The sequence below is a fragment of the Acartia tonsa genome, chromosome 3, assembly GCF_053477335.1.
Source record: "Acartia tonsa isolate MP-2025a chromosome 3, ASM5347733v1, whole genome shotgun sequence".
Lineage (NCBI taxonomy): Eukaryota > Metazoa > Arthropoda > Copepoda > Calanoida > Acartiidae > Acartia > Acartia tonsa.
Window position 1 is genome coordinate 49,204,324 of NC_137262.1, and position 288,358 is coordinate 49,492,681.

The 288,358-nt window shown below is 31.2% G+C and overlaps 3 protein-coding genes across 4 annotated transcripts; 1 reads left to right on the plus strand and 2 right to left on the minus strand.

Moving 5' to 3' along the window:
• Nucleotides 1-36,157: 36,157 nt before the first annotated feature.
• On the plus strand, nucleotides 36,158-38,198 carry LOC145314486 (uncharacterized). Of its 2 annotated transcripts, XM_080154404.1 has the most exons (3): nucleotides 36,158-36,711; nucleotides 37,219-37,312; nucleotides 37,604-38,198. In XM_080154404.1, the coding sequence occupies exons 1-3, from the start codon at nucleotides 36,586-36,588 to the stop codon at nucleotides 37,879-37,881; spliced, it is 498 nt and encodes a 165-aa protein (XP_080010530.1). In that variant the 5' UTR covers nucleotides 36,158-36,585; the 3' UTR covers nucleotides 37,882-38,198. The 2 variants fall into 2 exon arrangements, with proteins under 2 accessions (XP_080010530.1, XP_080010529.1); XM_080154403.1 differs by having other exon boundaries at nucleotides 36,158-37,312; nucleotides 37,604-38,197.
• A 29,265-nt stretch (nucleotides 38,199-67,463) lies between these two features.
• On the minus strand, nucleotides 67,464-70,911 carry LOC145314487 (uncharacterized). The gene is made up of 4 exons (XM_080154405.1): nucleotides 70,015-70,911; nucleotides 68,665-69,870; nucleotides 68,139-68,302; nucleotides 67,464-67,809 (listed from the first exon to the last, which is right to left on the minus strand). Exons 1-4 carry the CDS (start codon nucleotides 70,367-70,369, stop codon nucleotides 67,606-67,608), a joined length of 1,929 nt encoding a protein of 642 aa, XP_080010531.1. The 5' UTR covers nucleotides 70,370-70,911; the 3' UTR covers nucleotides 67,464-67,605.
• Nucleotides 70,912-72,766: 1,855 nt separating this feature from the next.
• Nucleotides 72,767-185,602, minus strand: LOC145314931 (uncharacterized). The gene is made up of 4 exons (XM_080155007.1): nucleotides 185,342-185,602; nucleotides 73,859-74,074; nucleotides 73,362-73,545; nucleotides 72,767-73,134 (listed from the first exon to the last, which is right to left on the minus strand). Exons 1-4 carry the CDS (start codon nucleotides 185,390-185,392, stop codon nucleotides 72,767-72,769), a joined length of 819 nt encoding a protein of 272 aa, XP_080011133.1. The 5' UTR covers nucleotides 185,393-185,602.
• Between the last annotated feature and the right edge of the window lie 102,756 nt (nucleotides 185,603-288,358).

A 288,358-nucleotide genomic window follows, 5' to 3' on the forward strand; every position in this document is an offset into this window, starting at 1 on the left:
TAGTTTCATTGTATAGACACCTTTTAAAGGAGGGGGCAACTATTTTTAATGTTAAAATTGTGAGATAATTGTGTTGGCACCAATTATGCAGTAAATCATTACAATACCAGGGAAGATAAGAACAATGCTAAACAGCTCAATCTACACCCCTTACGGCATCCTTAATATTTCAGCCTGCAAAAGACATCATTTTTCATATATACGGATTTTGGGGGAAATTAATATTTATCTTCCATTCTCCTATCCCTGTATTTCTATTAAAACGATCATTACTTAAGTCTCCACATCCCAACTATTAATGGATGTTTAATAAACGTGGATATTGTGACAGGGGAAATACTGTCGTACATTTTTGGTTGTTATTTCCACTGTTAATCATTGGGAAATTCATTAATTTAGTAGAAGAGGGGATGGGTATTGTTATTTGTAGTCTGGTGTAAGATCCAAGTAATAATAAATCCATTCAACTATTACTGTATTTTAATAAGATTTTTTTTTGTAGTGAGGATAAAGTTTGAACAAGTGCAACCAAAGGTTATATAGTCCGGCTGTATTTTTTCGTAAAAATCAGCTGCCAACTTATTGCAGCAGCAGATTGTCTATAGCGCAACCCTCAAAAGATTGAGTACTGTGAAACTTTTCAGTAAATACTTTGTAGAAAATTGTCCAGAACTGAGAGGGCAACTGAAGCTTCTAGAAAGTACGACAGCTTAGAAAAACATAAACCTTACGTAAAATAAAAACTTTTAAACAGACATATATAAATCATTAAAATAAAACTTAGTAATAAGCCTTTTCTGCCCTGCATATGTATAAAAAGTTATATAATTCAGATTCATAAAATTACACAAATTCACAAAAGTATGGCTTGATTAAATAAATATGGGTTCAATAATAGATTTATTACAACTAGATCTTAACTCGTATTATCATGTACTCTAATAAAGTGAAACTGGTAGCTGGTTAAACAAACAATACCCCCATCCCCTCCCCTCTCACTGGATGAACGAACTGACAAATAAATGATGTCAATGAGCAACCTAAATTGACGACATTGTTTCCCTGTAATATTACACTCGTATATATTATATCCACTGGTTCAATGGTTCAGGGTAAAAAGTACAAACTTAAATATGATATGACATTTAGCAAAGAGTTAAAAACAACTTTTTGTTTGTTTTAATCTTTAAAATCTGAAAAGTAAGCAATTTAAAATCCACATAAGTATAGCTATAAGCATAGTTGCAATTCTATTTTTCTGGTTACATTTTTTCTAGTAGCGCAAATACTCTATAAAATTGACGATATTTCTTATTGATTTGCGAACATTTAAATCTTTAGGTGTTTTTTTTATTTAAGCATATATCTAATATTTGGAATTTGGATCCTGCGGTTACTCACGTTCCTAAGGAAATGTGGCCTCCCAGCAGCCCGATCTTAATTCAATGGACTTTTTGGCCTGGGGCTATTTTGAAGCATGCACCAATAGACGTGCCCATACCACAAAGACCTCCCTCATTGCCACTATCAAGGAGAACTATGCCAGCTTGGACAGGTACATTTTGAACTGGACCTGCCGGCGGTTGAAGAGGCAGGTAGAGGCGGTGATTAAGGCTGGCAGCGATTTTATTGAATAATCTAATAGTCATATACCTATTTTGCTTGCCGATTTGACGATTTATTGACGATTTTATGTTCATTTGTTTAGAAGTTAAAATTTGTCCGGTCTTATTTGCCCCACCCTGTATATGTCAGGGTTTCCTTGATGTCTATGTAAGGATCAGAAATCCTAACTCAGGATAGCCTAAGAACTTTTACAGGTTTTAGTCTAATATTGTTGAATTATTATTGCTGATTTACTTCAATTATAATTGTCCTTAATTAAAATTAAAATCAGCTCAAATAGTTAGGAACTAGCATAGAACTAAAGCTTGGAATGCAGCAAGTTCTGACATAATATAAATATTTATTTTCTGTACATTTTAACTTCAGTATGATAAAGAAATAGGTTCTTTTAAAATATCAAATGGTATTTCATTAGCCTAGGTACAAACAATAACTATTCGCGAACCACCAGTTTATGGGAATTTACAAAAGATAAAAAAATAATATACAATTCAAAAAATGAATTTTGATTGGAAATTTATTTTCAGGTATTAAATGTTGAAATCTGTTTCTATTTAAATTCATATTTAAAAAGTAAAAACATAAATACGATATAACAAAAGTAACAAAAAGGATGGTTTTCAGTCTTTGCATATGTTCATGATGTAAGATGTGCTGAAAATGGATTGCCTTTTTTTTTCCTAATTTCCAAAGTTGTACAGCAGATAACCCAATTATTGCAAACGTTATTTTCAGCTACTCAGGTTAAAGGGTAAAGCGGTATTATGTATAAACGATTTATACATTATACATTCAAAATTTATGTTTTTCAAATTTAGATTTTTCTTATGGAAGTTTGAAGCTTTTTTAGCTTGTAGTAAATATTGAGATAGGACGCGACACCTAGGTACACTTTCGGAAACTAATATTCAGTACATCTGATGTAAATATGTAAAAGTTATTGCAAAGATTAATTTACAAAATATATCCTTGTTTTACTTCAGAATAGACATTCAAAGTAGTAAGAACTCTATCTGTCATTTTATTCTTTTTTTTCCTAAGAGTAAAGATGTATTCAAATATTTTTCTTAGAACTATTTTCTCCAGATAGAAAAGTTGTAAGTTTAACAACTCTAGTATCAAGAAAGTAAAAGTTATAAATGCTGTACAAATAATACAACATATTTTCGGCAGTCAAAGAAAAATGCAAGTTGTCTTGTAATTCATATGCTTCTATTGTCCAACTAGAGGTTTTCAAAATGTTCATATGATGTAATTAAGGACAATTAAATACAAATGTAACAAAGCTACATAATAAATTAGAAAACTTAACACTAATCTTGAGTTCGGTCAGCAATTTAGTTTTTTTATGGTGATACTTTTAGCTAAATCTGAACTAAAAATAAATTACCGTTTAACAAGAACACGTTGAATAGGCGTTGGTGTGTGCACGAAAAAAAGTGCACTTGACATTAATTATTACGTGGATTTTTAATGCTATATTCTTAAAATCTAAAAGATTTAAAAGTTTGATAAGTTATGAAATTGCGACTGCTGGAAAAAAAATGGCAGTTCGTTTTGAGTATGAGTTTTGTTGAAAATTTTTTATTTTATGTAGACAGGCAACAGCTTCCGATTCTCAAAAAAATCTACTAAAAATAAGGAACACACAGCTGTTATATCCAACTTAACATTGTATAAAAAAAAATACAAATTACTTTTAGGACATTTTATGAATAGTGCCAGCCTTACATATGTGAAAAGTCCTGCATTAAAACAGAAAAAAATGCATATAAAGTACAATGTGTAGGTGATAAAATAATATTAAAGCACCTCTAAACAATAGAACAACAATAATTATTTTCCTATAACAGTTTTACAAAACAAAACAATACTAAAAAATGCATTATATTAAAAGTTATTGCAAATGTATTTTTTAATTAATATTTAGAATTTTAAAGCAAAGCTACTTTATTGCATACCTATTACTTGTATGTTTTAACTTATTTCTCTCCAAAAAAAGAAAATAGATGTTCAAAATTAACAAATTTACTTGGCGTTATCCTCTTAGAATTTTTTTTTCAATTTTTTTCAATTTTGTACCCCCCCCCCCCCCCCCCCCCCCGACTACCGACGAACAACTATTTTAGGTTAGGTTAGGTTTTAGGCTAGGGAGCCGAGCGCTGCGGCTAGGCAGGCAAGGGGGCCGAGCGCTGCGGCTAGGCAGGCTAGGGAGCCGAGCGCTGCGGCCAGAGTTCATAGTTCGCTGTCGGGGGGGAGGGGGGGGGGGTGGGGTAGTCAAATTTTCAATATTGAAAAAAAAAATTCTAAGAGGATAATACCCATTTTTTTATGTGATTTTCAGCAAAATTTGTTAATTAACAAGACAAAAAATCATTTTTTTAAGTTTTCACATTTTACAATGTAGTCAACGAAGTCCCTTCGAAACTGTATTATGAATTATGAAGTAGCTGGCTTCTAAACGTAATCATTTACTAAATTATTTTTTTAATTTGTCATTTTATAGCAACAATGTTAAGTTTTCTATAAAAGTAAAATAGGAGAATATAAACAGGTATGATAACATACATTAAAGTGCGTAGCTGACTTATAATTTACACCAGAACAAATAAAATAGATAAGATTATATAAAATATTTTAATCTAACAATTATTTTCAGAATAAAACTCCCTCCCAAGTCGCATATGTTGGATTGAATTATTAATACAATTCAAGCCTCACGATTCTGAATTTTAAGAGACAATATTTGAAACTAAGGACTTCAGGACATAAATACATTTGAACACACAAAGACACATGCAGACATAAAATATACAATCAAAAACAGGATATTTGTATTCGATGATTTTTTTTCATATACTAGTTGTGTACCATTACAGATTGCATATTATTCTAAAAATTTTAATTTAGTCCACTTTTACAAAATTTTATATATGTAATATATAGTAAACAATCACCATTTAAAATCAATCAGCAAATAAAACATGATCCCACATCAAATGCTTTAGTCAGAAGAAAAGATGCCATAGTGACTTAAGACTTTAACGTGAACATAAAAGGTATCGTAGCTTAATAGATATAAGATATATGTAAGTGGATATATTGAGAGTGGAAATTTTTTCGTCAATTTAGCTTATCTTTTATTGGTCAGTTCGCTCATACAGTAGGAGAGGAGGGGATGGGATAAGGGTGGATGGGATATGGGTGGTGGATGGGGGTTTTCGTTATTTCTGCCAGTTGCGAGCATCACTTTAAAACTGGTGTAACATCCAAGTAACAATATATCGACTTGTAGATTGAATCTCATATAAATATTATATTTATCAAAGTAACTGAATATATGTTCCCTGTTCGTGGATTTTTGTCTAGTAAGATCTCAGAAACTTAAAGCCTGATATGTCTACAGTGTAAGTGAGGATATTTTGTGAAATAGGTTGGCAGATAACAGAATTTCTTTTTCATTTTGAAATAAAGCTTACCTTAATCTCTATTTTACCTTTCAGCCATTTTTCTTCTTAGAATTTTCAGGGAATATTGATTAGACAGACTACTAAGCAGCTACTGATGCAAAATTTTACGCTTTTTATATGAATAATTTAAAATATGACCTAATAGCACTTTTTAAACTTTGTTGTCCATTAAAGCTAAACACTTGTACCTTTTGCCCCCTTGGTAGTTTAAGAAGCACAACTATTCTTTAAAGAAAAGCATATTTGTCCGTACAAATTAAATATTTGCTGAGTGGTTTTATAATTAATTTGTACTGTGCATAATCATATTCTGAAAAAATGAGATTTTCTCAAATTTTACTAACATTTTTAGCAAAGTAATTTAATATATTTATATTCTTAACTTTAAATATAAATCAAACATTTAAAGACAGTATGTATTAAGTTATTTTTTTGTACTTTTGAAATTAAGTACATTCTTGGTTTACATGGAGTATGTCATTGTCTATTTGATTTGATTTTATCTAAGTTTCTCATTTTTTTGTCATCTAAACACCCTTTATTTGTACAGTTGCTGTGCAGCGTATGTACAAAACTTATCCTTGTCTTAAATCATAATTACAAGTACTAAACAGCTATTGTCTTTAAATTTTCCATATAATAATAATAAGACAAATAAACAGCTAAGATACTTAGTGTGCCATTACTAATTATGGAAGCAGGTTATGGTGTCTCCAAAAACATTTTTTTACTTTTTTGGAGACACCATAGATTGCTTCGTGTTTCATATGTTTGGTAATGCGTCCATACGGCTGTTAAGTAACATCCATCAGATAACCAATCCTTACCTGTAAATTACCTGTTACCGCTTTTAAAATGCCAAGGCATTTCCGCTACTCTTTGTATTGATGTTACGCATCTAACATAGCAGCAGTATGTACCATATTTACGCATCTAGAATGACTCGTCGCGGTACAAACTCAAACCTGACACCCCTCGGACAGTCAGCAAACAAGTTATCAATTATACTGAAGCCACGGAAAGGGGAAGTAATTGCACACCATGTTACTTATCTAAGATTTCTAATTTGACCTATGTTGTGGGTTTTTTGGCCCCACATAAAGGCCTGCATTGTTCTTACTGGATTATTAAACTTATTAATGTCTTATGCAAACCTGCTAAAAAATCTTTCATTAACCTGCATGTCCTAAACTGTCAGAAAAATATAATTTCCAGGTTTCAATAGCGTAGCTTTTGATATGTTAGTGTATGTATGTACGTTCCTATGTTTTAAGACAAATTGCTAGAATTTTAAAAGTTTCTGTGATTTGTTTACAATAACTTAATTAAATTTTTCTATATAACCATTAAATGTAAATCTACAGAATTGGCTATTTTAAATGGAAGTTTTGTCGGTTTTGCAAGGACGTGTACTTATTAGTATCCATCATAGCACCCTGGGAGTCTCATTGTTATTTAATTGATACCAATTAAAAGATTACAGCAACATTTTTTACCACAGCTCAGGTTTAAATATGATATGTTCATATTATAAACTTGGCCCATTTTTTCTCTATCAGCATCAATGTTTTTATCTAGGGACAATAAGCTATAAAAGTTGGAAAGAATATTAATGCATATTTTAGTTCTGAAATCAACATATATTTTTAAGATTTTCTAGTTAATACAATTTTTATAAAATTATTTATTTTACGTCGATAAACGACAAATTACCAGGCTTAATTTTTTATAAGCGTTTATTAAAAGCTAATATACAATGTCGTCTTCGTCAAATGTGATTGGTTGTAGAAATAATTTCTGGGCTCTGATTGGTTGAGACGTATTGTATTCGTCTGCTAGCCATATGTAAACAAACAAATAATTAATCCTTATTACATAAAAACAAGGTTTTTTTAAATGTCCGTTCAGATCCCGCTAACCACTTAACAGATTTTTCCATTTAAAATATAGTTTATATGGAAGTATGTATTGAAAGGTATCTTTTGCCGTTGATATAACAAAATAACAAGATTTAATCTATCAATTAATTAGAAACTTCCTTTTAGTAGTAGCAAAGCTATTACATGTATGTTCGTCCGTTTATACTAAACAATTGTTTTTCGATACTTCTATAATTATATTCTGTAATTATTCTCTAATTTGTGTACGTCCTTCTGATCTGTCAATTAACATTTGGCCAGCTTATTATATATAATTCTGTTAATAAACTTCTTTTATTAGTAGTGAAGCTATACTATAACTAGCTTATGTCTGTCTGACTTATCAACTCTGTAGAAACTTCTTTTAAGTCGTAGCGAGGATATAATGTAATTAGTATGTGTATGTATGTCTGTCTGACCTTCTATGTGCGTCAGTCTGATGTAACAAATTTTTAGAATATACCTTTCAGTATAAGCGAAGCTATTCTTTTATTAGCTTATGTCTTTGCATCCATCTGATCTATCAATTTAAAGTTGGCCAACATATTATTTATTATTGTGCTTGGAAACTTCCTTTTAGTAGAAGCAAAGCTATTCTATAACTAGCCTCTGTCTGTATGTCCGTCTGACTTATCAACTATGTAGAAACTTCATTAAAGTCGTAGCAAAGCTATTATATAATTAGTTTATTTATGTACGTCCGTCTGACCTACTATGCAAGCCTTATTAGCCTAAACGCTAATTTGGTATGGTTCTCCTTTACACAGTGAAGCTTCTTACAAGTCCAAGAAAGGTTTATAACCATTTTGAGGAGAGTACCTCCACCTTCCCAGAAGATATCACCCTTAAAAATGAGTACTCCCCTTCAAAAAAAATCTTTTCTTTTAAAACTAAAAGTGTGTCTAGGAACTTATCTCTTGGGAGGGTAGGGGTAGGATGTAGGTAGGGTGTGGGATCAGGTCTTTTAAGATTAGATTTTGTTAAGATTATTTGAAATAAATTTTTGCTGATGATATCCACAAAATTGTATAATTTTAACATAACCTAAGTTAACTTAAATTAAATTTTGTATTGTGTCAGATTAGGTCTTAGTCATTTAGGTATTTAGGTCTTTGGTAGGGTTAGGTCTTTTAATTTGAAGGTATTTTGAAATTAAGTAGCAACAATAGATGTCAACCTTTGTGTCTATCTGTCTGTGTGTACCAATAACCGCCAAACCAAAATGGTTTTACTTTACAGTAATGCTTTCACAGGGGGTCAGGGGGTTAACTGTTTTAATTCTTATTTCTATTAAGTCTTGTGATGGTTTTAAGCTATTTTTTAGCAATCTCCATCCCCTTTCAAATAAAGAGCTCTTAATTGCTTGGGGCTAGGCACCGCCACTAGTTTAAAATGAATTTCTGTTTTTTATGTGTCAATAATATATTCCCTTTGCTATAGAGTTCGGTTGTCTGACAGTCTTATTTTTTGAGCTCTCTTTTCTGATATTATGTTCTTGTTAAAAGCAAGTAAGGTGTGTAAAGTTATTTTTTTTTGGGGGGGGCGTGATAGGATCCTCCCCACCAAAATCTTCCTGTTTGGCCAAACCCCCATTAACCATCTTCTACCGCCCCTAATTATAATGAATGTAACTTTATTTTAATTTTTAAAAAAAATCAGTGGGGGGAATGGGGGGTATAGGTCCCCCACAAAAAAAATCGCTGTAATACCCTGAATGCATGCGCCTGGATGCAATTTTAAATCTATTGTACAGCAAAGTTAATATTTCTTTTAAATACTAAAAAAATAAATCTTCAAATTAGTATAAAAACTAGCCATTTTTACTTAATTTTGTATACAATATATGAATGCATTTGCGCCCGCCGAAAAAATAAAAAGGTGCCTAAAAGATGTATGATGCATTCACCTAATATATGTTGATTAAGAATCCACTATATGCACATTAAAAATACGATTTTAGTGAAATTTTTTTATAGCTTAAGGGACAAGTAAGAAAATAAAAAAAGACAATAATAGTTATTTCTCGCATCGTATTATAAACAGCTTTCCGCGGATGTAGAATGTACAATTATAAGATTAAAACCAGTATTTTTAGCCGCAAGGTCCCGAAGGCACGAGCTAAAAAAAAACTGGTTTTAATCTTATGTTTGTACATTTTTATATTCGTAGAAAGCTGGATATAATACGATACTAGACATAGTTTTTTCGTATGGATGAGAACCGGTTCCTATCCACGAGAATTTATAATATGATTAATATGTCATGAACATTTTTTTAGGACATGAAGGGGGATGGGACATTGGAATGTGAATTATACTGGTACCCAAATTTTTACAATTGTTCGTTTTTTATTTAATAACTAAAAAACTAAACTGTGCGTTCAAAACACATTTTTAACCAATAATTTTAATCCGATAAAGAAGTAATATAATTATTAAGGATATAAGTCAAAATATCGTCCATTGTCTTATCCCTTAAGATCCTTAAGATAAAAAGGAAGATTTAAACAGCAGATGAAAGTAAAGATTTTGGTAAATGATACTATACTATAGTTTGAATGGATTTATGATAAAGCAGAAAGGTGTTTCTTACATAATATAAAAAAACATTCACCTATAAAAAAAAAATAAGGATGACAACATCCATAAAGCGAAGCTCTGAAACGGTAATACAATCGAACATTAATACTTGAAGAGTATCAGAACCGAATAATCAGAATATAAGTGTATATTGTATAAAAGTAGAAACAAAATTGTAAGTAAATTTGTTGAAAAACTACGTAAATACAGGATATGCTTTAAGGACATACTTACATTTTGAGGACTTGATTAAAGAGATGCTTCGCTTATATATAGGTACTTTGTTGTCCTAGGAATCAGTATTGCAAAAATCAGATCAATCGGATAATTTTATCACATAATTATTTGTTATTAAAAAGGTTAAAAATCAACATGTTTTAAATGGACGTACGGACATTCTTGTAACGGTTATAGAGTTGCTACACTTTCTAAATCGTACCTAACTCCTACAGGAATCACCATGCAAAGTTTGAAATCGATAGGACAATTTTAACATGCCTAAATTATCGAAAAAAGCTATCCGTTACGGACGGACTGACGGACGAAGCGCAGTAATAACATTTAAAAACATTATGTCTGTGCTTTCCCACAAGTGACCGGTTGAGCTCTGAAACCCCATCCTCACTCCTCAATATGACCTAACCTAACCTGAACTAAAGTGATGAACAAACAAACGAAAAACTATTTTAAAATGAGAAGGAAGGGGGTATCAGTGTTCGATCAAGAGGGGTCATTAAGTGCAGTACTCTTTTTTTTACTATTGTTTTATTACTTTATTCTTATGTATTAAGAAAGATAATTATATTTCTCGTATTCATTCGAATCCGGTGGATAGGAACCGGTTCTCATCCATACGAAAAAACTATGTCTAGCATCGTATTATATCCAGCTTTCTACGAATATAAAAATGTACAATCAAAAGATTAAAACCAGTTTTTTAGCCGGTGCCTCCGGCACCTCAAGGCTAAAAAAAACTAGTTTTAAACTTTTAATTGTACATTCTATATCCACGGAAAGCCGTTTATAATACGATGCGAGAAATAACTATTATCTGTCATTTAGTAGTATATAGTGAGTAGCCGTGCTACAAATAATAAAAATTTTTGCAAAAATGCGGGAAGTATATTTTCTGTTTTGTATGAACCTAATGAGGGTACTTAACCTAATCAGTGTTTAAATCCATCAATATTTAAATCATAAACTTTCACGTGTGTCCTCAAAATGGATATATAATATACGTGGATATATTGACAGGGGAAAATTTGTCGTCAATTTAGCTTGTTTATGAAACATTATTTATTTGTCAGTTTGTTCATCAAGTATGATGGGTTAAAATGGAGGTATATGTGGGGTATCCATATTTTAGCCAGCTGTGAGCATCAATTTCTTAGAGTACATGAAAATCTGGTGCAACCTCCAAGTAATAATATTTCGTATGTGCTCAATATTAGTCAAGGATGAAGAGATATGTCAATACATTATACAAGACTTAACCTTTTCTCATTTTAATTTTAAAAAAATTATATATCATAAACAAAATTAAAAAGCACAAAAAAGTCAGAGTTTTAAAAGAAAGATTTTTTGGATCTACTGCAGTTCACGGTAAAATATTGCTGGTAACAAATATAGCCAAAAACTTATGAATTTTAAAAGCTGCTAGCTGCTAAACAGCTGAACGTACAGATCATACTCGCACACCATTTTAAGCGGTATAAGAAAGCCTACAAATAATCTGTAATAGCCAAGATCCAATGATGCACAGGGAAAGCTTCACTGAAGAAAAAACGCCTAAAATAGGCCCTTTTCGCGCATTTCTCTGCACTGCAAGATAATTATGCATTATTGATTTATGGCTATTCCAGATTTTTTGTAGGCCTTCTTATGCCGCTTAAAACAGTGCGCGGGCATGATCTGTACGTTCAGCCGTTTGGCAGCTAGCGGCCTTTAAAATTCATAGATTTTTGGCAATATTCGTTACCAGCAATATTTTACTGTGAACTGCAGTAGATCCTATTATTAAATTTTGCTATTGCCATTTGAATTAGGAATCTTAAATCATGATTTTAAAATTAACCTTAACATTGTTAAATCTTTAAAAACTAATAGAAATTCAATAAATTAAAAAAAAACTTTTTGATAAAACCTTATTTTTATTTCTTTTTTTTTAAATATTCAATTTTGTAACAAAGTCACATAAAGTGTTTGAATGAATGCATGTATAGAATAACTTGTGTACAATGTGTATAGCTTGGGTAATTTAAGAATAATTAAATGATTTCATTATGTTGACTCAATGGATATACTTAGAATTTATTATAATGAACAATCTATAATTAAACTCTCTGTCCTAAGACAAGGTAATTCAGGGATCAAAATAACAGTAAACTGTTAAGCAAAAAAAACTTTTAAAAAACTAGGTAAAACAGCATTATTAACGACATTAAAGGACGTCGGAAGGACCAAAATGTTCCGTTTATAATTTTACAGTGGTTTAAGACTTTAATAAATAAATATAGCATAAAAAAGAAAGCTTTAAAACTTATCATACTAGCGGCTACGCCCATAGAGGCCTCTAGGGGCACTTGAGGAGGGAAGAGTCGAATTTGATAAACCAATTTCTTATTTTAGATTTTAAAAGAAAAAGTAAAAACATTTTTTTTTAAGGGGGGGGGGGGATTTTTCATTTTTTAGGGGGGGTTGGGGGTGTCCCATCCCCCAAGAAAATAGTTATGAACCTTCCCGGGACCTATGAGAAGCTACCCTGTTAAGGAGAACCCGATCGGTTCAGCGGTTAGTGAGATCATTAGGTACAAACAAACACACAAACATCATGTTACTTTAGTATAAGGATAATTTCTTCATTAAGTCCAAAACTTATGAATTATATAGAGTATTAATGTATTATAGTATTAATGTACTTATCATTAAAGTCAAAGTGTTATTACCTTACCTCTGACTCAATACTAGCATAACTTTATCTAGATCATTAATCAAACAGTTTGATACTTATTATTTGGTTCCATTTGAATATCAATATTTATTCATTTTATAAATATTATACATAGATATATGTAAAATGTCCTGAACCCAAGAATCAGTTACTGAGGAATTAATCTGCCCCCAAATCCATTATTTTTAAAACTTTCTCTTGAAAATTGCTTTACAGTTACTGAGGAATTAATCTGCCCCCAAATCCATTATTTTTAAAACTTTCTCTTGAAAATTGCTTTATTCTTAAAAAAAATGAAAAAAAAACATGTACAGTGATATGCCAATTGACGTTAAATTATTCTTCATTACAATAAACAATTCTGCTTTTCTTATCCCATATTTATTAGATGGCATTACGGGGTGTATATTAATTAATCTTCTACCTTATCCTAATATTACCTTATCTATTGCTTTACTGATTTTAAAATACACATAAAAACATACAGACAAATGCTTTTGTTATTTAGATCATTAGAACTTGAATAAAATAACATTAACATATTTAACTTTTTCTAAAACGTTATCCTGGAAACAATTTTGACATTTTAAAAAGAATCTTAAAAAAACATAAAAAATGTCATGTAATCGGATACTTTATGACTTATGTTTTTAAGCTATTATCAAAAGGATAACTAAAAATGCAACAAAAAATCAAAATTAGCAAACTGACAATTCAAAAGCAAAACATATTTCAATCCCATGTATTTATTTTTCATTTTAAACTAACCTAACATAATTTGGAAATCAAATTAATTAAAAACAATTTAAGCAGCAACAACAGATCTCTTATTATCTTATAAATCAATTTAAAAAATAAAGTTTAAAAGAAATTTTGTAAACCCTGTATCAAAAAGTATATTTAAATGAGTGCACAGATTTTCTGGTAGAAAATTGATTCTTTAACGAGCTTGAGACAAAATACTCTCTTTGTTTGAAATCATTTGGATAATTCTAAATTTCTAACTTTTAAAGTAATGTTATTTAAGCTTAAATAGATGGACATACCCTCTATAAAAATTTGTTTGACATATTAAAGTATGTTTAAGTATGTATAAATGAGCCCTTATCCCTAGGATTAAGATAAACCAGGGAAGGGAGGATAATGATAATCAATACATTTTCCCCAAAAATTTGAAACTAAAATTCTCAGGGAGGGAGGAGATGTTTGTCTTTTTATTACACTAGTCCCTAAAGGTTTTAAATGACGTTTTCTTATTCTTATTCATCAAATTTTGGAACTTCAATTGAATTATATTGGTTGTTAAGTCCAAACATTTCAATCAATAATTGTAATCTAAATAAGGGGTAATTTTATGTATTTTCATTGTGGATTTATATAGATTTATCGCTATTGTCTTATCCCTTCAGATCCCAGAAAATTCTTCTTTTGGTAGATAATTCGAAATAAGTTTGTAAAAGAATATAGTTATTTTTATCCAAACATTTGAATATAATATTTACAAGGTACTAAAGACAGAAATTCCTTTCTATTATTAGGAGAAGATTAATTTAACGTCTGATGTCCTCTCCCTGTTATCCCTGGATAAGCTCAGATGTAACTTGGAAACTAGAAACCAATGGGAATGGTCAAATAAACTTTTTTGTGTATTTTTTCGGTATTTTCCTTCAAAACATTTGTAGTTTAATAATCTTTCTTAAACAAAAATGTTCAGCAATTACAAAACGAACCTGTTTGGTTGTAATTTTCGTGGAAGTTTCATATTAATATCTATAATACAAAGTAGAATGATGTCTGTCCGTCCGTCTGTCCGTCCGTCCGTCTGAAGCTTAAGATCTCGGTAACCATTGAACCGATTGGATTCTACTCTTCAGGGTATATACCTACTGGTCCTGTGGTGGTTTTAGGCTATTTTCTTGGAGGGTGGGACACCCCCAACCCCCCCAAAAAACAAAAAATCCCCCCCTATTTTTTTTTTTTTTTTTTTTGCAGAAGATTTCCTAGGTCCTTTAATTTTTTGCAGAAGATTTCCTAGGTCCTTTTTTTTTGCAGAAGATTTCCTTGGTCCTTTACGAATTTCACCTTAATTTTTTTTTGATCACCTCTTGGGGCAAAGCCCCTAGAGGCTAGGGGCGAAGCCGCTAGTATTTTTATACAGTTACAATCTTGTTTCATATAAGCCATTTTGCATCAAGTTTAAAATAAAAAGGACCTATGCTATAAAAAAGATTTATAAAACAAAACCTTTTTACAGTAGGGGCTACAGAATTTAATCCTAGTTAATGGTAAAATCGTCTAAAAGTATTTTAATTTATGTCCTACTTTTAGGTCATTAGATAATTTTGAATGTTTTTATAATGAGAAATATACATTAATATGCTCGGGTTAAACCTATTAAAGTCATTAAATAAACATTTTTAAGGGATGAAAAGTATTCTAAAACATGGACAATTATATCCACAATAGCATAGCAAAAACAATAAATTATAATTATAATCTAAAGTAGCAAGGATTTCAAAAAAATATATCCCTGAAATGACTAGTTAAATTGGGTTGTGTTTTTCAAAGACATTTGTTGTAAGTAAATGTCGTTTTATAGGCTGTATGTATATTTCTTAAAAACTAGGGGTGGAGAGACTGGTTGAAAATAACACACAAATGAAGGACACGAAAAGGGATTGATATTGAGTTGTAATGCTTTTTAAAACAATTTGGCCTAATTCTTTTTTTCAGATTATTCCTCCCTCTCCAAAGGAAGGTTAATTTTTTTTCATCTTGACCTTACATTTTTTAATTTTGTGTGAATAGCTCTGTGAGATAAATCAAAAGTTATTACTTAAATATTTGTTTTTATAAGAATTTTAAAAGCATAGCATTTATGCAATATCCCTAAATAAATCTGATTTTAAAAACTAAACACATTTTAAAATATATATGTAAATTATAATTTTTTATATGATAATTTTCTAGATCATATCAACGTTTTTTTTTATGTCTATTTTATATTAGGTTAAAGAATATATTTGAAAAAGGTCCTTCTTTTCTTTCCTATTTAACATTTAAGTTGTTAATTTTTAGAGTTAATTGTGTACCATTAAATTATAAACAAACATATATTATTTACTGGTCTTAATTGATAATTGAGAAAACAAGGATTACAACATTAATAAAGTTAAGCAAAACTAACCAAAAGGTTAGAAAAACGAACAAATTTAATATTCAACATTATTTAGAAAGTCTCACTGAAAAAATGTAATGATCTAGGTATTGTATACCTATATAACTTATATACAGTATGCTTGATATGATATCAATAGGACAATTCTAAACATGACTAAATTAACAATAAAAGTGTCAAAGACTGACTGACGAACGTACGAACCAAATCTAAATTTAGAAAACCTTAGGTTTAAAAGTAAGACATATGTAATGTGATGTACATTTAATACATATTTAGAATATCTGTTGGAGGTAAAGAGCAAATAAAAAGATATTACTTTTAGTCTAATAGACTGATTTTAGAGTTTCTTGAAACAGTTATGACTTTTATCCTATTCTATCGGTATTAACTTAAGGTTTTTATGCACGGTTGTAAGTCAAAAAATGTCTTTGATTGTATTGTTTTTTTTTTAAAATATTAAAGTTTCATATATTCGCTGAAAAATATATTGTCAACTAGTTATTTTTAAACCATGTAGAAACATATTTTAATTTGATTTTGTTTGTATTTCAACTGACAGACCAAAAATATACTTTGCTACTAAAATATCAGTGATCTCTCTTTAATTATTATATCTATTGGTAACCCTCCCCAAAGCAAAAAAATGTTCTAAACAAAATTAGTGGTTAAACGCCGATGAATGAACCAATAAAACAACTTTACAATTGCCTTTCATTTTGACTGGGGAACAGTATTTAAATATTTTTTATTCGAAAGTGTGGATTTTAATATTCAAACTATTCAATGTAGGTCTACCCTATTTACATATGTTCTTTTTAACAGCTTTTATATTATAACTATTATAATTTCTCTTTTTTTTAACTTTGCTAAAACTTACTGTTTTAGATTTTTGATGTGTTTCTTGTATTCCAAAGGGGAGAGAGAGCAAAAAATAGCCTGAAACAATATTAAAAGTAAAATCTAAAAATTATATACATATTAGGTATTTAAAGCTTCCCAAAAATAAAGAACTCAAACGGTTCGGTGGTTAGCAAAATCTTACCGGCTAAATATAAACACTTTTGTACTTTATACAATAGAATTTATTTTAAAAATATCTTTAAAACTGATCTTAAGTATGGCATGCTTTTTTATTGTGGGTAGCTAATATTTTATTTTTTTAGTCAATTTTGTTTTTTAAATGGTCCATAACATTATTAGTTAATACCGATTGAATCTTTTTGTTGCACAGATACTCTATATGTTAAATTTGCCTGTTGTTTGTCTGGTGTGTAGGTCCAAAAAAGAAACTTAATTAAACTTACTGCTTTTTTTCTTAGCTTATTTCTATTTCATTTCAATTATATTACATAATACTGACTCTTTAGAAAGAGTATTATAGTTACTTAAAAACTCAATTTTTGCTTACTGTTCTTTAAATTTTTGCGCTACTTATTCATAAATTTCCTTGTTTGTTAATAACGTTTATTTATTTTTAGATTGAATCTAAATTTATTTAATAACAAATTGAAAGGTCTGTCAGTCTGAAAGGCTCAATTGTCTAGGAGCGCAGCTACTTTATAACACGGTTAATTACGATAGTCCGTCAATACGTTCATGGCAGTATTTTTAATGTGCTGATGTAACTCTAAATTAATCTTTACTAGACAAAGTTTATTAATATTATATTCATTTTTTTAAACATAAACAAAAATAGTATTTTCATTATATTTTGGTTTTCCTCGAATGATTTTTAAACACAATAGCAAATAAAGAATATGGAAATATAAAACAGAAGCCTCAAGGAAAAATGTTAAGATTTGGGTATAATGCATTAATTTGTTAGTGTAGTACCCACAATCCCCCCCCCCCCTCCATATATAACATTAACCCTTAACGGTTGAACGCCCCCCCCCCCTCACTCCGGTTTTTTCTATCTCATATTCTGTGTGTGAAAGATAAAGAGCCCAAACTGCTTAACTTTTTATTGTGGGTATGACACATAACTGAGAGTTGGAATTTTATAAATATCTCCATCCTGGCGGGCACAGAATGCCCGCAAACCTGGCAGGGTCATCCAGGTAAAGAGCAAAAATATTTTTTTTTACTTAAACAAAGCATTTTATCTTACCAAAATACTAAAATATCCTCTAGTAGTACATCCTCATGATGCTGCAGGTCCTGATCCTCCGGGTCTCCAGAAATCTTTAAAAAGGCTCCTGTGGCTTTTTGACTTAGAGACTTCAAATTTTAAACTTAAGCTTTTCTTACCTGTCTACATAATGTATTAAATTTCATAAAGATTCGCCGCCGTTTTCCCGCCTACCGACGACTGCGGCGGCTGGCAGCTGCCAAGTACAGCTGTTGCCGCTGAAATTTATATTTTGATATTTCACATATAAAATTTACATAAAGATAAACATTTTCTGCAAAAAAATATTTCATAAATAATGAATAGAACAAGTACAATAGTATCCAAAAGTAGCTCCGCAACAACAGATTTTATTTATTTTAATTATAAAAATTTAGCATAAAAAATATCAGAACAACATCCATAATGCAAAATAAAACTATGCCTATCTGTCATCTGACCGTCCGTTTGTCTGTCAGTCAGTCTGTCTGTCTTTCTGTCTGTCTTTCTGTCTGTCCGTCGGTCTTTCTGTCTGTTTGTTTGTCTGTCCGTCTGTCTGTCTTTATGAAGCTAAATATTTTAATAACTGCTGAACCGATTGAAATCCCTTATTCAGGAAAATTTAAATGACGAATTTTCAAGTTGATGGAGTTAGATATGTGTGTTATAGAGTATATGCACTATTAACCAGAGCGTATAAATCTTAACCTAGTTTTATATTTAAATTCAGACCATCTTAAACTTTCAGCTATGCATTGTCTGGGTAATTAATGCAATTAAAATCTAAATAAATAACATTAACTTTAAACAATTAAAATATCAATTTCCATCCAAGCACCATTAGACCCTCCTCGCACTCACCCTGATTTTGCCTTCCCCAAGATTTTATTATAGCTAAACATTTGGGTTGAGACTTTAAGGTTTATAATGTTAAACAAGAATGGCAACATCCATAAAGATGAAGCTCTGAAACGGTAGGGCAAACTTGTAGAGTGTCATAACTGAATAATCAGAATATAAATGTATAAAAGTCTAAACAAAATTGAAAGTAAATTTGATGAAAAACTGCTTAAATACAGGATTATTACATAAAAATTTAATGTTAAAAAAGTTAAATATCAACATGTTTAAAATGGACATGGACGTTCGGGCTTTCTGGTAACGATTATAGAGTGGCTACGCTTTCTAACTGTTATTATAGGAAGTTTGAAATCGATAGGACAATTCTAACATGCCTAAACTACCGAAAAAAAGATATCCGTTCCAGACGGACGTACGGACCGACCCTAATTATATAAAAAGCTTTGCTTTAAAATTAAGCTGTATGGTGGGGAGGAGGTTATGTGTGGTCAACTAATACTTGAAAGGATTTTGTTATTAAAACTGCAAAGTTGCAATACTGCTAGGTCTAGCCTATAATATATAAAACCTTTTAATCCGCCCCCAAAAACAAAGAACAACTTTTAGGGGGTAATTTACCAATTATTAACAGCTAAGCTTTTCTTTAATTTGTGTCTGTACACCTTTCAAAATGAATATTACTTTTCATGGTCTATTTGAAATCTATAATACAAAGTAACAAGTTTTTTTTGCTTAAAAGATATCGATAATTGCTGGTCAGAAATTGTAGTACTTTGTGGAAGCTGTATAAATATCTTGGGGTGGTTTTAAGCAATTTTCTTGACATCCCGAGTCCAGCATTTAGAGGCTAGGGGCGAAGCAACCTAAAGTACATTAGGCAAATAAAAGATAAACAAATTTTTTTTTAATAATAATTTTTAATGATTAGATAATAAAGTTTTTTTTAAAAATATTTTGTATAATTATGGATAACGCTATTCTTGTTACTTGGAGTATTTAAACAGACAACGTCGCTTTTTCCGCCATGAGTTTTATTTTTCAGTAATGACGGGGTAATGAAGGAATAAAACAATAAAGTATTTATATAATAAAAAGAAAATTTACAATTGTATTATTTTTGGGTCCGTCGGTCGGTCAGTTTATTGGTCTACTTTTTCTTCTAATTCTTCGATCATGATTATGAAAAAAAGGAGCGACTACAAGGCTTTGCAAAGGGGTGTTCTCTAGGAGGCCAGGAAAATAGCCTAAAACCATCCAATAAACGTATAAGGCTTTTCTGATAAGTGCAATCAATTCGGACCACCATTTTCTGTATTCTTTAGGTTCAGACAAAAAAAACTTATTTACTTTATGTTATAGGTTAATGTAGGTAAAATTTTGACTTTATATTTTTAAAAAATCAGTTAAAATTTTTTAGATTATACCTCCTCAATTCTGGTATGTTAAAATTAGTTTTTTTGGTATTAAAACTCTCAAATTTTAGGTTTTGGTCAGTGTTTTTTTTAGAATACCCCTCCTTAATTCTGCTATGTCTAATAACGTGATTCATAGTTTCCGTTTTTCAATGAAAATTAGTTTTGTTTGCGTCATTGTTTTTTTTTTTTTTAAAGAAAACTATAGATTATTTAATCACCCTGGGTAAATACAACTTCAAGGGGCAAAGGTTTAAATTAATGAAAATCATTCTTTATGTTTCGAAACGCAATCCTAGCCGTTCTCGAAATCTTAATCTCAAGCCCTCCGAATGACCAACATGTGAAGTTTACAAATGTGTATTTATTACCATGAAAACAGTGAGTCTAAAACAAAAATATAAGAATTAATATCATAAAATTAATGGTTATTATTTTTGTAACATCGAGGTTGCGTGATTTCAATTTAATGAAAAATATGAAATTTATAAAAACTTTAAATTGGCACGAATCATATTAAATAGCATCAGAAATTGATAATTTTAGAATAAAATGATCAATAATATAAAGGAAAATATTCGTATGTCAAAACTTAGCAGTTAAATGGTCTATTTATTGAAAAATTAATGTTTTAAAATTTCTTCATAAAATCATACCATTTTACATTTAATTTCAAGAATTAAAGATAAATTCTTACCACATATGATGTCAAACTAAGCAGGAAGGCTTATTTGAGATATTCCACACATCAGAGCACATGTATATTAAAGCAATACATTATTTTTATTCACTTAGCTCCTCACGTGGGACTAATCAAAGGAAAAGTGCGCGTTTCTTTTGTCCGTTTACAAGCCACGCGCCGCGCGGAGATAGTTAGGAATGCCGCGTAACACACTCATTCTCTAGGAAATTTGGTGTAAGGAAACAGGGATTAATGGGTTCGAACTTGCCAGGGAATACAAGAAAAACATACCGAAACACACCCGTCTATTCACTGGGAATCGAACACAATACCTCATCTTTGCAATATGCGTGCAGACAGTGTCCACGAAATCACAATCTCACAACACATAAACCACAAGAGTTTAAAATGTTATGGCCATAAGGCCTAAAATTGATTATGGTAACTCGCGAATACCACAATAACTCAAACCGAGTCCACTACCACATAAGGATAGGAATAAGGAATGGGAAAAGCATTCAACATTCATGAATTGCACATTTACCACTCACACATCTCATTATATCATGGCCTCATAATCTCAATTAAAATTAGAATTACAGACCATGTAATTGCGAATACATGAATTAATAATCAATAGTACCTAAACTTTGATTAGGTATCTACATAATAATAGGCAAATGATTTTTATATTAAAATCGCATCAAAAATTAAATAATCAACTCAAACTTTTAATCAAAAGAAAGAAAGATTAAATAATGACATCTTTTCTACTAAATCTTTTTGCTAGAAAAGAAAAGTAAAATTTCATAAAAAACTTCTCAATAATTGGCATTTTTTCCAGCGGAAAAATACTCGGGCTTACATCTAAACATTTTTAAGATAAGATAGGTAAGATCCTTAAATCTAAACATGTTTTAATAAAATAGATACTTAAATCTAAATAAATATGACTGTAAAAATCATCAAACATCGGAAAATTAAAATTTCATAATTTTAAATCTTCGTGAATCAAAATTGCGTAAAATTAAAAATGCAATTAAGTATGCAAATTAAATTACCAAAATAAAACAAAAGCTCAATATAAGAAAAGAACTTCTCTAAATGCTGAGTTTGCAATTTCTCTCTGTTTTGAAAAGAAGGCAACTTATACGTATTCAAACAGTCATAATTAAGGCAATTTGGGGCCTCAGTTAGAATGAATCCCTCAAGATACAAACTAACAAATCCATCAAATATAAATAATTGCCATGTTCCAGCTATCCTGTCGGACGTTATGTCTTTCCATCACAACTTTTGATACTGCATAATTTCCAACAGGATTTCTGGCGCAGGGCTACATCAACTGAAAATAAACATAATTAGTGATGTTTAAATCAAATCAAAATAAAGAATCATGAATAATTCAAAGAAACTTTTAAAATCATCAATCAAAGCAATCGAAATTAATAATTTATCTTATGCTTTAGTTTTGCCGTTCTGCGGTATGTCTGGCCGAGGAAACAGAGCTAAGATACACCGTAGAGCGGTCTTATTAAGCTTAAATCTTCGAACTCAAAGAATCTACTTAATTCAAGGCGAAAAAAATCTGCATTTTTTCTTTAGGTGCATCGGTTAAAAGGTAAATAGTAATAATTTTAATATGCATGTAATATTAAATTATTTATGTGATTATAATAAATCTTAAAGAAATATTTGTATGATGTAAAAAATCTCATTGTGTTAATTTCTTATCATATTAAATTTCAATCCAACAAGGATAAAAATGTTTATATCTGCGCAGGTACCTAGGAAATTTTCCCTGGTCCCGGAAAGACTTAAATCATTGAAAAAACTTACGTAAACGTATAAAAAACTTAAGTTTGCATTTCAAATAAAAAAAATCTTGCATCGATTTGAAAATTTAAACGAAATTGTATCAAAATTTGCGTTACTTATAAATCTTAAGAAATGGTTAATTTCTTTTTACAAAAATAAATACATTGAAGCAGTATTTTAATATATGCGATAAAAATGAAGGTAGAGTTAATTTAAAATATGCATAGTTTATCTTAAATTAATTCTGTGACATTCAGATAAAATATTAATCAATATTTTAATAATATCATACATCGTGTTCATTATTATAAATGCTTAAACATGAACGAAAATATATATACCTAGGAAAATAATTGCTAAAAGTATTTTCTCAAGGTTTAAAATTATCCGAAATCGCTAGGTACGTATATTACTACGAATCTCTGCTCTCGGAATGAAGAAAAAAAATCTTAACGCGTGGATTAATAGGAATCCCAGCTCCCGGAGTGAAAGAAAACTTTTGTACATGAATTGTTAAGAATCTCTGCCTCCGGAATGAAAGAAAATCTTTGATTTGCTTACAAATTTAAACAAATATCTTGATTTTTTGCGATAATCTTTTAAATAATAATGAGGAATATTTTTAAACATTATCATAATAATATTACATGTTGTGTTCTTTACTTTAATGCATTATTTCATATGAGAATCTGAGAAATAACATTTTTTAAGTAAACGTGAACAATAAAAAAAACTAGAAAAATAATTTGTAAAATCTATTTTTCTCAATTTAAAATCTGCAAATCATTTGGTATTTGATACACACAAACCTTTGCTTTTCAAATCATACTTAGAGAAACAAAATCTTTTTAAATCTGCTTTAAAAGTCTAAACAGTTTTGTAGAATTTTTGTGCTTAGGTATGAACAATAAAATTAGTTGAATAATGAATACTTATTCTTTACAGAACCCATTTTGGTTCCCTTCACAAGCCTAATATATAACTTGTAATATTTTTTCTTTAAAGATCATTTTCACATAATAGTTTATGTTGTAGATTAGATATGTGTGGTTTGAATATTTTCAATGACTTTCTGACGGCAACACCCGCCATATTTCCAACCGCCATTGGCAGGCCTCTTACCCTGCGTCGGGCGGCCAGCTTGGCAGCAACCAAGTCGATTCTTGATTCATAACACCACCAGGGCAAGTAATAAAAGTGTGGTTGTCATAAAACTTAGAATCATCTACCGGCCTTTGTCCGGCCGGAACCGAAACTCCCGTCGGCTCTTGTCCGGCCGAGACCGAATATCTTATCGGCTCTTGCCCAGCTGGAACCGAAACTCCCGTCGGCTCTTGTCCAGCTGGAACTGAAACTCTGATCGGCTTTTGTCCAACCGGAACCGAAACTCCCGTCGGCTCTTGTCCGGCTGGACCCGAATCATTCAGCGGCTCAACACCCGCCGTAACAATGTTATCAACGGCAACAGTATCGTCACCAATATCATCAGGAATAATTGTAGCACAACTAACATCATTATCAGTAATAGCCACGGCAACAACCGCCGTAGCCAGGTTGTCAACGGCTGCAGCACTAGCAGAACTAAAAGGTTCATCAGCAGCATTACAAGCAGAACCAACAGGTTCAATAATAGCGTCACAAGCAGCACCAACAGTCGGCTGCGGCTGAACATCTGAGCTTTCTGGTTTTAAAAACCCTATAGCTTCACTTTCCAACTCGAAATCTGAGCAGACAACATACCTACTCTTTGCTAAACCATTAGCACTAACAGCAAAATATCCAGATCCAAACAGGCTGGAGTAAAGCATGGTTTCTCCTACTGAACGTTCAGAGTAGGGAAACATCGATGGGTGCAGGTGCCCTACGAGCAAATCAACCTGCCCATTAACCAAAGTAAAATCTTCAGGTTTCATATCAAACAAAACAGCTGCCTCCACAGGATTTATGGAGCAGATCGCCTCTTGAGGACCAATGAGAGGCACTACCACAGGTTCTAACATGTGATAATTCTTGTGTCGATCAACTAAACCTAGCTTGACCGTCGGGAGACATTTAACTTCACCGTCAGCTAGAGAAATTCTTGCTGAACGTCCAGTAAAAGGTAACTGAAGTTTATTAACAAGTGACTGGGTTACCATTGTGGTAGTTAAACCAGTGTCCCACATGGCGTTCACTGGGACCTTCTGGCGATTAATGTCAACGACGTCTAATTGTTGTAACATTAACATTAGGTTCGCCTCAGGGGAAGTATGTACTTCATAGACGGCGGCAGCCATATCAACACTCTCATGCAAAAGGTTGTTATGGGCCTGGCCACAATTGTCCACTTTGCAGCCGCCTATTACATCTGCCTTCGGGCAATCCACAGATTTATGCCCTTTCTGCAAACAAGTCCAACAGCATCCAGCACTCTCCACAATACTCTTCCTGTCTGACACTGACAGGTCATGAAATTTTGGGCACTTGTAAAGTAAGTGCATATCATTACAGCCATTTACAAAACATGACTGCTTCATCTTAGATTTACCAGGTTTACCTACGGCGGTAGCGGCTGTCGCAGGGTTACCTTTCTTCTTAGAGGGGGTGTCCATATCAGTCGAACACCTCATTAAAATGGCGCCACGCTGTTCTTCAATAATCTTTAACAGCTTTGGGACGTTTGGGACATCCATCGAGCCCAATGATAAATTGAGCTTATCTTGAAAATCACGTGGCAACTTCTTGGATAACATCTCAAGAAGTATCACAGTTAACCACTGGCTTGTGGTAACTTCATCATCATCATCATCTTTAGTCAGCTGCTCGAGCTGGCTAACTGCACCACCAAACTCAGCTAAGACTGTCACAATCTGGTTGGAGTCCGACGGTTTAGACTTCTTCTCCCATTGGTTGAAAAGGCAGAGCATCTGACGTGTTTTGGACTTAAAACGTGCGTCAAGGTAGGCCCACTGAGATTCATGCGATTGAATCTGAATTAACTGGAGTCTCAGCTCTTTATTTTTACAGACCTTTTCACTGCTTAACAATAACTGTAAATACGACGGGTCTTGTCCTACAGTAAGCTTTTTAAAAGTGTCTTTAAAACTTACGTAGGATGCTTCCAGGCCGTCGAAAGATGGAAGAAGACGTTCGTCGACACGATTCATATATCCTGGCGTGAACATAGAACCGGCGGCGAACTGTGGTGTGCCAAACGGTGACACAAATGGCGATGCTGTCGAGGCACCCGCCGTCGTCGTGGGTGGCTTCACAGGTTCAAGCTTAACCTCAGCCAGCCGTTTCATTAAAGCAGACAAAGTGTTTATAATTGCATCAGGTAAGGGAAAATATGGCCCTTTAATAACTTTCACAATCTTCAAACATCGATCATAAAGTTCAGCCTGATGGTTAGGCAAATTATCACCAACAACATCAACAACACTTTGAATGTCACTAAGCTCTTCTATAGCATCAAGAGCATCTTTCAAGGCACTATAGTCTTTTTGTACAGTAACTATATCAGAATAAATGTCACTAAACTCATCAAGCTCTTGGATTCTCAAACCAAGTTTGCTAAAACCGACCATGATGCTGTCAAATGTCTCGAACTTGTCATGGACAAGGATTGATTCCTTAGTGAGATGTCTAACATTAAGTTCTGAAGTATCACTGACCAACTTCATCACTCTATTTAGCTCACTGGTTAGGGCATCAACGGCTGGACGCAGCCGCTTACTCAATTGTTCACCTTTATTCTTTTTAGGACCCATGATTGTCACTAAAGTTAACTGTACTGATTATGACTATAATAATAATGTGTGGTAAGGTATCACAACCAACACATTTACAAAACTTCACAGAATGTTCTTAGCAACATCTGTTTCTGTCTTGTTTTCATTGTTTCGAAACGCAATCCTAGCCGTTCTCGAAATCTTAATCTCAAGCCCTCCGAATGACCAACATGTGAAGTTTACAAATGTGTATTTATTACCATGAAAACAGTGAGTCTAAAACAAAAATATAAGAATTAATATCATAAAATTAATGGTTATTATTTTTGTAACATCGAGGTTGCGTGATTTCAATTTAATGAAAAATATGAAATTTATAAAAACTTTAAATTGGCACGAATCATATTAAATAGCATCAGAAATTGATAATTTTAGAATAAAATGATCAATAATATAAAGGAAAATATTCGTATGTCAAAACTTAGCAGTTAAATGGTCTATTTATTGAAAAATTAATGTTTTAAAATTTCTTCATAAAATCATACCATTTTACATTTAATTTCAAGAATTAAAGATAAATTCTTACCACATATGATGTCAAACTAAGCAGGAAGGCTTATTTGAGATATTCCACACATCAGAGCACATGTATATTAAAGCAATACATTATTTTTATTCACTTAGCTCCTCACGTGGGACTAATCAAAGGAAAAGTGCGCGTTTCTTTTGTCCGTTTACAAGCCACGCGCCGCGCGGAGATAGTTAGGAATGCCGCGTAACACACTCATTCTCTAGGAAATTTGGTGTAAGGAAACAGGGATTAATGGGTTCGAACTTGCCAGGGAATACAAGAAAAACATACCGAAACACTTTAAAATTTGGATTGTAGTACAGTAATATACATAAAACAGAAAAGCTGGAGAAGAGTTGGAAGTCAAGATATTCCAAAAAGGACTATTTATACTATTTATTGATGTTTTTAATGGTGATGAACAAATTACCCCTTCTGTGTAGATATTAGTATACTTTGGACATTGCTAGTTTAAATCAAGAAAAAATTAGTCCCCAATGTTTTGAAGTCTATATTATAAAACTTTAGGTAACAGTATGATTTACAGTCCAAGGTCCTCTTCAATCCTGTTCTTTTCTTTGGGGGCATTCAGATTATCCCATAATAATTTAATAACTTTGAAATGCAACAATTTAAAAGTTTTTTTTTAATAAAAACCTTTTGCAGCCTTACTTTTAATACAGTTGTCTGTACTGTTTTCTTACATTAATAAGAAATGGCATTACCTTATTACCTATGAAACAAGATTAAGAAGTATGTTATCAATAGATTATACAGCGGGAGTCGATTAAATTTAAATCAATATATATAGGAAAATGAATAATTTTGATTTAATAAAAAATTGTGTGATAACAACTAGACGTCTGATTAGTGTTCAAAAAATCAGACAAAAAGACCTGAATTGGTTCATTTTTATCCTAAGTTTGCGTGTATGCTTATGTGAAGTCTCAACAAATATAGTAATTTTTAAATGAGCGTTATTTAAAAGGATGAAAATCTTCATTATAATAACGTATTTTTTATTACTTAGATCTTACACCAGATTTTCATTTACTCTAATAAAGTGAATCTTGTAGCTGGATAAAATAAAAAAAAACCTCTAACCCATCCCCTCAACTTTTAATATATGAAAAAACTAACCAATCAATAATGTGCATGTTAGCAACCTAAATTGACAACGATTTTCACCCGTTCATAATATCTATGTATATTCTATTTATCCATTGTTATAATGCAGACGCAGATACCAGTCATCAACATAGCTCTAAATACTACAAGTCAACTATGACAAATCTTATTGAATGTAAAATTGTCCATATATAACATCATTGTATTAAAAATCTATACAATAGTTCCTCAATGCTTGACAGCATGTGTTCTAGTTTATATAAAGATTTGTTTTTTTTATGGCTAAAAGAATGATTTTGACTTGAATGAATGAACTCCTGTCTGGGGAGTCTAGGTCAATCAATAAATTTGATATCCCAGGAAAATCAAAGATAATTCAAATGAGACAAATAATTAGTGTCCACAAAAAAACATCAACAAAAAATTAGCTTTATATCCTTATAAAAAGTAAAAGGATATTTGTCTGTCTGTGTATATCGATGGATCTAGCTAAACTTTACAGTGTAGCTTATCATAAATCCTGGACATTTGTATAACCAATTTTTGGGAGGGTAACACCACCCTACAAAGATAAATCGCCAAAAAATCCCTCCAAAAAATTAACTATTTTTTTCTGTAATATCTTACTTTAATTAAATGTCTTCTTAGTCATAGTTATAGTGTTATCTCTCATTATTTTTTAATAAATACTTTTTAACATTTAATATTTTAATGTATTGACACCAAATTATAAAAATGATAAGACCAAATTGAATAAAAGATTAAAATTCATGGCCGCCATTTTAAGATAACTCTTGGGAAAATTTTATTAAAATACTATGAAACTTGATATTTTTAGAGTTTCAGATGCAAAGCTTTTCTTTGAATCCGATATGTATGACATATCATTGAGTTGCAAGGCTAGTTTAACAATCTTATATTTGATCTCATAAAAAATAAAGCAATTTATTGAAGGAGCTTGGTGGGGGGTAGGTATAAAAATAAACTCTTGGCTTCCTAATGAACGCACAAACATCTCATTATTACAAAAAAGAAAGATCTACAGTAAATAAGATTCAAATCATATGTTAGTGTGAATTTCTTCCTTGAGTCTTTTTTTATTTTGAGCGGTTCAACAACTACATATTATTATATATAGTTTGCTTTCATGAATGTTATCATTCTAGTTAAGATAAAAAGTTCCAAATGATGCCAATGGACTTTTAGATTTTAGGATTTAGGTCAGTAATATGTTCTTTTTATCACTAAAAATTGAAACTTTATATCGTAAAACTAAAGATAAAGTCGAAGAACGACTTTTTAAGCGCTTATAAGGATTTTAAGAAACATTACATATATATATCATAGAATTTGATTTTAAGTACTTTAAAATGGTAAAAATGTACCTTATTCTGCTTTTAAGGATGCCAAATGCCAATTCTTTTGGTTCTAGACTTAATCAATAACTTCCAGTTTAATCAAAGTGAGGGTAATGTTTGTTTTTAAAATATATTTTTTTTATTTTCCAAAAAAACTACAGCTTAAAATTCCTAAATCATAAAATTGTAAATTAAAGACTACAACATGGGTAATCTATACTTTACAATTTTCATATTTGCAAAAGAGTTTAGGAATTTTTCAAAAGCTCCTGTAAATGCATTGATTATTACTTGGATCTTACACCAGATTTCCATGTATTCTAATAAAGTGAAACTTGTAGCTAGCTAAAATAACGATATCCCCATTCATCCTCTTTTATCCTATCCATTCCCCTGTTACTGAATGAACGAACTTACCGATTAATGATGTCAGTGTTAGCAACCTAAATTGACGACAACTTTTCTGTCATCTATTCTATTATATCCATTCTCCTGTGTAAACAAAGTTTAAGGGATTGTTAAATTTCTTTTTATCTAAATCGCAAAATTAAATAATACTTTTAAACCCCAACTAAAAGAGTTTGACCCTGCATGATTTTACCTTAACAAAGCCTAACCTATTAAGGTAGCTGATATGAGTATGTGATTGTTATGTTGGACTGAGTTATTCTGTTTTTAAATAGCTTTAATAATACTTAGGTAGAGGTGCATAAATTGGTTTTGATTGGTCTATAAACGTGTGTTATTTCTTTATACAATAGAGTTACATAACAGCCTCTTGGCTGTTATTCTATCAGCATATGTCTAGATTATTATTGGTATTATACAAATGGCATATAACAGATACCTATTTGTTGTTCATAATGCCTTCGTAAATATCAGGGAAATTCTAAACTCATCCAACCCTGATTAATAAAGTAATTAGACCTAAAGTACACGAAACAAAAAAAAAATTGATTGTTCTATAACGCTTAACTCTAATAAATCCATAAATCTTGAAATCAAGCAGTTTTACGATATTTATAAAAGTGTAACTGCACTGATTTCGAACACATTTTTTGAAAATCAGCAATTTTACAGCATAACGGGTTTCTTATTTTTAGGTTTAGAGATATTTGGACTGGTAAAACTTGAATTGGCTTATTTAATCATTAACGTCTATTATCTATACGAAAACAAGAATAATCCTATTATATAAAGTAGTAAGGATTCTTTGTCTGAAGATTAAGATTTCAATAATTACTAAACCGAATGAGTTTTCCCATTTAGGGAAGCTTTAGGGTCAGGCTGATTTTAGGGTGTTTTCTTTTTAATTTTTAGATTTAAGTCTTTAGATTTTATGCTATTTTCTGCCACTTCCATCCCCTACTAATAAAGGACCTTTTAGATGCTAGGGTCACATTCGCAAATTGTATGTATATAAACTATTAAAATCAGTCAATAATCAACTTTATTCAATTTAATCACCAAATTCAAATATAAAGTAAGACTATTAAACTTAAATACTCTTAATCAAAAACAAATGAAAGTCCTCATGTTTTCTCTATTGTCATTTCCCTGTCTGATATAAGATTGGTAAGATTGAATTAGATCTGCTACTAATTTTATATCTCAGCATGGGGTGTAACATAATTAAAAGCAAGTATTTTCCATAATTAAAGTCTGTACTTAATAATGAGCTGTTCTATATTTCGAACCCTGAGAGCTTAAAGAATAAGATTATGGACGGTAACTCATTACAAATCCCCAAGATTTTAAACAAATTTAAACCATCCAATCAAGATTTAATAAAACTACCCAAAGTTTTTAAGCTAACAAATAAAATTTTGTACGTATGTATTTTTCCATTCTTGTTTAATTAGTTACTGTATTTATAGTTGATTGTTCTGAACTATAGGTCCAGCTTTCTGTAAAAACAAGGACAAGTATTTTCAAAACAAGATAGGTAAGTTCATTGGATAATAGATAAAAATTAGTAAAATAATCAAAGCCTATTTACAAAAGAAAACAATTTTTTTCTCAACTAACAAAAATATCATATTTTTTATTATGGTTTATGTTTTTGAACTTTTTCTTCAGTAAACCTGTCCCTTCCTGGCTTCTACTTGGATAGTTGGATGGTGCATAATATACCCCAGATTATTTACTATTATAATTGAGTAAAATTAGAGGGTAAGGTGTTTATTTTTTAAATCTACTCTTAACTTTTTTCCATATTCCTTAATTTTTCTGGGGAGGGGTTGGTGGTAATTTTTCGGACCACTTATTTTACTTTAGACTGGGGCCAGTCCAGTATGGATGAATCTAAATATTGGTCAAATAACAAGTTAAAAAACAATATCAAAACTAATTTATTATCTCAGCTCCGTAAATATATTTTTTTCCATCCTCATTCTATATAGTATATTAAAGGCTACGCCCCTAGAGGCCTCTAGCGGCACCTAAAATGTTTTCTTTAAAATATCTTGGTTTGAAAAATAATTTAATAATGTTAAAATCAACTGCTTTATTGATGTTTTATAAACCTTCCTAAGACCTATGATAAGATACATTGTAAAGGAGAACCATATCGTTTCAGCAGTTAGCGAGATCCTTCAGTACAGACAGACACACAGAGACATACCCTGTTACTTTTTATATAAGGATAAACAACCTAGCAATCAAAAATGTATTTATGATTACTCTACTTTGTTTTTGTTTAATACCTACTTAAATAGAACTGGACTTAACTAGGCCAATAAAATATGGAATAACAGTTGGGGATAACAAACTTATTTTGGGTCAATAATTTAGATTTAATATTTCTTATTTCTCAATTATAAGTTATATCATGGATTCAGAAAATACAGGGTGGGCCACATAAATCCAGACTTTTTTCAAACGGCCATAGCACCAAAACTACTTGACCAATCAGGACGTTCAACCACACTTTAAAAAGCTTAGGTAATTACCTTTTTGCCCATAAAAATTTTTGGACGATGGAGGACGTGTACTCCGAGCTGGCAGCGCTTATGTTCAACATGGCAGATTCAAAATGAGCTCTAGTTTACCCTAGATTCTCAACTTGGGCCCACTAAATCTGATCTCAGCTCATTTGTAGCTGAGTTAGACTTATGAAACTTACTGGAGATACTGTTAGATACTTAATGAAGACACCAGAAAAGACTAGAGCTCTCTATCACATCTGGTTTGACCATGGTACTCCGGCAAAGTGAAACAGGGCAGATTTTAAGGTGTCAAAAATGTCAAAAATCTCGAAAATTTCTCGGTTTTCGACTACATGGGCCCATTTGGAACCTTAAAAATCGCTTTAGACTATGTGTTGTTATGATAACCCTATCTTAATCTTCATGCCATTTCCAAAAAGGTAAAAAACGTTGTTCTAGCTTAACTGTGGCCAAAATGATAGCCGCCGTATCGAAGGGTAGCTTGATAGATGGGTATATTTGGATCCTGCGGTTACTGACGTCTCTAAGGAGATGTGGCCTCCCAGCAGCCCCGATCTCCATCCAATTGACTTATGGGCCTGGAGCGCCATTAAAACAAGAACCAATAGACGCGCCCATACCACAAAGACCTCCCTCATTGCCACTATCAAGGAGAAATTCGCCATCTTAGACAGGGACATGGTGACCAGGGGCGGGGGTCGGTTTAGGGGGCGGGTAAAGGCAGTGATTGAGGCTGGAAGCGATTTTATTGAATAATCTAATAGTCATATACCTAGTTTGCTTCCCAGTTTTTTAAATTCAATAAAATCTTTAAAATTGACGATTTTATGTTCATTTGTCTGAAAATAAGAAAAAGTCCGGATTTATCTGGCCCACCCTGTACAACAAATTGTCAATATTGCTATTGTTCAAGCCACCTTGGTGCTACAGTGTATGGCAATGAGTTGCACCTGTATTGAGCTAAAGAATTAACTCTACCCTAACTATGAATGTCGCAAATCTGACATAGCAGCAGTAGGAACCATTTTTCAAGTCATTAGTTTTGACACGGTTTTTAGCCAAGACTCAATTCCATCACTTTCCCTAAAACGTGCGTGTTAATCCAAAGTCGCTTGATCAGCTACTATATATTATTGTTTACTGTGCTGTGGATTGGTTTCTTTTTCTAGTTTTCTCATTCCCCCAACTGTAAAATAATATGATATTAATATCCGAAGGATAAAAGTGCATTATTTATTGGACAGATCAAACAAATTGTGCGCCTGGCCAAATATAATTATTGATTCTCTTGTGCTTTAATGCAAACCAAAATTATGCAACTCCAAGCTAGGAACATAGACTGAGAATCTTGAAAGTCAAAGACGATTACTTAAACTAGCATAAAACGGAAAGAAATAGCTTAAAACCTCCCAGTAACCAATGAAAAAAATGGAATTTGTGGATTTTTCAGGCAAATGATTTTTGAGATTTTACAGGACGTACATACAATCACTAAGCAACCTTAGTAAATAAAATGGTACAGAGGCAATCCATATTTGGCATTTCAAAAATAAATATATTGACAAATAAACATTTTTTTGTTTTTAAGATTAGTTTTTTTTCTTTCCTTGAATGCAATTATAGATAAAGGTACACAATTCTATTTACTTTAGTTTTTCTTATAGATCTATCTTTATGTATATTAACTAATTTTACAGTACGAATACAACACTACACTTGCCATTTTTATTGCAATTCAAGATTTTTAATATCGTGACAAAGTTTCTTTAAAAAAGACATATTTTACTGTCTTTTTTACTTAGGGATCTTCAGCTAAATAAAGAAAATTAAGAAGAAATTTTTAAGTAAATAGTTGCTTCGTCTGTAGCAACTAAAGGCTTTTACATCCTTTTTTGTGATGAAAATTTATAGGTGGGTTATTTTTTTCTGTCATGTCTCTAAGGGGGTGATATTTTCTTCAATGAAAAAGCTTCAATCCATCCCTAGACCAATACTCAGCTTCCCTGAAAATTATAAAACGATCGGTCCAAACGTTTCCGAGAACTGAATGTACACACAATTACGACTTTTAAACAGCATATAACTTTAGTATTGAGGTTTATAAGTGTATCTTTAAATGTGCCTAGATATTTATATTATGACATAATTCTTCCTTATTACCGCGACCTTTCCTAATACATAATATTTCTATAGAACTTATTGTTATCATTCTTTGGATAAATGCTTACTTGTTTTATGATTATCATTTGAGCGGTAAATACACGTGCAAGAAAACTCATAAAATTTGATGATCTTATTTTAACAAGGACAATAATGTCTGACAGATGCGCAGCGGCAAAAAAATAAGATAAAACAAGTTTAGAATTGGTTAGACAATTAATAAATGTAACCTTACTTTACTCTAAGTTAAGGTAACGTTTAAATGCAGGGAAGGAGGGTACTTTGAGCTTTTTTTACACTAGTCCTCAAAGTCTTATGATAAGTTTTCTTATTTGTTGGCTAATCAACCTTGGGGACTTTGAAATTTATTTGGTTGGTTTATTTAGTTCCAAACGTTTGTACCACTAATTGTAATCTACTTAAAGGGCGAATATAGGTTTGATATAATATGAGCTTATTTCAAAGGTGCCATTATATAGATTATAAATAACTTAAGGATATTGACATATCTAATTGTATAAGTCTGTTTATAGCTTAAAACCTTTCTAACTCAAGATAATATTATATAATAAGTGTGGTTCCCTAAGAACTCAATTACCCTAGCATCACACAAGGCTTCGTAGCAAGGTTGAATTAAAAAGCTTTCGTTAAAGGATAGTCGTAATAATGTGGAAACCAATTAATCAGGGGTAAATATACCCATCTTCTACCTTAATACAAATTATATAAAGTAAAATATTTAAAAGTTAAAAAAACATCAAATAATGTAAAAAGTAAAAAAAAAATAATTGATAAAATTTTCTTGGAGGAAGAATGATTTCAAATCCCTGTTTTTTTAAGGTTTGTGTGTGTGTGTGTTAAAATTGCGTACATCAGGGTTTTTATATTTTCCAGAATTAACCAATGATCTTTGTACAGAAAATAAACTTTAAGACATATTATTTACCCTAGTCAAAACTTTTACGCAAATTATTTCTACGCTTTTTAAAAATTGAATTAAAGAGTATATAATCTAAAATAATAAACATTTAAATTATCATTTAAGATGCGTGCCATTGTAATAGTCAATCAAACTTAAGCAAAATAGTCAAAAAAATGTCTTGTAAAGGGCTAAAATAAACCGTTTGTCGTCAATCTCATTTATCATATGTTCAATTGAAACAGAAAATTGCAAAATCTACTTAAGGATTTTTTTGAATTTTTAAATTTGGCATAGATATTCTAAAAGTATGAAATGGCACCTTTCATATAAGCTCATATCATATCGAACCTATATTCGCCCTTTAAGGGGTAACTTTGTGTTGCATCACTGGAGAAGTATATCAATTTATCGGCCATTGTTTAGAGGACATGCAGACATAATCTACAGAAAAACTTCGCTTTTAAAAATCAACAGTTAAGTTTGGAACCGATGTTATCTTTAAAAATTCATAATACTATACTCATTACCTAATATTAGGCTAGTTCATTGGATAATCTATAAATTTTATATGAAAACTGTTTCTTTTCTTTCTATCTCATTTTTGTTATTATTTTCTTAGTTTTTAAATATTTTTACCTCAACCTTATCTAGGTATTCTAATAAGCAATATTGCACTAGTTATTAGGGCTCGGCAGCTGCGCATAAACTGTAAGTCTAATCCTGTTTTTTATGTTTTTATATAAAGTCTTTAGTCTTTAGTCTTTAGTCTTTAGTCTACCCTCCAGCTATCAACATCTATGGTAGCCACTGAGTAGACACTCTACCCTTTTTGACTCCCCCCAAGGATACCCCATCCCCCAGTCATCATACCCTCATCTACACACACTCGCAAGGCGCACACCAACCCCTCTCCCTCAGCTGTCCTACCCCCACACACACTCTCTCTAGGCAGGCTATCAGCTGACACAAAGTGCCGGTAACGAAGCCCTCTCATTGGAGGAATTAGTTCCTACCGACAGATAAGAGATCTGATTGGTCCAACGCACTCTCATTCGGTCACATGACTTCAGGCTATTGGCTAATCTAGATTGATTAGTGTAACACGCGGGTTTTTACACCAGTTTTTATCTGACCACGCTCGAATATACATCTCAATTATATAGTGTTGCTGCTTTATAAAATGGCAAAGAAATTGCTAACGCAGGATGCCTTAGCTCAAGTAAGGTCATTTTTACAAAATGACATAAAGGATGCCATCAGTCAAGCCGTAACCGAGAGCGTACAAGCATACGAGAAACTTCAAAAGGTGAGCAGCGACACTCTTAGTAAAACTTTTTTATCTGAGATTCGTAGTTTGCGTGATTCAATTGAAACTTTAAATGTTAAACACCGCGACGAAATGAATGAACTTCGTACGTTAATGGAAGGTGGTGAACTTTCATCGGAACAGCAAATTGCTGTACGAGTGGTGTCATTAACAAAAAACTTTGAGAACTTTGTCGTTAATGCAAACGCGCGTGAAAAATGCCAATCCACACTCAATGATTATGTCTTGTCCCAACTTGCTCACAGGGAGCAAAGGGACAGACTGTGGAGCATTCGTGTTAATAATGTCCAGTGCCCATGGCTTGATAAAACGCCGACAAGTCGCGAGGTTTTTGACATTGTCATCAGGCCTGTCTTGGTCGAACAGGACCCCGACGCAAACATCAATTACTCTAATACCATAGAGTATTCTCATCCCCTAAGCCAGAGGGTTAAAGGCCCCAGAAATTATATCTTAAGGTTTTACTCTCGCCATATGCTTTTTCAGTTCATGCTCAACAAGAAGAAGCATTTACAACTGTTGGACAAGAAGGCTCGCGACAAGACAGGTTGGACCAGCGCCGCTGCAGTATCCTTCGACGGTAAGAGTTTTCTTAAGTGTGCCCACGATCTTGCGGACACAAATAGAAGCTTGATGACCTACCTACACAGCGCAGGAATCGCGTCTAGGACTAAACTGTCGGGCACCAGTGTCGCCTTCCAACCAAAAGATGGCCCCCCTAAGTGGATAAAAGTGCAGAATCCTATGGCTCGAAGCCACATCGGGCTGATTTCCCCACTGCCTCCCCTACAGGAAATATTAAGCACTGATAATTTGATTGTAAAATTCATGCGTGAAAATGGCCAATCTAATCGTAACCTTTTCTTTCAAGGTTTCGAAACAGAGATAAAGAGCCTACTGCAGGACCTGAAGGACAACAAGCTGCGTGGAGCCCAGACAGAGCAGGACCATGAGGATCAACATTCTCCAAATCATAGTGTCACTGTTGATGCTATCTCCACAGCCGAATTTCCTGCCATTGAGAATACTGGTGCCGCAATTCCCGCCAAGACAGGCTCGGCCCCAGGTACTACACCAGGCTCTACAACCACAGGTACTAACGCAACATCATCCTCAGTATCGACAAGGTCAGCAGCTGCCAAACCATGAACAATGCCACGAGCATTCCTCTATGGATATCGGGTCAAAATTAAGCCTTGAAAAGGTTATCGTCATATTAGTAGTGTACATTTTGTACAAATTTCACTTTAATTGAGCAATTACTAGGTACTATTAGGTACACATCAATATCAAAGCTCAAACTTATTACGCTTAGCCGTTTTTATAACTATCATTATTATTATAATCTGTATAATCTGTCAATAATCGTAAAATAATCAAATTCAATGAATTAGACTGATTAATGATAATTGTGTGTAAACATATACTGGTAATTGGTAATTAGTAATTAGCAAATTAATTTTGAAATTAACTTTATTTACTGAATTATTCTTCTTACTGATTTTTTTTACTGAATTTATCAAATCATTATACTCGTTGGATGCGGGTAAGGGGGGGGGGGAAAATAGTAGAGATTTTTTACCATGTTTATTATATATGTTATTATTTTAGTGGAACACCTGCCGATAACTTCTGCCTGCATAGCTGAACCGGAAGCAGAACCTGCATCTCCAGATCCATGGCCTCCAGACACATCCTTAGACAGCTGGTTCTAGTCAGGTAGATGATATTTTGTGTCTAAATGAAAATGTGAACTATGACATCACTAGCATTCTCTATGACGATACGTTTAGAGAATACTCGAGCGACTATAACATTAAGTGTGACTATATAGATATAGATTCTCTTTTTAATAAATTTAAAAATACAAATGAGCAACTTTTTAAAATTTTTTCAATTAATATTCAAAGTCTCAATAGTAAAATCCAACAGTTAAGAAATCTAATTGAAACGGCCTCTCTGGAGGGAGTTGGTCCATCGGTCATCGCCGTCCAGGAGACCTGGTTGTCACAGGACTCAAACACAGATAGTTTAAGTTTAATAAATTACAACTTTATCTCCACCCCCCGACCAGAAGGGAGGGGCGGGGGAGTAGGGCTGTTTATTCATAGCAAATATCAAACAAAAGTTTTATTTCCAAATTTTTTTGTGCCACATATTTTTGAAACTATGTGTGTTAAAGTCACATTAGGGAGCTTTAAGGCATTGATAGTTAACGTTTATAGACCTCCACACAGAAACCCCGAGGACCTTGAATCATTTTTTAACATACTTGGTGACTTTTTGGATGTGATTGATGATAGCAACCTCCCTGTATTCATTGTGGGAGACTACAACTTAAATCTCTTCACGACTTATGACGTCTTGGGTCCTGCATCTCGTTTTTTTAATTTAATGGTAAGTAATGGGTATCTATCCTTAACGTTAAGAGCAACCAGAGTACATAATTTTTCGTACTCATTGATTGATTCAATTTTTTGCAAGGATTTCCTGGACAATTTTGTTGACTCACATGTAATTGTCACTGACCTATCAGACCATTTTGTATTGTCTAGTTCCTTTTCACATATCATTCCAAAACCCCCAAAAAAACCACAATATTTTGAAAAAAGATTTTTGGAAGAAGCAAATATTGATAACCTCAATTATGAACTATCAATACAAAATTGGGATGAGGTCTTAAGCACAGAGGATGTTGATTTAGCCTATGCGAAATTTTTTTCAATTTTCTTTAATCTTTACAACTCATGTTGTCCCAAAGACAAAATTCGCAATAATCGCAGGACCATGCCGCAGTCGCCATGGATGTCTAATCACCTTCTGCTGTGCAATAGATTTAGGGACAAGTTGTATAGGAAATCCTTGAGTTACCCAACAGAAGATAATAAGGATAGGTACTCAACTTACCGTAATAATTACCAGAGAGCTTGCAGGGAGAGAAAGAGAATATACTATCAATCTGAGCTTGAAAAAGCGGGCAAAGATGGCCGCAAAGTATGGCAAGTATTAAGGGAGGTAATGGGTAAATCCAAGTATTCAAGTGATCTTAAATACCTGGAAATTAATGGAGCAAAAATTGAGAACAAAAAGGAAATAGCCAACGCCTTTAATTCCCACTTTGCAAAATTGGGTGAGAACCTTACCCCTGAAATTCCTCAAACATCAAAAGATTTTAGGGATTATTTACCCCCCCCCATTAATGATAGTATATTCATTCCTCCCCTGGATGAACTCCAGGTATTTAACATAATAACGAGCTGCAGGCCCAAGACGGCCAAGGACGTGAACGATGTAAGTTGTAAACTCTTAATTCAATGTGCCGCTAACCTGGTGCGGCCATTGACGCACATATATAATCTTAGTTTTTCACAAGGAATTTTTCCCTCAGGGATGAAAGTGAGCAAGAATGTAGTCGTTTATAAATCAGGGCCGTTGACCAGCTTAGATAGCTGGAGGGGTGTTTCTATCATCAACACATTCTCGAAGCCACTCGAGAAGATCATGTACAAATCACTATATGAATTTTTAGATGAAAGATCCTTTTTCTTCACGCGACAGTTCGGATTCCGTCCGGGCCTCTCCACGGCACATAATGTTCTTGATCTTGTCAATCGTATCACGGCGGCACTTTCCGAAAAGAAAGTGTGCGCCGGGATATTAATTGATATCAAGAAGTGTTTCGATCTTGTGGATCGAAACATCTTGTTGAAATAACTCGAGCATTATGGCTGCCGTGGAGTGGTCCTGAGGTGGTTCGAAAGCTACTTTGAAGGACGGTCACAACAGGTTGCGTTTGGGGGAGAATTTTCTGATGTACTATCTATCCTTATCGGTGTTCTCCAGGGAAGTACACTCGGTGTACTTCTCTTTCTTATCGTAGTTAATGATCTAGACTCTGCCACTAGAGACGCATTGCTGTCTCTTTTTGCAGATGACACATTTTGTCTTTTAACAGCTGACAACATTAGGGATCTGTTTATTAAGATTGAAAATACTCTTCCTCAAATTACTGAATGGTACAACAGTAATAAACTTATTATAAATAGCAAAAAAACCAAGGTTATTTTGTTTCAATCGCCAAGGCAAAATTTCACGGAAGAGGAAAAAAATCTTATAAAACAGTTTCCAGTTTTTATCAATTCTAACCATGAAGGAGAGAACCTTCCAGAAAAAATCCAGAAACTAGATCATATAACTTTTTCGAATAGTAACCCTGGAGAACAAGCCGCAAGGCACCTGGGTATTCAAATCGATGAGAAATTGTCTTTCAAAGTCCATTTTAATTTAATGCACAAAAGAATTTTAAAAATCGTATACTCATTACGTCAAATGCGTCATATACTTGACTCGCAACATCTTAAATTGCTCTATTTTGCCTACATAAAGTCTGTTCTCAACTATTGTTTAATTGTATTCACTGCTGTTCCAAACACCTTATTGGAGCCAATCTTAAAGCTCCAAAAGGAGTGCTGCCGCTTAATAGCAAAAAAACCACGCCGTTTTCCATCAAATATTTTATTTAAACAATTGGAAATTTTACCAATCAGGAAACAAATGGAATACGAAGTGTTTTTATTTATGTACAAATATAAAAACAATATGCAGCCAAGAGTTTTTGATGGTGTCTGGAACACACGTGATACAATTCACGATTACGAAACCAGATTTAGAAATAATTTCATAGTAGATCAAGCCAATAGAAATTTTATATTCAATTCACCATTACATTTTTTCCCAAGACTTTGGAACACATTACCTGAAAATTTAAAAACAATACCTACATTCCTGGAGTTCAAACCGAAAGCTTTTTACTTTGTATTAAACTCAATATAATGGTTTCATTCTTTATTTTTCATTCTTTATTTTTCAGTCTTAATCTTCTTACATTTTTATCCTTATTTTTAACTTATCAATAGTTTATTTTTACACTTTATGCAGGCAACAATATATCATAACATCATACTCATACTCATAATCACCAGAGCAATTTAAGTTGGATTCAAGTATCCTTCTTTTTTGATTTTTTGATTTTTTGGAATCTTTATCCCTATCATATTTAAAATGAGTATACGATTAAAAGGTTTTTTTGTACATTTCTCAAATATTTCACGCATCGGTTTGACATACTTAATTATAGCATCGGATCATTCTGTCCTAAATTTCAACCAAAATTTTGATGCCTTCAAGCAATGTTTTTTCTCTTTCCTTCTTTTCATTCATTGGGGTTGTACATGGTCGTCTCAGGGACTAAGGGATTCATTGGAAATTTAGCGAGGGTTGAAACTTAGTTCAGGAACGTCGGAGTTTTTTGTAAACGGCCGGGAAACGTTAAATACAAATTAGCTACCTAGGACTTAATACACATAGAAATTCTTCTTTAATCTTAACTTTTCAAATTCAAATTTAATTTCGATTCATTTTTCAACTTAATTTTATTTTTCAATTTTATTTTTCAATTAATTTATCTAATTTATTTTAGACTACCTTGTCCCGGTCTATACAACCAGGAGCTCCTGGAAGGCGTACATTGTGTCCTTCGAGTCCGACCTAAATACCTACATCCCCGTCGTCGAGTTGTCGTTCAAAATAGAGTTCTTACTAGATGTTAACCCCTGTAATTAAATTAAATTCATTCAACAAATTTTTTACATTACAGCTTTTTATCAATCTTTTAGCAACTCCTTTCCAATATTTTCTTTCCAACAATTTTTTCAACATGTTTCTTTATAACAATATTTAAATTTAAATTTACAATTTTTCTTTCTTTTCAACTTACTTTTACGGGGGAGCGCATCTAGAAACCTGTGGAGATTCTCACAAAATTTATTAAATTTTATTAAATTCTAAACAAATTCCTATTTTTTAATCAAAATTCCTTTTTTTCGTAATTTTATAGTTCTTTCCTTCTAAATTTTCTTAAATTTTCTTTGGTCACACGAAATGTCTATATGTCATGATTAGGTTGGTTCATATTTACATGTTGGGCACAGGATCCATCTATCTGTCTAATCGCTAGCCGGTCAACTCGTTGACCGGTCACGTACTAACATTGCTGTACAGGTTGACATATGGAAGTTATGGAGAAGGGGTTGCAGGCAAAGCTGATGTGAAGGCGAGCTCGTAGATGTTAAAGCGGTGGAACCACGAGCGGATAACTTTCTGATCCGCATTTATATGGCGGTCACCGGCCGGCGAAAGTGGTACCGACACCAACCACAGTCCAGCCCGAAGTAGGCTCAGCCGCACCTGGCCCGCCAAGAGAAATCACCTAGTTTATCAAATTCCGCAATTATGTTTACCAGTAACAATAAAAACATATAATTATTATCGTTATATTATGAAATATTAACATGTAATTTCAATATAATAATTAATTGTCTATGTGATTTACTCATAACAGGATTGAAGAGTTATTGAATAAAAGTTCTTATTATTATTATTATTATATAATTCTACCTTTCTATCACTTTAATGTCTAAATTTATCCTATTATTCGACTCTTTTATTTTTTTTTCTGTCTTTTTAGCAAATATTTTATAAAACAACGTGTTTGTATTTGTTAAAAATTCCTAATGAACCTTGTATCACATGTAAACTGGCTGTTAATAAAAAATTAGAATATTTGCATAGAAACATTATTTAACAACATAACTGGCAATATACCTCAAGGCATCACTGAACCACATTCACCCTCTTATTCTTAAAATAATATTAATATTTTTTTAGTAGAGGTTTCAACTTTAGGTTAGCTCACATTAGGTTTTGTTCAATGCTAAAGAATTATCATTATTTGGATCTTACACCAGGTTATCATGTACTCTAATAAAAAGAAACTCGTTGCTGGCTAAAATAACGACACTCCTCATCACCTCATTTACCCAATTCTCACCCCTCCTACTGGATTAATGAACTGACCAATAAATGGTGTCCATGTTAGCAAAACAAATTGGACGACAATTTCTTCCGGCAGGGTTTAAATAACTAACACAATTCCTTTCAAAATATATTCTAAAAAAGTTTGAAAGGGAGGGGGGGAGTATGAACCACTTAAAATTGAAATGATTATAACAACATATCTTGCATAATCAACTATTAAATATATTTTTAAAATATAGTCATTACAATCTTTGTCCACTTTATGTCAGGATCTTTTATTCTTCATATCTTTAAAAATCTAAATCACTCAAACTAGAGGTGTACTTTTATTACTTAACAGTTACTACATGATTACCTTAGAAGTTTGAGAAGCGCATCAACTGTATAATTAATTTATACAATTTGCATATCTAATTTAATAATAATTTTCTGATTGTCTTGTTTTTGAATTTGAGACAATAAATAAATCTATAAGTAAAGCCAAGAATCCATATTGCGTATTTTATGTTTTGTGTATTATCATCCTTGTTGAATAAGAATTGATAAAACATTCACTTTTTGATATTTTAAGCTAATAACAATACATTTTTATTGCTTACCATAATTACAAATATTGGATTTTTCTGCAATTTAAATTTTTTTTATTTTTATTTGTTTTATTTTAATGATTGTCACAAAATATGGTTTATTGTAACTTTAATTTTCTTTAAACTATAACATTGAAAATCATGTGTAAAGCACCAATGAATAGTAAATAGCCAAGGTAAATCACAAATACTCATTTTGTCCATGCTTATAAATTTTAAGTAATAGGGCGTGTGACTCTTTTCTTATGAAAAACGAAATTCATCACATAAAATGTGTCCTATCACACAAAGGACCTTGTTAAGCACCGATAACCAACCCTCCTCTTAAATTCAAGATTTTAAATTTAAAGCGGGGTAGTTTTTCGGGGTTTTTTTGATTATCATCTTAGATCAGGTCAGTTCAGTTTATATTAGGTACTAGTTAACCCCGCGGAGGGTTAATGTACAGAAAATAAAGTCCACGTAGGGCATCTGCAAGGGTTAGGGAAAAAAAAATACCATAACCTTATTTCCAAGGTTTTTCGTCCTTGTTTTGTAGGTAAAATCTGTGACATAGTCAGTTTGTTAACTGGTGGGTAAAAGTATGAAAATAGCATCCAGATTGCCGGATACCATGAAACCATGAATTGAATACAGTAACATTACTTTTCCATCGGAGCAAAACCATTTTCTATAAATTATATTAAGAAATTGCCCGACTTTTTAAACAAATATTCCTGGTACAATCATAAAAGACTTTGGTGAAATCAGGGACAAGGTACTTGGATTCTGCTGGGTAAAATTTCCACACAACCAACTTCTTCCCCCCCCCCCCCATCCTTTTTATCCACTTCCTTTTAGTTAAAGAACAAAACTAGCATTGCGCCTTCATTACGCCACTTACATTTCCAAATTGTCAGACCCCTTGTTAAAAAATTAAACCTTTCACCAATCAAGAAAAATAATAGAATTTTAAGCTGAGTTAAAGTTTATTATAAAAAAAATGCAACGGAAATCGCTTACAAAGTAAATTGTAGAGTAGCTTGAATAAGTAAACAAGAAATAAGCAGCAACAGCAAATTGTTGGAGCAAGACAAAATGAAATAACCATTTGTTTAATGATTATTGTCTCTTTATTTGTCTATAGTCTATGCTCAAAGTGTTAATACCATATCGGCAAAAATATGGAAAGTTTTGCGGCCCTATGTTTTATTTGCTCTGAATAAGTTCACCTAAAATGACCAAATTTCTCTCTACGTCTTTTATATCCTGTTTTGCTTTTCTAGGCGAAGCTATAAATATGGTCTGTACGTTCGTCCGTCCGGGCATCAGAATTGGTTAGATTTTTTTCGGTAATCTATGCATGTTATAATTGTTCTATCTATTTCAAACTTTAGATTATTATTTCTTTAACACGATTTAGGAAGCGAAGCAACTATGTACTCGTTTAGAGAAAGTCCGTACATTCAATTGTTGATTTTTAACTTTTTAACGACCCTTTTTTGTATGATGTAACCATCCAAATCATCTGATTTTTGGAACATTGATTCCAAGGACAAAAATGTACCTGGAATGGATTATTTCAAATAAAGACTAATAATTTGAAAGACTGCCAGCTGACAAACGAAGAATGTATTTACATTTTTGTCCGTTAACAACCTTTAAAATTCTTAATATTTTTAGATAATCGATTCAAGCAATATTTTAAAGTCAATCTCCCTAGATCCAGTTGGTCTAGCAGCATATATTTTTAATAATGTGTAAACATATTTGCTTAGGGCTGTCACACTGATTCATTACTATATCACATTCTTTACAGAGCACATTCAAACCAGTCACATGGAAATGGCACCAGCAGAAAAAAAATCTTTTCAAAAACTTTTCTGTCAAATTTAGGTCCTTACTTTATGTAAATTTTATTTCATTTGCTGTAATACTGAATATTTCAAATCTATATCTAGATCATTTAAAATTTATGATAATCATTTTTGATATTATTTCACTATTTCTTATAAATTAAGCTAAAGTTTTTAATATATGCAGAAAAATTAAAAATCAAATATTTGAAGAAAGAAACATATTTTACAAGCAAAACAGGTTTCCTAAAAAATGTGTTGATTTTTAAACTTCTAAAGCACACGATGATTCTTTTACTTTTTTATTAGGTGTTAATTTTTAAGGAACTATTTTTTTTATTGCATAAGAAGTTTAAGATTTTATGTACTTTGCATTTTCTTATGTTACAAGAAAACTTTTCTAAAATTGTTTGTGTCTGTCTGTAAGATCAACTATAGGATTTGATCATAAATTAAGCATGTTAGAACCGTCTTATCGATTTTAGAGCTGTGTTTATCTTTCCCTATTATTAAAGTGTTATCTAGAAAACTTAAATGTTCTAGATTAATATCAGAGTGTATGTTTGTAATTTTAAAAATAAATATGATGAAGTTAAAACCAAATATTAACTTAATGAAATAATACTATAAAAATAAAAAAATAATAATCCAATTAAGCATTTTAAATCTTAAACAAACCCAAAGTTAATATGAAACCAATTTTTTCTGCAAATTTTCCCGTTACTGGATAGCTAAACACTGTAGGATCGATGAATCTTCGCTCATAAGAGTGTTATCATCCTTGTTTGAGATTCCCAGTGTAAAAATATTTACAAACAAAATAACTGAAAAGGAAGAAATAAAAATTCTACCACGTAATACCTAAAGAATATTTTGCTTTTGGTAAATTTTATTTATTTTGCATTTAAGCGATGCCTTTTTGTCCGTGCGTTAAGCTTTCTTTCAGAGGTGTGCCGAAGGGGAGGGGGGAAGGGTTGACAATACACTAAAAACTCAAAAGAAACTACCTTCTGATATATCCAAAGGGGATATCAATTTTAAAAATTCAACCCTACTTAAAACTAATTATAATGTGAAAATTTACGAATACAATTATCTTAAGTTTTTCTTTCTTAAAACTGTATTCCCAGAGATCACATAACCCTTTCCCCTTATTTTTAAAATAATTTGGAAATTAAATGGGGGTATTTAAGCATAATATCTTACGCCTCCGTGGGTCCTAAGCTGTGGAGTCTATACTTGCAGTGTCCTAATCCTACGGGGCTATCAAGTTCTTATAATGTAACTAAACCAGATCTAAAGTAAAGTTAATATATGCTCGACTAGGTAAAACAAATGAAACCGCCAAAAAATATGTTTATATTTCTACTTTTCTTTTGCTTTACAAAAAAAATAGTTTTTTTTTCAATTGACATGTTGACAGCTAATACATTAGTACTATGATTTACTCAGGAATAAATTAATAGACAGTGAAATAAAAGATAAAAAAAATAGTCGCATGAAAACTTTGCAAAATTAGTTGACTCTACTCTGCCCAACCGATTTTGCATTCAGCTGATATCTATACATATAAACACAGGTTTCCCTGTTAATATATTTTGTATTGACCTATCCCTTCAGCCCTGGAGAGTCAACCAGTTAGCACAAAAATTAATAATCATTCTCCCACAACATGTTGATACAAAAGTGCAGTTTTTTATGTAAGTTATTTATCGCATCATTTTATATACATCTTTCCGCGGATACAAAATTATAAGATTGGACCAGTTTTTTTAGCCAAGGAGGGGAGGAACTAACAGTGCCAGTGCTAACAAATCTGGCATTAATTTATTTAGGATTTTTATTTTATTATACAATGGAAATTGTCTGTAATACGATGCAATACATGATTTTCCAGTAAGGCTGTGAACCGGTTCTAATCCAGTTGACAACAATCGTTTTCGGAACCATACAGGAAAATATTTTCATTTTCCATTGGTTATTTAATATTTTTATAAAAGAGCAGAACATTCGTTAGCCTAAAAGCATTCGGGTAGGGTTGATTCTTGTGATTTGATGCTAAAAAATAACAAGTAACAGTTTCTAATCTTTTTTTCCTAGTTGAGAGCTTATTATTTTGGGTATTAATTTGGATTTTCTATTTTGGGGGGGGGGGGTAAATACCCCCTCCTAAATGGTTGGGGGTGCCTACGGCACCCCCAGGGTAGGGGTAAATTTAAATGGGGGGGGGGGGGTAATCGCCCCATTACCCCCCCCCTTGGACACCTATGCTCTCCCATCAATCCCTAATTATTGAACCTATTGTTGCGCTACAAATTGTTGAACCTATATTCGAACTACACTTTATTTAGTAGCAACACTTCAAATGATTGAAACAAATTAAATATTTTACTGTAAAAAAAATTCTAATAAATCTTGATTTTATAAAACAATTTAAATTTCTTAATCCTTGCTTATGGTATCTCTAAGTATTTCTTTAAAAAGAAATTAGTGTATACTAAAACAATTACAATATTTCTAACTTTTCCAAGACAAAACTACACTATATTTTTTTAATTAAAATCTTTTTTTAAAGTCATTTAAATGTCTTTAAAAATTTTAAACTTTTTTTAGAGTTGATTGAGTACTTGTTAGTTTAGTATATATACATTAATTGTTCTGTACTTAATTCTTTTTAATGCGAACCTTATCTACAATTATAGTATGTTCGCCCATTCGACATTTCGAGTAGTTCTGATAATATTAGAGTTCAGACATTTTATCTTTGTCCTATCTAATTCAAACATAACAAAATAAAGTATAACATTTAAGGCGAAGCAACTCTGTAATCATTATGAGGAGGTCAGTAAGTATCTATTGTTCATTGTTTACTATTTGGCTTCAGATATTATTTCTAACCAAAAAGGTAAGTATATCAACCTTGAAAGATTTTTTTTCAAAGTTAAAACACTGCCTGTTTCAGTTCGGTTGTATCTTTTTCTATTTCTCTATGCTTTGCTTTTACATTTTATGTATATCAAGTTACTTGTTTAATTGTTGTGTACTTAATTTTTTCACTAAATCAATTTTAATTAATTAGTTGTTATTAAAAACCTGTTGATTATATTTTTTAATTGCAGTTTAAATAGTTATGATATTTTAGTAACGGAGCTTCTTTAAATGTTTATTTGTAAAGCTACTCTATAATAGTTTAGTTATTATAAAAAAGGAAGAGAAAAAAGTACATTGAGAATATATTAGGAATGAAAAAAAATCACGAAACTTTCATTCAATAGATATTTATACACATGTTTTCAGTTGCATGAGCCATTGACTGGCAGACAAAGTGAGTTGAATAAAATGGAACCTTCACAAAAATATATCAGGAATCTTTCTAGCAGCACAGAAAATCAAGGACATGTTAAAATCGAAAATAAAGCTACTTGTACCTTGATATAGAAATGATCAAAAATATCCCTTGAAACGGGAAATTTAATTTTGGTACTAATACCCACCAAAAAATTAACATCTGACCAAAAATACCAAGCATGTGTGCAAATCGGATAAAAGCGGGTAAAAAGCTGCTTTAAAGCATTCGGACTGCTTTGGATATTATACCTTAATATGTCCCATAATGATGGGAAAAAATTAGAGGTCTAGCTTTAATATCAGGTGAGTAAATACAATTTTTCACATAGCGTTACGGACGGACTGACATACGGACAGAAAAGGTAAATTTTTAAAAAGCTCCACTGGTAACAATTATATTAAATACAGTATTGTTGAAAGAAAATAGTCCCGTTTATTTTGAAATGTATTACCTATTATTTGAGAAAATATTTACAGAAAGAACGCATGCTTTTTCTGGGCTTTCAACAACATATTGGATTTAGTTCTATATGGATAAATAATTCAAAATACACTTACTCTTTTTTATTTAAGATTAATTCCAGTTTTGTTGGCCCCTAGGGGTAGAAGGAACAGGCCAACGGACTGCCATTGATTTTATAATTTTTATAGTTTAACTATTAGTGGAAAATTGTATCCCGTAATATAAGATAAATAATTTTTTAGTATGGCTTATAACTGGTTTTTATTTAACGTTTAAAACAGATTTCTAGCTAACTGAAAAAAATATCGTATCAATAAAAACTGAATTTGTTGGATGAATCCATGATTTATCATATCCTTATGTTTGATTTAAAAAGACCAAGGCCTTTCTATCATAATGTGTCAGAAAACAGAAAGTGAGCTCGAGCTCACACAACAGTTTTGGTAAAAATATATATATTCCAATTTGGAGTAGGTTTGTAGCGATTTTTCTGAGAAGTTTGGCTTGTATGGTAACAAAATTGACGGCAAACATTTTTGAGGGGAGGGGGAGTAAGATTTTTTTTTTTTTTTGGGGGGGGGTCTGTTTACTCCTCTTAAAATCCTAATCGATCCTATAACCTAGCCCTTCACCCTCTAATTTTCTATACAGTAAATGATAAAGATTTCGATATAAACTTACAGAGATAGAAAGAGTAACATAGAGAAATAAATAGATTAATAGGAGTAGCTAAAGGAAATAAACTATCTTAAATTGAAGAATTACAATATTTCTGTTTATCCCTAAACCTATTTAGGTTTGAAGTGTGTAGGGAATAACAATGGCCATATATCATCACTTTGACACCAAATGATCACAAATATTTAGACAATATATATGGATACAGGGTGATGTTATAAAAACACGGAGTGACTGGACAAAGTGTATCAAAATCAGCCATGTGATGTCATAAAAATGAGTGATTATCCACCTCTTTTTAAATTTTTTTCCCCACTTCTCCTCTCATCTCCCCCATTATTATGACGTCACAGACTCACAGGGCTGATTTTTTAGAGACTTTTTTCCAGTTACAACTCAGACATTAATTCAGAAGCGTGCACAGGGTGCAAGTGTGTATTTCTTAAGGGGATTTATAAAAGAGGAATGAAGGCAGGTATTTCCAATAATATTTTTAGGGATGTGTTGACACTCACCTACCGTAAAGTTGTTCAAATATACCAAAAATTTAAAACTATGTAGACCTCTAATTCTGACAAGCTTTGTGAGACAGGGTGGATCAAAAAGACTAAATAATAATACTGGGTTGATAAAAATACAATTTTCACTTAAATATACCTATAAAAGATGTCAAATCATTTTACACTGGCCATGTATGACAGTAAAAATTTACATATATAGGATAATTAATTTTTTTTTACTTTTAATATAGATACTGGATGATTTAAAATGGTATTGTCAAAAATATTCTGAAAATATTTATATCTAATATTTTTAATTCTTAACAGACGAATCAATCAATATTTGTTTAAGGATTTTTTAAAAAGAATTAAAAGTTTGAAAAGAGTCAGTGCAAAATTGTTCCAACAATTTTTCTTCACAAAGAAAAGGTTTATAAGTTTTGAACAAAAAATACTTTCAAATTCTTTAACAGTGATGTATAAAATTTTACGGACGTATGAAAGTGACTATACCCAATGTGTGTGTGTTTGTATCTGTTTGTGTGCTAGTGGTATATTGGATTTTAAATTGATAGATCTGTATATTTGAATGAATAGACCCCACAAATAGAAATTAACTGGGTTCATTATTCAATAGATTTGCCATTCTCAGATTGGTTGTGTGTATTTTTATTTAAATTACGCGACGTTTGCAAAAAAATAAATTTGCCTTATTTGTAAGCATCCTGAAAAGCACAATTTAAGTCGTTTATGAAAACTTTTGTTCCAGATTAAAACAGTATATCTGTATGTTCAAAAGCTTTTAATTCTTCTGTAATATTAAAATTCCATAAACTTTATAAATGTATCATATGTCTATCCACATTTGTGCCCCTATCTACAAAATGAGCTTATTGACACATTAGTGGCTGCTCCCCTAATATATAGTTGCTTAGTATAGAAAGGAAAGAATCTAAGAAATAGAATAAAACCATTCCAGGACCTAAGTAAAACTTTCTAAAATGGATTAGCCAATCGTCAGTGGTTATTGATATATTAGGCTACAAAAAAAATCTTCTACTTTATATAATGTGATATAATTCCACGTATTTACTAACTAATGAATCTGCCTAAGTTTAGTGGAAGTTGTAGGAAATATAAACTTTCATTTATTAAATCCCCAGCTTCGTTAATGGGTATCCATACAGAGCAACAGCAATATTCAAGGTTTCAAATCTAAATAATTACATTCAATTATTTATTATTGGGTACTGGGTTTAAACAATAATTTCAAAAATAGGTAATAAATTTTTACTTAACAGGCAACTATCTAATTAGTTCATTTCAATTGAAAGGAGGAATAACCGATATGTAGTATCCAAAAATGTTTTTGAATCTTCATATTTATTTTAGATGGTAAATTAAGCATTACAAAAATTTGCTACTTTTAAAAGTAGCTTTATTAAGAGCTAAATGAGGTTCTTAGCCAAAAAAAAAACTGAAATTTGATGATAAACAAGGATTTTTAGGAAACCCCTGGGGATCTACTACAGAATGTGTGTGTGTGTGTGTTTGTTTAGTTATAGTTTCTTAGTGGTTGGATCAAAGTAGTCATGGAGTAGGCCGAGAAACTTTTTATAGCCATTAGAGCCATCTTAAGCTCCACGTTAAAGTATATTATGACTTAAAGGGAGATTTGCTTATCTATTATCTAAGTGTATAGCGGTCATTATACATATAAACAATGTTGGTTATTCTATGTAAGCATGAAAAACTTTTTCTCAAATAGGCATGAATATACTCGAGAATGTCTAATAGGGGTGGGGGGGGGGGGGGGGGGTTATGTATTACAGTTTACCATTTTTTTAGGAGCAAGAGGGGGAAACGGTGTAACTTGTTTGGATTTACAGACGACGACGTACAGACCTACCTTTGTTATAGAAAATATTCGCTACTTAAACTTACGAGATCCTTCACTTTTATAGCAATAGTAATATATTTTCTTAATGTAAGTAACATCAAACCTAACAAACCAACCAATCAAACCGATGCATTACTTTCCACACACATACAAACCTTAACTTCATCTTATGCAAACTAAGTATTTGTTGCTTTAAATTTTCTTCCTATTATTATTTTAATATTTAATCTTAATTAAAAACTAAATGAAATCCTTGGTCTTTTAATGAGAGGTCAAACTGTATGAAAGGTCAGTTTTATAACTAGAGTTTACTTTTATTTTTAGATAATCAATAATCCCAGGTTGTTTCTATCAATATATACTTTTAAACTTAATATAACCTAAAAACATTTAAATACATTTTTTATATCCACTATTAAGTAGTGAATCAAATCTACAAATAATCACGGTCTTTTAATCCTCCAGTAAGAAATCACCTTTTTCGCTAACTTGCTTTTTAGCCATCTCATTTGGTTTGTAGTGAAGCTACTCAATAATTGATTTGACTATGTGAGTACTGTCTACTTCTCTTTTTTGTTTTGTTTGTACTAGTCTTCTCTATTTGATGTTAAATAATAATATATTATTAGCTTATCATTTCACAATTTGGACATGAGCGTCCTTGTTATTATCTATCTATTGGAAACAAGTAATACTTTTTAATGTAAAGAGGAAAAAATGGTTGCTAGACTCAAAAACTCTAAAGCAATGATTCTGCTTTAGATGATCATATAGTATGTAGATAAGCAAAAGTATTTATTCAATTCAACTAGAAATTAAAACATTTTTAAATTTGTCAGAAATAAAGCAAAGTTGCAAAATTTATGGAGAATCCCAAAGCTACAAGCTCATACTCAAGCTGCTGAAAAGCAGCCAGTTTTTTTTAAGTTTCCATAATCCTTATAATTTGTTTAACAATCAAAGACTTTTATTATGGGAGACTTTCAAGCCCTTTAGGATGCTTTTTAAAAGCGAAGCTTTTCTGTAATTATGTATATACATTTTTTATTGTAGGTTTGCTTGAACACCATTACAGCAAAGGGGTAGCAAAGCCTTTGATTAAGCATGATTAATCACAAACATTTAGTCTAGATAGAAAAAAAGCAACGGTCGCAATTGCGAGATATTAATAAACTTTATACATACATACAAACTAACCAAAGAAAATAATTTAGTAGCACAACTACATTATGAAAAATGTTTTTTAGTATGGCAAACTCACGGAATTTGCGTATGGTCAATATAAAGTCAATTAAAAAAAGGCCTTTATTTCGATTTTCATGGATTTAATACAGTTAGGGAGTTGAATCCATTTTTATAGAAGCAGAAATATAATCTATGATTATGGTTTGGACCCTCTAAAACTGTAATCTACCTTTCCACTTTCCCCTCTCTTGGTGAAGATATCTTCAACGCCTATACGATTTTTGAAATATAAGATTCCACTTTTGTCTCTCTTGTTGAAGATATCTTCACCAAGAGAGGCAAAAGTGGAATCTTAAATTTCAAAAATCGTATCGGCGTTGAAGATATCTTCACCAAGAGAGGCAAAAGTGGAATCTTACATTTCAAAAATCGTATCGGCGTTGATATCTATTATTCCTTTTGATTTACCACAAAAAAAATATATTTTACATTGACTTACAACAATCAGAGTAAATCATCTTTTTAAATTCAAAGTATTGAAATGTCTTGAGACACCTAGTGATTATAAAAATAACTAAAATATGATAATCAAGAGTTTCACGGATTTTTGAGATTTTACTCGAAGATTTTTTTCATCAATTAACATTTTTATGATAGTTTTGTAATTAGTTGCGCGTGTATTTTCATGCTATCGTGCAATTATGAGATAAAATTGAGATAGCTGCAAACCTAATGAAAATTTAATTACAAATGTTAAATATTTACTTGACAATTTAGGATGAACTAGATGTGCATTTTATCATCCTTTAACATGCAAAATATTGCAAGAAAAATTTAATAACTAGATAAAGATTAAACAGAAAAAAAATGAAACAAGGAAGATATTTTCAAATAGTATCAAAGCTCATTTTAAATTGTAAAAAGAAAATCTAAGGAAAGTTAATCTGTCGTAGGATATTCAAAACATTTAGATAAAATGCAGCTTTTTTTATCCAATATCAAATGCTATTTTAGACTACAGATTCTTTTAAACCGCATGATATTAAATGCTTATATCGAATGAAACTAATTTGCAAACAAATAATTTCTTTCTATTATATTTATTCCTTTCCAAGGTACAAGATGCTTAATTAAGCTAGGCGTAAATTTCTCAAGTAAAGAATGCAGTCATAGTAACGATGGCATTAATGGTGGGCTGTACTTGCTTAATTTTCTGGACACAAAATAAAAAGATTTTCATCTCCTCGCTTTTAACTCAAAAATATGAGCCTTTAAAATAATTTTTCTTGAATTTTATTTGGTACATTTTTACCACATAATAATTACCATGACTTTAATATTAACTTAAGGTATAACAAAGAAGTACGAAATTATTTTTGTTTGTAGTAAATCTACTCTACAAGAATATTACTTTTTCCCACTTTGGTATCGAAACCGAATATTATCCACTGGTTAGAACTGGTTCTCAGCCATAGTGAAAAATTATGAATAGCATATTATTACAGAAAGTTTTCCACGAATGTTAAAATCAATACCAGTTTTGTTAGCCGAAGCCTCCGGCCCCTCGGAGCTAACAAAACTGGATTTAATCTTCAAAATATTCATATCTAGGAAGCTTCGCTAAAATGGATACAATTGGTCCTGGTAGATATTTCCAGATTTTGAAACAATAAAGTTTCGTAATTTACTTATTAGTAAATTAATATTTAAAAGAACTTTTAGGTTTTAATTTTTTTTCTCTTTTATATTTGTAAAATATAATTATATGTACATAAATTCAGTTGTCAAATTCAATTGTTATCAAACATCAGAAATAATTATCTATCAAATAACATCCTGTGGATTAGATTTCAACATATGGAGTAGTAGTGTCGAAGAAAAAAAAGAATTTATGTATAATATATGTGGATATTTTGACCGGGGAAAAATTGTCAAAGCTGGAATATCACTTATTGGTCAGTTCGTTTATACATTAGAGGGGAAGGGATGGGGTTAAGGGTGGTGGATGTTGGGTTTCGTTATTTTAGCCAGCTACAAGTTTTACTTTATTATAGTACATGGTGTAAGATACAAGTAAATCAATAACAAATCAATTACTAATTTACTGTTTAACATTTGGTTTAATCATTTTCTCCCTCTAACATGTTAAAAATTTTATTTTGTGATCATTGAAATAGTTATTTATGGATATACAGGGTGGGCCAGATAAATCCGGACTTTTTCTTATTTTTAAACAAAAGAACATAAAATCGTCAATTTTAAAGATTTTATTGAATTTTAAAAACTGGGAAGTAAACTAGGTATATGACTATTAGATTATTCAATAAAATCGCCGCCAGCCTCAATCACCGCCTTTACCCGCCCCCTAAACCGCTCCCCGATCCTGGTCACCATGTCCCTGTCCAAGATGGCGGAGTTCTCTTTGATAGTGGCAATGAGGGAGGTCTTTGTGGTATGGGCGCGTCCATTGGTTCGTGCTTTAATGGCGCTCCAGGCCCATAAGTCAATTGGATGAAGATAGGGGCTGCTAGGAGGCCACATCTCCTTAGGGACGTTAGTAACCGCAGGATCCAAATATACCCATCTTTCAAGCTAACCTTCGACACGGCGGCTCTCATTTTGGCCACAATTAAGCTAGAAAACCTTTTTTTACCTTTTTGGAAATGGCATGAAGATTAAGCTAGGGTTATCATCGCAACACATAGTCTAAAACGATTTTTAAGGTTCCAAATGGGCCCATGTAGTCGAGAACCGAAAAATTTTCAAGATTTTTGACATTTTTGACACTTTAAAATCTGCCACGTTTCAATTTGCCGGAGTACTACGGCCAAACCAGATGTGATAGAGAGCTCAAGTCTTTTCTAGTGTCTTCATTAAGTATCTAACAGTATCTCCAGCAAGTTTCATAAGTCTATCTCAGCTACAGATGGGCTGAGATCATATTTAGTGGGCCCAAGTTAAGAATCTAGGGTAAACTAGCGCTCATTTCGAATCTGCCATGTTGAACATAAGCGCTGCCAGCTCGGAGTACACGTCCTCCATCGTCCAAAAAATTTTATGGGCAAAAAAGGTAATTACCTAAGCTTTTATAGTGTGGTCTAACGTCCTGATTGGTCAAGTTGTTTTGGTGCTATGGCCGTTTTAAAAAAGTCCGGATTTATGTGGCCCACCCTGTAAATGTCTGATTTGTTTACTACAATTTCGTACTTTTACTGTTTTACAGACAAAAAATGATACCTATTATTTATTTGAAAAATGACAGCAATTATGGTTTGATTTTATTTTGTCTCGAAACTATTCATTGGAAACTTTTTCCCATTGGCTTCTTAAATGTGTCTTTTCATCTTAGTTTTTTGTGGATCTTATTCTTTAAATAGCTAATTAAGCTAAAGTCATATAAAAATATAAAATTGTATGACCTGGAAATCGATTTAGTATTTTCTTTAGACAAACAGACGAACACCATTCTTCTTTGTTTTTTTATATGCCACGTGAAATATATACTAGCTTCCAGGGGAGGGCGTTGAGGTGAGAAAATAGCCCAAAAACACCCCCAAGGCATCAATAAAGCCTTCCTAAAAATTACAACCAACCAGTTCAGAAAAATATTTTCCGAGATCATTAGATTCAGACAACAAAACTTGACTTTTTATGAAATAGGATATTATGTTAGAAGCTACTTTGATTTTTTAAAGAATAGGGTCCTATACACCTTTGACAATTACAAGTAGATCTGCCGTGAAATTTGTGATGATGTGTGACCGCCAGCCAGGGATATAAGGGATAAAACAATGGATGATATTTTTATGTATACTCCAAATAATGATCCATGTAATTACTCTTTCTGGAAGTTGATTCCTGGTTGAAAAGTTAGAACTCTTCTAGTTTGTATACACCAATCAATAAAAATCTCTTTAGTTTCGAGGCTAACAAATGAGCGAACGTGTTTAAATCCCCTACATCCCTGGTGAATGCCAAACAGGGTGTCATAACAAAGCTTCAAAGTTTCATATTATTAAATTGATGCTTTCGAATATCATTTTAGGAAAGAATTATTCTAGCATTATATTACCAATACCAACTTATTTTTAAAGCAAAATTACAATTAACAATTTGATTTGATAATATGAAAAAAAAATATTCTGATGCTGATTTTTTTTCTTATTTAACAGAACACTGTACAGTTTTTTTAGGAAATACAATTCTATAATAAATTATGATTGCTTTAACAATCTAGATTGCTCTAGAATATTTTGGAAGTTAAGTTAAACCTTTAAAAAATTAGTATGGCCTAATGAAAAGGGTTTAGGAAATAGATCTTTAGTATACATGCATATACAGACAACTGTCTACCTTTCCTTTTTAATGACCTTTTGTTCTGCTTCTAAATCATTTTCTGTTACTTGGTTGTGTTAATATAAGCGACACCATATTGGTTGATTTTCAATGACCCAATAGAAAGGTTGCACAAGATGGTTGCGATGGGGAGATACAGTTATTTAACCCTTTCTCCCTACACTGTTTTACTCTAATGTTTAGGATGTGAGTCTTTTTTGTAGGTTTACGTTACCAGTTGGACCGATAAGGTTCTCCCATTTTGAAATATGCATATAAGTATAACGTATGTTATAACTTTTTAGTGGGGATCTAATAAAAATGGTTAGAAAACTTAAACCTTTCAGATACGAAGCCTCGATGGGATTTATATCAATAAAAAATAGATGCTACATCATTCAACTTCCCCTTCAACCGAAATTTGGTAAAACTAAATCTTACGAAGGAAGGGGAATCGGGACATGTTTATGTTTATACATTGTATTGTTAAAAAAATTATGTTAGAAAACTGAAAAAATGGTAGTAGATGATAAAATAAGAGAAGTTGGTAATAATGAAAGGCTATCTCTACATACGTACAGAAGGGATATTTATAGAGTTGCTTCGTACCAAAAAATGTAGAAGTATGTAGGAATTCTTAAAACTAAGAATATAAAAGAAAACGCTTAAATATTTGTATAGAATATATTTTCATAAAATAAAATAGACAATCTAAAAACTATTCATATCATTCTAAGTATTACATACACAAACATATAAAAAAATATAAAAATCATTTTTCTGCTAAAAATAAGACTCGAATCATTTTTCAGCTAGGGGCTAGAGGCAGTACAGTTTTCATTGCATTTGCTTTTCATTATCTTCAGAAAAAAATAAACTATAATTTATTACGTAAACAAACAACCTAATTTGAATGTCAAAAATAAAAAGAATATAAAAAAAAAACAAATTTTGCTCATTTTTTAAAAACAATTTTAGATCAGTTTCTATTGTTGTATTAGAATAGGCCATGCCCAGGGTTGGTAGGGATAAGTAAATAGACTAAAAATTTGTTTAAACTTGTGCACTATTTATAGAAAAATTTATGAAAAAACTATAGGTTTATAGTTTTGCTTGGGGACATTATAATTAATTTCTTATATTTAGTACTAGGCAAAGTTTTTGTTAAGAAGTATTTTACGTCCATTTACCTAGCCCACAGCCCTTGGCGCAGTGAGGAAAAAAATGTTTAAGTATCTTATTCAAGTCAAAACTGCTTTGTGTTGGCTAGAAACCATTAATCATCACAGTTTAGGCAAACTTAAATCAGGTCCAGAAAAAGTTCTATTTCTTTGTAAAAACATTGTAAAAAAGAGTTTGATTTTGATTAAAAAGAAACTTTTAGTAAAGCAGCTACTTGAAAGTTAGTTCGCCTGTAGTATTAACCCAACCAACTCTATTTTCATCAATCAGCCTTTTCATTTATTGCATTTTAATACAAAATTGCTTGCTATTGCTGCGCTACTTCTAGGACAAAGTTATCCTTGTATTTTCTGGACTTGAAACAAAACTTTGTGGAATGTATGGCACGGAGGTGAAACACAAATAAAATAAAACATAAAAAATTCCTAAAGAAAACACGTCAAGAATGTGATCATAGCTTTTTTAAAAACATTTTTTATATTTGTCTAAAAGAGAATTTAAAAGGAAGTTAAAATTTGGGCACGTAAATTTGTAGTAAATCTTTTTAAGGAACTTAACATTTGGGTTATCCTTTTTTAGGCAGAATTTTTAAATATTCAAATTTCTTTTTTTGTCCTATTAATGTTAGATGTACATACAATTTATGACTATTGCAATTATTTTATGTATTTCATACAGTTAGATTCACAAACAGATTATCATGTTTTGGGTTAACTAATGTGCCATTAATGTGCTTGACATATTATTTAATTTGTATTTGTTTTTACTTTTGGGTAATTTTGGTTAGGTTATTTTGGGTTCTGGAAATATACACCATGAGGAAAAGCACTAGGAAAATAATACATTATCTCACCCAATACACAACAATATGTTTGTGTATCTAACTGTGAAATGGAATATACAAGAAAAATAATAAATGTAATGTAATTATAAATGCCACTGATAATTTTTATAATTAATGGATAGAAAATTGTCCAAGATCTTTCTGGGCTTCTAAGGGTTCAATCATTTCCACAATAGCCACCAAATCGCTAATTATTATTATTATAAAGACTTAATATTAATATTAAAAAAAAACACCTTGTTCTTTTTTGCTATTGTGTATGTCTATTTTAGCGATTATGTGCCAATTTGCAGATATGATGAAAACTAATTTTTAATTTTGTTAGTAAGAAATTTAGATTTAATTAAATATTTTTGAGATTCTAAATTTTAGAGAAACTGGATTTTTAAACCAGGCTTCTTTATATAGAAATTGTTAATAACTCTATAATTAATATTTAAAGAAAATTTTTAAAGAATAATATAATATGATAATTAAAACTGTTTAGAACGAATAAAACATTATTATCCCAAAAATCTTGGACATAAAAATTAATTTTTAAATAAATATTCATTAAATTTTACAAAAAAAAGAGATTATTATTAGGATATAGTAAATCATATTTTTGATAACATTTTGACAATAAAAATTAAATAACTATTGACAGAAATCATCATAATAAGTGTTTATATAACTTGTTATTTGTACATCAATATTCTTTATTGAATTCACAATAAATATTTTCTCTATCTAATTGAAAAATTGATTATTGCATTGTATCATATGAATGTTTTAGGGGATCTATGTTAAATCATTTAGTTTGACTTATCAAAAACTGTAATCAAAGGTTCAATACTAATTGAAACAAAAGTCAACTTAAATATTGCAAAAATGGTGTTTAATCCAAAAAGGCTTTTCAGTAGCAAATATTCAGCCAGAACTAGATTTCCCGAATTTTTAACTTTCTAATTTCGAAGATTTAAAAAAAAATAAAATCTACCAAAACTCAAACATACTCACACACAGACATACCTAATCTCTTGCTGAGCCGTGACGGATATCAATTTATAGTGATATCAAATATCCTAAAACATAAGGGAGGAAGGAAGGTGGGTTATTATTTCTTTAAAATTGGCTTGTTTACAAAATTATTCTATTTCAACAAAAATAAGTAAAGTTAGGTAATCCAATCTTCTACGATAGGATAACTTATGTGAGTTTCAAGGCTTTAAAAAGTAGGTATGTCTACAGAACATTTATTCAATTTTATTTTAATATCATATAGAAAAATAGATTATACAAAAAGGTTTCCTATTTCCCCTTTAAAAATCAAAAGAAATGGACAAAAAAGTATTTATTGATTTTTGATGACCAATATGAAATCCCCATTTTATGCTATAAAAACACTATAATAAAAATCACCAATTAAAAGGCACCGAACCTAATTCTTGGATTTTCATAGAATTTATCTAAAAATGTTTAGTAATCTGGCTTAAAGAAGAAATCTTGTTCAAATCTTATACACTGATAATTAAAAGCTTCAAATTTGAAGTTTGAACAATCAAAGTATGAGCAGTAACATGCTGCATTTTATAATTCTGTTCACATTTCGTTTGTTAGGGGTAGAGTTTTTAAATTAATTTAAGCCATTTCCAATAATGATTTAGCATTAAATTAAATATTTTCAGATCGACCGACTGACGGAAAATCATATTATTGCTTCGCTACTAAAAAACTATTAATGCGGCAACAAACAATTATAAAAGCAATTATACATATTAAAAAAGAAACATAAAAACAAAAATTGTTGTAAAAAACTTGCCATTGGTTAGCTGCATGCAGTTAGTCGCCCGGGGCCAGTACGCGCTGGAAACAAAAAAATATTTGTTTATTTTAGCTGCAAGAAAATTATCAAGATTATTATTTGATAATAAATCTATCAAAAAATAAACAATTATTGTTTTAGAGGCGATGCTTTTGTGTATTTTTAAATGTAAAGATATTATACAATCTTTGTTTTGTTTAGTCGGTCCAAATATATCTGAAATGATTTGACTTTAAACCAGGGATCTAATGGGGTAAAAAAATGGCCGATAAATTGATGCACATCCCCAATGATGTTGCACAAAATTACCCTTTTGTAGATTACAATTTGTGGTTGAAGTTTTTTGACATTCAACTAAATGAACCAACTAATTAAAATTCAATACAAAGTCCCAAGGTTGTAAAGCAAAAAAATAAGAAAGACTTTGGGGACTAGTGTAATAACACCCTAATGCCCCCTCCCTCCCTGCTTAAAACAAATCCACAGACCTGCTTGACAGCATGCAGCCGTAGCTGCGAGCACTAGTGAGTCTGTGATAATCATATATAGCTATTAATCGCTTTTTTATCAATAGTCGCAGCTAAGCCGCTTACAAAAAATGCACAAATGTCCAGTCCAAAGCTCTTCAAAAGAGGTTCTTAAAAGGGAAATATGATTCAAGACACACATAAGGCCAAATTCACACGCACAATAGTAAAGGAAACATATATAAAAGTACAATTTGTAATATTTCTCACATTTAAAAATTCCCAAAGTAAAACTTTGAAACAAAAGAAATCCTAAATTGTTGAAATTGAAGTTATGTCAAAAATAATTATAGGCAATTTGTATTCATAGATATGTATATTTGTATTATTACATTGTAGAGCAGCTACTCTATAATTAGGTTTTCTGTACGTCATTTCAATACTCAATATGATCAAGTAAGAAAAATTTACCTAATGTCTATCTTAGTATGTTTTTAATTGACTTAAATTAATTGAATACTAGTTATAAATTTTAAATTTCAATAATCCGGTAAAAATTTTAACTCTTATAGTACATTACTGTTATGCAGAACTGTTAATAACTTACTATATTTCTGCTCTGTTTATGGATTTAATTGTCCTGGTATTGAAATATAATTTTGAAATTGTACAATCTGATCAGCAGGGTTAGGAAATGGCATATTTACAACCAGGAATATACAGGGCTTTTCATAACTATTGTCTTTGTTTGAAATATACATTACATCTTTTAAAAAATCATTATAAAAAGTTCCAATACTTCTTAAATTTTTTTAAGTTATCATGGTTAAACCAGTCTTATTCAGTTGGAAAATGTTTTTAACACACGAAGCGAATTGTATATTGCATAATTTCTGTGTATTTAATATGAAAATTGCGTATTTGATTTTTACATGTTCATGGACATCTGAATTAATAAAAGAAGCAATTTTAACTATAGAAAATTCCTATTATTTGTTATAATTTAATTTGTAAAAATGGAAAAGTTTTACAAATTTTAAGATGTTCAAATGATATATCCTTTATATACCTGACGTAAACTAATATATGTTTGATTGGCAGGCTTAACATTGTATATGCATAATAATAATCAAAGGTTAGACAATGGACAGGCATAGTCATTCTAATAAATAGTCATAGAGTAGGTCTTGCAAATTTAGTAAAAGACGTTTATCTCGGTTAAAAACAATTTACAGTTTCTCTTAAGAGGAATACACTGCGAATTTTAAAAGAAAAAAAGTTGACCCTCAAAATTTCACCTTAAAGTGACACTTTTCTAATAGTTTATAGTCCACTAACTCATAAGCAGTAAGAATTCAAATCCATTAAGTCCCTTCTAACGAGATATTGGCAACTTTTTGCACACATTTTTGCAAACGGCAATTATTTCTTTTATTTGAAGTTTTGGATAATAACATTTTCATAAAAGTTTTCAGTAATAATCATTTAAGATCCATTGTTGAGAAAAAATAACTGAAAAAATGTGTTTCCATGCAAAATAAGCTTAAAAACTAATGATTTTAAATATTTGCGATTTAATGGTAAAAAAGAATATTTTTTTCTTTTTGATAGCCTGAATATGTTTAATTTTGTTTTTTATATAATCTATTCTTTGAATAGACATGCATATTCTTGCAGATTTTTAAAAAAAATTAAAAAATCAAAAATCGAAATTAATCAAAATTTATCTATAGCCTTTGAAAAATACTTTTGATATTTTTAACCTATATAATCAATAAAATCAATGAAAAATAAAAAAGTTTTATAAAACAAACTTTTGGAAAAGGTTTAAGATAACTTCATAAAATTAGCATTTAAGTAGGATATTTTTCTTGTCTATTTTAAAAATGCAAATTAAACATAGTTAACGAATATTTAATTAGCAAGAATAGTAATAGAATATTTCAATAACTACTTAAACCTTTTTGTGGCTATGTTATTTATTTAAACAGAAAATCTATTTTGTCAGAATTATAAAAATAATGAAATATTTTCAAACAAGCTTGCAAAATAAACATAATTTTATCAAACTTCCTCACAGTTTTTAGAAGATATTGTTGTAAAATATTAATTATTAAAATAAAATCTTTAATTTACAATGTTTAAAACACCTAAAAGTAAATTCTAAGCAAAATTAGATTTATTCTCTAGATTTAGAGTAGCTGCGCTACTTAAAAAAAACATCTAGTATTGAAACCTACAGCTGATCAAAAATCAATAGTCATAAATTGGTGGTTTACAGATATCTAAACATATATATACACCTTACAGATTTATTTTTAAGATGGAATGTAAAGTATATTATACGAGATGTCATTTAGTCAAATTTTAAACAAAATAATTTTCAGTAATTCATTAACAAAAAATAATGTTATAAATTCAAACTCACAAAGAGACTATTGTGTATTCTATTATCATGTTCTTTCTGCAATCTGATTCAAAACAAATTTTTTCTCTCATTCAAGTCAGGGATGAGTTTAGTACCAAAAAAAATAAAACAAGTTGAAATACTTTTAATTTAATTTGATATTATTGTATAATATTTTCTTTTATATATAATTTAAGAAATATATTTATAAAATATTTACCTGTCATACAGACGACATATAAAAACAACATCCTTATAAGGAAATTAAAATCTATTTTCAAAATTTTCAAATTCATTTTATGCTTAAGAAGGGACGAGAAGGAATTGAAATTCAACATTAACTTGTTATTTTGCTTGTATATTTATCATATTTGTTTACAGTTTATTGGTAAAGTTTGGTAATACTTTATTTCGAGTCTATCATGCAGTGAATACTATCAAAGCTACCAAAGTATTTATTTTAATCTTAGTTAAGTGTTTGTAAAGACGGAAAAAGTGAAAAATAATTTATTTTTGCCTTTAAATTGTTTAATATTTAAAGAGAAGGTCATTTGGCGAAGAAGAAAAATCAAAGTCTTTTAATTTCTCTTTTAGATTTCTTGTCACCATGGCTGCTCAAATACAGATATATATAGAGAAGGAGGGAGTTAGACAAAGATAAAAGGGAGAGGGAAAAAGAGAGGGAGAGAGACAAACCTAAATTGAGACCTATGTAGACTTATGGAACGGATGCCTGTAAATAACAATAGGCTGATAATAATACAAAGATACATATCAATCCAAACAGTTAAGAAAAAGGTCTTTGGCTGCTTTAAAAATAATGTTGTTTTTAAGACATTTTTTTGTTTGAAATTTTATATTTAAGCAAAACTGTTTTATAGGTCTTGCTATGCATTTACGTCCTACAGTTTTTTTCGTTTAGTAAATGTAGTATCAAAAACTCTACACACACAAAAGGACCATCCTCGAATTTAGTTTTGAATTAATAAAAAACAATTTCTTGTATTTTTTGTGGTGTTATTTCCTCTTGCAAAATAGCCTAAAACCTATGTAGACCATTACAAAGCTTTTCTAAACATTCCACTAATGACACACAGACATTTTTAGTATACAGGTTAAATTTGCACAAACATCACGTGATTAAGATCAAATAAATCTGCTAAAATCTGTCCTTGCGTCTGACTGTGCGAGACTAATCTACTTTTGTTCCTATGTCTATATTGATTTAATAGACTATGTAGTGAAAACCGACAGACATAGATGTAAAAAGGAAAAAAAATACAATTTGATGCCTCTATATTAGTGATGAATTTCCCCTTTTTAATAATTGGTTGGCATATAAGATAAATATGAATCAACTTCTTTACAATTTTCAACTATTTACTTTTTTTTAAAAAAATAGTTTATAATTTATTTTTAAAAGTACAATAATCTGATTGTAATTGGTTGAGAACTAATTAGTCTAATAGCTGCAGCACCACCACAGCCTGTGGCTTTGTGTGTGTGTGGTTGTGTGTGTCTGTGTGTGTGATGGTTGTAATTGAAATGAAATTAAATTGTGTGCTGTTGTTCAATTGTGTTACCAACAAAAATAGCATCGATAATGGCTGACAATCTGTGTGTAATGTCGACAGAAACCCCTTTCCAATTACTTTTTAACCGATGCGCTACCAGCCCTTAATTTATTTTGTTCGCCCAGACCCATGTCAAGCCTTTTCCTTCCCTTTAGATTTTAAGTCCGTTACTTAAAAATATTTTATTGATTCTTTAAATGTTAACAGAATTTAAAATGTTATAGGGCGGTCTTTTTACCGTACATGCTTTTATAGAAATTGTTGTTACAAATAAATATAAAAATATAAAGTAAAAGAGTAAAAATCTGTTAAGTTTTAAGGATCGGGCCCCTAGCTGTAACTGCATTCTAATTATGCCTGGGAACTAAATTGCAGTCAGACTTTTGTTTCAATTAGTTTTTAAAAATAATTTGAGACATTTGTTTTTGTCGAATCATTCCATACATTTTATTGCTTATTATTAGGGCACTATTAGACGCTATTCGCCTGGATGAAAAATTATGTTTGGCTGCTACAAATTATAATAAAATACATTTGGGATTTCTCAGTAAAATTTACGTTGTAAAAAGTATCAATAAAAACCATACCCATATATAAAAATAAACTTAAAGACCAAAAAAATTCCTAAAAATTTAATAAAACATTAACAAAAATAAAATGTTATACAATTTTATGATCATAAGGACCAACTCTGAAATTTATAAAAAAAAATAATCAAGGTAGAGAAAATATAAGATAAAATAATAATATAAAATATTTACTTGCAAAGACTTGGTTTACTTAAAAAGTTGAAAATAAAGATTTTTTTTCGTTAAATACCTTTTAAGAGTAATCTTATCAATTTACTTTCATATCTTTAAGCAAATGTCCTTTTAATTTATAAAAAAATCACAAAACGGAGTGTCTCTTCATGTGTAATGCCAAGTGATCACTCCTTGAGAATGCTCTGTCACACAGCTTGCAGTGGAAAGGTTTATCTCCCGTGTGCTTGCGCTTGTGACGTGTCAGCTCGTCTGACCGCGCGAACCGCCACCCACAGTCCTCCCACTGACAGATGTACGGCTTCTCGCCGGTATGTGTCCGCAGATGTGCCTAAAGTAGAATTATGTTTATTCAAAATGAAGCAAGGTCTATCATGTTGCTAAGAAGCACAACCTAAGTTTACATATTCACATATGAAACAGTATCCATATCACATTTTCATACTTATAGAAAATCTTATTGAGTGTGTATCAACATACAAATGTAAAAAAATAGTGTATATCTAATTCCAAAAATCAATATTAGGTACATAAAGCAATTTAATTAAGAAATAACAATATTTCATTATATATAAATTGTTATTTTTATTTGTTTCAAATCGGCCAATAAAAAAAAATTTAAAAGAAAACAGGAAAATACAAATTAGGAAAATTTGTTACCTTCAGATGTGATGACTTAGTGTATGTTTTTCCGCAGCCGGGATGGTCACAGGTGTGCGTCGGTGACTTCCGCTGTAGCACTATCATGACTGGCTGCGGCTGGGGGGCGCCGCCGCTGACGTTTGTATCAGGACTTCGTGATACTACTATACCACCTCCACAACCTAATAAGATTGAATGTTAGAAGAAGTGAAGCTTCTGTAAAGTAGGATATGTATGTTTATCAAAGTTGTTTACATGTTTCTATGTCTTTTTTTCAGAGCTGTAATGTCATAATCGAGCTCATTTATAATACATTTACATTTTTAATATAGGTTTTTAATAGGTTGATACTTGCAATTTAACTATACATTACTATACATCATATAATTGTTAATTTATATAACAATTCATTATTAACTTGTTTTTATTGTTGAATACTTATTACTGATGGATATTGTTGTCCTTAATTTAATTGGTAAAAACGAAATACTTAGATTGAATAATATAGAAATTGGATATAAATATATATTATAGTGCTTCTTACCTGCTGCTGACTGTAGACTAGATGCAGGCTTGTTGTGTACACTTGGCGAGGAGGGCGGGGTCATCAAAGGTATCACCATACTACCTGGTGGACTAGATGAACGGCTGGCACTTGCCAGGGACGGCGATGATGCGTTGGAGCTGGTCGGGGTCCGACTACTTGACGCTGTTGGCTTGACTAGTGTGCCCAGGGGAGGAATGAGCCATGCCTGGCTGCCAGGCTCCAGAGAATTCAATACCTGGATGCCAGGATTGTTGGTGGAGTTGACCAGGTTGCTGCTGCTCACATACACTTTGCTGCCGGGTAGGATGACTGAACCGACTGACGCCGGGGTTAGTTTGTCGTTTTCAGGGCTGGAGGGAGGTGTAACAGCGCCCTTTTCACCGGCGGCATTTGTCCGTTGGATTTCTGCTAACAAGGAATCGCAACTGGATCGTTCCATGCGTGCTTTTACTGGAGGATTTAGCTCAACCTCGCCACAGCCAGATATAGACTTCCGCTTTTTCAGGTTAACCTTTCTATTTCTGGCCACTGGAGTTCGCTTTGCTGCAGGTTTTGTGGGGGTTGGGGTTGACCTCCATAGTGTATCAATGACCTCCATTTCAACCCGTATATTGGAGGTCGGTAGTTGGAGCACAGTGCACTGTGGCACTGTCACTGGTTGTGTGTGGGTGTGCGGGGAGCTTGTCACAACCTGGACTAAGCCAGTGGAGGTGGTGACAGGTAGTGTATGGCTAGGGTTGGCAACAATACTGCTGGAGCTGCTCATACTGTTGCAACTTGAGGTCAACATAGAGGTCATACAGGACGTGGGGAAGACAACGGAAACAGGAAGGGGCGTGGTGGGCAGGCTGACGCCTATTGGCGGCGCGGCAAGCTTGCCCGTGGCTAGGGTGTTCAGCAGCTTGTCGGTGCTGGGCTGGCATTGACTAGGTAGCGGCAGCTGTTGTGACAATAGTGAGTTGATAACAGCTTGTGACTGGTGGCTTATAGTTGGCATTGGCGGGATAACAGCTGTCAAAGGAGTTAACTGTTGTCCTGAAGCTGTGACTACATTGGAGCTTTTCAAAGTGGCTGACTCGTGTTTGTCCACCTCTCTGTAGACAAACATATCCAGGTCTACATAGTCAGGGTTGGTCTTGTCGAGGTCGACATACTCGGGGTTGGACTTGTCATCTTCGTCAAGGTTGTGCAAAGAATGATCACCTAAAACAAGGACGATCAAATCTACAACAATAGAGATTGTAGCTTTTTTAAAATACAAAACAATGGAAATACAGAAAATGTTACTTAATTAACTATTTTCCTATTTTCAATCAAAATGAATACAAGAACCAAATTTATTTTTACCTGACAAGGATGAAGGTGAGATCTTGGGAGGAAGAATGCCTTGGTGCTGATTGGGTGACATAAAATGATGGCTTGCAATTGGAGGGGACAACATATTACAGGATTCATTACTCAATGGTGGGGGACTTGTCGACATACGCGTCTGGCAGCTGGCACCTCGTTTGGATATTAATGCTTGTCTGAGAAGGCTAGTTGAACTGTCGCGTGCCAGATTTTCTTCTTTCACAATATCCATTGACATGTGTTGCGGGGGAAGGTTTGCAAGGGAGGGGAGACGCTGTGTGTCGGATGGATTGACCGCTTTGCTAGCTGGGCTGGAGGTCACGCTGTTGAACCAGCCAATTTCTCCGTCCATATCGTTTAGGATGCTGTTAACTAATCTCTCTTCGACCTGGAGGTTTCAAAATTGTTCATTTTTTATAGTGATTTTAAATAATTTAATGTTTTACATACTGGTCGATCCAAGTTCAAGAATAGCTGCTTACTAATAACCTTGTTAGTAGCGAAGCTACTCTATAATTCGAAATGTCCGTCCGTCCGTCCGTCCGTCCGTCCGTCCGTCTGTCCGTCTGTCCGTCCGTGTAAGACAGAATAGGGGAAACGTGATTTTCTCGGCTCCTATTAAAGATAAACAGCTGAAATTTTTTGACAACATTCCTATTATTAAGGAGCACAATTAACTATAAAACATCATGGGAGGTCGGACCCCTTTTTAGCAGGTTTTAGGCTATTTTTGTATGTTTTACATTTTTCTCCATATCTTCAGTGTTTATGGTCCGATTTTCAAAATTTTTTCAGTTATTGATATAAAAATTAAATTTCCTGTCGTTTACAGAAAACAACCATGACGGCCACACTGCCATTTTGCAGGTTTTAGGCTATTTTTGTATTTTTCACATTTCCAAAATATCTTCAGTGTTTATGGTCCAATTTTCAAAATTTTTTCAGTTATAGATATGAAAATTAAATTTCCCGTCGTTTAAAGAAAACATCCATGACGGCCAGACTGCCTTTTTGCAGGTTTTAGGCTATTATTGTATTTATCACATTATTCTCCATATCTTCAGTGTTTATGGTCCGATTTTCAAAATTTTTTCAGTTATAGGTCAAAATTAAATTTTGCTTCGTTTAAAGAAAACAACCATGGCGGTCAGACTGCCTTTTATCGGGTTTTTGGCTATTTTTATATGTTTTAAATATTTCCTAATATATTTGGTGTTTTTGGTCCAATTTTCAAACTTTTTTGGGATAAATATACTTTAAATCTACCTTTACTTATTTCCATCCACGATTTTTTTGTGCTTCGCTACTTATGGATGTTGTCATCCTTGTTTTAATATATTTTAGCTTCTTTATCTATATGTTCTGTAAATATACATATTTGTTGTATATAGTTATAGAATGCATAATAATATGTTAATTTATAAAATATACATTCTCGGCATATAAGGAATTCTTCCTATTTAGCACAGAACAGATGAAAAAAACTTGTGGGCGTTAAAAAACAATCATCTAGGGATTATGCTTCTAAAATCAAAAAAAATATAGAAATATAACAAAAACTTAATGGAATCAATTTCTAGCCAGCCCATTAATAAAATCCATATTTGCAGCTTGTTGCATTTGGCAAAAGGCAGCTACAACTTCATAATAACAGTGACTACATACTGAGTGTCTAAAACTACTTTTAATTTTTGCAAAGAATGAAATATTTGAACACTATCAAGAGCCTCCAAGATCTTTTTCTCTAGGGAAGTAAAATCAGGTTTTTCAACCATGTGTGAAGGGTTAATCTAATATATTTTTATTTTATTTTGAGGGGGTAAAATATGGATATTCAAAGTTTGAAATCACTCCCCCCGCCCCTTTTTGTACGTAAGTGAAGACGGTCCAAGCTTGAGACGTTTTTAAAAGTTAAAAGTAATATTATGCTTTGTTGGAATTGATAAAAAAATCAGTTTTACTCATTTTTGAATTTTTTTTCGAATGCCTAATCCTTTGAATTTTATTTTGTAAAATAGCTGTAAGCATATTAATACATTTCTTTACAGTCTACATTAGCGTATAAACATAATATTTTAGGATATATGTAAAAAGTTTTAAAAGGATCTTAATTGGTGTTTAAAAACAAGCATAGCATTTTTAGACCTGAGAAGATTATTTTTGAATGTACTTTTTCATGAAATATAATTCAAAAGTTTTTTTTTATTTATAAATATACAACTATAACTATGGCAGAGATCTTAGGGGATAAGACAATTAGAATTTACTAAATTAAACTTGTTATAGATTACAATTATAGCTAGAAAAGTTAGTCTGTTAGTTTTTCCAACCGAATTATTATTTATTAACGTCTCCATAGTTCTTATGCATTATAAATTTGTAATACTTTGAGACTATGATACAGAAAATCCAAGTAATTCTATTTCAAAAATTAAGTAGTTTTACTATTTTATGAACATCAAAAGTCTCAATCTATTTATCTATTTCTCGTGCCATAATAGGAGGGTCGAATTTGAATTAATTTATTTGCCGCTATTTCCCGCTAGTCCTATTTGCATATAAATGTTTTTGTTGTCTTAACATTAGACCAATATAAGACACTTAAGAGTAAAAAATTATAATTGATTTAAGCATAGATAAAGCAAATTTTCGATATAAAGTAATTTTGGTCCCTAATAAGCTCTTGAACAATAAAAGTGAATAAACACTAGTAAATTATTGTGTCTTAAATGTAAATTGAATAAAATAACTAAATTTCATAGTCAAATAAAAAATGAACCATTTCCTTAATGTTATCCAGGTATTCCTGGGTTGTCTGATGGAAAGAGAACTCTGTCCTAGTCTCCTGTATGCTGGAAACCAGCTGGCAGCCGGATCCATCACCTGGAACAGCCATAGTGGCCGGGGAGCCGCAACTACTGGTCCCCACCTCCATAGGAACAGGAGTGGTTGGGGTCATGGGCGAGGATACATGGACAGGCGTGGCTGGAGGCTGCAGGACACCCTGGCCGTAGCCGCCAGTCATGTCGGCATGGAACTCCTGGTCTGTAGGACTTGTGTACCCCTGGTGACGGAATTCTTCTGGGATAGAGTTCTGACTAGATGTATACTCATCTCCTTAAATACAAAGTATTAATTATCAAAATTACATGCAATGTTTCATTTATATGTATAAATATAAGTTTGTAAAAATGAAACAGAAATTGTCAATTTTAGTTTCAAATTTTAAAGGCTTGTGTAAAAAGAGAAAAGGTAATGTGGAAAGAAAAATCTACCAAAGGAAGAATTTTTTCTATTCTAGTCAATTGACATTTCCCTAATCCCTAAATAATCATAAACCTTACCTGGACATGGAACAACCTGTTGTTGTCCGCCATGATGTTGATGATGCAGAACCATATGATCCTGCTGGCCATGGCTCTGTCCAGGTATGTTGAGCAGGGGATGTTGTGTAGAGTCCATGACATGATGGGGGCTACTTGTTGTTGAGTCAGTGAATTCTTTCAGACTGAAGTTTAGCTGGCTCACCTAAATAAGAAGGTTATATATAGCTAAGATAATGTCTGTCCATACGTCAGCCTTTCTGTTGGTAACGCAGCTCTGTATTCGTTTCTTTAAATAGAGCTAAGCAACTCTCTTTTCTGTCTTTTTCTCTCCTAAGATGAACGTTTTATGTTTATGTTTTCACTTATATTTACATAAAAAGCTTTGCAATTATTGACTTAATAGTCCTTTTTTATTAATAAATAACTGATACTCTTTGTTCATGACTATCTATCTGTCTATTATACTATCTGTATATCCGTTTCTTGGAGCTTCAATCTAATTATGATTTACGTACCTCTGAAGAACTAGTTGTAAAAAATCTGGACTCATTAACCTCACACTTTAGCGGCGACAGCTGGGTAAACGTTAACGCCTCCCCTGTCCTGTAGCCGCCAGCAGCTACAGAGCTGTTGGACCTATAGCCGCTATCGGCTGAGGACTCATGGGTGTACTGACACTCCATCTTGTCCTGGGATTCCTCCTGCAGGACCTTCTCAATTGCCTGCCATACCTGAAAATAAAAAGATAAAATCATAAACTTTTTAAATCTAAAAAAGTCAAATAAACAAGGAGACTTCAATGCATCATACAAAAGTATCGGTTTTGAAAATATTTATGATGTTCAAATAGGTTAATGGGTATGACATTTTTAGAAAGGTAAATACGACATAATTTGAACTATGCATGACAGAAAATCTGATGGCCAAATATGTTTTGCTTTTGTAAGGTACTAAATCTTAAACTTTTGATTATAGAAAAATGATTCAAAATAACACTTAAATGAGTATATTATTGTTTTTCATTCAAATGTCTCTATTATTGTACTTATCTTCCAAAAAAAATGTCTCATTGAATTTTTTTCTTTCCTTATTTGTAATTCTAAATTGTTAAATTTCCCTTAAGCATTCCTATTTTACGGGCTACAATCATAGATTATAGAGGATAATTTAAATCTTATCTTTTTCCATTCGAATAAAATACATAACATCGTTCATTATGATGCTGTGAGTATTGGTGCAAAAAATATGACGTAACAAAAAAAATTAGCCAATGAGAGGCCGTTATTGACCAATGGCGGCAATGGTAGTGGACTCTCATTAGCTAATTTTTTTTGTTACGTCATATTTTTTGCACCAATACTCACAGCATCGTTCATTATAATAGTTGCAGGTATTTTTTCTTTAATTTTTGCATGCCTTTGAAAAAAGTATAATTCGGGATTAATATTTTTTCTACATAACTTGTTTGGGACACCCTGTATATATGCAAAATCAACTTACAAAGCTCATGTGCAATTTACTACACACAAGAATGAACTTATTCAAAGACATGACATTCTCCTAAATATTAATCATACTAATACTATTAATCAAAAAGTAATTCCTATTTATAAACAAAATTCTGATCTTTCATATTAAAATACTCAAAGTTAAGCCACAGAGTAGCTTTAACCTTTAAATAGTTAGCCTTAGAATAACATAACTATATACAACTACACATTCATATATATATATATATATATACATTTAAATTCACCCAGAAGGCAAGAGTATGCTAAAATTTCAAAACATTGATTTTAATTAGGTATACATAGTGCTTCATTGATTTTTAGCTTTTTTTAGCAGGGCCCAATTAGTATGTACGTCCAGAAGTCCGAAATTTGTTCCAAAAAGGCTTATAAGAAAGCACTCTCTTCTAAGTCTAAATACTGTCTTTTAATTTGTTTTAATAATCAGATTCACTAAATATTTTTCAGTTTCAAGTTTTTACAGTTCATATTTCATTTAAAATAATGGTATCTCGTTGTTAAATGTAAAGTTGCCCCTCACTAGTCCTTGGAAGAACTATATACATAACTACAGAATTGCACTAAGCTTTAATTTAAGCGGACAATTTGCGCCATTATTACAAGAATAAAGGGAACTGACATTGGGAAGAATTATATTTAACAGAACATCTTCACATTGAATATATTTTTAAAGAGCAGGTATTTTAAAAGTCACTTAATCATGGTTTATAACGCCACATCTGAGCAGTTGTAATTGTATTTTATACGACCCTATAGTTATTATGAATACCAGACTTGACAGAGTATTTTTAGTTTTGTATACAATTCCAGATTTTCTCTTTCTGTATGTATTACGGTTTACTGTTAACTTGTTATTCTTTCGATTGTACATTTCTAAATAATATTCCTTATTCCTTTAATCCGAACATAAAGTTATGTACTTAACTATTCTGTTCTATTTATCAAAGAGCAAAACTAAATTCAAGATTGCGAAATTTGTGCAATAATAATTGAAACATTTTTAGCAACAATCCATAATTGCCAAAATTTAAAAAAAATTATATATTTTTTTACTTAGCAAGGAGTCTAATCTGTACCACTTTTGCACCACTTTTAATTACTGTGACGTCATAAAATGAGGAAGATGAGAGAAGTGGGAAAGAAAACCCCTAAAAAAGAGATGGAGAATATGACGTCACAGGAATCAAAAGTGGTACAGATTGGGCTTTATCGTCATAAACGGACATTAACACTTGTATATTGTCAGAACTGAATAATCAGAATATAAATGTCAAAGCAAAATTTAAAGTAAATTTGTTCAAAAACTGCTTGATACAGGAAAGAAGTGCTTATGATTAACTTATAATTGGAAAAATAAGCGTTGTTGAGAAGAAAAAAAATATTTATGATACAAATAAAAAAAAGTAACACTTAAAAGTGAAAAAAAGTAACACTTAAGAAAATTGTTTTGCCTTAATTATGTTTTAAACTTAAAGCTAAACTAATTTTTGTGCAAAAAAAACTGGAGCAAAATTAGATACCTACACTTTCATTTACTGCAAACTCTAATGTAGAAAGACACAATTTTAATGGGATTATCCCAACTATTCTTGAACAAGTCACATAAACAAGTATTAACGTGTATGATTGTGTGTGTGTGTGTGTGTTTAAGGAATTTTGGCACTAATTTCTATGGTTACTTCCTTTTAACTTGCATAGTGTTTTCTATACATCTTAGATAACCCCAGTTGAACTTAATTTAGTTTTGTTTAGATATAATTCATTACCTTCATTACTAATTACTTGAGTCTTACACCAGATTACCATGTACTCTAATAAAGTGAAAGTTGTAGCTAGCTAAAATAACGATACCCCCATTCACTCCCTTTAACCTATAACCTCCAACTCTACTAGATGCACGAACTGGCCAATAATTTAGCAACCTTAATAAACGATTTTTTCCCTGTCATAATATCCACGGATATTCTATATCCATTTATTTACTTATATTTCTTATATAGTTTTAATAGCAAAGACGAATCAAATATAAATACATCAGAATCCGAGAAATATTGAAATTTAAATTCAGATATACAAACTAACCTATATACACTGCTGAGTTATTCCTAAAAACAGCAAAAAAAAACATATTTTAAGCAAAGTATCTAAAGTAGCGCAGACAATCTACAAAAATTATATTGTCGTATTTAGTATGTTTGTCAAAACGGGCAATAAATTTAATATTTTACAATTTATGAAGCTTCTCATTGACTTACTACCCTTTCTATTAGAAAATGATAAACTATGCCCCCAAAAGGCCCTTTAAATTTGCTGTAAATAGAAAACACTATTTTGTCTATTATAGACGGAAGAATTATGAATATAGTATAAATATGACATACAATATGAAATATAGGGAAATATTTTGATGGATTATATTGTAAATATAACTTAAATATATACATATGTCTTTACTCAGGGACAGATGGATAGACAAATAAACTATCTTGATACTACCTATCTATCACATAGCTTATATGTTGTGATACCTATCAATTTAGTATTAAATAAAACTTTAATGGGATTATATATGCAACATATAAAGGTTATCTATCGCATCGTATTAGACAGATTTCCGCAGATATAAAAATTGAAAAACATATTAAAAACTTGCATTAATTTCATGATTTTTATTTTTTATTCGTGGAAAATTGTCTGTAATTATTATGCTATACATGATTTTTCAGTATGGCTGATTCTAATCGGTTTCATAGCTATACTGGAAAACCTCTTATTTCTTCATTGACTTTTGGTGTACTGTATAACAAAGCTGTCTGATCTCATTACAACTAACTAATTAACTTGCTACCATAAATTTTACACATTAGTAGGTTTGATTTTTGTAACCATTGTCTTATCCCTAGATTCCTGTTATTTAACGTGGCGGTAAATATAGAATATGTTTGAATGATATATAGATCATAGGCCATATAGTAACAGGATAAATGGATTGACAAATTGACTAAATATGGAGTTTATGCTGAATACTGTTTATAATTTTGACATATATAAAATAACTCTTGCAACAGCAACCTCGTTTTATGGAAGTCATACCCACTTAAGCTTTAACTACACAATGCAAAGTTTTAATTTAACCTATATTGTATATACTAATGCAATTCATAAAAAAATAAACTACATAATTTAGTTTTAACTATACCCGCGACCGTGGCTCAACATGTAGCGCATCCGCTCGTCGGGAAGATGATAGGTTCGAATCTCGGACAGACACCGCATCATAACTAAAGACGTAAAAAATGGTTCCTACTGCTGCTATGTCAGATGCGCGACATAAATAGTAAGAGTAGGGGGAATGCCTTGGCTCAAAACAGGCGCAACTCGTTACCATGCACAGTTGGGACTTCTCAGACAAAGGTCGTGCATCACAGAGAGTTGGTTGTCTGTTGGATGTTACTTAACCTAATATCCTTGGGTGTTTGGACAGAGAAGGGTGCGTAACAGTCATCCTTAGTTCTCCTGGATTGCTGGAGCAGGACCTAGACAGTACACCAAGTCGAAAAGGTCCTGGACTGTAATCCCGCCCGTACGAGGTAATCGTAGTTTTAACTATTTTATTGGATTGTGTCACTATATTTATAGTATTTTATATTTGTTTTGTTTTGCTAAACCCCAATCTCTTTGTCTAAAAAGATCGTACTAACTTTATTCAAATCTGTAACTGTCCTGTTCAAGAAAATATAGCTTCGAAACCGATCAATATCCGCTGGGTTCAAACCGGATCTCAGCCATACATGTAAAATCATGTATAGCATCGTATTACCGACTATTTTCCATGAATATTAGAATATAGATTATAAAAAAATACAGTTTTGTTAGACCCAAGGAGCTAAAGGTTCGGGCTCATTGTAATATCCGCGGAAACCTGTCTATAATACGATGCGATAAATAGCTTTTAAGAAAAGCTGTCCCTGTTCTCTCTTAATACTAAATATGACTGATGAATAAGAAATGATGCCTAAAAATGATACTTCCTCTAGTATCCAAAACTTTTTAGATAAATTAGTCACAATTCAGAATCTTATTGACTATCGTCTAATTAGTTATGCTGTATGTTCATTTGATATAATATCCTTTAATATAGATTAGTAATTAATTCTGACTAAAGCTTGAAATCTCGTAAACTGCAGTTACGTATTGGTTGTGAATTTTAGGAAAGCGTTATAGATAGGTTTTAGACTATTTTCCTGACCTAAACAACATTCCTCTAGAGGGTATGGGTGAGGCAACTTTGTTTTATTAATTTAAAATATATTTTTTGTGCATTAATTTTATAAAGAAAGTACCCATAATTAATCATAATATGATTAATTTGAATATCATACCTGTCAAAAATAAACTTTTCTGTATCATTATTTTAATATTGTAGCGCCGTCATGGACATAATTGTCAATGTTTAAAATTTTCAAAAGTTTAGGTCTGCAATGTGTGTATACTCATGCTAATTGCAACGCTTTTTGCTATTATCCTAAAAAGAGACAGTGTAGTTTATAGACCAATTGGACAAAACAATTTTAGATTTGTTAATAAGATCCTTATTAAATAATTGATTTTTTAATCTTCACCTGACTCATAACTTTGGGGACGGTTGATAACAACGTAGGACCAGACCATCAACCATTTGATTGCATGACCATTGTTTATTCTCTACTTTGATGCACTACATATTACGCTACAATCCCGGGTTAAGAATAGTCTAATCTAACTCTAATGTTAATGCCCGGCCTATTAGTTTAAAAGTTCGTGCACTAAAATCAATGTTTTTGCTTCTAAGCAGAAATTGAGGGACGCTAAGCTAAATTAGTTAATGAAATAATATCCCTAAAAAATAAAATAATAAAAGACCCTTTGATTCCAAATACTTGTCTGCAAGTCCAGACTATAGATAATATTTAGTTTCGGACTTTAGGGACAATGAATTTTCTTTTGAAATGCGTCTGACATATCAGCAGTTTGAATGGTTTTAATTTCTTTTTAACGGGCTTTTCATCTTTGTTCAAGATTGACCTTGTTTATGTACTTTTTCTCTGTAAAAACCTAAATTTTGCTTGACTTTTCAAATTGTCTCTATTCCATTATATGTAAGATTTTGATATTTTTCTCTGGGCTTTTTATTAAAACCTAAAAAATCTAGACGGATTAGGAATATTTTTTTCTTTGCTTAAAGATATTTACATATTATTAATATATACAATATAATACTTTTCTTATATTGACATTGTGACTACTTATTTATGTTGATATAATAACAGCAAAGAAGTTTTAGAAGGAAGTTTATGATAAAGTGACTTATAGTTTATCAGTTTAATAGCGAAGTAATAAGCAGTTTTTATAGACAAAGTTTTAAGAAAGTAAACTATGTATATCCGCCCAATTGTTAAAATATATTAAATATGAACTGTATTATGAAAAGGAGTGTGCAAATACTTCCGCAAATGCATCACATTATTAGAAAACTGTTTAACCGCAAATTTACGACAGAAATCTTTTCTCCCGATATCCATCACCTCATTAAAGTAAAATAATAGATGGGGCACGAGCTATATGTAACTATCCATGGTTTGGGAACCATGTGCCGACTTTCATTTAGATCTTTAAATAATATACAATAATGTCGGAAATATAGACACAGTCAAGTTGATAGAAAAAGCAGAAAACAATTTGCTAGCATTCGAAAAAGGTCTTGTGCCTGGTAATTGTCTGGGTTATACATTTCTACGTTTGTAAATTTATTCGCCATCATTCATTTGCTATTGTGTCTGATATCACTTACGGATATGAAACATGCGGAGACGAATGCACACCATGGTAAAGGGGGTTGCACACTTAAATTTGCTTTGTGTGCTTTTTCTTTGAAATAAAAACTTAGGACAGAATTCAGGACCTACAAGGACATGACATTTTTATAAGAAAATAATACTCTCATTGGAAGAATGTTGCACAAGAAAAGGTAAGATGGATCTAGGATTAACCATTTACCATTTTGCTTTTAACTTTTCCACTTTTCTAATAAATGTTGTGTTAGTACCTTTACTGATTAACCATTAAAACACACAACTGCTAAATAAATATACAGTTTTTAAAATGACTATATTTGACTTGTAAAAAAGTTTAATGCTTGTAGAATCTAGAGGGCATGAATTCGAAGAGGTGAAGCTTAAATCCATCCTAAGATTTATTTTTAAAAATTAAATAGCTTAAAACCATTTAAAAATTTATTAAAATCGAGAATTCTATCGGTTAACTGCTTAGTTAAAAAACGTTATAACCTATCTTTTTATTATTAAAGCTTTGCTTTTATGGATATTATCAACCTTGTATCAAAAATTTTATCCCAAAACACGATCTTTTTAAAATGCCCCCCAATAAACTAATAAAAGTTATATCACTTTGTGTTTAATCAAACACCATTTAACAAAAAAATGTTTTATTGACTCTCGGTGACATAATTACCCACTAATAAAACAGGGATGAATATAGGAAAAATAACAAAATAGGTTTTGTAAGAAATGTTTATTCTTATAATTTATCATTTTTTGCTTTTCTTTTCTTAGCGTCTTTGCGAAAAAAAAACGAATGGAAAAAGTTCAGAACACATTTTCACCTATGTATGAAAGCTACAAAAGGAAAAGTTTTTCATATAATAAGGAGGTTTTTTATATCTTTGTCCATAATGATAATTTTAACAACACAAACATAATATGATCGAGCCTAATTGACTAATTTGTAGTATGGATAAAAGTCTAAAATCTTTACTTCAATAAAAGAAATTTCTCTGACTTTTATAAACAGTCAAAAAATAAGAGTAATTATTCTTTTAAAATTGTAATAGTCCAATGAAACGAATAAAAGCCCCATTATAATAATTACCTACTAAAATAGTGGAGAAAATCAAACAAAGAAAAAAGTTTAATAATAGGAAGTAGGGGTCAGAGTGTTAGATGTCTAAAAGTTTTCATTTACGTTTCTTCGGACCACTATCTATGAAAATATCATTATAAAATCTCCACACAAAAAATTAAATTGAAAAATCTAGTAGTTCTAATCATGTAAATTTATTATATCTTAATTGTACATTTTTAATTAATTTATATTTGATAATATATGCTTCAGACACGTAGAAAAGTCAATTAAATTTGATCACGAATGAATATTGTATTATCAGTTTATTATAATATCCATCCATATGATTCAGTAGGGCAGATAAAAATCATAACATTCATAATGAAAGGAATAAAAGTTATAGCCATGATCACTTTTTGGGATAAATTAATGTTATACATTAATTAAACTTGCATTATCAATAAAATAAAAAAAATATCTAATTATTAAAAATAAGCTTTTGATTTTTATCTTCTTTGATATTTAGATATTAATGACTTATTTTCTTTTTTAGGAAAAAAACTTTTTCCATCTTCCCAACTATCATAATTAAATGTATTCACATGCATTTTTTCAATAAAGAATATAGAAATATAGAAATGAAAAGAGTTCCTTGTCTGAACCATCATAGAACAACAAATATAGAACAGCGATGATGTGCTTTATTTTTAGTCAAAATTTAAGGGAACGATTTACTTTTTTATTTTGTTTTTTAATTTCTAATCTAGTTGAAATTTTTTTAATAGTTGTATTTGCTATTAAGACAAACAAAATCAACTATGTGCTTCTTACAACAATTTCAGCACAAAGCAGGCCACCTTGTTAAACATTATTCCAATTTTAAGTTCTGTATCTTTACTAGCAGCCAAGCATCTAGCCTCTAGGGTATGGTTGGAAAGGTTAGAATTATAGCCTAAAACCATCCCAAAACAAGCTTGACCACTATCTACCGAGACCTTTAGTTTCAGACAGAAGAAAACCTTACAACTTTTTATTATAGGATAATTATAAATTTCTCTATGCTTTTCTATCTTTTTATGAATCAAAGAAAAATGTTTGAATTTCGTGAGACCCAAGGAGCGTTAAACCATTATAATAATAATATTAATATAAGGGAAACAGGGATATGCAAATGAATGGAAAATTAATCTTTACTGAAAATTGTTTTCATGGGTAAAGGGGTGTTTAATGCCCTAAAACTCGTCATTTATCCCAAATTAAAAAAAAAGGAATACATCAGATTATCCCCAACAAACCTTAAAATCACATATTTTATACCATCTCAAAAAATAAAGCTTGGACGCCCATTGCAGCTGAACATTATTATAAAGGGAAAGAAAGAGTTGTGGATTACTTTTACTGCCAATGTCTTTCCCTTCCCTGTATAATATATAAATAATATACATGTATTGTCATAACTTAATGAAATACAACATGAGACGCAACTTTTTTTTATCAATTTATAGTAGCGATGCTACTCTATAAGTTGATCAGTTAACGATTGATTCGTAATAAAAGTTTGACAAAACTTAGATTACAAAAGGAAAAGCCCCGTAAACAAACGAATCAGTAACTATTGCTGCAATGTCTGGCTCGTGACACTAATAGTAAGAGTAGGGGGGATCTATGTACAGATAAACGTCGTGTAATCAAAAGGTTTCTTGTCTTCAAATCGAAGGAACACCCCACCCCAACGAGATCATACGGGTAATTGATGTGTAAAAACAGATAAAAAAAATAAGAATTCTTCTTCATGATGGCAAAAAAGCAAATGTAGGTAATTTTTGTCATTGTAAAACTGGGTTATAGTTTTGACACCAATGAACGTCAGTGTACTTGTTTTGAATTGGTTAGAATGACTATAATTGTTGATTTGATTGTATCATATTGGTTGGCTGCACAGAAATGAAACAGGATATTGAGATCCTGCTAGGTCTCAATCATCAATGGATATAGAATGTACGTGGATGTTGTGACAGGGACAACATTGTCGTCAATTAAGTTTTCTATCATGGACATAACTTATTAGTCAGTTCCTTCACCCAGTAGGAGGGGAGGGGATGGGGTTGAGGGTTGGCTACTTTAAAACACTACATGCTAATCTGGTGTAAGGTCAAAGTAAAAATAAATTATCACATATTTGATTCATATAATATTTATGTTTACTTTAGTTTTAAATTCTTTACCTTTTTTGGCCCTCAATGTACAAATTCCTTTTTTTGGACAATAAGTAGAGCAGTAATAAACAATTATTTTCATAAAAACTGTACAAAAAGATAATAATAGAAGTAAAAAAATTGCAAGGGATTGAAAATAAAAAAGACACAATTATTTATTATGATGAAAGTATTAATTATAGAGTACCTTTGCTGATGATAAGAATTACAAAAATTGTCAATTTCATAAGAACTGCACATTATTGAATTTTACTATAAAAATTTCCTGGAACGGTAAATGTCAAGTCATAATACACACAAATAAAATGCATTATAAAAAATTTGGCATTTCTTTCTAAGAGCGAAGCTACCCTTTAGTACAAATGTTCGTCCTTTCGTTAATTTTGTTATATATTGTCAATGAAGGTTTGAATATTTATTCTCGTATTCATTCGAATCCGGTGGATAGGAACCGGTTCTCATCAATACGAAAAAACTATGTCTAGCATCGTATTATATCCAGCTTTCTACGAATATAAAAATGTACAATCATAAGACTAAAACCAGTTTTTTTAGCCGGTGCCTTCAGCACCTCGGGGCTAAAAAAAACTGGTTTTAATCTTATAATTGTACATTCTATATCCGCGGAAAGCCGTTTATAATACGATGCGAAAAATAACTATGTGAAGTTTTTATTGGCCAATTTTTACTATTAAAGATACATTTAATTCTATTATGAAAATCCAATAACCAAGAAATATAATACATTCTTCTCTGCTTTGGATATTGTCATCCTAGTATTCTTTAGAAATTGTTTTTCGTATGACATGCAGTAGTCATGCTTTTCCAAAAATGAAATACCTATTGAATTCTATCCTATTATATAAAGAAGTAAGTTTTTTTGTCTGTAGATTTGATAACTGATTAACCGATCAAGTTTTTTTTTATGAAAGCTTTACATAAGTTTGAGGATAGAACTTCATCGTTTTTTCGCTTTCCTTGCTTTTAATATACAGAGCTCATTCATTAAGCAGAAGATAGTGGATTAAAGAAGATCTTTGCTTATATTATAAAACAAAAGTGTCTAATAATAGGCATATGGCAAAAACAATCACAACATACAGCCATATCATACACATAATAGAAAAAAAACTTTCGCGTCTCTAAATTTGGTGTAAGATATAACAAAAAATACGCTAAAGATTCTATTCAGCAAAAATGCGCCTGGGTGTTTATACAGAGTTGCAAATATTTCTACTATTCGTAATAAAAACAGTTTAAAAACAAGTTTATATGGTTATGTAATGGAAAAATTAATAGACACTCTATTGCTAAATGTTCTTAACTGGTTTCATTGTAGGACAAATTGAAAAAAATTATCATCTAATTATTTTATTTTTTATAAAGTAAATAAAATTATCAATATAATGTGTAAACGTTATCGTCCAATTGAAGCCAAGACTAATTCATTCAGTCATTCAATCAAAACTGCAAAAATAAAATAGAATAAAAGCATTGTTCCTCTGATTTAATATTTAGGTTTAAGTGAACATATTCTTTACAATCATGCAAGATATTTCTTTCTTTAATGTTTAGAACCAGTTTGTATTCTTTTAAATTTAATCATATCCAAAGCATTAATTATTGGTAAATTATTGAATTTTTTAACAACACATCCCCATAAAGCGATATTGTGGTTTTTTGCTTATATGACATTTATGCTATTCTTTAAATTTTGCTAATTTAGAAAAAATTTTGATTCAAGTTGTACCAGGCAAAAAATTGAATTTGATATTCTTTACACGAATAGTTACTTTACTTTTTGTAAAACAGACACATATACGCCTTGGGGTGCAAGGATATTTTAATGGAATATTATATATTCATATTAAATATACAAGCTTAACAAATGATAGTTTCAAAAGTAAACGTTTTGTGTAGATATAATGGCACAAATCCTGCAAAATTTTCTAGACTAACTTTGTATGATTTACTGAGACTAACTTAAATATATATAGCAATATGTAAGACTGGAAATTCCTTGCTCATAGTCTAGTCTAGCAATTTTTAAGGATTTTGTCCTACGTCAATCTAAATACATTGTAAAATTTGATTATGTGAGTATTATGTCAGCCACGATCACTGTTATTTAATTCCAAATACAACTGTTTATGGTTATGTTTATTTTAGATTATTAGTAGACCTTCTGTGTATAGTAACAGTGCAAATATAAAATGATAAAAATATATATAAATAGTACTTTTAAGCTTAAAGTATGAACATAAATGATTAATTGTTAAAATTATTATTATGATGAAAAAGCGTAAAACATAAAGCACAGTACACTACACATTTTTACTACAACCATTGCAGTTTATACAAAATTGCAGTAACTCTATGCTTTAGCGAAATCGACGCGGAAGGAATTATTTTGATGTTTGCTTTTAACTTTTTAGAATATCTGTTATTTCAAAATCATGCTGATCACCAATGTTTCATTCGTTGGCGTAAAATTGATCAAATCTTGATAAAGTGCTATAACCTTTTAGTTTTGTTCTACAAATGAGGTAATTTTGTTTATATTAAATGTGGAAGTACTTCAATTAATCTTCCATTGGCTTATCCCTTAAAATCCCTGCTTTATAACAATAACCCTTTATAGGAAATTCAACATGCTACTATAAGCAATGCTTTCTATCGAGAGTGTAAAGACTGTAATGAAAGGATTCCTAGATTTTTTAATGTATTTATGGGTCCTAGGACAATATTGGACACTTAACCTAACCTAACTTATTTTAAACCATATTTTAGGTCTTTTAAATCCCTAAACCCTGCGATGTTCTTATTTGTATATTCATATCTTAACCTAACCTAACCTGTATAGAAATACTTACTTAAATTATTATTTTTTAACATTCCTGCGTAGTCCACTTTGACGTTTGAGATTCCTATGTTTGTCCTGGTACCTATTTAGGTTATTTAAGTTTTATTGTAGAAACAGTCCACATAAAGATTAAAAACAACAAGGCCTCGTAATCACATACACAAACAATTAAAGCAAAAAGATAATTATCATTTTTCATCTACACATCTTGTCAGTTAAGAAAGTGTTCCTTTAATATCTCTGAAATTGCTAAAAGCTTAAATATTTTAGTGTGGGCATAAAATTATATAATGTGTAAATTTTCTAACTTTAGGTTGCTGTTTATGTTAAGGGTCAAAGTATAACTACTGTTAAGCCGAAAAAAACTAATGATTTAAATACAGTTTTGTTAAAGCATAATATTCGTGGTTTTAAAATAACATACACATAGTTTGTTTTTTTTATTGTTCGTCTGTTTGTTCTTTTACTGTGTTTGTTTAATAAGGAATATTTATTTATATTCTTTAATATGTTTGTCCGTCAAGATCTCACTAACAACTGAACCGACTGATTTCTCCATTTTAGGGAAGCTTCACATAGGCCCAAGGAAGATTAAATTTGCTGCCCGTGCCAATGTATCTATACCTTCAATATTTTTTTATTTTTTTCCTCCGAGCTACCGAAAGCCCGGGCTAACAAAACTGGTATTAATTTTGTATTTGATATTTGTAATAAGAAGCTACACATGATTTTTCAGTATGTCTGAGACATGGTACTAATTCCCCGGATATTAATCAGTTTCAAAGCCATACTTAAAAGAAATTTTGTAATTCTAGGAAAAGAAGGCTATGATAAAGTATAGGTATAGTATAGAGTATAGATTACATGAATCAATCAAACAACTCCACGGGGGCACTCCACATCAAATTATTGGTGATACAAAATTTAAAGGGGTAGTGGCTTGCAAAATAACCACATTATTGGACACTATGACTACATATACTTAAAGTGATTTGGTAGTTTTATATTGATAAGGGGTAGTGGCTTGCAAAATAACGATATTTAATAACACTATGACTACATATACTTAAAGTGATTTGGTAGTTTTATATTGATAAGGGGTAGTGGCTTGCAAAATAACGACATTCAATGACACAATGACTACATATACTTAAAGTTATTGGGTAGTTTTATATTGATATAATATGATATGATTTGATTTCAAAAAATAAATAAATTTAACTTGTAGCAGAAAGGCTTTGCCTGTAAAAATAATGATTTTTTTATTTTGAAAGACCTCTTTGAACTGTACAAAAATTGCCCTGTACTATGATCAATATTTAGAAAACAATTCAAAACAGAGTTATGCTAGATTCGTCAAATTTAATAATAATAATCTCTTTTACTTAATGTAATGTGATAGTCCTTGTTGCATATTATCATGCCTAAACACCCTAAAACTCAACATTTAAGAATCAATAAAGTATTATATTGTGTTCCTTAAGATTTTATGTCAAAGAAATGAAGAAAAAAAATGTTTGAGAATAGATTTTTCTGTTTTCTATAATTAGTGCGTCTATATGCCAAGGCACTAAGGCAAAGATCTATCATATGAAATTTTAGAGTAGTAGTTTTATAATCAACACATGATTTAGGAAATATTTAAATTCAAATATTGACTTTTATAATTTATAAATTTTCTTTAATGAAAAGAAAAAACTGGATTTCACCTTATAATTTTGATTTTACTCTCCGCGGAAAACTATTTATAATGCGATATAGTTAATTATCGCATCAAATATAATTTTCTCTCGTTTTTTTCAATTTTTTTGTGAACTGAAAATTTGGAAAATTTTTCTAATAAGAAGTGGCTTGAAAATCCAGAATCTAAGATTGAAACTCTGTATGGAGTGTGGGGGTTATTAAAACTGATTGATATAAATTTCAGAATGATGTGACATCACCTTCACTCCAACTAGAGCACTATACGCTCTTGTGAATTTTTTATAATTAGAGGCTGGAAATCGACAATCCTCTTTTAAATTTAGTTTAAAAAGGATGCTGTGAGTATTGGTTTAAAAAATATGACGTAACAAAAAAAATTAGCCAATGAGAGGCCGTTATTGACCAATGGCGGCATGCGTAGTGGACTCTCATTGGCTAATTTTTTTTGTTACGTCATATTTTTTAAACCAATACTCACAGCATCTTTAAAAAGTACAAGATTTTTGTGAGGGTGGAGGTATTTTCCCCTGAATCTATAAGAAACTTCACTGAAAAAGCCAAATGGTTAGGTGCTGAATGAGATTCTCCGCAACACACAGACAAAAGACAGATATACATCCTGTTACTCTTATTTAAAACATGTATGCGGGACTAAACGGGGATGATTGCACACCTTTAGGATTTATGGTGAATTAAAGTGTCGATCTTCTGTATTTTTATACAGAATTACAACAGATTAAGTTATTAGCATCCTATTCCATTTTTTGTGGATTTGTATTTATTATATTTGGAAGGTTTTTATTTTTTTACAAATAATTAATTAGAAATAGACTTAAAATAATCAAAACATCAGTAGCCCATTTTTTTGCCCTTGCTAAGTCGGTTCTTATTATAAAAAAGCTGCACTTAAAAAAGAAATTAAAAGAAAATTTGTACCATATATTTTTCTGTAAAAAAATCAAATAGGAAAATTGCAAACTTTATTAGAGTTGTTAAATTAAGGTTAAATTCGTGATTAAAAGTTATAGATTTTTATTGTATAATAAGAATTATAAATACTATTGAAGTATTTAGTTATTTATTGTAGGGTAATGGGCAGAAAATTCTTTCATGAACATAAACTTACCTAATATAAAAGTAATCATTAGTTAGACAAAATATTCTGTTTTCTAAAAATATAACTATTGAATAGCTTTGCTCCTAGTAATAATAATATTATTAAAATGAAAATGATATGCTATTATTCAGCTGTGGTTTTATATACAGCTAATTAGGGTATCCCTAATCAAAGAGGGTTTGTAATTCATAGCTATTGTCTTTGGCCAAAATTATAACTTAGAACATTGGTCATTCCAAATAATGATTTCTGAACAGTGTTCATACAAAACAATTTAAAAATCTACCAAAAAATAGAGCCAAAATATTTTTCTCAAGTAAAGTATCTTACAATAACCGATAAATGGGTAAATTGCTACGTAAATCTCCAATGATGATAAACAAAAATACCCCTCTTTTGATACAAACTATTGGTAAAAGTGTTAGACACTGCTTCCTTGGAATCAAACTAATAACATTCCTTTATTTTTTTAGACAACGAATGAGAGAACCGGTGATAGATTTATTCATTTAAATATTGAGTATTAGTTATATAGAAGATACACTACTAATAAATTCGCTATTTTTTTACCAATTTAAATTTGTGTGATTTTATATGAACATAAATTTGAAAATGAAATGAAAGACAATACAATGCATTTTAAACTAATAACCGCTATAACATTGCATTATCAAGAGAGAACTTAATAAAATAGCATACCTACTCTACAATAATAATAACTAAACTATACATTGTATTTATAACAAATTACAGCAGTTAGCTATATTTAGAAAGCTCCTACAGAATAAAACTAATTCATTGCAAAAGTCTTATTAGTTTATGGCTAATTTGAGACACTGCCTTTTGATGTCAAACTGTTTTGTAGCACTTCCAAGATATTTTAAACTAGTTAAAGATTTTAGTAAATTTTTGAATAGCAAAACGACCCTGCGACAAGAACAATGGCATTTTGCTGGTTAGTTTGTAGCACTGTCTTGTGAAACGAAACAAAAAAATAAAAATTGTAGAACTCCCTGTGACAAGATACTTCATTTTTACATTGATTAATTTGTAGCCTAACCAGAGACAATAAAATCTATTTTTTTGATTATTTGTAGGACTTTACGATCAATTGATAGCAGATTCTATTAAATTTGTAGCACTGCTTGTGACAACAAACGTAATTGGTACTTTGGTTAATTTGTAGCCTAACCCCGCTACAAGAAAAATGCATATTTCTCTTGGTTTATTTGTAGCACTTTCCGATCCTTTGATAGTAGATTCTATTAAATTTGTAGCACTACTTGCGACAACAAACGTCATTGTTTCTGTTGTTAATTTGTATTTGCAGCAAGTTGCAATAATATGATTGCATTGTAATTCTCAAGCTAACCCCCGGGCTATTGGTAAAAGCCAACGACCAAGGAAAGGGATATTGCAATTGTAGAAAAACTATTTTACCAATAACTTTTCTATTAGTTAAATTTATGACTGTTCTATATTACATGAATTAAATAGAAACAATGAAGTTTAGTATCTTTTAAAATGATTAAGCCCAAAACGAAAGATAAGTTGTGAATCAAAAGCTTAATATTTAGGACATTTTAACTTAATTTAGGTTAATGTCCAAAAAAGAAAATTTGTATTCAAACTAAATCTCTTTTTGTACATTTTTCTTTCTCTTACTTTATAATTGCCTTTGAAAATAGATAAAACAACTTTTCCAGTATGGCTTCGAAACTGATTAATATTCGCTGGATTAGAACCTGTTCTTAGCAATCTTGAAAAACCATGTATAACATCGTATTAGAGACAATTTTTATGAATCTTAAAATAAATAGTCATGAAATTAATACCAGCCTTGTAAACAGGGCCTTCGGCCCACCGGGGCTAACAACATTTGGTTTGATCTTATATTTTATTTCATTTTAATATACACAGAAAGCTACCTGTAATACGATGCAATAAATAAATATTCTACTATTTTATTAACTTGATTTATTTTACGTTTTTTGTTGATTTACAAAAAGATTTACGTGGGTAGAAATTAAGTCATCTTTTTATAGACATTGAAAACATCTTTTATCTATTAAAAATATTTTAATCTGCCCCATGTTTTTAGTAGATCATTACCAAGATAAACAAATTAACGGGTCCCTATTCTTTTTTTAAAAACAAAACGTTTATTTACACATCTGTTTATTGAAAAGTGAAAAATAAAATAGTACAAGGATGACAACACACATAAATGGGACAAAAGTGCTATATTGTCTAAGAAATCACTTTTATAAGTTATAAAAATTTTATGTAAAAATAAACTCTCCTTCTACTTACATAAAGTATTATATACATTATACATACATGTAAAATTCAACCTTTGGTAGCTGTTAAAAATTAGAGGAAGAATGGAGTGTAGATTAATTTCTACACCATTATTTTTCCCTGTCTGACATTACCAACTTGCCATACTTTTATTTTGAGAATTGAATAGCAATCAAAAATTTGATATTCGCATTTTCATTATATTATCTTATTTTAGACAATTAACTTATAGACTGATTATAAATTTAACTTTAAAAACTTACTATAGGCATGATTTTCTAATTAATTGTTGCATAAATTGGAATGGTTAGGTATATATCTCTTGAGGGGGTTAATTTTCCCTATCCCCTTAAAATAGTCCAAATAATACCCGAATTATATAAATATTACTTCTTTTAAAATAGGTCAAAAGCAAATCTAAAACTATTTATTCAATTATTATTTGACCCAGACTATAGCTGACAGGTATTACAATTCTTATTTACAATTCTTACCAGTCTAGTGTTCATACAAATACTACATTTTGTCCTAATCATGACTATTTGGTGGTAGCCTAAACATTATTCTTTACATGGTATCAATTCCATACTTTTTCTGTTTCAAAATACTAGCGGCTTCGACCCTAGAGGCATTTTGGAGCACTTGAGGCAACGGGATGTCGGCTCTACAATTTCAATTTTAGTTATAAATACAAATATTTGAATAAAGATACTCTCCCCTAAAATAGTTTAGTTGAGCCCATACAAAGTTCACTTTAAAGAAAAACCATATAGGTTCTACAATTAGCGAGATCCTTCACTACAGACAAATAGACATACAGAAATTATGTTACTTTTGCATATCTAAAAAATATTTGCTGTTCTTATAGCATAATTGTATTCACGCCATCATGTTTAATTCATTCATGACAAGGAAATTAAATACACTTACATACACAAGCACAATCAAATCTCACATATAAAAATAGCATTCTAGATTTTTATATTTATCTTTGGACTGTTTTACTGCATTTTTGCATAGAAGCTTTCCGTTATGTACAAGGCCTTGAAATTTTTTAGGTTATTTTAATTTCATATAAAATTAACTCCATAAGGTTTTTAGTATAATTAGTCTGCAAAGAAAATGTGTTCAACAGAATAATTTTAACATCAACATAACCCCTTAATTTAATGCCTTAAAGTCGACGCTTGACAAAATTTCACGTAACATGTGAAGATCTAGTGTTAAAATTTGCTGCCACAAACTTTTTTTCCTATTAAAGTATTATTTTTATAATTGAAATTTATTATGACTGCATGCTGATAAATTAGCTTAAGAGTTCAACTTGTTTATACAAAATTGAGCACACAAAACGCCATTATGTTACATGTTCATCCTTGTTCATGAATGAAAAAGTCATTATTAAACTTGCCATTTAGATTTTCAGACGTATATCAGACTTTTATTATGCGCAAATAATCATAAAATGATATTTTAGTCTGCGAATAATAAACTTATTTTAATAACCATTTTATTGTCAAGTTTCATATGGTTTTATATATTTGAGACTTAAGACAATAAACTAAATTTATTTTACAATGAAGATTTCTAAACAAAGAGTTATAGGTTGCTAAATTAAATAGTCATGTTAAATTAAAAGAACTCTATACTTTAATCAAGTATAACGTTTTAATGGCATATTAAACAAGGGAATATTTAAATAAATAACGTACTTTTGATGTAAAATTGTAAAAGGTATCGACCATACAATGTGCTTACAGATCGATAAGGGATTGAAGGTCCTTCGAAGGAACATGTTTTAGGATAGCGTAACAATTTGCTGTTTGAAACATTAGATATTTTAAATGTACGCCAATTTTTCCATATTTTATTTTACTAAGATTTAATCAGATCTATAATAAAGCAATAGTTAACGTATACACTCTGAAGGCTTATAATAAACATAATTTTACTACACAATAAAATATCAAGTCTTAGTTAGGAGTACAGACCTATTGTTTTAGAAGCGAGACTACTTTATAAATCTTACATCTTGAAAAAAAAGTCCGTAAATCTTACAAAAAAATTGTGGAGGAATTAATTGTTTTTTTAATTTCAATTTAAAATAGTTCATTTTAAGTTGAAAAAAAACGATACTGTTCTAAGTACCGTTAATGTTTATTAAAAATAAACATCAAGTAGACCCTAATTAAATAATAACACAGCTACTAAACACATCGTTGTTCTACTCTACTTAGGTAAAAAATACTTTCAGACCCTTTAGATAGAGTAGCTTTGCTACTCCAATTAACGACGTTTATTAACACTTTTAGTTATAGAGTAGTTTCGCTTGTAAAACAACATTGTTAATGCATGTTGATAAGTAAAACTTCTGTTTCAGACAGACGAATAAAATATTTTATATTTATCATTAGGATTCTTATCAATATTTTACAAGCATACTAGGGATACAGGGATAGGACAATGGGTGAGAGAATAATCTGCCAACATTTTCTGTATGTAATAAGTGTTATAATATGATTTAGGTACAGATCTTTTGTTAAAGGAAATATCGCTACATTTCCAATTTTACAAAAATCACAATTTAGTCAACAATTTCTTACATCTATAATACAAAGTAGCTTGATGTCTGTTCGTCCGTCCGTCTGAAGCTTAAGATCTCGGTAACCACTGAACCGATCGGATTTTACTCTTCAGAGAATATACCTACTGGTCCTGTGGTGGTTTTAGGCTATTTTCTTGGGGGGTGGGACAACCCCAACCACCCAAAAACAAAAACAAAACCCATTTTTTTTTTTACGAATTTCACCTTAACTTACTTTTATGATCACCTCTTGGGGCAGAGCCCCTAGAGGCTAAGGCGAGGCCGCTAGTTTTATTTACAGTGGAACTTTCCAGGGGGGAAGGAGACATTGAATATTTTTGTTAGACTATTCTCCAAAGTTTATTATAACGTTTTATAATTCGTTGATTTAATAAACTTCAGGAATTTTAGTTAATTTTGATTAGTTTGTTCATTGTAATCTACAGAAGGGTAATTTTGTATATAATCATTGGGGGTGTTCAGTAAACATGAAAATTAAAGCTGCGATTTTTATGAATATGATTATCTGTGTTTTAAAAGTATTTACCTATCCATTGATTCGTGAAAGTTAGTAAGTTTAAACAGAGCTGTAAAGATAAAACTATGTTAGGTCAGAAGCTGTTAAGTCCATAAAGATGTAAAGTATGTCTGAATTTTTATGATGTATATATCCTAATATAAAAGATGTAGGATGTTTATCAGTATATATGTATGTTGTATATCTTTTTTTCCTTTCATACCACTAAAGTGAATGTCTTATGTTAGTTTTCAAGAAATCTTCATTTTATAATTAGTAGTAGCGTGATTTTGTCTTTGTATATATAAAAAAACACAAGAAAAGCTTAATAATAGGTCAACAAATTTTAGGTATTAATTCCAAGAAGATTTAAATATTTTTTTTCCAGATCTAGAAAAGTACTTATTTGATAAAAAGACATATTTATTATTTTATCATATAACAATGTTGTTTTGATTAAATCCAATTAATAAAAACAAGTTTACTTTAACAATTTGAACGATTTTTTTGCAGAGTGAATCGTATTGTATGACTAACAAAACAAAAATAATAACATTCGATAAATGCAAAGCTTACAGAATTTAAAAGCCGATGATGTTTAAAAATTATGTAAAAAGTTGAATTTATCTAATAGAAATCTTCAACTTTTTTGTTCAAACAATTGGAGAGATCTTATACTTTAAGCAGACGTAAAAATAGTCCTTTACCGATATAGATAATACATAAAATATGGATTTTCCTTATCTTAGAGTAAATAATAGGCAACTTTTTTATTAAATTATAATTCTAAAAAAGTTAGTACTCTTTGCTGCTGAGAGTAGACTTACATACACAATTGAATTGTAGAAAAGGTTGCAATGAATGATCTAAGTACAACACTGCAAGCAAAGTACAAAGGGTACAGAGGCTGTGCTTATCTTTGCAATTAAACAGTCGCGAACTTGAAGATATTTCATAACACTTGGACTCTAAAATAACACTCAAACTTTGAGTCTGTCATCTCTTCCTTTTAAAAAAACTAATATGTTTTTTTTTAAATTTAAAGTGTTGCTCTAGTTTCTATCGATGGCTTAGGTAAAAACTTTACCCCTCCCTCCTTAATGCCAGGCAATCACATAGTAAAAGCTGACTTATCGTTAAGTTATTAAGAGCTTATTTGTCAAAAAAAATAATAATTAATAGATAAAATAATACACAATTCTGATTTTGACATTTTAACTTTAGTCTTAATTCCAAAATAATAGAGAAAATAGTAATATTACGTGGAATTGTGTACAAGTACGGGAAAGAATGTATAAGTTCTCAACTGTAATGGACAGACAGTATTTAAACTGTATTCAGTTCCAAAACATAAATTTTATAAGATAAACAAATTTAAATGGTCCTCGAAAAAGACGAAGTTGTTGCATACAAAAAAGACAATCAAACTTTTGTGAGAAAGATTTTAAAAAATTTAAATTGACTGTTTTGATGTATCCTACTTAGATCCTATATTAATCCTTTTATAAAAGTAACAGGATCTGTGTCTGTACTGAAGGATCTCGCTGACTACAAAACCGATATGGTTCTCCTTTACAATGTTGTTTGTCATGGGCCCTGGGAAGTTTTATAAGATTTTTTTGTGTGTGCGAATGGGGCGTTTGTCCATATTTAGGTATGGAGACCGCTCTTCTATGAGTACTACTAAAACCTAATTTTAATGCAATACACATAGACATTCTCATCGTCGGTTCGCTTGTTTAGAATGCTTAACCCTCTATTCCCACAAGTATAATACGAATTTGGTTGAGCTGGTGGAAGCTCAACAAAAGACCCACGCGAAGTATTATGTTGCTTTAACCTAAGAATAAATGGTTGGTTTTGATATTCGATCAGAATCATATAAGTATATTAAGTGTTAAGGAAGGAAAACGTTTTTATAAAGTGTATTTATATCACAAGTGCATAAGTTAAGTATGGAAATATTTACAGGATAAGTGTTAAAATTATAAGTAGAGTAGGACAGAAATATGCCCTAAGTCCCAAGCAGTGAATTGTGCTAAGTGTTAGAGTTCTAACATAAGGCCTGAGCTCAATTCATGCTAAGTACTAAGGGGCCTAAATTTAAACTACAATGCATGCCAAACAACTAAGTCATTACCTTTTAAAGCCAGAAAGAGAAGTTGATGGTAGGAGAGTTAGTAAATAACTGAATAAATTCAAGAGGTACATGCTATAACATTAGCTCTGGACCAGGATTTTAGTGTTTGTCTGTGCAATTAAATATCTGTGTGTTAATATGTGACGTAAATCAGGCATGGTTGTAGGCATACATATATGTACTGGTTGTTTATATGATTACATTAACTATAAACATAATATCTTTAATAAACATATACTATTAGCAAATCACATACAGATTACCATGAATAGGCTGTCGTTACCCGTATATGGTGTCATATAGGTAGAGACAGGCCTATGAATGCATAAATTGATACAAATAATGCCTTGGGCCTAGCTAAAGTAATTGTGTCTTGCCCCTGAGTGCTACTAGTTAATTGCAGGGCACGTGTCAATCAAAGGTTCATAATATGATCTATAAAGTGTTGATTTTATATCAAGCATAGATAGATAGTTGTGGATGCGAAGCATTTCTGTAAAAGTCTCATATGTACGTTCAAAGAATTTGAAAATTGAGGATCGCATCTCCAATGGGGGTAAGTTGTTAAAAAAGAAAAAAGAGAAAAAGAAAAAGTTTAGTAGTCCCAGTATATAGGCATATATAATAAACTATAATGTATTCCAAGCTAAGTTAAATACGCTTTCCATTAAGAAAGTATGCTTTGCGTATTTTCATAGCTGGGTATACAAGATGATAAACCTCCCAAATAGAATACATTCTTTTCTTGAGGGGTTTAGTTTTATCTAACATTGTCACATCAATAAATGTTTTTGCGTTGGTTGTTCTGGATAGTTCAGCTTCTTCTGATGATGAACTAGGTGGTGAAGTGCTCTCGTTTGAAGTGTAGGTTGAGGTTGGGGGTGAGGTAGATATGTAGCCAAGGGCGTCCACTTGTGCTACCTCGTTTCCATTCTCGTCCAAGGTGATTGAGTGATTTTCCAGGTCATAGTAGAGTTGGTTGAGGTCATTGGTAGAGAGGGACAGTGTGCTGCTGGAGCTAGTGTCACTATCGGTCTCCACTCTACTATCTTCTCTGGTAGTCAGGGCTGTATTTAACAAGAAATTCCTGATGGTGATGGACAGGTTCTCTGAGAATCCATCGTACTCTGGTGTGGTGATGATGTTGTTGTTCTCGTCTATAGTGTCAAGGTGTTGACAGGAACACAACCGCAATCCGTCCAAGGTAGGGTGGTGGTAGGGCTCCAGTACTCCATGATCATCTAGGTTATCTCCAGGCTGGTCCATGGTAGATCCTAAAAAGAGTTAGTGCGCGTGCTCCATCCGGTTCCTTGGGGTATCCTGGCTATGGTAATCTAAACAAAAGAAGTTTTAATAATCTTTTATTAATCCTTTCATCCCTGGGATATTCTAGAAATTCTTTCGTTACAGATAGACCTATAATGGATTGGTTAGTTATTTCTATTTCTGTTAAATATAACTGTTTCCTGAATATAAACAATATTTTATATAAAATGTATAAGTACAATTAGTATTTACATATCGTATTATTTTCTTTGGTTACATTACTCGTATGTATGTAAAAATATAAGATTTTACTAACAATAGTTGGTAACCCTTTGTTTGTATATTTTGTATATGTACATATGGTTTATACCATTGTTGGCATTAGCTGTATTTATGTTATTTTTAACATGAATAAATTTTAATCATTTTAAAGACTAATAACTTACATTACGTCGCTATCAAGTGTACCTTTTAGACTTAATATCTACAAAATATATCGTTCGACGTCCGTAATTAAATTTTACGTAACAATAAGTTGTCAACCCTTTGTTTATGTTTGGGCGGTCAAAAGTGATAGGGGTTGGATTTGAGCGAGGTTATAAAAAGCTGGCGGCCCAGTAATTATGCTCATTTATATAATAATTGTCTTTGCGAGCGGAGCTTGCGTTCGAGTGTTTAATTTTACCGCTAAATTCCAAGAGAGTTTATATAAAAGTGATAAAATATAGTAACCCGTTTGTTTTATATGAATGTTTTTATGTTATAGATTGTTGATATGCCCATTATTGCATTCGTTAGCCGCTATTTAAGACTCAAGAATCTTATTTTCTTCGTCGATAAGGCCTTTATCACTGTATTTTTAAACGAAAGTGGGTTAGAAGCAATATGGGTACATCTTCGATATATGACAATTTTGTTTTATATAATATTTGTAGTTTTGATAGGACATATCTGAGTCATCAGGTAAATTGACGTGCCTTGTTTTGTTTACGTTTTCCGTCTGCAAAAGTTAAATTCGTTCATCGTAAACAAAACTTATATTGACACAGATATGTTCCATCATTCTATTCGTTTTAACTTTTGATTACAGCGTTCCCCTTTTATAATCAAAACTTATTGAGTCCTGATTCAAATCTTCTAAAACAATTTTACTATAGGTTTTAAAATAAGATTTTCTTTTTACTTAATTCAATTATAATGACGCTAATTGATAGGTTATTTACATTACGAGTAACTCAACCATATAAAAAAATGATCGCTTACAAAAATTATATTTAGCTAGCTTTATCGAAAGTGTTTTTAAAACATCATTGAAGATATTCAGATTTAGCTAGTATATAAGCTTTTTTTTTATTGCTTAATACATCATAATGAATATGTTTTTGATAGCTCAGCGACAGCTATTTTTTTTTTGCATTGAATCATGTAAAATTAATTACATACTCTTTAACTTAATTGAATCTAATAAAACAAAGTTTTAATGTTTGAATAGCTTAACGATAGCTATTTTTAAGCGTTGAATCATGTAAGATTAATTACATATTCTTTAACTTAAAGAATTTTACTTTTAGATGATAAATCAAAGTTTAATGGTTAGGAGGTTCAACCATAGTTGCTTAAAATACAAAAAAAAACATTCGTGTGTACAGTCTTTTTCATAAAATTAACTTTACTATATTGCCTTTCAGAATCACTAGTCCTCTATTTTAAATTTACATTCGCTCATAATGTATGTGCCTGACAGCCTGGACGCGCATCAGAATATTAAGGAAAGATTCGAGGAATCAATGAGGGCGGCTGCGGCCACTCTTGCCAATTCCTCGTTTCTTGAAAACTCCTTAGACGACTCGAGTTCAGTGTACAGCGACCAGTCTGGGATGCCAAGCCTTGCTGATGTCGATGACTATGGGAGTACAAGTACTGTAGAGTCCGAAAGGGATCAAGGGGAGATGTTTGGCAACGAGCATCTCTCACTGATGCTTAGTAGAACGATACAAATCATCTGGTCTCTCCTCAATTCGGTGATGCAGAACTCCTGCGGTGACATTGGTGACGATGTTGCCGGAGGTGATTCTGGGTCTGCCGAGTCGAGGAGAGACCAGAAGACGAGTCTGGACACATTCAACATGGATGGCTTAATTGACATGTTGTTGGGTTTAGGCTTGTTTTCATGTGCTCTCATAGTGGTCTTCTTCGGTGCTGTAGGGCTTGAGACTCTAACACGTATTGACAACACCTCAGACAGGTCGCTGGCTCGCTGGATAAGAGATGTATGTACGCGCCTCCGAAACATAGGCGTCAGGACCATTGAGCTTCTTCACTGCAGTAACAGGACCAACAGGACTAGATCTGGGGCTATGTCGCCAACTGCGGAGCCGTCGGACACCATGTATGAAGCCGCGTCCTCTGAGATTGATGATATTCTGTCGGATACACAGGTGAGTTTTCTTCTGTTGTATATTTCTTTTTTTTTGTTTTGTATAATTTTTTTTTTTTCTAGCCACCTGTTTTGTCTAATAAAGCATCATGTTGTTGCAGGGTTGTTCTGTCCTATTCTCACTTCCTCAACGTTGACTTTCGGCTCTTCCATATATATCGCTCACCGTTTGTCGTCGTTTTATGTCGCCAGAGAAATCCGCTCGGTTACCGCAATTAAGTTGAGATACCAGTTAACATTTACTAAAATTTTAAGTAGCAACCTAATATTATTTTCCTCTGGGAAGGTTAAGAGTTTGCTCGTGCCGTACGTTTCTCATTGGGGGTTTAAATGTTAGATCAAGACTTTAATGTTTTCCTTTTGTTTTAGGCTCCCTCTGCTAGTCCATCGACTCCAGCAGAAGTAAGGTCCAGAATTGGCCTGTTTGCCGTACACTGTCTGTCTGCCACTGAGGATCGGGTTACTGGAAGAAATGTGCCTGCGGGCTTGGAAACCTCGACGGGAAGTCCTGGCTTCCGTCCGTTGATCGTTGATCAAACAGAGCGTTTACATGTAAGTATCCATGCTTTAGTTTTCTATTAATTTTCAGAAAGAGGCTGTACATTTGTACACGTATCTAGAGGTATTTGCAACTAAAATTCTTTTATTGGTAGAATATTAATCTTAAAATGTATGGTTGCATAAGCATTTTTGAACCGATCTAAGATTTTAATTCTAGTATAAAGTGGGTTGAATTGCTACCTAATCATATAGCTTTACAGGATTTTAGGCATTCTCATTTCCTGATTTTCCTAGATTCTTTTGTTGGCATTGCGATTAAACTAATAAGATTTATTATATTTTAGGCGACCAACTCAGTCAATCTGGAGGAACACTATACAAACATGCTAAGGTTTAGCCCACCCAGTTCTGGAGGGTCTGCAGAAGGATCCAGCTATAGTTCATCCCTATGTTTGAGTCGAATTGATTCCCCATCTGCAGCGGACCTTTCAGCGGTAAGTTTGCTACATTCGTTTAATATTATTAGTCGCCAAAACTACGTGACTTGAGGTAAAGAATTTGGTGACTTTAGCTATGCGTATATACAATAAGTTATTTTAATCATGGTGCTATTCCCGTTCCATTGGTTAGCACCATGACTTTAGCGGGGTTAATAAAAATTTTCTAAAAGTATCAAGGCTGCTCAATTATCTATATGGGTAAGCATTATTATATTTCTCCCTGATTACTTGTTAAGATTTTCTATTTTAACTATTATTTACTTCCCTATTTTAGGAAGCGGAAAATACCCTTCCTCTGGTGAACGTGTTCGAGATCGATATACCATCCAGCCAGTTCGGTTCCATGGGTAGTGAGATTCGGTTCCCATTGCCAGAGAGAATGGTTGGAGGTTTAGAGCGGCTGCGTCTTACAGTCGAGACTCCCACCCCATCTCTTCCACCAGAGACTGCCTCAGAGACTGCTAGCCTGACCTCAGTTGCGCGTTCGTCGGATAACAGCAGGGAGGAGTCCGATGCTGAAGGTGTCCCTCGGCGACGGGGTTCTGCCGGCCCTAAGCGTACGCGTTGAAGTGGCGAATGTTAGCTTGGTCATAGACATTGTAAATTTTATTAGACAAAGACTGCTCAGACACGTGTGACAAAATTCTTAATCTATGTAACTAGTCAAAATAGTGATTACTATTCAGTAAAATATTAGACGTTATGACTTTCATACTGTACAAGACCAAATAATTTACACCATTGTTATTTTGTTATATCATTACATGTTAGCTTGTAAGGAACTTAGTATGTAAGGAAATAATGGTATAAGGTTGTATTTTCTTTTCCCCTAATTTAAAACTTCGTGTAATCTCAATTACTTTCGTCATAGTTGAACTAAATTTCTTTTCTCAATATTATATTAACAATTTCAATTTTCAGCCTTATATCACAATTTATTCATTCTTGTTAGCTTTTAAGGGTTATGTATATAGATATTTAATCGAGCTTGCGCCTCAGTACCTTTTCTCTAAATTTCATTTATATCCATCCCTGTGCATTAATCGTGAATTTTAATTGTGCTGTGATATATATAGAGGACCTGTAAATAGCGTATATTTTTTGTAACCAATATCTAAGTAGACTGAAGGACTGACGTTAGACAAAGCTATTCAAATATGCTTATTCAAGTACTTATAAGAGAGATATGTAAAGACTGTTTGTAAATTTTAATATTTGAGCAATTAGAGTAGTTTCATTGATCGGGTAATTTTATTAAGGAAGATTATTTAACTTATTAAGGTTTAGAATATATATCATTCCTCTTCAAAACTATAGAACTTTACATCCCTTTAATTCTTACTACAATAACCGTAAAACTTAAGTTTCGGGGTAAAATTTTCTTAGGCCTGTCATTAAAGTTAAATCTAAATTTTTATTTCCACCAAATAGAATTTTCCTGATTCAAGTAGAGTCGTTGATAGGCTGTGTGCCTATATATATATATATAAGTTTTTGCATTTATTGCTCAATTATTTTTTTAATGATCTCGGAATTTTTCTTATGTGCCAGTATACAGCTTAAGTCCAAAAAAAAATATTAACTAAATTTGTTAAAACTTGTCAGAAATCTTTCTTATTATCACAATTTTGTTTTCCAAAGATTTTGGTAAATGAAAGTTTATATTCTGTTTTCGAAATTGTCTTAACTTTATAATTTTCACCAAAGAGAAATATTTATCAAATTTTTATACCTTTTTCTAAAGATTATCTACTTTTGTTAAAATAAATATAGAGATTTTTAAGTAACATACATGTTTTGTTAATTACTGGTTTAACATATGTTGTGTAAAATTACGTAGCTACTCTATAAGCGTTACTTGTTTGTTTGTCACGTTAGTAGTGATAATAATTAAATTGTTACCTTTATGAAGCGTTTAACCTAGTTTTAAAATTCGCTTATTTTATAACGATTAAATGAGTAATAACATTACCTACTATGTTCTTTTGGTATCATAGTTACTATATATGTGGTTTATTTTCTTACCGTTTCTACCATTACCCTTTTAGATAACTCATATAATAATAACGTGGAGATTTTTATAAGAACGTGTAAGAATATAAGTACAATATTGTATAGGTAAGTACGAGAGTATTATATTTTCCGTTTGGCAAAGTCTTTTATATCATTGGGAATGTTCGTAAGTCTTTCCATCTGGATGCATTAGAAGTTAAGTCATAGGAATCATGTTAACTTGTATATTTATCTAACTATCCTGTTTGAGTTTCTAGGTCGATAACTAGCGGTAGTCGCGGCAGGGTGACCTCTCCTGCCGTAGATTACCGTTAGGTTATGATGATGTGCATCTGGTCGTTGAGGGACAAGCGTTCTACCGCGTATACGCAAACTCCTCTGAAATACTCTTAATATTCTTTTCAAGAGTCTGACTAGGAATGTAGTGATCCTGTCTAATATTATGACCATGATAATTGTTATTGACACGTATATAGCTATTTCTTCTATATGAGCGAAGATAGTTCTAATGGTCAATGGTTCTTTAGGTTTTGGTGGGCACAGTGCTTCTGACGCAAATGGTAAAGTTCGTGCCGTGGTCTGTCGGTCATATCCTAATGCGAACTGTGCGATCGTATCTCCCAATGTGAGATTATATGATCCTCCTGTTATAATAAAAGGAGTGGATGTAATAGTTATTGATGCATTCTCTAAACTGCGATTAGTATTCTCGCTCAAGCTAGTAAAGACAATTCCATCTTGCACATGAGCGTAGGGATAAGTCTGTTTTGCCAAAGGGCAGTGCTTGGTTATCAATGTTTCATTAACGCTAAGTAGTCCCTTAAGGCACTGGTCAGCTTCAACCGGTAGATAAGCGTTATAGTAAGATTGTCTGTAAACTCTTTTGGTTTTATCCAAGTAATAAATGGAATCGATATAGCACTCATCAAAAGGAATTGGTGCATATCTGTAGATTTTTATTGGCTCCGAACTTAATTCCATGGATAGGATAGTGGTGAATGATGTGGTACCACCACTTAAACGACTTTGGACTTCCAATCCAAGATTATGAGTATAGTCCAAGTTAAGTTCTTGCCTTACAAAAGTTTTAATAGAGTCTGTGATGTCTGTCTTTGCAAGATCTTGAATTAGAGTAAGTCTGAAGTTCAAGTCTGCTTTAAGATCTTCTAAGTTCGTGATGGCTAAGTTGCTCAAGCTATCAACATAAGAGTATTCTGCTGTTTGCACAAAGTTAGCTGCTTTGGCATGAAGGATTATACCACTTACAATTTGTGGTACTATCTCCGCAAGCAATAACTGTGTAAAGTCAAACTTATCATGATCTAGCTTATAAGAAAGTTTATTTACGTTATTAGTCACTTCAATGCGGTTAGAACTTATTAAAGGAGTTACTGTTTCAATAGCTTCCTTGATTTTGCGGATAAGTTTTATTACTTCATTAAGCAAGTCCTTAATCTTTTTGGTATATAACTTGCCTATAAGTTTAGTTTGTGCTGAAGTGAATGTGCGTCCATCGTAGCTAATGTCTAATTGAGTCTTCAGGCCATCATAGATTGCTATTTCAGGCGCTGTATTGTCTACAGATATATCAACTTGAATGGATCGAATTGCTACAGCCGTGTAGCCTATATATTCTCCACTTTGATAGTGAGTGGGTATCAAGTCTGTCATTGTGTCTGCTGTTGTACTATAGTAGTACGTACTTAGTATTATTAATATTATCTTAGAATACATTGTTAAACAGTTAAGTTTATTTAATAGATGCTTATATCCACAATCAAAAGTTACTTTTCTGACTGGTACACTTACACTAATAGTTAAGGTCTTCACTGCTTGGAGTTCTATGATAAACTAACTTATTTTTCCAAAATCTATTTATTATCCCACTTTCGCTACTGTTAGATCCTGAGTGGGCGTTTCCGGTTTCTAACTATAATTAAAGTTTTTGACATATTTTTTTTGTATGTAGATTGGTTATAAGCTTAATAACTAATCAAGTTCATCTCAATTCAAGGCATATATATATAGGTTGTCTAATAATATTTTTTTTTTTTATGCTTGTGTGATTTACATAGTTTGTATTAGATATTTTAACTTTTTAACTCAATTTTGTATATATTGGGTTACGCAGTGACATGCGTATATTTGTACAGTTTGTATTACACGTTTGACTCTGTTTAGATTATACAGATTCAAAACTTATACATATACAATTTTCCTTTTATATATTTTTTGTGTAGAAATATTTTTGAAGGGATCGACTTATTTAGTCGACATGTATTGTATATGGTTGGTCTCCCCCTGTCAAGAGAGAAGACGTAAATTTTATTACTGGATATATAACCTTGAGTGGGAAAATTCTACATAAATTAGATATCTCTGTTATCAGATTAGAATAACATACTATTATATTGTTCCCGAGTTTACAGGGTAAACGGAACTGCAAGTGATTGTTATCGGATTTGATTTATATCTCTCGAAATTTGATATTATAATTTATGTTTAATGTTTTATAGATATGAATTCTGTACGTGTGCAGAATTATAGGCTTTGTATTAATTAAATTTGCATTTTGTTATAATGATAGTCATTCTGCTGCTTATTTGTGCATAAAGGGATGACTGTGCACATATTTTTAGTCGCAGATTTTGCTTTGGCCAAACTTATAAGCGGAAGCGTCTCGTTTAGTTAATTATCTTTTAGTCCATGACTTTATTGTAAGACTTTATAATTACTCTTTTGTATTCTCTATGAAAGTGTCAAAATATTAGCCAATTGGTTTGAAACTCTTTGATTTTGAAAGGGTATTTAACTTGTCTGTATTTATATCAGATCTCCTTTCAACCATGTTTATTTTGAAAACTTGCAATTTATTAATACTGTGAGAGGATATGTGTGATATTAGGATTGGTCTCACGTGGAAAGTATTTAGTTAATTCCATGAATTTTCTGTAAGTTTACCTTTATATTTTTTTTTTTTTATGTGATTTTTAGTTGTAATCTTATCTTTAATTAGCAATTAAAACAGGTTTTGGCATCTTTTAAAATAGATATAGGGGAGTTTTATTATTTAAACTTTTAAATATCCCTGTTTTATCAAAAATTGCGTACAGCATATAATATTGCGTAAGGAAAGAAGAGCAATAGTGTTCCCTTCTTATAGTATGAGCTATAATTAGTTCATATGGTTTATAACTTAAATATTTTATGGCATCATTATTAGTTGTGTTGTTGTTATAGCAGTTCAAATCTAATTTGGTTAGAACTGTAATATACCTGTTAATCATTTGTTGACAAGATGCATTGGTATTTGGGTTATATTATAGTTCTGAAGTTTAAAGTTTTAAGGAAGTCTGAGTACAATATGCAAGAAAGAAAACTTAATCTTGTTTTGATTGAAATTTTCTTTGAGGGTAGGCAATGGTTTTTGCTTAATTACTAGATGTTTAAATAAAATCATTGATGGGTGAAATTGCGGCATATCACAATGTATACTGTTGCTGTGTTCTTAAATAAGAGCATTAAAGATATAGTTTTGTTCGTACAGATCCTAATCGATAGTTTTTGTCTGTATCACAATTATATACAAATTAGATGCACTTTTGCCGCAGCATGGTTTTGGGTACATGTTTCAGGCATTATTAAAGGCTGATGGGTTAAGTATCCGAGATGTGTTTCTTAGACTTAATGTTAACTGCAAGGTTACTTGGGAATTATAATTCATAGGGTTTTCGAGATAATCAAAATTTAAATTCAAGCGATTCAATACTGTTTTCCCTTGCTTGCAAATGCAACGATAAGCTTGGTATCTTATCACCAGGAGTGATATAGTATTGTATGCTTATATAAAGATTAGATCAGGTGGTAAAAGTGGTCTGTGAGTTCTAATAATGCAGTTTATAATAAGACTATTACATAAAAGCTAGAGGTGGTACTAGCTCTATTTGACAGGGTTATTTTACATGTCAATGTGCTAGTTAATTCTACCAAAATTGGTCCAATTGCCAAACTTTCATAGTGTCCTCTAAGTTTCACCGTTGTGCTAGGATTGAGACAAAAGTTCATCCAACCCAAAAGTATAAGTGAGATCGAATGTGCTATTGGTTCATTTATGCCTATTGTTGTGAATATGCGCATAAAAAGTTTTTTTTTTTTTTTTTTTTTTTTTTTAAATCTGTAAGTCCATATATCTTTTGAAAACTGCTATGCCTGTTTTCAATTTATACTGCGATAGACATGTAAACCTAGAACCAAGGAAAAATTACAACTTTTCAAGGTAAGTGAAATTTTCTCAAACTAAATTTTCTATCTTTTATGTGCGTATTCTCCACAACTTTCTTCAGAATATTCAAAATGTATGTTCAGTAATTCTGACTTCGTTTTTAGATAGTTCAATCAATTTAATGATACTCCCTAAGTATACTGGGCTCCTGGGGTGGAGTGTACTATCTAGGTCATGTCCTTAATATATATATTTTTGTTTTACAATTTTGTCTTGTCTGTCTTAGGGTGAGTTTTAGTGTAAAGTTTGCTTCACAAGTAATGATAGTCTTTAGACAAAGTCCCAGTGGTATTTTGGCACTGTTGATTGTTCAGGACCTTTTCTTTTGTCTACATGTGAATGTATGAAGATTTTAGAATTATGCCATAAAACATTAGCTATATTACTATTCAAGTTTCTCTCTCTTTTTTTTTGAAATAGTAGTGTGTGAAATTTTCAATCTTGACCATACACCTTAACCTAATTTCTACATCATCATCTATGTGTTCAATGAATTTACTGTATTCAGTAGTAGATGAGACTGGAGTTTTTATTTAGCATTAAGATGATAATCAGATTAAGATCACTCATGATATGTGAGTGCCCTGTTTGATAGCTGTATGAATTAAAGTGTATCTATCAGCTTAATAAGTTAATCAATGTAATAATTGATTTTGTGTTTCAGATTGGTATAAGAGTATTATTGGGTTGGCTACTAGTAACTAGAGTGATCTAATTAATAGCTGGCGTGTTTCGTGCTATGGCAAGTTGATCCAATTCGTCATCAGATTCGTCTACTTCTGGTAGCATAGGTAGTCCATATATGAATGATCCTGAGAAGTCAAAATCAACGACTACCTCTCTGACAATAGATTGGTCGCTGGACTCTATGTAACCAGTGATAACTGTGTTGGTGATAGTGTGATCGGAGTTGTTGATTATTAAAGCTCTGCCACTGAGTTGTCCATCATCATTGATAATGAGTTGTGTTTGTCCAGGTAAGATTTTAATTCCTGCATTTTCGTTTGAAATATGATCGTCGCTGAGGATTACTTGTGTTCCAGGTGCTAGGTTGAAAAAGTGGTTGATATTCATTACTATCACTTGGGTTTCTTTAGCTTTGATCTTTTTAACTACACCTGTACAGAGCTGGAGCTCAAGTTCAGAACAGAAGATACTGCTCAGCGGTCCTTCAGGGTGAAGAATAGAATACAAACACGGTGCTAACCGGTATTTGTCTGTGACAGGCGTCCATGTTAGCTGTAGGCTTCTAATACCATTTAGTCCAATTATCATAGGTGCGACATCCTCATGGTCTTCAGCTACAATTGAGAAGGGAATTGGGTAATGACGGCTTGAGAATGATGTGGGGCGAATCATGAGAGTTACTTCTCTGGGTTCGGGGATCTTGTGATCTGCACGTGTAACTGGTAGATCATGACTTTCTTCCAGCTGATTTTCATCATCGTTCATTACTATGCCGAACAACTTGCTATAGTACCTGGCTGATATGATGTTTTTATCTGTTGCTGAGTCAAGTAAAGCTGTCATGCGTACATCATAGTCATATTTACAATCTATTTCTTCTGGCATACAACCAGAGCAATGAAGGTACAATTTTCTTTCTTCCTCCTTTGCTGGTGTAACGTTATCTCTTACTTGATTTTTAGGCTCATTGGGAATTATTTCCGCTGTGGCAGCTGTGATTCCACCGAGGTTACAATCTCTAGATGATTCCTCAGCATTGGCTTTAGCCCAGTCTTCATATGTTTGCCTGAAGACACCACTAGGTTTCACCTTACCACTATGGTATAATTCCATCATGGCTGGCCTTCCAGGACATAAGTGTCGAGAATGGTATAACTCTTTACCATATGTCTTATAACAGTTTGTACAGAAAGCTGATGTCAATACAGTTGGGTATAACCGCCCTGTATCATCACATAATAATCTACATCCATCAGATATGTTGTGAGAATATTGTCCACATGCTACACAGTAGCGTCCAGGTGATAACCTATAAGAAGCCTGATAATCCCGCTTGGTATTCCTCTGAAAATGCTTGTCCCTGTTATCCCTGTGATGAGGTTTGGGGTTGGGTGATTTTGTAGCCATTTCTTTAACGGTGGATTTTCTTCTATGATAATTTGAGATGGCCTCTATTTTGGCAATTTGTCTGTCTCTGTAGTTAGCTCTTCTCTCTTTAGATTTCGAAGTGTTGGTGGTGTGGATTCTCTTGTGTTCTATACTAGTTGTACAGTTTGTGCAGAGATGCCTTCCAACTTCAAGTGAACCACTCGTGTTAGGTCTACCAAGTTGTATTGTGTTCAGTTTCTGCGAGAGTAGAAGTTCTTCTGCTGGTTCTGCTACTTTTGTCCGCCTGTGGGAAACAGTTTTCCATGAGTCTGATAAGTTAGCTTGTGTTGATAGTGAGGCCAGAGATATCGCATTCACTTCAGGGCTCATATTCCTCTTGCCAATTTGTTCTGATTCTTCTAAATTGGATATTTGTATTTCCTCATAAGCATCGGAGTCTCTAATGTCTGTATTAGCTGAAGGGGTGTTTATACCAGGTGTTGTCGAGCGTCCCCGACAAGGAGTGGTTTCCTTACCAGCTTCATCATCCTGCTGGCCTTGCTTGCGGGCAGATGACATGATAATAGTTGTAAAGTCTTAGAACTAATTGTAAGTTCTTTTAGATGCCAGTGGAATGTTATACTATTTTTATGATAAAAATAGCGGAAGTTCGAGAGGAGTACAAATAATGAGTATAGTTTAAAACAATCAAGAATCTGTTTAAGTTAACAATTCTTTGCTTTAAATTGTGTTTTGTTATAGATGGGTATGATATATGCTTCACCTATAGTTGTTTCTACGTCGTATATACGTGCGTGTGAGCTTTTGATTGATATTCTAAAGATGTGCGCTAATGCACCCTTATCCTTAATTAGGCTCAACTGTAGAAACACTCCTACTTAACTTTTATATAGTTTTATTTATGGAGTCAATTTGAGCTAGTTAGCTATTCAAATTGGTTATTAAGTTAAGTAATGTTTGCAGCGGAGTTAATTTGGGTATGCTTATATACTATCGCAAATTAACTTTTAGTTTGCTCAGGAGTCGACTTTCCTAGCAAATTATGGTTGTCGAGAAAAGAAACAGCAATTTATAATCCTTGTTGAACTCTTACTTCACTCTAAGGATATGTGTTTATAGCCTACGATCTACTTATTCCTGTAAGGCTATTATGAATATAACTTACTAAGGTTCACTCCCAAAGGATCGTCTATATTCTAATAATATTGCAACAATTTTGCCTGAATGTCAAAGATCTCGCCACCTCTTACTTATAGTTGTATTAGGGGTTTCCTTCCAATCCTATAACGTAATTTGCGCAAAATTGGGGCTTCACTTATGACTTCAATTCTTATAACTGTAGTGGGATATACAATTTAGATATACCTATATTTATATATGTAAAGATTGTTTTCAAAATTATCTGACCGGATGTAATCTAATTATAATTAGTAGTAATACAGTATTCAAGTGCAAGTTTACTCTGAGGAAGTGTGAGATCCTACACTAGGTGGCCAACCTATAATGTGGAGGTTGTCAATCAAACTTCAAAGGAGCCTATCAACTTTGAATTAAGCAATACTTATACCTTTTTTTTTTTTTTGAAAACTAATCTGACTGATTTTAGTGCACTTTTTTTTCTAACTTATCTAAAAGTAATTTGTTAGGTTATAAAAACTCTGGGCTATATGTAGACACACTTTTATGTTACTTGGTTATAGTCTATGTGCTAGTAAGCCTAAGTAAACATACGTTTCTCGATATAAAAGGTTTATGATTCCGGATATTTAAAGACAGTAGGGTACTTTTCCGTAGTACTTCTGCTACTTCTTTTAGAGACGTCCTACTCTCCCAAGGTAGGCTGCTGCAACCTCCTGCTGCGTTTGGTTTATAGAACTTTGTCTCTTAAAGTGTGCTATTCAGTACATATAGGGCCTATATTGTTGACTATACTTTTATATCACTAATGGTCACTATCACTAGTAATTAACTTGTCTTCACTTTCACTGCTGAATCCTGGTGGTACATGAAATAGAAATGTTAGCATTAGCAAAGCAAGTAAAAATTTAGTTTTCATGTCCTACTTATTGTTGAGTGAACTGTTTATTGTATTTATGTACGTGTTTGTAAGGAATCATACAAAAAAAATTTTCTAAGTTATGATTGAATTAAAACTTTTTAAGTCAAAATAAAATAGAATCACTCTAAGTCCAAGGTTGGAAAATTTTGACTAAGTCCAAAAAGTTTCTAATGAAATTATTCTAAGTACAAAAATCAACAAATTTCGGCTTAGGAAAAAGAATTCCGAAAATATTTTAAGTGCAAAATTAATAAATTTTTTTTTTTTTGACTAAATCAAAAAAATTTTCTTATTGAAATTATACTAAGTACAAAATTAGTGAATTTTGACTAAGTCCAAAATCTTTCAATGAAATTATGCTAAGTACAAAATTAGTGAATTTCGACTAAGTCCAGAACCTTTCAATGAAATTATGCTAAGTACAAAATTAGTGAATTTTGACTAAGTCCAAAACCTTTCAATGAAATTATGCTAAGTACAAAATTAGTGAATTTTGACTAAGTCTAAAACCTTTCAATGAAATTATGCTAAGTACAAAATTAGTGAATTTTGTTTTTTCTTGAGACAAAAGAAATAGAATTACTCTAAGTCCAGACGTGGAATATTTTGTCCGAGATGAAATTTCCTAACAGTTCATTCACAATGCTACTTTAGAGATTGCCTATAAGTCAAAAGAAATAGAATCACTCTAAGTCCACTATTGGAATATTTTGACTAAATGCAAATCTCGCTAAGTTAAGGATTTTAAAATTATAAAGTATTAGAGTGTTAGAATTATCCTTCACCAAAAGAAATAGAATCTCTCTAAGTCCATAATTGGAATATTTTGGCTAAGACAAAAATACTTTAAGACAAAATTTTCTTTTAAGTGTGGAAAGTGAAATTTGTTAATCTAGTTGGAAAAATCGTAATTATTACAAGTCCGAATTTTGGTAAATTTCCAACCAAGTTCACAATTTCATAGAAATTACTATAAGTCCAGAAATTCGAGATTCTCTCTGTAACAAAAGAAATAGAGACGGTGCTAAGTCCAAAAGTGGAATATTTTGCTCAGAGTCTCAGGAAGTCTCTGGAGTTATTTCTCTGATTGCATACAGCAATTTGTCTACACTTATATCATTCCAACCGATCGATGTTGAGAATATCTTTGAGACTTTGAAATATTTTGTTTAACTCAAAAATTTTTTGGAGGCTATAGTTATTTTGATACATCCGCGTATAAATCAGAATTGCATTAAGAATATAAGTCCTAGGCATGTATAAGTAAGTGCAAATCTCAGAAAATCGGTTCTAACGGCACCAAAGTATTAGTACAGTTTAACTTGAGTATAAATGCTACAAGTTTGTAATAATCTTTTGGCCCTTTACTACGACTCAAGAGTACTAACTGCTTTCGGCATATTGTTTCAGAAACATGGCTCCAAAGACAATATGTATCCCAACTAACAGCGTTTCCCGTGTTCTATAGGATTTGCTCCTAAGTTTTCATTTAATAAGGCAGTTCAAAATGGTCCTTTACAAATAGTATTTTGATAGCTTATAAATGAAAAGTTACTCCATGCTTGATTCTTAATAAGTTCTGGTTTAAGTATCAAAGATTCAAGTATTTCAACACTTAGAGAATTTCCGAATAAGTAAAAATCATACTAAGTCCGAAGATTTATATATATACTCCGCCACCTAGCACAACTCCCAAGTTTCAAAATTCTGACTAAGTCCAAAAAAATCAAAATTTTGCACATAGCTCAATCATAGATTATTCCAACCCAAGTGTTTTACTAAAGAGAGGCGGACATGGAGGTGCCGGTGTGCTGGTATTCTCTAGGGCCTCTAGAGTGTCAACCAGTGCGAGTGTCCTTATAGGGCGGCGACCAATGGCCACAAATATGCTAGCATTCTCTAGGGCCTCTAGAGTGTCAGCTAGTGCAACTGCTCGTACACGAGGCTCTCAATTGCATTTGTGTCGTGCCTTTCAGTCCCTATCTCTTCAAACGCCTCATAGTCCTAACCTTGCTCTCAAATAGTATCACAGGTTTTGGTAAATCCGATTTTGCCATAGCTACAATTATTCGATTTTGGTAAAAATACCTGCCTTAGGCGGTTCGGGTACGGTAAGGAAAAAGAAAAAAAAATATATGAAGTAAAATTTTTCCAAGATACAACCGGTAAGTTGCACCATTGTGTGTGCGAATGGGGCGTTTGTCCATATTTAGGTATGGAGACCGCTCTTCTATGAGTACTACTAAAACCTAATTTTAATGCAATACACATAGACATTCTCATCGTCGGTTCGCTTGTTTAGAATGCTTAACCCTCTATTCCCACAAGTATAATACGAATTTGGTTGAGCTGGTGGAAGCTCAACAAAAGACCCACGCGAAGTATTATGTTGCTTTAACCTAAGAATAAATGGTTGGTTTTGATATTCGATCAGAATCATATAAGTATATTAAGTGTTAAGGAAGGAAAACGTTTTTATAAAGTGTATTTATATCACAAGTGCATAAGTTAAGTATGGAAATATTTACAGGATAAGTGTTAAAATTATAAGTAGAGTAGGACAGAAATATGCCCTAAGTCCCAAGCAGTGAATTGTGCTAAGTGTTAGAGTTCTAACATAAGGCCTGAGCTCAATTCATGCTAAGTACTAAGGGGCCTAAATTTAAACTACAATGCATGCCAAACAACTAAGTCATTACCTTTTAAAGCCAGAAAGAGAAGTTGATGGTAGGAGAGTTAGTAAATAACTGAATAAATTCAAGAGGTACATGCTATAACATTAGCTCTGGACCAGGATTTTAGTGTTTGTCTGTGCAATTAAATATCTGTGTGTTAATATGTGACGTAAATCAGGCATGGTTGTAGGCATACATATATGTACTGGTTGTTTATATGATTACATTAACTATAAACATAATATCTTTAATAAACATATACTATTAGCAAATCACATACAGATTACCATGAATAGGCTGTCGTTACCCGTATATGGTGTCATATAGGTAGAGACAGGCCTATGAATGCATAAATTGATACAAATAATGCCTTGGGCCTAGCTAAAGTAATTGTGTCTTGCCCCTGAGTGCTACTAGTTAATTGCAGGGCACGTGTCAATCAAAGGTTCATAATATGATCTATAAAGTGTTGATTTTATATCAAGCATAGATAGATAGTTGTGGATGCGAAGCATTTCTGTAAAAGTCTCATATGTACGTTCAAAGAATTTGAAAATTGAGGATCGCATCTCCATTTTTTGAGGGGGGGAGTCTAGGTTTCTAGGGAATAAGCCGCTAGTGATAGATAAAACATTAAATATAACTGCAAGAAATTAATCTATAAATATTTTTTTTGGTACATTTTGGAATTAGAATTTGCGGGATTGTTTGAAATCTAAAACAAGATGTCTTATTTATTCTGAAAGTTAAATTAGCATATTTGGCGTTTTCTTCTTTTCTAATGTAAATTAGATGAATATGTTAAATTACGCCCGCTTTACAATATCAAATGAAATTTAAACTTTAGATTATTTTTACTGATCTTTAGTGAGCGACATCTTTTCTGTGAAAGGGATTGTACACTTCTACATAAATATGTTATAAATAGACGAAATAGTTTTTTTTCTACTTTATACATATGAAAAAAAGATATAAAACAATTGACGATAAAGTAATTACAGGATTACAGGATAGACAAATAAGCCTTACTGTTTATAAAATTATTAATTGAAAAGCTTGGACCCCGCTAGATAAAACTATATAAATTATATTTTATAAAAGTCTCCGAAGTTTTAAAAGCAACAAAAATGAGAGGGCTTGCTTTTGCCACAAAACTTTGGGTACCAGTATAATTTACAGTCCATTGTCACTTGCTTTTCTAACTTACCTAAAATTCAAATTAAATTAATGTTAGTTTTATTTTTAGAATAAGATCTTTTATTGTTCAAACTTTTTTCTGCAGAAGAGTTTAATTGTCTATATTTAATTGGGATAGCACAACCATTTTTCGTTCATTATCGTATCCCTTAAGATCCCTGATAGTGTATTTTTATTAATCAAAATCATGTAACATTTTATTTGTCCAAGGAGTAGTGTACTGACAAAATTACTGAGACAAACTACTTCAAAACTATTAAATGCAGGTGATAGGGACAGGCATTCACAGATTAAATTTTCTATTTTTTCCACGTTTATCACTGTGCCCACTCCCCCCCCCCCCCCTCCCTCTCATCGACATGTGGTATGTTTGTCTGTTTTTCTATTCGAGTACATCTAACTAAAGATATTAACATCTGTGTTTAGTTTCCTCAGGAAGAAAGCGAACATCATTGGACTGTTAATTACGCTAGTACCCAAAGTTTTATAATCACGTTTTCTTATTCGATGGCTTGAAAACTTTAGGCATTTTAATAAGTTTTAAGTCTCAACCTCAAGGCTAAAAGAACATTGGATATATACATCCATAAATGCTCAGTTATTTTTACTCTTTTAGAAGTATTTGTTTAATATTACTTATATATCAGAAACATATTTATCCTCATTCATTATATAAAAGTTATTTTCTTACTCCAACAACATCTGACCCTATCCTTGAAATGCAGCTAAGTATTAACTTTAGAAATATAATTAAAGTTTGAAATTGCATCTAATAATAGTTAACAATTCTTTGTTAATTTCAGGAATTCTGAGATAGGACAATGTACGTGTAATATATTTTCCTACCCATTTTCATACTGTGGTTTCTATTAGATATTTTGATGAAACAGTTGTTGTAGATTAATTTAACCAGCATTGTCCCCTCCCTCCCTGGTAAATGTGGGAATTTTTAAAATAAAACAACAACAATCACAAAAATTTATCAATAAAAAAATAATTAAATAATTATCTTTTCTTGTACAAAAAGCTTTATTTATGGAAATCGTAGCTATTCATTATAACTTAAGACAAATTGAGTTACTGTACATTTAGATACTTTAGTTCAAGACTGTTTAGATACTGTAGTGTCTAGACTATGTAGATACTATAGTGTCTAGACTGTGTAGGTACTGTAGTGTCTAGACTATGTAGATACTGTATTGTCAAGACTGTGTAGATTCTATAGTGTCTAGACTGCGTAGATACTGTAGTGTCTAGACTTTTTAGAAACTGTAGAGTGTATACTGTGTAGATACTGTAGAATCGAGACTGTGAAAATACTGTAGAATCGAGACTGTGAAGATACTGTAGTGTCTAGACGTTGTAGAAACTCTAGAGTCTAGACTGAATAATTACTGCAGTGTCTAAACGTAGTGTCTAGACTGTTTGAAACTGTAGAGTATAGTCTGTGTAGATAATGAAGTGTCTAGACTGTGTAGATACTGTAGAGTCTAGTCTGTGTAGATAATGTAGTTTATAGACTGAGTAGATACTGTAGTGTTTATACTGTGTAGATACTGTAGTGTCTAGACTATGTAGATACTGTAGTGTCAAGACTGTGTAGATTATATAGTGTCTAGACTGCTTAGATACTGTATTGTCTAGACTGTTTAGAAATTGTAGAGTGTATACTGTTTAGAAACTGTAGAATCGAGACTGTAAAGATACTATAGTGTCTAGACTGTACAGATACTGTAGTGTCTAGACTGTGTAGATACTGTAGTGTCTAAACTGTGTAGATATTGTAGTGTCTAGACTGTAAAGATACTTAGTGTCTAGACTGTGTAGATACTGTAGTGTCTAGTCTGTGTAGATACTATAGTTTATAGACTGTGTAGATACAGAATTATACAGAAACTTCCCTACTTAAAACAAAATTTAAACAAGATTTATAAATGGTAAAATATAAGATATTTTTACCACTAGAAATTGCGCTATAATGATGCAATAAAATTTATAAAGATATTTCTTAATCAACAAATAATAAGAAATGGTTAGAATATTCTAATTATTCAAATTTTTTAGTTGATTTAAATTTTTAAAAGGTAAATATCAGATTTTTTCTCATATTCATTCGAAACCGATTAATATCTTGTGGATTAGAACCGGTTCTCATCCATACGAAAAAACTATGTCTAGCATCGTATTAAATCCAGTTTTCTACGAAAATAAAAATGTACAATCATAAGATTTTAACCAGTTTTTCTAGCCCGTGCCTTTGGCATCACGGGGTAAGAAAAACTGGTTGTAATCTTATAATTGTACATTTTATACCCACGGAAAGATGTTTATGTTAAGATGCGAGAAATAACTATTATCTAACTTTGTCACTTAAAACTTACAATATATACGCCATCAATCTCTTAAAATTTTATCAAATAAATGAACAAACATTATATTTACCGCATATAACATAAAGAGTATTATTGGCTAAAGTTTCTGGCTGTAATTTCTCTAGACAAAACTATCTTTGTTTGATTAAAAACACTTTCATAATAATTGTGTCCCCTTTATTGGTGAACAAAGGCTTGAAAAATGTTTAACAAAAGACATATTTTGTCCTAAAAGGGTTAAATAGATGATATAATCACTGCATTAAGCTGAGGTTATCAATAATCCTTTTTGGTGATCACTTATTATAACAAAAATTGAAAAAAAAAGCAAAATGAAGTATATGTCAATTTTGCTCCGGTAACTATAATAAAATTTAACTGAAAAAATATTCAGATCTTTTCTCGTGAAGATTTTACATGAACAAAGCAGCTCCTTTATGACTTACTTTATCTGCTCTGATTTCATAGATATTTTAATAAACTCTGTCCAATTTCTTTGCTATCCATTGATGTTATCTTTCTTGTTATTAGTTCAACTTAATGTATTATGCAATATCTTTTTTTTTTATTTTTAAAATTTAATTTTTAAAATATTGTGGAAACACTTTTTTTCTTTCTTCCTTTAACACAATTGCATTCTTATGTATTTATTGCAAAAAAAACTAGAAATCATTGCACAAATATTTCTTGTAATGTAGCTACTCTATAATTTGGGTTTTTCCTTACGGATGTTTGTCATGGTCATATTTCATCAAATGCATTCTAAATAATTTATTTCAGAAAATAGAAATCGATGCAATAATATTTGGATTAGTGTACAGCTACTCTATAACTTTCATATGCGTCCTACTGTTCATCTATACATAAGAAAGAGTCATAAAAAATATTAAAGCTCCTTGTTTTTAACGTATTTAAAGAATCCAAAACTCTACTTTTTATAGAATATTTTATCTTATAATTGCTGTGCTTGCTATGATCATAATTATCCTAGTTATAATTTTACTTGAAATAGCTCCATGTATTATTATATTAAATGGTTAAAACGGGAATTTACTGCAAGCAATAAATTCAAATGTACGCCTGTATAATAAGTTTTATGGCAAAAATATTCAAACTGTAAGATATAGTAATTTTGAAATTGCTTTCTATATTTCTGATACATATAATTTTGTTTTTCTTCTATCTAATTATCTAAATGTTCGCATTTAACATTTAATTGTTATAACTACAAATCTCCAGTCCACCTAAGTTTATTTCTGACTCTTAATAGGTTTTATTTGTTTATACTTTTTTCTATTCATATGTCTTTCTTACTGTCTATCTATTTATTTCAATATTTCTTTAGAAGTGTATCTTTATTTCTTTCTTGTCTTTAAGGTTTTAAATCCAGAAATGTCTTAACTATTATAATTGCCTCGTTTTATTTTGATAAGGACAGCAAAAAAATCTGAGGTGTTAAAACTTCTGAAGGTAAATCTTAGAAGTGAAAAGTATAATTAGGTTCCTCCCTAGGATAGGTAATTAAATACCATGAATACATTAATATTAAACTACTTTATAAATTTTATATATAAAGAATTTGGTGTGCCTTCGATTCCGCATGTTAACAAACACACATTATTTTTATTTTCACAAAATTACGCAAAAGACAGTTAATAATATGGAAAGTATATAGAATAAGTGGATATATCGTAAACTTGGGTTGCCATGGACCTCATATATTGGCCCGTTCGCGCATATAGAAGGGTTAAGAGGATAGTATGGATGTAGGCAAGCTACGAGTATAACTTAATTAGAGTAGATGAAAATCTGGTGCATCATCCAAGTAATTATATATCGATTTAAGATAAGGGGTTAGTGAAGAGATGTAAGTAAGGGGAAGATTCAATTTGTGCTGTTGTAATAATATGAAGTTTTAATGATTTGATAGTATGAAACATGTGTGGATGTGAATTCACACTAAAGAATATACAACATTATGCAAACCCTTTAATCATTATAACTTAGTGGGTTAACATAAATAAAAATAAAAAAACAAGGATGACAACATCCATAAAATCGAAGCTCTGAAACGGTAGGACAAACGGACATTAACACTTGTGTAATGTCAGAACTGAATAATCAGAATGCGAATGTATAAGAGTCAAAGCAAAATTGTAAGTAAATTTGTTGAAAAACTGCTTGATACAGGATAATGATTATGGACATACTTACATTTTTAGGACTTGATTATAGAGTTGCTTCGCTTATAATATTGTACTTTGTTGTCTCAGGAATCAGTATACCAAAAATCAGACCAATCAAATAATTAGGTCACATACAAATTTGTTGTTAAAAATGTAAAAAAAATCAACATGTTTAAAATGGTCGTACGGACATTCTGGTAATGATTATAGAGTTGCTATGCTTTCTAACTCGTACCTAACTATTACAGGAATCACCATGCAAAATTTTAAATCGATAGGACAATTCTAACATGCCTAAATTAACGAAAAAAGCTATCCGTTACGGACGGACGGACGTACGGACGTTCGTACGTACGGACGGACCGACCCTAATTGTAGAAAAGCTTTGCTTTTAAAAACAATGGAAGATATGAATTGCTTTCTGTGTATTGCTTTCTTATAAATGTAAAAAAATGTATGACATATTTTCATCAATTAGATTAAGATAAAAAGAAGTATACCCATAAAATGAATAAAGTATATTTGTTTATTAACATTTGGTGTTATTTAAGATCTCAACCCTTCTCTAGGCTGGTAGCCCTCAAAGATATGCTGTTTCCTTCAATAATTTTTAGTTTCCATTTAGGCCAATTGTGTCTAGAAAATGCTAGTATCTAAATATCCACCTACTAGGAGTTGTTGTCTGCTTTTTAATAGTTCCAGCCTCCCACACAAATGTTTTGGAATCAAGGTCGCTCCGCCAATGAATTTCAATGACCCAGCTTAGATCAGATCATACAATGGATCTATAAACATGTGGATATATTGCTTCATATTGTTTAAAAAGGTTTTTCCTCAAAGTGACTATCGAGCACAGAAGCTTCCCCCTCACCAACTATTTTAGAAAATATTGAAAATAAGGGGGTAGAGTTATTTTTATGTGACTAAACAGCGGCTTAAATCGCTTGGAATGGTTTTTATACCATAATATGTAAATATGCTCCATAATGATGGCAATATAAACACAAAATATTAGCAATCTATCTTAAATAGAAGCAGACGTTTCCTCCAAAACGTTTCAGACGGCTAGACAGCAGATATTTCGGATTACAATGTAGCTTCGCTGCTAAAATTATAGATTATACCAAGTAACACAGAAAATATCTGTTCATATATATTAGATCTAATATATTGAATTATATAAAAAGATATTGTGTGTCCAATAAAAAAAAGAAAGACATTCCTGATTTTTCACAATGTTTATTGGCGCAGAATTTTTAACTGTTACTTTTGAATTTGCGTTTCATTTGATTTTTTGTTGTTGTAATTTTAGTAACTACAAAAAAAGCTACCATGTTAAGTATATTTCATAATTATATCAGAGATATAAAGGGATAAGACAATTGCCGATAAATTTTTGTACATTCCCAATTATGATACACATAATTATCCCTTCACCGGCCACTCGATCCAACCAATCGAAATTCACGAAAGTTCCCAAATTTGTTGAGCCAACGAATAAAAAAGGTTATTATAAAACCTAGGGGACTAGTGAAATAAACATTTTGAAAAGCTGTAATGGATGCTATTTTATTGTCATGTGTGCTATTTTACCTGATATTTACGTCGGAATGAAGATTAATAACATAAAACTATTTGTCTTATTACACTATTCTTATAATTATGCAGTTTATGTTGATGAAATAACAACACAAAAGCTTAACGAACATTCAAACACTACAAACGTGATATTTATAGACTAGCATCGCTACCATGCTTGGTCAAACATCCTTATTTCTAAATTTGTTAATGTTAGTATAAATTAAGGAGCCTAATTATATAGATCTGCTTAAATTGATGTTTATTCAATGTTGTTGACAATTATTGCCAAATGTTTTCTAAAAATTAATTATTTTATTATTTACTCGCTACTTAAGGACATAATTGTTCTTGTATTTTTTAACAGCTTTGAAAATAAATTTAAATTTGATGATTACTAAATAATACCATAACAGGACATAACATTTTATTTAACTTAGCATGGTTAAATACATTTAATAAAAATAGAAATTATTAATTGTAACACAAAAGTAAGGAATCAAAAAGTCAACTAGGACCGTAAAATGTGTAATCCATAATTTGTTTGACATGTTTTTCTATTATAGAATAGTATTAACTTGTAAAATTGTATAAACACTCTTAATAAGACGTTGTCACTTCTAAGCTTGGTTAATGTGAAGGAACACAGGGATAAAGTGAGAGGTAACTGGAAGATAAATCAATCTTCCCACTAATGTCTAATGAAAAAAATTACGTCAAGGTTAGAATATTGTAACCCCAAATCATCCCCTTCATCAACTAGCAATTAAAGTCAGAATTTATTTATGAGGATTAATAGGCAGATTTACTTTCCATTGTCTTATCTCTGTATCCCTGTAAGGAATATTAGATTATAATAGACTGAGGACATTAAAGGCCAATTAGTGTAGATAGACATTGCTGCATTCAGAGTTCATGCAATGCAGTATTGAAATACTTTTAGCGAGTGGTTTATGGCATTTTTACTACTAAATATTTCATAATTAGGTAGATACCTTTTTACCTTATTAAATAACCCCCCCCCAAAAAAAAAAAATTTACCCCCGGGGAAATTTACTCTGCCAACATATTTCAGGGGGGGTAATAATCCCCCCCCCTCCAATCAAATTTTAACCCCGAAACAAAATTACCCCCCCCCCCTTAAAAAATGTTTACCTCCCCAAATAAAAAAGCTTGGACGCTCCTGCTCCCACCTATATTTTTGCTGACAATATTGGCCGATTCTTTATGCTAACAGCTCCTTTGCTAATAAAAAGCGGCTGCCTACCCTAGCTGTTGCTTTTTTAGTAAGTTTAAGGACGTTGTCTGAGGCACGTAGACACTACAACTGTTTGATATAATTATTAGGTCACAGATCTGTAATTTTAACATTCCTATGAACTCCTACACACTAATAATATCAACCTATCTATCTATCTAGACTTACATATGTCTATATAATGAAGGTATCTTGAGGGATAAACCAATGAACGATAAATTATTGTGCATCCCCAATTATAAAAAAAATTCAAATCATTGGTTAAAAAGTTCGTGCACTGTAGATTTATTCAACCAAATAAATATATTTAAAAATTACCCAAGTTTTTAAGTCTACGAATGAGGAGATTTCGTAGACTTAACATTTTGGGGACCAGCATAACTTGCAGGCCACTGTTCCTTTTTCCCTGATATTATACTATCTATCTATCACAATGTTTATATTAAGTTATCTATCTAAAATTATGTCTAGGTTTATATCCAAAATGTTTTTATATACTAAAGCCTATGTAATATAAAAAGAATTTGTGAAAAAAAGCCAAACTAACAACTAAACATATGGGTTATGTACATTTTTAAAAACCTAAAACTGTTTAACAAGAATAACAATTTTCACATTTAACTTTTGGTTCAAAATAGCCTTAAAATTATATTCGAAATTATACTTAGTTTTTAAAATAGACTTTTATTTTGTATAATTTATGACTTGTTCAATAATTTTCTTGAATTTTCCAGATTTTTGTAAAAAAAAAGTTAAAAGTTATCAAATTACTAAATTAGGCCCTTTTTAAATTCGTTGATTTATTGAAAATAATTCAGCTTGCAAAAAAAAGTTCATTTGATTTGATTTGATTTGATTATGCATTTTTTTGGTTATCCCTTTCATTATAAAATGCCAGGGATAAAGCAAATGTTAAAATAGCCTGTTTTTATTAAGTAAAGAAGTATTATTATTAGAATGTTGTTTTTCTTTCAATTAAATCGATAAAATTAAAAGAAGCACAGCTTCTCTAGAACTAGTTTATATATGTATTGTTTATCTGTCACAACGTCATATTAAATTAGGAGAACTTGTTATTACTTTCTTGTAATACTCCAAACTCTCGCTTTGTATTTTGTCTAAGTCATTAGTTTGTCTACACTTTATTTTTACAGTTTACTGTATTAAAGTTTATTGTTCTTTTTAATAAACAGTAACTTTGCTTATACCTTTATCCTGGCTAAATGAAATACAATTTAAGTTGAGGTAAAGAAAGAAAAACCAACAAATTACCTTTTTTTAATACATAATTTCTCATTTTTTATGCCTAATGAAACAAAGCTGCCTACAATGACTATTGTTAGTAGCAGAAAAAAAGTTCATTTATTGGCGAAGGGCTATATTCATTAAATGGCATTAATTTATTTAAAGAAGAAGAAATGGTCGAAATAAGTAAAGTTAATGTTAACTTTTGATTGAATATAAAACAATAGTTATAATGTAAATTTCAGAGAGAGTTAAGGGTTTATATGTTTTGAAATGGTAATACCTATGTTTAATAACATGTCGATGTAAATATCGGGCAAATCATTCTTTACAAAACACTTGGGAAAAATGTCATTAGCAACTTTATTTAATACCATATAGTAAGCTAATTTAAGCAAAATTTAGTCTTTCTTTTATTGTTTTTTTTTTGTGAATATTCCCCCCGCTAAGTACAGTGCTTCATTTTCTATATCTGGCGCACAAGCTTCACAGTTTTATCATTCAAAAAGTGCTCAGAAATTTTGCAAAAATGAGTGAGGGGGAGTTTTATCTTCATAAGCTGCCAAAAAAGTTTGGATTAAAATGAAGGATTTTTCAGGGATATTGCGTTTTTCAAAAGTGTCTAAATCTTGCTGAATTACCTCTTTAATTATGAGATAAGAGAATTAAACATAACATTTTAGGAACTTTCAAGACAGAGAACCAAAAAGAAACAGAAAAAGAATGTTTCAGAAAATTTCATCAATAAAAAAGTAAGAATCTATATTTATATATAGAATCAAAAAGATATAGAATATGTTAAAACAGACCTTATGAAAAATTATATTAAATTGATATTTGCTTCTGTTTCTAAATAAGACCTCATTGTCCAAAGCATCTCCATGCAATGTTTTATATTAATAGGATGATTCTGGCATACACAAAATATAGAAAAGATTTGCATGTGAAGTTAAGTATATTTAGGACAAAATTTTGTTTGTAAAGAAAATTTAAGTTAAAAAGAAAATAAGTAAAAGTATAAAATAAAAAATTCTCAAAAATACAGAAATTATTACTGAAAAAGAAAGACTGAGAGAGAAAGAGAAAGATAGAGAAGTTGAATAAGAATTCATTTAGATAGCTCCAACACCTACACACAAATTCTTAACAAAGACACTTGAGTCCATAACTAGTGCAGCTATTCTCATCTACTTCTAATTTAATTTTAAAAGAACAGTATTTTCTAAACTTTTTTTTATAATAACATCAATTAACAACTCAATATATATAATATTCCTTGGTTAACTTATGTTTAAATCTTTAAAATCTGTCAATTATCGAAGAATATAATATCTTAACGATCTTTAACAGAACTTTAGACTTTCAGAGACAAATATATTATAGAGTAGCTACGCCACTTAAAAATGAAGTCTTGTATTCTTTTTTTCTCTCAAAAACCTCATGCATACTAAACTTTAAAAAAATGTATTACATATACACATACAAGATCAGGGCTGCTATATATTTTGAAATATTTTCCCACATTTACTTTTGTATTAAATAGATAAAAAATTTAAAATTATGGTATTACCTATAGTTATATTCCCTAAAAAGTAAAGTTGCTTAGAGCCCAAGCATTAAACAGACAGACATTCTTTCTAATTTGCATAATAAATAGTGGATAGTTGTACGGTATAAGACACTCCTAACCTTAAAAAATAACCGTTTTGTCAAACAATTTTCAAGGTTTATTCTTAAATATCAGCCAAGAAAAACATAGACATTATTCTTTACAAAATAATTTTTAGGGTATCTTCTTTTCTCTAAAATTTGTTGTATTTCGGCAGCTATGCCCATGTATTTTTAATTCCTTTATCCTATATATAGTTATGCAAAAGATGTTAAAGAATTAAAGCTGTGTCGAGTTAATGTTTCCTCAACCCAAAACTGGCGCAATTTTATGGACCAATTTTAACAGGGAAAAAATAACGAAATTAATTTGCAGTTAAAATTGACATTTTTACGCCGTTTATGTTTGGCATTAACATTTTTTGGGTCAATTTTTACCATGAGTTTGGCCTTATTAATCAATGATCAGTATCTGTCTTTATTGGTTTTAGCAAGGATAAATATGTTCATAAGTAGCGCAGCAATCCTATTATATAAAGTAATAAGCTTTTTTGTCTGTAGGGAAGGATCGCTCTGACTGCTGAATCATAATGATCTCCTTTGCAGTGAAGCTTCTAATATGTCCTGAGAAGGTTTTAAACTCTTTTAGGGAAGGATATCTCCACACACCCAGTAAAATATGACCACCCCAAAAACATATTTTTTTACTTTTTCTTTTTATTACTCAAATTGAAAATTTCCCACCTTAAGTGCCGCTAGTTGTTTTTAATTAGAAGATAAAAGGCAACTCGAATAAATTACTATGACATTTTTATGCAATTTCTAACAGACATTCCCAAATTATATAGTAGCTGTGCTACTTAATAATTAGGATGTTAAAATATAGTTGATAGATTTAAACAATTTAATGGCCTAGGAAAAGATTGTTAAATCTTGTAAAAATTAATCAATTTTTAATTTGAGGTTTATATCGTCTGGACATTGGTGATTAGTGATTACTAAGGTTACATGGATATTCCAATCCAAGATTAATTAGTTTTCCATCAAATTAAAACAGTAGGAAAGTATATCGTAGTGCAGATTAAAAAATAATACATTGGACTCCTCTTTAAAAATGAATAAAAATCCTTAAAAAATCAAGGTCAATAATTAATAAACCCTTATTCCACCCCATACCTTTGGTTGGGTGTGATTATTGGGGGAAAGAAACGGTTGTAGATTAGTTTTACCTCAATGGTCTCTTACAATTTTATGAAATTGGGAATTTCATTTTTACCCTATCCTTTCATTCCTGGTGATTAAAAGTGATTGAACCAAATTAAAATCTTTCAATTTTTGATCATGTTTGTTTCCAAATTGACCTTGTAAATCGATTAATTATTGATACATTAAACAAGGTCAATCATGAAAATAAATAGCGCGGCTAAAAGGAGGATAAAAAAACAATATTTAATAACTTATTAAAAGATAATAATAATGAAAGAAATGATAAATTTCTATCTTTATAAATATCTGTATCTACTTATCTTTTCACTTTTCTACTTTTCTACTTTCTATCTATTCATCTATCCTCTAGCTATATACTTATTTATACCCATCCTCTTTCTATCTATCAATCTATCCCCTTTATAATTATCTATCCCTATCTCCTTTCCTATCTATTTATCTATACCCCTATCGATTTTTTATTCCTCCCCTTATCTTTGCAACAAATAATGACACGACGTTGGAGTTTGCAAATACGATAGGGATCTGATTTGGCCCATATAGGAAGAGTATTTTTTCTAAGTATTTTTTTAATTGCAAGCAAAAATAAAAGTACTTTTAAAATATTTTTATCTTTTATTTTGATAACACAAAAGCCAAAATTGTGTCAAAATGATCCATGTGACGTCATAAAAATGAGGGATATGAGAGGAGAAGTGGAAAAGAAAACCTCTAAAAAAGAGATGGATAATCCCTCTTTTTTATGAAGTCACATAAATGATTTTTGACACAATTTAGGCTTTGTCAGAGTAGTTTATTTAATACATAATTAATAATCATGACAAGTTTGTGAAAAAAATGTCAAATGATTTAACCTTTTTCGTTATTGGGGTGATAATGAAAGTCTATCCGGCAAAAACATTATCTGTCTATATGGTCTATATTTAGCCTAGACCTGCCCAAATATAAAATCATTTACAAATAAGTGTTCATTTACAGTGAGCATGTCTAGATTTTTTATAAGTATCATTAGACATAGACATATAGATAAATTTGAAAGAATTGATCAATATGAAATATGAAGAGATAGATTAAAGGTTAAAATTATAGGTAAATCAATAGATGACTTGTTCAAGTTTTTGTTATTGATGGGGGTAAATTATGGGTTTCAAAGGTTTGAAAGTGTTAATCTAAAGCATGTTTTTAATGTTTGGGGGGGGGGGATGAAGAGTTATAAAGTTTGAGAAGGGTATACAATTTTTTAATTTTAGCCTCAAAAAAGAAAATTTAAGTTTTCCTTGTTTTGTGAAAGTATAATTAGCATGTTTTTGTAGATTTTCTTTAATTTTGCAACAAAAAAATCATCCAAAAAATTGTTGGTGTTATCAGCGGCATCAAGCGTCTTAGTAAACATTGTAATAAAATAAAAGAAATGGGTTCCTTGAATATGATTGAAAGCACAATAACATAAAAAATACAGAAAAAAAAGAAGATCTTCTGTTTTATTTAAGTAAAGATGTAAAAATTCTTGAATACAAATATAGAAATGTATAACATTTATTTCGTACAAATTTTTTTAAAAATAAACCTAATTTTATGATTGAAAATGTAATTCTAATGATCCTAGCGGCCAACGTTGACAAAGGCAAAAGTTTTCAAAATATTGGACTTATTTATTTAACTTTAGTCACCTAAGGCTAAACTACAAACAGAAAACGTTTTCTAATCTTATTGTGACATTAGCAAAGCTGTTAACTGAAATACCTGGATCCTGAAGTTTTTCTTACCAGAAAGGAGTTTTTAATTATCCTATTCTATAATGAAGTAAGGATTTTTGTTTGATGCTGAAGATTAAAATAAATACTGAACTGTCTGACTTCCCATTTGACAAAAGCTTCACATAGGTCCTTGGATGCTTTTTAAGCTTCATACATTTTTTTTAAAAATCTTGTTAAGGTTTTAGGCTATATTACAGTCCATAACTACTCCTTCGGATACATAGCCCCTATATACTAAAATTTCATAAATAAGGATGATAAAAAGAGAAGAGCCAACAAAAAAAATAGAAATGGAGATGAAAATGAGATAAGTAGATAACTAGATAGATAGATGAATAAATAGATTATAGGGCGGTAAAATTAGTTTGTTATTTAGTTTTCCTACCTACAATTTGCATATACATCACAACACAATGGGTCAAACATAAACTTTCTATGTGATTAAATATGCTTATACTAAATGTTATAACAAACGGATACTTAAAGGCACTTTGGGGGGGGGGGGGGCATATTCCTACTTTTGAGCTGTGTTTTTTTCTAAGGATAGTCTCTTTTCAACACCATTGCCGTGTATTATATATTCTATATAAATATTTAGGTGTCTACGTCAATGTAAACATCATTTAAACTATTTCATATTGGTGCGTTTATTAAATGCCAAGAAGCTTAAGAGTTAAAAGTGAATAGTGATGAGAAAAAACTTTTCAGCCACTTCAAACCCATTGTGAAATTGCAAGAGATAACACAAGAAAAAAAAAATGTTTAAACATGCAAAAACCTTGTTTTGTCTTGATTAAATTCTATTTTCATTTCAAACTTAGATTTGCCAAAATAGCAGATTTAAATAATAGATTACTTATCAAAACATAGAACGTGTGCCCATTTTCCATTGACTATAGGATTTTTAATCATAAATAATTTTTAGACCTAACATTTAATGGCTATATTTTATGTTAACTGATATATCACAAATGAAACAATATTTACCATTTAAATATATTTTGACATATGCCTTCTATAGTCCTTTTTAAACAGGACATTAATGCTTAACTAACTTCGAAAAATTTATAATTAGTTATCTACAAAAATCGTCTAAAGTCAAAGCTTAAGTGAGGAATAATCTTTCTATTATCTTGATGCTCTAGGATATATCATTTTAACAACAATTATTTTTTTAGGTTTCTACCTTTTTAATTCTTTATTCAAAAAGAAAGAATACTAAATCATTATAATCATGGAAATGACAATGTCAGATAAATTATGTCGTTAGTAGGTTGAAAATATATTGGAGACGATGTGGGTTAATTGTTTTGTTATTTTCCTTTCTCTCCTTTAAAATCAATAACTTAAAGTTAAATGAATGTCTAAAGTCAGATATGTATAACTAATTTATCAAAACTGACTGTTTTTTCTTCAATTTCTGAACTGTAACTTACCTATTAAGAATAATGAATAATTAAACATTTTGTATAGTAAAACATTGTATTTTACTTCAATTTTATTTATCTTTAACTTAAAGTTTTATAACTTTCGAAATCTTTAGAAAGATACTAAAGGATTTTAAAAGAAAATTAGATGATTTGTTCAATTTCAACATATTTGACTTTCATAATACAATTATAATATCCTTTATACTATTTCTAAAAGCAAAGGAACTCTATATTGATAATTTTAGTTTAGTAATCATAAACTACTCCAAAACTACTAATTGTAAGAATAACGTGTATATAGATATTTTATGAGGTGCTAAAAACTGAACTTGTAAGGTAGCCTTACCACTAAAAATATTCAAAATTTAAATGGAATGCTATATGCATATTCAAACCCACTTAGGGAAGTCAAAACAAATCATTTATCAATAACTATTTTAGTTTGTTTGTCTATATTTACATATATGTGTGTATGTCTGTTTGTCCATTTGTTTCTTTGTTAGTTTTATGCACTTTGTACCATTTATTATAAGTGTTTCTTTAACCATGCAAAAAAAAACATTACACCCCTTCCTTTCTCAGTTTTATATATGTTGAGCAATTTATTTAAAACAAATATATAGAAGTATAATCAGCATAATAAACAAATTTAAAGTCATTTTTCCCAATTTTAAAATATAATATAATGAATGTATTTATAATTAAAATGTTTTTTTTTTGTTGACCAAACACCTTAATGCATATGACATATTTCCATGCACATAAAACATAGTAAAAATATGTACCACAGAAAAAAAGAATTTAAAAAATAGAGTGCATAAAAATTCCTATGGGGAGGGAGAAATAAAAACAATGGCATTGGAATGAAAAAATTAAAAAGGAAAACTGCTCAAAATTCTAAGTAACTAAGTAGTTGACTGCGTAACTTAAGATATCTTAAATGGTTTGACAGATAAGTTCACATTCTCTAAAAAAAAGGCATAGTATATTGATGTAAAGCGACTTCTACAAGGGCCTATAGAAAAACAGTTGATTCCCTAAAAAAATATTGATAATGGTGTTCTGGGGTCTTTTAATAATTGTAATAGCTTTTATTTTAGAGTTTCAAAAATGTTTAGTGATAAATAGGGGTGGAGAGACAAGTGACAGAAAGAGAAAGAGAGAGAGAGAGAGAGAGAGAGAGAGAGAGAGAGAGAGAGAGAGAGAGAGAGTTTCAAAGTTATGAAAGATAGATAAATAGAACTAAAGAGATGAAGAAAAAGAGAAGATTGGGAGATAACATGAAGAAAAGAAAAGAAACGGCCAGGATGAAAAAGCAGCCATAAGAAATTGAACATTGTTTCTATAGTTGTAAATAATATAAATAATGCTCCCCTTACACTTGTTCTTACATGAGTCTTAGGCATTTCAACTTTTTGTTGGTGCTCTTTCAAAACTACCAACTTATTACATCTATAAAAAAAACAATTGAAATATTGGATTTGATACAGTTTATGTTTTCTTTGATATATATGCCAAAACAAAATTAGAAATCAAAATTATATAAAATAATTTGTTGATAATTTTGTAATAATGTGAAAACGTCAATTTAAAATATTCACGGGTCGCTGAACACTATGTTATATTTAATGGGTCAGTGGTGTTTGTTTATAGTTAAGCGTCTAGCATAAATATTTGTACACATGTGCCGACGATTTTTTGGGTCAGAGGATAGGCTCTCATCTAAAGTCATTTTTTTTTTTTCAGAAGTTTTGTACTAAATAAATTTACATGATATTATACAAAATCATCCCATTAATACATAATACTATTGTTTTAGAAGTTTGACCACTGCTAGCTTACACCAACCAACCAAGATTTGATAAAAAGAATCAAAATTAATAAGTCAATGAATGAGAGCACTAAATTTTAGAGTACCAGTATCATTTTTATTCCAAGTCCTCTTCTTTCCTGCACTTTCTTTTCCCCATTCTTTAGTAATCATCCTTCTAAATTTGTGGTTTTGAAATTATGCTTTTTTTAAATGTTAGCAGGTTGTTATTTAGCGAGGATGACTTCTAATTTCTTTTATTCAGCATGAAATAAAAACATCAATCTTTTATACTCAATGGCTAAAAGCAGATAACTAGTTCGATTATTAACTGAGAAACTTTATATATATACATATATCAATAATCTATGTCTATATCTCTAACTATCTATCCAACCATCTATCTTTTCTTAAAAATTCGTAAATAATTCTTATTGCCCTAACTCTAAAAAGTTATCCCCGATGCTGTGAGTATTGGTTTAAAAAATATGACGTAACAAAAAAAATTAGCCAATGAGAGGCCGTTATTGACCAATGGCGGCATGCGTAGTGGACTCTCATTGGCTAATTTTTTTTGTTACGTCATATTTTTTAAACCAATACTCACAGCATCTTTTAAAATAGGTATATGTAAGATTAAAAGTATTTTTTATATTTAATTGTAATTAAATTAAGCTAGGTGATTCGCCCCTAGCTTAGAGGATAAAGGCAAGGAAAGGCTCTTACTTTTTTATCTTTTTTTTCTACACATTTTTATTAATTATCTGTATCTCTATTAGTTAATATTACTTTACTGTCTAAAAATCTGCATATCTATATCTATCTATTTATCTATATAAATACCTTAATATTAATCTATTGTTGGCTAGACCAATTTCCCTTTTTTGCGGCATTTCCAGACAAACCCAAAGCTTTCGGAAATAGAAAAAATAAATGAAAAATGGAGAGAATATTTTAAATATGTTTTATTAGGAAAATATTATTAAATGTAAAGAATAAAATATTATATATTTTTCCTTAATTATAAGGAATACAGTTTTTTTTCGCAATATTCTACTATTTTTGTATTAAAACAAGATAAAATTATAATTGTTAGTCTTTAAGGGATTTTTCTTTTTCCATATTTATTAGATCCATTAATAATAAGGAAAAGGTTATATTGAATCGGCGAGGCCACATCCTTTTCATTAATTCATTCAAAGTACATTCAAATTAAAATGAAGAACTCTTACGTTTAAAAGGAAATATGTTGTTATTCCTTTTGTTTGTGACTTTGTTTTATTATGAAGTCTCTAAAAAAACTAGAAGTGTCATAATGTAAACTTAAGCTGCTCAATGTTATGAATAATATTCAAGCGGTTAAGTATCTTAAGGATGTCGGCTGAGAAGGGCTAACCTACAATAAGAATTAAATTGAATATTTTTGAATTTAAAAAAAAAACATATTGTCTCACTCCTTACAATGATTAATTGTATACATTTCCATTGTAAGAAATTATTTAAATAAATTTTTTTTTTGGACAGTACAATTTTCGTATTGAAGGTTAAGGGGAAAAGGGAATGTATCCAAGGGGCTGGGGTGCATCAAGGGTAAATTGTAGGGGGGGGGGGGGGAAATAATGATTATTCTAATTGTACCCCAGTCGTAGAGAAATCTTTTAGCTGGACGCGTCTGTTAAAGAATAATTTATCATTTTATGTTTTAGTGAAAACTAAATAGGTAAGCTGTTAAGTGTTTTCTTTTCATATTTTATTTAATGTTGAGAGTATTATTTACTTAGCTGCTTCCGTCTGGTTCCAGGGACTATATTTAGCTATGGAGTAATTAGAGGGGGGGGGAAGGGGTATTAGCACTCCTCTTACCAATGAAGTATTGTACCCAAAATCAAATGAATACAGCGTTACAAAGATTAATTATAGGACAATATTTTTTTCTGTAAAAAAATACAGTTTTTAAGCTTTTGCGTAGGTGAGGTCTTTTTGTTAAAACCTATAATTTAGACAAAGTAAAATTATTTAAAATCCCAGATTTTTAAGTTACAGCAGTTATGTAATATTTAAAAAGAAATTAAAGAATAATTTAAATTACAAAAATGAAAAATTTGGAATCGTTCTATCCTTTTTTTCAAGGTTTTACCTTAGATTATTTTGTACTAGCGGCTACGCCTCTTGAAGCTTCTAGGGGCACTTAATATAGAGAGGGGAAAAAAGACTCCCCCATTTTCAATTTGAGTTTTATAAATGAAAAGAAGAAGAAAAATTGGAGAATCATCTTTTATTGGGAGGGTGAAGATATCCTCCACCAAAATATTCAAAAACCTTCACTGGACCTCTATGAAGTTTCGGTTACATATCGATTCAACGGTTAGCAAGATCCTTCGCTACAAACAAAAAAAAGTTACTTATTTATATAATAGGATATATTATTATGGGGTATTAAAGGTAAATAACTTATCAGAACTACAAAGTGTGTTTATTCGTCCTCACATTTAGTTTAAACAAAGTATGCTCTTGTAGAGTTAAATAATGTGTTTGAACTCTTGTAGAGTTGCTACACATTTAGTTATGAACAAGGTGAACACTTGTAGAGTAGCTACGCATCTAAATAATGTGTTTGAACACTTGAAGAGTTGCTACACATCTAAAAAGTGTGTCTACACATTTAGTTATGAACAAGGTTACCACTTGTAGAGTTACTACGCGTCTACAAAGTGTTTCTACACATTTAGTTATGAACACTTGTAGAGTTGCTACACATCTAAAAAGTGTGACTACACATTTAGTTATGAACAAGGTGAACACTTGTAGAGTTGCTACACATCTAAAAAGTGTGACTAAACATTTAGTTATGAACAAGGTGAACACTTGTAGAGTTGCTACACATCTAAATAATGTATTTGAACACTTGTAGAGATACTACGCATCTACAAAGTGTGTATACACATTTAGTTATGAACACTTGTAGAGTTGCTACACATCTAAAAAGTGTGACTACACATTTAGTTATGAACAAGGTGAACACTTGTAGAGTTGATACACATCTAAAAAGTGTGTCTATACATTTAGTTATGAACAAGGTGAACACTTGTAGAGTTGCTACACATCTAAAAAGTGTGTCTATACATTTAGTTATGAACAAGGTGAACACTTGTACAGTTGCTACACATCTAAAAAGTGTGACTACACATTTAGTTATGAACAAGGTGAACACTTGTAGAGTTGCTACACATCTAAAAAGTGTGTCTATACATTTAGTTATGAACAAGGTGAACACTTGTAGAGCTGCTACGCATGTAAAAAGTGTGTCTATCCGTCTACACATTTAAGTTATAAACAAGGTGAACACTTGTAGAGCTCCTACGCATGTAAAAAGTGTGTCTATCCGTCTACACATTTAAGTTATGAACAATGGTAAACTGCCCGGAGCACATATTATTACCAGATTAAGTCAATACATCTTTCCTTAGATTAGTAGCGCAGCTACTCTATAATTAGCACATATAGTTAAGTCCGTCTGTTTACCACAAAGAGTTATATCTCAGGAAATCAGACAATGACCGATAAATTGATATTTATCCAAAATGATTTAGGACCAAAATTATTATTTTTGTACATTAAAATGTTTGGTTTAAAAGTACCCAAAGGTGTTGAGTCAACAAATAAAAACTTTGGGTACTAGTGTAATTTATAGCGATATTCTGTTGTAATCCATTATTTACATGTTTAGTAAAGGAAAACTGATTAAAAAGGCTCTCTTTTTTGGTTTTTATGAGCTATATTTTTATATAAATGTATCACAGTTTATTGACTTTTTCATCAAGACTGTGCTACACTAGTACACATTGTCCTTGTTTTGCTGAGAGTCATTTGAACTGGCCACTGGAAAGAAAGAAAGACGTCTGAATTAGATAAATTACTGAATTAGGTATTACCACAAAAAAAATTATTTAAAATATTTATTTGTCTGATAATTTTTTAAGACAATGTAAATATCCACATCATTCACATATTGACATTTCTAAATTGCTTAGATGTCCTTAGAGGGTACTTTTACCAAAAGTATCCTGTTGAGCACTGTTTTGAAATATATTGAAAATAAATAGGGGAAACTAGTTTTTCTATTGTTTGTTTATTAACTTAGGTCAGGTTAGGTTGGGTTACATCGGATACTGGGTATCCCTACATTGTAAGTGCTACTCATTATGTATAAGCCCAACAGGGTTATTCACCCTGAATGCACTTAAGAGGCATATGAAAGCACCTTTCGTTGTAATAGATGAACACCAAATGAGTTAAGTATAGGTCACATTAAATCATCAAATTAGCGAGGCAAGTCGGGTTTGTGAGTTGGTACGATTGTTAGTGACAGTATTTATGGAGTTTACATTAGGTATAAAATATACTGTGATTAATATGAATCTTAACATTTCTAGAACCTCAGTATAGACTCAGAGAGCTTCTGGCTAATTTAATATTTGTTTTTGATCATGTTTAGTTGAAGGTTGGACAATACACTGGGAATAATTGTCAGACTTCCTTGCACATTCTCATCATTATTTTCACTGTCAAAATATTCAAACCATTCAGATCACTTCAGATGCATTGGGGTATTGCTTAAATCCAAAAACGGGCAATTTATTCCAGCTTTAGAACGAGCTTTAGACAAATGTTTTGTTAGCCACAGTTGTTTGATTTCCCTCCATTAAGATGGACTTCCTTTAATATTTATTTGTAAAAAAAAATATAAAAAATACGAAGATTGCCACATTACAATATATACATTATTTAATAGAAAAATATCAAAATCATCTAAAATTCATAGGTTGTAAAATATTTTGGAAAAGTGGGGAAAGTCCTAAAGAATGAAGTTATTGATAATTTCAAAATGATACCAATTTCCTTTTTTAAGCGTTGCAAAAAGTAATATCAAAATTGCTTAGGGTTCGATTCTTAAAACAAATTAAGAGCTTCCTCTTTTTTCGGTTAATACTTTTGTTTATGTTCAATTGGTTTTATTCTAAAATTTGTGTCAGCATCATTTTACTATTTGTTTACACATAATTGAATGTGTTAATATTTTCATTTTGATCTTTTTTTAAGAATTGGACCGTGGGCAAAATGGTTGGTAAATTAAGTCTCTGTTAAAGTAACTGTAAATATATAAACTAAATATATGTATAAACATTATCTATATTAACTCTTTTGGTGCATTTCAATATACATTAGGTTTAACAGAGATTGAGGTTTGATAGTCAGGCTGGAAAAAATAAAAATGTTTTATTAGCGCATCTATTATAAACCAAACTTATTGAAAACTTATATCTCTACTTTTAAGAATGCACTGAATCAGCTGCACTTCTATCATCCAGGGGATCTGTGTTGTAAAGGAGTAGTAAGGGAATAAAAATGGTCTGAAACCATCCCATGACTTAAATAACCCTAAATGAATATTCTCAAAGATGCAGAACTTAATCTGAAACTACAGACTTAAGTTTAACATTTTTTAAAAATATACATCCAATTACTCAATTTTTTAACAGATAAATTATATAAAGAATATGATAAAGTTTTATTTGCTTTTAAAAATGTGTTAATTTACCCCTCATTTTATCTCTGCATGTGCATATATGTTGCTTAAAACAAATTTAAATTTAAACAGTACATGTACATTTGTATTTAGTTCATATTTGCAAAAATAGATTTTAAAATATGGTAGCTGCTCTAAAATTATTCCGTCTGCCTGCCTGTCTAGAACACAATAATGTAATATGTAAATCAATTATCCAGACCGAAACATAAATTATAGAACAGAGAAAGATTGAGTTATTACAGATGGATATTTAACTTGTTATTATACAACTGAAAATCTCCTTCTTTCCCTTGGAACGTGAATATAAAGGATATTTTGGCCAAAAAAATATTTATCTGCATATTAGCTACGTTACTTAAATGTACTTATAAGGTCAATTAAAGGATAGCCCTTATATCCAGCACTTCGTAGAGTCAACTAAATTGCCTTGTTGGGACGGGATTTTCCTTTTATATAAATGATGCCCCCTTTGAAATATTAGGTTAATTTGCATCCAAGGGAGAGCAACCCTTTTATTGTACCCCCTTTGTCTCGAGGTTCTAACTGAGTATGATAATTGGTTACTCTTTTTTCTGGCCAATGCTCCATACTCTCACTGTTATTGTCACGCGCCAAATATAGCAGCAGTAGGTGCAATTGTAAGTGTAGTCCGGATTCGAACTCTACACTACACCTCTCCAATAACAAGCAGGCTGCTGGTTTGTAAAGCATTAAGTACAAATTGAGTACGAAAATTTGTTTTTTGATATAAATATGATAAGAAGTCCAAACCTCCCACCTGAAGCCTATTAATGTAAACAAATATTAATAGCTCAAGTCAGATTTAAACAGGGATAAAGAGATAGGAATATGTGAAAACATTTCTATCTTATTATTGACATCATGACTAAAGGAACACAGTAAAAGTATCGGACTGATTATGACATAACAAAAAAAATTAGCCAATGAGAGGCCATTATTGACCAATGGTAAAATTTATAGTGGCCTCTCATTGGCCAATTTTTTTTGTTACGTCATAATCAGTCCGACACTTTTATTGTGTTCTGACTAAAGTTTTATGATGATATGATATAAGTAGTTTTGATGCTTTCAATTCTAGAACTAAAATCTACAAAATTGTTTTTAAGAAAATCTATCAAAATATCTCATTATAATCTTCTTAAATCATCTTAAAACTAAATCACCTAATAATTTATGAGCGCATTAAAACAAAGAAAATATTAAAATTAGATAGAAGATAATACTAAAATATTTCATAAGGATCTAGTAAAATTACATTATCAGAATATCATTAAATAAACATAGGTTTCTAATTGAAATACTTTATTTTGAGTTAAATATTTGATATATTTGAAAATTATTTTCTTTAACAACCCAGTGAATTATCCAAAAGACCAAACGTAGGGCGTACTGACAGACACTAGTTATAGAGTAGTTACACTGTATAAATAAGAAAGGATTTTGAGGGTAAGCCAAAAAAGTACAAGACAATGAAATCATAATGTTCGTGAAACCCATAAAGATACAGTTTTTATCCGTAAAAATATGATCACTAAAAACTTTACGTGACATCCCTAAATTAATGGACAAATTCTGAGTAAGTCATCCACTTATTAAGTTTTTTACGTTAGCGAAATATCAAAACGATTATGTCCAATAGTAGCTTAAATTTAGCTAGATTGTTTTGTATTAACAAAAGTTATTTTTCATTAATCTTATATACATCCAATAATGGGTAAACTTAAATGTATCTTATAGGGAACCTTTGTAATGCACTCTGGAAAAGTTAGCAAAATGAGAGGGGTATATAGTAAGCTCTTTTAATGTAATACTATTTAAATAGCACATTCTTATTATGTTTTGCACAAATTCCGTTACTTTGTGTAAACATTTGTAATATTGGCGTCATGAAAACTATTTTCATAAATTGCAATGTAAAAGAATCATCAAATTTTATGGCAAAAACCCTTTAAACGCTAGATGACGTCTTGAGGGCCCCCTTACTCCAGCTTATAGGCTTTTCTGACAATACGTTGTGTTGTTATTATACATCAAAATTAAATAGAAGTTGTAAAATAGTATGGTGGTGAAATTTTATCAAAAAATACTTTTAGATATCTTAAAGTTGGCACAAAATTTGTTAGGTTCGGTTAAAAAAAGACCCCTTCGTACGTGCCTATTTTTCCTTTATATTTCGAAAAAAAAGGTTTGAGTAGCTTTCGAGTGATTCAAAATCAAAGGAAAGGATTTTAGAATTGTTATCAGTTGAAATCTTTGGACTGACTGCCTAGAACACAAGGCCTAAAATTTGTTTATCATGCAAGCAGGGCATACTCACAACTATACAGTTGCACATTCTTAACAGTTGCGGGGACGAAGGTAACTATAACAAAGTTGAATTTTGCAACAAAATATACTTTTTGCTAATTTTCTTACTGATGTATATAGAACCTAAAAACATTTTCGCCTTACATAAAAAATAAAGTATAATAATAAAATTTTATAATTAAGTGTATATCAAAAATATGACAAAAAAGGCAATTTAAAAAACTTAGGCTGACAAAAGTATTTTTCTCTCCCCAACTGTAACACTTTTACAGCAGAGCTTTAAAAACCAATAATCTCAAAAACCCACCAAAAGTGTGCGCCTTATAATATTACCACCCTTTTTAACATAAAGTTATTGGATCATAGCCATTTTACCCCATCTGTATAATTAAATCCTTATCCTTATACTAAAGTAACAGGATGTTTGTTTGTCTGTACCGAAGGATATCGCTAACCTCTGAACCGATCGGATTCTCCTTAACAGGGCAGATTCTCATGGGTTCTGGGAAGGTTTATAACTATTTTGGGGGAGGGTATAACCATCCTCTTAAGAGAAATGACAAAAAAATCGAAAATTTTAAAAAATATACGGCAGACTTCAACGTAACATAAAAAGAATCGTAACATAAAGAAGTAAAGTAGAGACTTTAACAAACAAAAACATCTAAAGTGCCACTAGAGGCCTCTAGGGGCGTAGCCGCTAGTTATTTATTTTAAAAAATTGTGACAATGTTGGTTTTGCTACCCAATCAATATTTCAAAAGATCCTAAGACAACTAATGAGTAAACATGTTAGCTTGCATTAAAAATAAACTGCTTAAATACTTTGATGTCTGAAGAACATAATTATTTTTTTATTAAAGAATATTATCTTTTTGGAAATTTTGTTTGTTCCTTACGATCTCAAAACTGAACTGATTAGGCTCTAGGCAAATTTATTTTAGAATTTAAGTCTCAGGATTAATTTGAAACCTCCATTACATAGCCTCCAGAAGGTAAGGGTTGAAGCATTTGTATTTAATAAGATATGAAACAAATCTATAAGAAGTGTGCTTGTAGTATTTTAGGTCATTTTTATTTTTTACTCTCTCTCTCTTTCTCTCTCTCTCTCTCTCTCTCTCTCTCTCTCTCTCTCTCTCTCTCTCTCTCTCTCTCTCTCTCTCTCTCTCTCTCTCTCTCTCTCTCTCTCTCTCTCTCTCTCTCTCTCTCTCTCTCTCTCCCTCTCTCTCTCTCATTCTTTTATCAGCAAAGGCATCAAAGTGGAAAATATTCTAAATTTATTGTAATTAACGAAGCAAAAAATCTTGCCAAATCATGCAATATTATGGCGAAGTGGGTGTGCCAAATAATCCACCAAAAATACAGAAGAGTAAAATATTGATCAAATATTTGTAGCGAAATAAAAGTTGACAAAATTATTAGTGAAGACGAAGTGAAGAATTTTTAATGAAGAACATTTCGTAGTTAACAGGCTTATTATAAACTTTTACTCAACAAATCTAATTTTCTATATTAACAAAAATGACTTGTTTACAGTGTGTGCACACCGGTGAAGTGTACTACAGCGCTCAAATACGGTCAGTGCGTTGAGCTGGACGTGCTTCAAACATTTTTGCATATGCAAAAAAAAAATTGCACTGCTCGATTGCATTATAACATTCATAACACATAGGTAAAGATTGTTTATGACGAACGTATGTCAATAATAAAAAGTGTCTATAGCTAACTTATATTGCATAGTGACGTCATACTTTTTTAAACTTAATTTTACAGGGCTGTTTTGAAAATTTGTGTATTTTTGTAGGACTATCGGTCAGAGTGCGTCAGAAACGCCTTAGGATTGTCTTGCATTAAATGGTTGGGTTTTTTAACAGTTTTTGTATATTACATTTTTTTTAAATTTAAAACATCAGATGTATCACATTTATCAAAAGCAAGACTAGAGTAGATGTTTATTGTGATATTTATCACAAACAAGCTTATTAAAATACATTTTCACATAGCAATAATATCTAAACCGCCCACGGAAGTAAAGATGGGCGGGCAAAAACAATAATAAAGTAGATTCTCATTGGTTAGGTAAAATATTCAATTTTTATGTATTCATCAAATCAAAGTCGGATAAAAACGATTATCTGAAACAGTGTCTGACAGAAAAACATGTGAAATTATAAGGTGGCGTTAATACTAAAACTGGTTATATTATCTTTAAAGACTGTTTACTAAAGCTATTTCAATAGCTCATATTTTTGGTTATGTCAAATATACTCAAGGATTAACTCTACGGGTCGGTTCCTACAAATACCAGCCATGATAATGTTACATTAATGTACCTGGGTCTTTATGATAGATAATATGCTGTGATTAAACTGTACTTTATTTTATTCAATAACGCAGTTGCTCTAAATTAAGGTTTATCTGTGCGTCTGTAAAATATTACGTCACTACATGTTTATAAATTTTCCGTTTTCAAAGTATATCGGTCTTTATCCTTTTTTTCTGTACGCACACACAAACGCCTCTACAGACTGGTATACACATACACGTCTGCTGTTTGATTTCTATATTTAATAAAAATAAACATATTTACAATATTTCTGTATAACTATTTAATGTTCTTTTTAACTGTATAGTATGTTATTCTTTTTTCTCTGTAAGATTGTGTAAGAAACATTTGAACAATAATGACCTTGTTAAAGAAATCTTTGTTCATGGGCAGAGCTAAGTAGATCAGTTTATGCACATAGTATTTTAGCTTTAAGCATTTAGATTTCTTTTTCCTTCTTGGAAGCGCAGTAACTCTGTAACTAAGGTGCGTCCGTCCATTCAAGTACTTTAAAAACAGTGTTTTTTAATGGGAGTATTTGATTTTAAAAAGGAAAAGTTTAATTTAAAATGATTTTAAATTTTCCTACAAATTTTTTTAATTTTGATTTTAAAAAGTGTTGAATTATTTTTTAAATTAAAAGTTTACATTGTCTCCTAAACCTTGCAGGAAGTAATTGAAAGTAGCAATGCTTTTAGTTAGTTAACAGTACTTAAAACTGCTCTATAAAAACAAATGCAAGCCAATAAATGATGTCGTACTTAAAGTAGCTATAATGTAACAAGAATAATAATGTCCATAAAACAATGATATATTCTTTGATTATAGACGGAAAAAATACAGACGGACGGAACGACCTTAATTATAGAAAAGTTTCCCTTTTAAAAAGAAAACATAAAAATGTCTTAATTGATTGATAATATCGTTATTGTATTATCGAAATTTTGCTATTATATTTTATATTTTGACTAAATATATTTAAAATATTGAAAGTTTTTTTTGTATTATCATATTTTCAATATAAAAGCCTTTTTATAAATACTTACCCCCTCTGCTGAATGGATATGAAACAAACATAGTAAAAATTTTACAGGCTCTAAAAGAATTTATGTTATTTTTCTTTTTATTAGTTAGTAGGCTAAACAAACATACCCTTCATTTTTCTTTATTTTTATAAATAGATTGATCTTTTATTGATTTGAATTTGAAATTATAAATTACATTGGCTTTTTGTTAACTTAGTTTTGGGTTGTGAACAACCTATTTCGATACGTCAACTGTGTGCCTTATCACTGCTAAGCGCTCCGACTTTCCTTGGTTTACCCTCATCTAACACAAATTACCTACAGTTGAAATTTTGCGCTACAGAAGAACAGACAGTCAGATAGGCACACCTACTCAGAGAGTAGCTTTGGAAGGGTTGGAGCAATGTGCCCTCCAATGGCTTTTAGAGGGAAACTGCCAAAATATATTTGGTGATAAAATTTATAAAAATTTGCATCCATTAAGAACGGGAAAACTAGATTGTTTATACATATGAAATAGTACAAGGATATTATTCAAAAAGGTTTAAAATGTCTTGTATATGCTGTTGTCATATCAACCAGTGGCGTGCACAGGGCTTGCCAGGGAGATGCCTAAACCCCAATGAAAGTTTGACAACCCCATAAACTAAAATCGAAAGGAGTGAGAACTTTGATGGGTGTATTTAAACATGGGAGTGTTATTTTAGTGTTAGTGGGGTAAATACTACCCCGTTCTGCACGCTTCTGAATATATCAACATAAGATGTAATAAGAAATTAATACCAGACAAATAAGCTCTAATATGGAAATTTCTGTTATGTGTCAGTGCTTGCCACATTTATTGAATATCATATAAGTCATTAAGTTAGAATGGCTTAATCTACATATTAAACTAATAAGATTGTAAATCAAAACGATGATTCGATTGGATGTTACCAATTTTACAACTAGCAAAAGTATAGTCACTGTTTTTTTGACATTCAGATTTTAATACTGTATTTTTACTATCACAAGTTAAATTACACCCTTAAACTCTGGCATAAACACATTTTCATTGTCAATAGTACATCCAAAGAGGCTATCAAATTCATAGTTGTCGTGACAAAAAAAACAACAAATTTTTATTAATCACTTCTATTTGAAACCTGTTAGTATATTGTTCTCTCGTGATAAAATGCAGTTAAAAATGTCATATTGACAATAGATAATAAACAATATTTTTTTTTAGATGCGCAGCATCTCTACAATTTGCATATTGTATATAGTTCCCTCAGTGATTTCTGTATTTTCCTCTTTGTTATTACAAACTTACCTAAAATTTATAAAAAAAAGATTTTATATTATTATTTATTAAGCATGCTGTACAAGTAAGGGACCATAAGAAGGAAACGAAGTTGCGGATTTCGTCGTATTTTCACAGTAGATTTTAAAAGGTTATTTTAGGTTAGGTTTGATGATTGCCCCGCAGGGTTCGAGCCTCCACCAAGGGGCAAAAAATAGGACAAAAGCTACTGTGAAAACATGACGATACCCGCAACTTCGTTGATATTTTTTAATAATGTTCATTTGGATTGCCTCCCCAGCAGCTTTCCCCTGAATTGGCTTTTAAAGAAAATTTAACATGTTACAAGTTTTTAAAAAATGCGCATTTTAATCAAATTAATTGATTATTTTAAGCATAAATTCCCAAGTCTTATAAGGGTTAACCTCATTAGGCTTTTGCGTTCTCTCTCAAGTACTTTATTAGTGGGAGTTTGTAATAAAGATATCCATATTAAACTTATATGATCCTATTATATCAACAACACTGTGTTATCAATATCTCTTACATGGAAAATATTATTTTCTTTGCAGTATTGCTTTTAAACCGATTAATAACCGCTGGCCTAGGATCGGTTCTTAGCCATACTAAAATATCATGTGTAACATATTATTACAGACAATTTTCCACGAATATTAAAATAAAAATCCTAAACTTAATTAGTTTGTCAGCTTGGGCCTTTAGTATCTCGAAGCTTATAAAATTGTTTAAATCTCATAATTTTATATATCCGCGGAAAGCTGCCTATAATTCGATGCATAAATAAATATTCTAAATACAGCATATTTTATAAGATTGATGACAATCTGTCGACAAAATCTACTAGTACAAAAGCACAAGTTTAACAGGTATGTTTGATGATAGGCTATCATAGATTAATGAGGCAACTAGAACCCTTTCATAGATTAATGAGCCGCTCTATATGTACATATACACAAGATTTGAAGGGATAGGGCATGAGAAAAATAAATTGACAAATCCAGGAGATTTGAGAAGAAAAATATTAAAAATGGAAGGTCCAATTTAGTTGCGTTTTACTTACAAGCTTATTTGTTAGTTTTATGCTATTTTTCCGCCTCCTTTACACGACAGACTAAAAAATGAACCAACGGAGTTTTATTTGTCCTAGCCATAAATATCTTTTTTTAGATTCTTTATCCTTATGTTTTCTAAAAAATCTGTTGTTTTCATAAAATATTAAGAAGTGGTTTTATATTGGTGTTTTCAAAAAGTAACTATTAAGTATGTCCAGAAAAATTTTGTTAGCGGCTTAATAACTTGTCAGGAAACCTTACTATGGGTTACTAACAAGGGCTAGTATGAGGCCATTTGAAGAGGGGGGGGGGGGTGGGACTAGGTTGTTCAATCTTTCTAACATAAGAGTAGCTTCGCTTATAGCATCAGAGGACTCTGTATTTTAAAGGGTAGAGTGTGACTTTGAAATCATAGGAGACATATAGATCATCCCTAAAGGAATAACTTAATCGGTTTAGTTCTTAAATTTTTGTTGTTTACTTATTGAATGACGTCAATATTTAATTTATTTGGTGTTTCCTTAAATTTAATCGAAGTTGTTATATAAGAACAGCTTTGTTTATTGATTTAAAATAGTTTTGTTGGTCAGTCCTTCTAACTATTTTATTTATATGTGGGAGATTCATGATAGACCCTGTACACCCACCCACACACACACACACACACACACACACACACACACACACACACACACACACACAAACACACTCAAACTAAATTACACAAACATAAACTAGGATTACAACATCCATAACTCTCAAAAATATAATTAGATTTATGTACAAAAGATAGAAATTTAAGCCTTTAATTATGACCTAACCTCATCAAAATTGCTCAAGACCATCAAAGAACAAATAGGTATATTCCTTGAAAAGCTCAACCTAATAAATTCAGCAATTGGTAAGATCTTAAATGACGGGCGAACGAACGGACCAAAGATATTCTTATACTTGTATTGAAACTTGTATTGTTATCTTTAGTCCATAATAAGTTAATTGTTCAACAATTTTAATTGACTGACAGACATAAAAGGTGCCCTCTATAGAAAAGCTTTGGTTTTAAAACAGACACACAGGATTTTTAAATTGTAATACACAAAAAGGTATTGAAAGAAAAATACCGTAAACATGTGATAAGATGTCCTTTATACTTTGTTTCAAACAGGGATCTTAAGGGAAGGGTAATGGAGAATAAATTTATTAATTCCTCCAATTAAGATAAACAAAATTTATTCCTGTGTAGATCATTGGTGGAAGAGTTTGCAAAATATAATCCAATGAATATCAAAAGCACCACAAAGTTTTATAATGTGATAGTAAAACTTTGATGACCTAAATAATTTACAATGCAATATCCCTTAGGTCCGTGATTTCAACTTTTTTTTGTTTGTGTTTGTAAGTAAAAGTGCAACTGTTCTGCAATTCCTTTAGTTTAATTTCTGAATATATTCTGCGGTACGGTTACAGTTTAATGATGGTGTACTCAGAGATTTCTTAGGGGGATGGGAGCTTTAAAGGGATATGTTGTTTTTAATAAAATTATTCAGTTATGACATTTTATCGAAATGAAGTTTTGAATTGGTGTAGTATTGCTGTAAATATAACAAAATGTTTAAATTAATTTTTACTATTAAAATATGTCTAAAACATAGTGTTTCAGTGTTTTTAATTTTTTTGGTTCATCAAAATTAAGAACATTGAAATGCACCTTTTCAGCTCATGTGCGTAGAATTTAATACATTTTCGGCAAAGATGCATAAAATGAAATAGATAGATAAAAAGATAGATAGATAGATAGATATGGGGAGAGAAATAGAGGGAGATAGAAACGCCCTCGCATATTCTCACTTAATTTTATATTCGTTCATCTGCTTTGCACTTACAATTGACATTTTAGATAAAGAGTGGTCATTATCATTTTTACATTTTAAAAAAATAATATTTAGCAGTTGATTAAAAATACAGGTATTAAATTGGGAAAGTATTAATCTATCCTCAAATGTTCTTAGATTAGGTTGGGTGTTACTTTCTGAACTTAATACCCAGGGTGTTTTCACATAAAAGAAGTTACTGCTCCACTTAGTTATCTTTGGCTGTTTCAACCTAACGTTACATTGTCATGGACAAGAGACTTAAGTAAAAGTATCCTCAACAGACGTGGTAGTATGATCAGTCTTTAATATTTTTGCAAAAAGAAATAGTTACCTAACTTACATTTCGCTCATACTTGCGTACTGGTTTTTGCAAATTTTTATAAGTTAATTGAAATACTGGGTACGTGAGCCAAATCACTTTTTTTAAAGCGTAGCTTCTCAACAAGTGTCAAGTTTTCGTGTTCCTAAGATTTTTCGGTATTATCTTCTCTTTTTTTTCAATTTTGAAAATTTGAGTAACGCCAATTTTTCTGTATAAATAAAATTAAAACTCTGAACTTCTTTTGAAAGAGTAAGCTATGTTTCTAAATGTACTGCTATATGTTGGATATAATGTAGACGTAACGTAAATGTGTTGTTCAAGACTATTTTTTATTAAAAAAATTACCTAAAAAAACATAACCCCTATTGTAGATTAAGGCATAAAATATTATATCAGAATTTCACAATATTTTAAATTATTTTAAAACTATGCTCTTTATTATCCTTGTTTTTTTGCAATTGATAAAATATTTGAGATATAATGTGAGTCATTTCAAAGCAATCAATAATAATATCACCTTATCTGTCATTATTAATAACAACGAAACACAGTTTTAATCTTATATAACAAATTTCGTTGATATTTTGGCAAATGAATAGATAAAAAACAAGGACGATTACATATTTATAAAACAAATTCTAGAATAAGCACAGCTTATCTATAAATTAAATTTTACGTAATAATTTTAGCAAAGTTTTAGTTTTAAAAAAATGAAGGAAAACTGAAATTAGACATAATTTATGTAACTAAAATTCCACTTTACATAAATTATTTAAGCTAATAAAAAACAAGAATGTCATAAAACATAGGTAACTGTAATTATTTCTTAGTAGCTGAGAAAATTTAATTTACAATATAACATGAATAAATTGACATACACATTGACGGACGAATTATGTTTTGAACAAACGCATAATTTAAATTGTAGGGTAGCTTTGCTACACAAAAAATGGATATGTAATATATATATGGTTTTATGGGTCGCGTATAATTTAAACATTAAATCTGACGCAGGGGAGGCTGCGCGGCTGCTCAACTAGATTAAGTTGATTTATCCTAAATTAACAAACTAATATAACTAAAGCTAACTGAACATTCTCACAGATTCAGACTTTTATTAAGAAAACAATATTTTACAGAACATTTTTTTACTTTTTTTGCGAAGGGGGGAGGGGGAGAGTGGAGAATTTAAAAAAAAATTAAGTTTAGGTAATAAATAAAACAATAAATTGCAAAATTTAAGAAGTTTTGCGATTTAAAAAGTTACAGTGTATTGATTGGCTGTAAAAAAAAATATTTTCTTGTAATAATAAAAAATAAATCTACAGCGGATTAAAACAAGATGAAAGAAATATGAAATTATCAAAACAAAATAATCTGTCAAAAAAAACTTTAAAATCTACCAAACAATTTATATTTCGGAAAATTATTCCCTCTCTTGGTTGGATCTCTCCTTAAATGGAACATAGCATTAGGTTTTGAATGAGTTATTCATTGCTTCATCAAGGGGCTAAATCTACACTCTATGACACACATAATCTATATTATAAATAAAAAATTAGGAAAAATATATTTCTCTACTTAATTATTAGCAACTACTCTATAAGGAGGGTTTGTCAGTACGTCAACCAGTAACTCACTAATAAAAGACTATTAACAGACATTATAATACTTTCGATTGCTTCCTGACTTTATAATTGTTTTTAAGAATACTTATACTCGATACTTTCTTAATTTAGGGTCTAAAAATATTATTCATTTTGTCCCATTATATCTCAGTTTCAAAGTGTTTCTAATGAAAGTAGTGAATTTGTAATTTTTTTGTTAGTTGTTAATTAAAATTGGAATATAAGAGTAGAACACTAGAAGTGGAAGAGGTTAAATAACTGTATGTCCAAATATGCCGACTCTCAATTGGGTCTTTGAAAATCAACCAATAGTGTCGGGGAAATTAACACATTAACACAGCCAAGTAGCAGAAAACAATTTGCTAGCAGACGAAAGAGGTCCTTCGATAAGGGGAACAGTTTTCTGTATATACATTTATACTATAGATCTTTTGTTGGAATAGCTTGTTATTGCTGCGCTATTTATGGATATAACATATTTTGTTTTTGCATTAAAAATATAAAGTTTCATATAAAAACTAATCAGATAAAAAATATGATACATTTTATATAGCTTTGTTTATGGCCGTTTTTTACCTCTGTTTAACTACTTTGTAATAGCAGAGATAACCAAAATTTAAATTCTAGTACCTATACATCAAAGGGCTTTACAAAATAATAAAATAATTGCATAAAAAAATATCATGTTTTAAACCTTCTTATTCTGCAAAACTGTGCTATAATTGTTATCAATGAAGACAAAATTAAATGTATAATGTTTCTATGGCAAACATAATATTTTTTTTTAATTTGAAGCACCGTTTTGACGACAATGGCACCATGTAAAAAAGTAAGCAAAATATTACAGATTTTAGGCTAGCAATCATTATTAAGAAATATTTTAGATAATAAAATAATTAGAAATAGAAAGCAAAAAGATTATAGTTTTCAATTAGCAACTGTATAAGTAAAGTATGAATGTACGTCTTTCGGGAGGTCTTTCATCAATAAATGAAAGAACTAAACAAAAATGGATTTCTTTGTTTATTGTCAAATTTTTAACAACAAAAAATAACAACTTACCTAAATAAGTTTTTGATTTGAGTCTTTGACGAATTTTATTTTATGGACATGATTGTACTTGGTAAATATAATTTTAAGTAGCTTTTAAATTTCATAAAACATTATACCTCCTTTTGTTAGTTTTTATATCGTTTAAAAAGGCTGTTTCAGGGTGCTAAAGGTTTGTGCCCTTAAGTCATGGATAAATAGTTATTTTTTAGTTATAGTTGCTTCGCTCCTAGCCTCTAGGTGAGGGCGGGGATGTTAGTAAATAGCCTAAAAATACCCTAAGAAATTTAAAGCTAAATATGTTTTCTTTATAGGAATCAAATAAAAAATATACAGTATATATTTTTGTAAAAAGCTTTATCCATAAAAATATCACATCCATTTATTGTATACACTGATCTTTCTGATAATAAAATGAAGAATCATCCTATAGTAGCCTACTTTTATAGATATACAATATATAGAATCATCCTATAGTAGCCTACTTTCATAGATATACAATATATAGAATCATCCTATAGTAGCCTACTTTCATAGATATACAATATATAGAATCATCCTATAGTAGCCTACTTCCGTAGATATACAATATATAGAATCATCCTATACTAGCCTACTTTCATAGATATACAATATATAGAATCATCCTATAGTAGCCTACTTTCATAGATATACATACAATATATAGAATTAATAATCATATATGCCTGTCTGCTACTGTATCTAAAGAACAAACGTTACATAAATACATACAGTTTGAGGGAAGCTATATAATCTAGAACAAGCTTTGTGTTATTGAAATCTAAACAACTATTAAATTCAAATAGAAAACGATAAAAAAGCCCCCAATGTCAAATTGTGAAATTAATCAAAGATTAAACATTCCTTGCTATTCTAGTTCTATATTGAAAGATTTTTATTTAAAACACACTTCATATAAAGTGTAGCTTTTTAATAAACATACCAATAAGTAATTGTTGTACTTTAAGAAACAAAATATGTAAATTAAAGCTTTTCTTCTGTAACTCTGTTTAATGTAAGTATGATTACCTAGTTCTTCTTTTTAAATCCCTATATGGTTTGTTTTTCAAATACCACTTTCAATATATATGAAATGCTTATTGAATATGATGCAACATTAAGTGTAATAATAAGCAAAGTTAAGCAGGGCTCGGAGGCCGCCTGTAAGCCTTAAGGAAATCAACTTATCTAATTTTACAAATAGGCCGGAAGTCTAAGTCCCTGTTTTAAAAAAAATAGATTCATCTAAAAAAGGGTTTAATTTGAGGCTAAGTCGCAGATGAAGCTGCTGCTGAGCCCTGGGTCTTTTTTAGCAAGATCTTTGGTAAATAAAATATTTTTTTTTATTTTCATGTCCACCTCTTAGCATTTTATTTGTCTTTTTATTTATTACTTGATTTGTACATGAAAGTATTGGAACAACCTAATTAAAGAACAGCTTCGCTTAAAAAATGCGCAAGTTATTCCTCGGTATTTAAAGGCATGTATCAAGTTATTTATACACGTCAGAAGCGCACAGACATAAAGTTTCATTGATTTAAACAAATGATCCTAGATTATACATTTGATTATATCAGACTTCAGGGTTACAGAGATAGGGCAATGGATGATAAAAAGGTTTGTGTATGAAATTCTGCTTTCAATGTAATTGGATGAATGTTGGGGTGAAGATTTATTGTTTTACCATGAACCTAACCCTCCCTGAAAGGCAGTGGATAAATAGAGTTAAAACATTTCAGCTGAATAGCTTGACCGTTTTAAGATCACGTTTACGACTATATGCATTTTTTTGTTATAAAAGTATAATTTTGAAATGTTTTTAGCTAACAAGATGTTAAACCAACTTTTAAAAAGGAAATTGAGATTGATAGCATAAAGAATGTTTTTAAATAGTTATTAGTAATATTGAGAAAACATCCTGTGTAACAAAGTTTAGATCATAGCCCTGGGTTTTAGAACAATTTTAACTCAAAGGAATTTGAGTAGTCTTTGAATTATTCAGTTTGCTTTTAAAATTGCTACCTTTCATCTAAAAGTCTGGGGTCATTTGGCTTTAAATTACGCTGGTACCCAAAGTTTTATAATAGTGTAATCTTTCTTGGTATCTATTTTTAAACTCATCCTGCTATTCGTTAGCTGAAAACATTTTTGGTATATAAGTTCAAAATCCATTGTACCCTTAAGATCCCCCTTTAACATTTTGCCTTTCAAATATTTCAATAAAAGTAAAAAATGAATCTAAAATAAATTTCGAAATTTTTAAAATTTTGTAACACTATAAAATATCTCGGAAGCAGATAAATGACCAAAAGGAAGCCTCCTTATCAATTCCATTATCTATATTGTATTCTTATTAGTCCAATTCAACACACACACACTTACTCACACACACACACACACACAGATCAAGATATCTCAGATTTTGGTTTATTCTATAGATTGCTCAGGAGGAGATTTAAACTGACATTCAAACGAAACAACAAAATAATTATTTTAGCAGGTGTTTGGTTCTATTAGACTTATTATTTTATTACTATAATAGGAAATGCATTGTAAATAGAGGTTGCTGGTAGTAATATAAAGTATATTAGTTGTAACATTATCGTAGGGTTAGTTTTTCAGTTAGGAATGATCAGATAAAATAACAAATATTCGCCCAAAACTGTTTAAAATACACTGTTTAATATGATTTGACTTCTCTTATTGTCATTTTGGGATCATAGGTAAGGGCATATTCTGCAAATACAAAAAAATAATGTCATTAGCTATTTTTTACTTTTCTGCATCAGTGAAGAAACATATAAAATATCATTCCTTGTATTGTTCACATATTTTCTATTCATAAGATTTTGGGAGATTTTTCAAGAAATTTTTCATACAATTCTGGGTGTGCATTAAATTCCGCTATTTTTCACATCCGCGTAGACTTTTATATTTGCAAAAATAGACAATAAATAGTTACTTCATTGAGGGTCCTAGGACAAACATAGCAGTGACAAATGTCGGAGTGGACAAACGTCGGAGTGGACAAACGTCGGAGTGGACAAACGTCGGAGTGGACAAACGTCGGAGTGGACACCAAACTAAACTTTTAAAACATCTTGTTTTTTAATGCCTAACCCTCGCGGTTGGATTTTTGTTACATATATTCATATCTTAACCTAACCTAACCTGTATAGAAACACTTAATTACCATAATACTTTAGACACTACTGCGTTTGTCATTCCTGGGTTTGTCACAGTCCTAGAACCCATTAGGAGGTGTCAAATGCTGAAAGTGCAGTGCAGTAAAATGATGTTCTTATCTCTTAATAACGTGTAGAATTGATTGCACACCACAATTCTTATAAATTCTTATTGTTGTCCTACTATTTGATTTATTGATTTAGATGTGTGTTTGTATTATCACAGCATTTCATACAAAAATGTAAAATATAATAATTTTTATTTTTATTAACAATTAACTTTTTTTTTAAATACATGGACGGAAACATTATAAAATTAGGCGTTAGAACATTGATACAAATAGAGTTTCAGAATTTTACTCGTTAAGTCTAAACAAAATCGTAGATAAATTTGATGCAAAATTGCTTGTAAACAGGATATTTCTTAAGGACATACTTAAATTTTTGGACTTGACTTTAGGATGCTTATGAGTTTTATTAGATGAGTTTATATTGTACCTTATTGTCCCAGAAATCATTATTATAAACATTAGATGAATAGAATAATTATATGATACAAAAAAACATTGTTTTAAAAAAATAATTAATAATATTCATCCATCCATTAATGTTATAAGCTAAAATGATTGAACACCAGGGTATAGAAAAAGTTCATTTAGCGTTGAATTCTTGAAAAAAAAAGATGTATATCAATCTTGATTAGGTAGAACAATAAAAAATATTTATGAATTTCCATATTTCAATGGTCATATGAATTACTATGAAAGTAGGCAGTAGATAGATAAAGATATAAGTAAAGAAGCTATCATACATACTAAAGTAACAGGATGTCTATATGTATAATAGGTATATATCTTCACAAGATGTGTTTCTTAAAAATCACTCAAAACACAACGATTTACTTTATATTTACGTTAGTTTAGTTTGACGAAATTTAGACAGGGTTCTTAATTATAGAGTAGTAGCGCAGAAAAAAAATTACAATTTTAAGGAAGAAACAACTTCTTGTTAAAAATTGACGTGTGATTTTTAATCCCATTTAAATTGTCCTGTTTGAAAGGTGTCAATTTTTGACACTAATAAGCAAAATTATTGTTATCAAATCTATTCTTTTCTTATAAATATTTCATTCAATCAAGGAATTGACAGGGATGATAACATTATAAAAAGCAAAGCTAAACATATAAAAACATATATATAGCATTACCTGTAATCAAATAGGCACAGAGACACTAAATACTAGATGAGATTTGATAATATGGTCATAAAAAAAACAGAATATATTTATAGTTGCTAGTTTTCATTATTATCATTAAAATAATTCCCCTAACTATTCCACAAATATTTTTTTTCTTTCTTTTAAGTTTAGAATATTTATGATTAAACTAATAAAATAACAATAGTTAAAATCATGCTGAAAGCAATAGATTTTGTCGCAGTAATGATTATTTTGTAATAAAAATAATATTGCACTTCCTAAATGTTGTTGAATGTTGAATTGATAAAAGGCTAAGTATGAAGCAACAAATAGGGCCAAATAAAAATGACGTCATACAATACAAATGACCAGTACACTTATATTAACCATTGGTAAAATTTGTATATGCTTTTCTGTCATTGGTCATTTGTATTGTATGACGTCATTTTTTATTAGGCACTATTTGCTGCTTCCGTAGTATCCGTTAGTGCAATACTAAAACTACTACAGACTTTTACACTCTAGTTTCAATAAGCTTCGCTTTTGAAAATCAGTCTGCGTATTGTGTTTAGCATTTAAGGTAGTTGCAGTTATTTTAATCAAAATCTGGCACGATTATTATATACAATATATGGTGTGTATTCATTTGCGCAAATGTCTCACAATATTATTTATCAGAGTTGGATATTATTAATGCAAAAACTCTTCCTTTAACTTTCGCCCCCCCCCCCCACAAAAAAAAGAAAACACACTAAAACCACTCTTATTTATTGGCTATTATGTCTTTTTTACGAATGTAATTCGCTTTGCGGTTGTTATGTTATGCGTAAGGGAATGCACACCAGAAAATACTTCTCCTTTCTCTTCCTTCTTTGCTTATAGAGAAGCTGGCATACACTTATGGTCTATATGTTATTAGATCAGTGGCGTTCACAGGACTTTGTCTGGGGAGTGTTATCCTTGGATTTATGTAAATGGGGAAGGTGGGCCTTCTCAACTTCGATATTAAGAGGTATGTCAACACACCCCCTTCCAACCCCGTTTGAAATCTAATGAGTCAACTTATAATTTTTTTCCAATAGAGCGAAAATTTTCTGCATAAATGGTAAGTAAGTCCTAACGATTTCAATACATCTGATATTCGTTATCTAGCTAAACTTACATTTTTTCATACAATATGGAATTATCTACATTTTTCTTTTTTTTTTCATTGGACAATGTTACAATTTTCTTTTATGTATAAAGATTTCCTTGTTTTTTGCTATATACAAAACTCCCACCCCTTTCCATATATATACATTATACATAATACATAGTTTAGAAATAGCTTACTTTAATTGCGTATAAAGTCATAAAAGACATAACTATTATTTTAATGACACTGGTATGGTATGTTGCCTTAACATATGAAATAGGGATAAACGTGCTTGCCTAATAATTCAATCTTTTACTTTTTTCGTTTTATAATAGAGTAATAAATTTAACCCTAGTGGGAAATTAACTTTTTATTCCTAATTTATTTGTTTAAGTATTACCTCTGAACCTATAAAAAGATTCACTGTGAAGGAGAACCTTATCGGTTCATTGGTTAGCGAAATACTTTGCTCTTAGCCTCTTAGAACCTCTTAGAGAAGTATATTTCTTTCAGGTATTGTTCATAAATCATAAATGATATAAAATCTAAAAATCCTTGGATATAGAGATGCTTTGTTACGTAAAAAAATAAATATGTTTAACTTTTGAATATTTACATATTTATATCAATTAAACATAAATAGGGACATTGGAAGAAAAAAAGCATACTTTTATATCGACAGTAAACGTCTATTCCCATAAGCTTTAGAGAAGAAAATAACAACAAAAAAAGATGTATTGCTCGTAGTTAACTATAATTGCTTTGCCAACGGGTTTGCAAAAAAATTGCATGAATTTGAAAATTTAGGGTTTATGAAAATATACACACGCCAGGGAGGGAAGGGACAATGTAAATAAAATTATTCTAACACCCTTAATGCTACTGAATATTCACCAGTTACCATGATTTTATACATATAAACAAAGGGATGATTAATTTATTTCAATGTGCTATCCCTATATTTGTGACGCATAAACAACCATACACCAAACACCATTTTAAGTTTTAGAATCGACTTAACTTAGAGAGAAAAAGAAATGTTCTTTAAGATCCAGCAAACGGCTAGCTAATTTACTAAAAATCACACAAAAATAATAGCACTAATACTAAAACTTAATAAACAAAATTAAATCAATATGAGAATTAATAGGCCTGCTAATCAAGAAAAATTTAGAAGAAAAAAATACAAAATGTTTAAAATTTTAAATCCTCTAGAGGTTACTTGTTTGGTCTACTACTGCTAAGTCAGATGCGTTCTTCAAGCCTTTTGCGTACATATAGCACTTAAGACTCATTAGGCCTTGTAAATCGTAACATATGCCCAGTTTTAACATGCATAATTATTTCCAGGGCTCTGCAGCCGCGCCTCCGCCGCACATAACTCACCATTAGAATTTATGTAGACTTTTAAAAAATATAATTATGACTTTTATACTGTCCTAAAATTTGTTTTTATAAACATGCATATTTGGTATTAGTTACACCTTTATTGAAATAAATTTATCTAAAAATTTTAAGAGACTTCTAGCTATTATTCAATTAATATAAGCCTATTTTTTATGAAAATCATGATTTTTAGTTCATATTCCTTATCCTTTAATTCCCTGACCATCGTTCTAATTATGAAATGGACCTCATAAATTTGCATACCTATTTTTCTATGATGTTAAACGTAATTTAAATGATTTATTTCATAACTTTAATTTTTTGGTCCCCTTTTTTGCAAACCCTTTTTAAAAGCGAAGCTTTTCTATAATTAGGGTCGTTCCGTCCGTCCGTCCGTCCGTACGTCCGTCCGAGATAGATAGCTTTTATTCGTTAGTTTAGGCATGTTAGAATTGTCCTATCGATTTCAAACTTTGCATGATGATTCCTGTAGTAGTTGGGTATGATTTAGAAAGCGTAGCAACTCTATAATCATTACCAAAATGTCCGTACGTCCATTTTAAACATGTTGATTTTTCTACTTTTTTAACAACACATTTTAAAGTGTTTTAATTATCCGTTTGATCTGATTTTTGGTATATTGATTCCTGGGACAACAAAGAACAATATTATAAGCGAAGCAACTCTATAATCAAGTCCAAAAATGTAAGTATGTCCATAAACATTATCCTGTTTTTAAGCAGTTTTTCAACAAATTTACCTACAATTTTGATTCGAGATTTATACATTTATGTTCCGATTTTTCAATTCAGATACTATACAAGTGTTAATGTCCGTTTGTCCTACCGTTTTAGTGCTTCGCTTTTATGGATGTTGTCATCCTTGTTATAAGATAATTATGTGAATAAGAACATTTTGTACGCTAATCATAAATTATTTCGCACAAACAAGTTTGGTTTCTAAGTGCATTTTATTCGCATTATGTCATAAAACAATCTTTAATCTTCCTATATCTATTTTTAAAAGCGAAGCTTTTCTATAATTAGGGTCGGTCCGTCCGTCCGTCAGTCCGTCCGTCCGTCCGTACGTCCGTCCGTCCGTCCGTCCGTCCGTACGTCCGTCCGAGATAGATAGCTTTTATTCGTTAATTTAGGCATGTTAGAATTGTCCTATCGATTTCAAACTTTGCATGATGATTCCTGTAGTAGTTGGGTACGATTTAGAAAGCGTAGCAACTCTATAATCATTACCAGAATGTCCGTACGTCCATTTTAAACATGTTGATTTTTCTACTTTTTTAACAACAAATTTTCAAGTGTTTTAATTATCCGTTTGATCTGATTTTTGGTATATTGATTCCTGGGACAACAAAGAACAATATTATAAGCGAAGCAACTCTATAATCAAGTCCAAAAATGTAAGTATGTCCATAAACATTATCCTGTTTTTAAGCAGTTTTTCAACAAATTTACCTACAATTTGATTCGACATTTATATTCCGATTTTTCAGTTCAGATACTATACAAGTGTTAATGTCCTTTTGTCCTACCGTTTCAGTGCTTCGCTTTTATGGATGTTGTCATCCTTGTTTGTTCTATATATATATATGTGTGTGTTGCTTTCTGAAGTAAAGGATATTTAAATATGTTTTAAATATTCTCGTTGCAGTAGCAATGTTGCTCGATAACTCAAGAAAGACCATCAGTCCGTTATTACGTCACATGATAGAGCATGACTGTGTATGAAATTAGATTTGGTATTTCATTTTTGGAATATAGGATTTACCCCTCGGGGAGTGGAGCAAAAACATAGCCTAAATCCATCCTAGGAGCTATATGAAGTTTCCCTAAATTTTAAGTCTCAATAGTCTAGGTAAATATCGGGTCCTAACGAACCTACAAACCTTACTACTTTATATTACAGGATTTCATGTATGATCTACAATATCAAAGCTTTAAAATATAAAGCAACTTTTAACTATTATTTTCTTGGCCTATTTAGTGATCTAAGCATTACTAAAAAGACAAAATAGAATAGACATGTGTATGTGTATGTGTATGTAATATGTAAGGAAGTTGAACATATATCTCCTCTCTTATGAATTTTGTGTTGGGTAAAGTATTCTTATATATAAAAATGCGACTCAGTCACAGAGAGGTAAGAACTGTCTTAGTTAGAGCTGCGGGGTTACCCTGTACCCAACACAAGCTATCCTAACCAAAGAAAAAACTACCCGGGGGAATGACTATTTTTTCTGTGCTTGACCATTACCAAGCACTTTCAGCAAAATAGACAAAAAGATGATACAGTCTTCTTTGATTATATATCTAAGCAAAGAGAATTACTCTCAATGTCCCACCTTTATTTTGTTGTATTTAGTATGTATTTGTTGTGTAGCCCATTTCCTAAAATTGTACTCATCTGTCACAATATGGAACCTTTTTCTATACCATAATTGCCAAACATGTTGTGTCGAATCTTTCAGGGTTGCGGGGATTTAACAATGGAATATAAATTTATATTTCTCCAGATTTTATTCGTGAAATTCTGAAATTAGTAAAGAATTATTCGGTGAGAGAATTATTTTAATAGCTAGCTAGTTACCTTTCCCTCCCGGAGAATTTCAGTATGTGTTAATGGGTTCCGTGTGTGTTCTGGGGTTTTTGTGCATTAAATTTTTTTCTGTAAAAAAAACAATAGAATGTGTAATGTGTATATAGATTATTAATTTTAGACATCCAGCTTTTCATGTCATATAATGATTGTTTTAATTCTAGATGAAGTATACTCCTTTTAAACTCTTTTTGGTTACAGTTAATTGTTTCACTATTTTCTATATTGTCATCCTTGTTTATTAATTAAAACTAGATCAAATAGCCTAAAAAAAGGATGGACCACCATTTCAAAATTGAATTTAATAATGTTTAATGCAATTTTTAGGAGAGGGAGATATTACCGAGAATTTTGATAACTGTCCCATCTCAACATATTGTTATTTTTTTTGATTGAGTATACAGAAATGGTTTGAACTTTTAGTTAGGGGTCTGCAAAATAGAAACCGTATGAAAATGAAAAGTGAAACTAGTATTGGATAATGTAAAAAGAGTTTGGTCAGAAGAATGATGTATTTCTGTGAGGTAAGGCCTCTTCTTTTTCTTTTAACAAACGTAAAACACTTAATTTATAAATTGTTTATGTGTTTTTACTAATAATATTACCTCTTCGTGGCCAGAACATCAATTAGATGCATTTTGAAGTGTGGCTCCTAATAAATCTTATTGTCACTACTCAATATTCCAGATAGTTTTAAAGGATGAAGTGTTTTTATGATGGAAGGCAAGGGTCATTGGATTGTGAATCATGTGTATTGTATGCACGTTCTCACATTTGTAGACTTTAAATTTGTTATCTCTTTAAGATTCTTAATAAGATACTAATAAGGCTGGGGAATGTTTTGACCAACAAACAGACGTTGAGGAAAAGACAAGAAATATAATTGTATTCCCTCAAATATTCTTTAATCTAAAGAATACAATCTTGTAAATATTTTAAATGTTGGATCCACAATTTCATTTATCCATTAAACTGTACTTACCTAAATAAAACAAGAAAATTATCAATTAACTAGATATTCAAAGTATTTAACTATCTGTCTATCATGAAATAAAAACTCCCTATCTATCTATTAGGCATTTTCAATCTAGTATCGGCATTTTTCAATAGAATATTTTTGCATTTTTTGTGTTCATTTTTATGTTATCAAACTTCTTCTTTTGATGAATTAAAAACAACTTGTTTTTTTTTTCATTTTTATCGAAGTAAATTTTTAATTGATCTTTTTTTATTTAAAAGTACATTTAGGTGCTTAATTGTAATCATTTAAAGCGTATTTGATATTGTAATTACTATATCGGCATTATTGATTGACGGATTTTTTTATTTAAAATTTTTTTTAAAAATTTTATATCCAGTTGATTATTGACAATTTTTGCCCATTTATAAGAACCCAACATTTTTAAGCTAAATTCACATTTTCCTCTCTCTGCCTGTTAAGTTTTACGGTAGCTTTCGTCATGTAATTATATCATATATACACATAAATACACCTGTGTTGTAACAAATTAACAATATTTGACGTAATCCATGTACTGCAAGTTGAAATTATCATAACAATTCAATCATAACTAAATGATAAAAACTAATTTTGATCGTAATATCCTTTGTTTAATCAATGAACCGTTCACATCACTCCTTCTCCCTTTTTAATTTGATTTTCTTAAACTTGTTAAAGCTCATAAGGGGAGTTTGGAGGAACTTCACACAACTTAACCTAACCTAGCCCAAAATCAGCAAAATTAACGCTGTTTTTTTTTTAATTTTAAGAAAAGGGGTTATAGTGTGTTCGATAATTATAAAAGGGATATTGTCGTATGAATGCGAATTTTTCCCATCATAAATTAATTTATCCATACAACAAAAATATAGAATATTATTTACCACATAATTATAATCTCTTATAAATATGTTAAACGTGAGGGATGTGGTATCTGAAAAAAAAATTGTCTGAAATTTTGTAAAAGTAAAAAAATGCTATTACCAATTAATGTATTATTTTTTTTATTTCTGTGTACAACAATATGCTGTTTTTGTTATTAACATAATATATTTTTGTAAAAGATATTTTTTATGTTCTGTAGGAGTATCCTAATTAAAAATCATATAATACATTCAAATTCATACAATGCTATAAGGTGGAAAAATAGTTAATTTATGATTGAATATACCTTTTTTTCTTGATATATATTTAAGTTATTACACCAGTTATTAAATTTTTATTACTTTCAAGAATAAATTGATGATGAATTTTATAATTTATTAGATTTTCTTAATTTAGTTAGAAAGGGATAAATGCGTCCATGACAATGCGTTGGGTAATTACTAATTAATGAACAATTCTAAATTTCTAATCCTACAAAATTAGGCGTTCTATTATCTAAATTTTCATCTTAAGTTTTGTTTGCAAGTAACCATAAATGTAAAAATAAATATACAGCTACGCAATTTAAATTTATTCACTAATGCTTTAAACCCTGAAAACTAAACAAACTTTACTAAACATACAATAAGTCATAAAGTAATTAAAGCAACTGTATAATGTGTAATAATTTTAAAATACTTAAATAGTCTGTGCTTTTTGTACATTCTATATTTAAATTCAGATTAATTTTTATGACTTATTCCAAATATTTTTAATTTTAATTTTATTGTATACAATTATAGAATAACAGGTAACTTCAACGAATAATGAATAAACATCGCAAAGCTTTTTTTTAAATCATGTTGCAAACTCTTCTGTTTGAAAAAAAGGTACTAATATTATTAAAAATAACCTATTTCTTATTTTTACTTGGCAAAAAAGTAAATTTGCTTGCAAATTGATTCATAAGATTTTTATTCAAAAAGTGTCTATACACAATTGCAAAAAAATTGTTTGTTGCTGTAATAGAAATGGATGTAGAATATACGTGGATATTATGACAGGGGAAAAAATTAGATTCCGTTCGTTCAACCAGTAGGAGGAGAGGGGATGGGTAAAGGGGGTAAAAGGGGAAGTGGTTATTTTAACCCGCTACGTGTTTCACTTTATTAGAGAAAATCTGGTAATAATATTCATTATGTTAAAACTATTGAAAAAGTTGTATAAAGGCTTTTTTGTTTTTATACTTTTAGAAGAAAAACAGTTGACATTTTTTAACAGGACTTGTATAAATTTGCTAATTTCTGACAAGACATCTAAATTATATGAATAAACACTGCAGTCCAGTGTAAAATGTGAAAGGGTATAATTTAGATGTTCATGTGGACAATTTTACAATTACCAATGCAAATTAGACAGAGCAGAAAAAGGCCCCGACAAAGTATAGTTTAGAAATTATGGAGAAGATCGGAAAAAAATTGAAGTTTTTCCTTTTTTTTCCATTCATTTAACTTCTTTTCGTCCTGTTCTAAATGATCATTGCAGAGGCCAAATGTAATGTTTTTCAATATTTAATTCAATCTTGTAAAGCATATGGTTCTCAACGAAGAATATTATGTCAAAAGAAAACTGTTTTTTTTTAATTAAAGTGTTCTGTGTTTAATATAAAGTTAAGTATAACAAAGTTTACACTATTATTTTCTTTTTTACATTGTACAATTTCCTAATATAACCTTTTTACCACATGGTGACTTCTATCCCTCTTTTGAATGGTTGCTGATAAGGTTATAAAAGTGTAATCATAATTTTACCCTTTTCACTGTGCCTAACAATTCCTAGTCTAACCTTTATTTTAGAACATATATCTTAAAATAGACAATTATTTCTACTAGAAGCGCAACTATAGCAAGTTTCACGGTAATATTATTTTTGTAGCAGGAATGTTGTACAAAATATCAATAAATCTCAAAGTATTTAAAGAAAAATACCGTCAGTTTTAAAATTTTCAAAAGTTTTAATAAACAAAGAAGATATTTTCAAGCTAGAAGTTATTGCAAACAATATTTAAATCACTAATTCATATACGTTATAAACGTTTTTAGAAGAAGAATTGCCATATTTGGGTCAGGTTTAACTTTCAGCTTATTTTTTATATTGTGAAAGGTTGATTTCCTTGAGGCTTACAGGAGGCTTACGCAAGGATGCCGAGCCCTGGATAACCACAAACTCATTTGTAATTGATTTATCAAATCCAGAGATGTTTTTGGCGGTGCTACCACAAAAACGTCGATTTTTACCTCTTTGTCTAACTTTGACAAAGCATATTGCAATTGTCATCAATTAAGAAAATAATGGGATATTTGAATATTATTTCATTTCCTATTTTTTTTTATTTGCTTTAATGGACAAATTCAAGTATAATATTTTTTAGTTTCCAAAATAATTTTCCCTCAACAAGAATTACCATTTTATAAAACAGTAGAGGAATGGCTGGGGGGGTTCCTACACCCGTTTTTGGTAATAATTTGTATTTTATTCAACAACCAGTAGTAAATATTTATAATAACATATGAATAAATATCAGGGGTATACGGGAATAGTACAACGGGCAATAAGAAAATCTTTATCTCAGTCCTCAAATTCCGCAAGCCCTAAATGCTTAAAATTAATAAATGCTTCATTTATCTATTTTTATTATCAGAATTTCAACTTGAAAAACTATTTTTTACATAATTTTTGTGAACTCACGTTGGCAATATTTTCTAATGCTTTTCCTTAATGCCTTTTTTTTACACAGGATAATAAAAAAATCTAGATTTGGCTAGAGTTTATGAATCGTCGTCAGAGATATAGCAATACAAAAAAAAAATCTTTTCCCCAATTATTCTTTCTAGTCTGATTATCTTATTCTAAAGCACTTAAAGGATTAACTATCAACCTATCAAGCTCATCCAAAATCATTGGTTTGTTAATTAAGCAACAAGAATTTTCATCTCAATTACTTATGTATAAACTTCTGAGACTTTAGGTAATAAAAATTGCAAATTTTGTACAGTTTTACTAAAATGTTGCTACAATTTTTCAATAAAACTTGGTTTGCCTAAGTGATTATTTTAATTTTCCTTAATAATTAAACAAAAGATATTGTTATCTTAATGATAGTACGTCCAACTTATTTAAATAAGAATATTAAAAAATAGATTACAGACAGTCAGACAATGTTTGATAAATTTATGTAAATATCCAATTTTGATACTCAAAATTACACCTGCTCTGTAGATCACAATTAGTGGTTGAATCGTTTGGAAACTTAACTTAATGAACAAACCAATCAAAATGCAATAAAAATCCTCAAGTTGTTAATCCAACAAATAAGAAAACGTTATAACAAACCTTTTGGAAATTTTTTAATAAACAATCCAATATCTCCTTCCTCCCTGTAGATAAATCGTATAATCCTCATAATAAAGTAACAGGATGTCTGTTTGTCTGTCTGTCTGTTTGTACAGAATGATCTTGCTAACCGCTGAACCGATCGGGTTCTCCTTAACATGGTAGCTTCTCACCCGGGAAGGTTTATAACTATTTTGGGGAAGGGTACCATCACCCCCCTAAGATAAATCTTAAGAAAATCGAAATTGTTTTTACGTATAGGGGCCTCTAGGGGCGTTAGTAAATTTTAAAGACAGACAATAGTAGAAACAGACAAGTAAACAAAACAACAGACATAGAAGAAGAAAGATCGATAAACTTATAGACTGACAGACAGATAGTTTGAGAAATTGACAAACATACAGACAGACACAACGAAATAAAGAAAGACAAACCACAAGTGAATAGATAGATAGATGAATACTTGATTTTTAACATTGCAACGTTTTATGGCTCCTCTAGGGCTTAAGGAAAATGGCCCCGTAATTAAATGTTCAGTTTTTGGTCTAAAAATGTATAAAATTAATACTATCTGTACAAAGCGTGGACAATGGCTGTAAAGTTTATAAATTTTGGCTATAAATGTTATATAAAAGTCTTCTGTCTGGAAATATTTAAAATATTTATCTTAAAGCAGTTTCTTAGACATTTTAAAACACTGTAATACAGTTCAATGATAGCTTATGTTGGCTAAATTTTAAACGGTTATATTTAATATGCTAACGGCTATTGAACCGACGAAAATTGAGCTGTATATTGCCGGCAACAGATTTTATAACAAGGATGACATCATCCAAACTGAAGATCATATTTTTCTGGATAATTCTTATATTCGTAGAACAACTCTTTATATATTAACTTAAATAAAGTAAATATATAATTATCCATAAGTAGCGCAGAAAATGTTTTCAATATCAAAATAACAGTAAATTATAAGACAAACATTCTTATAAACAGCTTCTATTGAAATAAATCATAAATTTTAAAACAATATATGAACATATAAGGCTTAATAATGATTGTACATACATACTAACAAATTTTTATAATAATAGTGTTGCTTCGCTATTAAAACATTTTTCCTAAAACTCAAATAACCCATTTCACATTAGGTCGAGATTGAGCAATTATAAATACATTATCAAAATAATAGAAAAATGGCCCATTTCTGTAACGTTTCTTTGCTTGGGATTTTAAGGATTTTTAAAAGTATTTTTTTTAGATTTTAAATCAATGTTAATAAAAAAATCAATCATGATTACTCAACAAATTTGTTATAAATGTCATCTACGAATATAGAAATAAAAGTGGTTATGGCTTATACATTATCGACATAACGATATTCTAATCACTATGACAACATGGTGTACTAACTCCCAAAAAATAAAAGAGCTGTTAAAATTGTATTACATCAAGGGAACAGATATTTTAATCTTCGGCCTAAATTATTTTTTTTAGCGATGATTATTATTCTATAGTCAAAGACATCCAAGCTCTTCTTTTTGAGGGGTTAAAATGAGGGGTTTCATAGGTTTTAGGGGGATACTCTAGTGTATATAAAAAAATAATATATAGGGGGATAAACTGAGGGGTATCAAAGTTTTAGGTGAGAAAAAATCACTCTTTGACCTCTATGATTATATTTATGTGTAATCAAAAACAGGCCAATGGTAAATAAAAAAAAAACCTACAACTCAATCTAATCCCTATATTGAAAGTTTCGACAGATGAGAATGAATACACCGTCCAATGTCCTATCCCTTTTTCCCTGATAAAAAAAATGTATATTGTGTTCCTGAAGGAGGAAAATATAAAATTCATTCCTGATATCTAAAATTAGAGTAAAAACTGACTATTGCATAGAAACCTGTACTCTCTACTCATCCCTGTTAAGCATGGATGCCCGGTGTTGACATACTATTGCACCATCAGGGAGGTAGGGGACATTGGGTTGTTTATTACACTAATCCCATATTTTTATACTAACGTTTTGTAAGATTAACAACTTTGGGGACTTTTATTGGATTTTGATTGGTTGGTTCATTAAGTTATGTGTGCAAACGTTTCAATAAATAATTGTAATCTACAGCAAGGGTAATGTCATTTGTCATCATTGGGGATATATTAAAATAAAAAATAGAGGAAGGAAGGGTTAAATAACTATCTACCCAGCGCAACCACCTTGTGCAACCTTTCCATTGGGTCATTGAAAATTAACCAATGGGGCCCCTTTATTAACACATCAAAGTAGCAGAGAATAGTTTTGAAGCCGTAGGCACCCCCAATTTTTTTTTATTTTACCCCCCCCCCCCCCCCCTCCATTTAAAATTTACCCCTACCCTGGAGGTGCCGTAGGCACCCTAAACCATTTAGGAGGGGGTATTTACCCCCCCCAAAAATAAAAAATCTCTAACAAAAAAAATTTTTGAGCGCTTCGCGCGCATTTTTAATACTTAATATTTAATAAAATTTAAATTACCCCCTCCCCAAAAAATTTTACCCCGGGGGTAAATTTTGGGGGGGGGTAAACAAAATTTACCCCTGCCAACAGATTTCAGGGGGGGGTAATTACCCCCCTCCAAAGCAAATTTTACCCCCGGGGTAAAAATTTTTGGGGGTTAAAAAAAATTTGCGACGCGCTTCGCGCGCTATTTTACCCCCCCAAAAAACGAATTATCCCAACCTTAAAAATTTTTTACCCACCCCCAAAAAAAAAGGGTTGGACGCCCCGGAAAATAGCAACCTGAATTAACGACAATTTTCCCTCGTATAATATCCACGTATATTCTAAATCTATCATTAAAAAATCTAAGATATGCAATGCAACAATATTCTTACAATTTTACTAAATTGTCGATATTATGACAGCTGCATAGTTTAACAGGAGTTTGATGATTCTTTACAAACCTGTCGGACGAGGCTAGACGATATTGGATGACATTTTGGCTGCCTAAAAATAGGTAATTGATGGGCAAGGCAGATTAACAACCGTCTTTGACGTTTTGTTGCTTTTAAGTAATAAAATAGATCAATACAAAAATAACATTAGGATTTTAAAATCAGCCAATAGTAACATGACCAACATTATTTACTTGAAAATTTCCGTCGGTCAAATGCACGGACATACCTTACTAAAATATAGAAGCTGTACTTCCAAAGAGAGGTCATACAACTAAATGATGAATTAGAAGATAATAACTTGATTTTCTAACATGGTGGACAATTATGTAATATGACATGTATGTTCTATTATGTACTTTTAGCAGTGAAGCTACTTTAAATATACGTCTGCTCGTCGGTATGTTTATTATGTGACAAGACGGAATTTTAATGTGAAAAAAAGTGATTTCGTGTAATCTTTTAAAGTTATATGTATAATAAAGAATCCCATGACCAAATGTCATGCATATATACTCTATTTATAACCTTGTCTGTCTGTCTGTCTGGTGTTTTACTAAATCAGTTTAGCTTCGCTACTTATCAATGCTGTTACCAAACTACAACAGTGAAACTGTATGTGCTGGCACTTGATTGAACAGTTGTATTTGCCTGCAGGGTATTTGCACAACCTGGTTGGAATCTACACAAGTGCAAAAATAGCCATGCAAAGTTGCAAAAAAATATAAAATAGTAATTTTTTTGAAATAATTTCGGTGCAAGTACTCGTTTGTGGCTACCTATGGTCTAAAAATATAGTAGCTTTAATACTTGTTGCGTTTGCATATTGGATGTCTTGAGGTTTTTATTTATGTATTTTAGCTTACCTCAGTTAAATTTTTGTAACTTACGCCTACAAACTTTTATTTATAATGGAGTCTTTAGATATCACAAATTGCGCATGTTGTTATAGGATAGAATTTACTTCAAATATCTCCGAAAATTAATTTAGACTTAACTACACAACATAATGATTTGAATGACCACTAGCTTTTGTGTTTTATAAAATTGGTTAGTTTTTATGAGAACCTTAAACGCATGTATCTTTCATAAGCAACAGTATATTTTTCCTTTCCTTATATATTCTTTTACCTTTAAAATTGCATAACCTAAGTTTCAGACTAATTTGACAGATTTCTATTTTTTGCAGATTTTATCTATGTATTGCAAATTGATTTAATTAGAAATACATTCCTTTGCGTCTTTATTTCGAAAAGCTTTTCTTTATTTATTGGATGATTTTTATAATTATTATAAGAAACAGAGAAAGTTAATAGAGGCTTTATTGTCTATCTAAAGTGATTTCCAGGGAAATATATTTATCTACTATTTTCTCAATATTTACAAGTAACCAAAGGCAAAAATTTTACATTTTGAATAGAGAAAAATTTAATTATTGCCTTTAGTCCCATCCATGTATGAAAAGATAAGTATTTTTACGTCTACATTGGTCTTAGGATAAATGATCGACAGAAATGAAAATTTGTATAAATGCTACAAAGGCGACATAAATCAGAGCATCAAATATTGGTTGCAGTTAAAAACGGTCTTCCTCTTAGAATTTGTAAAACTTACCTAAAATTAAAATCATTATTTAGAATTTTTTAAAACTTTAATTTATTTATTTGGAATTTATAAAACTTACCTAAATCAAAAATCATTATACATTTTAAAAAATATTTAGTGGACTATTTTACTATTCAATTATAAAAGTATTTTTTTTTCTCTGAATAATTTGATTTCAAAAACTACTAAACCGATTGAGTTCTTCTTTTAATGGAAGCTTCACATTTATCCTGGGATGAAATTTTAATTACTCATCCTGAATAATAGAGAGTCCTTAGATGCAAGGTTCCATAATAGACTTTTTTCAAGATTCATCTTTCCTAATGCATCTCAAAAAATACATTCACAATGCATTTTATTAAGTATCCAACAAATAAAAAAAACTTGTCATCAATTAGCTTGTTTTATACTCTCATTATATACTCTGCCTAATTACAAAAAAAAAATGTCAAATTTGACCACCATAAAATTTGAATCCAGGATCCGACAGACGCATATTGCAAGAGCGGCTAGCTGCAGCTTTCGCAGATTGATGACCTTCTGACGACGAAATATTTTAATAAAAAAAAGTAGATCGCAGAACCAAATTTTTGAGGACACAAGACGGCTGGTTAAAAAAAAATGTGAGCTTTAATTTAGTTTTTCCAGCTAATTGGACGGTTTATCCATTAATATAGCTAAATCAGCTATATTTCCTAAAAAAATTACATTGCCTAAATCCATGAAATCTGGTTTTAAGAATAATGACTTTAAAATATTCAATCTCAAGTCATTTGCAAAAACTCCTTCATTAACACTTTGTCACAATTTTTCCCATCCCACTTCAAGTTTTACATGGACAGGGGAGTATAAAAAAATAAGCATGTCTAAAGAGTAAAGCAACAACAATAAGCTTTCAGTATCTAATTCATAAAATATGCAAAACAGTAATAATACAAAGAAAATTACTTGTTCAGCAATGTAATGTCCAACAAAAATAGTAATAATAATTGATAAAAAAAACTTTTAAAATAACTGATTACACATGATGCAAATTGAAATGTGTGTTTGTGCATTGAGTAATATATTTCTCAGAGAATGTTTCTTAAAACAGGCCTCCATAATTCTACTGAATACCAAATAAAACTTGCAAAAATCCCTCAATTAATTTAAGTATTTGTATCCCTATTCTATAATTTTGAAGATAATAGATTTTAATTGCTTGAATTGCATTAATGTAAAACTAGCAGTAAATTAATTGAGTTATAGAACTAGACTGTCCATTGGTCATTTGCATTTATTGTGTTGTTATAATATCAACATAAAAAAACAGAGTTTCCAATCATTTTATTGGTCAAAATGTCAATGTAAAGTCAGTATACATTTGTTGTGCAATACTGTAAATTGTAATTTGAAATAAATTAGCAAATACCAAATATATCAAATCATTTTCATTAAAAATTTTACTGAATTCTGTATTTGATGACTCTAGAAAATTACTGAAGTGCAATGGCCAGTAAATTTGATAAGCAGACCTTGTTTTCTTGTCCTATTCAATTCTGCATGTTAAAGCAAAAATCTTCTTCTTTATGAAATGACAGGTTTTGAAAAGATTTTACATTCTTCAGAAACCCTAACTATACTAAAGAATTAATTTCAATTTGTATCTATAAATTAGGTGCAAAAATATGTGTTCACAGTATTACTTCTAAACTAAACAGCGTATAGTGCCACCAAAAAAATGACGTCAAACAATAAAATGACCAATGAGAGGCCAGTATGAATTTTATCATTGGTCAATTACAATGTATAGTGGCCCATCATTGGTCATTTAATTGTATGATGTCATATTTTTAGAGGCACTTTACGCTGTGTCCTTTAAAACCGATTAATATCCGCAGGATTACAACCGGTCATGAGCCATACTGAAAAATCATGTAACGCATCAGCACCGGCAGAAGCTCTAACTCTAAGTGGCCACATCCTTTTCAGATCTAAATAAAAATGAGTATAATAATATTATAATATTATAACTTGTATTACATAATTATTAAAAAAAATGTCTAAATCTAAATTTTTTGTCTTATATTTTCTTAATAAATCTAAACTTTACAAGTTAACATTATCTATCGTGTTCTAAAAACCTAGTTTTATTCTATATCAGCAAATCTCGCCCTGAAATCTTAGCTCGACTCAAAACAAAAATTTTAACTCGAGGAAAAAAAACGCTGTCTATAGGTTTTTCTGGTAAATTTGTTGTAAAATTTTGGGGTGTGCACTGTGCACGAATCTTATACCAAGAAATCTTTTCTAACCATCCTTATTTCAATGAACTTTGTCTTGTTTTTTTTTGTAGATAGCGCAGCTACTCTATATCTGGAGTGTCCTTAAGTCCGTATCGTAAAGATAGAGAAGATCATTTAATATATTACAAAAATGGAAAATGCCATGTTCACTGATTTATTGAAAAAGCTTAATCTTTTGCTTAAAATATGCTATTAACGTAATGCGCTTATAATTACCATAATTGTCCTTGTTTTCTTTTTATTCTTGACATAAAAAGATAAACTAGGGCGATATCAATCAATCAATTTTATTTTTGGATCTTTTTGTCAATTTTTATGTAATGAATTTTGCTAAAAAGACTATATTTTTAACATCTATAACAGAGAACTCACATTGAAAAACTTAGGTATACATATTTCATTATTATTATCCCAAATAGGTATGCTTTTTCAACAAAAAGTTATATACATCCAAATCCTTATATAAAAGTAACAGGATCTGTCACTGCGTCTAACGAAGGATCGCTGAACCGATCTTCTTTACAATGTAGCTTCTCATATGTCCCAGGAAGGTTTATAACTATTTTGAGGGAAGGTACCATCACCAAACCAAGAAAAATTACCAAAAGATACCAAAGTGACGATAGGCTGTGCAACTTTCTGACTTTCTGGACTTCCCTTCAAAATTAGTCTATCTATCTATAGCAAATGAAATAGCTGTCTGCTTGAAAGATAAGGTACTTTTTTCTTCTGGAAATCTTCATAAAAGTCCAGGTTAGCATTTCTTTAAAGCGTCTATATAATTATATTTAAAACCCATTTTTTTAAAACTCACATGGGGATATTCTTAGTGTACTAGTTTCAAAAATAAAACAAAATATATTAAAAGATATATAGAATACCGCAAAACGGTGCTATAACTCAGCAATTATAGTTTGAATGGAAGCTATAATATACCTTCTCAACACATACATACAAACATTCATACAAAATGGAGTAAAAACAAGGATGATACATTCACTACAAACATCATATGATTCTTTAAAATAGTAGGTCTTAATAAATATTACAAAGTCAAACAATATCCATTTATCTGTCCCTTAAGATCTCGTTGACCATTTGAGTAGTAAGTCATCTATCATGCAAGCAAAACAATATTTGTCCGTCTGTCTGTCCCATCAGTTCTCAATAATTACTCAACCGAAAATAAGAGGCAAAAGCCTTAGTTTAATGTATGAAAATGGCCTTTTCGATGGTAAAATTACCTAAGTGGAAAATAGGTAGATTCATCTATGTTAAAGTTAGGTTTACCTGTAGTAAATATTTTGTTAAACTAAACTAAACTACAAACATATAAACCAGATTGTTTAATAGTTACGCTACTGAGAAGCCAGACTAAGCTAATAATAATTGTAAATATAATTACAAGACTCATTCAAACTTAAAAGCAGCAAAAAACACCTCAGGATACAGGGATAGGCCAATGGACAATAGCTCAACCACTTACCCACTTCTTTGCTTTTTTATTCTATCGACATGTATTTTAATTGTCTATGTTGACTACTTGGAATAAAATTAAAGTTTTCGACTTATCTTTTTAAGTAATTTAAGCTTTATCTATGCATATAATATGGCAAGAAATATGAATATGGTCTTGGCTAAAGTATTATCGACTTATATTGGAAATTGGGGGTAATACCCTCAAAGCAATGTCAATCTATTTGTCATTTTCCTCCTTCTCCCTGAGAAAAAACCTTCACTGTTCAAATTATCATATTATGTCAATTTTGGTTTCAGAGGTCATATGTGACAGAGATAGAGTTTCTAAAAAAAAATGTTTAGTATCTTTTTTCAAATATTTACTGGAAAGCAAAATGAGTACTTTTTCTCAAAGGGCTTAGCGTGCAAAGAAAAGCCTGACTTCCTCTGTCTTTTTTTAAAAAGCCTATTCTATGGGGGACCGCCAACATGGTAGAACCTACTCGTTGTGCCCTAACCCTAGAACCCCAATGTAAAGTTGTGGAAGTGGGAGATTATTGCTCAATAGGCTCTTTGTGTGAAAGCAACAGAAATAATTTTTTTCTTATATAATTTTAGTTTGTGAAAAGTTGATTACATATCCCACTCCTTGACTTCCCCTAATTGAGTTATTAAAGATCTTCTGATTGGCTATGTATTTTTTTGAGGAAAATTAGAAGAAAAAATATAAATTGAAAAAATTAAATATATTTAATATATTTTTTCTTATTTTCCTTTAATCTTATTTCTACAATTACTAAGTTTAATATTCATAATAAATTTTCTTTTGAGATTTGACATTGACCATCCCTCCCCACCCCACACACACCCTTTTTAAAAACCAATATTAATTGTAAGGGAATACAGGGAATATTGTAGCGCAGCCAATAGAATATTATCAAAACCACGAACTCTGTACCTTTTTTATGTACAAAGATCAACTACAATAATATCCTTTTTCTCTTTCTTTTCAACTTTAATTTGATTGTATGAAGAGTGAACACAACACAATGGTTGAGTTGCTATTGATAAAACTAGGTCTATGCTCAAGTCACGCAATCTAACACTACTTGTTGAAACGGTATTCACCAATTTTTTTGTCAATTTCTTACATTCTATGTTTTTTTTAAATGAAACTTCAACTAATTTTTTGTTAGTTATATCAATTTAATGGATTTGAAAATTTCTCAATTTCAATTTTTTAAAGTCTTTAGAATTTTTTTGTGAATGTGTCCTATTCAGTGGCTAAGCCATCTCACATGATATCATTCATAAGTGCCATAAATGAGGGGGAGGTTATATTCACTAAACAGCTTTACTAGAACATTGCTGTTAGTCACAAGATATTTAGGGAATATGGTCTAAGGTTGGTTATAAGATTATTTCTAACAATGTTGAATTTGGCTACAAAATAAATCAAAGACTTTTGAAGAATCAGGTCCAAGGACTTTCTTATCCCATATCCTGAATTGATCTTAACGACATCTGTGGGTGGAATAACGAGTCACAGAGGTTCGTACAGCAAAAACAAAACAGCAGATATTTTTTAAGGATAAGACAATAATATCTTATAGAGTAGTAAGGTTTTTTACCACTGAAACGATTGAGTTTTACATTTTATGAAAGCTTCAGATATCTACTGGTATGGTTTTAACTATTTTATTCTATAACATTTTGCATAAAAGTGTCTACTATTATCATAATGTTGTACATTTTTAGAAAATTAATAAATAACAAAAATTTATTTCAATTTATATTTTTTACCATAGAAATTTCAGTTTGCTTAGATAATCCCACACCCATAAAGGACATTTACCTAATCACATGCAAGAAGATATTGGTGCAGGTTTCCGAGATTTTTTATCTTTTAAAGTCACAATAGAATTTCTTAAAACGTTTGCCTGTAAATTTATGTTACAAATTTGAAAATGAATTCTTTAGAACCAACCTATTATGCCTAAGCAAGAAATTGAAAACATATTTTTGGCTATATGCTGATAAACTAATAATTTGTGGATAAATACTCTTCCGTAAGAAAATGCTCAAAAAAGACTTTAACGCAAAATATAAAAATGTCTGATTGCCGTTCGTTACGCTTGGGGGTAATAGTAATTTTTCTCAGCTGCTATTTGAGCTAAAAACTAAAATATTTCCCTGTACCAATCAGCAAAAAGCATATTATTTACTTTATCCAATGGTCTGTCGTTCATACTCCAAAATTAATTTTTTAGGTATTAAATAAGAAGCTATAAATCTGATTTTGCATTGGCGTATCCGCGGATAACATTAAGAAGTTAGAAATATAAAATTGATAAAATGCTGTATCCATATATTTAAAATTCTCACATGCACTTTCGTGAATTTTACGTGGGTTTGCTTATAGACCTTCAAAAGATAACATGTATTTCAAAACTAATTCTTCATAATTTTGGAAAGGTAAAAAAGAACAAAAAAGGATATTACAACTCAAAAATTAGTTGGCCTCAAACATTTTTGTCAGTTAATGAAAATCATTGTCGTTTTTTTTTTGTAAAATTATAACTTTTTATGGAAGCATAAAAGGACCACATGAATGAGTATTATCTTACTGTATAATACTTTATTGTTCTTTTTAAATATTGACATTGCTGCTCTAGTCATATATTAGTATAGCATAGTTTGATTTTATTTTTAATAATGTATAAATAGCTATAAAAATAACAGGTTTATGTGAATTTTAATATCCAAACAGTTTTGGAGCGTTTTTCTATCATTATCGTAAATTATTTCAGTCTCGTTTTCTTTCTCTATTCTCATTTTATAGTAGTGCAGCTACTCTATAATAAGATATGTCAAAGTGTCTGTTTGTTCTGTTACATTTAAACAATATCACACGAATAAATCACTATACCTTTCTTGTTTGTTGGCGAAATTATAATAAAGCCAGGATGACAATATTCTAAAAAGCTATTCTATGAATCGTATCTAACTACTACAAGAAACGGTATGACAAGTTTGAAATCGATAGGATAATTTTATTCCTAACAAGCCTAAATTAACGACAAGATCTATCTGTTACTGACGGAGAGGACGGACGGACGAACCAACCCTAATTATAGAAAAGGTTTGCTCTTAAAACTTTAAATATTTGCATTAGATAACATATTTGGTTACACTACCTGCTAAAAAGTTACTTATCTATTAGTGTACCATCTATCTATCTATCCTCAAACTTCAAACTATATCTGTAGTAGAAAGAAGCACTTTTATTTATCATATTCAAAATTATGTGACTGAATCCATTTGTTAAAAACCCGCCGAACCACTTTTGTAGCATAAAAGTATGAAAAATTGGCTCGGCACAAAACTACTACTACAAACTATCTATTTATATAGATAAATATATAGATATGTATATCCACTTTTTGTGCCAGGGAAGCAGGGATTAATTAATGATTTAATATCAATATAATTCCGTAACCTATTGTTGCATTTCTTTCTATTTCCAAGGGCTGGTATTTTATCAAAATACGACTTTTTTTTCAATTTCGCGATACGTATTATTTAACTTTAACAAAATGGTTTTAGGCCATTTTTTTAAAATTTGCAAAAAAAATTGCACAATCCACTTTCCATGAAAAGTTATAGGCAATGCGTATTCGTAGTAGTAGTAGTAGACCATAAAGGTGTATATCCACTTCCGCATATGTGTCACATACACAATTAACTAGCGGATATGCCCCTAGAGGAATCTAGGGGCACTAGAGGTAGAGGGAGGGATTTCAAGTCGCACAACCCCCCATTTTCAATAATAGTTTTAAAAAGAAAAAGTAAAAAAAAATATTGGAGAGGAGATCATTTCTTGGGAGGGTGTTACCCTCCTTCAAATAATCTGTAAATCCTTCCAGGCCCTATGAGAAGCCAAATTGTAAAGTGGTTCAGTGGTTAGTGATATCCTTCTGTACAGACAGCTAGACGCACACAACCACAGACAACCTATTACTTTTATATAAAGACTAGAACTGTAAATTATTAGCAAAAACTCTAACTTTACCTGCTTACAATTTTATAATTGCATACTTTTTCTAATGTATGTTAATATGTCTTTTTGCGAATATAAAACATTAAGAGGATAAGATAATATGCGGAAATATATGCACATCAACAAGAAATATTAGATTTTACAAACAGATAAAAGGAGTAACAGGTGGATGGATAGGTGAATGGGAGAAAAATTTATCTTTCCCCAAATCTTTAAGTTAAATAATTGACGTTTGGTTATTCAATAATATCAATAATGAACAATAAAGTAAAATCTAATCTATATGCAAGTTTAAGTTAAAGAAAATATTGTCATTGACCTATCTCATTTTCTGGTATTATTGGTTTGTTTATTTGTTTATATACAGGCAGAACTTATAGTTATTTTTTAAAAGTAACGCAACTAAGCTATTTTACAAAATTTACTTTAAAAACACATGTATGGATAATAAGATATCTAGGAAACATAATAAAATAAAGTAATCTTTCACTAAAAATGCAATAAATTGATTATTGTTTGAAAAAAAACATATTATAGCTGAACCATATTGAGGTAATAATTCTTAATTGAATAATAATAGCACAATAAGTCAATAAATAGTTACAGGGATTGGATATGTTTTTTTTAAATCTTTATAAAAGATGGATATTTGTCTGTCCGTCTGTTTAATTGTACCAAAAGATCTCGCTAACCATTGAATATATTGGGTTTAGACAAGAAGTTTACGAGATCCTACTGGACTTTAGGCCTACACAGTACACACTTACATCTAGCTAATTTAAGAAAAAGAATAAGTATGGCTTCGAAACCGGGTAATATCATTTTTTTACCATTTCTCTGCCATACTGAAAAACCATGTATAAAAATGTATTACAGACAATTTTTTATGAATGATAAAATAAAAATCATAAACTCAATACTAGTTTTGTCACCACGGGATTTCGCCCGTCGGGTCTAACAATACTGGTTTAATCTTACAATTTTTAATTTTGATATCCGCGAAAAGATGTTTAAAATACGTTGCAAAAAAATAACTATTCTGAATATCTGTCTTAGTTTTATGAATATATTAAAGAATAATGTATTGACCGAAGTAATAAAATGGCTAGGGGTAACATGAATATCATGTTTTTAACACAAGAACAAAATTGTGCCAAAAAACTATGGAATTGTTATTACTTGAATCTTACACTAGATTAGCATGAACTCTAATAAAATGAAACTTGTAGCTGACCCCTTACCCCTTTCCTTCTCCTCCCACGGAATGAATGAACTGACTAATAAGTTATTTCCATGTTAATAACCTTTCCTTTACAAAATTTTTTTCTCCTTTTTATAATATCCACGTACATTCTACATCCATTTATGTAAGATAGACAAATTATAAGATATAGTTTTCTTTTCATTTTTTAAAATAAAACTTTCAAATCATACAAGCAAAATAAACTGGAATTCCAATACTATATGTAAAGTTTTCATAGCTGACTTATTATACTCATCTCGTTATTTTAATTACATAACACTTTAATAATATCAATGCTTAGATTAAAAATTACTGTTCCTTTTTTATAACTAAAATAGAGTAAATTAAAGAACAGCTTTACTCACAATAAAAAAAGTTCACATAATCATATCGGAAGAATTTCAAAAATACAAGGATTTATGAATTATTGTGGCCAGAGACCGATACTTAAAAATTATATTAATCATTTAAACTTGGTAATTAACAATGGTAATTTTAAACAAACAAATATCTTAAATTGAAATGGTTCCTTAACTAACGAAGGAGCTTTTTAGAGGATGGGGATAAAATGAGGAGGTTTGAGGAGGGGTCTTATTTTTTCCAAAAATTTAGGGGTGAAAATAAGGACTTCCAAAGCTAAGGGAATAAACACTCCTATGTCCCCTACCACCCTCTGGACGTCTGTTGGTTATTGATATTATACAAGACAAATTAAAACAAAACAAAACATATTTATATCTAGATCCCTTAAACTATGAATATAAACTAAACCTTAGTAACACATAACCTATCTGATCCATTGGAATAAGTCTTTAATATTTTAGACAAAACAGAACATAGTAAAAACATATTACATATGTTAAATAAAACATTAATCATATTTAATTTTTTATGAAAAAATAAAAATTTAAGTAATGAACCCATGGAGGGAAAATAACAGTTAGCATGTTCAGCATTTTAAATTCATTCAATCAATTTTCATTCTTTCTTCTAATTTGATAAATAGGGTAGACGTGGAGAAACAAGGATGACAACATCCATAAAAGCGAAGCACTGAAACGGTAGGACAAACGGACATTAACACTTGTATAGTGTCTGAACTGAATAATCAGAATATAAAAGTATAAGAGTCGACGCAAAATTGTATGTAAATTTGTTGAAAAACTGCTTGATACAGGATAATGTTTATGGACATAATTACATTTTTAGGACTTGATTATAGAGTTGCTTCGCTTATAATATTGTTCTTTGTTGTCACAGGAATCAATATACCAAAAATCAGATCAAACGGATAATTAGTTCACATAAAAATTTGCTTTTAAAAAAGTAGAAAAATCAACATGTTTAAAATGGACGTACGGACATTCTGGTAATGATTATAGAGTTGCTACGCTTTCTAAATCGTACCTAACTACTACAGGAATCATCATGCAAAGTTTGAAATCGATAGGACAATTCTAACATGCCTAAATTAACGAATAAAAGCTATCTATCTCGGACGGACGGACGGACGGACGGACGTACGGACGGACCGACCCTAATTATAGAAAAGCTTCGCTTTTAAAAGCAGGACTTTTCTACCATCCGGGCCTTTACTTAAAATTTAAAATAACGGCGAAAAATAATTCATATATATATAAATAGATACACAAAACTTTGACATTTAGGTTTCATTTACGGAGCACCTTATAGTGTCTCCAAAAAGTGGAGAAATGTTACAAATTGTCTTGACCGAACTATCCTGATTAAAGTCATATTCTCTTCTAATATGTCGCCAATCGGGATAGTTCGGCCAAGAATTGTAAGATTTGTCCACTTTTTTGAAGACACTATAATAAACTGCTTCATAATTTTCACTATATTGTAGGTCAGAATTAATACATTAATTTTAATACATTTTGATTTAATTCAATAATCCCAAAAACAGTTTCTTCCAAACAAGATTTTGATAAATAAGTCAGAAATGTATTTGCAGTTGATTTTCAGGTTAGATAATCACATTCATTTTTCTTCTCTTGATGTATGCAACATTTTAATGTTTGAGTGGAGTTTTTGTGCTTTTTTTGTAAGGAAAATCAGATTTAAAATGGAACTCAAACTTGTCCTATTAAAAGATCTAAATAAAAGTTTATTTGCAATGTTAATAAAATTGATGATTCGCAATTTTTGTTTTGTTTTGAGTAATTTAATGTATATAAGCTTGTTTTCTAGATAGCATGAATAAATTATTTTATCTTTGCTCTAATTTAATCTGCAAATCTATAAGGACTTTTTAAGAGTATGTTTTTCAAACTGATGTAAATCCATTGAGTTAACCTTACTGAAAATCCATGTATCGTATTTCAGACAATTTTACGAAGAATATAAAAAAAAGTTATAAATGTATTCCAGTTTTGTTAGCCTAGGCCTTCGACCTTTCGGGATTTCTGAATTAATATTATAATTTTCAATGCTATAAATAACTATTTTGACATTTTATCGAAATGATTTATGTAATAAAAACCTTTGAAATTTGTGTGTTAATAATAAAAAAAATTAAATGACCCTACGACATCCTCGTTCCTCCCCACCCTCAATTACTTAGAAGCTGATAATCAAATAAAATAGTTTGAAGCAAGATCATTTTATCGTTCATTGTCCTATACGTGTAGACCTTTATAGTAAAAGTGTATAAAATAAAATATGGCGCGAAGTTACATGAACGACGAGGGGAGAAGAAAAACGGCTTGAGACTAAAATTTTGGCCTAGCATCATAATTTGCATTTTCAATGTATAAAAAGTGTATATTTCATATATGTATTATCATATGTTTAATATATACTATAGACTTTCAATATATATTAGTTAGGGCTGCATTAGGGACAACGTGTGTCAAGTTGAAAAATCATGTATATTATTGTATTGCAGACAATTTTACACGAACTTTGAAATAAAAATGCTAAAGTTAGCCCGGGCTTTGGCCACTCTGAACTAACAAAACTGTTTTAAATCCGAAAATTTTTCATTTTCATATCCACGGAAAGCTTTCTATAATACTATGCGATAAATAACTATTATATGCTTAACACATCATAAGATTGTTCTTAAATTGCAATTAAGAAAGATTTTTAAACTTGATGGTTATTAATTACTATGGTTTTAGCCAATTTACAAAAGGTAATTAATAAAATAATAAATTTAAAAAATTTTATGAAAAATTGAATCCGACAGCTCTGAAAGTGTTGTTATCTATAAATGGAAAGATTCTATTAAATATATACACACATACTCAATATAAAGAGAGGCCTATATACCATCTTTACACGTAGTAGAGTTAGTTTAGAACTATGCAATGGCTGGTTTCATCAAAATTTTTTCAAAATAAAACTAGAAAAGGAGTTTTTAAAGTTGTTATTCGAAAGAATATGTGCTAACTATTACTTTTTTTTAAATATTTTAGTTGGTATCAGATTATAAAAAGATTACTTCCTTGCAACAAAAAGTTTTTAAAATCCCTCCCCAGCGGCTGCCCTGCAGCCGCCAAAAAGCTGCTAGAAAATAGACATTATGATACAAACTTTCTTTCCTACCTCTCAAAACAAAAATTTAAACAGCTGTAATTTGTCGTTTAGCTGTTTGCTGCCGCCAAACGTTCATCGAATAACATGTTAGCTATTTTAGATTTTATATGATTGTATTATTGACTTGATATTTTTAGTCTTGCCGGGAGAAAAACACTCATTTGTCTAATGTTAACACCATGTATTCAGGTTTAATCAAGGAGTTATCAGAAAAACACTTTAATAATCATATGTCTAAAGTTAATGTCAGGTATAATCAAGGAGTTATCAATTCTCTTTATAATAATACTTGCTACAAGTATCTATTTAAAGATTCAATTGTGAACATAAAAATAAAAGATAGAATATTATTAAACGTTTTTATAAACTTTTTCTTTATCAAATAAAAATTAAAGAAATATTTTACTAGTAATAAAATAATGGTATGTTTTTACGAGCTTTGGACATCTTAAATACAACTTAATATATTAAAAACAAATTTTAGAAAGATTTTTAAATACTTAGTAATACTATTTTTTTGTTAATTTTAGATATAAAATTCTGAAATATTCTAGATCCAGATTTGTTTTCTTTAATTTAAAATGGCATTTGATTTACTTTCTCCAAAAACTACTAAAATATTAAAAAATATTAAAACCCTTTGTGACGATTTATCATAATAGTATTTTTTTGTTAAGACTAGAAAAATATATATTAGTGTATCTGTGTTTTTAGACAAAAATAAATGCTTAACTGCATGGCTCTATCCAAAAACAAATTTAAAATATTTTGAGGTTTCCGGACAATTTGTCAAAATATAAAGAAACAGAAAAAGTAAGAAAGGACTTTATTAAAATTTAGATAATTAAGTTTTTAAAAAATAGATGAAAAGTGTGTAAATATTTTTTTAACGTTATAGAAATATTTACTTCTTTAATTATGTATTTTGTTATAATAAAAAAGAAAACATCGGTTTAGATTAATAAAAACTTGAGCAAAAGAAAAATTTAGATTGGATAAAAAAAATTTAGGGTTTTTCTTGTTTTCATAAATATTTTGAAGAAATATAAATTAGATAAACTTAAACATTATCGAATCATTATATGTTGGCAGAAAAGAGATATGAAGAAATTACAATGCAACAATTTGAATTAATCAAGCAGCACATTTATTCCACAGAATCATAGTCCCTGCTCTTGTCTTAGAGTGATGCATTCTGCGGTTTCAAGCTAAAATCTTCGCAAAATTGTCTTCAAAAGTTTTTTTTTGTCAATTGTGCTTTAAAATTCTTTTGTCAAATTTTTACTTGAAAATTATTTTGAAAACTTTAAGTTAGATTTTGTTAATACCCTATAATACTTATAATACCTTTTTACCTTATAATAATTAGTCTAAGAATGTCTTTCATTTTATTAAATAATCTATTTTTTTAAAGTTCATAAAACTCATAATGTTGACGCAAATATCAGCACGTTTTGGATGTAAATAATATATTTCGAAAAAAATAGCTTTTCATATTAAAATCGATAAATTTTATCAACATAGCTAACTATCAAAATGAATGTTTTAAAAAATAGTTTTAAAATCATGCTTTAAACCATTATTAGATTTTATTTGACTAATTTTAGATTAATTTTAAAAAGCTTTTGTCGCTTAGAGCAAAATGGTATGAAGTTTTCCCTGGTAAAAAATCTAAAGTTTGTTTTTTAGCTCCTAAATTTACTCTTTATGTGCATAAATATATTTTAATTATTATAAAATTAAGGACATTTTTAGAAAATTTAGATACTTTTAAAGCTTTTGAACAATGTTTATTAGCCTTAAAATTGTTTTTTTCTTCTCTACTTAACATATCTTTGAAGAGTTATATAAAGTTAAGTCAATCTTTTTAAGATAGGTGTACCTATAGAAAGCTTTGGAGAGAAAAAAAAGTTTTAAAAACTCTCTTCATAGTATTATTTTCATTAAGAACTTTTAGTCTTTATAATTTCTTTTTCAGTATAGCTTCGGAACTGTTTAATATCCACAGGATTAAAACCGATTCTCAGCTATACTGAAAAACATAGTTTTATCTTATAATTTTACATTTTAATATCCACGGAAAGCTGTCTATAAGAAGATGCGATAAATAACTAGTCTTATATGCACTTATTTACACTTTACTTCAATATATTTCAATTCCAAATTTTAAAATATAAATATGATGTTTTATAGTTAATTTTTACTCACATCATGAAAGTTGACATCGTTCTGTTCATCTTGGTGAACTAAAACACTCATTTCAAAAATTTTAAATCAATTTTTATTAATTTAACAATTCTTGCTTCGTAGCACCACTTGGTCTTTAATTCCATAGCGGAATAACAATTACAGAAGCAAGTTTTCACATTATTTCACTTGGGATTTTGTCACAAAATTATATAATTTATTGTATAATAATTCACTGTTATTTGTGTATTTTTATTATAAAACACTATTTTCATAAAATAGTTAGAAATTTAGTAAAATTCATGAAAAATTTTCAATAATTTCTGTGTGTACAATGGTAAGACTGTATAATAACTAAGGTTAAGAAGCTAGGATATTTTTTCACATCCTTCCCTTTTAATTCTCTTTTCTTACGACAGCTTCTTATGCCTCGGTTGAGTCTCCCTCCACAGAAAATAAACAAAATTTCCCCCTATGCCTACACGAGTAAGAGCCTATATGACAAGAGCGCAACAATTTTGACCGGTGACTTGAGGCGCAACATTCCGTAGGCCTGCGCATTTTTTACGGTCCGTCGGTCGCGACTCTAGCTCGTACTTCGCTGTAGCTCCCTTCGAGCTGCGTCGCGTCGTGAGGCATCGCGTATTAATATTATTAAACAACGAGTTGAGAGGGGATGGCTACGCAACGTAATGATAATAATGACGCGAACGGTAACGTTGTTTTCCTCGGGGTACATGTGCAATAGGGATTGAAAAAGCATGCTTCAAGAAAAAAAGGGTTTTGATTATAGGGTCCATGGATTTTTTGGCGGTTAGAAGGCATTAGAAAAGAACTGCATAAAAACATTTTGGGGTGTAAAAGTTAAAAAAATGGAAATAAAACTAGATTTTTCTACATTTAATTTTTTTTTTAAGTCAAAAGAAAAGTTAAAAAGCTTTTCATTATAGATATGCTCTAGGCTTTTAAAACAAGGAATAGCTAAGGTGTAATACGTGCAATAAAAGCTATCTTTTTATATTAAAATTGTCTCTTTATACAAATTTTTAAACACAATTGTGATATGTAACTGTCTAAAACGTCTTTTAAGGCCAGACTGACGTACCTACATATTAATTATAGAGTAGCTGAGCTACTTATACGGTAACCCAAAGTTAAGTTCAGCTGTACAAAATATACATAATAATGTTTTAACTTTTATAATAGGCATCTTTTTGACGTTTAGATGGAAAACTTCATACAAATTTTAAGAGGTTTGGTGATTTTCTTCATATAAATATATATTTAGGTCAGTTTTGTCTATAGAGAACAAGAAAAAAAAATGTAATAGAAAGACCTTATAATGTTTTTTTTATTTCAAGGGGAAAGGATGTGGAGCTTTCATCATTAAACCCTTTAGATAACAAAGATTTTTAGTAATTAATCTTGCAACATTTGATTTCCCACTGGACATATAACCACAACAGATCAATAGTATAGATGTATATACAGACAACTACCTCCCTTCCTTTTTTCAAAGACCTCTTTCTTCTGCTTCTAAACTATTTTCTGCTACTTGGCTTTGATAATATAAGCGACACCATTTTGGTTGATTTTCAATGACCCAATAGGAAGGTTGCATAAAACGGGGAGATACAGTTATTTGACCCTTTCTCCCTCTAGGTTTTACTCTAATATAGACACAAACAGATCTAACATCATTGAACATTTTTTATACCGACCATTTTGTTCAAATACTGTTTTCACCGACTAAGATTGGTTCGTAGCATTACTGAAAAATTGCACAGTATCGTATTATGCAAAATCGTATTAGAAATCATAGAATTAATCCCTGTTTTATTTAAATGGGTCTATGATCATTTGGGTTCAAAACTAATTATTTATTTTACCATCCGCGGAAAACTGTCTACAATACGATACGAAAAATAAATATTCTGGGCTGTTTTTTTACCAGGTTTTTATTTCATGACAAAGGACACTAAATTATTCCCATAAAATCTCTAGTTTTTAAGGAGCTCGTATTTTACTTTTATCAATGGGGATAAGCGGCCGTCCATTTTTAACATCTGAATGCAGCTGTTGATTATTATAATAAAAAGTTCTCCTTGGCTGCAGCAAGGAATCAATGAAATTAGCAACTGAGCTGCATTTTTAAAAGCGAAGCTTTTCTATAATTAGGGTCGGTCCGTCCGTCCGTACGTCCGTCCGTACGTCCGTCCGTCCGAGATAGATAGCTTTTATCCGTTAATTTAGGCATGTTAGAATTGTCCTATCGATTTCAAACTTTGCATGATGATTCCTGTAGTAGTTGGGTACGATTTAGAAAGCGTAGCAACTCTATAATCATTACCAGAATGTCCGTATGTCCATTTTAAACATGTTGATTTTTCTACTTTTTTAACAACAAATTTTCAAGTGTTTTAATTATCCGTTTGATCTGATTTTTGGTATATTGATTCCTGGGACAACAAAGAACAATATTATAAGCGAAGCAACTCTATAATCAAGTTCAAAAATGTAAGTATGTCCATAAATATTATCCTGTTTTTAAGCAGTTTTTCTACAAATTTACCTACAATTTTGATTCGACATTTATACATTTATGTTCCGATTTTTCAGTTCAGATACTATACAAGTGTTAATGTCCGTTTGTCCTACCGTTTCAGTGCTTCGCTTTTATGGATGTTGTCATCCTTGTTTTTAATAGTTGCGGCTTGCTGATTGTATTACTGACGGCGTACAAATTAGGCTTTTAACAAAATTGTGTTCAAATACAAACATGGATTGATAAAACTACAAATTTTCAGTTACCAGTCGCTTTGCTGGTGGCTGCAGCTAAAATTGTCTAAAAATAAAGTAGCTGTCGATTATTTAATTAACATGTTAGGGACAAAGCTGTAGATTATTTTACAAATTCGTGCGCGGCTGCCAAGCCCTTCTTATCAATATCTTTCCATCTAATTTTGAAACAAGTCAATTTACTAAAAAGCTCTCACTAATATATAAATCCATTTATAATCCGTGTGCATATAAAACATTAAATTTATTTTGTTATTAGCAACATTCCAACAAAATTATTTAAATACAATTTTGAAATTTCGTTATTCAGTTCATAAGAGATAAAAGTTATTTCTCGCATCGTATTATAAACGGCTTTCCGCGGATATAGAATGTACAATTAGGAGATTAAAACTAGTTTTTTTAGCCCTGAGGTGCCGAAGGCACCGGCTAAAAAAACTGGTTTTAATCTTATGATTGTACATTTTTATATTCGTAGAAAGCTGGATATAATACGATGCTAGACATAGTTTTTTCGTATGGATGAAAACCGGTTCCTATCCACCGGATTTGAATAAATACGAGAAATATCCTTCTAATAAACTTTTTGTCTCTCTGTCTGCCTCTCTGTGTGTACCAAAGGAACTCGCTAACTAATGAACCGATATGGTTCTCCTTTGCAGGGTAACTTCTCATAGGTATTGGAAAACCTGCCTGAATCAATACACAGCATGGCATTAATAAATGGCTCAAAAATTTATTTCTTTGCCGTTTTAAAGATCTTTAACTACATTTACATACACTTAAGACAGAATTACCTATGTCTTGAATTATTAGCAGTATCAAAAAATGATAATTAGCTACTTTTTGTAAATCATATTTTGCAAGGACACTACTAACCTACATCTGGAAAAAAAACTAAGTCAATTCCGAGAATATAATAAAAAATGGCGAGTTTATTGGGCTAAAGTATAATTTCTTATACATTTTTTCCATTGATCTACTCTAGAACTAGGTTTCTTCGGTTCGACTATCTAACCGACCGTCCGTCTGTCAACCATCACTAAATTATATAACTTCTTTTATATATGATTATGAACAAAGCCCAAATTATGTCAAAACCATCCATGTGACGTCATAAAAATGAGGGATTATCCATCTTTTTTTTAGGAGTTTTCTTTCCCACTTCTCCTCTCATATCCCTCAATTTATGACGTCACATGGATCATTTTTGACACAATTTTGACACAATTTGGGCTTTGATGTAATTATATATCATTAATTTGGCTTTGGCTGAAAAACATAACGTCTCTGTTGGTCAAGATGGTATTGGGTTTAAGTTTTAGCCAATATAACCCAAGACTTTAAAAATAATGCCTATAACTTTGCCAGGCACCTTTATATTATATTTGATACATTTTAAATTTGCTAAATCACTCCAAACTTATTTTTTTAATTTTTGTCAAGTAAGCATCTATAGAACCAGCCAAGCGTTGTTTTTTTCCCATCGAAATCTCTGACTTATTAATATTTATATATTAGATGAAGTATATAGAATTTTTCAGGGATAGATGGATAGGTAAATACCAGGCAAATGAATGGATATTTAACATTATAACTTAGAGAAGGTTAGGTATATATCTGTCTGTCTATCACTGATTTTGAAATCTAAAAGGATAAGACAATGGACGATAAATTGATTTACACATCATCAATGATGATACACAAAATTACCCCTTCAATGGATTACAATTAGTCGTTTAAATGAACCAACCAACCAACATAAATTCAATAATGATCCCCAAAGTTTGTAAGCCAACGAATAATAACATTATTATAAAACTTTGGGGACTAGTGTAATACACTGTCCAATGTCTCTTTTGACTCTATGTTTAGAGATTTCTTTATCCATGAAGATAACTATATTGAATGAAGTAGTATCTGATAAGTATACAATTTTAAAGATAATATTCTACATATTTATACTTTTCCTTCAGGATATTAACGTTAGCTACCTAATCAAATAAGAATGAATACGAAATTGTTGGCTTTTACAAAGAATAGGGTTATTTGATCAATTTTTCCAATGTTTATAAACAAATGCAAACATTCTATTAAAATTATAGGTTGAAAAGTTTCGACACATCTAGTTTTAAACCAATCAATAAAGTAATCAATTTTAATAAAACTTACAACATATTTATAAAATATTTGGTACAAATGTAAATATAGCCCAAACACTCTCGCTGCATTTTTCTGTTCTTCTCTCTATCACAAATATTGAAACATAGATTTTATCTTGTTTTGGGTTTTGAATGAATGTTTCTGGTTTAAATTTGCAGGTGGGACAAAAATATTCTGAAATTCAAAAAAGAAGGACATGACCGCTAAAAAAATAATGCATTTTAATACTTTTTGTATGCTTTAAAAATGAGCATATCTTTAGAATTATTTTATATATTCTTTTATAAAGTTTAAATCAATATAAAATCTTTAAAACCCAAATGCATAATTGTTGTTGTTTGATGTTAAGAATCCTATAACGAATACTGTGCTTCCTGTTAATATTTGTGTTAAATATAAGTTTATTTTATGCCTTGCTATCAATTTATGTTTTCATTCTTGTTTATCTGTCATAAAAAAGTGTGTTAAGCACCATAAGAATGTGTGAAATATATAGCTACGCTTTCTAAGGATGTTACCATCCTTGTTTATCTATCTACTTCTCGTATATGTCATTGTCATAAGACAGTGTGTTAGACAGCATAAGAATATACATATGTAATATATAGCTACGCTTTTAAAGGATGTTACCATCCTTGTTTATCTATCTATATCTCGTATCTGTCATTGTCATAAGACAGTGTGTTAGACAGCATAAGAATATGTGTAATATATAGCTACGCTTTCTAAGGATGTTTCCATCCTTGTTTATCTATCTACTTCTCGTATCTGTCATTGTCATAAGACAGTGTGTTAGACAGCATAAGAATATACATATGTAATATATAGCTACGCTTTCTTAGGATATTAGCATCCTTGTTTATCTATCTTCTGTAATCGGTCATTGGTCATAAGACAGTAAGTTAGACAGCATAAGAAAATGTGTAATATATAGCTATGCTTTCTTAGGATATTACCATCCTTGTTTATCTATCTATATCTCGTATCTGTCATTGTCATAATACATTGCTCCAGACAGCATAAATATATATATATAAATAATATATATCTACGCTTTCGAAGGATGTTACCATCCTTGTTTATCAAACTATATCTCGTATATGTCATTGTCATAAGACAGTAAGTTAGAAAGCATAAGAATATTTGTAATATATAGTTACGCTTACTAAAGATGTTAGCATCCTTGTTTATCTATTTACATCTGTAAACGGCCATTGTATAAGACAGTTTGTTAGACAGCATAAGAATATTTGTAATATATAGTTACGCTTTTTAAGGATGTTAGCATCCTTGTTTATCTATCTACTTCTCGTATATGTCATTGTCATAAGACAGTAAGTTAGAAAGCATAAGAATATTTGTAATATATAGTTACGCTTTCTTCTTACCATCCTTGTTTTTCTATCTATATCTCGTATATGGCATTGTCACAAGAAAGTGTGTTAAGCAGCATAAGAGTATGTGTAAAATATAGCTATGCTTTCTAAGGATGTTGCCATCCTTGTTTATCTATCTACTTCTCGTATCTGTCATTGTCATAAGACAACTTGTGTTAGACAGAATATGTTTCTGTACAAAAAATATACAAGGTATTTATACGAGTTTTAAAAACAGCAAAATGAAAGATTTATAGGAAGGAAATATTTTCAACCTTAATATTCCTTTCATAAAAAGAGAAAAATTTTAATTCAACTATGAATATTTTTTCAAGAAAATTTTTTGACAAACTTTTTCAACGCAATATATCGTTCCTGCTTTTTTGCTGTATAGAAAAATAATTTTTGTTGTAATATGAAAATATCCAAAACAAAAATAAGATCTCTAACTGTATTATTTCAAAATATGGAACCAAAATAGATTGACACGGAATTTTAATAAGTTGTAGGCAAAACTGCATTTTTTGCTTCTCTTTACAATATGAGTGCGCCACTAGCCCTTAGGCATTTCTCCCGCCATTTGACCCCCTCTATTTTTTTAATGGAAAGGAAATGTAAAGAGAATTATACCAACTAATCACCCATATAACATAAACTTGACCGGGGTTAAAATTCATATTGTTCTCAATGTGTTGCATTAGATATATAGACAGACATCACGTTACTTTTTGTTATAGGATATGATTCAAGAAGTAATGCTTAATGTCGGTAGTACATCAAGTATACTTCACTGCAATGTCAACTACATGACTATCTTGAATAAAAACCATATAGTAGACATAAACTATCAAAAGTATACATATATCAAGTCAATTTAGATTTTTGGATGATCGAAAGAAAACGAAGTTGAGGGTTTCGTGGTATTTTCACAGTAGCTTTTCTCCTATTTCTAGCCCCTGCGGGGCATATTTTCTAACCCCGCAAGACAATCATTAACATTTACTTAACCTAATCTAACCTAAAATAACAAATAACATAAAATGTGAAAATTTTATAAAACCCGCAACTTCATTTTCTTTCCATGACCCAGATTTTTTGTACATTGTATGATAAGCATATGCCAAGACGCATGATCATTTTCGGTTATAATTGTACGATTGTTCAATAATAACTTAAAGACATACAGATAATTATTTATTTTGAACAGCATCAGAAATTCTTCCTTGCATTTAAATTATTAAGTTTTAGCACTTTTTAATTTACCAAATTTGTGGCAGAAATACCGCAACGTAGCAGGATATTTTTAATAGCATAGCTGCTCCATAAGTAGGTTATATCCGACTTTTAGATTAAATAATCAATTATATCGTAACGAATTTACGTATAAACCTGATTTGCATACACTCGAAATTCTATTTATTTAATAAAATAGACCTTTGAGATAAATTAGGGGCTAAGGTTAAGAAAAAAACATGTAGATTAAAGTTCTTATAAGAGACTAGGAGCTTTGAAAGTTGCAGTAACGGATGGGTTCGAGTTTTAGCCGGAACCACGTCATAACTAAGAAATATTAAAATTTATTATTATTATAACAGTTGTAATAGTAGGAAAATACTTTGGTCTTAAACTTATTCCCATGCACAGTTAGAGATTCTTCCAGTTAAAAAATGTTGCAAATATATGTAGGTTGAAATCCAATGGAACAATTGCTTAAGTTATTTTATTTTTGCTTAGTAAACCTTATAATTTCTCTGTACAAACCTTTATTTTTATTCCAAATATAATTAGCTTGTGATTGCTGCGCTTTTTAGGCACATAAATGTTCCTGTTTTATTCTCTCCTCGCACAAATTCCTCTCCTTTTAAGAATTAACAATAAATTTTGCCCACAGTAAAGACAAAGCAAGGAATACAAAAGAAAATACACAACCCCTGCATTCCTTCAAGATATATAATTGAAAAAAAAAATGTTCTTACCATTTTAAAGAACCAATTTATAGTGTGCTTGGACGAACTATCCCAATCACCTGAATCTTAATCTTATTTTTAAATCTTAAGTAAAGAACTAATTTTTGTATAAATAAATTTCTAGGAATAATGTAGTTTAAATGGTTCATGTATGTTCGTGTATTTAATTTGAACATATCTAGAAAATATGAAGGAGTGGTGTGTCTTACCAACTCATGCATTTTTTGTGTCAACTTCTAGCCTTATTGTCATAAAAGTATGCTACTTTTTTGACGTTTTAGAATTAATTCTTTTTAAACATTTCCTTTATAAAGATTTATCAAGCTTCTACTTTGGGTTTCATAAATTCATATCATATTTGTTTTTATTTATCAAACAAACTATATCACCTTAATACAAACAAAACGCTCAAAGATAAATTTTCAGTTACTCTGTTCATATTATAATAAACTAAGTTTTAAAAGGAGAAAAAAAAGAGGAAAACACGAAAAGAGATAAAAATTATAGAAGACAATAAAATGTTCTAAGCAGATCCTCATAATCATTAGATTGTGATTTCTTTAACAATGATAAATAAATCCTCTGCTACAGACAAACAAAAAAACTTACTACTTTATATGATAGGATTATTAGGGCAAGTACGTAGCTTTTATGATCAAATTAAATTTCTTCTTTATTAGTAGAAAACTAAAATAAATATAATTATAGAAAAAATCTTTAGTAGCAAAGCTACTATGTAAATGTATGTTTATGTCTATTTGCAATGCTAGGGTTGCCCGATCTTTGTAATAATTCTTTGTACAATTGAAAGAAAAAGAAATTATCAAAGGATGCCCTAACAATGGCGACCTGAAAGATCTACTTGTTGAAAGTGTGTTAACAAATAAACGTAATAAGACGATTCTGTTTCAGAAATAAGAATTTTAACTGAGTTATTAAGAGTATATTTTTCATATAATTTAAACCACCTTAGCTACTAATATACGTAATCGGACAAAATTTATTTATTTACATATAAAGCCATATTATATCTTTTGTTTTCATCCTTGTTATGTTACAAACACACACATATGCATATAAACAAACACATAGCTAACTGTTCACAGATTTGGACACGTACAGAGATCTTAATCTACAAATAGTAAGCATTCCAACCAATCATCTTTACATACAAGATCAGGAATCAAAATACGGTGACATTTCATTTTAGTATATTTTTAGAAAAGTTAATTAACCAGTAAAAGAATTATGTAAAATTATCTACTTAATTATAGAACAAAGCATTTAGATATAGACATATAGCCTTAATATAAGTAGAAAACAGTTAGATAGAGACAGATAAGAACAAGGATAACAACTTCCATAAAAGTGAAGCTCTGAAACGGTAGGACAAACGAACATTAACACTTGTAACACTTGAAACAAATTGTAAGTGAATTTGTTGAAAAAAAACTGCTTAAATACAGGATATTGTTTAAGGACAGACTTACATTTTGGACTAGTTTATAGAGATGCTTTGCTTATAACATTGTACTTTGTTTTCTTAGGAATCAGTATTCCAAAAATCAGATTAATCGGATAATTTTATCACATAAAAATTTGTTGTAAAAAAAGTTAAAAATCAACATGTTTAAAATGGACGTACTGACCGACCCAACTCTAGAAAAGCTTCGCTTTAAAAAATTAACTGTTTTAAAGCTAGGGTATTACTCTTTTCTTTTTATTGACATCTTTAGTATGACATCAAATTGGAAAGTATCTCATATTATTAAGAAGCTAATTTTATAAAAACAAGCATGACAATTAGCAATGTTTTAAATCAGACAGTAAGACAAACGACACTAGTAGAGTGTCAGAACTTAATAAGCCAAATATCAATTATAAGCCTAAAAAATAGCATAGACTTTTTATAGGCCATACTTACCTTTTTTGGGCTAAATTTTAAGATCTGAAAAGGTATACCTATATTCTTGATTTACTTAGTTTCCACTCTCCCCAATATATTTAATCTATGTCTGTTATTATATCCTATTATTAGGTATACCTATATTTTTGATTTAGTTAGTTTCCACACTCCCCAATAAATTTAATCCTTGTGTGTTAATATTTCCTATTATTAGGTGTACCTATATTCTTGATTTAGTTAGTTTCCACTCTCCCCAATATATTTAATCCATGTCTGTTATTATATCCTATTATTAGGTATACTCATATCCTTGATTTAGTTAGTTTCCACTTTCCCCAATATATTTAATCCATGTCTGTTATTATATCCTATTATTAGGTATACCTATATTCTTGATTTAGTTAGTTTCCACTCTCCCCAATATATTTAATCCTTGTCTTTTACCTTTCTTTAAACTTACATATTTTAGACCAAGTTGGTTTAGTTTATCATTGATTTCATTTAAACCTACATAAAATATATCCATCTTCTTTAGAGTACAACATAGCCTTCAATTAGATAAGGATTAATAGTTTGGCATAGATTGACGAGCACAGACATTACGTAAAGTGTGTTACCTTTTTTATGTTTCATTATTATTTGGCCACAACTTGGTCAAAAATGCTCACAAATCAGACCTTTTTCGACCAAAGATACTCAAATGGTTCCTTTACAAGCCCAATCAATCAGTTTTGAGATATCTCTATATTTCAAGGAAAATTAATGAAAATACCAAAAAATGCTACAAATACAAAAATCGGACGCTCTTGCTGTTGGTGATGATGAACCAAATGGTATCAAAATACATGAGCATTATGACAACTTATCTATTAAACTATGGTCCGATTTTTGTATTTGTAGCATTCTCCAATCAAGAGAAATCCCAAATTATACAATCATGGTTTTTAAATTCTCCAATTCATAAGGTAAATACAGTAGTTTTAAAAAGATGGTTATATTTCTTGTTACAACATTTTATTGGAGGCTGTTACAAATACAAAAATCAGAACCTAGTTTAATAGATAAGTTGTCATGACACTTATGTACTTTAATACCATCTGGGTCATCATCACCAACAGTAAGAGCGTCTTTAAGATCAGCGTCCCCAAAATTAAGATTTAGATTTTTTCACCATAATAAAAAATTTTTATTTTACTTTTTGGGCTAATTATTATTGCTAACAAGTATTTAACTACATCCTATCAACTGGAGGTTGGCAGCTGTCCTCTGAAGTGATAGAGGTTGAATTTCTTATTTTCAAAATTTTCTTTCTTTGAAATACATTAATTTCTACCCAATATTAGTATAATTTTTAGTTTCAGTATAATCAATGTATAAATCCCTTCAAGAATAGCCAATTTAACAGAATCAAACTTTAAAAATGAGAGAAAAGTAAAAATAAGTATTATTTCTGTTAGTTTTATGGTATCTGTGCATATAAAAGGTAACACCCAAATTTGTCTTTTTTGGTATTTTCATCAATTTTCCTTAAAATATAAAGATATCTTAAAACTGATTGACTGGGCTTGTAAAGGAACCATTTGAGTATCTTTGGTTAAAAAAGGTCTGATTTGTGAGCATTTTTGACCAAGTTGTGGCCAAATAATAATGAAACATAAAAATAGGTAACACACTTTAGAGTAGGAATTCTTGTAAAAATATGTCTAGGTAAACTCTATATTGTGGTTCATAAGGGACACACCAACCAAACAAGCCTTGATTTAGACAATCTGTTTACAACGCCAGATCACAAACTCAAATGTTAGATCATAAAAAAATGTTAAATGACCAAAGCAATTATATGCATATAAAAACTACTACACCCCTAGGATCTGGGAAGAGGAGCAGAAAAAAACCTTCAGCCATCCAAAGCTCTAATTCTAAAATAGCCTAGAACCCTCTCCGGATATGAAGCTTATCTCAGTTGGAGAATTATATTGGTTTAGTTGTTTTTGCAACATAAAGCTTCAGACAAAAAAGTGTACTACTTTATATTTTAAGAAAATTGAAGAGAAAGATTATTTCTTTATTTGATTTATTAATGAATACAGGTATTATTGAAAGACGAAACGTGGAGCTAGTGTTGAAGCTCCATTTTTATGTAACTGGAGCCTAGTATGTTACGAAGAAGAGAAACACAAAAAGACTGCCCATTCTAGGATATAATTGGAAGCAAATATTTTTTGTCTGGATATTGGTTTCTGGCGGCAAAAACACCTCCATCTAATTGTGAATCTAAATCTAAAACTGCATCTGTCACTAGAGGTCAAGAAAAAAAGAGGAGCGGGGAGATTGATAAGAAAGGGGGGAAAAATATGGAAAGGGGAAATAATGGTAGCTAAAAAAGGAGTTTGAAAAAAAGAGAGGAATAATCAGAAAAGTGAGGTAGGGTCTAAAACTTTTTTAACTGCGATGAAAATTTTAGTAAGTAACGGTAGGAAAAAACTCAATAAAATAACAAAAAAGTAATCTAAAATTATAATTAATGAAAAAAATATATATTCATCTATTTAAATAGGTAACCTAAATGCATGTTTAGAAATTTTATTTTAACATTTGCATGTTTGTAGAGGTGTGTGCTTAGGTTAAAGAGAGAATAAAAGCAGAGATTTATTTACTTACAGACCTTTATCAAAGTTTAGTTGATGAAATTAAAATTTAACAAATTAGAAATTAAACAATTTACTATTAATACATTTTTTTTCATTTTTATAATACCATCTTCCCTGAAAGAGAAGAAAGAGACACAAATATTTGATGTCATGTTTGTTGTCTGAAGATTCGTTGACACCCAAGCCTTACTGATCAATAACAAGAATACACTTGTGCAAAGCTAACAGACAACAAGTTCTTGTTGTGTTTTTTGCTATATGTGTTTGTGTTTGTGTATGTGTAATGTGTATGTACCCAAGATTCTCTTAAGTTAGAATTTACATGCATACGGAGGTTGGAAGTGCAAATCCTTTGGTCAATCTTAGATTGGTTAGCCTCGCGCAAAGTATGTTCAAAGTATGTTCAGTAATATCTCAAAGGCTGGTCTAAGAATTATTGGTGGAAAAGCACCCACCCCCCCCCCCCCCACACACAAACTTTCCTAAGAAAAATAAATCCAAGAATTGTTTTTCCTTTTTCTTAACAACAAATTCGTTGGAGATAAACCACACTAGAAGCTTGGGTTGAAGCCACTACTAGTTTTAAAACCTGTATCAACGCAAAAAATATGTTACTGTTTTTTTATTACAGAAAGTCAAAGTTATAAGTCATGTCAGACTGTCAGACTTATAGTGTATCTGCATTCCTATTATCTTCTCTAAAGTGTCATTCTAGTCTATTATAACAGAGTTGCAGTAAAAAGAATTTGATTCTATATATAAAGTTTCAGGGATTAAGGATAATAAGGTTAAAGAACAGAAAACGAAGGAAGTCTCTCAAAAAAAAGTTCTAACGTCATAAAAATGAGGGATAATGAGGAGAGAATCGGGAAAGAAACCCCCTAAAAAGAGATGGATAATCCCTAATTTTTTTGACGTCACATTAAGCGACTTTATTCGTCTTCTAAAGAACACATAGTTAAAATTCATTATATATTAGGGTTATACTGCTTGACTAGTTATTTTATGCTAGCGAAAACGTCCCTAGAGGCTCATAAGACTCTTAAGGGGGAAAATGATTGTGTCAAGTGTCAGCCAATCCCTACTCTCACTTTCAAAATAACCCCAAAAATAGTTGTAAACCTTTCAAGGACCTTTTTAGATATCATTCTAATTACCCGTTCCATTTTTCCCTGATAAAGTTTAGCTCAGTCAGGACAAAGATTATTTAAAACTTGTCTTTTCATTTAGAAAACCTTACAATCCCAAGTTAAAAATCAAGTTACCTATGGGTTTAGGAGAGTTTACTAAAGAATCTATTCTGTAATTACAGATCCTCATAAAAAAAGTAACAAGATGTTTTTCTGTCTTTGTTCAGCAAAAGATCTTGCTAACCGCTTGAATGTTATGATACTCTTTTACAGTGAGGCTTCTTATAGGTCAAAGGAATGTTTTTTACTGTTTTTGGGTAGGCTACCACCACTTTCCCAAGATATAAAGATAATACCACTTTTTTTAAAACAAAAGTTTTTTTAGTAGCTCAATGTACTAATTGTTTTATTCAATTCCTACCATAAATCATTTTCATATGTTAGATTAGGTTTTTCTCCTCATCTGTGACTTTTGCTAAATTCAGTTATATTAGACGCAGACACATAAATAAAATTAAATGGTTGATTATGAACATTAGGTATACATAATAGGGGTACCCAGGGAAAGAAATACATATTAGGCCATTTCAATCACTAGTACAGACAACATTTTATGTAGAGTATCATATAAAAGACAACTAACCTTTTAATTGCAATATGGAAAAGAACTACCGTAGAAGCTATATTCCTATTGAGACAAAAATAACCTAATATATTGTAAATGTGCCATTAATATTTTAAAATTGAAACCCTAACATGACTCTGTGGATTAAAAAAAAAATGATCATTTGTCCCTTTCTTAGAGGGGAGCATTATACAGTTGATTTGAAAATACTATTTAGTTGTAAGTTGCATATTTTAATCTTTAAACTTATATTATTAAATTGCATCATTTAAAAATACGAAATACAATAACAGTTTTAAATAATGGCCCTGCCCCCACACAGGGGGAAAAATAACTCTAAAATTTGCCAAGACCAAAACAAACACTCTCTTAAACCAAACGGTTCAGTGGTTTACGATGTCTTACTTAACCAAAATGCAGACAGGCAAATAAACATCACCAATCTTTTCGGTTGTTTAGGAAAGTATTCATAGAAAAAAATTTAGCTTTTTGGAGAAAAAAAAATTGTGATTACTTTTAAAAAGTTTTTATTTTGAGGGGTAATGACCCTTTTTAGGAATACAATTTCTGATCTCCCACAAAAAATAGCCTAATATCATTGTATGATAAGTTGGTACATATGTACATATATTCCTTGAAAATCAGAACTTAATCGGTAAAATGAATTTAGATATTTTATTTTTCAGACAACAGTTTAAGTTTATCCTATTATATAGATATTTCTTATAAAAACAAAGTATAATTGTAATTCAATTGAAATTGAATTGTTGATAATAATATATTGTTCTTAAATTCACACCAAAGGTGTACTGTCTACTATAAGAGTATTTACAAAATCATGCACATTTCTACAGCTATAGTAAAAGGGGGCTATAGCACTTACACATCCAGCAAATTTACAGTTGATGTATTTTTGGCAAAATGTTTTCTTCCTTTTTCTCATGCCATATATACATCCAACACTGGCAAAAAGTATCATTAGGTAATTATTTTCTTACTACCATAAAAAATTAGTTAGGAGTTTAAAAGATTTTATTTCTTTTTTGGCGGTTGGGAGGAATTATTACGTCCCATTACTATTTTTTTTAAATTGTTAAAATAGCCCAAAACTATCTTCTCTTTACAATAAAAATCAACTCTGAATAGCTTAGTATTTGGTTTTTCGTGTATTTGCAATAGGCATGAGAAACAGACATAGTATACAAATATTTAATTTGCTATAGTGCAGAAACACCCTTATAAAAAGTGAAGTAAAAAGTCTCCTTTAACTATCATAATGTGAATCATTTCACATTTTAAAAGAAGATACATATGTTGATAGAAGTACACTGGAGACGCCACTCTTCTAATGTACTATTATATCCAATAGAACCTAGTTTTGTATAAAACAAGATTAGCCTATATGCCTTATTTAATATACAAACAAAGATGAAAATATCTAAAAAAGCGAAGCTCAAAAATCAGACGGTAGGACAAACGAACATTATCACTTCTCAAAACTTAATAAGCAGAATATTAATTCATAAGTCTTAAAAAAATCTATGTCATTTTTTTTACAGATTGCTTAAATACAGGATACTGTTTAAGGACAAACTTACTTGCTAAGATTCTTGTATCAGTTTCATAGTTTTGTGAACCATTTTTTTTTTACCAATTGTATATTGGCTCACCCAATTTACAGTCATCAATCTATGTATCTAACTTAGTTACTTCAAATGTCATCTCTATTGAACCATGAAATGATTTTTCAAAAAATAAAAGAACAATTATAAACATAAATAAAAAGTGAAGAAAAAGAGTTATTAGGTCATTTAATTACAAGAGTATTGATAAAAAAACTGACAGGGACAAAAAATATTCAAAGGTTTAAAGTTAAAACATATTTCTATCAATATAATCACAGTAAGATAGGAAAAGCATTATACTAAGAAAAGTTTAGAAATCCTTATATAGGTAAGTAACAGGATCTGTGTCTGTCATTGTGTGTGTGTAACGATAGGGCTCTCCTTTACAGTGAAGTTTCTCAGAGGTCCTAAGGGGTTTATTCCTAATTTGGGGGAGGTTAACCCTATCCTCCCAAGAGAAAACAAACCTAGAAAAAAATCAACCCAAATTTTTTGTTCTTTTTAAAACTAAGATAAAAGTCAAGAGTCGACTACCCCCCTCAAGTACCAGTAGAGGCTTCTAGGGGCGTAGCCGTTAGCATATGACAACCTATTAATGTGATTTATAGTTACACCTATGTCAAGATAGATTAGAATAACAGATCTAATGAAAGACTAATTAGCATATATTATTTTATAGTTATTGAGTTGCTTTGTTCTAAAAATCAATTATTGTTTTCCCTTATTTCTAATTTCAGCCACAAGCAAAAAACAATGTGAAAACAATACAAAGATATGTTTTTTATCAATATACATTTTTCTTTAAATTGTCATTAACAATTGATGTCAAAATTAATTACTATTTTATAGATTTTTTGCTGCAATTTTCCGAAAATTTGTCATTTTAGATAATACTTCGAAAGCTTTTGCGTTCAGTAGCAAAGTTACTCTATAGTTCCAAATTTCCTCTCATTTGTCTATATACAAAGGATTTATTATTACTTAGATCTTACACCAGATTAGCATGTAAATATTTTAATAAAGTGAAACTTGTATCTGGCTAATATAACTATTGGTTAGCATTTTTCTTCTAGTGGATTGTTTTTTTATTCAGATGCATCCCTATTTATTGTTGCTTTCATATTGATTCTTTTTATTAACATCCATTAAAATAAACTTATCTAATTACTTTTTTTGTCTAAGTATTTAGTGTTTTTCTTTTATATTTCAATACTATTTCATCTTAAGATTAACTCAATGGATAAGATATGTTGTTCTAAGCTGCTATCTAATATAGATAAATAAATTTCTTGTGATACATTGATAAGATTTTGCTTTTTCAAAACTATTTAATCTTAAGTTTCATATTTTTCTATCCTGTTTTACCATTCTAATAACACGTTTCTTAGTTCTCTAAATGAGGAAAAACAAAACACCTTGTATTAATTTAATATGTTTTGTATTAATGTGATGAAACTCTACAAATATTTTTGACACAACCCAATCTTTCCCGATTTTGTATAATTTTTGAGGAACACGACGTCCAGTGACGTCATATTTTTCTTTCCCGAAAAAGGGAAGGGGGAAGAAAATCTCTTCAAAAGAGATGGGGAAAACTTTTCTCTTTTTTTCTTCCCCCCTTCCCTTTTTCGGGAAAGAAAAATATGACGTCACTGGACGTCGTGTTCCTCAAAAATTATACAAAATCGGGAAAGATTGGGTTGTGTCATATTTTTACCCTAATTTATCTTTTAATTTTAAATGATTAGCTATAGTTATCTGCATTATTAGCCATCTAAATATGTTTATCAAACTAAAAAAAACTGTTTTTTCATATTTCTAACAGTTAATATTTGTATCACCCTTCCTATCTATCTATTTATCTCTGTATATCTCTGCAAGGACCTAGCTATGGATATATACTTTCTTGTTGTAACATAATTAGGTAAAGTTAATAATATAATTATTATCTAAGTATGTACCTAGCTATGGATATATACTTTCTTGTTGTAACATAATTAGGTAAAGTTAATAATATAATTATTATCTAAGTATGTACCTAGCTATGGATATATACTTTCTTGTTGTAACATAATTAGGTAAAGTTAATAATATAATTATTATCTAAGTATGTACCTAGCTGTGGATATATACTTTCTTGTTGTAACATAATTAGGTAAAGTTAATAATATAATTATTAGCTAAGTATGTACCTAGCTATGGATATATACTTTCTTGTTGTAACATAATTAGGTAAAGTTAATAATATAATTATTAGCTAAGTATGTACCTAGCTATGGATATATACTTTCTTGTTGTAACATAATTAGGTAAAGTTAATAATATAATTATTAGCTAAGTATGTACCTAGCTATGGATATATACTTTCTTGTTGTAACATAATTAGTAAAGTTAATAATATAATTATTAGCTAAGTATGTACCTAGCTGACTAAATTAAAGGGTTACTATTGCTTACTTATAAGAGTAGGTATGCTTAGACTTATCACAAATTTACAAAGCTTTTTGTAACCCTACAGGCCTTTGATTGTACGACTTTTGTCAGAAAGTCATTATTGTAAAAGTGTTAAGTCAAATTAAAGGTTAATATATTTATTTTACACTTTTTAACGTCTCTAGTACGATGCAGTGTTGTACGGGCACGCTTACAGCTAAAATACAGCCTTTTACAATTTTTTTTTTTTTTTTTGGGGGGGGGGAGAGTGTTGGTTGGTATTTTTTCTTGGCGTTATTTCACTCAAAAATAGGTCACAAGCACCGAAAATATTTTTAAGAATTGGAATGCCCCGTGAGAAGCCTCACTGTAAAGGAGAGCCATATGAGTCTGGCGGTTAGCGAGATCTTTAGGCACATACATGAATAGATAGACAGAGATCCTTCCTCTTTTATCAGTCTAATTCTACTTATTCTAATGGACAGACATGCCATTTTAACAAAACTTGAGGCTAAAAACTAAATCTGCGACCTAGTAATTGGTGTAAAGGGAAACAGAAAGACAGAGATAAAATTCATTAAAATGAGAATTATTAAATCCATTAGAAATGAACATTAATTTACATACATCCCCAATGATGATAAACAAATAGATATTGTCTGAAAATAAATTTCGGGCAATGATTGTTTTAATTTACAAATCAAGATTAAATAAATTATCCCATTTTTTTAGCCAACTAATAAGATAGTATGTTTATAAAACTTAGCTTACAATATACAGTCCAATGTCTTTTCCCTCCCTGCTGATAAACTGAATTATTTTTGTACAACATTTTAAAACCCTTTCTACAACGAAATTAAAAAACTGTTTTTGATGAGTATTATTCCGCACAAAGGTGCACAACAAAATAATTTCCTGTCCATAAACATTATATAAAATTTATATTTGCTATAAAAAAGGTGTTGCTGTGAAAAATGTATTGCTTTTAGAGCATTTATTTTTTCTTATGATAAGGCATAATAAACAATTTTTTTGTTTAAAAAACGCTTTGTAAATTGGATTTTGGTCTTCATAAAGCTTAGCATTATTCACATGATGGTTTTAGTCTACTGGATGGAATTCTTCTGTATTTTTTTATAATTATAATTTGTTAAATCCTTAAGAGGGTCGCTGTTGTTGTGTCTGCCTGTACTAAAGGATCTCAATAAATGCTCAACCAATGTGGTTCTCCTTTACAATTCATCTACACATAGGTCCTGGGAAGGTTTTTAACTATTTTGGGAGAGGGTAAAACAACCCTCCCAAGAGAAAAAAATGACCCCCCTTAAATTTTATTATTTTATCTTGAAATCTAAAACTGAAAATAGGGGGATAATAGATTTTCTCCCCCTTAAGTAATTACAAACTTTAATCAAATTTAAGACGAATGCTCTATAAATAGAGTATATCTATTGTTGAGATTTTTGGCCCTTTTGCAATTAGTGCTACAAATTTTTTAAAAACATTATTCAGATTTTTTCATTTTCATGAGTGAGCATTATTTTACACCCTGACTACACTTACTTTGTCCTTAATGAACGTAAAATATGTCAAACCTGTTTATAGGCCAAGGCATCAGTGCCAATCTTATAATTGCTGTCGACCAGTAAAAGATGATTTTTTTGTCTTTAGTATTACGAAGTGCGTGATAGTATTTTTTCTATTCTTTACTAAATAGTGTTTCATAACTTATCATATCATTAGGTCTAAAATTTTAAGTTTAGTAAATTCCATTTTTTTAGCTTTTTTGTATTTTTGTAGTACCAATTTAACCCTTTTGTGGGTCTATATATGTGCCCTAGGCTTTCTGGCTTTGGATATTAGAAACAAGGTTTTACAATAAAACAGTACAGTCATTCTAAAGGAGCTAAAAGGTCCTTTATAAACTACCATAACTATATATCTATCACATCGTATTATAGACAGCTTTCCGTGGTTATTAAAACGAACAATTATAAGAATAAAACCAGTTTTGTTAATCCTGAGGAGCCTAATAAACTGGCTCACAAAACTTATATTAATTTTATGATTTTCATTTTGGATATTTGTAGAAAATGTCTGTAATATTGTGCTTATGTGATTTTTCAGTATATCCTGATATCCTGTTCTAATCCAGCAGATATCAATCAGTTTCGAAGCCATACTAGAAAAGATTTTAATAATCTATTTAAGCTTTTAGTTTATAGAGGATATGTTGAGGAACTTTCCTACTAAATAACTTTGCTTCTACTTGTATACAATTAGAAAGATAATAGATAATAGATTTAGAGTAGAGAAACATCATGGAATAGATTTAATAGAATATAATATTTAGTTCTACTTCTATATACAATTAGAAAGATCATAGATAATAGATTTAGAGTAGAGAAACAACATAGAATAGATTTAATAGAATATAGTTTTTGGTTTTATTTCTATATACAATTAGATAGAAAATAGATAATAGATTTAGAGTAGAGAAACAACATAGAATAGATTTAATAGATTATAGTATTTAGTTCTACTTATATACAATTAGATACATTAGCAACTTTATATTTATTGCATTAGGTGTAATTTCTCTTTTTGACATCTAAATGTACTTTTTTCCTTGGTGAAATTCTAACATATAAGATTCTATGATAAAAAGGCCTATAGGTGTGTGTATTGTATATAGGTATTATATACATAGTTTTCAATCCGCGCTGAGGTTATGTTTGGGATAAATATTATTACATTTTGATAATATAACAACTAAGTACATAAATATTAAACTTTTAGATCAGATAAATTGTAACAGTGTTAATATTATAACAAAGGCAAAACTTGACCAACAAACCTTAACATTTATTAGCGACCTGTATATAGGATGTGAACCCCTTTCTAGGGCAAAGTCTTGGCTTTTCATTGAACACCACGGTTTAATATGAAAGAAAAACTATTTATGTAAAAATTTCAAAGTAGACTTTTCGTTGCAAAACTGTACCTTCGTACAAAATAAATCTTAATTTTTTGATCCAACAAATTTGCAATAAAATTCTAATGACAGAAGATTTTAATCTAACTCCCTCACCCCCCCCCCCCCCCATACCAGCAAAAACTTAAACACACTCTTACTTTGTTCGAAAAGATCAACCACTGAACCAAATAAGTTCTCTATTGATAATTTCAGGTAAAATTATTTTTAAAACCATGTTGCTTTTTTGCCTCGATCCATCTTCCCCTTGAAAACAAAAATCTTAAATTCAAATAATAAATAACAAACTAATAAAAAAAACTTTCTTTACACAAAGCTCTGCCATGATAGGCACTGTTATCCTTGTTTAAATCATTAGATCTCCTTATCAATAAATGATAAAAAAAATAATCTCATGAAAATCTTGTGATAGAAAATTCAAATTATTTTTTTTAAATTATTTTAAAATGTTCCAGTTATTTCAACAACTTACAACGCCCAATGTCAGATTTTTAAATGTTTAGGGTTGCTATGGTTTTTTAATTGATTTCAGTGGTGTGGCTACTCTATGAAAAACACTTGATTATTCAGTATATATTATTGTTATTTCTACAATTAATCTAATGTCAATTGGGAAGCACTTTATGCCTTTTTTTCACATTTTCTTTTCTCTAGCCTTTAAATGTATGGATGAAATGTTAAAAACAAACAATGTAAAAATTAGAGTAACTTTGCTTCTAAAATTAGAGCACTCTAACCCTACAGAAAAAAAGATACTGTACCTAACCTTTATTTTACTGGTATCCATTAAATCGTCTATTTTAGCACAGATCACCCCCCCCCCCCCCCGGATCTCCCTATGAACTTCATTTTTATTATTGGGGGTTGGGGAGAATACCCCCATGGCGAAAAGTGACATTTTCAGGTGAGCAAAAACTGTGTTATCCAGTTATACCTCTTTCCTAACTAAAATCATAATCATGTCCTTGGTTTTAATCCTTGATATTATAAGAAAAATAAAGGCGGGTTTTAGTTAGTCTACTTGCGAATCATGGGATATTTCCATTTTGTTTTAGGTCATGATATCTGTCAAATATGATGATTGAACCAAGAAAATATGTTTACAAGTAAATATATATAAATCTGACCCTCCCATAGTCTCCACACTAATAGGATAACACCCTAGTAAACTTTAGGCTGGCATTATATCAACATAATACTATAGTTATTATTTTACTTTTATAGGTAAGAATGCTTATAGCAATAGATGTAGAATATACGGGATATTATGACAAGGTAAAATTTATCGCCAATGTAACTTGCTAACATGGACATCATTTATTTGTCAGTTCGTTTATCCAGTAAAAGGGGATGGGATGGGGTAGATAGGTTGGATGGGGTGGTCGTTATTTTAGCTTGCTACAAGTTACTTTATTAAAGTACATGCTTATATCGTGTAAGAACCAACTAATATTAAATCCATTCTTAATTAAAATATGTCTTAATATTGGTCATAATGACTACGTGAATTTGACCAAAAAAACATAAGAATAGTACGTGATTATTGAAGCAACTCTGTTAGAAATTAACGAAATACAGAAAGACATCGTATTTCTTAGAATTATTCAGATATCAAAATTGTAAATCAAAAACTATATATTTGTCGCATTGTATTATAGACAGCTTTCCGCGGGTGTTAAAATATAAATTATAAGATTAAATTCTGCTCCTCAGCGCTAAGAAAGCTGGATTAAATGTTGTGATTTTTATTAAAATTTTTGTGCAGCATTGTCTATAGTACGATGCTATGCATGCTTTTTAAGTAATTATGAGAACCGGTTCTTATTCTTTGATATTGATATTTCGAAGTCTTCTATAAAATAAAATATTAAGTATAAGCTTTAAAACATTATTTTTTTTGCACTTTTTAAACAATTAAGAGTATAAATATGATATTGTCCCTACTTACTATCCTTAAGATATAAACTCTGTTATAATACAGGAATAAATGGAAAAGTTTAATCATTTATGATCAAATAAAGTTTGCTTTTATACATGATTAAAATTAAACATGAAATTCTTAATTTGACTTTACCAAAGCATTCGACAAAACGGGTACAAACATTATTCAATGAAAGGTGCAATATTGATTTTCTTAAAAATATATTTATTTATATTTCTTTACTTTATAGAAGGTAGTATGCTAATAATCAGATGATTAGGGGGGGGGGGGTGTCTTGGCTCCTAAAAAGGGGCAACCTTCTAGAGTTAAAAGACATATACACAGATGAAGGTTATATAAAATAGTTTTACTTTCGTTTTGTTGCTGAATTGAAACATGCTTATAACATCCAACCAACTATATAAATATAATTAAGTTCCATTTTTAAATATGATTTTTATCTTTTGAGAGTATATACCTTTCTCACTTTCCCTGAATATAATAAGAAGTAATAAAGTATTCTACAAAAATGTAGGTAATGTCTTCAATTGCTTTGTGCTGTTTTTAAGGGTTAGGATACAAAACAACTAGATTTTTGTAACATTAGATTTAGATTTTGAACATACGTAGATATTATGACGGGGAAATGTCGTCAATTTTGGTTTCTAACTTAGAATTATTGGTCAGTTGGTTAATCCAGTATGAGGGGTAAAGGAGGTGGATAAGTGGAGGGGAGGATCGTTAATTTAGCTTCCTACAAATTTCACTTTATTAGAGAACTGATAATCTGGTGTAAGATCCAAGTAATAATAAATCCATTTTTGTAATGGATTATCTCTCAAGTTGATGACAAGAAAATTTATGGTCCGATTTTATACTGTACACATATATTCTGGACATATGTGCCTTTTATTTGACTTTACAAATATATAATAAGTTATATTTACTGAAATGTACAAAACATGGAATTTCCAAATCTTTTAGATGTAGTATTTATTGTTTTTTTTATATTTGTACTTTCAAAACATGTGTACAATCTAGGACTAATGGGTATCTGTCTTGAGTCTCATATTATATTAATTGGCTAATTAACCAACAGAATAGATTAGTAAAGTAAACTATCATACAGTTTGTTTGAACATTAATGTTATGTGTTATTTTACTTGTATTAATAATAGTGTTTGATTCCGTCAACAAAAGAACTTGTTTATTTATAATTTCATCAAGGATTAAAACTAATAAACTGTAGAGCAAATAGGGCAGTATGTATAATTAGAAAGTACAAAAATAATGCTATAAATTGGATAAAAAAATCAACTTAGAAGCAATGCGTCTTCAAATAGCATCTGATCTTAAAAATTACTCATAATCTATGCAAAAAAATCTAATATAGGACATCATATCATATGTTTTTGATTTTTTCCTTTTTTTAGAATATGAAAACTTTGCAGTTATGACAAAACACCCTAGTTGTGCGTGTGCAACTTTGTGAGGAAGTGCGTAATGAGTGAGTATATGAAAAAAACAAGGACAATTTGGTCCCCAACTTGCTCAGCATTAACAATTCAACAAAATTGTATGTTAAAATCATTAAATTCATAAAAAAATTTATGATTGTGAGTCAAACTTAAACTTAATGCGTTTTGAACATACTAGCTTCTACTGGTCTCACTTCACTTTCCAATTTTTTTTTGTGTGAGGGGGGGGGGTAGGGACAATTAGTCTTGGGAGGTTTGAGATACCCTCCCCCTCAAAAATTATAATTGTTTCCTTGACCTGAAAGAAGCATCAATGTAAGGAGTATCGTATCGGTCCATGCACATAGATAGACATCCTGTTACTTTTATAGAATAATAAGAACTATAAATGAGTTTCATTATTGTTTGTGGGTGTATGTTCTGAGGACAATATAGACTGTATCACTAAGTGTTTAAATTTTTATAAAATTGTATAACGTCGAACCACCATGATGATAGTCCAAAAAATGAACAAACTAACAGACACACACTAGCTTTAGTGTTGATGCGTTACCAAAAAAATGACCGCCCGAAGCAACAAATGGAAGTAAAAATTGCCAACGAAATGCATTTGGAAGTTGAAACAAGGACAAATTTATTTAAATTGGCAATGGCGGCAGCTTGAGTATTAATGTCTTTCATTAATAAATTCTTGTATATACCAAAAATTATCGATAATTACAAACAGATATTTAACAAAAATGGGATGAATATTAAAAAAAATGTAAATTGCGTTTAAAAGTTGTAATTCTACTTTTGGTTAAAAAAGTTAATTACATATTAGAAGCGTATGTTTTAGGCAGGGCTCGGCAGACGCGCATAAGCCTCTGTAAAATCGACGTTTTATAATATCTCCTGGATGTTGTCCCCAATATGGCCAGCTGCCTATTTGATGATTTCCTTTCATCACCAGAGAGGGTATTAAGTTGAGGTTGAGACGTAACTGCCGAGCCCTGGTTTTAGGGATATCTTTTATAGAGATAATTTTTAAATATGGTGTTGGTCTAATTCTACTTTGTCTATTATAAGAATCTTGCCATAATTAATGACGAATTGATCTCCAAAACAAACAAGTTACCATTTCATACGAATTTGGGTCATTCCTAGCTAGCCTAAAAAGAACCCCCTTTATCATCTTCTTTATTGCAAAACAAACCATTATGTTGATCCGAAATTTGACCCCAACCGTATCATAAACATTAGGGTTACTGCTGTCATGTCATATGTAAAACATTGATAGTAAGAGTTGGGAAATGCCTTAGCTCAAAACAAGCATAAATAAAACATCCAGAAAAAAGCTTACCAATCAAAGTGTTAGTTGTCTTAATAATTTAATTGATTACTTTCTTCGGACCTTCTATCTCTAAGTTGCTATAATAGATATTTGATTAAAATTTTAAATAATCAAATGTATCATTTCTTAGATATTCACTAGCATAATGTTGGAAATATAGGGAATTGCTGCTTTAAGAGGATGATAAAGTAAGTTGGGTATAGTCCTTTCCACGACATCCCTCCATAAGGGGCGATTCTTCGTATTTTTAAAATGGCTTTTTATAGGTTATTTTAGGTTAGGTTAGGTTATATTGTGTTAGGTGATTGCCCCACAGGGTTAGGTAATTGGCCCCGCAGGGTTAGAGCCCCCCGCAGGGGCTAGAAATAGGATAAAAGCTACTGTGAAAAATACGAAGAATCGCTCCTTATGGAGGGATGTCGTGGAAAGGACTATACCCAGTAAGTTTTTATACAATAGATCTATTTAAGAGTTGCCGCTGAACCAATATGGTTCTCCTTGAAAAGTATTGACAAGTTATGGTGACTTTGTCAGCCGATCGATCACTGGTGTTTATCTCTAATGTTTGCTCAGTCAATTGTTGTACCAATGAGCAACCAGTATATAATTCATTTAGTCTTCAAGTCTGTCGGTTAAGCGTAAAAAGACAAAGACACTTCCATGATTTCTTTTTGTTTCGCTTCTTGTAAATTTTGTCATTAGAAGCTGTTTATGATTACTCTAAGAAACATTTGTGGGTAGTTTATGTTTATATATCAGGTTGGTTGCCAATATTCATCATTTATCTTTGTCCACAATTCTTGATATAAAGTTTCATGGCCCAACAGCCGCCTTTGCAGCTGAATTCCGCCGCTATGTGTTTTTAAAAATCGTAGCAACTTAACAAAAAGTCGTAGTTGAAAGCAGTTAGATATTTTTTGGGTAATTTGAATATATTTTTTTTTCAGAAAAAAGGACCGGTTCTGCAGTTCTAGTGATCTTTCGGTACAAACACGCATACAGAGAGATAGACTAATGGATGTAGAATACTTTGATATATTGACAGGGGAAAATGTGTCGCCAATTCAGATTGCTAGTATCGGCCCCATTTATTGGTCGGTTCGTTCGTCCAGTAGGAGGGATGGGGGTGGGTTAAAGGGGTTGATAATGGGTATTTAGCCGTCTGGGATTGTCACTTTAATAGAGTACATGAAATTCTATTGCAACATCCAAGTAATTATATTGATTTATAGACTAAAATAATTTTTTTATGAAGATGACTGCATTCTTTTTTAAAATCCTGTACTGTACACGTGCAGTAAACTATGTATACAAACGCACACCTTTCCTGTAAGAAATGCGCATTTGTCATTTTTAGTGGAATCTACTCTATAAAGTTCCATATTGGTTGACCTGTCAGTAAGAGAATAAGATTAAAAGACACAACAGTATAATTTTGAAACAAATACAACTGCTTTAAAGAAAGAAGTTAAGAAACATTTAAATAAAGGTTAAGCTACAAAACCCTCTTATTAAAAATAGAAAATTTTATAATTATACCTGATAAGATCTTGTAAACGAATAACCCACTCATGGCAGGTTCTAAGCTAATTTTCTGAAAATTAAAAATGAAGAAAGGAAACGTACAAAATTAATGACAAACACTATTTGTTTATTCTTTTTTGTTTTGTATAAACAGGATTCACTTTTATTGGACGAATTAGTCCTTGTTTAAAGACGTAGATCTTTAGGCCAAAAGCTACTAGTTAGTTAGTAGTTACATTAGAGTTAAAATAGAAACCTCAACACTTTTATGTTGCGTATCCCTTCAAAATATCTCAGAATATTTAAGTTAGTTGATTTCTTAAGAAACCATAAACTGTATCATAAAACTAAAAGTTTAAATTTCTCAATATTAAAAATCTATTATAATGTGAATTTTTCTCCATTTTATTGGATAGAACTTTCCTGTTCTTTCTTAATTAAAAATAATATTATACAGATATAGCTGCACTACTAAGTAAGTGTATAACTATCCTTGATTAGTCTACAATATGTTGGTCTATTGTTAATAGTTAGCGTTGAAAAGTTGCCTTTCTGATTATGTATGCTAATAACACAGAATAATATGTCATAGAACATAAGTCATAGAATAGAATAGAAAGTAAAAATAAGTAAAGTTTCTAAAAATTAAATTTTTTAGTACTCAATATAACCTAACCTAAAGTGAGAAATAAACAAACGATAGACTACTCCCGCTTCATTAATTTTTTTTTCAAAAAAAAGGGTGGGGATTCTGATTGCTCAACAAGTTATTTTTTGTGAAAACACTATATAATAACATGTGGTGACATGTAAAAAGACAGAATAAGACAGAATACACATTTTTTCACTTTTTTGGTTAATTCAAAAGAACACCAATTCTTCCTCCATCCTAAAACCTAAACAAAGCAGGATATCATAAAGATTAAAATTTTTCCCATCTCAGGAATAACTCCACCCATTTTTTTAACAGATTTCAAAATCCAAATCTCCACCCATAAACAACCAAGGACAAAGATAAATCCATAACCTTTTCATAACCCCCCCACTCCTCCCACTTTTTTGTCTCCTCCCAGTTTTTTTCTGTCTCCGCCTTCAACCAAACTCACCATCCAAAACTCCGCCTATTTCCTAACCATCAAAAAAAATTCCTTTAATAAAAACTATGCCCCGCCCCATAACTCAAACAAGGCCAAGAATTATTCCCTACTCCTCCTTTTTAAAAAACTAATGTTTTAATCTTTTATTTCAAACTTTTTCAGTAGTCATCTGTATTCTATGGTGATACCTAAGATTCAAAATAATTTGTGACATTGTTCTATATAAATGTATGTTTAATATCTTTGATCATATTTGCTGTTATCTAATGTCTCATGCCTATATTTTTTTTAGACAAAATGAATTGAAAATGATTGCTAAAATCGAAATATATCTTCATGTCTTAGAATAGTGTAATTTTTTTTAAAATAGGTTGAAAAACATACTAACTTTAAAATAGAATAAAAATATAAAAAAAATACAAGAATAGACAAATAAACTAAATAAAAAAAAATAGAAGACTAACAGAATGGTAGGGTAACAGATCAATAGATAGATAGATAGTAGATACATTATCAGCTAACAGAATTGTCAAAATAATATGAATGATTTTGCCACAACTACTTTGGAATATTAATCATTTTCTTCTATTGCGTAGTAAGGGTCATATTTAGGATTTATTTCAAAAGCGAATCTTTCTATAGCAGGCACAACACCATATATATTTTCATAATTTTCTTATTCATTAAATTAACAACTTTGGAGACTTTTATTGATTGGTTGGCTCATTAAGTTAGGTGTCAAAAGGTTTCAACCGCTAATTGAAATCTACAAAAGGGGAAATTTCGTGTATCATAATTGAGGATTACATCAATATATCGGCCATTGCCTTATCCCATTAGATTCTTATTTTTTTAGAATAAACATCTGAAACCATTGTTCTGAATTTGTATTAAAATTTTATTAAAGTTAGAAGAATGGTTATTTAATTAATTGGTATCTGCAAATTTCCTATTTGTTTTACTGTCGCATCACGCTGTCTAATTAATTGAACTAATTTTCTGTTCGACTTTTATTTATCTTCAAATAAATGGTCACGTGTATGTTTGTATTGGATGTTAAAAACATGGGCAGATTGTTGTTAAAGAAACAGGGGCAATTTGGCAATTATCGCAATAAAAAAGATTGTTCAAAAAAATTCATCTTTTCTATATTGCAGGAATAAAAGGGGAGAGAAATAACAAAAATAAGGGTATAGTCCCTATCGTAACATCGCACCTTATGGGGCGATTCTTCGTATTTTTCACAGTAGCTTTTCTTCTATTTCTAGCCCCTGCGGGGGGGGGGGGGGCTCCAACCATGTGGGGCCAATTACCTAACCTTAGGCAATCACCTAACCCAATAAAACCTAACCTAAAATAACCTGTAAAAAGTTATTTTAAAAATACGGTAAATCGCCCCTCATGGGTCGATGTTACGAAAGGGACTATTCCCCAAAAAAATTATGTTAGGAGCAAATAAATTTTTTTGAGCTAAAATTGATTTTCTCACGTATAAATTCGGTTTGATTTATTGAATATCAGACCCAATATTATGAAATTTAAATTTCCCTTAAATATTTAATGTAACTATGTAATTAATGTATTGATATGAATTGATATATCCATTTACCATAAAAATTATATACTTAGTTCTAATACAGTTTGATTCTTTTCTATAACAGTACATTATATCCCCTTATCAACTGCTATGATGCTCCGTGAAGAATAGCATGTAAAGACTTATAAAACCATCTAAAATCAATAGGTAATTATGGTGGCTAATCACCCTGAGTGGGTGCCTGGGTCATTAATGACCAAACATTTTTAATACCACTCATTATACCCTTTTCATATTCTTTCTATGTGTGTTGTTTCTTTTTAATATCCTTTTGAAATTTCATTATCGTAGTTTTTAAAAGCGAAGCTTTTCTATAATTAGGGTCGGTCCGTCCGTCCGTCCGTACGTCCGTCCGTCCGTCCGTCCGTCCGAGATAGATAGCTTTTATTCGTTAATTTAGGCATGTTAGAATTGTCCTATCGATTTCAAACTTTGCATGATGATTCCTGTAGTAGTTGGGTACGATTTAGAAAGCGTAGCAACTCTATAATCATTACCAAAATGTCCGTACGTCCATTTTAAACATGTTGATTTTTCTACTTTTTTAACAACAAATTTTCAAGTGTTTTAATTATCCGTTTGATCTGATTTTTGGTGTATTGATTCCTAGGACAACAAAGAACAATATTATAAGCGAATCAACTCTATAATCAAGTCCAAAAATGTAAGTATGTCCATAAACATTATCCTGTTTTTAAGCAGTTTTTCAACAAATTTACCTATAATTTTGATTCGACATTTATACATTTATGTTCCGATTTTTCAGTTCAGATACTATACAAGTGTTAATGTCCGTTTGTCCTACCGTTTCAGTGCTTCGCTTTTATGGATGTTGTCATCCTTGTTTTATATAATTTTCATTCACATAATGTTTTATTTTTAGTTTCAACAATTATAATTGTTACTTTTTCTTAATATCAAAGCTGATATTACTTTGCTGTTATTCCAATGGTTTTCTCAGGGAAAATGTTTACACCCACAATTATAATAAACATTTTACCTTCTTTCTAGATAAAAGTCATTGGTAGAATAGTGTGTACACAATTAGTACACAATGTTGATTAATATTTGCATCGACCCCAAATCTAAAATTTTACAATATCTTCTAGAAACCTGTAATTAACATGGAACAATGTCAAAAAATACTTTGTTGATACAATAACAGCACAAAAAAATTAACAAGAGCTATCTATCTTAAACTTTTTGATCGTCCCAGTATCTAAACTAGATATGGACAATGAATTATTATTCAAGAATAAAAACATCCAAATAAGCGTAGCTTTTATAACCAGGCACTCAAACATTTGATCATTACAGTTAAACAATAATAGTGAATTTAAGGAACAGAAAATAAAAAAATCACGGACAATTTATGTTAAAATGCTTTGCATAAAATAATTGTTGCTAATCATGGACGTACCTTCCTTTATATTAGTGATTATAGAGATGTTACGCTTATAATACTCTAACTATCCTAGCTATAATATTCTACCTCCAGTCAAAAGAAACTGTTTATCGGTTAAGGACTTCTAGTATGAATTATGGAAATGCAACGCTTTCCAAATTGTACCTTATAGTTACAGGATTCTTTGTTCAAGGTTTAAAATTTATACGATGATTCTAACTTAAACTACAATCTGAGCTTACTAATATGGAAAGACTAAAGAACATTATTTATGCCAAAAGTTTCGCTTTTCAAAAAGAGTTTAATATCATATAAAAAGCCATCCAAAGTCCATAAAAGGGAAACATTAACAAAACCTAATGTCTAATAAGAACTAATACATTTAGGGTCTAAACATATCATAATATGTATGGTTATCTCATTTTAGCTTTCAAAGTAAGGTTCTTCTACAGTTAAAGTACATAAGTTTGTATGTCCAATTCGTGTGCAGATACTTAACTCAAAGAGTTTCTATTTATAAAGTAGTAAAGTTTTTTTTGTCTGTAGCTTTAAATTTATATTTTTATATTATTTTATTTTTAGATATAAAACATTGGAAAGTTTTAAGCTCTTTACATGCTCTTTGATCCCTACCACTAGAAATACAGTACCTCTAGATGATAAAGGTGAAGCCGCTATTACACACATATATAAAAGGTATGTTTGAGAGTATTTTTAACTATGAAGACAACATCCATAAAAGCGAAGCACTGAAACGGTAGGACAAACGGACATTAACACTTGTATAGTGTCTAAACTGAATTATCAGAATATAAAAGTATAAGAGTCGAAGCAAAATTGTAAGTAAATTTGTTGAAAAACTTCTTTATACAGGATAATGTTTATGGAGTTTATGGACATACTTACATTTTTAGGATTTGATTATAGAGTTGCTTCGCTTAAAATATTGTTTTTTGTTGTCCCAAGAATCAATATACCAAAAATCAGATCAAACGGATAATTAGATCACATAAAAATTTGCTGTTAAAAAATTAGAAAAATCAACATGTTTAAAATGGACGTACGGACATTCTGGTAATGATTATAGAGTTGTTACGCTTTCTAAATCGTACCTAACTACTACAGGAATCATCATGAAAAGTTTGAAATCGATAGGACAATTCTAACATGCCTAAATTAACGAATAAAAGCTATCTGTCTCGGACGGACGGACGGACGGACGGACAGATGTACGGACGGACGGACGGACGAAGTTTTAAGTGTTTAAGGAACAACTATGAAAGCATACCAGAATAGTAAAGAATAAACATTTTAATTTTTATCTACGCATCAAAACTGGAAACTAATCAATTTCATAAAGCTTTTATCTACTTTGTTGTACTATTTGATTAACATTATTTGAAGAAAGCTATTACTTTGTCTTTGTCTCATAGTCTAGTGTTCATACAGGAATTAATATTGAAAGGTTCAGCAAGAAATACATTTTGGCTAGTTTATCTTATAAAGAAAGTTTGTTCATGTCTAAAATGAACAAAAAAAGATTTGTGACCCTTTTCTGCAAATAAACTGGAGGCAGTAACGTAAAGTATATCGTGCCTACTTGCTGTCGTGGAGGTGTTTACGGGTAGGGGGAAGGCCTCGGACCTTAAACAGGCTCAACTCAGAACCATGCACAGGTGACAGGTCTTCCAAGCAAATGTCGAGCAACGGGTTGGTTGTCTGTTGAATGTTATTTAACATAATATCCTATAATGGACGTTAAGAGTATTTCCAAGCAGATTAATGGCCTTTGATTTATAGATAATCAATTGAAATCGAAAGAGAAATTATCTAAAGTTACGATGAAGGTTTTATATTATTAGTTTTGCTAATCTTATTGTTTATTCTAAAAAAAAATATGTAAAAACACACTTGATATTTTAATCAGAATAATGATTGTGACCTGAATTGCAGTTTTTAATATTGATTATTAAAAACAACAAGGAATGTTGCATTTTTTGCAGTGGAACTAAGTTAGCTGGCATAAAAATCATAAAATAAATACAAATTTGTTGCCTAGGGCCTTTAACCCCACAGAGCCAACAAAGCTGTAAAAATCTTTTGTTTTCTCTTTACTAACCGCGGATAGCCATCTATAATACAATGAGACAAAATAACTTTAAACTGCATTTTAAAGAACTTGTGACTGCGCACTGATATCTTAATGGTGCTTTAGGATAATGGATTTATTATTACTTGGATTTTACACAATTTTATCATGTACTTTAAAGTTAAACTTGTAGCTGGCTAAAATAAGGACCCCCCTCATACACCCTTTTTACACATCCCCTTGCCTCTTATTGTATGAACGAACAGACCAATAAAATATGTCTATGTTAGCAACCTATATTGACGACAATTTTCCCATATTATAATATCCACGTATATTCTAGAATTTTAGAATCAGCAACAAGAGACATTCCAAAATATCTTGATTGAGATTTAATTAATAAATGAGAATTTATGATAAAAAATAACAGACAAACTATTTATAGAGGAGCTGTAATTCCAAAATATTTTGTCTTTTCAAGAGTAGGAGTTTTGTCATCAATTGCTGGCAAATATAAAAAATAAGTGGGTTTACATATGATGATGTACTTAACACAAACAAAAGACAATTATGTCATTGATGGACTATCAATGTAAAATAATAGAGGGGGCAGGGGTTAAATGACTGTATGATATCGGGGTGGGAACCATGTGCCGACTTTCAATTGGGTTTTTGAAAAACAGCTGATGCCGTCGGATATATTAACACAGCCAAATTGCTGCAAAAGAGCAGAAACAAGCAATTTGCTGGCAGATGAAAAAGGTCTCCACCACTGGAACCAGGTAGTTTTCTGGATTATTCATCTTTACTTATACATTTATTGATTGACTGATTAATGTGATCCTGTTAAATTATCCTTTGTCAACCAATAATATAAAATAGGCTGTACTGGTTTTATTTTCAACTTTTCGCCACATTTTAATATTGTATATCGTCCAAAAAAAAGATAATTGACTTTAGAATAATTTACTCAAATACACAATTAAACTTTGGTTACAAATATGTTTAACATTGGATGGTGGCCTGCTGTTTACTAAACTAGAAAGAACTTGTAAATGCTGCGGCTTAAGCTTGATATTGGTCTTTATATGATAGATTTTTGCTGATTTTATTAAAGTGTAACCTTTGTAAAAGAATTGAAAATATAGTAATAAAAAAAACACATCCGTGTATATGTATAATTTCAACCCTTTTTTCTAATTGTATATGTGGTAATTTTTACCCTATTTAAATATGGTCATTTTTACTTGGAGTTTGTTGTGAATGTTTTTTGCTCCACTTGTTGGTGACAATAATTTTCAATCTGCTTTCATTACAACCAAGGACAGGTCAGTTTTAAAAAATGTAAACGCAGAGAGATAGAAACTTAGAAAGTAAAGGGAAAAAGAGAAAAAAATCGAAGGTTCCTTCACATTCTATAACTTTCAAGTGGGAAAATTTGTTTTTTATGCTTATTCTAGGTTAGGTTCGGTCAGGCTAATGGAAGGTTGAGTAAAAACGTATCCATTAGGGAGTAAACCCCATAGGGTAACAGTCTCCAACAATGGATTTTCTTTAAAACAAAAAAAGAAGGAAAGTTTAATCGAAAAAAGCAACAAAAAAACAATAAGAAATTCAACAGAGAAAGGGTTGAAAAAGAGATGACAAATGTAAGAGTAAGAATAAAATATAGAAAAAAAATAAGAAAAAGAAAATGATATAAGGAGTTGGAGGAAAAAAGAAACAAACACTCATTAAAAACTGGCAAACATTTATGCTTAGGAAATAGAATTCGCTGGTTTTTGTGGCCATTAATCAGCAGTTTTTGCTGGAGAAATTCTGAGCCTTCATTAGCTAACAACATTTATTTACACCATTGGCTTCACCCCTATACCTCTACTTACTTTTGATTTTACTCTTCTGAGTTTCCATAAAATTTTGGATATATCGGTTAGCTGTTTTATAATACACGATATAAATTACATCATAGAGATATACATTAGTAATCCACAGTAATATTATACCCATGCATTTAATTTCAATGTAAACTTTTGGTATATTTAATTAAACTTTTTTATTTGGCGAAAAAAATATGCTTTTCAATATTTGTTGCTTCCAAGTTAAAGTAAAATTAAATACCTCAATTAAACCCATAGTCTAACATAGATATTTTTGTTATTGTTACTTTATAGCTTTGCATATTGTAATATTCGGAAAGTGTTTAATAATTGCAAAACGACAAAAAAGAAATTTTAATATTAGGGAGATGGAACACTGTGTGCTCTAGTAATACTTTTTATTTCTTTGTCTTAAGCTTAACTACAAAACCGATTAAATCCTTCATAATAAAGCCTCACATATGTCCCGGAATTTATTTTGAGCTATTTTCTGCCTCCTCCCTACCCCTTTGAATACAGAGCCCCTAGGTGCTGGAAGCGCATCCTTTGGTAATTGAATAATGTAATACATTTTAGTAAAGTAATATCACATGATAATAATTGTTGAATGCGTCCTAACAAGTAGCCAAGTACTACACTAACAATTCTATACAACGTTCAGAACATTGTAAAATTTCATGGATACAAGGATAGATTAATGGATGATAAAAATCATTAAAAACCCAACCCTGATTTAGTTTTTGTATCCGGCTGTTGAGAAAAAATGGTGGTAGAAAGGGTTGTAAATTAAATTAACCTCGTTTTTTCCACCCTCCCTTTATTATTTAGGATAGGTAGTCTTTTTTATTATTTGAAATGATTTGTTTCGCTCTGCATCCTTTTTTGGGAGGCAGGACATTTGTGAACCTTTAAATATATATTTTCAATTTTTTTTATTCAGTGTTTTAATTACTAAGGTAGTTCGTTGTCTATTTATCTATTTACAATTTCTACTATTTTTGAAACTTTGTCTACTTAGATGTCCAACAAAATGTTTATTGGAATGCTTATTGGAATGCTTATTGGAAGAATATATTGGTTGTAAGTTTCTGGATTTGTTTGTTCTTGTCTATGAGTAATTGTCGTTGTTAAGTGATATAGATTTTACAGTCAATTTGACACATTTTTACAAGTTACCAAGCAATAGTTTAAACGGCAGAAGGACAACTGGAAAAAAAGGTTTGTTTTAAAAGTGGCTACGCTCCTACAAAGCCCTAGAGTCGAACCATCACATTTTATACAGCATTTTGAACATAATTTTTGTGAATGGGGGAAGGGTGGCGGGGATTTAACATTGGCATTGCTGATTCATCTACAGAGAGTAGATGTACCAAACTTTTTGCCCATATAGATAGACAAATACCTAGGACCTAAAAGGAAATCATATAAACAGTCAACCTAAAATTCCCACAGTTCAACATGATTTTTAAACTGGACAATAGGACCTGATTGTATTTTTTTAAATATTGACATAAAAACACCTATAACAAACAAAGTACAATGGTTGTGTTTATGCAGGTTATACTTCTGTCGGCTTCCCAATTTTATTACTTCTAAATGATGAAGTAAAAGAAGGATAAAGATTTTAGGATAAGTTTCCTATTCAGATCTTTATTTCAATGCTAGGAGTTATTGCACTTTTAAATCTTCTAATTCCTGCTCCCGTAGCCTACGGGCTACGTCCAAAGATTATGCAAGACTAATATTAAGACTCCAAGAAAATTTAAATTTGTGTTATCTATGTATCTTTTTCCATATTTTTAATATTCATATTTTTAAAGAACCTATGTCTTTATTACTTTCAGCATTATTTATGACATGTTTTTCATAAATTGTCTGTCTACTCTACACCTCTCTTTCTATCCCTCTAACTATCTAGCTTTCGCTTTATAATAGTGTCTTCTCCCCCGGCCTCAAGGAAATTGAAGTATTTCAAGAAACAAGGTTTAAACCTAACCCAATGGATGTTTAAAAAGCTTTCTTGAATAGTACAACGAATTTAGACCAGAGATTTCAAAAATATTTAGCTTGAGACAAAAAAAAACCTTACAACTTTAAATTATTTTTAAACCTATATATCTAATTTATTATTTATCCATTGTATTTATATCAATCTATCTATTTATGTGATTATCTATCTATCACACAACTTTTCTCGCTTTCCATATCTCTTTTTATTACTTCTTCTATGACCATTTCTATTTCTCCCCATTTAAAATTGTAATATTGTGGTATCCGCCGAGGATAAATGGCAGACACCGGAGTTCAATTAGATTACGGCAGTGTGACAGACGTGGACACCTTACTATAGAGAAGCTACGCTTCTCTAGCTTTCACTAGATATTGATCAACATCTATTTCAGTTGTCACTTTATTGAAGGTTTAAAAGATACTGAAGCTATATACAACAAACAATAATTACATGGATAGGAATAAATAATCATAACATAAAAGCATAACTAATACATATACAATGGTCAGTTTGGGCAATAATGATCCCCCATCCCTGAAAAGGGTGGGGGAGAATTAAGAATACAGTTAACCATAATAAACATGACAGATTCAATCATTAATTCTAAGCGTAGGGAGGGGGTCACTAGACCCCTTCCCCAGGACTCGGGGGAGGGCCATTGACCCTCCACCGAACCCCAGATCAGGGGTGCCATAGGCATGGCTCACGGTTGCCGAATACCACAACTCTCCCCTCGGAAGGCTGGGAGGTGGTTTCCCTACCAGACTTCCGACAGTGGTTGAGGCCTTCGGTCCGCTCCTTAGGGCTAAAATATACACAAACGATAATGATTCAATGGAATCCTAGTGGTGAGTATCTTCTTAGGGTTGATGGGCTCCCAATGTGGGATAGAAGGCAGAGGCTGACTTGGGTTGGACACGTTGGTCAGCGCCGGCAGGTATCAGGTTTGCTGGTGGCACAGTTGTTGCTGGAACAGTCAGCAGTGGGGCCTGCTGGTTGTTGTTGGCAGCGGCTGGGGCACTGGCTGCCAGGTTGATCGTCTGAGCAGCGGCCTGTCCTCCTGAGGGGCCGCGGGGTCTGCCAGCGGGCGGTCCTGGCCTACCTGGGCGGTCATGCCCGCTGTCAGTTGATTTCATAGACACCATTTCCTCGGCTGCTTCCCTGCCGATGGGAATGGCATCCCAGTCCACTGAAAAGTCCCGGGACTTGGCATGGTTGAGCCTGGCTCTAGCCAGCGCTTTCCTATATAAAGCTGGATGGTACAGGAACACTTGTGATATCGCATTCAGGGCTGCCCGGACTCCTCCCTGTGCTGCTGCCAGGGAAATGATGGTTAGGTCCCCCAGCAGTTTGAGGATCAACAACAGCAAACACAGTATGGCTGTGCCATCTCCCCACTCGTGGATGGCTTGTCTAAATCCTGCCCAGACATCCAGGGCTGCCTCTCCTTCCTCCGCCAGTCGGTCAATGTTGTAGGACACTATCCCATGGTCTCCTGTGGCCGAACAGCTGCCTTGCTGAACGCAGGAGCCATAGGATAGGCCGGTCAGCATGGCACTCTTGTATGCTGGGAACGCCAGCAGTTGTTGCCAGTCGTTCAACTCAGCCTGCGAATACAAGCCACCTGAACTGAAGTCATCTAAGGGTTCTGTCAACAACTGCTTAGGCGTATCCAGCGGGGGTGGCCTCTTCTTGGGAGCGGGGGTTAACTCTATCCAGCCTTCCTCCGCGTGCACAGTCAGGGGGTAGGTGGAGGAGCAGGGAATCTTGGTGGCATGTTCACTGTATACCCGTGTCACAGCGTCTACAAAACCTGTGGGCTCTACTGGCACTTTGTCCCAACACTCCTTGTGTTCGCGGACAACGTACTTGTGACGTTGGCAGGTCAGCTGCAGCAGGATGTCTCCCCTCAGTACCGAGAACGTGCTCCCCTGGACACGCACCGGGTGGGCCGGGTCTAGTTGCTGGAGCTTCCAGCAGTTGGCCGCTACTTCTTCTGCTGCGGTGCTTTTCATGCGCGTTTCCAGGGTAAACCCAATATAACCTGCATGTATCTGTGCTTGAAGGGGAACGTCAACATCCCTGGCCGACACTCTGGGCAGCGCAGCCGCGGCTGGGTCAGCTGCCACGAACAACGCTGGATGGTTTGTGGCATGGGCCTCGAAGTCGCAGTTCACAATCGAGGTGGGGTTGGTCATGTTGATGAAAAACTGGGCCTGATGGTCAACCAGATATGCATCCATCACCAGGCTGGGCTGGAGGCTGCGGATCAGCCTCAAGGGGCAATCTCTTCCCAGGTGGTCCCACACATAGGTTGCTTCCCCAGTGATGCAGGACAGCTCAGAATGGGGACACTCTAGGGTCAGGTGGTCAGACTGGGACTCCACCCGTCCATCCTCCACCACATAGGTCTCCTCCTTGACCAGCAGCCGTCGCTCCTGGAGCACTAATTCGTTGCGGTATAGCTGGCCCTCAAAGTGGACGTCCTCCCCCTCGCAAGCCACCCCCTTGGGGCTGTTGACGAGGGCGCCCACCATGTCGATGGTGAAGAACAGGGGGTGGTTCAGCTGGAACGTCAGTGGCTGGGTCTTGCCTGGCAACGTGTAGACTCGGTTCCTGGCCAGGTCTCGGCACGCTTCTGGGTCTATCTTGGTTGGCCTCATGAGGGTGGGGACCGAGGTCACCTTGAGGTGACCCCATACCCCACACCTGAATGTCCACTGGGACACGGTGAGCTGACAACTGTACCCAGTGGTTTCCCTCACCTTGACTTGCTGCAGGACGTGCACTTCATGGCCCAGGGGCACCTCCTGGTGTAGGGGCTCCGTGTTACACATCTTTTCTTTATTGTAAGACGTGACATGGGTGGGGTTGGCACAGTCCCACCCCACCAGGACGTAGCTGGTTGTAGGCCACACGGCTGCCAGCAGGAGGCCCCACAGGACCATCCACCAATGGGAGAGGCTTCCAGGCAACCATCTTCCTCGTACACGCGGCTGGGGATCTTCAGCTCTGGTCACGGCTGCTTCTTGGGACTGGACACGGCTGGGCTGCTCCTGGCTAGATACAAGTTTCCATTGAGCGTTATCTGTATGCGGCCGAGGCACCCCGATACCCTCCCCAATGACAGACTGGCAAGCGACTGGCACTTGCCTGGGTGTCGGCTCCCCTAGCCCTAAGTGCTCCCTTCCCTTGTCCAAAGCATGCCCAGTGGCATGGGGCTGAAGTGCATGTGGCACAGGCTCGCCCTTACTCACTTCCCTCCCCTGCCCTAGGAACTCAGGTGCATGTGGCACAGGCAAGTCCTTATTTTCCCAAATTTCAATCTCCCCAGCCTCTGGTGCAGGGGGCACAGGCAAGGCTGGGTGTTTACAATATCTTGGATACAACACATTTAACAAATTCAACTTATCCTGATGTTGAGCAGCTGGGTTCCCTTGGCTGGCAGGGGGTTCTGGATGGCATGTAGCTGGGCTCTCCCTGCAGGCTGGTGGCGCTGGCTGACTGGGGGTGACGGGTGTCACCCCTTCCTCTGGGACCGCTGGCTCGTTCCAGGACTCAGGTCTCTCGGTGGCGGCGACGGTTGTCGCCCCAGACATCAGGTTGGAGGCTGGCTCGTTCCAGGATCCAGGTATCTCGGTGGCGGCGACGGTTGTCGCCCCAGGCACCAGGTGGGAGGCGCTGGATAGCACCCCCCCATCATCCCAGGTGGCGACGCCGGGTGGCGTCCCATACATCGATGCAGAGGTGCTGGCTAGCACCTCCTGCCTCTCTCGTTCGGCGGCTGCCAGGACCTCCCCATACACCGTCTCAGGGACGCTGGGCAGCGCCCCTCCACTCTTGCTGGGTAGGCTCAGTCGGGCAGGTTCCATCATGTTGAGGCTAAAAGGCTGGGGCCTCAGCACCTCTGGCTCGGCTATGTTGTTGGGCTGTATCAGCTCTGGCCCCAGATGGTTAAGACTGAAGCCTAGGCCAACCCGGTTGGGTTCAGCCGCGCCGCCCAGTACGTTGATCCTAGCTGGGACAGTCCCAAACTGCGGCATCCCATCGGCTCGGTCCGCAGCTCTGGGGGCGGCTGCTTGCTGTGGTGGTGCTGGGGGCGCGCTCCCTTCCATATGGGCCACTCTGCTGGGCTTCCCTGGAGGGGCACCCTTGTCGGCGGTGCGCCTGCGGCTGGCTACCTGGGCCCAGTCAGCTCTACAATCGGCCGCCGTGTGACCGTCATAGTGGCAGCGCTCACACTTGGCAGAACGGTCACGGCGTGGCTGGGTGCGTCTCTCCTCTAGGCTAACTTCCACAGGCGTTGGGCAGTCTCGAGCTCGGTGGACTCTCCCCTGGCAGCGGTAGCAGCGGCCTGGAACCTTGTCATCTGGAGCGACCTTCCCCATCTGGTGGAGACCCGGAGCCAAGGAGCCAATCTCCATTGGCTCCGACTCGTCATATTGGGGCAACTGGATGCAGGCAGATCCAGTCAGCCCGTCGGTCGAGTCCACTAAGCACACACCTTCCTTCAGTTGCTTAGTAACCATGGTCACGGTGAACATGGCCTTACGAGTGTACTCAGGTACACTCGTAATTTCATGGTTCATCATGAGGCGTTTTACATTGGCGTTACGAATTCCACGATTTAATTCGTCCACCAACAACTCAAGATCCTCATGGTTGTAGGCGTCCCTATACAAGGCGCACTTAGTTGATATGTACGCTTGTATAGGTTCTGTCGAGTGTTGCTTGTAATCCCTAAACGCTTGTTTAAGCGTTTGGGATTCAAAAGCAGGGCGAAATAGCAATTCACACTCGGTCTTGACCTGTTCGTAGGTCAAGGCTTGGCCTGCCTCGCCAAACAGATGGGACGCCATTTCCGCCGCTTGCCCTACCAGTGACAGTAGGAGGGCGTTGCGGCGGTTGAGGGAATCATGAGGTGGCACGCGGTAAGCCGCCCATGACATCTCGAGTCTGCGGATATGTGCCGACCAGGATTGCTTGGGCGGCCCTCTAAACTCCGGCAGATTGCTCAGCATCAGCTTGCGGTACTCGGCTGGGGCCAGCTGAGGGTCATCCTGGAGCCATCCTGGGGCTTGGTCACCTCCTGGAGCTTGATGCTGGTCCATTGGGTCAACGGTGCAACGGCGGGCACAAAGTTATACAGTACTAAAATGAATGGTTTGTCACTTGAGGCTTCCTAGCCTAACAGCCAACACTGTTTGTATCACTAGGTTGGGAGCTTAGTTGCAAAGATATAACTTAGCTGTACTTATCACTAGTTAGGTGTTGAGGTTGTAGGGTAGGCTGGTAGAGGTAGATAGATGTTGAGGGTCTGAACTGCTGTCAGGAACTGATTGGGTTTTCCTTTATCACACTAGAGCTAGAAGGAAAGAAGCTTGTAATTCTTTATTTGCTAAAAATACCCCTGTTAAATGCTATGGAGTAGCTCCGCTCCGGTGTGAGTGTGTGTGTGTGTGTGGAATCTAATACATATACAATGGTCAGTTTGGGCAATAATGATCCCCCATCCCTGAAAAGGGTGGGGGAGAATTAAGAATACAGTTAACCATAATAAACATGACAGATTCAATCATTAATTCTAAGCGTAGGGAGGGGGTCACTAGACCCCTTCCCCAGGACTCGGGGGAGGGCCATTGACCCTCCACCGAACCCCAGATCAGGGGTGCCATAGGCATGGCTCACGGTTGCCGAATACCACAATATGTCTGCGTCTTATTAATGCCTTTACAAAATACATATATGCTAAATGTTCTTTAGAAAAAGTGAAAAAATACTAACAGCAGAAAAAAAGTTTGAAATAAAAAAAAGATTTAAAGTAATGTGATTTTTTCCAGATGAATTTGTAGGTTTATGGGTACGGACAAAATAAAACATTTATGGGTATCTTTCAGTAAGGACGCATAGAGACTTTATAGGAAAGCTGGGCCATTGAAAAGAGTTAAAAGATTTTGTATTTTAACTTTTATGGGTTTTCAAAATTTGTGTAATTTTGTACACACACACGCACAGAAAAGGAACAAATTTAAGCATATGAATGTTTGTATGTTAAATAAGATATTAACTAACCAGAGAGTAAGGGAAGTGGCATCTGAAGAAAAAATCTTGTTTTTATTTATTTAAGTTTTGAATCGACAATCATAATAATAATTAGACGTTGCGAGGTTGAGGATTTTGGGGACTTTAATTTTTTGTTTGTGCAAAAAAAACTCTGAAAATATAATGCAACCAAAAGCAACTTTTACTAATTAAAGTTTAACAGAAAAAATTTCTCGGATGATTTATCCCTTTTATCTTCATTGTTTCATTCTGACCATTTATTAGTAGACATAGCAAAGTATGGCGGATTTTTATAATACAGAGTAGTTTTTGCTGTAGCTTATAATTTCATTGACTACTATACCAATTGATGGTTTTATTCTATTTGTCCGCCTTTACATATCTCTTATTATTTAAAGCTTTAAGATTCTAATGGCGCGTCGCTAGTATATAATACAAAGTAATTTTTCTGTAGCTAAAGATTTTGATCTGATAAGATTCTCCATTTTAAGGATGTTTCACACTGGTCCTGGGGTTGTTGTCTGTCCATCTCTAGCCCAAGTTGTTAGAGGCACAACTACAAGGTATTGCCATTTGTAAATGATATTAGGTATTAAGAAAGTTGATTTATTTATTTGAATGACAAGTAGCAAAAATGATTGTCATATTTATTTAGCATAACAGATTTAATATAAATTATATCGATCTCCAATGGTTCTATAAGCAGAACATTGAACCTTGTTTGGCCGATTGTCAGCTAGGCTAAAATTCGCAATACTAAAAATCATTTTACAATGGAAAAAGTATGCAAATTTTTAACTGTGTATTGCGATTTTAATAAATGTTCTTAGTTTAATATAGTGTATTCATAGTTTAATGGGCATTTGTAGAATAAAAACTAATGTTTTAGTTATTCAAAAGCCCAAAGAAACAAAAGAAAAAAGTAACATTGCAAAAATTAAAGAAATTTCGAACCTCTAGTGTCAAGAAACATAATTTTGTTCATGTTTTTATTTTGTAATTGGACAAAATAAATAAGGTGTATATATAACCCTGCTTATTTTTTATCTTGTTTAAACCTCTAAATTTTCTTACTCACCTCTTAATAACATAATCCTAAAACTAAACTCGTTATAAAAAACTTCTGTAGAATAGATAATTTAAAATTTATAGAAGGTAATTCCATAAACGTCTTACTAGTAGCACGGCTACTCTAGAACTGAGGATTTTTAGTCTGACTCTCATGGTCAATACCATGGGCGTCCAAGCTTTTTATTTTTGGGGGGGTAATTCGGTTTTGGGGGGGTAAAATGGCGCGCGAAGCGCGCCGCAAATTTTTATTACCCACCCCCCAAAAAAAATATTTACCCCGGGGGTAAAATTTGCTTGGGGGGGTAATTACCCCCCCTGAAATCTGTTGGCAGGGGTAAAATTTGTTTACCCCCCCCCCAAAATTTACCCCCGGGGTAAAATTTTTTGGGGGGGTAATTTAAATTTTATCAAAAATTTAGTATTAAAAATGCGCGCAAAGCGCGGAAAAATTTTTTTGTTAGAGATTTTTTATTTTGGGGGGATTTTACCCCCTCCTAAATGGTTGGGAGTGCCTACGGCACCCCAAGGGTAGGGGTAAATTTTAAATGGGGGGATAATCGCCCCATTACCCCCCCCCCCTTGGACGTTTATTGTCAATACGTTATGCATAAGACTCCATGCTTTCACTGTTTATTTATGTTTTTAAATGGAAAAATACATTATAAAAGTATAAATTGCTCTTATGATACAAATTTGAAGGACCTATAAAAGATAGCCTGTCAAATTCCTTAGCCTACATCATTCTAATGTTGGTTCTAATGTCGACGTAAACATTAGGTTATTTAGCCAATATAACGACACATATAGCCATTTTATATAAAAAGCCAGAGTTGATACAAAACTATATTTATTTGATTGCCATTGCTGCGATTCATGAGGCATAATGATTCTTGTTATATATGAAATAAAATGAGTATTAGTAATTTTAGTAATCCTAATTTAGAATTTCTAGGAAAATTTAAATTACAAGAAACAAGATGGTAATTTTGATATTTTTATGGCAGTTATCAGGTCATTTATAATGCATATTTTGAAAATTATTAGTATCTATGAGTAAAGTTAAAACAAACAAGACAAATCTGTTTCGCATGAGGATTGGATGGTTCAAATATTTGGCGGCTATTGCTGGACTTTTAGGTTACATCCACCATAATACACGGCTGCGGATTACAAAATAAGACTTCTCATGCCATATCTGCTACACCTACAAAAGAGAGCTTTGATTCTGTAGCAACTGGACAAGAGGTCTTTTTTAATAGTGCAGCTACTCAATAATCAGGGTATTACAACGTAAAAGATGTTCCTATAAATTTATGATTATGAGGCAAAAGAATGATATTTTTTACAGCAAAGCCTTTGGTCAAGCTTCTCAGATTAAGCAATTTAAAGTAAACTCAAATATTCTCACATACACATTTTCAGGGGGGAAAGGAGCTTTAATGTATGATAAAAAAAAAAGATTTGAACTGGTCGAATTACTTTTAGAGATGTAAGTTAATTATAAACATAAATAGATGTTTTTGTATGTCCAGTAAAATCTCGTAAACTGTTGGATCATTTGGTCAACATTTTTTGGTAAATATTGACTATGGAAATTGTTTCACTGGCCATTTACATCAAAAAGCTCCTAGAGGCTAGGAGCAGAGCCATTAAAATATTTCTTAATAGCCAAATCTCTTATATCCATGAAGATGTATGATAATAACTAAATAAAGGCCTTAAAAAGAATAAGGTCGGCACATTTTACATACACAACTTCGAAGATTTTTTATTTGCAGGTAGTAAAATTAGCGTGTTTTGCCAGCCGCAAGTCCATAATTAAACAATTCTTTTATTAATGTTATGATCTTTATGTGAACTATTAATAGTATTCGATTTTTTCACATAAATGCAAAGGTAAACATTGTGTATGATTTTTATCTCGATTGATGGAAAAAAAATCTCCCAATCGGGTCCTCTAAACTGAATAATACTTTACCTATACCCGAACAAAATAAAAATTTAGCCTGTTAGAGATTTGTTCGTATTTTTATTTTCCAGGCTTAAGAATGTTATCCTTATACACACGTTACCCTAGGCCAGGCAGAGTTGAGATAACACTAAAATATGAAATATAGGCGAATACATTGTATTTAAGCCATTAACAGAGGGGCAGCCTGCTAGGGAAAAGTGTGGAGGTTTTACTCCATTTATCAGGAAGAGGGGGGTATATTTATTAAAAACCATATATGCCTCCGACTTTTCTTCTATTATACCTTGAATTTTTTGCATAAAAAACTGCTAAAAAGTGAAGATCCCATACATATTGAAGATTATAATTATATAAAAAACTTTTTCTACCATAATAATTTATTTTCTGAAAATGTACCCCTGTCTTTATTTATTTTCGTTTGGCCCTAACCAAGTTATTTGTGGATAGGAAATACCCAAAATAAAATTTTTAAAAAATGAGAAATAAAAATGGTAATAAGTTGTATTTTTTTTCTCTATGACAGAATCTAAAATAAGCGCTATTTCAGATAATGAGTCAAATAGAAGAGTACTGCATTATAAATGTTAAATTATTTTCATAATTCATAGCAATCAAATTATTATTCTCACAAAAAGATGCAGATAGATAACAGTACATTGTGTCTCAAAATATGAAATATGATTGTTGGAGAAAAAGTAAGATTCTCAACCATTCCTAAATTCATTTATTTAATTCTTTTAGAATTTACTTTTTTAGTGGATAAATTGTATTTTGTATCCCAACCCTTAGCGCCTATTTTAAATTTTTGTGTTGAATATTTAATGCTTTGCAACTTCATAATCATATAATAAGGAGGAGAGAGGTGTTAATAAGTAGCATAATTAGATAATAATTTATGGATAAAATCTTTCAAATTACTTTATGAATCATTTTTTCTTGTGGGTTAGGTATAGGGTCAACATTATCGCATGGCATATAAATATTTGATAGAAAGTGTTTAAGGATTTATTGTAGTTTTTTTTCGTTTCAAGGGTATGGTACCTTCATCCCCCAAAGATATATTGCCACTTAAAAAGTACATTCTAAAAATCCCACCACCACCCCACACACAAAAGTTCCTCTACGAGCCTCCAAGAGCGCAGCTACAATGGTGATATCACGATGTCCGTCCCAAGTACCAAATATCTGTGGCACCAAGTAAAACTGTAGATTGCCGGTCAAAAGTCAAAGATGGCTTTTAGATTACAACTTAACCTCTTTACCTCTTAATTTATGAATATTGAACCCTAACAGTAAAAATAACAAATATAAAACTTTTCTTATGTTTTGTCCATATACAATATATCCAATATAATTCCTAATAAATTTCAACATTTTTATTAAAATGTACGTAGCGTAATTCTTAACACATATTCACATAAAAACAAATTTGTGTTGGCTTAGTTGCAGGTTTTTAGTAGTCTATTCAAAGGCCCTAAATTTGTAAATATGTATTCAAGTAAAGAAAAAAAGAATATTCATTTTAACCCTTACCTATCAATTACCTCATTAGCGAGGCTGCTCTCCATGACACTTTAACGTCAGAGGAAACAACAAAAAAAACTCTTTTATGTCCAAACACCCGGGTTATTAGGTTAAGTAACGCCAAAAAGACAACTCTTTGATTGCACGATCTTTCTCTGGAAGCATAGTAATGAGCTTCTCCTGTTTTGGGCCAAGGCATTCGCCCTAGTTTGTTGCATTTTTAACGTCTGTAATTATGACGCAGTCTTGAGCCAAGATTCAAACTCACTACCTCCCCGTCAATGACTCAACGTTATTTTTTTATCTAACCCTTAAAAATAAGGCTAACCCTTTAAATATTAACGATTCTTTTATTTATGTATAAAATTAAACTTTATATAAATTATACAAACTTGTTCTTTTTAATTTGGGCAAACTGTTTATCCATTTTAAGTTATAAATGCCTAAAAGCGAAATATTTACCAAATTTATTCTTTATTATCCCTTGTTTTAATGCTAAATTTATGGAAGTGATTAAAAAAGAAATTATGGATTTTCACGATAAGCTCTTGTACATTATTATTTGATTTTTAATACTACATAATTTTTTTCGTGACGTTTTAATTGATTTTAAGAGCATGTTTTATTCCAAAAATGTTTATAAAAGGAATAGACTTTTAGCTTTAGACCAAACATGTAATAGTTGTTGTTGACCAAGACATTTCTAGTTCTTGTGATTGTAATGTTTTTTGCCTGATATTATATCAGGTGTGTATTAATTGCAATGTCATGCAAGTTTATTATGCTTAAAAAAATAATGACAGCTTTTTATACCCTAAAGTTTATGGGGGAAAAGAAAATTATATACAAACATAAGACTATAATCATTCTTCTTTAATAGGAACAGTGATTTGTATTGGAAAAAATTGTTGCCTTATGTTAGTCACAATGTCGAAGTAAGTTCCAGGCAAATTAGTGCGAAACAAAGGTAAACAAGAGTATGCTTCCAGGTTTTAACGGATTTATTCGGTACCTGAAAAATGTCAGTCTTTGTACCGTTCTAAGTATCCTCTGTAATGAAAGGGCGGTATTAAAAAGTGCAAGTTGGTCTACACAGTCCCGATGCACCTAATATTTTATTTGTACGCATTTTTGCAATAAGGGTAGGGACACAAAAAAAGTTAACTGTGCTACTTTGGTTTGGCTAGTGTCTTTGCAATTTTTCTTAGTAGCGAAGCTACTCTATAATTTGAAATGACCTTCCGTATTTCATTAGAGTAAGACACTAGAAGGGCAAGGGGTTAAATAACTGCATCTCCCCATCGCAGTGTCCTTGTCCGACTATCAATTGGGTCATTGAAAATCCACCAATATGGTAGCGGTTAAATTAACACAACCAAGTAGCAAAAACATATTTGCTAGCAGACGAAAAAGGTTATTGAAAAGAGAAGGAGATAGTTATCTGCATATCTATAATACAAAGTCGAACGATGGCTGTCTGTCTGTCTGCTGTTTGTCTGTCCGTCCGTCTGTCCCTTAAGATCTAGGTAACAACTGAACCGATCGGATTCTACTCTTTAGGGTATATACCTATTGGTCCTGTGGTGGTTTTAAGCTTTTTTCTTGGGGGTGGGACACCCTAAACCCCTCCAAGTACATCTATTTTATAGTTCTGTTCGTATATCTATAAGAAACGGGGATTTCTCGGATATTATTCAAGATACGGATGAAAATTTTGTGAAAATTTCCTATACCAAGGAGAATTCATTGAATAATGTACTTGGACTTTTGATTACACAGGTACCCAAATTTTTCAAACAAGTTCTAATTTAAAAGCTTTGAGAACTTTTATAAAATCTTGATTGGTTGAATTAAATTAAATTATTCCATCAATAAATTTTATCTTTAAAAAAGTATTTTTTTTACGTATATCAATTTCTCGTCCATTGTCCCATCCCTTAAAATTCCTCTAGTTATTGCCCTCATATTATCCACAAATAGAATTTTGTAAACCAGTCATCCCTAACCATCCTTAGATTAATTTATATTTAATAAAATTGTAGCACCACCCACTGATAAATATACTTCTCTTGATGTTTGATTCAAATATGGACTCTACGGGTACCTTTAAGTGTCTTAAATAGCGAAGCTATTATATTATTAGGTGTATGTCTGTAAGTCTTTACTATAATATTGCAAATAACTCAGCTTCTATGCCAGATAGGGGTCTGGAAAGTTTATCACCATTAAGCATATTTAGGCACAAAAAAAGTTAGCAATCTTACTGCTTCTAGATTGCTTTTAGATTTTGATTATTTTAATTCATACTGCCTTTTTATTGCACTATACAAATGCACATAGAATTATGGTATCATCTTTGCTTTGCTTCTTTGGAAAGCAATATCTTTATTTTAAGTACTACCAACGCAATAAATTAAAAAATCTAGGTATTGACAATCTATTTTTTAAAGATTATAATTAAATAAGTTGGGGAGAAAAATAGAGTAGGACATAAATTGTTTATTTTTTTATTCATTTAACAATAATATTTTGTGTTTTTTGCTGAGGAGTGTGTATATTAAATGCGTGACTAGAGAATTACCAACCAACCGACCAGACTAAACCATTATTGTTGTTTGGCCAGTTATTAACTGTAACAAAAATTAAGTTTGTACTACGTCTTTAGGAAAGTCTTACAATACAGCAAAACAAACCTATATGACTTACTAAGAACAATTATGGGCATAGCAAAGATTTTAATATGAATAAGAAAAGCATACAATAAGTTAAACTATTAAAAGTATATTATCAAATTAATTAAATATGTAAAAGACAACTTTGGGCGAAGGTAGCACAATTTTACTTTGTTTTTTAATTAACTTTTTATCAATATTGTATGCACACTGTAGAGCAACGCATTTTGAATGCAAAAAAGTTGCATATTAAGCTAACTCTTCGGGCGATGACTTAATCATGTTCCCAGAAACTATTAAATACTACATAATTTATACATGTGCCAGTTAGATACTAACGTAGTTTTTATGTTTTGGTATGGTTAATATTTTTTTTAAATAGTACAAGAAATAACATTTTTACTTTATTGATATATTTAGGAGAATATTTAAAAAACAAATATCTGAGGAACTATTTTCTTTTTTCAAAAGTCAGATCTATTAAAGATGAAGTTGCCTTAAGTTTTTCAGATAAACAAGCAATCAATTTGAGTACCTTACTGTTTTGTTACGTTACTGTACATTCAAAACAGTATGGCGATTAAAATGTTACTTCTGGTGCTAGATAATGTTTTAAATATACAAATGTACACATAATTTAAATAATAGGCACTGATATGAATGTTCATAACTATTTTGGAAGATGGTACCTCCACTCCCCCAAATTAGGGCGCTACTGTTTAATCTATCATTCTCCTTAACAGTAAAGCTTCTCTTGGATCTTTTTAAATTTTTGATTTGGTATTGAAATAAAAAAAGCTAACTTTGAAATCATAATACTAGTATATTAAAATATTGAGAAGCGTTGTAATATATATGCTGCTAAAATGTTACTTTTTTTGAAAGAAATTACTTAAAATTTAACATCGTTAACTAGATATATATTTTTGTACTTAGGTAAAGTCTATTTACTACAATTTTTAGGAACTGTGCTACTCTACAACTAAAATATACCGTCCAAATATACAACTGTCCGTCCGAGGGTTGCTGAAAAATCTGCTGTTCATTGATTCTTTGTATACTCAAATATAGTAATTACTTCTATGATTGTTTTAAAAGCGAAGCTTTTCTATAATTAGGATCGGTCCGTCCGGACGTACGTAACGGATAGCTATTTAATTTAATTTAGGAATGTTAGAATTGTCCTATCGATTTCAAACTTTGCATGATGATTCCTGTAAGAGATAGGTACAAGTTAGAAAAGCAAAGCAACTCTATAATAGTTACCAGAAAGTCAGTACGTCCATTTTAAACATGTTGATTTTTAACTTTTTTAACATCAAATTTTTAAGTGATAAAATTATCCGGTTAGTCTGATTTTTGGAATACTGATTCCTAGGACAACAAAGTACATTGTTAAAAGCGAATCATCTCTATAATCAAGTCCTAAAAATGTAAGTATGACCTTAAACAAAATCCTGTATTTAAGCAGTTTTTCATCAGATTTACTTACAATTTTGTTACGTTCGGCTTTTACACTTTTATATTAAAATTATTCAGTTCTGACACTATACAAGTGTTAATGTGCGTTTGTCCTAACGTTCCAGAGCTTCGCTTTTATGGATGTTGTCATCCTTGTTTTTATGGTACGCTGTTTCTCTACTCAACGTTAGAGTTACCATATCACCTTCTTCCATGTAAAACTTTCCTTCAGATTCATAATTCAATCACATGAACACTAATAAAGTTACTTAGTCCAACCGTTAGTGGTAATTCATTTAATCAAAATTAGTTATGTCTTGCTTCTTATTAATGTTTCAATTCTTGTTGTTTATTTTTTCCTGCAAGCGGCTATGAAAAATTTAAGAAAAAATTTTTTTTCGTGGGGGGGGGGGAGCTGGAAAGATTGTATTTTTTTAGGGTAATTTATCTATGGAGGGTGTAGATAACCTTTCCCAAAATATATAGTTCTTTACCTTTCTTGTACCTGTAAGAATAATAACTGTAGAGGGGTAACATTTTGATTAAGAAGTTAGCGAGATCCTTCGCTATAAACAAACACACAGACAGACACAATGATAGACATCCTGTTACTTTTATCTAAGCGTATATAACAAGTAGCTTGAAAATTTTGAAATTTAATGCTAAAAAATCTAATACCTCTCTTTCTGCAGAAGAAGTAAAATAATTTAGTTAACCAATATATTATTTATTACCAGTCTACCTTGTAATTAACAATAAAGGTACTAAGAAAGAGAGGGAATGTCTGATTGAGCCAATAGGAGAATCGCATCGGTACATACATTTAATTTCATTGGTTGAAATTTTGTACACATCTTGTTAAGAATGCATGATTTTTTTCATTTTACACTGAGATAAAAGTCAGCTGTAAACAGTATAATTTCTTAGTAGAAAGCTTTGCGGAATCAGAATTAATTGCCCAAAAATTTCGTTTAAATTTGAAAGCTTAGTAACGAGGTGGATTCTTAAAAAAAAGTTAGGCTGGCTACTCGCTGGTGAGGCAAAATTATTTTTGTGAAAAATCCTCTAAAATCGAATAAAAAAATTTACAAAAATTAAATAAAATCTTAAAAGGGTTATTAACATATGATTTTGTTTAATTTTTGTAGATTATTAATGTGCTTTTGGATGATTTTTCACAAAAATAATTTTGCCTCATTATCGAGTAGCAAGTCTATAATTTCTTAAGAATCCACATCAGCTTGAGTCGAAAGTAAACAATACTTTTGTCTGCTAGAAATGTTCCTTCTTAGATTTGACGAAAAAAGGGTTCAGAATATAATTCTATTCTTCTATTTCTATTTAATTAACATTAAACAATCCTTTAATTTACATACAGTCGACTTGGCAGGTGAAAATATTTTCATTGCTTAAACATAATCTGTTTTTTTGCGTGTGTTTTAACGGAAAAGAGTTTCATATATAAGGGGGAAGTAGAAAGTGTTCGCCATTCCCATGAAGATTAGGTTCTCAATGTTTATAATAGTTATTTCTCGCATCGTATTATAAACGGCTTTCCGCGGATATAGAAAGTACAATTATGAGATTAAAACAAGTTTTTTTAGCCCCGATGTGCCGAAGGCACCGGCTAAAAAAACTGGTTTTTAATCTTATGATTGTTCATTTCTATATTCGTAGAAAGCTGGATATAATACGATTCTAGGCATAGTTTTTTTCGTATGGATGAGAATCGGTTCCTATCCACCGGATTCAAATGAATACGAGAAAAGATTTTAATTGTTTCGAGAAATATGTTCCGAAAATTAGAAAAACAATCTTCGAATGTAAAATAATTGATTTAAAAAATCTTTCATTGAAAACATCCAATAATGTTAATTTTCTTGTCAATAAATTTTTTCCTAAAAGAAATATTTATCTGACCAATTTTGTTAAATGCACGATGTTTAAATATAGATGATAAGTTGAATTAGTTTTCTGTCTGAGACAAGGATTATTTTAGCGAAGGATGGAAAATGAAGAGCTTATCCTTCATTAAAAGGCTCTGTTTTAAAAGATGCAAATAATACATTTAGTCGTAATAATGAGGAATATTACAATAGTCTAAAAAATTTTTTTTTCTTTAAGAAATGCGTTTGTCCATCTTTTAGTAAGTTAAACCATTGTGCATGTAGGGAGGAGATTTTTATAGTTTATGTCTTAATTTTACATTTTTTGCATAACTCTACATTTCTTAGCTTCCCTTGCTCATAAATGTTTTAAAAGGTTATTATAACTTACCTAACACGGAACATTATACGGAAAAGTTACACAGCATTTTTATAACTAATTCTTCCTCTTTGATATTTTTTAAAAATAATCTTATGGAAGCATTTAAGTTACAGACATTCACCATAGCAACGTAGTATCCTTCTTACGACCAAATACTAGTAATAGAGTAGCTGTGCTATTGAAAAGAAGGGAAATCTCGTTCTTGTTATTATGCATTTTTCCTGCCTTAACCCATTTTTATGGACATTAGCTATTCAAATTTCTAGACATAATATATTTATATAGACAGGCATAATTGATTTATTTACTTTTCTAAACATGAGAAATTTTGCAATTTTAAATTGCATGGGGGTTTTAAACAGAAATACCCATTATGAGCAATTAGCTTTAATTTTACAAAAGAAAATTTCATCTCAGAGGGAGGGAGGGGACACTAGACTGTAAAGATACCTACGGTTTATAAATATATCCTTTCATTCATTGCATCATTGGCTTAAAAATTTAAGCATTTAAATTGAATCTTGATTGACTTATTCAAACTAAATGTTTCCAAACTTTTCTACCCATACTTGTAATCGCAGATAGGTAATTTTCCACGCAATCATTGAGGAAGCTTTTCTTGTTTATTTAAGAAAATAGTAAATGAATATAGAGGGAAAATTACTCAAATTAATTTTTTTAGTGTTAGATAAATATATCAGCATTATCTTGTAATGCAAACAAGGGTAATTATATCCACTGTGAAATCTTTCAGGTAATTCTGCTTTTAGCAATCTAAAATTAATGTGATGATTTATATAAACTCTATGTAGAAGAGATTGGACACTGCTAGTTTGTATAAGCCAATAGCTTCCAAAGCCCCAAAGTTTTAAGGAAAACAAATGTGAGATTGTGTTTATACAACTTTTAAAACTAGTAAAATTTACAGTCCCCAATACAATATCACAACTCAACCTGTTCGCCTTAGTCTGTTAAAAACATGTGACCAATATAATACCTCGCCACCAACTGACACATATGAATTGAAGAGTAGCTTTGCTACTAAAACTGCAACTAAGAGCTAATCAATCTAAACATGTGGAGCAACCTTTTATACAGACAAGGAAGAAGATATAAGGATGTCACTCTCCCGCCAATTCTATTCACTAAATACCCTTTCATATATTCAATATTGTCTCTTGTACATGTGTCACAACAAGATTGATTCTCTGTTACGCGGCATTGTACACAAGGTGTTTGTTTAAAACAACTCTTCTTCACATCATTTTTAGATATATTAGTATTAGCAATTTAATATGTAATATCAAAGTTAGATGTTATATCTTAACCATTTTTCTCCTTTTTTGCAAAAAGTTTACCTTTTTTATATTAAACTAGTGGCTACGCCCCCTAGAGGCCTCCAGGGGACTTTCGAGGTGGTATTAGAGGGTGGAGGGGGAAGTCGACCCCCCTAACCCCCACATTCGATTGTAGTTTAAAACGTTTCTGCACCCTTGTAGGAAGGGAAGTTAAGTAAGTATACAGTGGCGCCTATCTCTTGAAGAATCTCTTGGAAGGATGTGGGTACCATTCCCGAAAATAGCTTTAAAAAACTCCCCAGGACCTATGAGAAGCTACACTGTAAAGAATAACAATATCGGGTCAGAAGTTAGCCAGATCTTTTGGTACAGACAGACAGAGATTCTATTACTTTTATATAAGGATACGGAAACACATTAACACGTTGTAGTATTGAATAAACACATGGCCGCGCTAGTTTTTGTACTTGACATAGAGCGCATCCCTACCATGATGTTACGCAAGGTTTTTGTGCAACAGCACTGCAAGAAATAAATGTATTCATTAAATCAGTTCAAATTGAAATTGATTATGTGTATAATGTTTCATCTCTAGAGAAACTAAATAATATTGGAGTGATGTGTAAAAAGTGTTTTAAAAAGATGATTTTTTCTTTTCAGAGTTAATTGCTAAAGGTTACAGTATGAGGAAAGTGTTATTAGGACTTGGAAGCTTTTGTTTCAACTTTGTAATGTTATTTGTTTGTTAATTGTAATCTCGTTGACCGCAAAACTGATTTAATCATCTATTTTAGGGAAGCTTCACAAGGGTCCCGGGATAGGATTAGTGCCCTCTTTGCCTCAAATGCTATTGATCCAGCTTCTAGTCAATATTTGTTTCTGTATGGATTGAGAATTATAAATTTGTATTGCGTATATATGTGTGCTTTTTTTGTGTGTGAGTTATATAAATGGTTTGAATAAAAAAGGGACAAGATTTATTATAAATTTATTCAGTTCTATATCTGTTCATGGCAGGGTACAGTGCAAAATATTTCTACATTTCAGCAAATATTAAATAAGTCCAAAGACTCTCCAACAATCTCTGAGATATTTTATATCAAACAAAAATGTAATTCCTTTTTAGCCAATTAATGGGATAATAAGATTATATGACTGTATTTGTATCTGTTGTTTTTTTTATAAACTAAAATCAACTGTTATGTTAAGCTAATTTACCACAAAAAAAATAAAAAACAGCTGCATTTGCAAGTCACTTTAAACAAAAGTTGATTTGCAAAATGAGCTAAAAAACCCTACCCTTCATTGTGTAATTATTATATTCCATATATTTTTTCTGCTGTAATATAAAAACGTCTTCTTTATGCTATGCAAACAAATGAAACCCTTCTTTTCTTAGCTTAATCACATCACACATCTGGACCAAAATATGTAATCATGCAAAACAGGAAAAAATAGTTGTCCAGGGATATGATAATAAAATTACCACTGTGACAATAACATGATGTAATAAAAACTTTGACTTTTGATAAATACTGGACAAAAAAGTCTAAACCCAGATTCATTCAATCAGTGCTTTGCAGAGCAAAGAATCAGAGTATTTAGTTTTTCTATTTAGCATTACAGACTGACAAACTTTAGTGGCTAGCTTGGCCATTTTAATTAAATTTTGCTGTATTGATTGACCACTTTAAATTATCAATCAAATTATCCCTCATTTCGAACATACTATGAGCTAATCTGAATAGTCCGGATCAATTCAAATAGATTCGGAAAACATTAATTCTTCTTTTTCTTCTAGATCTGCTCTCCCCCCATGTACATAATGTTTTTGATTGAAATCTATTCTAGATTGCACTGTTGGGCATATACCTGCGATTCCTAACCATGCAAGGATACCTTGCATCCAATATGACCCAACCTAACCTTGAATAAAACACCCCAATTACTTTACTAATAAAAAATACCACTTCCCACTTATTTTGAATTTCTTTTTGTTTTTTTTAAAAAGGGGGTATGTTTGAGGTCGAAAGACACTTAAGGGAGACCTTACAATTAAAATTTATTCTTGGTAAAAAAAACAGACCATAACTGTCCAAAATGACCAGATTCTAAAACAATTTCTGAATCTGCATAGAAATGTCTCTAAAATAGTGGCTATCCTTTGCCAGGGAGGGGATGAACAATTACAGATAATTTTATTGACGTTCCTTTCTTCTCCACAATATTTAAAAGCTTTTAATATGACGCCTATGACTAGAATAAAAAATATTTTGTATTCAATTATCATATCCCTCATATTCCTGCTAACCTATTCTTTCTCGCATTTTTATGCAGAAAAATCCTGCAATGTGTGAATAAAAAGAATTTTGCAATTTCCTATTGACTTAAAAGTGAATTTTCCTTCTTTATTCCCCCCGCCTCCCCCCCCCCCCCTTCAATAAAATTAGAATAAAATTTTAAAAATAAAACTTTTGTGTGGATATTAAATCAACTTATGATGGCATTTGTGTCGTATTGATAATATTGGTAGCATGTCCTCTTTAAGTTTTTGCCAATTATAAGGTATGTCGAATAAATGCTTCCAGTTTTGATCACGTGGGAATTGTACCTGTTTTTATGCCATTAATAAACTTGTCCATATAATCTATACCCATCACAAAGGTTTCAAACAAATGATTTTAAAACATTTTAAAAGTTACATGTTCAAATTAATGGGATATTACTAAATTATTTTCCTTTATTTTTCATGAAGCTCCATACAAACATTTTATTCCGCCCACCTAATAACTCATTTAAATACAAATTGATGTAATTTTCTTCATTGTTTTTTGTGTGTTTTAGAGTATTTATGAAGATTTAACTGTTTATGCATGTTTGATTATTTTGAAATCAATTAACAAGGATACCCATCTAAAACATTTGCAACTTTTTTTCATTGCCATGCAACTCTGTGGTTTGTCCTGTGGTTTGTTGGCCCTTCATAAGTTCTTTTACATCTTATAATCAAAAATATCAAATTAAGGAAAATATGTCTAGGTCATATTTTAATCAAAGATAAGAAAAATGCTTGACAAAAAAGATTTCAATTGAAATTAGAATAAAGGACTTTTTGTCTTTTTGTGCAAAAATTAGGTTTGATGCATGATGGGTAAAGGAATTTTTTTTACCATTGCTTTTGATGAATTAAGGGGAAAAAGAAATGAACATATGTATTTAAAGCTGTTCCAACAATGTCTATTTAGTTTTCAACTTACTTATCACCTTTCCTAGACCCTGAAATATATATTTTATTACAGCAGTTAAGTTCCATTTGATTTGCTAATAAAGGAAGATAATTACTAAACACTAGAAGCAACATGTTTATTTTGTCCATTTCAAAGAGTACCAAGGACATTTTGTCAGCAAGAAGTGCAAATAAAAAATGTAAAACTAAATAATATCATATTTTAAAATCCATAACTTTAATAAAAGTAACAGATGTATATTGTATATATGTCTTTAAGTCTGTCTGTACCGAAAGATCTCGCTAGACCGGACGACAAATTTTGAAGATGAAAGAAAAATTTGGCTTTTGAACTTATTTGTGAACAAAAATAATCTACAGACAGAGCATTAAATATTCATAAACATATATCATAAACATATCAATGATTTATTTTCTAAATTTTCTGAATGAACCACAATACAGGACCTCCAAATATTATATGCACAGTTATTATATTTGCGATTTCTAGATTTTTCTAGCCATTTTTTTTATATTTTTATCATTAAAAGTCACTCAATTGTGAAATTTGATAACATCAATTTTATAGATTTTTAAAGTGTAACAACAAACTAACAAAAATACTAAGCTAATTAGTGCAGTAACAAGCTTACAACATTATTAAAATAAAACCTAAATAAAGTGTTTTGGCATAAATTGTCAATAATTAATTATATATTTCATTCAAAGACCCTGCTAAAAACACAGTTGATGTGTTATTCCGGATACAACCCAATCTGTCCCTATTTTGTATCACTTTTGAAAAGTGTGATTCCTTTGACGTCATATAAAAAGGGAAGGGGGGAAGAAAATCTCTTTTCTAATCTCCCATCTCTTTTGAAGAGATTTTCTTCCCCCCTTCCCTTTTTCTTTCCCAAAACGTATATGACGTAACTGGAATCGCACTTTTCAAAGTGATACAAAATCGGGACAGATTGGGTTGTGTCTTATTCCGAGGCCAATTGAAAAGGACTACTGCTGCTTCATAACGCAATTTATTTCAAAGAAAAAAATCTTCATTATCAGTCGCATCTGTAATAGAAAACAACACCATAAATAAATTCAAATAAATTCAAAAGTTGTACAGTAGTTTTTTAAAAGTAATTTTTAATTGAAAAGCAGTACTTTTATAACCATGGTGTATTATGTATCACTTCAAATACCCTTAATTTATAATATGATCAATAGTCTCATGGGAGGGAAATTTTAATCTTTTAATATTTTTACAGTGATGATATTTGTTTTACCTGGATTTTTTTGCTTGGTTTACAAAAACATTTAAAACTTCAATTGGCAACATTTTTTTAGAAATAGGTAATTACATAGTTATATTTCATCATTTTTAGAAATACAGGGTGTCCTAAATAAATTATCCATTTAATCTTGAGAAACATCATAGGTTTTACCATTGATCTAAAGGGATAAGACAATTGTCGACAAATTGGTGTATATCCTAAATGATGATACACAAGATTACACCTTCTGAAGATTTAAATTACTGGTAGAAATGTTTGGACACTCAACATAATGATCCACTTAATAAAAATCAAATAAATATACCCTGATTTGTTGAGACAACAAGTAAGAAAACTTTATTATAAAACTTTGGCCACTATAAACAGCCCATTGTTTTCTTCCTACCTGATTTATACTTTGATTAGATTAGATAAAAAAAATTATTACTCTTAGATGTAGACTAATGTTAATGTAGTCTTCAAAAGTTAAAGGCACATTTTTGAAGATTTTCAAAAAATAGCATCTCTTGCAAAAAGAAACATTTTTTTACTGTCTAAATTTTAAACAAAATAAAGAGTACAAGCAAATAATTATCTGTTTCCAAACAAGGCATCTTTGGTTGTTCCTAATATTTAAATTGTTGTAATATCACACTTAGTTTATGACTTACTTGTGCAATAATCATACTATACTAGTCTGCCTTAAAATTATACTCTTGTAAAAATTGTTTCAAGCAAATAATAATTAATGAAGCATTTATTTTTATTGATTTTGTGACAGTCTAGTGGTAAAAGGGGTTGAGAGGTGTATTAAAGCATTGCTACTCTGTACTTATGTCTTATCGGCTATTTGAATACAGTGTTTAATGTTCATGTATTTTCACAAGAATTTCCATTAACAAAAGAAAGTTTAATTGTCTATTTGTCACTTTCAGAGAACCCAGTAATAGTGTCGGACTGATTATGACGTAACAAAAAAAAATAGCCAATGAGAGGACATTATTGACCAATGGTAAAATTCATAGTGGCCTCTCATTGGCTAATTTTTTTTGTTACGTCATAATCAGTCCGACACTAATACTGGGTTCCTTTCAGATTACGTCGAATTCAGTATTAACGCGCAAAAACCTTATTCAGCTAACAATGGATGTAGAATATTCCTGGATATTATGACAGAGGAATTTAGGTTGCTATTTCATTTTATTGGTCAGTTCTTTCATCAGGTAGAAGGGGATGAGGCAGATGGGGAGATTGGGGATTGTTGTTTTAGCCAACTGCAAGTTTAACTTTATTAGAGTACATGATTATCTGGTGTAAGATCCAAGTAATAAAAATTCATTCAACTAACACAGAAAATAAGTAATCTCTTTTCTTGTGTTGGCCTATATCAAAAAGCTTTGCTCTTCTTGGAAATAATAATCCTTGTCTTACAACAACAAAAAAGTTCAATAACATTCTTAAGTACTTTTTATTGCTTTTTATTTGTAAATAGAGGCTGCACCTCTAGCCCACAACCCGTTGAAAGTTTTTGTATAATAGAATAATAAAAAAATTGTCAAAGTTTTTTCTTTTTAAAGTTTTTTTGAATTTCTAAAAAAAATTTATTTCAAGTACACAAGAACAACGGCGTAATATTTTCAGATTAACGTTGCTTCCTAAAATAGACCACAATATTTGCAAGTATTTCTACAATACTGCAATGTTTTTAGCTAATTAGAACAACTTTTTAAATGAAATATTTAGCGTAACTTAAATGGGTGCAAGAAAATAAGAAAAGTCAAGAAAAGAAACTATTATTGCTTGTGTTTTGATAGATCTAAAGGAAGAATATCCTGATATAAAAGTAACAGGATCTCTGTCTGTTCGTCTGTGTCTACAAAAAGATCTTGCTAACCGCTGAACTGATTTGGTTCTCCTTTACAGTGTTGTTTAGGTCCCTTAAAGGTTTACAACTATTTTAAGTAGGGTATCACCATTCTCCCAATAGAAAAGCCCACAAAAAAAATTACTCCCCGGTAATAGTTTTTACTTTTTAAAATTGAAAATGGAGGGAGTGGGGAGATGTCGCTCTTAATTAATAATAACAGGAGGAAGTTTTTAAAATATTGACATTTTTTAAATAATTTATTTACTTTCTTAAAATAATGATTTTTATAAACTTATTGTGCATTTTTGGAGAACACTCTAGTATCCCTTTTATCGGCCCCTGCTGATTTTTATTTGCACACTCGGTGTGAACATTTACTCATCCGAAAAATTATTAACAAAAATTGCAATCAATTTGGATTTTTTTTGGTTGAGATGATATTATACAAGTCATTATGTCGGTCTGTTTTTATGTATAAAATACTTTGTCACGTGTTTAATTTGCACATTCGGTGGGAGCATTTACCCATCCGATAAATGAATGCAAATTTGTCTTTTTTTAAAAAAGGATTATTCTATTTGTTGATTTTAGTCAAATTATAATTTTATGAATACTTAAGTTTGGTATTTAAAAAGGAGAGAGCGAGGACAATGGTCTGTTTATTACATTAGTTTCCAAAGTTTTTTAATAACGTTTTCTTATTCTTTTGCTTAACAACTTTGGGGACTTTAGTTAATTTTAATTTATTAGCTCATTAAGTTGAGGGTTCGGAAGCCGCGCTATCAGCCGCGCGGCTGCGGCTGCGGCTGAATCCTAATTTGCGGCTGTGGCTGTGGCTGCGGCTGCGGCTGCTTAAAGTTATGGAAGTGGCTGAGGCTGAGAGTGGCTGAGGCTTAGTGCGGCTGAGAGTGGCTGCGGCTGAATGCGGCTGAGGCTTAATAAGAATTGGGGTGGCTGAGGCTTACAGTGGCTGAATTGGAATTTTGTGGCTGAGGCTTCGAGCGGCTGAGGCTTACAGTGGCTGAGGGTGGCTGAGGCTTACAGTGGCTGAAGGATTTGTGGCTGAGGCTGCGGCTTACTGAAAGCCGCGCGGCTCATAGCGGCTGCGGCTTACAGTGGCTGATTGGAAAATTAAGCCGCGCGGCTGAGTGAGGCTGAGGCTGAGAGTGGCTGATAACATAATTAAGCCTCGCGGCTGATTCTGAGGCTGCGGCTTACTGAAAGCCGTGCGGCTGAGGCTGTGGCTGAATTAAATTCAGCCGCGCAGCTGAATGCGGCTGCGGCTGAATACAATATTAAGCCTTGCGGCTGATCTTATGGCTGATTATAAAATAAGCTTTGCAGCTGAGGCTTCGGCTAAATTGGATTTTTTAAATGCATTCTAGGACATTTTTTGGAGAGTTGAGGGTGGTTAGGGGTTGTGAGAATAAGAGTGGAGGGAAGAGGGGGGAGGACAGCAGGATTTTTTCAAATGTTTGATTCAGAATTAGTACCCAAATTTTATACTGGTACCCAAAGTTTTATACTGGTACCCAGAGTTTATTCTGGTACCCAAAGTTTTATTCTAGTACCCAAAGTTTTATACTGGTACCCAAAATTATATACTAGTACTCAAATTTTATTCTGGTACCCAAAGTTTTATTCTAGTACCCAAAGTTTTATACTGGTACTCAAAGTTTTATACTGGTACCCAAAGTTTTAGTCTGGTACCCAAAGTTTTATAATGGTACCCAAAGTTTTAGACTAGAACCCAAAGTTTTATACTGGTACCCAAATTTTACTGGTAACCAAAGTTTTAGACTGGTACACAAAGTTTTATACTGGTACCCAAATTTTACTGGTACCCAAAATTTTATACTGGTACCCAAAGTTTTATTCTGGTACCCAAAGTTTTATACTGGTACCCAAAGTTTTATACTGGTACCCAAAATTTTATACTAGTACCCAAAATTATATACTAGTACTCAAATTTTATTCTGGTATCCAAAGTTTTATTCTAGTACCCAAAGTTTTATACTAGTACTCAAAGTTTTATACTGGTACCCAAAGTTTTTATACAGGTACCCAAAGTTTTAGACTAGTACTCAAATTTTATACTGGTACCCAAAGTTTTATACTGGTACCCAAAGTTTTAAACTGGTACCCAAAGTTTTATACTGGTACTAAAAATGTATACTGGTACCCAAAGTTTTTTACTGGTACCCAAAGTTTCATACTAGAACCCAAAGTTTTATACTGGTACCCAAAGTTTTATACTGGTACCAAAAGTTTTATACTGGTACTAAAAATTTATACTGGTACCCAAAGTTTTTTACTGGTACCCAAAGTTTTATACAGGTACCCAAATTTTATACTGGTACCCAAAGTTTTATACTGGTACCCAAAGTTTTATACAGTTACCCAAATTTTATACTGGTACCCAAATTTTATACTGGTACCCAAAGTTTTATACTGGTACCCAAAATTTTATACTGGTACCCAAAGTTTTATACTGGTACCCAAAATTTTATACTAATACCTAAAATTTTGTTTTAATATTGGTACCCAAAGTTTTATACTGGTACCTTAAGTTTTATACGAGTACCCAAAGTTTTATACTGGTACCCAAATTTTATATTGGTACCCAAAGTTTTATACTGGTACCCAAAGTTTTATACTGGTACCCAAAGTTTTATACTAATAGCCAAAAATTTATTCTGGTACCCAAAGTTTTATACTAATAGACAAAAATTTATTCTGATACCTAAAGTTTTATACTGGTACCCAAAGTTTTATACAAGTTTTTTAGCAGTAGGAATTTATTTCAACATCTTTAGTTATGATGCAGTACAAAGCCTATTAACTCCCAGACGACGAGCCGATGCGCTACATGTTGAGCCACGGTCGAGGGTCCAACAACCCTGGATAACTAAGGGGAATTATATCTTTCCTTTGCGCCTGTTCATGTTGCACACCAAGCACCTAGGAACCATTTAATGTCTTCAGTTATAACGCAGTGTCTGCGCGAGATTCGAACCTATTTCATCCCTGATGACAAGCAGATGCGCTACTTGTTGAACCTTGGGGAACCAATTCTTTCCTTTTCTGTATTAGTTTAAGTGACATCTATCCAGCAACCAACTTTTTTTATTGAACTACCTGCCTGAAAGTTTTATGGTAATGAGTTACGCCTGTTTATGAGCCAAGGAAATCCTCCTACTCTAACTTTACATGTTGCACACCTGCCATAGCAGCAGTAGGAACCATTTAATGTCTTCAGTTATAACGCAGTGTCTGGCCGAGATTCGAACCTATTACCTCCCTGATGACAAGCAGATGTGCTTCTTGTTGAACCTTGGATAATTAAGGGGAACCAATTCTTTCCAATTTAAGTGACATCTATCCAGCAACCAACTACCTGCCAGAAAGTCCTATGGTAATGAGTTACGCCTGTTTACGAGCCAAGGAAATCCTCATACTCTAACTTTACATGTTGCATACCTGGCATAGCTGCAGTAGGAACCATTTAACGTCTTCAGTTTTCACGCAGTGTCTGGCCAAGATTCGAACCTATTACCTCCATGATGACAAGCAGATGCGCTACATGTTGAGCCATGGTACGCAGGTTAAATTTGTCTTAAAAATAATCGTCTTTAAAATGCTTATCATATGTACACTTGCAATAAATGTATTTGTCATAAAAACTTACCTCTTATGAAAAATGTTTTTTTTTACAAAAGTGCTTTTTATTACAATTATTCATGGGTATAATTTTTATGACTAACTTTTTATGTCACATAATCTTAATGACAATGTAATTATGAAGTTATTACAAAAAATACTAAACAATAGGTACTGGAAAAAGAAGAACTGAATTAAAATAATTTTTTGGGGGGTAGGGTGATTTTTATTGGGTGGGGAGGGCCAGGGCGAGTAAATCCCATTTTTAATTTTGGGGTGATGTTTAATTTTTTTTCTAAGGCAATTTTTTTCTGGTAGTGTGATGGTACCCTCCCCCAAAATAGTTGTAAACCTTCCCAGTACCTATAAGAAACTACCCTGAATAGGAGCACCATATCGGTTTAGTAGTTAGCGAGATCCTGTAGTACAAACATAAAGACAGACAAACAAACAGACATCATAATACTTAATGATCTAAAAATAAGACAAATTTTCATTTTGAAATATTGGAGCTCTGATAGCTTTTTGGTACGGTAACAGCTTTGAACCATCTATCATCCGGGTTCGAATCCCAGAAGAAAAAAAAATTTGGGGGGATGAAGGGTGACTTTTATTATTTTTTTATGGGAAAATAGGGGGGAGTTTGGTTGAGCACCCACCAGTTTTAATTTTAGTTTTTTTAAAAATTCAAAAACTTGGAAAAGGCAATTTAAAAAGTTTTCATTAGTTCAGTAGTTATCGAATTCTTAATCTACAGACAAAATAACTCTCCATACAAATCTTTTTTTTTGCATAACTTTTTCAGTGTCTCTCATCAACCACAACGTATTAAATACATTTAAAATTGAAGAAATATCTAAGTAGGAGAAGCTTAATTATATATAACAAGTATTGCGTACCTAAACGGAAAAATAATAGAGAAGCTACTATATAACTTGAGTATCACAAAAATTGATTGCCCCCTGTGAGGTTTGAACTCACGGTCCCTAGTTTACAAGACGAGTGCTCTACCATTGAGCTAAATAGGCCACTTGTACAAGAAAAAAAATTTAAGATAATACAAATTCATAGTAAATATTAAGTAAATTCTGAAAAATTTGTATCTTTTAAAAACAACAAGGATGACAACATCCATAAAAGCGAAGCACTTAAACAGTAGGACAAACGGACATTAACACTTATATAGTGTCAGAACTGAATTATCATAATATAAATGTATAAGAGTCAAAGCAAAATTGTAAGTAAAATGTGTTGAAAAACTGCTTGATTCAGGATAATGTTTATGGACATACTTACATTTCTAGGACTTGATTATAGAGTTGCTTCGCTTATTACATTATACTTTGTTGTCCCAGGAATCAATATACCAAAAATCAGATCAATCGGATGATTAGATCACATAAAAATTTGTTGTTAAAAAAGTAAAAAAATCAACATGTTTAAAATGGACGTACGGACATTTTGGTGATGATTATAGAGTTGCTACGCTTTCTAAATCGTACCTAACTATAAAAGGAATCACCATGCAAAATTTGAAATCGATAGGACAATTCTAACATGCCTAAATTAACGAAAAAAGCTATCCGTTACGGACGTACGGACGTACGGACGTACGGACGGACGGACCGACCCTAATTATAGAAAAGCTTCGCTTTTAATAAAATTAGGCAAACGTCAGTAGGGCAGTTACCCTATAAATAGTATTCAATAATAATCATAAGTATCAACGTTCAAAAACGTATTGCTCCTGGTGAAATTCGAACTTATAACCCCGGCATAACAGTGTAGAAGAACCGTGCGCTAACTGATTGCGCTACTGGAGCTCTTACATTACAGGTTCAAACTTTTTGTAGTTGTTCGAGATGGTAGTTTCTATGTTGTAATTTTAAAAAAAAACTTAAGATAAAATTTTTATAAAAGAATATAAAAAAATTTAAAAGTATAACATTTAAAAAAATTATTTTTGGGCGATGGAAATGTCTGACCCCCACCCCAAAATTAGCTCAAAACCATCCAATGTCAATATATATATAACTAGCGGCTACGCCCCTAGAGGCCTCTAGGGGGCACTTGAGGAAGAGAGAGAGTCAAATTTAATAACCCAATTTCTTATTTTAAATTTTTAAAGAAAAGTAAACAAAAAATTTTTTTTTGGGGGGGGGAATTTTTTTTTTAGGGGGGGGGGCCTCCCCCCTCATTTTTAATTTAAGTTTAAAAAATTTTAAAAATTTTTTCTTTATTTGAGGGGGGGGGATTTTTAATTTTTTGGGGGGGTTGGGGGTGTCCCACCCCCAAAAAAATAGTTATAAACCTTCCCAGGACCTATGAGAAGCTACCCTGTTAAGGAGAACCCGATCGATTCAGCGGTTAGAGAGATCCTTCGGTACAGACACACAGATACACAGACACATAGACATCCTGTTACTGTAGTAAAAGGATTCCTGAGAAGGACAACATTGTCAGTTCAGTGGTTGCTGAGATCTTAAGCTTCAGACAGACAAAATTAAATGAAAATTAAGCCTCGCGGCTGAATTGACGGCTGAGGCTTGTACTAATTTAGCACCTGCGGCTGCGGCTGGGGCTTACAATATCTCAGCCGCGCGGCTGTGTCAAAGCTGCGGCTGAATTTAAAAAATTAAGCTGCGGCTGAGGCTGCGGCTTACAAATATCAAGCCGCGCGGGTGCGGCTGCGGCATAATCATAACTTTGCAGCTGCGGCTGAGGCTTTCTTGAAGCCGCGCGGCTGAGTGCGGCTGCGGCTTCAAATTATTAACAGCCGCGCGGCTGAGTGTGGCTGAGGCTTCCCCAACTATAAGCCGCGCGGCTGATTGCGGCTGAGGCTTAGAGGGGCGTTGGCTGAATGAGGCTTAGTGCGGCTGAGGCTTAATGTGGCTGAATTGGAGTTTTGTGGCTGAGGCTTACAGTGGCTGAGGCTTACAGTGGCTGAATGCGGCTGAGGCTTACAGTGGCTTATGTTTTCTTTAAGCCGCGCGGCTGCGACTAAGGCTGAGGCTTATTGGGTGGCTGAGGAAGCCGCGCGGCTGATTTTGAGGCTTCTCGTAAGCCGCGCGGCTGATGGTGGCTGAGGCTGAGGCTGCGGCTGCGGCTTCCGAACCCTGGAGTTTTCAAATGTTTCAACCACTAATTTTAATCTACAGAAGATGTGCGTCATTGATATCTACTAACCCTGTTATTTTAATCATATCTTTCATTTTTTTTAAATGTTTCTGTATGAGAAAATTAACTATAAGTGTACTCTTAAAAAAAGATCACTCTAATGTTTTTTAAAATTAGATCTTAGTTTATGATACTTTAAACACGAAGAACACTTGCAAATTATTACATTTTGGCAACATTTGTAAAGTAGCTTTTATCTATAATACAAAGTAGCTTGAGGTCTGTCCGTCTGAAGCTTAAGATCTCGGTAACCGCTGAACTGATTGGGCTCTACTCTTCAGGGATTATACCTACTGGTCCTGTGGTGGTTTTAAGATATTTTCCTGGGGGGTGGGACACCCTCAACCCCCCCCCCCAAAAAAACTAAAAAAACCACCCCCACAAATTTTTTTTCTTCATTTTTTGTAAAATATCAGTAACTGCTGAACAAATTGGGCTCTACTCTTCTGGGAATATACCTACTTGTCCTCCGGTGGTTTTATGCTATTTTCTTGGGGGGTGGGACACCCCAACCCCCCAAAAAACAAAAAATCCCCCCCCCTTTTTTCAGAAGATTTCCTTGGTCCTTTTACGAGAGGCTACGGGCGAAGCCGCTAGTCTTATTTATAATGCAAACCAAAATGTAGCTATTGATAATTTTCCAATATCTGATGAATAACTATTTATGCAAATGGAAACAGGAAAATTTCGTCCAACTATTCTACCAAATCTGAGTGAACCATAACACTGTATTTCTAATTATATTATTTCTATTGGAATGGTAATTTTTTTATATCTATTAACATGATATATATTCATATTTATAGCTTTGAATTCATAACCCTTTTAAATCCTAAATGTATTAGATAACACGAATTTGATTAGTCTTGATGGCTCAGATGGTTAAGTCCCCCCGAGCTAGCTAATAAATGAATATATACGAGTGGTATAACTTCAGAGTTTAGCTTTAGAGTGGTAAGGTTTTCTACCTTACGCTAAATTAGGGAAGCTATTCTATAAAAATAGTATATTAGTATATTATATGTGTGGTTCTCCGGGTTTTTTTTGGGGGGGGGAGGGGGCCGGAAGGGTTATTTTTGGTGGCAGAGCATATTGGGAGGTTGGAGATACCAAAAATTAGATTAAATAACAGACAAGCTCTATACCAATGAGAAGTTTTACCATAAAGAAGAACCATATCGGTTCAGCAGTATAGATTCGTCGCTACAGACACAAACAAACATACATCCTGTTACTTTTTATACTAGGATATATCTCTTACAGATAAGACATGAAGATTATGAATTATATGAAAGCATGATTATCACTCTACCATATCTCTCTTATTAAAATGGCTTGAACACTCTAGTGATAAAAATCAATTAGCATCCAAGAGTGATTTTAGAATTAGATATTTAATATTTTAACAGGGCAACTTTTTGCTCGTTCTTAATCATGTAACTTATTAATTTAATTCTTAATTTTAGAAGCTCAGCAACCACTATTCAAAAACATTTGAAAAAAACTGCAAAATATCTTTTTTAAGCTCCTAAAGGAACTTGAGGGAATGGAAGGGGGGGGGGTCATTCACCACTTTAAATATCAGTTTAAATAGAAATGTATAAAAATGTTACTTTAAAGGAAGAAAAATAGGTAGTAATAGTTACCTTCAAAAAAAGTCTTCCATAAACCTTTAAGAGGGGTCACTGTAAAGAAGAACACTTTGTGTTTGCGAGATTCTTGGCTACATACAAACAGACAGAAAGATATTCTGTTATTCATTTACTTTAGTAATTTTTAGTTTGACGAGGTAATGTAAAAGTTTTGTAGAATGTGCAACTTTATGCCCCATTATCCCCTCCCTTCCCCAACAGCGGTCAAAAATTGTAAACTCATCAAGAATTGGCCAAAAAATCATTTCGCTTGAAATTTTTCCGGTAAAAGAATTTCAATCTTTCGTGTGGAAATGTCAAAGTAGCAAAAAAATTGAAACTCAGTGTGGTTTATGATCAGCAAGTTTTTAGTAGTGGAGCTATTTTATAATTCACTTTGTCTGTCTGTCCGTCCGTAACGCTACAGGGCATATATGATTAACTAGCTAGACCTTTGATTTTTATTGTCCAATTTTTTTTTAACATTGGAGTATATTTAAGTACATATATAACATCCATGACAGTCCGACTAATTGTGAGCTGCTTGTTAAGCTGTTATTCTCTTGCGCTTCGTATGGATGTTGTCTTCCTTGTTATTTTGTAAACATTTGCATTAGTTAACATAGCATAGTATCTTATGCTTATCAAGGCATTTTGTCTAAAATCCAGGAACTTTTTGCTGATTTAACCCCACACTAATTGCGCCTGTAAAACTAATTCCCTGAAATGTGTAATTTGACTATTTATTGTGACAACGAGAAAATTAAACAACAAAGTAATATTCAGACAGCGTCCGTGCGTAACAGTAAATATTGGTTGAAAAATTAGCAATTTACAACAAAATTTTATCAATATAATTTGCTCAGCAACTGTTAATGTTTTAGTAAACTCTTATTCATTTATAGATCTAGAAATGTTGTTTGCCTGTAGTAAAGGTTTCGTGTTGTATTGAGAAACCATCCTACTTATTTCAATTTTTCTCAAAAGACTATGCACATTAAAGAAAACTGTTGAGAAATTTGTTGAGGTAGGTTTTTTAATATTTTGGAATTTTGACTTGATTGTACGCGCACTTAATTAGACATGGTTAAACCGGAAAGCAAAAACTATCCACATTTTTTAAAAATCGTCCTTGAACTAATTTATAGCAAACTATGTATGTATGTCAAAAGCTTGTATTGCAAATCTTATATTTCTAGGCCAAATAGTTTTTACCTAGAGTAAAATTGTCCAGGTTGGAAACTTGACATAAAAAGTAAGAAAATTTGGGCAATGTCTTGACCATAAACAGGTGTATCAAAATGTCATTTCCAAATCAAAGAATTACTAACAGCTCCACAATAATTTATGGCCTTAACTTCAAGTTACTTTTTTGTATAACTTATCATACACATACACTCAAACAAATCATGGTGTTGGGGAACATTGGCCAGTTTATTACACTATTCCCCAAAGTTTTATAATAACGTTGTCGTATTAGTTTGCGTAACAACTTTGGGGAATTTAGATTGATTGGTTCAATTAGTTGAGTGTCCTTACGTATTACCACTAATTGTAATTTACAGAAGGGGTAATTTTGTGTGTCATAATTGTGGACGTACATCAATTCATCAACCATTATCATTTTAGATCCCTGTAAAGAAATAATGTTACAATCACTTGCTATGCTTATATTTGACATGTTCATTCTTGCTCAAATAATTTGACAAATAGTACAAATACATAGTAATTATTATATGCTTTATAATTGCCAACAAGTTAGACATTAATTAGTAGAAATTACATTTATAATAATTATATTCTTTAGACAGAAAATAAAAACAAAAATGAAACTTCAATGTTTTGATTGATAAATAAGAAAGTATGTTATAAAATGTCATAAATTTTAGAAAGATAAAAAGTAAAGGAAGGAAAAAGAAAATAAGTTAAACAATAGTTATTTTTAGGTCTTTTTTCTTGAGCTAAAGATCGGAAAATGCGGGTCTGAATAGGTTGTAATTTTTAGAGAAACTTTACATAAGTCTTATGGTGGTTTTAGGCTGACCTCCCCAGCCCTTTTAGGCTAGGGTGGAAACAACTAGGTAAACAAACAAACATTCTTTCAAATTAAATAATAGATATTTAGAAAGACTTACACTAGATGAATAGATAGATAGAGGCTCCTAAAAGATAGTTGAATAATCATCTTGAGATAAAGAACCAAACTGTACATCCAGTATTTAAAAGCAGTGTTACAATGTCGAACAAAAATTAAATTAAAATCTTAGATACTTATTTTTTTAGTTTAAAACTTTAGATTCGTCGTTAAGTTTTCCTATTTTTCATTTTGTCTCTTTTATCTCCCTATCTATCTATTTATATCTTTTAGTATATGTATGTAATTGTAAGTTGTTAGAAACGTTATATGGGGAAAACGTGAATTTCTCGGATGCTTTTCAAGATAGAAAACTTTTGTGAATACTACTTACACCAATGAACATCTAATGTATTTTCTTGTTTCATTTTTATTCAATTATCTCTCAACAACTAAGTTTTTTAACTACCAAAAGCCTTTTTTAAGGAATTTTTTTAATCCCTCATACTTTGAAAAAAAACCGTTTTACTTACATAGTACAAGAGGAATCGAAACTTTTGGGGAAAAAAGGTATATACAAGCTTTCAATGGACGCATTTTTTTACGTCCTTTTATACAGTGCTAAACGTATCCTAACCCCCAATAGCCTTATTTGTTGTGTGGTAGCTTTGTATCTGAATTAGTTGGTTGTGTTTAATCACAGGATTAGAAAGTCATCTAATCTCTCTACTCTCTCTATTTTTGGAGTTATCATTATTATTATAACGCAGTATACTGTCAAAAATGATAGCCCTTAATTCATCGGTCTTTCATTTTTTTACTTCACCTATGTCAAAGGTGACATAAATAGTAAATATAAGGAAGATTTAAATGACCATTAAAAAAGCAGAGTAAGTTATTCCAGAAAAGTTTCGTGCAATCAAAGAGTATAAAGTAACAGGATGTCTCTCTATATGTGTGTATGTAGCGGTGGATATCGCTAACCAATAAACTAATATGGTTCTCCTAAGTGAAGCTCCAAATAGTTTCTGTGAAGGTTTGGAAAGGTTATAACCACCCTCCTAAGTAAAATCAGTCCAAGAAACCCTCTCAAAGAAATAGTATTTTTCTTTTTAAACTGAAATTGAAAGGCAAGTGTCGACTTCCCTCCCTCACAGAGGCGTGACTGCTAGAAGATAGTAAAGTATTGTAGATTAAATCAGATTAAATAAGGTACCAAACAAGCTGATTATTAATTCGCACTACTGCTTATTTTCTTTATTTGAAGTACTTTTGAAAAGGAATTAAAGAAACAGTTCATCTGTTTGTTTATAATCATTATCTTTTATTATTATAATTTTACCATTTCATCTAATCATCTAGTGCATTTATCTACATATAAATTTATTGTATAGCTTTTTTAACTAACTGTTACTAACTTCAGTTATTCATCTATTAATTAAGTTTATCATAAATTACTCTATGTAAATACAATCAAATAATATAATATTAAAAATCTTTCAGTACATTTTATTTGCCATTTTTTTTTCTAAAATTAAATCTGTGCACAAAATACAGATACCAACTGTTGATCGATCACCTTGAAGAAGATTGAACCTGAAATTGTTCGATTCAAGATGAATCAACTAATTAATAAATTAGATTAACCATTATTTAGATATTGACTATGTATGTGTAAAACATGTCCAAAAAAAATATATACTTATCATACTGTATATTTTTTTTATTTTTGGTATACTATTCAACCTTTCAATTAAACATGCATCTTTTTATTTTTACTTTTTTCTTTGTGCTTTTTATGTACTTTATCTGCATTAGTTTACAAATTTATTTCTAGAAAAATTAAGAATGTGGCTAAATGAATAAGAATATTAGATAAATCACTTTATTCACCTCCCGAAATAGGATGATTCATTTATATGTTATTAAACTTTTCCTTCTTTTTTTCTTTGGCACATTTTTAACACATCAGAAAGCTAATTGTGATCTGTATTTACATAGATCTTTTAAAAATATCTTAAAATACCCTTTTATTTTTAATTTTTCTGTACTGAAGATTATCTTAACCTTATTTACTTGTTATCTTTTTCTTCTGAAGGAAAAAAATGTTATTAAAAAGGGAACTTTTTTGATAATCCAATTTACATTTTAAGTGTAAAATAATAAATAAGAAACCAATTATAATTTTTTAATATTTTGTATTTGAGGATTTTTTTTTCAAGGTAGCATTTTATGTATATTTGGTTGCCTTTCTTAGATGCGTAACAGCTAACACACATTTTTTTGTGAGAGTTACACAACGGCTTGACATTGGACAAAACTAAAGTTTGACAGTTTTTTTTGTTTTTTTGTTTTATTTCACGATAAAAAAAATTTGAAAAATCTAGGGGTTCCTTTAATTTTGATATTTTATTAAAGCCTTCATGTTTTTCTGTCACTATTTTTCCTTTTTTATTCGTTATATTGTTTTGTTTTTAATTTTAATGGTCTTGTCACCTCTTAAAATTGAATTGTTTGCTCCACGTTAGTTAATTTAAATTGTTTTATCTATAACTGTTCAAACAATTTTAGGGAAAAGAATATTTGGGTATAGTCCCGTTCGTGGCAACGGTATTTTCACAATAGCTTTGCTTCTATTTCTAACCTCTGCGGGGGACTCTAACCCTGCGGGGCATTCACCTTACCTAATATAACCTAACCTAACCTAAAATAACCTATCAAAACCAATTTTGAAAATACGAAGAATCGCCCCTTAAGCTGCGTTGCCCCGAAAGGTACTATACCCGAATATTTCTAAAATAGATTATGGTTTGCTTATTTCACATTTTTGTCCTTTTCTATTCCCCTGTGAAGTAAATAAAATGATTTGATAGTTTAATCTCTTTCTTGCAACCAAATTGATTTGCATTTAAGACTTCTTTTCAAAGCGGATTTTAACATTTTTATAACATTTTTTGTCACCGTTTTGTCCAACAGAAAAGGATTTTTTGGTAAATACATTTTTATCTTTGGGTTTTACTACGTAATGATCCAAATTAATTGATTATAATTCTTCTTTTCATTTCTCTTTTCAATTAGCGGATTAAATTTCTGTTTTGAAGTGCCTTTTTAATATTATTACATTGAAGCTATTAGGTATTTTAGGTTTATTGGAATAAAGGAATAGAAATGGGAGAAAATCAGGGCTCGGCAGCCGCGAATAAGCCTTAAATTTAAACCCGTTTAGATTCGTTGAAAATCTTTTGATTGAGAGGGATTGCTATATTTGGTTCAGGTTTAGACTTCTAGCTAATAATGATAATTGTAAACGGTTGATTTTCTTGATGCCTACAGGCTGCTGCCGAGCCCTAAAATTACCGTTTGTTCGATACTTATTACACTTACACTTTTAATTTGATGTAAGATTAAATGCTCGTCTGTAATTCTTTTAGTCTAGTTGATATGTTGAAATTCTTTTCTATAAATAATAGACAGCTAGCCGCATCACATGTATACACTTAGACTACTTAAGAAATTACGGTGATTTCATGCAAAGTGCTAGTTGAGCACTAATGACCCTGCACTTTGTAATTAATTAAAAATAAGGGTGGGGTAGATTTTTTCAAAGCCTAACCCCAGCAATAAACTTTCGGAGCTATTACCCGATGTTCCATAAACCTGAGGGATTACCCAGTACCCAATATAACCCAAAGTAACCTAACCTAAAATTATCACTTAACCTCCCCACCCCCCTCCCCCCAGTTTATTTTAATTTGTACTTTTACAAAACTGTTTGATCTTAAATTGAGATGTACTTTTTTATTTCAGCCTTTTAATGTTAATTGTAAATTGCAATCTGTATATTGTCAAATCTATCTTTGGTTATCTGTGCTTTTGTAGTATGGACTCCATAAAATTAGTCTATATTAGGATGACTAGCGATAAGTGATTATACAGAAAGGAAATAACAGATTTAAATTTCTAGATTATTCTTAAATATTCGAAGAAATGACCTCATCTCAATGTCCCCATAAAGTTATTAGGAGATATTTTACTAATTATTGGCGTTCAAGAATAGTTATTTCTCGCATCGTATCATAAACAGCTTTCCGCGGATTTAAAACGTACAAAATTATAAGATTAAAACCAGTTTTTATATTTGTAAACTGGATATAATACGATGCTACACATAGTACCTCATAGTACACACCTCATTAATTTTCAAGATATTAATCTATTCTAGAAAGCATGTATGATGTATAAAAATAAAAAGTCTGCGGCTTTTAGTTTGTGTCTTACCATGACTAATAAAAATGCAAACCTTATTTCATGTTACTTTTTTACCTACACTATATCTCGCGCCTCCATAACACACTGGCACACTTGCACACACTCACACATGTACATGTGCATAACTTATTGGATGTCCAAGAAAAATGTAGAAAAAATTGCACCTAAAAATTTTATTTTTCTACCTAATTAAAGTCCTCATTTTGATTGAAAATTTATTTACCTTTAATGTAGTTTTGGAACACATCTAGTAAATGTATTATTTTAGTAGAAGTCTAGAACATGAATTATTTTTGGACACCCTGTATACATGCACTTTGTGAGTCAGGTACATTAATTAATTACTAAGTACACCCTGTACATATTTATAAACAGGTATTATTTAAGGACAATTTCTATATACACTTTTAAGAATGGTAAAGATGTTATTTTGGAACACTCTGCTTATTATACATTAGAGGGTTTTAAAAAGTAGTTACTTTTTGAAATACTGCAAGGCTGCTGTAAACGAATTTATTAAAATCATGTTCAACAGCCTAAAATAATTAAGATTTACAGTGTCTTCTTTTTAGCTTATTATTCAGGGAAGAATTTATAGTTTTTTTTTATTAATATTTTACCTTTTGGGGGGAATTAATTGTAATTATAAGCCAAAGTATAACCTCTTAATTTACTTCAAATGTCACTCTCCAGACATAGCTGCAATGTGTACCGTAATTAACGTCTCTAGTATGATAGTGTTTGGTTATTTTTTGCCTCTCTCTACTACATATTTTGAGTCTGGTAATAGTGTTTTTATTATATTAAAATTGTAACAGTTTAAAGTAATAAAATACATCTTTTTACAAGCCAAAGCATGACCTCTGAATTTACTTCTAATGTCAGTTGCCACATAACAATAAGTACCGTATTAACGTCTCTAGTCTTTGGGTACTTTTTTATTTTTGTTTTTGCCTCCCTCTACTACATATATCGAGTCTGGTACAAGCATTATTGCTCGCCAAAGATAGGGCAGATAAGGCTGATAATATAAATTAAACATGAGAAGTCTGTTCACTTGCAAGGGACAATCCAACCCTTTTAGTTTACTTTAATCAAAGCCACATAATCGTTTGCCTAAGAATGTTAATACAAAATATAAAATAAATCTAGTACAAAAAGAAACTATCTTCAATGAAAGTTTTGAAACCTTTCCATTTAAATTTTGGAGAATCAGATTATTGTGCATAATAAAACAAATTACGACATACAATACAAATGACCAATGATAGGCCAGTATACATTTTACCATTGGTCAATTACAATGTATAATAGCCTATCATTGGTCAATTGTATTGTATGCGTCATTTTTATTAGGCACTATAAGCTGCTTCATTATGGAATATTTCTTATTACTTTCTCTCAACTTATATTACGATATCTGCCTATTAAACGATAAATTTACATTCTTTGTAAATTATAAAGTTATTAGAACGGTTCTTTCCCACAAATTGTCAGTTGAGCACTGATAACCCCACTGAAATAAATCAACAATAAGAAGGAGTCTTGTAAAGGCATTATACCAACCTACATTTACTTTTATCATGTGCATATTTGATACCCAGTATAGCTATAGGAATTTCACGTCTAAAGCAAAGCAGTTTTAAGAGAGACTTTTATTGGACATTAATAAAAAAGGTCTTAGAATTTCCCTTTAGAAATAAGTCTGGTTATAGTTTTGAGTTTGGCTCAATACGAACAATATATGCAAAAAAATATATACATGCATACATACAGACATAAACTTATGTAGAAAATATACATACACAAAATAAAGAAATTCCTTAAACTAGCGGCTGCGACCCTCACTATTTTAAAGGGAAGGGATAGAGTTCAACACGGATAACTCAAGCGGTTCAGTGGTTAGCAAGATCTTAACTAACAATAAAGTAACCTTACTGCTTTATATTATTAGATGAGAGATAGATTGTATTTACAAGATTATTTTTAATAATCAATTTAACGTTTTAATTTATCTTCAAAAAGTTAGATTTAGTTAGTTAGTTTATTTAGTATTCTTAAAAACGTGAAACACTTAAATAAATCTTAACAATTTCATACAACCCTTCAGACAAAGTAAGATTTAGAATAATAAAATATTAAACGTCACCTGAAATTAAAAAGTAACTTTTCTTCTAAAAATAACGTAGGAAAAGTATGAAATTAATTTGGGAAACTAGGAAATTATACTGCCCCTTAAATATTATTAACACGATTTTTATTCGTAAAAAACTTTGGGGACTTTTATCAAGTCTTGTTTAGGTATTGACAAACCTATCTGCCAATGTTTTAAGCTTCAGAATTTTTGTATTTTTTCCATCAATTTATCGTCATTTGTCTTATCCATTGAGATCCCTGGAAATGAAGGAAAAAAGTTGTAAACATAATAAAGGAAAGAAAAGTCTGCAATAGTTTTTCGCGTGGGGCGAAAATAGTGCAAACTTCTGATAACAGTCAGGAATATAGGTATAGGACAATAAACTATAGGTTAATTCCACCTCTACCCTTCACCTAAATACATGTGAATTTTTTTCTTTGCAAGTTTCTCTATAGATGAAAAGGGATGTGGATTAATTTACCAGCCACTGCCCTCTAGCTCTTTGGATAAGAGTAAACAGATTTTGCAAATAAGCAAAATTTATTTTTATCTATATGTTTATTCATTCCCGTTAAATGAATATTTTAGCTTAAAATACTGACTTGGACCATTATAAATGGTGAATATACTCTACAAATTGTGTATGTTAGTTTTTCATATGTTTTGCCTCTTAGTAAAATTAAAGTAGAAGAGAAAAAAAGTAATACCTATATAATTTGTGTTTTTATTTTTAAATAAATAATATAATCAAATTGTTTTTTTTGCATTTTTAGTGAGTACAATTCGAGCAAAGTTTTCTATTAATTAGTTTCAATGTTCAAACATTTAAGTGTTCGTTATCTCAAGAGATAATCACTCAACGTGTAGTTAGTTTTTAGCGAGGAAATAAGAATTAGTTTTTAAAACCTTTTTGCTTTATATTTCACAGGACTGATTTTTAGAAGTGTATGTAATGGTTCTCCTTTCAAGCCCAATCCTTAAAAAATAAACAAGAATGACAACATACATAACAACAATTAGCTGAATAAATCAAACAGTAGGACAAACAAAAAAATATATAGTGGCAATGCCTATAATACTGAAGAAGTCAAGACAAAAATTAATAAAAATCTGCGAAATATTGTTTGAATACAGAATGCTTAATATGTACGTACATGTATTTGTAAACAGTTTACCTTATCTTCCTAGAAATTATAGTGGAAAAAAAGTTTGGTTTGGGATTATTACATGAAAAGAAAAGCAATTTTATCGATCCAATAAGTAGCACAGCAATAACACGCAGCAAACTAAATTTCAAAAGTAAAACAATACAGTTAAAACATTTTCTAAAGTTACTATAATAGAGAAGGAAAATTCTAATGATATTCTTTAAATGAAATTCATTAATATACTTTTGTTTTTAATGATGGTCAAAAAAAGAGAATTAAAAAGGATATATTTTCCAAACCAAAAGAAAATAATTTCGATATTACAAATTTAAAAGTATTAAACTTCTTTTGCATTACACATTTAATGCGTTTTATATTTTTTAGTGCCCTGGCCCAAAACAGGCGTAATTCAATACCGTACAAAGTTAGAACTTTCAGACAAAGGTCGTTCAATAAAAGAGATTTGACTCTACTCAGTTATCCTTGTTGTTTGACCTGACGTTAGGGTGTCATGGATAGGTACTATGCACAGTTAGAACTTGTAGACAAAGATCTTGCAATCAAAGAGGTATGTAACTATTACCCTATATATTTCAAGAGAAAGAGAGCTATTTCCCCTCTTAGTTTTTCTTGTCTGATAAACCTGACGTTACAATATACATCAGCTTTGACTTTTTAAAATTAGCTATTATTGGACATAATTGTCCCTGTTGTTTTATATGAACAATAAAAAGATGCATAGAGCACAATAGACTGAAAACTGTTTATGATAATTGTTTTAATTACAATGCTAATTTTTAAATTCATCATAAATTTTAGAGATATCAAAATAGAAGAAAATACAAGTCTTCTTAATTTTTACCTAGCATGGCTACTCTACAACTAGGTTTTGTACACGCGTCCATATGTTATATTACTATTTCTTTATTGTAAATAATGTCGAATAGCTTTCTTCCTAATTGATGTATTTGAACTTTTGATGATTACTAATAACAAATTGAAAATTATGTATTTTCACAAACTACAAATTATAGGAGAAAACTGATAATGACTAAAAATGAGTCTTAAATACTAAAACAGATTAGAAATGGCAAAGATTTAAAAATTTTAAAAGGAAAGTAGAATTCGTAAAATATAAAAGTTTGTTCAAGAAATCAATTGCAATATCCAGGAAAAACATACATGATTGCATTAGACATATTATTGTTGTGAATATTTCTCTAAAATTTTAAATCTATTGGCTACAACATTACAGTTTTGTTTAAACATTTTTAAACAAAAAGCCTATTCATCAAACAAGGATTATAATATTGCACATTGGTATAGCACGGTCAAAATGAAATTTAATGAGGGAAGAAATTTTACTTGCAATAATTGATCACTCTTACGATCAAAATAATTCTAAATTGTTAATAATTTTCTTTTTTGATTTTCGTAGATTTTTTCAAATAGATCATTGTTAACAGACAAGTTCTTTCTAAATATAATAGAGTATTCTAGAGTGATACAAACCTTTAAATATGTTACTTAATTGGGTTTCTGGGGAAAATGACAAACTAAAAGCATTAGATTTGTAATTAGTCTCTAGGGTCTCCATTCTAGTGAATTGTAAAGTGGTGATTTCTAAACTGTATACAACAAGTAGCATTAAACCTGCCCAGAACTAAATGAGCGCCTTTTTTGCTAATTAATGACCCATCAATTTAGTAATCCTTTTTTAAGATTAACATGATTTCTGTCCTGATGGATATCGATAACCGCTAAACCAATATGGTTCTCCTTTACTGTGAAGCTCCTCATAGATCCTTGGAAGGTTTACAACTGTTTTGGGGGAGGTTATCGCCTCTAGGGGCGAAGCTGTTTCTTTTTCTTGGAATGAGGATGTACAATCTATGTAAATCGTATCTCTATTGTTCAGACAATTTTAAAACACCTAATAGAATCTAATTAGTATTAGGAGATGTTCCAACAAAAAATATAATAATCCTACAAGGCGAGCGTGCAGGATTTAAACCCCCTCCAACTCAAAATAAAATAAAAATAGGGGCTATAAACAAGTCATCGAAAGGGTAGGCAATTGTAAAATTTACTTGAATCATTTAATAACTGGAAGAAAATGTATAATTAAGGGTTTCTAAACTCCATGAGTTTTCCTAAGAGGGTTGTTGTATTCTGTATTTTCCTCAAAATCACCAATTTATTAATTTCTATATTTTCTTTCTTATTCTCAAGTAAAAATATTGTGTAATTTTGTGGAGACTTTTGAGCGTATCAAAACTACAACAAGAGATAATTAGATGCGCAACTTGAGCTAAATGTTGGCAACAAATGGACAGGACACTGCTCCCTGTAATAAGAGTTTCAAAACTGTGAAAGAACATGAATGTGGGGTGAACATACTCAGCCCAGAAAATGAGGGGACATTATTCTGAATCATTCTCTCATTCGTTGGCTTTAAAATTTGGTAGTTGTTACAACCAGGCAGTATCTAAACTTTTCTACCAATACTAATTGATTCTATCCTGCCTTTAATAGTTGTTTTAATATATGATAAGGATAATTTTGTATCAATAAATACCCCATACCAAGAAAAAAACATTAATAAAATGTTCTAATTAAAACATTTAATATTCTGAATGTGGTTCAGGGGTATAGTGATTTTTTAAACGTTTTTTTTCTTCATGTATGGTTAATATTTCTAAACCTAGGTACGTGCAAAAAAGACCTGATGAATTAAGCCATACTGATGAGCCCAAAAGTGCGAAACACTGTGTATATGGATATTCTATAAAGTAGTAGTGTTTTTATCTCTGAAAATGCTTGCCTAAATTGTTTTTGCTTTTAAGGAAGCTTTTTGAAAATTCTTTTTGTGGTTTTAGACTAGTTTTCTGAACGCTCTAAAGCAACTAGTTTGTATATATTTTCATACGACAAATTTACGTGTAAAAGCGTGCAGACTGGGGAAAGGGGTTTCCAACCCCCTTTAAAAAGGAGGTGGAAATATCAGCCACCTCCTTACACCTATATCTATTATCTAAAAAAAATGTACCCCTACCCCCCCTCCTAAAAAAAAGCTTAGAACCTTGAACGGAAGGAAGCAAATACAAGCAAATACTTATATATACTTTTTTGTTAAATTATGGTAATTGTCGTTGGCAAAAAAAATTATTTGGTTAGATTATCACTGAAATCCCTGCTCTTGAAATATTAAACGAAGGTTGTTTAATGAGTATTTGTATTGATTCTTAACTGTTTCTTTATAGATTAATCAATACATACGTTAAAAAGACACTCCTAAATATAAATTTTTATGGATAATTAATTATGTGTAACAAAGCTAGAACCACTTCCCATAACCTATTGGGACACCATACCTATAATAGTTTTCAGGGGTAGGAGGGCTATTTTTGAGCAAAATTTTCTTGATAGGGGGTGGGGGGAGGTTTTCCTGTAAGGAAAACTCCCTAAAAAGCAGAGCCTAATTTGTCCAACAGTTAATGAGATCTTTTACTGAATGGATGGAAAGACATTATTCTAAGATTTTTGCAAATTAGACTACTCTATAACTTGGTTATTTATTCATAGAAGTTTTTGGTGATAAAATTATTTGAAATTTTAATAAAAATCTTAGTACATATACAAAGAAGCCAAAGAAAATGAGGATCCCTTGAAATAAATCCATTTTATTAGAGTGGTATGTTCTCTAGGCTTATTATTACTCTCTCATACTGTTTAACATACAAAACACGCTGTTTAGAGAAATAAAGCTTCTCCTATTTTATGGTCTGTACTTTATTCCTTATATAAAAGTAACAAGATGTCTGATTTGTGTGGCTGTCTGTCTGTACTAAAGGATCTCTCTAACTGCTGAGCCATTATAGTCTTCCTTTGCAGTAAAGCTTCTCATAGGTCAACTGAAGGTTTATAACTATTTTGAACAAAAAAGGATAACAGCATGAGGGGGAAAGGAACTTATGCTTCTCTAAAATAAATACCTTTACAGGACATATGAGAACCTGCCGATTGTAACTAGTTCCACTGTTATAGGGATCTATTGGTACTGGCAGCCATTAAGATACCTATAAATCATGCCTCTTTTATCTTAGGTTTACATAAAGCTTTTATAGTATTCCTCTCATGGATGTTTTTATCCTTGTTTTGTACTAGAAGTTAAGTTGTTAAAACTGCAATACGCATGCATAATAATAATATATATTTATGTTTTTAAAGTACTTACTACTTATAACTGGAATAGATACATCCAAACAACCAAAGCTTTAAATAAATTAATAAATAGTAATAACCAAACAAGGACTAAAATATCTAAAGGACTTAATGTTCGTGCAATTTTCAAGAAATTAAATCTTTAAATCAAACAACAAAAGCTCATTTTTTACATGAATTAAAAGTACCTAAGAGACCTAAAGACGTAATGCTTTTTTTGTAAGAGTTATACTTGAAATCAGCCATCTATCTCTTATAACAACCGAGTAAAATTTCCCCCTTGGACGGGAATGCAAACATATGGACAAGGAGAACTTTATAAAGTACCTATCACATACTTATAACAATGCATGTTATAAAGAAAGCTTTTATATCCTATCTTAAACAAGGATGACAACATCCATAAAAGCGAAGTACTGATACGGTAGGACAAACGGACATTAACACTTGTATAGTGTCAGAACTGAATAATCAGAATATAAATGTATAATAGTCAAAGCAAAATTATAAATAGAATTTGTTGAAAAACGCTAAATACAGGATAATGTTTATGGACATACTTTATTTTTAGGACTTGATTTTAGAGATGCTTCGCTTATAATATTGTACTTTGTTGTCCTAGGAATCAGTATTCAAAAAATCAGATAGGATAATTTTATCTGATACAAATTTGTTGTTAAAAAAGTTGAAAATCAACATGTTTAAAATGGACGAACGGACATTCTAGTAACGATTATAGAGTGGCTTCGCTTTCTAAATCGTACCTAACTACTACAGGAATCACCATGCAAAGTTTGAAATCGATTCTAACAATTCTAACATGCCTAAATTAACGAAAAAAGCTATCCGTTACAGACGTACGGGCGGACGGACGGACCGACCCTAATTATAGAAAAGCTTCGCTTTTAAAAATCAGAAAAAATCACATTTTCAAGGAAGAGTTTAGCCATCTTATACATAGATCTTTATAGATCTTCATGTTGTACATAAGAAATATAACGGCAGTCGCGCAAACAACCTTTGCTTTTAAGTGGGCATTACAGACAAAAAGAACAAATGTGTAACTTTTGCAGACAAAAACAAGCGAATTTAAGAGAAGATTTGCTTATTGAATTATTTAATTTTCAAATTTAGAATAAGTTGATGAAAAATAGTATCCTTTAGAGAATATGATATTAATCAATATGATTTTCATATCTTTTCTTGTTCTTTTTATGATAAATTATCTTAAACAACCACAAAAATGTTTTAATCAGTGTTTGTTGCATTAATCAGGGCTTGATAGCCGCAAATGCAGCTGTTTTAAGACGCAGTTATTTTTAAAATCGTATTACAACATGTAGAAATAGCCAACAAAGACAACTATAGCCGACTTCTTTCAATATTTACTGTAACTATTTATTAAACACATTAGGTCTTGGTAGTTCTTAGTAATAAAGCTGTACTTTTATAAAATGTTTTGACATAAAAGTATGCGGCTATCTCGCCTAGGTATTAATTTAAAACTGCATAAGATTTATTAAATTTTCCAGATTATGTTTTGTACTTTTAATATCAGATAATTCATCAAAAAAAAGCTAGTTCTCTAGATTAAGGATTATGCTTTAATGTTTAATTACACTTAAACCTAAATAATGAGCGAGAAAAACAAATAAATTAATAATAAACAAGAAAGACTCTGTCTTTAAGTAGCACATTTTTAAAAAATGTCAAACAATCTAATATAGAAAATGGAGTAGTCTAAAAAATTTTAAAATATATACTTAAAAATATCATATATAAAAGTATGATGTAGAATTCATATTAACTTATCTAAAGAACCAAGTCATCTTATTTAAAATTCTAAGTTTGTATTTGGCCCTAATTAGGCTAATATGAGTTGTCTAATATATCATAAGTACTAGGGCTATGTTAGAGTGTTTCACATACTATTATGAGTTGTCTAATATATCATGAGTACTAGAACTATATTAGAGTGTTTCACATACTATTATGAGTTGTCTAATATATCATGAGGGTACTTGCTTACATGTGGTAGACTGGAGCACCGAACCCCCCCCCCCCCCCGCTTAGTTTTGACAAAAATCAAAAATAAGGGGGGGTAGTTTTTTAATGTCTGGAAAACGGCAAGGAGGAAAAAAGCACGGCAAGGCAAAGACTTCACCCCCCCCCCCCCTTAATTTTGAAGAAAATCAAAAATAAGGGGGGGGTAGTTTTTTCACTGTACAACACGCCAGAAAGTTGAGTGAGGTAAATCAAGTAAATCCAGTATGCCAGAGGGGAAACCTTATTACGAGAATAAGGAAATTATGCTCCAAAACATGAATATCCCTGTTATAAGGTTTCCCCTCTGGTATACTGGATCTACTTGATTTACCTCACTCAACTTTCTGGCGTGTTGTACAGTGAAAAAACTACCCCCCCCCCCCTTATTTTTGATTTTCTTCAAAATTAAGGGGGGGGTTAATTCTTTGCCTTGCCGTGCTTTTTTCCTCCTTGCCGTTTTCCAGACATTAAAAAACTACCCCCCCTCCTTATTTTTGATTTTTGTCAAAACTAAGCGGGGGGGGGGGGGGTTTCGGTGCTCCGGTCTTCACATGTAAGCAAGCACCATCATGTGTACTAGAACTATATTAGAGTGTTTCACATACTATTATGAGTTGTCTAATATATCATGAGTACTAGAACTATATTAGAGTGTTTCACATACTAATATGAGTTGTCTAATATATCATAAGTTCTAGGACTATATTAGAGTTGTTCAATTTTGAAACGCTCTATTGTACATATATACTCATAATTTAGGTCAGTTTGTTTGTCAACTCTAATGTCTACATTTAAATTATTAGTAGCAAAGATTTTCTGCAAGCATAATGTTTTTGAGTTTCTGTTAGTACTTTTGCATTATTATAACAATTCATACAGAGTTATAAAAAAATTGATTTTAAGTTAGTAAATAAAAATTGGGTAAAAATATGCTAAAAGTATTGTTTATTTCCGTATACATATATTTTAAACCTCTTTAACTTTGTTCCATATCATTCTTGTTTTTGTAACAAATGATGTCTAGATAATAATCTCTGTCTCGATGTCTTGGTAATTAAGATCTTTAAACATATTCAAAACTAGTGTATTTAGTCTAATTAGAGTATATGGTACAATTTAAGTCTGAATGTAATTTGACATCAAAATTATAGGTATTCCTTATTACTTAAATAGATTGACCTACTTGGTAGAGATTTAATTTTTCTACCAAAGTCGAGATATATGTTTACCACCTTGAATAGGAAAGACGTCCAAGTTTTTTATTTATTTTGGATTATGGGGAGTAAATTCTTCTTTTTTTTTTTGGGGGGGGGGAGGGGGTAATTTGGGTTAAAATTTAAAGTGAGGGGTGATTAACCTCCCAAATTCGTATACCTACCCCCCCCCCCTTTGCTTTATATAGTTGTTTAATATTTTTCCATCTTTAATTTAAGTATTTTGGAAATTAAACATAAAGGTTGGGTGATTTTTTCTAAGAGCATTTAACGAAAAACAAGCAAGCATCGTAAATAGGTTAGTTAGATTTTTCTAAAAACCTATAAGTATTTCTATGTCTATTTTATCTGCCTAATTAAGATCTCTATAACGGCGCAAAGCATTTTGACATATTATTGACATGCTACTATTCAGAAGACATCATTTGCATTATTCCTGTCGACTAAATCTTATTGAAAACGAGGATAACAACATCCATAAAAGCGAAGCACTGAAACGGTAGGACAAACGGACATAAACACTTATATAGTGTCAGAACTGAATAATCAGAATATAAATGTATGAGAGTTGAAGCAAAATTGTAAGTAAATTTGTTGAAAAATTGCTTTATACAGGATAATGTTTATGGACATACTTACATATTTAGGACTTGATTATAGAGTTGCATCGCTTATAACATTATACTTTGTTGTCCCAGGAATCAATATACCAAAAATCAGATCAATCGGATGATTAGATCACATAAAAATTTGTTGTTAAAAAAGTAAAAAAATCAACATGTTTAAAATGGACGTGCGGACATTTTGGTAATGAATATAGAGTTGCTACGCTTTCTAAATCGTACCTAACTAGTAAAGGAATCACCATGCAAAATTTGAAATCAATAGGACAATTCTAACATGCCTAAATTAACGAAAAAAGCTATCCGTTACGGACGGACGGACGTACGGACGGACCGACCCTAATTATAGAAAAGTTCGCTTTTAAAAAGTGGACATGACTGACATATAATCAACTATTGTCTTATTACATACTTATTAAGTCAAATAAAAGTCTCCAAAGTTGATAAGCCAACGAATAAGAAATGTTATTATAAAACTTTGGGGACTAAGATAAAACAGCCCAATGTACCCTACCTCCCCGAGAAAAGTAGTATTTGAAAATATAATATATACATATGTCTATACAGTACAGCGCCTACCTAAAAAGCTTTTTTGCTATTTTTAGTACAATTATTTAGCAGCAATGTGTGAAAGTAACATTATTATTATGCCATGAATATAAAATATAAAAATTCAATAATCATCATTATTAGAACAAACTTAGGTGGTCCTAGAATAATTTTAGGGTTCACACTTTTGAACCAAAATTTAATTAGTCAAATTTAGGTAGCTAGACAAAGTGGCTTAAAAATTAGCCATGTGACGTCATAAAATTGAGGGAGATGAGAGGAGAAGTGAGAAAGAAAACCCCTTAAAAAGAGATGGATAATACCTCATTTTTATGACGCAACGAGGCTGATTTTTGAGACACTTTGTCATGGTCCGGCTACAAATTTAGACGTTTAGATGAAAGCTTACAATATATATTCTTTCTGTCTAAAATTTGATTTCAATAGTAAGAAACTATCTGAAAAATGTGAGCCACAGCTAAATCTCGAGGACACTAATTATAAATTACAGATCATCAGCTTGCAAATAAACAATGTGAGTTATTGAGCAGTTGTTCAGTTGTCATAACAAAGAAAATAAATAAAGAATATGCAAAAACCATGACGCATGACCGATAGACAGAAGGGCAAAACAATAGACAATATCGGCATATGTCATACAAAAATATTCTTGGAAAGTGTCAGTGGCCCATCTTTAACAGCAGCCGAAAAAAAAACTATTTCTACCACAGCCTTATGGACAACGTGAAATAATTCTAGAGTAGCTTAATTAATAAAAAAATTTTAGATTATGGAAAGAAAACGAAGTAGCATGTCTCGTCGTATCTTTTTAGATTTTTTTAGCGGGAAATATGAGAAAAGGTACTGTGAAAATACGACGAAACCCGCTACTTCGTTTTCTTTCCACGATCCTAAGTTTTTTGTGGGAATGTACCAACATATCTTCAGTTATGTTTATTTTATATTTCTAAATCGAGACTTTATGATTAAAATAATCATTGTTGCTTTGATAATAATCTTTATCGGTTAAAAAGTACATTTTAATCAGCATGGCTTCTCTACATATATTTGTGGTTTGTTAATATTCTTACTTGGATGTTGCATCGGATTTTCATGTACTGATAAGTGAAGTGATACTCCCAGCTGTCTTAATTAACGATACTCCCCATCCTCCCCCTTTATCTTAACCCTATCTGCTCCTACAGTATTAACAAATTGACCAATAAATGAGGTCCATATTAGCAACCTGAATTGACAACAACTTTTCCCTTGTCATTTTATCCACATATTATATACTCATTATGTTAAGCAATGCGAATCAGCAAAATAGATGAACTCCTGAAACGAAATAGCAGACTTAAATTAAAATTAATTTTTTGTCAGAGTTTTAAGTAAACGCGACAATTCTTTCATTCTTCACTTCTTTCACTTTATAAATTTTCGACGTACATTTTCATTTTCGCTTAAGTGAAAAATGAAAAGACATTTAAAAATGTAGGAAAAGCAAAAGTAAAAAAAATGTAAATCCTGTTTAAGTTATGCAGTAATATAATATGCAAATTTTTAAGAATGATTTATATGGTCTTTAATAAATAGGCCAAAAATACAACTACTGCATTTTTTTGCATCGCAGGGATGCAGGAATATTTCCTTGTTTCAGATGTTGGAATTTCTGCCTTCAGTGGCAGGCAAGTAGAGAAATGATTTAGGACACTTATTGATCTATGTTTGTCCTCGCCTTTTTGGTCTGCATTTTATTTTAAGGTAAACTACCTAATAAGTAAGGTATCCCCTTGTGTTCGAGTTACTTTGAATTGGTAGAAAATATTAAAGAGTACATAAAAGTTCTAAATTTATAGGGAAACCAAATGCATATAAACACGCTGAACTTAAATACCAAAATGACTTCTAGAGAACTTACTATTAGTCTATTTCTTGTGTTTCAAATTTGAAAAACTTAAAAAGATCTTTCCAGGCTCTGTTTTATGAAATTGGTCATCTTTATCATATTATAAAATAAGTTTTGTATAGAAAACCTACCTTGTATTTTAGTTTCAGTTCTTAGTCAAAAAAATATTTATAAAACATCTTATTTATTTTTAGGTAGCTAAAAGCTACTAAAAACTACCTTTTAAATAACACAGGGATGAGAAATATGAGCTCATATTTCTCTTTTATCATAAGATTTATCTTTTAAAAAATAAAATGTTGGAAAATTGTCAAATGCATTAAAAAAACAAATAAATATCATCCATAAAAGCGAAGCACTGAAACGGCAGGACAGACGAACATTAATTCTTGTAGATCGTCAGAACTGAATTTTGTATTTTTGGGGTTAACGATTTGAATTAAACAAAAAAAGATATAAACGGTTTTAAAAAGTAGAAGATATTTTACTAATAAAGAAATCTTAGCTGATACTTTTATTAAAACTCGAACTAGGACGTATATAGCAGTTTTCTAGTCTTTAGAATGTGCAATTTTGTTGCAAATTATCTGTCTGCATGCATTGGCATGAGAAAGGTGCAAAATACTTCTGAACATGCAATTCTTTTACAGAATTTCACATACAATAAATTCGGATATCAGAACAGGTATATTGAGAGTCATGTGCATGGCAAATTCTTACTTTTTAAACTTTGTTTTTTACAACAATTCCATAAATATTTGTCTACTTAAAACAAACAAAATGACTAAACTTATTTCATGGTAACTTTAATTGATCTAAAATGACTTTTTAGCTACGAAGTGAGAGATTTATGGAAGATTAATTGATCTCTTGTAAAAAATGCGTCATCGATTTTTTTCTCTAAATTTAGGGTCAATCGGTGCTTTCGTCCATTGGATAAATGGCAGGCAAGGTAGAAGCATTACTTATAGTTATAGAAAATTAATACTTTTACAATTAATGGGTATTTTTGTTTAGAGTTTTAAATAATATTCCTGAATCTTGAAAGCATAGAGAGTTTGTAAGTCACATTATTTAATTATGTATTAATTTTGTAGATAATTTCATCCTTTTCATTAAAGATATAATTGTCTGGCTTTTCTAGCAGCAAAAGGCTGTAGGCGAAGCCTATAGTGTTTTTATAAAATGAGGTCACTCTCGTATTTTGTATAACTTGCACTAAATCTGCCTAGGCTAGTCTTAGAGCTTAGCTATAGGGGCCTTCTTAATATAACTAAATAGGGTGGTGGCTAAATAGCAACTGAGTAAACTTGATGGGAAAAGATATTAGTTTGAAATAACATATTAGATTTATACACGGTGTCCCAAACTAAACTGAGTTTTCTGGTTTTGGGAAAAAATTGTTATTGGTCCATATTCTCTGTAAAAATGTACATCACATTTACTTAAGGTGTTTTTTTAATATCTGTAAGGATAATCAATGTTTCATATCTAATGTATTTTTGTTTTCTTATACAAAATGCTTTTACAATAATTCTTTACCTTTATTTCTAAATGAATTTACCAACCCATTATTTATTTTTTTATTTGTAAATTTATTAAGGTTGTTTTATTGCCAGTAGAAGAGAAATATCTTAATAGGACAGGTGTCCACACCACGAAACAAGAAAATTTGACATAGCTTACAATTAGCTAACCATTAAAAAAATTTATTACAATTTAAAAGTGTAAAAATGGTAAAGCAAACGTTAAAACATATTGGTACCCTTTACAAAATATATGGTAATGAATTATTAACTTGATAAAATGATAATTTTAAATAATTTCTAATAAAATCTTTGCCTACCCTGTTTTGTACGAGTGCCTTTATGGTGTGTATCTTACCGCCAATTTCTTGACACTAATAGTGTTTATGATTCTATCCACCCTGCAGGGACATGGGGATACGATAACGGAGGATAAATTAATTTTTCCCAAATTCTTAGGTTTGAATACCTGCATGGATAAAGAGATAGCACTATAGATAATAATTAACTTCCTATTATTTTGTTTTAAACATTGCCAGAGCCAAAATGATGCCATTGCTTTAAGTTTCTAATCAAATCATTATAAACAACTAATAGGTTACCTGTAGACCAAACTGATTTAAAAAGTGAATGTGGATTTACTCAATTGAAAATTCCATGAAAACCTTAGGATTAGGATTAATTTAATCATCATTGTCCTTTCCCTCCCTGCTAATTTGGATTATGAATCTACAATGGATATGGAATAGATGGATATTTTGACAGGAGAAAATTTGGTCGTCAATATAGGCTGCTTATATAGACCTTATTTATTGGTTAGTTCGTTTCCCAAGTAGGAGGGGAGGGAATAAGTATAGATTGAAACTACAATCTTACAGGAATTAGGGATAGGACTTCAATTTGCCCCCCATTTCCTGCAATCATGTAGAACTTTAAGAAAGAAAAAATTATTTTGAATTGAAATTGAAATTTTAGTCTATTTTATTATCTATTACGTAAAAGCCTGTCTAAAGAGGTATTATAATCAGCTTTCATTAACCATTCAAATTTATTCAGAATTGAGATTTCTTTCATATTATGGCTGATCTCAAAGATAATTGAATAAAGATGTTCAGAAACAAAAGAAATTTTTAGACGAAGAGCCCACATAAATTCAATATGAATAGAACCTCATAACTTTTCTTAGAAACGTAGCTAAACTTTAAAACTTGTTAAATGTAGATCATGCAGTCATTGCTTAGTAGAATTTTAAAATCAGTTTTAATGATAAAGTTATTGGACCTGATCTCTAATTCATTCATATGTGAATTTTAACCAGGATTGGAGCAATAATTTCGGATTTTTTTGGCGAATTACATATTCCACCAAAGGAGGGAGAGTACATTAGACTGTTAATTAAATCTGCAGATTAATTTTGATCATCGTGATTGGGGAAGAACACAAATTCATCTTCGATTGTCTTATCCATGAATATCTTTGAACTCAATAAATTCCCAATAAAAATTAGACATATTACATTTTTTTCATTTCTGATATGATAATATTAAAAAGCTAGGGGCAAAACTACTCTTTAATTCACTAATAGAAGTTTCAAATGCATCATCTTCGCTTATAAATATTTAAATGTACTCTTAAATGAATACAGTACAAAAATGCGTGAGAGTTTATCACAATTTGAACTCGAAATGAAATTTAATTTGTTGGTATAATTATTTGTTGGTATATTACAAAGAAAGATGTCATTTATCATACTTACAGTTGCTGCGATTCTGATAATCTTTTTATTTTAGAAATAGCAAATGTAAGATATGACCATAGATAACTAAAATAATAGTTTAAAACTACCCCAAGACATCTATAAAGCTTCCTTGAAAAGTGCATCTGATTGGGACCTGTAATTTATAAGATTTTAGTTTCAGAATAAAAACTAACTTATTTATATTATAGGATTATAAGCTTTCTTAAATATTGTATAGTTTGCAAATAATTGGACAAAAAGAATAATTTTTTGCCGCTAAAAAAATAGACTAAATACTGCCAATATACATTTTCCACCCATATGTTCATCCTTTTATGGAATCTTAAAAAGCACACAAACAATATTTTACCAAACTTCTGGTGTAGTTTTATATTGACACTGCAATATTGCACATGAATTATTTTCAATGTTTTCAATTGCAAACAAAATAATTATTATAATAATAGATGACAGCAGATGAACAAAATGATTTATTTCAAAAAGATCATCTTCAGTATTAGATGTATTACTATCTTTCTATGCAGGTAGAAGGGGACATTGGGCTGTTTTTATTGAATTTTGATTGTTTGGTTTATCAAGTTGAGTGTCCAAACGCTTCAACCACTAAAGTAATCTACAGAAGAGGGTAATTGTGTGTATTAGCATTGAGGATGCACATCAAATTTATCGGTCTTGTCTTATCCCTTTAGATCCCAACCTTCTTTGTCTATAAATCTGGTTAACTAGAGTTTGGCTTTCTTCTTTATATTCATTTCTTTTTTAATCTATCAATCTCTCTTTAACTTTTCCTGTTTCTATCTTTCTCTTTTTTATTAGTAGCGAAGCTACTCTATAATTCACTTTATCTGTCCGTCAGTCAGTCAGTAACGCTATGGGGGAAACGTGATTTTCTCGGCTCCTATTAGAGATAGACAGCTGAAATTTTTAGTGAAGATTACTATGACATGTGCGCATCTAATCTATACATTGTTTTGTCCATCTGTCTAATAATTGGGGTGCTAGATCGATTCCTAGATTTTTACTTTTTGCAATTTTCTCAATTCCTATTCAAGATGAATGGCTGGAATTTTCAGGGATTAAATAAATTTAAATTCTACATATTTCCTTGAAGTTTTATTAAAATGCCTTTATTGGTTGGGGTGCTAGATCGATTCTTAGATTTTTAGGTTTTCTTGATTTTTTCGATCCCTATACAATATAGACAGCTGAAAATTTCAGGGATTGAATAAGTTTAAACTCTACATATTTCCATCATCAAGTTTTATTACGGTACCCTCATTAGTTTGGGTGCTAGATCGATTCCTAGTTTTTAAAGTTTTTGTGATTTTCTTAACTCCTGTTATAAATAAATATAGATTTATACAAATTTTATTTAACCTATTACAAATGTTTATGTTACATCCATAATTGTATAGCTGGTGAACTACCTACCTATCTATCTACCAACTTACTTAAAAATCTATCTATTTCTAGCTTACTTACCCTTCTACCTATCTATCATCTACTTAATTAATTATCCATCTATCATTCTAGATAAATGTATGTGAAAAAATTTTATTTATGGCAGAATTTTTTTTTTTTACAGTTTTGACTATTTACTGATCTATATCCCTATCTTTATTTATGTGTAAGGGATAAAATGATTTATCAAAAATAAATAGATAATGTTTAGGAATAGACCAAAAATGGTGATTTTTATAGACCAATGATAAAATGTTTGTGACTTTTGAGATAGGGTCGATATGGGTGAAAGTTCCGATACTACCGTTAAAGAGATCCTGTAGGATAGGCGGACAAAAAGGCATACCAAAGATATAGCTCTATTTCAGTGTAACCGAATCTAAAGCTTCCCCGAAAACTCACTAAACTCGACTGTTTGCAAGCAATTCTTATTTTGAATTGGAATTAAAATCAATTTATTTCTAATTGAAGAACTATAAACTATAAACAAAGATAAATTCAATAACAAAATTAATTAAAAATTGTATTAATCAAAAGTTCTTCAGGATCAAATCCCTTTAGGTAGATCTGTCTTATGCGTTTTGTCAGTATGTGTGTTTTTGTTATAGTGTGTAACTGTAGAGTACAAGTGTGTTGAAAAAGTAAACAACATCCATATAAGCGAAGCTTAAAATTCATCACGTTAAAATACACTAAATATAGAAAAGCTTCGCATTTTAAAAAGTCTAACTCTGCAAAAGCAGCACGAAAATTAAAGTAACTATAAATACTTATATTGTTATTAATTACATTTTATTCCTTGGTGGTCCCCTAGTTATGTTTCTATAATTCTACGAAAAAATTATCATTACGTTTTCTTGCTGTTTCCAATATAATTATCTGAACTGTGGTATATTCTAGATAAAGCTAGGTAAAATCAAAAGCAAATATAATTTAAAATATCTTTTTACTTTAAGAATAAAAACTAAAATTGAAAATGAGCTGAGTTCGATTCTTCTCTAGGGGCGAACCGCAATTAATGATATTGTAAGACCTAATTAATACTTCCTATTTACCACACAATACTAATTATGCCTTTTATTTTTTTATTATTGCTTTACTAGGTTTAAAAATATCTACCACTGTTTGCAAGATATAAGAAATAGCTAAAACAAAATATGAAATGTGGGAACACTGAATCTAATAAAACTGCAATTCTTATCAAATATTAATTTAGACTAAATGATTATCACCCAATCCGGGATATATCACAAATTAATTATTAATAGTTTAATAGTTTTTAAAAATGAAGCTTTCTATAATTATGGTGGTTATGTGTTTAGCTCTTTTCGTTAATCTAGACATTTTCTGATATTTATATCTTTAATTTTAAAGACAAACTAAAAGAGTGTTGTTGTCTGTTTTTCATTATTATAAAAAATGGAGAAGAAAATGTAGAGTGTTTTTATTCCTAAAATGAACTTTTTGCATGTTCATTTAAAATATTCGCAAGCTTTTTACACTACGTTGAGTTAATTTTTTATTTGGCATTTGGAGCGTTGATATATAACTCCACCCCCCCCCCCCCTCCTTCTAATCCACTCCCTCACAACTACTGTTGTGATTTATTTCGGGTATGCCTCATCTTCATTTCCCTTTCTATGGGTTCAAATTATTGGTTTTTAAGTTTAGAAACCCTGGGGAAAAAACATGTTATGCTAGGCCTTTTTAAGGTTAGGATTTCTGTCAATATGGTTAAAAATAGTTTTGAAACTTTGAGGGAGCAGTTGGTCAAAGTGTGCAAATTTGAGATTCTACCCTTTAATCTCAGGAATCTTCAGGGGTTATAAATTGTTTAACATAATTACCCCGTCTGTAGATTAGAATTATTGGTAAAAAAGTTCGGACAATAATTGTTTGGAACTGGCCAATGAAAATTCACTAAAAGTAGCCATTTTTTGAGCCTACGAATATGATAACGTGGCCAGGAAACCATTAAAATTTTACAATTTCATGTCCTCTACCTCCCTGCCTGTTTAATCTTGACGTAACATAGTTCATCATTGTTTGGTATCAAATTTCATTGGCGAAATTAGTTTTTGAATTAGGTTTTTAGATGACGAGTTTTTTTTAAGTAACATGAAACGGATTCCTTTTAATTTCCCAAAGAAATTTGTTTTAAAACTATAAAGTATATCTATTCATTTTTTAAAAATCTTAATTTAAAGAAAGGTTTATGGGGGGGGGACTATAGACCAGTGATCTTAATTGTTAAGAGAATAGGCGACAGGTTGGTGTACAACCTCATTATGATAAACAAAATCGCCCCGATATACTTTATATCAAGTTCATTTATTAGACTAGGAAATTTTAGACACACTGTTAGTTTGTCTCAAAAATAAAAATTTAACAATAGTCGAAAAAATTTTTATGCCAACGAATGAGATATTGTGTTAATGAATCTTTATGTGTATAATTTATAATAATTCCTACCAATAAATTTTATGCATTCAATTTAAAATATCTTACTATATATTTTTGTAGTTCAAATTAAATTTTGTAGTGATAACATAAATTCAATTCAACAACAGATTTTTAATCAGATTAAGTATAAAACTTCTAGTTCCCTTTATTATTTGCCATAATATATTTATATTTGTAGATGATAAAGGGTCAATGAGCCCAAACTAATGTTGCAAAAGTTATCTAACAAATTGTAATGAATAAACTCCTGAAATAAAGGTGACAAGAACTTTAGCCTAAAATTAGTTTTCAATGTCGTTGATTTGATAGTTTAGTAACCCAATTTTGAAAAACTAAAGACTAATAAAGATTTTATAAAAGTTTTTAAGTCAATGAATGAAAAAGTTATTTTTAAAAGCAATGAGTATGTACATTGTAAAAGTATAATTTATTGTATACATCCCCGCCATCCATGGTTAACTAAAACATAAAAGATAAAAAGGATTTTTATTTTAATATGACGTTATTCGGGATTTTTCAGACAAAAGTTTTAAAATTATCCTTTTTGATATAGGCAGTATAAAGAGCTTCAATAATATTCTCTTTTTATACCTTCTAGTCTTTGAGTAAATAACATATGTAATAATAACAATGTAAAATATACCAATTTACCTATTTCTATAACCTTGTACTACCCCCCTATTACATTAATATGTGTACATATATGTACCATGTTACATTATTGGCAGCAAAGGCACCCTATAAATAGACTTGTCTGTCAATTCGTCAAAATAAGTGACATAAAATGACTGTTTATATATCTTTTATTTATGGCATTTAAAGCTTCATATTCTGTAAATTTTTTTGACCGAAGCTTAAGATTTCGATAAATATATAACACTGATAAGGTTGTTCCTTTTAGGCAAGCCTCATATAGGTACCTGGATGGTTTTAGTCTGTTTTATTTTTAGATTTTTCTACCCCCATTGAAGAGTCCTTAAGTGCTAGGGGGGTAGTGTATATTAAATTTTGTTTAAACATATAAGTAATACAAGATTTTGTAATGCTTTAAATTGTTTAAAATGTTAAGATTGAATAGCTGCGCTTTTTTTTAACATAATTATTCTAGTTGTGTGTATATGTATTATATAGATCCCTAAAATCAATCTAATACCTATAGTGCTTATCAAAAGGATTCGCCAATCATGGTCACTTTTTTTGCAACCCTCCCCCTGGACAATGCCTTTGCTTGCCTGTAGCCCCTTGTGGGTAGGTAGATGCCTTTTTAGATGCTCTCTCATTTATCTGTCTCCCTTTTAAAGTGTGCATACGTAGTTACAAAAATTACTAGAAGTCGCGCAGCTATTCTAAAATTTGGGTACTTTAGTTGGCTAGTAATACAGGATCTACGCAGCCTAAATATCCTTTATGTCAACGCAGTTGTCTTTAAGAACAAACACTCTCGCAAGCACTCAGACAAATACGCTTGTAGTAGAGTACACCATCAGTAAACGTAGGTGGAATGTATTTGCCTATATACAGGCACATCTCATTACTAGACACATTTAGTACTTCCAGACAAAGGTTATGCAATCAAAGGGTTGATTAGATTCATATTATAGGTGTAAGATAACCTAATACCTAGTGCCTACTGGGTTATTTCCCAGGTGACCTTTCCCTATGATGACTTTTAGAGAAAAACATGCAACAGGTCATCAATCTCATCCCTATATTTATTGCTAATCTTGGTATTTTTTATATTAAAATTGTTCAGCATTGTAAGAACACTATGTATTAAAGATCTGCTTTATATAAATTTGTGTTCAATTAACTGAGCTTCAATCTTTTTCTGCTGCCCTCTCTCTCTCTCTCTCTCTCTCTCTCTCTCTCTCTCTCTCTCTCTCTCTCTCTCTCTCTCTCTCTCTCTCTCTCTCTCTCTCTCTCTCTCTCTCTCTCTCTCTCTTTCCCTCTCTGTATCTCTGTCTCTCTCTCTCTCTCTCTCTCTCTCTCTCAGTAGCTTTGTCTGTTATGAATTATGCCCTGCTAGACTCAACAAAAGTTTTGGAAGTGTCCCAGTTGTGGAATTTGGCCACCATATTATTAGAAATCGTGTAGCCTGCCCTTCCCTTGAAAAAAAACTTGTGCATACCACCAAACAGTCTAGTTGTTGCCAAAAAAAATTATACTTACATTCCCGATGATGATAAACACAGTAACCCCTTATTCGGATTTTATTATCGGTTGAAACGATTGGGCACTACTACTTTGGAACAACCCAAACAAAAATAAATTTCAATAAAAGTATCCAATGTTTTTTAGCTAATAAGATAACGTCGTCATAAAACTTTGGGTGTCAGTGTATTTTACAGTCCAATTACTCCCCCCTCTCTGACAACAATTAGTTGAATTGACGACCTTTTTATTTGCCCCCCAAATATTATTTTAGATTTATTTCGCTTGTTGGCCACACCCCTTATTCCTGAGTTTATTATACCCTAGACATACACGAGGGGTCGAACAAAAGGACAAATTAAACAATACTGGGAAGCTAAGAATAAAGAATTATGCATATTAATATTGAATACCTTACACTAATCATGGATGGTTATGCACATTCAAAGATTTTGTTTGATTTAAAGTAATGTTTGTGTTTATTTACACTTTATATTATGTTTAGTCCTTCATGAAATCGGTAAAAACACAAAAGTGGATCTATAGAAACAAGGATGACAACATTTTAAATAGAGGTACGGACTTTCTGATAAGGATTATAGAGTTGCTAACGGTTACAGGAATCATCATGCAAAATTTGAAATTGATAGGACAATCCAAACATTTCAAAATAATCGATAATAGCTATTCGTCATGGATGAACGGACGACCAGATCCTAATTATAGAAAAGATTTACTTTTGTATGGTCCTCTCCACGAATTTTGTGTTTAAATCGGTAAATCCGTCCGTCCGTATTGAATAGATCTTATCGTTAGTTTAGATATATTAGAATTTTCTTATGGTTTTCAAACTTAACATGGTGATTCCTGTAGTAAATTTAGAAAGAAGGTGTATCAACTTTTTTTTACGACTAGCCGGTTCTTTTAGTAAGTAGTAGATGTAAATTTTTTCATAGAATTCAGATATGCAATCGGTTTTTTTGTAGACCTCTTATTTTTTAAGTAATTTAAGTTTTTTAAAAAAATAATTAAGTCGGTTTTAAGGTACTAAAACGCAACAAAATAAAAGAAGAAAATGGCCAGTAAGAACAAAAATAGTAAGATCTTTAATTTGACACCTTACTTTAAAATTCTGTTGAGTAATTATTGAAAAAATCTATTTTTTTAACCTCGGTTTAATAAAAACTTTAGACCTAAATATTTTCTCAAACAGACATAAAAAACATGGGTTCATATATACCTTTAGAATCAGAAAAATATTACGAATCCATTGTAAGCAAAATTGAAAAAAAGTAAAAAAATAAAAAAATATAAAAATGGCCAATTGTATTTTTTGTTCTGGCAACACTATCGTCTTCCCTTTTTTACCCCCTCATTACCCCCTCTATACCCCCTTCCCATTTTCATACCCAATTCAAAAGTTAAGACGTTGCCTGTACAATATAATATGATATTTTCATATAATTCCTTTTATTGTAGTTTATATACTATATTGTAAACTTTTTTTTCAATTTTGCTTACAATGGATTCGTAATATTTTTCTGATTCTAAAGGTATATATGAACCCATATTTTTTTACTTGTGAAATGATAAAATTGAGTTCAAAGTTTTTATTCTCGTGGGTTTAAAAAAATCGATTTTTTCAATAATTAACTGACAGAATTGAAAAAGTAAGGTGTCAAATTAAAGATATTACTATTTTTGTTCATAATGGCCATTTTCTTTCTTTTTTTTTGTTGCATTTTAGTACCTTAAAATCGACTTAATTTTTTTTTTTTAAACTTAAATTACTTAAAAAATAAGAGGCCTACAAAAAAACCGATTGCATATCTGAATTCTATGAAAAATTTTACATCTACTACTTACTAAAAGGACCGGCTAGCTATAATTATCCTATTTCAAAATGTAAGTATGTCCTTAAATAGTATCCTATATTTATGTAGTTTGTCTGTAGATTAAGATCTCGCTAACCACTGGACCATTTATATTTTTGTTTTACAAACACTAAACAATTAAAAACAGTGCTTGAGGACAGAATTAATATTGTTCAAAAATTGAAAATATATAATACTATCGTGATTTTTATCAATTAATTTGCAATAATGTCAAAACTATTACAAAAAGTTTGTTTTATTACAGCTTAACGGATTCAATTAGGGGACATATTGAAATGTCTTTCTTACAAAACAATGATGACAACATTAGTAAGAGCAAAGCTGTAAGAATCAGAAAAAACCAGGTGAGTTGCCAATAAACAAATTATTCAGTATAGGTCAATATGGTACCAGGACAAACGTAGGAGTCCCAAACGTCGGATTA

What these genes read in the sequence shown, in the direction of transcription:
- LOC145314486 (XM_080154403.1), top strand. Translation starts at nt 36,586, where the DNA reads ATGGCAAAGAAATTGCTAACGCAGGATGCCTTAGCTCAAGTAAGGTCA. An exon ending in CGCTGCAGTATCCTTCGACG is followed by an intron (nt 37,313 to 37,603) that starts GTAAGAGTTTTC and finishes TTTTCTTTCAAG; the next exon opens with GTTTCGAAACAGAGATAAAG.
- LOC145314487 (XM_080154405.1), bottom strand. Translation starts at nt 70,369, where the DNA reads ATGGACGGAGAAATTGGCTGGTTCAACAGCGTGACCTCCAGCCCAGCT. An exon ending in CTCACCTTCATCCTTGTCAG is followed by an intron (nt 69,871 to 70,014) that starts GTAAAAATAAAT and finishes TCCTTGTTTTAG; the next exon opens with GTGATCATTCTTTGCACAAC. An exon ending in CTAAGTCATCACATCTGAAG is followed by an intron (nt 67,810 to 68,138) that starts GTAACAAATTTT and finishes ATTCTACTTTAG; the next exon opens with GCACATCTGCGGACACATAC.
- LOC145314931 (XM_080155007.1), bottom strand. Translation starts at nt 185,392, where the DNA reads ATGAGTGTTTTAGTTCACCAAGATGAACAGAACGATGTCAACTTTCAT. An exon ending in ACGATGTCAACTTTCATGAT is followed by an intron (nt 74,075 to 185,341) that starts GTGAGTAAAAAT and finishes TTTTATTTTCAG; the next exon opens with GTATGGCAGGCAATTGAGAA. An exon ending in ACAGGTTGTTCCATGTCCAG is followed by an intron (nt 73,135 to 73,361) that starts GTAAGGTTTATG and finishes TTTGTATTTAAG; the next exon opens with GAGATGAGTATACATCTAGT.